General features: G+C 53.5%; 4 protein-coding genes, 3 long non-coding RNA genes and 1 pseudogene across 16 annotated transcripts in view; 4 read left to right on the top strand and 4 right to left on the bottom strand.

The window, feature by feature from the left end:
* The window catches only part of ANKRD10 (ankyrin repeat domain 10), a 31,644-nt gene extending 3,910 nt beyond the window's left edge, over nt 1-27,734 (bottom strand). Inside the window, exons 1-5 of one of the 2 annotated variants that reach the window (XM_070471403.1) lie at nt 27,368-27,734; nt 23,377-23,529; nt 19,478-19,569; nt 8,352-8,587; nt 805-894 (exon numbers count right to left, since the gene is read on the bottom strand). In XM_070471403.1, coding sequence (XP_070327504.1) covers nt 805-894; nt 8,352-8,587; nt 19,478-19,569; nt 23,377-23,529; nt 27,368-27,577 — 781 coding nt within the window. In that variant the 5' untranslated portion in view covers nt 27,578-27,734. Of the gene's footprint in view, nt 1-804; nt 895-8,351; nt 8,588-19,477; nt 19,570-23,376; nt 23,530-27,056; nt 27,111-27,367 lie in introns of those variants that run through there. The other variant, XM_070471404.1, reaches the window with a different exon arrangement.
* Nucleotides 27,735-41,077: 13,343 nt separating this feature from the next.
* Nucleotides 41,078-56,401, bottom strand: LOC139036309 (sperm acrosome-associated protein 7-like). Its single transcript, XM_070471402.1, has 6 exons — nt 56,058-56,401; nt 53,235-53,297; nt 51,641-51,769; nt 50,573-50,668; nt 43,279-43,359; nt 41,078-41,302 (listed from the first exon to the last, which is right to left on the bottom strand). Exons 1-6 carry the CDS (start codon nt 56,143-56,145, stop codon nt 41,217-41,219), a joined length of 543 nt encoding a protein of 180 aa, XP_070327503.1. The 5' UTR covers nt 56,146-56,401; the 3' UTR covers nt 41,078-41,216.
* Nucleotides 56,402-60,914: 4,513 nt separating this feature from the next.
* LOC110140755 (uncharacterized) lies at nt 60,915-87,879 on the bottom strand. Of its 4 annotated transcripts, none has more exons than XR_011489035.1 (3): nt 87,640-87,879; nt 79,636-79,787; nt 60,915-62,125 (listed from the first exon to the last, which is right to left on the bottom strand). It is a non-coding gene; the product is annotated as an uncharacterized lncRNA (long non-coding RNA). The 4 variants fall into 4 exon arrangements; XR_011489034.1 differs by lacking the exon at nt 60,915-62,125 and adding an exon at nt 73,018-73,656; XR_002314831.2 differs by lacking the exon at nt 60,915-62,125 and adding an exon at nt 77,256-77,626.
* Nucleotides 87,880-98,529: 10,650 nt separating this feature from the next.
* ARHGEF7 (Rho guanine nucleotide exchange factor 7) lies at nt 98,530-205,936 on the top strand. 5 transcript variants are annotated; one of them, XM_070471397.1, is made up of 22 exons: nt 98,530-98,694; nt 128,066-128,152; nt 143,751-143,835; nt 146,563-146,693; nt 150,666-150,867; nt 157,086-157,174; nt 169,199-169,293; nt 169,501-169,596; nt 177,237-177,359; nt 181,418-181,556; nt 182,235-182,294; nt 182,979-183,125; nt 183,814-183,900; nt 186,291-186,369; nt 186,538-186,677; nt 188,650-188,874; nt 190,556-190,649; nt 192,108-192,197; nt 194,783-194,959; nt 202,352-202,451; nt 202,648-202,702; nt 203,668-205,936. In XM_070471397.1, the coding sequence occupies exons 1-22, from the start codon at nt 98,530-98,532 to the stop codon at nt 203,788-203,790; spliced, it is 2,589 nt and encodes an 862-aa protein (XP_070327498.1). In that variant the 3' UTR covers nt 203,791-205,936. The 5 variants fall into 5 exon arrangements, with proteins under 5 accessions (XP_070327498.1, XP_070327499.1, XP_070327500.1 ...); XM_070471398.1 differs by lacking the exon at nt 128,066-128,152; XM_070471399.1 differs by lacking the exon at nt 194,783-194,959.
* LOC110140751 (cAMP-dependent protein kinase inhibitor gamma pseudogene) lies at nt 113,532-113,901 on the bottom strand (annotated as a pseudogene).
* Nucleotides 205,937-210,925: 4,989 nt separating the features above from the next.
* Nucleotides 210,926-222,210, top strand: TEX29 (testis expressed 29). 2 transcript variants are annotated; one of them, XM_070471136.1, is made up of 6 exons: nt 210,926-211,008; nt 211,090-211,184; nt 212,430-212,540; nt 220,298-220,367; nt 221,089-221,252; nt 222,040-222,210. In XM_070471136.1, the coding sequence occupies exons 2-6, from the start codon at nt 211,127-211,129 to the stop codon at nt 222,078-222,080; spliced, it is 444 nt and encodes a 147-aa protein (XP_070327237.1). In that variant the 5' UTR covers nt 210,926-211,008; nt 211,090-211,126; the 3' UTR covers nt 222,081-222,210. The 2 variants fall into 2 exon arrangements, with proteins under 2 accessions (XP_070327237.1, XP_020755034.1); XM_020899375.2 differs by having other exon boundaries at nt 210,930-210,966.
* Nucleotides 222,211-262,829: 40,619 nt separating this feature from the next.
* LOC139036307 (uncharacterized) lies at nt 262,830-265,482 on the top strand. Its single transcript, XR_011489031.1, has 2 exons — nt 262,830-263,354; nt 263,478-265,482. It is a non-coding gene; the product is annotated as an uncharacterized lncRNA (long non-coding RNA).
* Nucleotides 265,483-272,628: 7,146 nt separating this feature from the next.
* LOC110140757 (uncharacterized) lies at nt 272,629-279,693 on the top strand. The gene is made up of 2 exons (XR_002314833.2): nt 272,629-272,904; nt 279,494-279,693. It is a non-coding gene; the product is annotated as an uncharacterized lncRNA (long non-coding RNA).
* The last annotated feature ends 1,564 nt before the right edge of the window (nt 279,694-281,257 follow it).

The raw sequence follows: 281,257 nt of genomic DNA, 5'->3' as shown, positions 1-281,257 counted from the left end.
ATTTCCAAATGCATTAAAACATGAGAATGGCTGAAATGTTTTCATGCTCATCTAAATAAAAGAATGATAGAAAAAAGCATTAACCAAATGGCTAAATGTTTACTCTAAATACTAACAGAAACAGAGCCCTTACCTTTTAAAAACCAAAAGTGACTATCAACCGTTTTAATATGCTAAGGATTTCAGTGAAAATGTGTTTTGTGCTGACACGGTCCTCAGCATCCTAGTAGATTCAGAGTGAACGTCACACCAGCCAAAGCAACCAGGATGGTTGAGTGGGAGATCCCACACTGGCCTCGGTCACAGGTCAAAGCCATGGCCTCAACTAGTTCTTAGTGTTCACAGCCAGCCATTCCTTTCGCTGTGTATCCCTTTGAAACTACTAGCAATAGCTATTTGTTTGATAAATTCACCCCAAGGTCCTGTATCAGAAAACGAAAACTCTTAAACCTCACTAAAATCAAACAAGGCACATTAAGCAAAAGCCTCAAATCAAAATAGAAAGATTGCACTTATATTTTTCATATCCATAAAATGCACCAAAACACTTAATTCTTGTATCTACAAACTTGTCCAAATCATAGCATAACATTCGTTAAAACGCTGGACAAAGTGCAAAAACTGTCTGAGCCAACTCATGTTAGAAATAACACGCATACTGGTTCTTGCAACGACAGGGGGTCTGCATTGCTGAAACAGTATAGATTTCTATTTCTTTTGGTCCAACGGAACCACCCTCCGGCAGTTTGGTGTCTTCGACCGTTGGACCGTGGCTGCGGCTAACGGGAAACTGTCCGCCCCCACCTGTGACAAGGTCTCTGTCCACGTGCATCTTGTCAGGGTCGTCTTCCACCTCACCACTTGCAAGCGGCATGGACTCATCCGGATTGTGGGCTGCACAGAAAACAGACAAGTTTAGGTTCCTTGCACCTACTACGCAGAGAACTTTAAGACAGATGTGTCTCACTCCTTGTTGTCAGAACACTGGATGCTCCCAAACTGTCAAATGGCTTAATAATCTATGGATTACCAATGACCTTGGCACACTACCAAGAAACTTACTTTCCCACAACAGAGAGTAATTTCTGAAACGTGCAGCTTTGATGAAATCATGGCAATTCAGACACCTACTTGAGATTTACTTGCTCGTGTAAATTCTCATTTAGGCTGGTATTTGGGCAACATAAAGCCGTTATGTAACTCGAAGTTACATAACTAGAAGTATTTCTAAATACTTTTAAAGATTCAGGACACTCTGTTACACACACACCCCCAAATGTTCCTTCAGTTTTCATAAAGAAATGATAATTCTTGAGTAACAAAAAACCATTACAATGATCCTCAAATTAAAAAAATCAGTGATTTCATTAATAGAAAACAAAGTAAATCCCAAGATCAAGACAAGCTCGTCCGATACAGGCTGAGAGCAGCTCTGGCCCTGTGCCCCAAGATGTGACGCAACTGGAAACACCCAGTAAGCTTCTGGGCTCCAGGACGTCAGGGGCCGAAGCTACGCACACGCCTCAGGGCACACCCGTGCTCACATTGTGCAGAACAGCGAGTGTGCACACTTGGTGCCCCTTCCTGCGGGGGTCACACACTCTGTGCAGAAACACCCCTGCTGGCCGGGGGCCCTACTTCTCAGGGGCAGCCACTGCCACGCTGCGCATGGCGCTCCAGTCTTAAGAACCAGCATTTTTACAACAGCGATCTGAACGACCACTTGCACATCTTGCCTCTATTCATTTACCATGAAACGAAGACATCCCAACAGCTAAATTCAAAAGGATCCTTAAAGCTGAGTAACAACTCCCTGAATGGCTGGACCACCAGCAGCTCACCCACCACCCAGCTCCCCACTGCTGCCTGAGTGGGGCTCCTTTCCCATCATGAACACCGTAATTAACTACCATCCCTATAAACGCACTTTTGCATACACTTCTGCTTCTTCACCAAGATAAACTAGAGTGGTTTCTGGGTCACAGGATATATACAACAAGTAAGTAAAAACATTCAGTGCTTTTTCTTACAAAAAAACATTTAAAAACAAAGACTTGAGCTTTGCAGCTTCAACCACTCCCAGAGGCACATGAATCATTTTCAATATCGGAATGAAGGTTATCAGTTTCAGAGTATCCCCAAACTGCTAAGTTTTAAATGACAGTCTTAACAAGAGAAACACAAATTCTCGATGATTAGTATGCGGAAGAAACCAACAGAATGGTGTGACTTGTGCTGATAAGAAAAAACAGAAATCTGCACAGACATGAGGCCACGGACACCCGAGAAATAGAAGTGCTTTAAAACCAGACGCAACAAACTGAGGACCTCAGTGGTTTTCAGAGCTTTTCTTAATCCTCCACAGGCCCCACTGAGGTCAGTAATAGGCTAGGTTCCAGCTTCACTATCAAACAAGGTACTTTCAAGAAATCAGTGGTAGACAGGCCATCTTTTCTTGAAGAAAAAAAAAAAAAAGTGGGGGTGGTTGGGGGAGGGAAGTTCAGGTAGCAGCTGACAAAAACCTCCCAACCTCCGATCCTGTCTCCGCAGTGACGCGGGGCCCATGGCTGATAAGCCAGACCAGGCAGTTGACTGGGAAGCAGTGTGGGCTATTGGGCAAAGCCACAGACGGCCTCGAGTGAAAGGTCAGACCTCACTGGGGACACAGCACAGCTTGATGTGGCCATCCTCCCGATGCCTGGCTTTGTTCTGGAACTCAGGGCCAGTGCTCCTCAGGAAAAGGGACATCCAGGTTTCAGTTGCTAACTTCAGATATCTGAAAGCAGGTTTTAAAAGGAAAGGTGGACAGGTACGACACGCGGACCCCCTCCTCCCCAAAAGCACGACAGAACAGCTTCACGAAAGCAGGTAAACTGTCCGTTCACGCCCCAGGCCCAGCACCTGGAGTGTCCATTAGTGAACGAAGCCCTTTGTAGCCAGAAAGCGGACAGGCAGAGAGAGCAGGCAATACCATCGAGAACAGGTCATTGAGAGTGGCGGCGAAACGAAGCAGGACAGGAGGGAAGACCTGCCACTAGGGGGCCAGAGGACATTCAAAGGAAAAGTGCAGAGAAACGAGCAAGACCCAGCCCCACTTTAAAGCAGAAGCTGGCCCCTTAACTAGACACCTACGCGGGGCACCAGGGTGCTCCTCCCAAGGCTCTCCTTTTGGGTGCGTCTTGTTAATGCAGTTTCTCACCAGCAGAGCAGGATAAAAATGTAACAATGAGACAGACTAAAGGCTTTCAGGTTTTAAGTAAAGAAACTCTACTAAACGTGGGAGGCATGCATGCAAATGTGGACAGTCTAGAATTACTTTCTCCATAGACATCCTTTGTGAGGTGTTTTCCCCATGAAGGATCTATCTGCCAGGACATGCAACCACTTGCGTGCTGCCCTAGCTGCCTAGAACCCCTGGTAATGCATCTTCTACCCATGTCTCCGTGTCTTTCTTCCCAGCACCTGGAATTAGGAAGAGCTCAGACAGTGCCCCGGGAGCAGAGAGGGTGTCACCACTTACCTCTTAAAACTGCATTAAAAGCCAAGACATTAAACCCAGCCCTGCAGCACTGGAAGAACACGGATCTGGACTTGACTCCCCTCTCCCACACATCGCTACCACCACCACCAACACAACTACTGCAACGCCTCATGCTGCATCTGAGGTGTCTTGACACTTCAGAAAAAAAGACTTTCTTCCAAAATCTTTGATTCTATGTTTTAGAAAAGAAGTATTCCCCTATCTTCCTACTCCAGTTAAAAGGAAAAATGACCAAACACTTGTTAAGTGTCCTTATCCTTTGACTTCTAAAGCAGTTATCTGTTGACAGGACTCTGATACATGTCAGACAAAGCATACTTATGACAGAACATCACCTAGGATCACCTCAGAATAAATCCAGTTTTCTTCTCTCAGAGGTAGTCAGGACCAGGTGTGACCACTGCCCAAGAAGCCTCCTGTTGTTGACGCTGGGGCTAGGAAAGATGTTCCATTCCGGAAGGTGCCCTGGGGCAGCATGGAAACCTGCCCCTGAATTTTCATATAAACCAGAGAGCTGAATAAAACTAAAGCCAGGTACCAGCGTGAATCTAAAGCTACAAAACCATTCCTGATCAAGGACGTAAGAAAACATCGGGAAAACCTTCCTTAGCTTTCAAAGACAGGGGTCTGCAGCACCACAGCCACTGTACCACCAAGGAAGCTTCCCTCCGTGCTGGCTGGGTCAGCTCGGGGAGATGTGCCCGAAATCCTGATGCAGAATGTGTACGCAAGACTGATCGCCAGGCACACTTACAAAGGTACCTAGGGCTTATGAAAAACACCTCATCAGGCTTCTTTTAACTTTAAAGGCAGAGAAATCTCTCAGTAGGCAAAACCCAGTCTACCCTGTCCTGTACTAGATGTTAAGCGCTTCAGTTAGCTCACGGGGCGTCATCCTCTAGACGCCACCTGACGTGCATGCACTGCCAGACGCCCCCGTGTGGAGCCCAGCCTCGGGTTGGAGTAGCGACCTCCTGCCTGCTGTGCCTCTTGAAGGGACTCCTAAAAGCTGAGCCACAGCCAAGGTCACCCCCACCCCGCTGGCCTTCCCACTGACGAAACCCCATCCCCAAGAAAGGAGTGGCTTCCCTCTGTTACTACCTGAACTGTCCTCTCCTCCTACACAGCACATTTTACCCAGGTCCCTTTAAAGGAAAGGCCGCCAAAACCTGAACAGAACAAAAGGCCGGCAGGAAGGCGGTTCTTCCTACCAGTGGCCTCTCCTGGGGCTCCCACCACAGCCCAAACCCCAGCAGACGGGGGTGGGGGAGTTTAAGAGGGCAGGTGGACGAAGGTGCCAACTACAGAGGACTGCTGCGGAAACACCGAGCAGGGATCTGGAGCTCTGTTACTAGAAGATGGAGGGGAAGGTGCGCGTGACACGGGGGACCCACTGCTGGCTGATGCATGCCGTGGCCACCATGCGCGCGGAAGGCAGACAGGGCTGTTGAGCTCTGCTGGGCTCAAGACTAACCCGGAAAAGACTGGGCTTTTCAATGTAACTCATTCAGGTTATAAATATATAAAACACTATGTCTTTGGAGATTAAAATCATTTTTTTTTTAACTGAACACAATTACAAACGTTTGGTCAAATTTCAGAAAGCAAATACAGCCATTTACTGCAAGGTGGAGCACACCAAGGACACATCAAAGGTTAAAGCCTTTTGCATGTGCCAGATGCACGGACCTAAACTAGAAGGAGCTACATCACAAATCTGACTTCTGGAGGAGGAAACGGCAACTCACTCCAGCATTCTTGCCTGGGAAATCTCATGGACAAAGGAGCCTGGTGGGCTAGTCCATGGGACCGCAGAGGTGGACAGAACTTGGTGACTGAGCATGATCACTCAGCCATCTCAAGTCACATCCATCCTCCTTCCTCCTTGTCTGTCAGCCTGGCCATCCATGGATGAGAACAGAAGGTGGAGACTCTCTGCTTCATCCTCAGCAGTGTGGGCTGAGCAACTTCTATGACTGATTTTAAGCAGTCAACCTGTATTTTTCCTAAACAGTGTTTTTCAATACCTAACATGTTATACATGAGATGTTAAGCTCAGTAACATACTTATTTGATTAAAACAAAAACCGTGAAGTCAACTTAACTGAGATTGTTCTGGCACCACCACAGCCTCCTGGGGATGGCAACTGTTCACCCAAATAAAACTAGGAACCTGGGTCAGTCTGTCACTCACTGCCTCTCCCCAGTCAAGGCTCTGGAGCTGCACCCGAAGTACTGAAGATTAAAAACTAGAGGAAGCCTCTCTCATGGGTGGGAGTGGCATTTTTCTCTATCCTGGATCACTGATAATTTGGACAAGTTTCCAAGGAATACACATGTGAACAATTGTACTCTTACTCCTATAAGCTAGAATGCTAACAGACCTAACACATTTTATTCAATAGCCGCAGCTGAAGTCCTGAGGCCCACCTGTCATTCTATCCTGAGCAAATGGTTGGTCAACGTGGAAGGGACAGAAAAAAAGCCCCAAACCTAGCTATTATGAACTGGTATTTCCTTGCATTGTCCTAAATGAACCAAATCTCCCACACCAGGGAAAATATTACCCTGAAATACTTTTCATCAGTATCAATCTTGGATTTTAACTCACCCTCCTGACCAGGGTGCATGTTGACCCTGGTGTGAACAACTGCAAAGACATCTTAAAGTACCCATGTCTGCTGGACAACTTGCTTTCAAAGGATAGTTTGTATTTGAGCCATACAAATATCAGTGCCTTAAATTCTTTTACATCATATGGTTTTCAAAGGAAAAACCACTCCAATTACCTTAAAATATTTAAAAACAATTTATTAAGGAAGAGATCCTACTCTCAATGGATTAGAGTAGGTAACTTTCACAATCGTGACACCAAACTTGAGAGTCAATTTCACAGGACACATCCGTCTTTTTAGAGTTGGCTTAGCCAGAAAAATCTTTGGAATTAATAGCTTCTGGGTATTACTCCACACTAAAAACATCAGTACGTGTAATTTATTAAATTCTAGGAATACAGAACAGACTAAATTTATTGATAAGGTCCAAGCTATGTATTTATGTAGCCAAGACACTTCAGGCATGTTTTTAAAAAGGTAAAAAGAGATTTAACGCCCAGCCTTAGGTGTGTGTAATCACCTGTGAACTCAAACTCCAGGTTCCAACCTCATTTTCTTAACTGGCTTCCTTGAGCTGACTGCCAGGAATGGGGCAGTAAGGGAAAGTTGTACCTTGAGCTGAACGTGCAGAACATGAATCTCTAACCCAGCTGACCAAGATGAATCCTTGTCTGGAAGAGGAAAATAAACCCCCCTAACACCTGTATAATTCTTCAAACCCAATTTGTGCAGCACCAGGGCCTAGGATGCAAATTCTTAAGTTTCCAGGAACCCTTGGAAAGGCTCTTCCAGACACTTCAATAATGAGATACTGGCCAATTCAACTGAACGTGAAACCTGAAGAGACTAGTTCAAATCTCTTTAGGTACATTTGAATCGTCATAGAATGTTAAGTGGTATCCCTTTTAAAAAGCTGAACAGAATTTAAGATTTATCCTGTATGCTATCCTGTATCCTGACATGGACACATGTGTGATTCCTGCACCAGGGCACAGTGAAACTAACGATACCATTCCAAAATATGAACCAGGCATTAAATAAAACAGGGAATAGTTTTTGAAGTTTAGACATATCTTCATGTTCTGGGTATGACTTCTACAACATCTTTCTAAAAATTAGGCCCGTAATTTATACAAGTTATGAATTTTAGAAACTATTAAGGTCATATATTCATTTGTATGGAAAAGTTGCATAATCACAACTTTTCACAGTGCCAACATCTTAAATGTTGTGAAGGAGATAATTCACTTTTTACTGACTCTGGGAGAAATGGTTTTGTCTGTATATGTGCCAGTTACACTAAAGAGGCACAGCGCTGGGAGAGTCAGGCTGACACATCAAATTTAAAGGCAAGAGCCACTCAGACTATACTTGAACAGTTGCTTTTTTTTTAAAAAGCCAAAGAGCATGATTTTGTATTTATCTTTGGCAAATCTTATGAGTACATAATTTCAGTGATTACTTTCACAGTCACCTCTAAACTTCCCTTTCCATGTAAGTTTGCTAAACATTCCTATCAAGCTACTACTGTCTTCTGATTATATATATTAACTTTTTCTCCCAAATGAAAGGGGAACCTCAAAGAGTGACCAGCTGATTCTGTTTATTTACATGTCCTGAAACCATCTAGAGACAAAAAGCTGGAAGGACAGAGAACTGAAACAACTTACCTTGGAGACTTAGCCCCTCAGTGTGGAAGCGGCACGCCAGGCCCAGCGGTGACACACACCACACTGGGTGTGGAGGCCAGCTGAGGCCACGCAGCGGTGCAAGCGCAAACACCTACCTTCCCCGATGTGAAACTGTATTTTACTATTAGACCAACAACTGTTGTAAGTCCAGGAAAATTCACAGGAAAAAAAAATGAGGCACGGGGCAGATTTTTTTAATAGTTGTATTTCAAACAGGTACAACAAATGAGAAGACTCTAATTCACGGCAGGTAAACCTGGGTGTGCAGAAAGTCACACACACACATTTACACTTGGGCGGTAACTGCCCTCTCACATCCTCCCCTCTCGTTAAATGGCCAATCTTCCAAGAAGCAACACAGGAAAACCTCCTCCATCACTGCACCAGTCCTCCGGGCACAGTACCTTAGTGAGGGAGTCATCTCCAAGGCGCGCTCAGCAGTGAAAGAGAAAACACGTTAGAGGAGGAGCCAGCTCTGCTCGCCCACCCACAACGCGGTCTCACCTGCGGTTCTAGCTTTCTTCACTCCAAAGGGTTCCGCGTCTTCCAAGCATCTCTTGCGGTTTGTTCCCACACTAACGTGATTGGGAAATACATTCAGATGGCCTCCGTTTAGGGTGCCATTGTGACAGAAACGAGTCAGATGACAATTCTGGAGGTTCAAGAGAAACTGGGTACACTCTTGGAAACCCTGGGTTTGAGCAATGTCTCCTGCCGTCAGGCCACTGGCATTTCTCAGGCTGTACGACACAAAAACACTGGATTACGTCCCGTTAGCAGGGGCATCGGGTCTCTGCTCCTGCCGCACTGACTGACTATCTGAAGGTGATATGAAAGAGCATACAGATTTACAGCAAGTCTTCATTAAAGAAGGGGTTGCTCTTCCTATCTCTGTAACTAACTTCTCTCTTACGCACATTTGATTACTAAACAAGATTTGGGAGATAGTAATTTAAAAATCAACATACTAAACTTAAAAAAATAAAAGGCATCTTCCTATTTAACGTCTCAAAATCATGTTTTATGTTAGTCTGAAGAATGAAAATTTATGCTAACTTCAGACTTAACCTGAAACTGAATTCTATATTATCTGCACTTAATAATTCATTCCTTTAGCTCCAATAAAATCATAACAAACAAACATTTACTGAATTGTCCATGGCATTCATAACAATTGACTTCCTAAAAGCAAAGATAAATGGCTTAATGACAAGCCAGAATTTGTGCTGACATGTGACACTGTAAGTGGAAGTTTAGACAGATGCCCTGAAATTGATTTATTGTCAGCCTGGAGATCTGAAAAGCTGAGTTTTTTGAGATTTTGTTATTTTGGCCATAGGAAAACTTGCAGGAGTTTAGACTTTGGCATTTGAAAGCATGTGAGTGGATGTCTTCTTCTAATACTGTCCTCGGAGCTCATCCCTGAGGCCAAGTCCTACCACCAAGAATCAACATCACTCTGTGGTTAATCCCACTGACAAGTACAGGACTGATGTCTCTGAACCAGCTAAGATTCAGACTAGTCAGGAGGGGTGGCAGAGTATAAATGAAGGCTCTGAGTAAGATGGAAACAACCCGTTGAAATTTTAAGTCTTAATTAGGAAACAATAAAAATCGAGGGAACAAAAGCAACTCCACTATGAAGTTCCCCTGGAAGACAAGAAAATACACTGCTCTGTGAAATTAATCAGTAGCAAATCAGGCTGTCAGCTGCAGGCTGATACAGTGAAACTGGAGAAGCCGAGGAAGCACCCACACCTCACCGCAGACGGCTCAGCTCTAGCCAAACACAGGCCTCGCCTTGTCTTGAAAGAACAATGCACAGCCCTGGACGCTTGTTTCCTAGATTAACACGTTAAAGGGGGGAAAAACCCATTTCAGAGAGAAAACTACAGAATCAGGGACAAATAAGGATCTTCCATTTTAAAGATAACGATAAGCTCTGTATTCCTAGTTCCAGCCATAATACTCAAGACAGTCCAAATTCAGGAATGAAACATCCATACACTTTTGGACAATCATTAGATATGCTTCCATGTTTAAAAGCACGAAAAAAAGAAATTATTTATACAGTTTGAAGAAAGGAAAAAGCCTGAACTCAATCTGGTCAGATATAAATGAGACAAGACTTGAGAATCCCCCAAACCAATGATATTTTCTTAAAAATGAAAGGCATTGCATGTAGGACTACTGGGAACTAAAACTGACATTTGCTTCGTGGCTATGATTTCTGATAAATATTATTCTGAAATTTCATAGTGTTTTAATTTTGACATATAAAGAAAGGAAATACCAAAATTTTGGCAGAGTTAATTACATTAGTTATCTGCATATAAAATAATCATATACTTGATTTTTAGTATCAGCATGCTATAGAAATTTAACACTCAAGTAACTAAGACTGGATAATTTTTTTAAAGGGTGTATTTCCTTTTCAGAAGATACCATGAGTGAATGGTCCAAAAAGGTCTACTCTATCAAGAATGTGAACAGAGTAAGTTGCCACAATTAAAAAAAAAAAAACTTAACAAAATTTGAAAAGATGAAGACCTAGAATAAGCAGAGATTATAAAATGATTTCTATAGACATAAATATGAACGTGCTCTCCGAAATCAAATGCAGAAACAAGAAACGATTGCTTAAAATGAGGACACACAAAGTTGTCAGTAAAAATTACTCCTCCAGTGGATGATAAACAGCACAAAGACTTTTAAAATGGCACTTACACCATAAATGCCAGTTCACCGAAGAAAGCCAAGATGCTCAGGGAGCATGCCAAGTTTTTAGTCACTGAAAACAAAGCTATCCAAATTACATTCAGTTCCTTCACTCCTAAGCAGCCCGAGTCTGAGTTGGAGTAGCAAGTTTACTGTTCTTCCAAGGAAATACAAAGAAACACAACAAGTAAGGCCGGCATCTAGAGACCACTGAGACTGTCTGTGTCTGAGGGGGCGCAGCCAAGGGAACACAGGCAGGGTCTCCTGCCACCATGGGGGGTCCAACACTAGCATGCCGCTCGGCTTGGCTGGAGCCCACCAAATTTCCAGGTGGGGTGACGTAGTCCCTTCACAACTCCAAAGTACAGTCACCAGAGTCAACTCATGCTACATGGCCCCATGTATGGACCAAGAAAGAAAGCAATCATAAGCCAAGCTGAACTTCAACTGACTCCTCAAATAACTCTGAGGGGTTGAAGACTGATCCAAAAGGGAGTCCCAAACATTTCAGGAGACATACGGACAGACATCAGAACCTGGGACGCATGGTAGCTGCGGAAGAACTACTGGAATCATGCTGTCGGCACTATCTGTGCAGTATTATGAGAAATGGGGACATACAGTATCCTTGCTTCACTTCTGGTGAAACTACGGAAGACTTCAACTATGATCTCTCAGTTACTAAGGACTAAATGCAACGTCCAGTTTAATCGTGCTCGTGTTCCGCTAAAGCAAAAAGATCTGTGAATACCTGACCCGCAGAGGACAGCAAACCTCCCTCTCCCTCTCCGAGCTCCCAATGCCTTCCTCCGGGGCGCCCTCCCTACGTGCCCACACGCACGCCCCCTTCTCCACCTAGTTTAACACGCTCCTCTGCTCCGCTCACGCTTAAAGCCTGCTCTACTGGCCGTGCAGTTGTATGGTGCACAAAAAGTGGGTGGGAAGGAACGGACGGGACCACCGATTCAGGGGGCAGGCACTTTCTCTGTAAAGGGCTAGTCAAGCTTTCCAGGCCGGACTCCACGCTCTCGCTGTCGCCTGAAAGCAGCCTGACGGGTGAGCTATACAGTGCTGGCTATGTTCTAATAAAACTTTAGCTACAGGCACTGGAATCTGAGTTTCATATATTTTTACATATCGTGAAATTAAATATTACTCTTTTGATTTTCACTCAACCATTTAAAAAATGTAAAAACCACTCTTAGTTTGTGGGCCATATAAAAACAAACAGTGGGCTGGACCAGCTGAGTAACATCTAACCAGCAGATGGTATCAGTAACTAGTCTTCTACTGTGCAGCTGACACACAAGGGTAACCTCTGGTGTGCAGCAAAGCGACTCCATTCTGTATACACCCTTTCCCATATCCTCTCCCATTATGCTCTGTCAGAATGGAAGCTGGGATACTGGAGCTTCTTGTGCTGTAGTGGGACCTTGCTGTTTATCCATTCTGGATCTAAGAGTTTACATCAGCCAACCCCAAACTCCCAATCCTGCCTTCCCCACCCCTCTTACCCTAGGCACTGGGTCTGTTCTCTCTGTGAACCTATTTCTGTTCTGTAGATAAGTTCACCTGTGTCCTATTTTAGATTCCACATACAAGTGATATCATTTATGGTATTTGTCTTTCTCTGACTAGTCCTCTAACTCTTAATAAGAGATGTCTATTGGTTCCTGAAAAATGTCTCTCTGGTAATTTTGCACACTGTTCAATTCAAACAAAATTGAACTTTTTTTAAAGGCTGCCAAATCTGTTAACCACAATGTCAAATACCAAGAAAAATATCTAAAGGTAAACTTCAGAAAAATGTAAAAATAAAAGGCTCTGAGAGAGCACGCAGAAGTAATATAATCATTCCTATTTCATTTGAGGGTTTTCAGTTGAAAGTTCAGAGTGTCTCACAACTGAATCAGGCAAAGTCCTTAATGTGAAGAAGTCAAAACTGCCTTTATAGGTCTGAATCCTCAAACCACCTCTTTATACTTCCTAAGTAAAGGGTTTTCAAGTGTACTCCACAGAGGCTGAAAATCATGCTGGTTTTTTGCTAAAGACTAGAATAAATAACAATTAAGTAGCTAGTTCCCAAGACACTTTAACAAAACAGGCTCAGGTCTTTAAATTCATTTTTTAATATACACTTTCTTGAGCATGTTTCAATTTTGACATATTAAGAGTTGAAACAGTTGCCCTGGTTACAATGTATCCTCAATTTATGAAGCCTTCAAACTCTAGTGTTCCAAGTGTAAGCAGATTTTAAACCTAGTGATTTTGCTAAAAATCCCATGGGAGTTGGGTACATGAATGTGACTTAGGATTTACAGGCTCTAGGATGATTTTACATTCCAACGTGGTCTCTCGTTCTGTTACAGCACTTTTTAAACAGTCGGGTCTTAACTCTTCAATCCTGAGGTATTCACTACACTGCTGACCATGCCTACCAACTCCAGAGAGACTGCTGAAGACAGTTAGTCTGGACTGCAGCCCGCACACACCAGTCCAAAGGGAAATTCACAGTATCTGGCAGATACTGTGCAAAATTACTCTAAAGAACTGTGCTCTGCATGAAAGCTGGGGTAGTAATGAAAGTGTATACGTTATTTTTAGATTAAACCATTAAACATACACACCAATTTAATGTCTTTGGTTGATTGTACTTGGGCAAACAGACTAAACCTGATCTAAAATTTACCTCTGCCCTTTTCTGAAAGCAGAAAGCCACACATGAGATGTGCTGTGAGGCTGTTCAAATTCTACTTCACCTCTCTGGCCCCCTCTGGTATCCAACTGAAAAGTCTTTGAAAATGGGCAGAGATTTTAAAAAATCAGACATCAGTCAACCTGGGTGTTCAAATCAGGTCTACTCTGTTGAAGTTTTAAAACTGACTCTCTTTAAAAGCTGACACGATCAGATTCGGAGGTTAGTAAAATCAATTTGCTACAATTGATTACGAAAGCTAAGACAACTGTCTTGTGTAGACAGACTTTGGTTCCTGTAACTTTCACTGAAACTACAGAGTCATTCTACCCATATTCTCCCAACAGTTCCTAGTGTTCTTTTAAAACTGGAATATGAAAACATGGGAAGACAAAGAATAACATCTGCTGTGAATTATTCTGCTCAATAACTGGCAAAATAAATCAAACTTTTTAAACTCTACTAAAGTTAAAACATAAATGCTCATATACTCTATTTTCTGTAATAAAATTCTGAATGGTTTATTACAGATTATATGTAACAATATTTCCCCAAAGAACTGTAAAACAAAGCTCCATTCTGCTGCCAGCTAATCCCCCATCTATTTTCCACTTACAGTGTCACAGTATCAGAATACGAGAAACTGTTCTAATAAAGTTTTTTTTTTTAATTTGAAAAACCACGGATCCAAAGTAACTGAAATATATTTAGAATCTGAGTTGTCACATCACCTTCAGGATGTTTTCTTTTTAGTTAATGCCATGTGACAATAAAAGATAACCACAATTTTTATATAAATAATATTTCTGTTAAAATTCTGATCTCAACTTAACTATTGTTAGTTTACAAATAAAAAGGTAGATATCATAAATTAGGGTAAGCAAAGCATGCAAATCTAAAGAATCTATATCTGAATTCCTAGATTAGCATTAAAACCAATCACCGCAACAAATACCTCAACAGTATGCCTCGTGTGGAGAAAGGAAGCCATACTGAACATTCAATGCCACAACTGTAAGGTTTCGGAGAAGCACCTGTGGCAGTTTCAGCAGTTTCTATATGGAATGCTCCCCCTTTCTAGGATTACTTGAAAAAATCAAGTCAATTCGAATTACGTAGCTGTAAAACATTGACATGTGTAGTTTTTACAGATTCAGAATCTTCTACGTGATTTAAAACGGGTAATGGTTCATAAAACAGGAAACTTAAATAATAAGGGATCACATATTTGCAGGCAACATTTTGATTAAAAATACATATACATACATGAGGTGCAGAAGCACATTTACTGAGCATAAGCCATTGTCATGTGACCACCTTGACCAAGAGCTATCGCTCTAAAACACTGCCTTTTCAATTACTTCTAGTAATTTTTAGCATGAAGCCAATTTAATTATGTCAGTATTTCAACAAAAGTTTAACAGTATGGACTAAAAACCATTAACTCACGATTCTGGTTACTTTAAAATTTGGTATGCTGTATCTCAAATACATTAGTAACTATTCCTAGATGGAAATAAGCAAATACATGGAATCATTAAAAAAAAAAAAAAAAAAAGATAAAACATTACTAAATGCCCATTTGTACAGACAGAACATTACAAACATCTAAAATGTCTTCAATAAAAGAAAAACGTGTATTTTTAACCCTTTGGTATCCAAACTCTTAAATAAGTAATTATGAAAACGTTCATAAATATATTTTTTCAGGTCACAATAGGAAGAAACTATTTTTTAAAGTTTCTACTTGAATAAATTTGGTGCCAAGTTTTCATTTCAAGTTCAACACCACTGGGGATAGTTTTAATTTGCAAATGAACCCCAACTATGTTTGCATACATTAAAATACAACAGCATCATTCAAAGAGTCTGACAAAATAGTTAACAGGCTCCCACTGTAATTTGGCAAAGGAAAAGACATCTGAATTTAGAAATCATTGATTTTATTTGAAAGCACTATTTATAAAAGCAGCAATTAAACAAATATTGAAACGTGGGTACTATTCAGGCTGCTGTGACAAGTCTAGAGCACCACAGACACCCCCCCATCTACCTGCTCCTTCCCAGCAAGCAGATCCCAGCAGCTGCCTCGGAGTGATCCCTCCACCTGGGCAGTCGCTTAATAAAGGAAACCAGAGTCAGGAAACCCAGTGTGCTGCAGTGACAAGGTCAGAATGGAACACACAGGATCCCAAGATCAGAAACTAGTAACTCAGATGACACTTCTCCTACATTTCATATTTGCACTATTACTCTCAAGGGCAAATAGATGAACAAATGAAACTTCAAATGTGAATAAATGTCTAATAAAGTAAATACAGATTACATTTTGCCAAGGGCAAAAGTGGAAAACCAACTTTCGACACTAACATTAAATATGCTTGTCACATGATTTGCCCCAATGAAAAAATTTTGCTTCTAGACAGAGCTCTATGGGTCAGCAAATAAAGGTGGGTCATAAACCTGGACCAAACTAAACCAACTCCATTTCAATTATGAATTCTTAAAAGTTCAGCAAACACTTTTTTTCCCAACACTGAAAAACCTATTAAGGTCCCGTGTGAAGACTCTTGTAACCATAATCACCTGTGTCCGTTTTCTAAACCAGGCAGGAAAGGCTTGTTCAGAGTGAATCACTGAACTTGCCTATATAAGGCCATGATGTGTCTCTGCCTATCTGATGATCACAACTAACTTTCTCTTGGGATCAAAATAATTAAGTTAAAATAAATGTAGCTCATTGGAAGATCTATCCAGTCACCAGAGAACCAATGGCTTTTATGAAATACTCTCTTATAGAAAGCTGTGGGACTCTGTCACAGCATAATTAAACACTGGCACCTGTATAAAGTGATATGAAAACAGACTAGCAAACTGGCCTTCATTGCAAGCAATTCTGAATCTCCAAATCTTATTAAGTCTATTTTTCTACTCTGAGGCATTAAAAAATCAACTTTTATAGACTGATATGGAAACATTCTCCATTATCTCTCAAGACAATAAAAATATTAAAATCAATCAGTGTCAAAGTCCTGAAGTAAAGCTAATTCAAGGGTAGAAATCCGTAGATTACAAAATTGGTAGTAAAAGGTCATCTTAACTATCAGCAGACAGCAAATGTTGAAGATTCTTTCTTGGAATCACATTAAAACTTAATTTTGTATTGTTACTTATTTAATCATCCAAAAGAAGAATCAACTTTTTCATGTTATGATTCGCCCTTCTTCCAATCAAACACCCTCTACATGTAACAAGCAGCATTCAAATCATGACTGCAAAGAACTGAACTGTCACATAAGCAAAGTTAAACATGGTGACAGTTTAACTTCATGAAAACTCCTTACTTGAGAAAAAAATGAGTGAGAAGCATCTGTAGAGGTTTGGATCATTTAAAGCATACACATGGCCACAGAACCGCCACAATCCTGTTGGTTCTTATTGTGGATGTAAACAGTGGCAAATAGCAACGACAATCATATAAGCAGAAACAAAACCTCACATGAAAAAGAAAACTTGGCACCAAAACTCAAGATGTAAAATAAGAGAAGAGAAAGAAACTCCATCAACATACTCACGTGTGGTGCTAGAAAGTGCGCCGCAGCGCACGGCAGCGGCAAGCGTTACCTTACGGACGCGGCCTACATTGACAAGTAGGTTATGTAACAAACCGCTCTAGCCACGATCGCCTGGCCCGCGGGCCCTCACCATTATCTACCCCATGACCAAAAAAGCAGCAACTTCAGATTTTGGCCACTTTATGTAGCAGATATATAAAAAGCAAAGTAGGAGTTAATAACAAAATTATTAATTACCACCAAGTGTGATAAACCACTGATACAAGATAGCTCTTAATCTAATCACAGAAAAAGCAAAATTTCCACGACTGCGTCTGCAGCATGTGATGTTAAAGTTAAGACTCCAGTTCAGTCCGGACTGGGGGAAAAATTAGTAACTTTAAGGAAGTTAACTTTGTGCCCCTTGATGCTCTTAAAACAAAAAGGCACTGGTCAGGACTGCACCTTACCGTATGGGCAGCCTAACAGAAAACAAAAGACCTAAGTATCATAATTTAGAGGGGAATCAAACTATTATTTGTTGGCAGACTAAAAGTGTTACACTATATAAATGTGCAGAATAGACATTAAAAAGCAACTTACAATTTGGCTTACTGGCAAAATTGACATTTTATCTATATGTTAAAACTGAATAACCACATATACAACAGCAATTAATAATGACCACTTGTGCTCTATCTCCAGGCCAAACACTTATAAATTTAAAAACTGCTTTTGGCTAGGTGGCTTGGGCTAAGTATTTGCTGTGAAACATATGTGAAAGCTCAGACAAGGGAAGTCACCATATGCAGGGAGCCGAGGGAGTGGCTTATACTGAGAAGGAAAGCAAGCTGGCACTCGAGGCCATGCTCTGTCACACTTGGTGGGAAAGAGACACTCGAGGGTCCTGGAACAAGGACAGAACTGTAAATAAAATGATCTCATTTAAAAAAGACACCTATTAAAAAAAAGGACATAGCGAAAAGAAAGATATTTATTGGTTCAAAGGATTAAGCTATCCATTAAAGTGAATAAAACTACTATCTCAGCAATAAAATGCTCAGGACCAATTACTGTTTAGAAAAACAAGTCATCGAGAAGATCAGCTTCTGATTATTATTTTAATAAATGACAATTAAGGAATTTAATCAATTATTATGACTCTGTATTTCATAATCAAAGCTTCTGTTATTAAAATTAAAGATCAGAGTTTTAAACCTAAAAACAGCTAAGAAAATGGCATCTATAACTTTGCTTTAAAGCAATGCATTGAGAATCAGCTCAGTGCTTTTTAATACTGTGTAATATATTCATTAGGGAATCATCCACTGTTTTTACATTACCTTAAGTTATAACTACATATGAAGTCACAAGGCTCCCTGCAATGTAACAGTTAATACAGGTCATAGTTATAACACTAAATGGTTATATAGGTAAATGATCCAAGCCCATACTAATGTCCAATCTTAACAATGTAATACTTAATGAAACAGAAGCTAAGATACTAAGAGCCTAATGATAGCCCTTGGTATTAGACAGGCCTTACATTAATGTATATGGTTCTGCTGTCCAGGATCTATTTTCAATATTTATTATAACACAGAGTCAAAACAATGAAGTGGAAACCAAAGGGTTAAACTAAGTTAGTTCTGTGGGTTTTATTTTTCCCAAAGTCTAAATTTTCACATTTCCAATTAGAATAAAGTGATTTGTAATTAATTTTTATGAAATATTCAATACACTCAAGGTAAAACAAAAAAGCTGATATTATCACAGTTATTTTGGTTATTACAGCTCTATAGCTTACACTCAACATTTAAGGGTGAAAACCGCATCCATTTTGTTAATGCTGTGAACTGCAGAAGAAAAATTTTTATGATAAATCTTTAAGAGAAAGTTAATACAAATGAATTTAATACTAAAATAAATGTATAATGCCATGTCTAGCTAATGATTTGCATACACAATCACATTTTAAAATTAATACACTTAAATGCTAATATTGTTCTATGAAGCTATAAATATGCCAGCTGATGTAAACTGGGCTAAGACAAGGATATTCTAAAATAATGACATCAGTATCAAAACCTCAGAACGAGCTTGAAGTCTTTATTGTATATAGTTCCATATTACATGGAATTATAAAATCATTAAAAATCGTAGTTAGGTTTTAAAACATAAGATGTTCTCATATCTAATAAAAGATGAGGAAATAAAAATTTAGAAAAGCTAATTGTCTGCAAGATATTTTGAGCCAGAGAGGCCTGAAAAGATAACGCAATCCAATTCAAGGCACTCATTTGGAAATTAAAACTTGGCAAAGTTTGAAGACTCGCCCACAGTGACACAGCTAGGAGGTGGTAAAGTCAACAATGCCAGGCTCCAAACTTAACGAGTTAACTGTCATCTCCACCCTAATACCCTCGCTCGCTCTCTCTCTCTCATGCCAAGAATTCCAAGGCTGCTGTAATCAAGGCCCCTTCTGCTAGTGGTCAACATTACCCACACAACAACCTGCTTACTACCGCCAACTGATCTAAAAAGCAGAACTATATTACTAATGTTAAAAACAAAGCTCAGAACTTGTGCTTGCTCTAAGCCTGTCTCTAACACAGCACCCCTGACTACATATTTGGTTGGCATGAATAAATGAAGATGCTTACTCGACTTGAGCCCCGTTAGCCACCAGGGCACTAATGCAGTCCAGGCTCCCAGAGCGAGCCGCCTTGTGAATAGGAGTCTCGCCCTCACAGTCCTGTAACGACAAAATGATACACAACAGTGAAGACATTCAGATCGTCATTAATGAAGGCCACGGACCATCTCAGCCTTCTTTGAAACAGAATAAGGTGAGCCGAATTTGAGGCAAAACACAAAGAAATGTAGATCAAAGAGCAGAGCAGACCAAGGAAGGAGCACACTGCTGGATTCTCAGGGCAAGAACAAAACAATCAAGGGGCCTTCGCAGCAATGATAGCATGTATACTATAGGCGCAATTTAGAAATAACTCTTACTGTGAAACAAAGTGAAGTCGCTCAGGCATGTTCGACCCTTTGCGACCCCATGGACTGTAGTCTACCAGGCTCCTCCATCCATGGGATTTTCCAGGGAAGAATACTGGAGTGGGTTGCCATTTCCTTCTCCAGGGGATCTTTCCCACCCAGGGATCGAACCTGGGTCTCCCCCGTTGTAGGCAGACGCTTTTACCGGGAAGTCTTCACTGTGCGAATGCATATACAACCCCAAATCATCGTCCTCAGACAAAGCTAGCAATCCAGGCCTAACATCCAACGTCTGGTCTAGTCTACCCACGTTCATCTAAGTCTCCCACAGGACAGCCGGAGGCCACACATCATCTCAGGCACACCCAGTGCCCCCACTGCCCCGGATGTTTTATCCTGAGCGCCAATCAGGCCTACACTTCAGACAAGACTGCTGAGATAAAGGGTCGAGAAAAAATAGGAGGAGAGAACATGGAGTCGGACTCAGGCAGCTTCCCTACACAATTGAGGCTGTTTGTGACAGGCAACTCTGTGTAAGGACTTTCAGAAAGGCTGCATTAGAACCTGACTGACCCTTCAGAAAACAACACTGAAGGAGGCAGAGAAGTGAGCAACTCAGGGAGAGGACTCTGAAGAATAATACAATCAATTAAAAAAATTAACTCTACACTGTATGAAAGAACCAAACAAATCTGAAATACAATTTCATTCATAGACTTTGGGGTAAAATAAAAGGTCAAGAAAGACAGCAATCAAGAGAAGCTGTTTCCATTAAAACAAGTGATTTAGGACTTTCTGCCTCAGAAACACCAACCGTCCTTGAATCAATCACATCCCATCATCACTGAATGTGAACTTGGTACAAAAGACCACACACAGGTAAGGGAAAAGGCGCAAAGCAGGAGAGGGGCAACTGCTCACGGTGCGCAGCACGTGGGAATATTAACTCATGGGGGAAACTAGGTGAGGGCTGGAGCAGAAAGAGGGGTAGAGCATTTTATTAAAAAACATAACATGAAAGACTCAGCTGCTTACTGGAGGCAAAAGAATGTGTATTTAAGTTCAAAAGCGACATAAAATTCCCAGTAGAATAGTCCTATTTTTGAAGAAAGAAGCAGAAAAGCATGAGACTATACAGTAAACTATTTGGTAAAGTCAGACTTAAAACAACTACAAAAACCTACCCCTATTCTCTGAAAAGGGAAGGGAGGGGAGAGGAGGCACATACTAAGGACATGTAAAAAGGAGGTAAAAATCTCCTACGTGTATTGCCAGGAAAAGCAGAACTAAGATTTAGATGAGATTTTGCCAAATAACACAGAAACTAAAGAAAACAGAAAAGGATTTTAAAAACTATCTTCATTATAAGAAAAAAGGTTTTCTATGTTATTTCAAGAAGATGGCGGGACAGCAACACAAGCCAGAGAAGAAAGCAAACCACCCTGCTTCTACTCTGTGTTAAACGAGGAGACCATACAAGCTGGGAAGGGCAGAATGAACACTATTTAAAGAAAACTGCAACCAACAGAACGAGAGTCAAGAGCCATTTTATGGTTACTCACATCTCAAGTTCAGACCAGTCATATTTCAAAAATAAAAAACAGCCTGTAATATGACTCTAGAACTACTGCTGGCAAACTGTGACTCATAAAAGACAGAGGGAGAAGTGCCAGGAATCTGAAGCAGACAAGTCACCTTGAATTTTAATTGAAAAAAAAAAAAAAAAAAAAAAAAATCTCATTTCTAACCTAGTTATAAGAAACTAAAGGCAGTGTCAAACACCAGCACCATTCTAGGGGTATTAAAGAGGTGACTTATGGACTACAAACATCCACTTGAAACTAACCTCACTTCCTCTGTGGGTGATCTCAGAGCACTGAGCCTCGGGACAGCGTGTCCAAGCCTCAGTGACCGCTCGCGCCAATCTCAGCGACGGCAGCGAAAGCCTCCATTAAACTTGAGGAGAATGGACTTAGAAAGGTTAGTAACTAACATGTCAAAGATTAAGACTAAAACATGAGTTAAAACAAAATTTATTAAGAAGACTAGGTTCCAAAAATCATATGCACACAAAGAATAAGAAAAAGTTGGATCTAGCTATGTACGTTTATGTGGGAACTGAGGAAAAACCGTCTACCTTGAGATGATCCAACAGGAAGCCTCCTGGGCCTCGGGATGCCGGTCACCGAAGCCCAGTCTGGCAGCCACGACTCAGACGGGTTGAACTTCCACATGTGAGACCAGTCAGCCAAGGCCCTCCCAAGAGCAACGTCCGGACACTTAAGAAACCCAAGCAATACCCCCGTCCGTGAAAGGATTGGGGATGTGGAGCCAGGTGGGCTGTTTCAACACTAGAGGAGAGCTACAAGGAGACTGGCATCTTGGGACGTCTGACCTAGGAGCAGAACTGAGGAGGGCTTCCACACAGTACCATCCAGAGCAGCTCAGGGAAGGGGGTGTCTGTGGAAAATACCGAGCTGCTATGAATCATTATATGAAAAGGGGGCTTCTGGGCTTAAAAATCTTTGAAACACAGCATTAGACAACATCTTTAGAGCTCTCCAAATTAAATGTTATGTAACAATTAAAATCATCATAAAGAATGTTCTACACTTAAAACTCCACATATATACTAAACAGTAATTACTGCTATTCACACTATCCTATCTCACTGATAAGGAGAGTGAGTCAAAACCAAGGAAACAGCTTGCCCAAGGCCAGAGAGGAAGAGGGAGGAGAGTCCAGGAGCAGGAAGAGAGACCAGCGGGGACAGGCAACGCCTAGCGCCACAACCACACACAGCTGCCCACTTGGAACTCCCGAATTCTCGGACAACGGCAACAAGGCACAGCAGGACCATGTCTGAGAGGAGGCGGCGTGGAGGGTAACAGGTGAGCGGGACAGCAAGAAATGGGCCTAAATCCCGGCTCTCCTCGTAGCCCTTCCTTCCTACCCAGTCTCATGAAGAGAATAAACGGCCCTCACCCCTCACTCCCCTTTCTCACTGACCCTTGACTTAAACGACTGCTACAACACCTTTCCTCAATCTGGCGTCCAGGAGTCACTTTCTACACGACACCAGACTACCTCCCTCCGTCTGGGCATCATCCCCACCTAGTACCTGGAGCGACATAACTCAGGTGGTAAACCTGCCAAAGCTAACATAACCAGATGATTGTCGACGACTTCACAGCCATTCTCCTGCTCAAACAGGTGTGTTCTCACAACTAATGGTGGACATGAAGCTAAGGCAGCTGTGAGCAGGGGAGCCAGGAAACCTAGGCTCAAGACCAGACTCCTTCCGTCACCAGCTGTGACCTTGGGCAGCTCGCTGTGGACCACAGTAGGCCACACAACAGGTGAAAGCACTCTGAACAGAAAGCATTGCTATGTGAAGGCCAATTACCCACAAATAGTTTAATAAACTTAAGTTCCAGTTGGCCCACAGGTAAAGATCTCAAACTCTAATTAAGGCCTCAATGTAAAACTCAACACCGTGTAATTACAGCTGGAAGGAGAAAACAAAAACAAACCACGTCAATCACAGGCACTCCCTTACCGGTTTGTTAATGCTGGCTCCTGCTTGGATCAACCAGACGAGGCACTGAGGGTGTCCCCCAAAAGCAGCGATGTGGGCTGGGGTCTGTGCGTAACGGGTGGTGGAGATGTCCAGGGTGGCTCCGGCTCTCACCAACTGTATCAAGCATTCCAACTTGGAGAAGAGCAGGAGAGGATGAAACAGGCACAGAAGTCAGTACACTAGTAACATAACTCAATCTAAATCCTATGGTGGAGATGAGTGGTGTTTTGCCAAACTTGTTTCTATTTAACAAAGTCATGCCTTCCCAATATCACAAAATTTAAAAGACCTATTTAAAAACACATTTTTTTCTCTTCCTTGTAAAAAAGCTGGTACACAGGAATAGGAAGTCAAAATGATGGACACAATACAAATTTAAATGTTTTTCCTACAACTAACAAAACCAATATAATGCTGTAAATCAACTATAATTTGATTTTTAAAAAAGCCCAAATCAGAAGAGACTAGATTGTATATTCAAGGATTTTGATCAGAACTAAGCTTTGCCACCTTCACGAACTATTCTAAAAAATTATAAACAGTTAAGAGTGATTGGTTGGATTTTCTGCATCCTGCACAGGCCGCACTCAGGCCCAGCTCCGGATCTCAGGGAGAAGACGGTGCAGGGCAGACTAGAGGGTAGCACTTCATCTTGTCATCGTCTGCAAGAACCCCTCCCCCCATCAAGGATAAAACTGGCCGAGAGGGGCACAGGTGAGCTCTGCCCAGGCAGGTGACTCAGACAGACAGACGGGCGGGAGTCAAGATGAGACTCTGCAGCCAGGCACCAGTATCACACTCAAGTATTCAGCAAGTGCCCACGCTGTGCCCAGCACTGTGAGGGAAGGTCCTCTGTCCTTAGAGACTCCCACTGTTCCACCCAGTGTGTCCTCAGATGGAGGACGATCGCCTGTTTCTCCTCCCCAAACACCATGCAGAGTCAATGGGGAAGGGTCTCACCCCGTATCTCTTATCCTCTTTCAGCAATTTCACTGTTTCCTTGCAAAGGACAGAGCACTGCCATCAACGATTTTGTGAGGATGAACTCACAGTTGGTGGTACAGATTTAAAATATGATTTGTCTTCAAGAAACCTGAATCTGAGAGTAAAGGCTGAAAAAGAGGTGCTATTTTGGTATATTTTTATATAATGCTTTTATTAACGTACTGAGTGAAAAATGAAGGCCAATAATAGTAACAAGATGAGCAGGTCTCAAAGCCAACAAAAATGAAACAAGAATAAAAATAGCTTGACATGCCAAATGTGGTTAATCTTAGTATGAACTGAGAGGTCCCGGGACCTAAATTTGTTAACCGCGGTTTGATGAAGGAAACCAGGTTTGGAATTTTGTAAAGATACTGTTCAATACGACATCTTGTAAAAACAAGGTGTAATTAGAGTTTTTGAATGATGTCTGGTTTAGTCCTCTGGGAGTGAGCAAGCCTCATAAAATGGTTAGGTAATTTGTGCGCAGTTGGCACATTTCTAGGAACACAGATTGAGGGCCGAGAGTAGTTCATGACGTGCTAAGCACTCAGCTGGCTCTCGCGCAGCGAGAACAATGAAGGCTTGCGTGCATGCTCAGTTGCATCTGACTCTTGCAACGCCACAGACTGCAGCCCGCCAGGCTCCTCTGCCCATGGGATTTCCCAGGCAAGAATACTGAAATGGGCTGCCACTTTCTTCTCCAGGGACTATTCCCAACCCAGGGATGGAACCCACGTCTCCTGCATTGGCGGGAGAGGGGTGGGGTGGGTGGTTCTTTACCCCTGAGCCACCTGTGATGCCCTGAGAGTAGTTCGCAACATGCTAAATCGTTGGCTGGCTTTTGCACAGGCAGAGAATAGTGAAGGCTTGTGTGTACACCAAAGGAGGGAAGTTGCTGGCAGGGTTGGGGGAGACAGGGCTGAGAACCCTCAGTCAGGAGTCCTGGCCTAACTTCTGCCCTAACAGCCTTTTCTCACGGCCCCTTCTGTATCTAAGACCCAACAGTCAGAGTAAAGACAAGGGAAGGCACGAAAATAAAAACCTCCAGTTACAACTTTTGGTCTCTGAAGGTCATCTACTACTTGGTGTCCAACGTGTACTACTCATATTCTGTACAAGTTGAGACTTGGTGAATTCAGCTGGTTTCATTTTTATTACGAAATACACACGCATAAAAAAAATACACATGCATGAAATTCACCATCTCCATCATCATAGCCATCCTCCAGTTATGGCTATTTTTAATTCCTAGATACCTGAAGGTACCTGTGCCTTGGCAAACACTCCAAACAGCCCTTTGTAAAGAGCCCCTAAGCGTTTTACAGAACGTTTGGGGTCACCCTGCTGTGTCCTTCCCAACCAGGCTAACGAGGGTCAGAATCAATAGGGGAACCTTTACCCCCAAAATCTGCCTTGCCTATTATAAGGGTGGTGGTGGTTCTGTTTAGTCCCTAAGTCGAGCCCGACACTTTGGGGCCCCACGGACTGTAGCCGCCAGGCTCCTCTGTCCACGGGATTTCCCAGACAAGAATACTGGAAGGAGTTGCCATTTCCTTCTCCAGGGGATCTTCCCAACCCGGGATGGAACCGTCCCCTGCATTGGCACCTAGGGGCCACCTAGGGGGCCCGTTACCAGGGTGTCTTCACCCCCCATCCCCAACACTAAGATGCCGAGAACCAATGCTTTTTAGTTTAATGTAAAAATGAAGCAAGATCCGCTCAGCAGGAACATGGCTCCCGGGCTAATTGACCGGCCGGGGAAATCCACATTCCAGGCTGAAGGGAGAAGCACCGGAAAGCGCTTTTATTCTTGTTTGTTGACACTGATTTCCCCGGGGCAAGCGGGGTGTCGGAGGATCTCACGGCCCCGGACGACTAGCCTCCTCGCCCCGCCGTCGTGACTCCTCCTCACTTCTCTCACTGAAATAAACCCGACTTCGTTTTCCTGGGGGCTGGGAAGCTGCTTCCCAAAAGTTCTCGCTGGGCTGTGACCGCAGCGGGCACAAATAAGTCATTACGGCCGCTTCTGAGAAGCTGGGTGGACCTCCCTGGACGAGCACTCCTCGGGTCAAACAACCCCACGGACCGCGCGGACGGGGCACGCCGGTGCCTCTCGTCAGATCTAAAGCGGCGCCAGTACTCTTGCCTGGAGAATCCCAAGGACAGAGGAGCCTGACAGGCTACAGTCCATGGGGTCGCAAGAGTCGGACACGACTGAGCGACTAAACCACCATCCGCTCCGCCCAGTCCCGATGTAACTGACGCGCCGTGGACCTGACCAACGCGGGCAACACGGAGCCCCCAGAATCTTCGAGCGCCGCGTCCGACAGGCTGCCGGGGACGCGGCCGCCTAACCTCGAAACCCTCCAACTCAGCGCTCTGGTGGCGGCCCCGCCTAGAGAACTGAGGGCGGCTCCCCCCCCGGGGCGAGGAGGCCCGGCAGAGGCTCCGCTCGAAGTTCCCCTCAGAGAACCTTCTCTCAGAGACGCGCCCGCGCGCCGCCCTCAGAGAACCTTCCTTCAGAGACGCTCCCGGACGGCGTGTCGGAGCGGCGCGAGAAGGCTCCGCTGGGAGAAGTCCCCTCAAGAGACGCTCGCGCCGGGGCGCCACTTTGCGCGCCGCGTCTCCATCACGGGCGGCCCGGCCCTCGGGCCCGCCGGCTGCGGACGAACCTCGCCGCCAGGGTGGCGCCTCCGGACGGCAGCCCGCATCCGAAACTTGCGCCGCCGCACATGCGCCGCGCACGCCGGGCCCGTTTCCGCCGGCGCTCCCGGCGCGCCCCGCGCGCCCCTCGCGGCCGCGGTCGCCCCCCCGCGCCGCCGACCAAACGCCCGGGCCCCTCGGGGCGCCGCCGCGGCCCCCCCGGTTTCCGCCCCCCGTCCCCGATACGCCCCGCGACCCCCGAGCCTCGGCCCCCGACCCCTTCTTCCCGGCCCCCGCAGCAAAGCCGCGGAAGATGGCGCCTTAAAGGGCCCGCGCCCACCTTGCCGAAGTGCGCGGCCCAGTGCACCGGCGTCCAGCCGTAGAAGGAGTCCTCGGCGGCCAGGTGGGCGCGCGGCGTCTGCTGCAGCAGCGAGCAGAGCGTGGCCAGGTCCCCGTCGCGGCAGGCGCGGTGCAGCGGGAAGCGGAGCGACAGCAGCTCCTCGCTGGAGAAGCCCGCCTCCACGCCCGCGCCCGCTCCCACCGCCGACATGGTCCGTCACGGAAGAGCGCGGACTGGCGAGCAGAGAAGACGCCTCAGGGAGCACCCGAGAGGCCACCGCCGCCGTCGGAGCACAAAGGACCAAGAGCACCGCGGCCGCCGCGTCCCGCCCGCTGCCGAGCCGAGAGCGCACAGGGACGGGGCGGGGCGGGGCGGGGCGGGGGCGTGGCCTGCGGCGGCTGGCTGGGGGCGGGGCCTGAGGCGTCGGGGGTGGAGCCAGGATCGTTGGGGGCGGGGCCGATGCCGACGCTGGCGGGGCGGGGCGGGGCGGGGCGAGGCCCTTCTCTGGCCCTGCGGGCGGGCTTGCGTCTCCTGCGCAGATCTTAGGGCTGGCCGGGTCTTGACCCCCTTAACGAAAACTTCCTGGAGCCGCAGGTTTGGGGTGCGGGCGCGGCCCCCTGGGGCTACGGCCGCGCGGCTCTAATTCTCGCAGTGAAACAGGCGGGGCGTCCGTGGGGCCCCTGAGAGCGGTTCCCGCGCTCTGGGTCCTGCTTCTCAGGTGGGCTGCACGCTTCCGAGAACCCACGGCGAAAACGCTGAGAAACCCTGCAGCCCGCAAGGAAATACCAAATGCTCTCTCTGTGGTCGAGATCACAGCTCTTTAAAGATTTTTTTTATGATTTGAATAATATGTGAAAATCATCAATCATTTCATTATCAAGGAGTAACGTCTACTAGGGAGAAGGGTATGGCAACCCACTCCAATGTTCTTGCCTGGGAAATCCATGGATAGAGGAGCCTGGTGGGCTACAGTCCATGGAATCGCAAAGAGTCGGACACGACTGAGCGACTGAGTGCAACCTCTCTTAAGGTGTGTTCCTGCTTAGTCGTGTCTGACTCTGCGACCCCATGGACTGTAGCCCACCAGGCTCCTCTGTCCGTAGAATTTCCCAAGCAAGAATCCTGGAGTGGATAGCCATTTCCTTCTCCAGGGGGTCTTCCCAACCCAGGGATCGAACCCGGGTCTCCTGCACTGCAGGCAGATTCTTTATCACTGAACCAGGGGACTGCAAGTAGTTCCACAGGACTGAGCCCCTAAGCACACATACACATTTAAGTAGCTGTCCTGAAATAGGCCAAGAGGATGATGACTGCCTAAGACATGCCACATGGTGGCTGTGGATATGCGAAAGATGAGGGGCGGTCTTGGGAGTCCTGCTGAAGCCAATAGTCCAGTTGTTTGGTCCCAGATTTTGCCCAACTCTTACAATTATTACTAATTACAGATTTTCTTTAGGGCTGTTGTTTTTAAAATGTCCTAGGAGGAGAAAAGTATATTCATAACTCACATCCTTTGATTTTATTTGACAAAGCAACTGTATATAAATGACAAGGGTTCTCTCCTTGGCTGAACTCTACTCAGGCTCCCCTAAATTTCAGCAAGGCCTCAGCATTTGGACTTGTGTGTTCATCTCTGCATTGTCCGATTTTAGTGAGAATGTAAGTTGGTTTCGCTAGACTCCCCCATCTCTGATAACCGTCTATATCTAACCGGGTTCTTCGTCCTCCCCCCGGGTGACATCTGCTCTCCCTGGCCTGCCTTCAGCAAGAATCCTGTTAGGTCAGTTTAGCCAGAATCCTGGACATTAGTTGACCTCTTAGTTATCCTCCTGTTAGTAATTCCCCATCCACTGACACCCTCCCTGCTCCTTAGCCTGAGTCCCCACTTACCCTTGACGTATTCAGAGTTTAGTCCAGTTCTTCTGGACTGCAAGAAAAAAACGAGATCTCCCCAGTCCCATTGTGGTGACCCCTGCACCCATTTGAAGGCTCCCATTGAATTAAGTCTGCCTTTCTACACTTTAACAAGTGTCTTTGAATAATGTCTTCTTTAACAGTTTGAAATAATTTTTTTCTTTTTTTGGTAATTTTTTTCTTTAATGTAAGCAAAATTGGGTATTTGAAGATGTGATGGAAAAGAGTAAGATCCAAAACTCAGTATATGTGTTAGAAACAAAGCCAAACCCAGCCCTGCCTTTAGGATTGGCATTGTGTTTTCCTAAAGGGGATTGTGTGTGTGAGGAACTGCTCGCACAGGCCAGGCTCAGAGGAAGAAAGTTCCCATGAGAGATGCACAGAGGGGTCCACAGCCTTGGTGGACAGCAGCGAGCCTCTTCTGGGCGCTGTGGTCACCCTGGAATGGTCACCTAGTGGATGGGGCATCTCGGGAGAAGAGGCTGGAGAGGAGGTGGGCGGCAGTGTCCACCACCTGCGGAGCCTCTGTGGTTCCTCACAGTGTCAGGCCTCGAGGGCTCTGTGTGCTGAGTGCGGGAGGGCTGGGGTGCAGACGGGGGACGAGGAGGGGGTGCAGTGGCTCGGGAGGGGCGGGAGGGCCCACTGCGGCGGCGCCTCACCAAGGCCTAGGAGCGGAACCAGGGCCCCTACTGTCCTGTTCTCCCTGCGGCCCCTTTTCCCCGCCCCTCCGCCTCCCACCACGCTGCCAGGTCCGCCTGTGGAGACGGCAAGCCTGCATGAACTTGGCCTTGAGAGCCTCAGTCCACTCAAGGGCTGCCATCAGAACTGCTGCATCTGCCTGGCTCAGATGGCAGAGATTTGTTTCCTGCAGCTCTGGGCCTCCGGGTCTGGGTGCCAGCACTGTGGGATCCAGGGAGGCAGGCGTCTCCCCCCGGTTCAGAGGTCTTGTCCTTACACCATGGACAGTCGCCCCGCTCCTATAAACCCTCAGTACAGACTTGCTGAGCTTGGCAAGTGCCACTCACAGTGACAGCCTGCTCTCTACTGTGCTTCGGGGCGCTAAGAGGAAGGGGCCACCCTGTGGAAGGGGCAGTGTCCAGGAGGGGCCTGTCTCCCAAGGGCCAGCAGTCCCGGGAGCCGGGCGAGCTCCATGAAGTGCAGGCTGAGACTCAGATCTGATGGATGGCACCTCCTTTTCAGAAACAGAGCCTTGCCCTGGGCCAGGGATCTCTGCTATAAACAGCACGAAGGCTCTGGAATCTTACCGATTGTCCTGTTTGCCTTAAATCTTTTTAGAAAAGTGATTAGCACAAGTCCCCTTGTAATGAAATAGAAACAGAAGGTCTGTGCTCCCCTAGAAGCAGAACGTGAAAGCAGAACTGTGGGGGACGGAGGGTGAAGGTTTGCCGAAAGAAAGGGGAACAGCAGGTTGGCGGGCTGGCGCCCAGAGATGGGCAGCTGAGTCGGGCTGCTCGGGGTCAGGGCCCCGCTCGCCGCTGAGAGTGACCGCAGGCCCCTCCCGACTGCTTGACCTTTAACTTGCCAACCCGTGGGAGAGAAGAGCCCCAGTGAGCCCCAGCTATTATTAAATGTGCTGGCCATTCCCGGAGGGGGGTGAGGGGGGCTGAGTGGCCCGGAAGTCCCCGGGAGGCCACCCTGTGGGCAGAGCCCATGGGCAGAGGCTGCTGACAGCTGCGGGCTGGACTGACCACGGGCACCTGGTGTCTGTCGTGTCAGCCGCGCCCATCCTGACACGCCCACTTCTGAATGTGTTCTTTAAGATTGTTCCAGAAGCAAGAGGACACAGCCAGCCTGGGAATCTCTGTTACCGAGGAGAGTGGGATCCTAGCCCCCTGATGAAATAACTGGAGGGAGGCTGTCACAGTAAAAGCACCCTTGCCCTGGAGGCGAGGTGGGAGAGAAAAGCTCCTGTCTCTTGATCCCCGGGTGTCTACCTGGAAGACTACCGTGTGGGCACAAACTGTCGTCCCACTCTGCTGGAGCCCTGCACCCCTTCCTGGCCGCGTGGGGCCGGGGATGTGGAGGCGGCCGGAGACAGGCAGGGTGGATGGAGCGGCGGCCCAGGGAGCGGTGGCCAGTCCTCCAGCCCTGCCCCGTCTCCCCCAACTCAGGCTGAAGAAAGGTTCAGCTCAGTTCAGGGGTCTCCCTGGGCTTCCCTGGTGGCTCCGGTGGTAAAGAATCTGCCTGCAATGCAGGAGACCTGGGTTTGATCCCTGGGCTGGGGAGATTCCCCTGGAGAAGGGAATGCCAACCCACTCCAGTGTTCTTGCCCGGAGAATTCCATAGACATTAGAGCCTGGTGGGCGACCGTCCATGGACATGACTGAGCAGCTAACACTTCTCACTTCGTTGCAGGAGTGTTTCTCAACCTGTTGGCATTATCTCCTTATTCATTAAAGAAGATCAGCATTATTACAGCTGGTTCTGCACAAGGGTCCCAGTCAGGATCAGAGAGGTTGTGGGTGTGGAGGGGTTTTAGATGGAGAGGCTCTAGGTTACTCACTGTTCTCCAAAGCCTCTGTATTATCCTGCCCCCGGCCCCGCCCCACCACCAACAATTTATAAAAATTTCAGTGACGCAGTGTCCCTGGCATGAGCTGTTGCTGTTAGGCGTGTCTTTTCTCTTGGAGACTGAGTCACAGTGACAATGCACCCAGGCCTCTTGTCAGACACGGGCACCGCTTAGAGTGTGAGCCAGCCGCTCCAAGTGTCCCCTTGGAGCCTGCCTGGCTCCCGGCACCGCCGGCGCTTGGGAGACCACCCCTCCTGGACACTGCCCTTCCCTGACCCCCTCGTCCCCGGTGCAGGGTGGCCCCTTCCTCCTCATGCCCCGAAGCACAGCGCAGCGAAGGCTGTCGTGCGAGAGGCGCTTGCCAAAGGTCCGGAGACAGTGGCGAGGGCTTGCTCCTCTCCCAGGAAGAGTCGGGACCAGCAGCTGGCGTCACTGTCGCTCACTGGACCCTGCCTGCCTCTGTGCGCCAGGGGTGAGGAGAGGGTAAGTCAGAGAGTCATGCCACACTCAAAAGCTGGTCCGTGTGAACTAGAAATATGGAAGCAAAAGTGAAAATGCTTCACAAGGAGGCAGCAGACCATCTTTATGGCGTTAGAGTAGTGAAAGATTTCTTAACAAGACCCACAAAGCTACCCACAAAGAAAGAACACACATGACTACATTATAATCGATAACTTCATTTGGACAAAAGTCACAAGAAACAAAGTGAAAGGTAAGCAGCAGACAGAAGGAAAGCGTTTGCAAGTCATTCGACGAAGCATTGGTATTCAGCACACAGAGAGTCCACAAGAGAGATGAACAGCAAAAGGAAGCAGGCAAGGGCGGCGACCAGGCAGTTGGCCGACAGGAAGTGTGAGTGTCCCATAAGCGCGTGGTCGGTGTTTCTCCAGCCCTGCTAGCTGGAGCAACACGGTCCACAGGTGAGCCGGGACGCTCTGCCTTGGGACAGCAGCGCTTCACCAGGTGTACCTTCTCAGCTACTGCGAACCTGGTCTAACGTCAAAGAAGCCTCGTGTTCCCTCCTCCGAGTGTTCCAGCCGGGCATCAGCCCCCGGCATGCCGCGCCCCCCCACCCCGTAACAGCACAGACCTTCCTCTTGCCAAGCCTGTGATCAACCCTCCGTCCTAGTCTTCCTCCACGGACGCTCGGCGGGTTGGCCCTGATCGCCTGGCTTCGGGGACTCCCCGGCGCTCCTGTCGCACCTCCAGATGTTCAAGGATCCCAGGCCTGGGTCCTGGGTCATCCGTTGCTCTCCCTGCTCTCCTCCTGGGATGTCGTCGCATCCCGTGCCCTTCTGAAGTGAAAGTGAAAGTGTTGGTTGCTCAGTCCTGTCCAACTCTCTGCCACTCTGCGGCCTAGAGCCCTCCAGGCTCCTCTTGTCTGTGGAACTCTCCAGGCAAGGATACTGGAGTGGGCTGGCATTGCCTCCTCCAGGGATCTTCCTGACCCAGGGATTGAACCGGGGTCTCCTGCACTGCAGGCAGAGTTCTTTACCACCAGGGAAGACCAGGAAGATGGTTCCCAAACTCACCTCTCCCACCCTGACCCCAGTTGGGGTTTAAATCCAGTTTGCGGCTGCGTTTGGCGATCTGCCAGGCATCGCTGCTTGGCCCCAGCTGAGATGCTTGGGGCGCCCTATACGTGCTACCCCTACTCACCCCCCAGCCCCGGCTGGGCTCTCTGCCTCTCTTCTCAGAGGACCCCCATGTGTCTGCCTTGGCTCACACCCAGCACTGGGTCAGCACTTTCCCCTCCCGATCGCGTCCCCACACAGGTCCTGGTGGCCCTGCCCCCAGCGGTGCCTCCAGGGGCCAGGTCCTTCTTCCTCTCCACCCCCACCCCCCACCGCTGCCTCTTTCCCTACAACCAGCCTCTCGCTTAAACCAGCCTGACGGCTTCTTCACTTTTCCTGGATCTTCTCAACATGCAAAGCTAACAGCCTGCCAGCCAGTACCTTTTCATTGAACTTAAGATCCAAATGGCACAGACTTAAAAACATTCAACAGGACTTAATCTTCAGTTCAGTTCAGTCGCTCAGTCGTGTCCGACTCTTTGCGACCCCATGAATCGCAGCACACCAGGCCTCCCTGTCCATCACCAACTCCCGGAGTTTACTCAAATTCATGCCCATCGAGTCAGTGATGCCGTCCAACCATCTCATCCCTTGTCGTCCCCTTCTCCTCCTGCCCTCAATCCCTCCCAGCATCAGGGTCTTTTCCAGTGAGTCAGCTCTCTGCATGAGGTGGCCATGCAGAGTACTGGAGTTTCAGCTTCAGCATCAGTCCTTCCAATGAACACCCAGGACTGATCTCCTTTAGGATGAACTGGTTGGATCTCCTTGCAGTCCAAGGGACTCTCAAGAGTCTTCTCCAACACCACAGTTCAGAAGCATCAATTCTTCAGTGCTCAGCTTTCTTCACAGTCCAACTCTCACATCCATACATGACCACTGGGAAAAACATAGCCTTGACTAGACGGACCTTTGTTGGCAAAGTAATTTCTCTGGTTTTTAATATGCTATCTACGTTGGTCATAACTTTCCTTGCAAGGAGTAAGCGTCTTTTAATTTCATGGCTTCAATCACCATCTGCAGTGATTTTGCAGCCCAAAAAAGTAAAGTCTGACCGTGTTTCCGCTGTTTCCCCATCTATTTGTCATGAAGTGATGAGACCAGATGCCATGATCTTAGTTTTCTGAATGTTGAGCTTTAAGCCAATTTTTTCACTCTCCTCTTTCACTTTCATCAAGAGGCTCTTTAGTTCTTCTTCGCTTTCTGCCATAAAGGTGGTGTCATCTGCATACCTGAGGTTATTGATATTTCTCCTGGCAATCTTTATTCCAGCTTGTGCTTCATCCAGCCCAGCATTTCTCATGATGTACTCTGCATGTAAGTTAAATAAGCAGGGTGACAATATACAGCCTTGATGTACTCCTTTTCCTATTTGGAACCAGTCTGTTGTTCCATGTCCAGTTCTAACTGTTGCTTCCTGACCTGCATACAGGTTTCTCAAGAGGCAGGTCAGGTGGTCTGGTATTCCCATCTCTTTCAGAATTTTCCACAGTTTATTGTGATCCACTCAGTCAAAGGCTTTGGTATAGTCAAATTGAATTTAAAATCTTAAACTTGATTCTGTGATTGGAAAAAATGTTAAACATTTTTAAACAATCTGAAGACAACTTGGGGAGGAGTGGCTTCTGTTTTAACTGTAAGTATTCTGAAATGATCCCCTGGAGAAGGAAATGGCAACCCACTCTAGTATTCTTGCCTGGAGAATCCCGTGGACGGAGGAGCCTGGTATACTAGAGTCCATGACGTCGCAAAGAGTCGGACACGACTGAACGACTTACATTCTTTTCTTTTCTTTCTTATTCTGAAACCTAAATACAGACCAGGTATTCCCAGTGGAAACCTAATGCTCCAGTTGAGATGCGCTCTAACGGTTAAGTGCGTGCTGTAAAAACTTGGTAAGAACAGAAGAATGTGAAATATCTCACCAGTAATTTTTAACACTGAGTGCCTGTCAGACTTATAATGTTTTGTATGTGCTGTGCTTAGTTCCTCAGTCGTGTCTGACACTTTGTGACCCCGTGGACTGTAGCCCACCAGGCTCCTCTGTCTGTGGGGATTCTTCAGGCAAGAATACTGGAGTGGGTTACCACGTTCTCCTCCAGGGGATCTTCCTGACCCAGGGATCGAACCCAGGTGTCCCGCATTGTAGGTGGAAATATTTTGGTTACATTGGCTTAAATAAAAAACATTATTCAAGTTGATATCACGGTTTATTTTTATTTATTTTTAGTGTGGCTAGTGGAAAATTTTAAATTACATATATGTACCCTGTGTTTCATGTCTGTTGGTCAGCTCTGGCAAGCTGGAAGCTACTATATCATCTAACAATAAGTCAGCATGACTAGTTGAGGTTTTTTCCCTACTGAAGGAAGTTTAACCATCCCTCTGAGTACTAGGCTTGACTGAAGGCCTGTTTTCTCTGGAAAACTGTGTGTTCAGAGCTTTTGTCCATTTTTATCGGGTTGCTTGTCTTTCTACTATTGAGTTGTAATAGATCTTTTATTTATTTTTTAATCTTTATTTTACATTGGAGCACAGCTGATTAACAATGCCATCAGTTTCAGGTGTACCGCAAAGTGATTCAGTTACACGTATACACGCATCCACTCATTTTAAAATTATTTTCCCACTTCAGTTATTACAGAATATTGAGCAGAGTTTCTTGTGCCATGAGTAGGTCTTTGTTGGTTATCTGCTTTAAATATGGTACTGTATATATGTCAATCCCAATCTCCCCATTTATCCCTCCCCACAACTAGATCTAAAAAGCAGCATGCTAAAAAGCAAAGACATTACTTTGCCAACAAAGGTCCATCTAGTCAAGGCTGCGGTTTTTCCAGTAGTCATGTATGGATGTGAGAGTTGGACCCTAAAGAAAACTGAGCACTGAAGAATTGATGCTTTTGAACTGTGGTGTTGGAGAAGACTCTTGAGAGTCTCTTGGACTGCAAGGAGATCCCACCGGTCAATCCGAAAGGAAATCAGTCCTGAAAATTTACTGGAAGGATTGATGCTGAAGCTGAAGCTCCAATCTTTGGTCACCTGATAAGAGAAGTCAACACATTGGAAAAGACCCTGATGCTGGGAAAGATTGAAGGCAAGAGGAGAAGGGATGAGATGGATGGACGGCAGCACTGACTCAGCAGACATGAGTTTGAATATGTTCTGGGAGTCGGTGATGGACAGGAAAGCCTGATGTGCTGCAGTCCACGGGGTCGCAGAGTCGGACGTGACTAAGCGACGGAGCGAGCAACAAATAGGTCTTTTTATGTTTTAGATACAAGTTTCTTATCAGATATGTAATCACAAAATTTTTTTTTTATTCTGTGGACTCTCTTTTCACTTTCTTCACAGTGCAGCTGTGGCTATACACTTTAAGGTATTCTTTTTTTTTTAAATTGTGTTAGAAAAACCATAGCATTGAATTTACCATCTTAACCCTTTTTAAGTGTACAACTCTGTAGTGTTGAGTGTATTTACGCTGTCGGACAGCAGATCTCCAGGGAACGGGAGCTCAACTCTGTGCTGGGGGCCCAATGTGCTGTCTCAGCTGTTGTGGATGTTGTCGCTTAGATTGCGGACAGTTTTGTGTGGTCAAAATATTAGATCATGGCACTTGCAGGATCCGAAAACTGCTATACTGAGAAATGTTAAAAGGTTTAGGATTGATGCTGAAGCTGAAGCTCCAGTACTTTGGCCACTTGATGCAAAAAGCAGAGTCATTGGAAAAGACCCTGATGCTGGGAAAGACTGAGTGCAAGAGAAATGAGTGACATTATTAGAGAAATGCAAATGAAAACCACAATGAGGTACCATTTCACGCCAGTCAGAATGGCTGCTATCCAAAAGTCTACAAGCAATAAATGCTGGAGAGGGTGTGGAGAAAAGGGAACCCTCTTACACTGTTGGTGGGAATGCAAACTAGTACAGCCACTATGGAGAACAGTGTGGAGATTCCTTAAAAAACTGGAAATAGAACTGCCATATGACCCAGCAATCCCACTTCTGGGCATACACACTGAGCAAACCAGATCTGAAAGAGACACGTGCACCCCAATGTTCATCGCAGCACTGTTTATAATAGCCAGGACATGGAAGCAACGTAGATGCCCATCAGCAGATGAATGGATGAGGAAGCTGTGGTACATATACACCATGGAATATTACTCAGCGGGTAAAAAGAATTCACTTGAATCAGTTCTAATGAGATGGATGAAACTGGAGCCCATTATACAGAGTGAAGTAAGCCAGAAAGAAAAACACCAATACAGTATACTAACACATATATATGGAATTTAGAAAGATGGTAATGATAACCCTATATGCAAGAGAGAAAAAGAGACACAGATGTATAGAACAGACTTTTGGACTCTGTGGGAGAAGGCGAGGGTGGGATGATCTGAGAGAATAGCATTGAAACAGGTATATTATCAATTGTGAAACAGATCGCCAGTCCAGGTTTGATGCATGAGACAAATGCTCAGGGCTGGTGCACTAGGATGACCCAGAGGGATGGGATGGGGAGGGAGGTGGGAGGGGGGTTCAGGTGGGGAACACATGTAAATCCATGGCTGATTCATGTCAATGTATGGCAAAAACCACTACAATATTGTAAAGTAATTAGCCTCCAACTAATATAAATAAATGGAAAAAAAAAAAGAGAAGTGAGTGACAGAGGATAAGATGGCTGGATGGCATCACCACCTCGATGAACATGAGTGTGAGCAAACTTTGGGAGACAGTGAAGGACGGGAAGCCTGGCATACTGCAGTCCCTGGGTCACAGAAAGCTGGACATGACTTAGCAACTGAACAACAAAGACAACATAAGGTTCAGAGGTCGACCGGGGAAGGTCGAGGTCAAACTTGAGTTTAATCTGCAGAAGGTCATGAAAGGGGCTTTGTAATATCTTCCCTACCTGGGGGCAGCAGCGCTAAGCAAACTGATTATATCAATATGTCCTGATGGGCAAACAGTGATGGGCATGATTTCATAACATTTAGTGAGACGACCCTGGCCTCCAGATTAGAAAGCCTGCTGGCGTATGGGGTCCACCACCGGCCGTTTGATGCTGTGACAATGAGAAAGTCACTTAATGTCTCTGAGTCAGGGTGACTTCTCCTTCCCAGACGCTGTGATGAGGGCTGGATGGCACTCTGTGCCTGGCACAAATATGGGGGGCATATTTGCCACAAATGGGGGGTTCTGGGCAGCACTGTGTCCCCTCGAAGTTCACATGCTGAAGTCCTAACATCCAGGAACTCAGAATGTGACTGTATCTGAAGATGGGGTCGTAAAGGATTGCTCATTAGGGTGGGCTCTAATCCATTCTAACAGGTTTGGACACATATGGGGGAAAGACCATGGGAGGACGCAGGGAGAAGACGGCCGTCTGCAGGCCAGAGAGCAGCCTCGGAAGGACCCAGTGCTGCCCCTGATCTGGGCCGTCCAGACGCCAGGCTGGGAGACAGCAGACTGCTGCTATTTAAGCCACCCCGTCATCCGATGCTGTGATGGCGATCCGAGCAACCTGATGCAGGGGTCAAGTGGGAAACAAAAGCAGAAGTAGTGACTGGGAAGTGCCCATTTACTGTCGGGGGCCGCAGAACGGGGCGCGGAAACGAGAGAGGCTGGAAATCCGAGCTCTCTGCTGCCTGCTTGGCCACCGACTTACTTGGTGACCAGCGAGTCTTGGGACCTCTCTCTGCCTCAGCTATTCGTCTGAGAACTCAGGGACGGATTAAGGCCTTGTTCTCTGACTCCAGTCCCCTAGTCCTCCATTTTACGGTCATCTTGATGACATCTGGGAAAAAGCGGGTAAGGGTCTTCTCTGACTGAGAAGAGCATACAGCCAGCAAATCACAAATAAGATGGTTTAGTTTGATTCTATCTCTGTTGTTGTTCAGTCGCTAAGTCATGTCCAGCTCTGCGACCCCATGGACTGTAGCATGCCAGGCTTCCCCTGTCCTTCGCCATCTCCTGGAGTTTGCTCAAGCTCATGTCCATGAGTCGGTGATGCCATCCAAACAACTCATCCTCTGTTGCCCCCGTCTCCTCCTGCCCTCAATCTTTCCCAGCATCAGGGTCTTTTCCAATGAGTTGGCTCTTTGTATCAGGTGACCAAAGTATGGAGCTTCAGCTTCAGCATCAGTTCTTCCAAAGAGCATTCAGGGCTGATTTCCCTTAGGATGGGCTGGTTTGATCTCCTCACTGTCCATGGGACTCTCAGGAGTCTTCTCCAGCACCACAGTTCAAAAACATCAATGATTCTGTCTCCAGCTGCCTTTGAAAGTGGTGTTTTAGAATCAACATCAGTCTGCTGCTGTGTCTGCACCTTGAAGCAGAAGTTCTCTCTCCATGGCTGTTTTTAAGACAAGATTCATAAACCTTTCCCAAACCTGCCTTCCTGGAGAAATGGGGCAATCTCACTTTCCAGCCTGCTCACCTCACAGTGCTGATCTCGCCCACAACCAAAACCAATTTGGACAAAAAACCACTGAAGACGTGTTGACAGTTGCTGAGAAAAAATTTTCACCGTCTCCCAGAAAACACTGATGGGCCAAGACCTCTGCAGCTGAGGCACTGGTGGTGACAGGGGTCTTACTGTCTAGAGGGTCGCCAGCTCCTGGAGCATGTTCGGTCTCTGTGCCACAGCCACCTTCATTCTGATAGAACAGAGTTCCAATGCAGTGAAATTTACGTGGACTTGGGTCATTCGGGGACCTGAAGGCTTTCCTCTCTGTAGGGATCTTGGTTTCACGCAGGGATCAGATTCAAAACAGTTAGGCACCCTTCGGGTTGGACATGGCTGTGAACCAGCTGGCCACGGGAAGGTGTGATATCAGCACCCCCCACCCCCCGGTGAGGGTCAAACCACACGGCTCCCTGGAATTTGGGTTCATCGTCACAGAAACCCAGAGTGTGCTTTCTGATCGATCCTTCACGAGGCCATGGAGTGCACACGTTGTATACCGGCCGTGCCCCTTGCATGATGCTGGGCAGGAGGGGGGCGTGGAAGGGCTGGTTGTCAGGACTTCATAGGTTCTGGTCTTCATGGACAGATGTGAATGTTAATTTCATGCGTCAGCTTGACTGGGCCTTGGGGTGCCCAGACCCTTGGCCAAACATTATCCTGGGTGTTTCTATGAGGTTGTTTCTGAATGAAGTTCACATTTCGATCAGTGGACTAAGTCAAGCAGATTGCCCCCGTCCCGGATGTGGGAGGGCCTGGTCTGAGCAGCGGAAGGCCCGAATAGAACAGAAATCTGATCCTCTCCAGGGTAGGAGGGGACTCCTCCTGCCAGATGGCCTTCCAACCGGGATACCAGCCTTTTCCTGCCTTTGGACTTGAACTGACGCATGGGCTCTTCCTGGGTCTCCAGGCTGTCAGGCTCCAGACTCTGAAACCGCACGGTCGTCTCTCCTGGATGCAGCTCTCGGGACTTTCAGCCTCCACGATCACGCGATCTAACGCTTCGTGACTCTTCTACCATCTTTCTACGTTTATTCTCCCACCTTGCAGGTACTGCTCCTCTGGAGGAAACTGATGGTGCACAGTCTCTGAGGTGACGTTTTTTTCCAAAGCTCCTCCTGGTAGGCAATAGAAGACTTGGACGCTCCTATTTTTCAGGCTCAATTAGATTTTCATTTCTTTTTTTGTTTAAGGAAAAAAAAAACCAGATTGCCTCTAACTTAATATTTAAATAGGTTCATTTTATTTGGCACTCCTTGAATAAATGGTTCTTCTTTACACAGAATGGTGAGTAACTCTTCTCCTCCTTCCTTCCTAGCGGTGGGCTGAGTGGGCAGTCCCTCGGCCAGTCCTGGTTTTTCAGTCGAGGCTCTCTCTCCGCTTGCGGTATTTGCCTCCCCTGAACAAATGTTTATACTTCTTTCTTCTTTTCATGAGCGAACTCCCTGTTTGGAAAGAGGAGATGTTCTTGAGAAATTCTAGGTATTCCTGTGAGCCTGCATTTCAGACCCGCCCCCTACGGCTCACCCTCCCGGGAGAGCCCGGGCCGAGAGATAGGGCTCCGGGTGCACTGATGGGGCAGAGGGCTGCGGGGCGCTGCTGGGTCCCCTCGCCTGCGGTCCCTGACCCAGGACAGATGCCTTCCTGGTGTCGCCAGCGGTGTGGCCCTCCCACCGGTCCAGTCGAGCGGGCACGTGTCAGACCCTGGGCTAAACGCTCAGCAGCATCACCCCCCTCAGCCCCCTGCGCCCCCAAGGAGACAGCTGCCCTGAAGACCTCGCTTGGAGGACGCAGATGCTGAGGCTTCCAGTCTGCTGCCCTTGTCCAAGGTCACCCCAAGGTCACCCCAGCCACTGGGTGCCCAGAGGGGATTTGACCCAGGTCAGGGAGCTTCAAATCCTGCATTCCGAGCTGCAGCAGAGCCCCGAGGGCTGGCAGCTGGGCCGGGCCTTCAGGGAGGGGCAGGGCCCCGCTCAGTCTCCCCGGAGGAGCCAGATGGCTGGAAAGAGACGGGGGAAGAGCGGGTCCGGGAGGGGAACAGAGGCGGCTCGGGCCTTCCGAGTTTCCCGTGCTGGGCTGGGCACCAGCCCTGTCGGCCTCAGAGGGTGTCACAGATGCGGGACAGAGCCCCAGGTTATGGGGCATGTTTGTTTGGAGGGAAAGCGGGGAACGTGGATTTAGGGGAGGTTGTCAGAGAGTAAGGAGCGGATGGAGAACCAGCAATTTTGGGGGAATAAGAGGCCTTGGCTGAGGTCTGGGAGCAGCCTCCGGACCAGCTCTGGCCCCTAGCGGCTTTTAATTTGGTCAAGTCCAAGGCGGGAAGGCTCTGCCTGCCTCACCCTGAAGCCCTGGGAGGTCACAGTGCTGAGCCTAGACCCAGTCCTCATGGGCGCTGAGCCACGGATGGGACGGCAGTCTTGCTGCCGGAGGCCAGCAGGGCCCTGGAAGAGCAGCGATAGTGCGTGTCACCGCCCAGCAGTTCCCGGTGGGGCTGTGTGTGCGTGCACGCGGGCTCCGTCGCTTCAGGCGTGTCTGACTCTTTGTGGTCCTGTGGACTGCAGCCCACCCGGCTCCTCTGTTCATGACATCGCCCAGGCAAGAATACTGGAGTGGGTGGCCATGCCCTCCTCCAGGGGATCTCTCCGACTCAGGGATTGAACCCACGTCTCCTGCGTCTCCTGCTTTGCAGGCTGATTCTTACAGCCGAGCCAGTGGGGAAGCCCTTCTGCGTGTGGGTGGGGAGGGGGCAGATAATCCCGGGAGCTGGGCCCAGCGCCTGGCGCGGGGCACAGGCTCGGTCCACGTGAGATGAGGTTGAATGCGGGTGGGCGCGTGGCGCGTGTGATGCTGCAGGAGCTGCCTGGAACCTTCAGCGTGGTGGCCAGGTCTGACTCAGAGAGGCCAGGAGGCCGCGAGGCCAGCCTGGGAGAGGCTCGGAGGTGTTCTGGAGAGTTCCAGGGACAAGAGTGGGGCCGGAGGCAGAAGCGGAGGGGGACAGCGCGGTTGACTTCAGCAGTGAGGAGGCTGCGGCCCGGAGGGGCGGGAGGCCGGCCTCCAGGGGGAGGCACCTGCGGGGAGGGGCGTGTCTGCCTCCCTGGGCCTGGCGGGGTTGGGGAGGATGGTGTGTGAAGCCCTCCTCCGCGTCACTCCTGGGAAAGAGGCTCGGCCTTGCTCAGTTCAGTTCAGCTGAGAAGTGCGGGAAGCCTGCTAGCGGCCCCGTGACTCCTGGACTGTAGACTCGTGAGTGGGGCTTACAGGGTCCCCCAGGATAGAGTCACTTGCTTGTCCAGAGCTGCTCATGGCTCACGCGGGTCCCTGGCGTGGATGAGGTACCCCCCTTCTCACCAGGGGGGACAGCCCCAGCCAAGGGACCGATCCTCCACACTCATCTATCGCCAAGGTGACCCCTGGTTCCCTTTACCTAAAGATTTCCGGAGACTTTCAACGATTCTTTCCAGAGCCGCTAAGCTTTTAATCTGATAAAGTATTTCTTTGTCCTCGTCTGTAGGAAAAAGTAAGCACAGTGATCAAGGTTTGCTGCACAACTGTGGCTTAATTCCAGTGTTTTTCCCTCTCCACAGCTGCTATCTGTCCTGAAGGAGTCCTGACAATATGAAAATACATGTGCATCAGTTACCCATCTCAGCACTGTTTGCAACATGTTGGAAAGAGGCTGAATTCCCGTGCATAGAAGGGTGGTTGAATCACCTACATTATGTCCACACAGTGGATAACTATGCAGCTGTAAAAAGACAAACAATGAGGAAGCTTTCTACAAACGGACCTAGAGAGCTTTACAGTGTGTGCTGTTAGGTTAAAAGAAGGGAAAGTGAAATCCCTCCCATGTGCTAGCTTTCATGTAAGAAAGAAGAGGGAATGAGAAAACGTACATGATCATAGCTCAATACAGTGGCTTAATACACACTGGATAAGAAGGCAGGCACTATAATGGTATTGTGCTAAGTGAAATAAGTCAGACGGAGAAAAGATAAATATTGTATGATCTCATTTACATGTCGAACCTAAAAAAAGACAAAGCAAACATGACAAAATGAAGACAGTCTCAGCGATACTGAGAGCGAAGATTGCCAGAGGGGAGGGGAGTTGGCAAAATAGTCGAAGGGGATTGAGAAGTGCAACCTCCAGTTATGACATAATTAAGCCTTGGGGCTGTAATAAACAACGTAAAGAATATGCATAATAATACTGTAATAACTGTTCAGGGACAGATGGTTAATAGACTTATCCTGACGATCATTTCATAAGATATGCAAATGTCAAGCCTCTATGCAGCACACTTGAAACTAACATGATATTGTATGTCAATGGTATTTCAACTGGAAAAAAAAAAGATGTAAAACAATAAACAGAATAATCTTGTACCCAGTAAAGGAGCATTTGCGTGTACTTGTTCCTTTGTGTCCAAGAAAATGCAGAAAGGACAAGCCAGAAAGTGGTGAGGCTGAATGCGGCAGGAGGCAGGAGGGAGCAGGTGGAAAGAAGCGGGTGGGAACGTGTTTGAGGATTGAGGGTTAGACTCCCAGTGTTCAATGTTTTCTATTAGAGCCTGGGTCATGTTTCACACAAGGGCTTCCCAGGTGGCTCAGGGGTGAAGAACCTGCCTGCCAATGCAGGAGATGTGGGTTCCATCCCTGGGTCAGGAAGATCTCCTGGAGAAGGAAATGGCAACCCACTTCAGGATTGGGTTGTCTGGGAAATCCCGTGGACAGAGCCTGGTGGGCTACAGTCCATAGGGTCACGAAAGAGTCAGACACAACTTAAGCGACTGAACAACAACAACATGTTTCACACACTCCAAAACAAATTAGTAAAATCAGCCAAGATGGAGACAGATCCAAAATGGAATAAAGCCCCAAATGGAATTATAGGTGAATAAGAGAGCCCCATGGGAGAGCGGGCTTCCCAGGTGGTAAAGAGTGTGCCTGCTAATGCAGGAGATACAAGAGACGTGGGTTCGATTTCTGGGTCGGGAAGATCCTCTGGAGAAGGGTGTGGCAGCCCACTCCAGGATTCTTGCCTGGAGAATCCCATGGACAGAGGAGCCTGGTGGGCTACAGTCCCTGGGGTCGCAGAGTCAGACACGACTGACGTGGCTTGGCACACACACAGCAGGCATGCAGGAAAGGGTGTGGGAAGAGAAGAACTAATAAGGAACTTTGGAGAGCAGGTCGCCACTGCACACGGCAAGGCTGAGAGCGAAAGGCTGGACATGCCTCTGGTCTGACAGCAGCTCCGTTTCCCGCAGGGGTGGGGATCCACCGGGAAGTCTGCACCTGTGTCCTGGAATTCTAGAACTGGGTCAGGGGGTCCGCCCTTGTGGCGTCTGCGGGTCCGGTTTCTCTCAGTGAAGAGGAGAGGAGGACTGGAGGGAAGGGATAGTTAGGGACTTTGGGAAGGTCATGTACACACTGCTCTATTTAAAATGGACAACCAGCAAACACCTATGCATAGCACAGGGAACTCTGCCCAATGTTACGTGGCAGCCTGGATGGGAGTTTGGGGGAGAATGGATACGTGTCAATGCATGGCTGAGTCCCCTTGCTGTCTGCCTCAAACTACCACAACCTTGTTCATCGGCTATACTCCAATATAAAATGTTTTTGGTGTTAAAAAATTTTAAAAATTATAAAGGCAAAAAAAAGAGGCTGCGGCTCAGGTGAGCCCAAAGGTCAGGTGGGGTCAGTCTGAACTCATGGAGTCTGACATCTAAACAGGGAAGTGTAGACTAGACGGATCTGCACACCCAAATCTTCCTGGCCCTGTCTGCGGGGAGGGCCTGGAAACCACGACAGGTCAGGAGCAGGGAGCACGTGCAGCCCCAGGCCTTGACGTCCAGCCACCGTCCCCCAGGACGAGGACTCAGGGCTCCTTGGAGACGTGGGGTGGGGCTAGGGAAAGGGAGGGAGCGGCCTGGGGCTTCTCGTGTTGCCAGAAAGCTAGAAGGTGCTCCAAAGTGATGACTGCATGCTGAGCTCCTAGGAAACAAGTCTGAGAGCCTGAGAAACTAAATATTCATGGTTTATTGCCTGCTATCAGTATCAGCTGTTAGTATAGTTCATAGAGATGTAAACACATAATGGAATAAACAATGAATAAAGGGAGGAGAAAAAAGCGTTCTTCCTTGCAGTAAAATTCTAACCAATTCGTGTGGAAGGAATGATGGAAACAGGAACTGACCTTTTGGCAAATAGATGGGGAGACGATGGAAACAGAGACAGACTTTATTTTCTTGGGCTCCAAAATCACTGCAGATGGTGACTGCAGCCATGGAATTAAAAGACGCTTGCTCCTTGGAAGGAAAGCTATGACACACCTAGCCAGTGTATTAAAAAGCAGAGACACCACTTTGCTGACATAAGTCCGAACTGTCAAAGCTATGGTTTTTCCGGTAGTCGTGTATGGATGTGAGAATTGGATCATAAAGAAGGCTGAGCACTGAAGAATTGATGCTTTTGAACTGTGGTGTTGGAGAAGACTCTTGAGAGTCCCTTGGACTGCAAGGAGATCAAACCAGTCCGTCCTAAAGGAAATCAATCCTGAATATTCTTTGAAAGAACTGATGCTGAAGCAGAAACTCCAGTGCTTTGGCCACCTGATGCGAAGTGCCAACTCATTGGAAAAGACCCTGATGCTGGGAAAGATTGAAGGCAGGAGGAGAAGGGGGTGACAGAGGGTGGACGTCTCTGGGAGACGGTGAAGGACAGGGAAGCCTGGTGTGCTGCAGTCCACGGGGCCTCAAAGAGTTAAGAGAGGACAACAACGAAAACAGTGGTTATTTCCTCAGGCAAGAAGCAAAGGACGCTAAATCCGTAGGTGAGAATAAGATGAGAAAGAAAGAAAGATACTTTCAGAATCTGAAAGTGTCTCCCCACAAGATATTAATTATTTACACATGCAAAAACTTTTAACTTGATTATGGAGAAACCAGGTATTCACCACCTTAAACCAGCAATGAAGCAAACTTCCCTGACAAAGAGACATATTTGCATCACATCTTTCACATTTTTGCCCCAAATGCATAACCTGAATCTAGTTGTGGAAAAATGTGAGACAAACTCAAATGGAAAGAGATTCTATGAAAGAACTAGCCCGCGCTATCTTCAAGGCCGTGAAGGACAGGTCAGGAAACTTCCCAGGTTGGAAGAGTTACTAAATGTGACATGAGAGATAAATACAATGTGGAATCCTGGATGGATCCTGGAGCCAGAAAAAAAAAAAAAATTGGGAAAATAATAGGCCAACTTGGCACTGAGCCTGTAGGTCACCTGACCGCGATGCATCAGCAGAGCTGCATGGTTTTTGTGGTTGTGTTTGGGTTATGTGAGACGTTCGTGGCGGGCAGTGCCATGGAAAGGGAGAACGGGAAGCTGTCTATTGCTGTTACAAGTTTGTTTTGCATAAGTCCAAAAAGATCTCACAAAGAAGACGCTTGCATTGTCCTCATTTTGCACGAGGTGTTGTTGCCCAGACACGCCGCCGCATGTGCACGCACACTCAGGTTTACAGGGGTGCACACGGCGGCAACCCACTTCCGTTTATAAATCGCTGGAGACGGCCTGCCTGTGGCCAAGAGCATGCGGCGAGGACGTGTCTCTCTTTAGAGGCACCATTGTGGTCGCTGCTGAGGGTGACAGTCCTCTGCCCCGCTCACAACTTCCTTCTGTTCCTGCTCTGGCACTCGGGAGACCCCATCCACACACAAGTGCCACCGCCCGAGGCCGCCCCGCCCCTCTTGGAGCTGTCCCTTCGAGCTCCTAGGTGACCACGCTAAGGCTTTTGTCTCCTCTCTCAAACCTCCAATGCCCTCTCTGCCCCGTTTCACGTCCTGCCCCGACGCCAGTTCCCCATGGAGTTCTCCCAGAACAGCCGCGGTCCAGGCACCCAGCCCTCTAACGTGAGGAGGTGGATGAGGCCCGCGTCAGAAGCACCCTCGCCGCGGCTGGCGGCTTTGCTGGCGACCATGTCGCCCGCTGGAGTTCCGCGTAGGAGAGCCAGGGAGCGGGGATCTGGCCTCCTTCCACGTGCCGCACATGGAAGGAGGGGAGCGGGGATCTGGCCTCCTTCCACGTGCCGCACCCGCCCGCCTCCTGTATGGGTCGCCGGGATCTGGCCTCCTTCCACGTGCCGCACCCGCCCGCCTCCTGTATGGCTGGCCGGGATCTGGCCTCCTTCCACGTGCCGCACATGGAAGGAGGGGAGCGGGGATCTGGCCTCCTTCCACGTGCCGCACCCGCCCGCCTCCTGAATGGGTCTCCGGGATCTGGCCTCCTTCCACGTGCCGCGCATGGAAGGAGGGGAGCCGGGATCTGGCCTCCTTCCCCGTGCCGCACCCGCCCGCCTCCTGTATGGGTCGCCGGGATCTGGCCTCCTTCCCCGTGCCGCACCCGCCCGCCTCCTGAATGGGTCGCCGGGATCTGGCCTCCTTCCCCGTGCCGCACCCGCCCGCCTCCTGTATGGGTCGCCGGGATCTGGCCTCCTTCCCCGTGCCGCACCCGCCCGCCTCCTGAATGGGTCGCCGGGATCTGGCCTCCTTCCCCGTGCCGCACCCGCCCGCCTCCTGAATGGGTCGCCGGGATCTGGCCTCCTTCCAAGTGCCGCACCCGCCCGCCTCCTGAATGGGTCGCCGGGATCTGGCCTCCTTCCACGTGCCGCACCCGCCCGCCTCCTGAATGGGTCGCCGGGATCTGGCCTCCTTCCACGTGCCGCACCCGCCCGCCTCCTGAATGGGTCGCCGGGATCTGGCCTCCTTCCCCGTGCCGCACCCGCCCGCCTCCTGTATGGGTCGCCGGGATCTGGCCTCCTTCCATGTGCCGCACCCGCCCGCCTCCTGTATGGGTCGCCGGGATCTGGCCTCCTTCCACGTGCCGCACCCGCCCGCCTCCTGTGTGGGTCGCCGGGATCTGGCCTCCTTCCCCGTGCCGCACATGGAAGGAGGGGAGCGGGGATCTGGCCTCCTTCCCCGTGCCGCACATGGAGGGAGGGGAGCGGGGATCTGGCCTCCTTCCCCGTGCCGCGCCCGCCCGCCTCCTGTGTGGGTCGCCAGCTTTGCTCCAGGCCACCCTCGGCCGTGACTCTCACGGGACAGTGGCCATTGGTCAGGAAGCCGGGGGCCCAGACACAGCGCGGGCCAGCACCGGCCCCTGCTCCCGGGACACGCCGCAAGGGCAGCTGCCCCGGAGGTGGGGCCTCTGCGTCCTGAGCCTGGGGCTCATGGCCACCCCCAGTGGCATCCCGGGCCCTGGCTTCACGGGGCGGGGTGGTCATCTCAGGACAGAGGGGAGCGGCTTCTTCGCCCAGGGACCTTTGCGCCCCACCCCACCCCGCTCCCGGTCCCTCCCGGCACCCAGACTGCAGGTGAGCCTCTGTTTGTCCCCAGGTCCCCCCCAGGCCGACCCTCACCCGCCCGCCCTGCCCCAAGCTCATAACTCACCTCTGCGTTCTCTCACTCACACATAGTGGTTAGGAGCGACACACTTCCATTAACGGATCCACGGGCTCTGAAGCCCCGGGGCCCTCAGGAATCTACCGCGGTGCCAGCAGCTCAGGGAGCCGCCCGCGGGATGCCCCGCTGGGCCCTCGGGTCAGTCTCAGGATGGAGGGGCGGCCGGGGACATGCACAGTGGTGGGTGTGGTCCCCTTTGCGTCTGGCCACCACGCGGCCGGCTGCAGAATCTCATGGCCCCTCTGAGCACCCCAGTGAGCCGGTGCATTCTCGGACAGTGGACTGGCCCCACCCCGTCCTTCCCGCCTCACCCCTGACCCCCAGCAGCCCCTCCAGGGACTCCCGTCCCGGGACGTTCAGCCCATTCTCCCCTCTTCAGCGACTGCGACGAGCGGGACGCAGGGAGCCTGTGTCCCCAGGCCAGGCCAGCTCATGCTCAGACCTTTCGGCATAGACTTGCCCCATAACCTCTCCCACCGTGGGCCCGCAAGAAGATGTCCAGCTTTATTTATCTCATAACCACCAGGCCGTTTGCACAGTTAAGGAGCGGGCTGCGCCCAGAGGTCTTAGAAGTGTTAACTGGACCGGACTCCTGTTACTGCTCCAGCTTCCAAACCCAGAGGCTGGCTCCCGGGAGAGCCCGGAGACCAGGGACAGACAGAAACCTGAGGTGCTGGCCCTGCCTTAGCAAAGCTCGGTGGGGCCCGGGAGAGTACTGGAGTCAGCGCCCGTGCCCCAGGACCTCGTCTCGCTTCCAGCGCTCAGGTCGGGGCCCAGAGGGAGCCCCGGGAGCTGTGCGATGCCCCCTTCCTTTGCCTAGCCTCCAGGCTAAAGGGCTGCTCTGTGACCCCGAAGGATGCTGGCTCAGCGCCCTGGCTCACTGCTCTTCATCCCCCTCCGTGGGGGCTCCCCTCAGGGACACTGGGCTCTCCCCGCCCCACTCGCCCGGGGAAGGAGCAGTGACCGCAATGGAATTGCGGGGGCAAGGGGTGGGGCAGCACCAGGATGCCCTCCCCTGCTGGGGTGGCTGCCTGCCTGCAGGACGCAGGACTGCGTGCTCCTCAGACCCACGGGCAGGAGGTGGGCCTGGGCCCCCTGTCCGCACGAGGCGGGGACCTGCCTGACCCGACCTGGGGCGGTGGCCTCACTCTCCGTCCAGGATGTTCACCCCGGGAAGGAGGCATCTCCGTCTGCAGACTCTGGTCCTCCCACCATGGCTGAGCTCGGGCAGGGCCCGCTGGGGTGCGTTTACCGTTAAAGAAGAGTTTGTCGTCCTTGGCAGAGAGCTGACTTTCATGCTGCATCTTCTTATTAGTGCTGGCCTGATAATTCATTTTAATACGGGCTTCTTTGATGAAGAGCATGGGAAAAACAAAGCCAGGGAAAGCATGATGCAGGGATGCTCTGACCCACACTGCGCTTTGGAACCTGAGGCGGGGGCGCTAACACACTTTCCAGCTTCTCCTGACAACGTGCTCTAGGGAGTCAACATGCACAGGCGGGCATTCTCTGACCTCTGTGAACCCAGCCGTTCGGCGGATGTTCCGAGAGCTAATCCCAGGAACTGGCATTGACATCTGGATGCAGAATTTCACATAAACGCTGACCTTCCCTGCTGCTGAATGCATTCCATGGTCTGTTGTAATTTCAGACACACGGCTCTCAGCATCGTTGAGGGTTAACTGAGTGTTCTGCTTGGACCTCAGGGTGCTATTTCCCTTTTCTGTGTATGTTTGGACCACGCTAAGCTGCAAACTCTAGGAGATGGTGAAGGACAGGGAAGCCTGGCGTGCTGCCGTCCACGGGGTTGCAAAGAGTCGGACACGACTGAGCGATGGAGCAACAAAACTTGCACTTGGGAAAAGCACGCTGTTTTGTTCACTGTCAGCTCTGTGGCCGGGCCAGCCCGTCCAGACCCTAGTCTTGTCCCCTGTCGGCTGGGGTCAATTCCCCGCCCCTGCTCTCAGGAGGCTGAGGGGAGTGTCACACTCGCCGGGTAGTCAGGAGCTCCGTCTGCCTGCATCCCGGGGTCCTGCAGTGACTAAACCCCACACGCACCCAAGCACCAGGCCTCTCCTGCGTGTGCCCCCAGAGATGCCCCCCCCCCCAGAGTACAGGAGCTTGTCTCGCCCGTCTGGGTTTGACCTTCCTGCCTCGGGAAGATTACAGAAAATGTGGGACTACTGTGTCCTTCACACCTCCATCTGCTTTCGCCCCAGGAGTAGCTGATCTCAGAGATGCTGCCAAGATGAAACTGTGCATACACACCACAGACCTCCAGGAATGCTGGCAATTAAGGCTTGAAAAAGTGTATACTTGCTTTTTTTCTTTGTTGGAGTTGTTGTTAATGTTGTTGAGGTTGTTCTTGTTGGGAATGTTGGTAGTGGTTTTTGTGCGTCAAAAAATGATGATCTATTTGACTCCATTATCTCCTGGACTAGAATTTCATCTTGGGAAAAGCACAGAAGGGCACGTGTTAAACCCTTCTGCTCTGCACAGCCCTCAGGCCGTGAAAGCAGGACTGGACACAGGGACCCAAGGCCATGGGGAGATGGACTTGGTTTCTAAAAACCTTGTCTGGTGGGGAAGACCACTGCATCCCTAAGCAACTTCTGGAAGCCTGAGCTCATCCGGGTCCCTGGACACGCCCGCTGGACACAGGATGCTGGACAGCTGACCCTGCGTGGTCATGATTCTCCTTCTGCCCCAGAGGCCACTCTGTCCCCTCTGAGACACCCTGCCTCTGTGAGCTGCGCCCCGGCAGGCAGGCAGGCAGGCAGGCGTGAGCGTCTTTCCTGATTTTACCCAAGGCGGGGCTTCTGCCTGCGCATCCCCGCATCCGCCCAGGGAGCATCTGCCGCGGGCCCTGGTCTTGATGTCGGCAGCCCTGGACCTGCGCATCCCCGCATCCGCCCAGGGAGCATCTGCCGCGGGCCCTGGTCTTGATGTCGGCAGCCCTGGACCACACCTGGCTCTGCTCTCACTGCACGTCCTCTGACGCGTCTCTCGGGCCTCGGGCTTCCTCGTCTGTACAGTGGGGTCTGCACTTATCTCATCAGGATTTGTTTGAGGTTCAAACGAAGCCGTGCGTGTAGGACACGGTTAACACAGTCAGGGACCGGGGTGGGGGCTACACAAACACACGTCAGAGCCGAGCCCCAGCCTCGAACCCCGCGGCCAAGCTGACCAGCTTGTCCACACCCTGGGTTTGGGCTGACTCCCGCCCTGCGGGGTGACCCACCCGCCCTGGTTTGACCTGCTTTTCCTGTTTTATCAAGAACGTCCCCCATCCCAGGAGCCCCTCGGTCCCAACAAGGAGGCCGGCTGGTCCCCCGGCTCCAGCTCACGTGGAGACACACGGAAACGTACACACCTGTGGACGTCATACGTGTAATTGTCTCTGGAAAAAATCCCAGGTAGCAGTTGTGCAAGGTGAGAAAAGCCTAAAGGTGCTTTTAAACCTCATGTATTTCCTAATGTAAACTTTCCTTTCAGAGAAATGACATGTTGAACGTGCACACGGACAACGACCAGACCTGCTTCACACAGAGCACGCGCTGACCCCCGTGTGAGCTCCCGTGGGGCAGCCGGTGGCCTCTGGACGTCACACCTGCAGGACGCTGACCGCTGACCCCGCAACGGTCCTGGAGACCGGACACCCGCCGTGGGCACCGTCAGACCCTCCAGGACAGCACGTCACAGCGCTCCCTGACCTGGCGGGGCTGGGTTCTCCCCAAGCGGGCACCTGACCCCAGCCCCAGGCTGCAGGCACCCCATCACCGCTCCCGTCGGGCGGGGCCTCAGACCTGGCTACCTCCCCCGCCTGTGCGGCTTGTGCCAGGGTATCTGGGCGACAGCCCCCCACCCCCCACCCCACCCAGACGTGGCCGTGTTTGAGAGGAGGGGTTCCTTACCGAATATTGTAGCCATATCATCATCCAGATTACTTAAATTTGCTGGCGTTTCAGTGCTTGAAGCTAGGGGGGAAATAAAAACCCTAGTAGGTTAACAGCGTTCCTTGAATTGGCACTGATTCTCTCTAAATAGGTTTGGTTTTGTTGGGCCCACCAGCCTGCTCGAGGGGAGGGAGACCGCATGGGATCTGGGGACCCAGGGCTCTTCTGGACGGAGGTTGGAGGGTGATGACGGTGGCCCTGCCCTGGGAACTAGCCCCGCTCCTGGCGGGCTCACTGGTGCCACCCTCGGGGAGGGTAAGAAGGGACACATGCATCCTTCTGTGAAAACCACACTCTCCTCCCTGATGACGAGTTCCAGCTGTGAGCCTGTCTGGGGGCCGAGGACGTAGCGGGGAGGAATGGAGACGGGCACGGCCACCTGCCCTCTGCCCCTCTGGTTGGGGACCTAGAGAGCCCGGCCCCTGCGGATCCTCGTCTGCAAACAGCGATCCCCTGGGGTGCTCGGTCTCCGGGGGCTGGTCTCTGGAAGCCAGTCCTCCGTGAGGCTCTGGACCCCTGGCTCCACCTTCTCGGCCTCGCTGACCCGAATCAGCCATGCGGAGCCGGGCAGGGTGCGGGGGCCCTGAGCGCTGGACCCGCTGCACCCCCAGGGTGCCTCCCACTCTTCTCAGAGCTGAGGTTGGGGTCCACATCCTCCACTCAAGGTCAAGATCAGCCCTGTCCTCCAGCCCCGGGGGACCAGAGAGCAGACAGGCTGCCCCCCAGGATCCCCGGAGTCCCCAGGAGACCGGAGAGCAAACGGCCGCCCCCAGTACCCCGGGGGAGACCAGACAGCAGACGGCCACCCCCCAGGACCCCCAGGAGACTGGAGAGCAAACGGCCGCCCCCCCAGGACCCCGGGCAAGGCCGCCTTCCCATGGCACACACAGAGTGTTCAGGTGGTGTCTGCGGGTGTTCAAGTTCCTGCACTAAACCAATGACGACGCTGATTTTGAAATGGTTTTAATGACGGACAATCTGCATAGCAATCGCTCATCTGCGCACACGCGGGCTCAGAACAATGCAGGAAAACTGCAGAGAAAGGTCTGTGCTGTGATGACAATCGCCTCCCAGTGCGCTGACCTCCGTCAGCGCCGCAAACAGAAGCACAGTCCTCTTCGGAGGCGGCGTTAGCGAGTCATTACGGACGGGCACAGCTGCTCCTGCCAGCGCTTTGTTAAAAACACTCTTCTCATTTTGCGTCTGTCCCTAATTATAATGGAGCCATTGTGCAAGCCCGCCCGCGCGCGTGTGCAGAGAAATATTGATGTTTGGTGACGTCCGTCTGGCCCGTGCAGCGCGCCGTCAGGGTGGCTGCCTGTCCGCCAGCGTCTCCTCTGCCGTCCGGGGTCCCCCGCGCCTGTGCCCGCGCGGGGACGACGCTGCTTGCCCCGTGTCTGCACAGCGCGCGTCCTGGCCCCGCACGGGCTCGCCGTGGAGCTCTGCGGGCGTGCTCTGCTCCATCCGGGGAATCAGGACGGTGACCTCTGCCCTCGCGCGGCCCAGGGCTGCCCCCTTCCCGGCCTCGGGGTCAGGCCAGCCCGGTGTCTGCCAAGGCTGGAGGCCGAGAGCAGAGACCACAGCCCGGGACCCGCCCTGAGCTCCCTTGGGGTCGCCGCGGACGCTCTGTTGGGACGAGGAACCGGCCGGGCTCAGGGCTTCGTCGGGAGACTCGGATCTCCCAGCGGGAGCCGTTCCCGGGGGCGCCGGGGCAGTGAGTCACAAAAGGAGCGACAGCGGGGAGCCAGCGCGGGGTGAGCCCCCGTCCCCGCCTGTCACAGACCCCGGTCCCCGGCACCCAGGGGATGCCTCCCTGCAGGCGCCTCAAAACTCAGTGTCCTGAGGAGAGACCACTGGAGATGCCAGCTTCTTCACAGCGAGGTCAGACAGGGGACCCCCTGCCCTCCCGCCCAGACCCCGAGCAGGCTGGGCCTCCCCAGTCACTTGGGGCCAGGCTGAGGCCACATCCTTCTCGGGGGAGCCGCCCGAGCCCTGTGGGGACCCCCCAGGCCGCTCGTCCCCTGGGCGCCGGGCAGGGGGCCTGGCAGGACCTCGTTCCTTGGGCTTGTCCCTCTGAGGAGGGTGAGAGGGGGACTGGGCTCAGGTCTCCCGGCAGAAAAGCGGGGTCATGGGGGACCCCGCCCCCCGCAATCCTCGGGCAGTGAGTCACATCCCAGGAGGGGGGCATCCGCCGTCGCCTTCCTCCACCCAGGGTCGGGATGCAGTGGCCAGAGCCCAGCGGGGCCTGCCCGGGCGGGATTCGAACCTGCTGCCTGTAAAGGACATTCTGAGACGGGGGTGGGGGGTGGGAGGTTTGGGCGTGGGCCGGGACTGGCCCTGCTCAGGAGTTTTCTTCATTTTGTTAGTGCTTCAGTGCACTGAAGGTGCGGGAAAGGAAAATGCCCTTATCTTAGCAAGACGCGTTTGCAGGGAATCCTAAGACATTTTGGGCGATGGCAAAATACTCCAATAACCACAAAAGTGTGTGTGTGTCTGCAAAACAAGATGGCAAAATGTCTGCGACTGAAACCAGGTAATGGAGTTTCTTCCCACGACTCCTCGGGTAAGCGAGAAATTTCCATCATAAAAGTTAGAGTATATAATGCACGCTACTCTCCCACGGAGTGTGGAATCTGAAAAACTCTTCGAATATAGGATAGCTATGCAGCTTGCTCTGTCCTCTAGGAATAAGTGGTAAATCTGGGGAGGCACGCAGGGGAAGGGCCTGGGAGAACCCCGCACCCCCGTGTCCTCCCGGCCACGACCGCCCCGAGGCTGTACCTGAGATCAGGTTGATCGGCGGGAGCTCGGCTCCCTGCCCGCAGCAGAGCAGCAGGACCAGGAGGGTCACTCCCGTGGTGGCCGCCATGCCCCTCCAGCAGGAGGAGGACCCTCTCCTGAAGGCCCCTCAGCTTCTCCCGCCTCGGTCTCCAGGATGCAGCGGAATGCCCAGGGTGTGTGACATCACGGCAGGAGGGGAGCCGGGTCCTGCCCGTATGTAGGGGGGCAGAGAGAGTCGTGCTCGGGGTCCGTAGCTGGCAAGGAGGTGGAAGGCGGGCTGGGGTCTCTACGCAGGAACACGTCCTGTTCTGGCTCCTTCTTTACTCCCGGAGACCTGCTGGCTGTTTCCCCAGCTCTCCTGGAAGCTGCTGGAAATGCAGAGCGCGGGGGCAGCTCAGACCCCCTGAGTCAGAACCTCCATCTTCACAGATGCCCGGGAGACACACGTGTGTAGTCAGTTCAGACTACAGGGTGTGGTTTTCAGTGGTGGCTCAGTGGAAAATAATCCGCCTGCCAATGGGAGAGATGCAAGAAGCCTGGGTTCGATCCCTGGGTCGGGAAGATCCCCTGGAGTAAGAAATAGCAAGCCTTTCCAGTATTCTTACCTGGAGAAGCCCGTGGACAGAGGAGCCTGGTGGGCTAGCGTCCATGGGGTTGCAAAGAGCCGGACACGCCTGAGGCTGAGCACACACTGGCTCTCCCAGGTCAGGAAAAGGTTTTCTTCTGCCCGTTTGGGGTTCCTGACTAGGTCTGAAAGTTACACTGACAAAGACAGACCCACGGGAGAAAAGCATACACGTTGATTTAATGTGTCTTACGTGAAATGGAAACCTTCATAAGGAAATGAAGGTCTGAGGAGACGGTTGGATGGACTTGAGGGTTTTCATGCTGGCTCTGATGAGGAAGGGACAGTCCTGGAGGAACGTGGTTGATCAACGAGTAGGAGGTAAGTGTCGTGAACAGGGCCCGTTGGCTGGGATTTTTTTTTTTTTTTTTTTACCTTTTTATTGTATATTGGAGTGTAGCCAATTCATAGTGTTGTGAGAGTTTCAGGTGAGCAGCAATGGGACTCAGTCAGACATGTGCATGTATCCATTCTCCCCCAAACTCCCCTCCCATCCAGGCTGCCACGTAACATTGGGCAGAGTTCCCTGAGCTGTACAGTAGGTCCTTGTTGGTAATGCATTTTAATTAAACATTTTTATTTTGTGTTATAGCCAGTTAACAATGCTGACAATAATTGATAATGTCGCTTACAGCCGATCAACAATGATATGCTAGTTTGAGGAGGACAGCGAAAGGACTCAGCCGCACACGGTCTTCGTCTGGTGAACCCCAGGCCCCCTTCCCATGACCCCGAGCAAAGCCCCCTGGGCCGAGCGGCAGGTCCATGTCGTCCTGGGCTGCTTCTCGGCACACATTTGTCTTCAGAGACGAGGCTGTTCCTTTCTTCGGGTGTGGAGTGGATTCCAGGGAAGGAGGGTGGAGGCAAGGTCAGAAGACCTTTCTGTTTCTGCCTCCTCACGTTTTTCAGCATAAGGAGTGGCCCTGGGTTTTGGAAGAGCTTTTCCTGCACCCCATCATTCTCCTGTCTGAAACTTTCCCAGGAAGACTCACAGTCCAGAATAGACTGATCTCTACCGAGTGGCCCAGACTGTCAGCCCTGCACCTGTCTATGGAGACAAACAAACCAAAAAGGATTCCTGGCGGATCCTGAAGGGTGCATGGCCACACGTGGCCTGTCAGGACCACACGGTGAGGTCACGGGAAGAGCATGCCTGAACCTGGGGCTCTGCCGTCATCGGGGTCCAAGGGTGGAGTGTCTGGGGTTTCATGCACACTCTTTATAGGTGGCTTGAAATGTAGGAGTGGGAATTTGAGCACGGGTGGGAGAAGCAGGCCACTCAAATGGTCAGTTATCTGGTTTATCCAGGACTTCCTAACAGGGGAACTTGGCGGGTGGGGCAGCCTGGCCCCTTCATCGGTTGTTTGGCTAGAAACTATATCATATAGCTGGCAATATGTTTATTTGAGATGGATGTCTTCGAAGCTGATGCCGTTGCAATCAAAACCTCAATGTCAAGCACTTAGATTACCATCAAAAGCTTAATGTCAGGCACAACAATGTACAGTCTCCAAAACCACATCCAGTCAAAGCTTTGTTGTATAACCAAAGTTTCCCACCTTGTCCTGCTATAAGGAGAACAGAGTCTTATTGGACTCAAGGGAATAACCAGATTTCTATGATGATAAGAATACTCAGGAAGAGTTTTCCAGTCCTGGAGAGATCAGGGAGAAAGATAAGTGGTTCTGTTCTGTTTGCAAAAGTATAAGTCAGCAACTTGCTCTGAGTTACAGGTAGCTTATGGCTTCCCTGGTGGCTCAGTGGTAAAGAACCCACCTGCCAATGCAGGAGATGCTGGTTTAATTCCTGGGTGGGAAAGAGCCCCTGGAAGGAAAAGGCAACCCCCTCGAGTATTCTGGCCTGGAGAATCCCATGGACAGAGGCTTCTGGCAGGCTAGAGTCCATAGGGTCACAAAAGTGTCGGATGTGACTGAGCAATTGGACAATATTAGGTAGCTTAAGAGAAAAGAGGAAAGAGGTCCCTTAAATCTGGAAAAACAAACGTTGAAGAATCTGAAGTTTTAACAAAAAAGCCATAAAAATCTTAACTAACCATTCTTCATCAGTTCATTTAGTCCCATGTAATGAATTCTTGTTCTGCTTGTTCTGAGTTGGCAGTTACACGAATCCATCAGCTTCTCCACCCATCCTGAAGAATTCTGCCCGGCACAGTGGTGTGACCTTAAAGTTATTTAAGCAAAGGGGCCAGGAGTCTTTGCTCTCAGAGGATCGTCCTTCCCCATGTCCCAAGGATGGTGCTTTTTTTGTTTAAGATGAAGAACTTTGGCCTATATTTGATTACAAGAGCAATTGGGAAAATACCAGAGTGAAAAAAATAGCTGTCTGTAAATGATAAAAGGCTTAAAATGACTACAGGTAAAGATTTGATGAGAGTTTACAATTTGCAAGGCAATTTGGTTGTTCCTGTGAAGGTAACCAGAACGATAAATAGCACTATATTAGGACATACCATGGAAAGCAAGAATGTTGACAAATTTCTAGGAACTTCTTATAATTTCTGAAACAACCTTTCATCTATATAAATATAACCTAAGGAAGATTAAGTATCACTTTTTATTTGAGAATGTTTCTAATACCGTTTAACATAGCAAATAGACCTAAGGAGTTCAGCATCTGTTTACAAAATGAGAGAACAAATCCTTTGAGATCTTCTGAGATCCTCTGGGAAATTTCTGAGTCTCAAGGTCAGGAAGATTGCACTTGGAATTTGATTTTGGAAAGTTGTCCAAAATGTCAAAAAGTTTTGAACACTTGACTAAATAGGTTCACAGATCACTATGAAAAATATTTATCTGACCAAAATGACAACAAAAGACTTAAAAAATGAGTATAGGGAATAACATGATTAAAAAAAAAAACTTAGCACTTCCAATATTGGGAAGACTCAGCTTTCTTTCATAATCAAAGACATGAGAAAGACGACCTGAAGTGTGTGGGATCTTTGCTTCCTAGGTGTCTATCCAAAATATAAGGCAAGAGGGCCTGGGGGGGCCAGGAGGGGGTGTGAGCGGAGGGTCCAGCCAGCACCCCGCCACCTCCTTCCTCCCAGGCCCAAAGCAGGAGCCCTAGTCGGCTGCAGCCGAGCAAGCTGCTCCACACAGGTGCTCGGCCTGTCACGGAAGACCGAGGGACACAGGAGGGACCTAGGGGGCTGCCTGGCCTGCCAGCCCCGGAGACGGTCGTCAGGAAGAAACTCACCGCTGGCTTGGTCTCTCCAGCCATGGCAGGGGAGTGGCACTGGCCCCTCAATAAACTTGTCTCTTTTCCTCTTCAAAAAAAAAAAAAAATATATGTATATATATATAAAGCAAGTCTTTCACAGTCTCTTATTAAGAATCCCTCTCTCTTGAAACAAGTACACTATCTAGGGTGAAACAGATCACCAGCCCAGGTTGGATGCATGAGACAAGTGCTCGGGCCTGGTGCACTGGGAAGACCCAGAGGGATGGGATGGGGAGGGAGGCAGGAGGGGAATTGGGATGGGGAACACATGTAAATCCATGGCTGATTCATGTCAATGTATGGCAAAAACCACTACAATAATGTAAAGTAATCAGCCTCCAACTAGTAAAGAATAAATGAAAAAAAAATAAAAAGAATCTCTCTCTTTAGTTGCTTAGTCATGTCTGACTCTTGCAACCCCATGGACTGTAGCCTGCAAGGCTCCTCTGTCCACGGGATTCTCCAGGCAAGAATACTGGAGTGGGTTGCCATGTCCTTCTCTAGGGGATCTTCCTGACCCAGGAATCGAACCAGGGTCTCTTGCAGTGCAGGCAGATTCTTTACCAACTGAGCTATGAGGGAAGCCCTTATTATTATTCTTATTAAGAATAGTCCAAGGAAAAAAAAGAGCAGTCCAGTAGCCCAAGATGGCTTATCCCATATCACATAAATTTGAAAAACACTTGAGTCAGTTCCAATATTTCTAAGAATTTTAGGAATACTTACTTTACATAAATAATTATTTTTCTCAAAGCCAATTAAAATAGAGCTCTTCAAGAAGTTTTTCAAGTTCATTTTGACAGTACCATTCTTAGATAGAAAAATGGTATAAATACATAAACACACAGACAGATGCTCTAAAACAATGACCAGTATCAACTTGGGACTTTAAGAATCGAAACTCAAGGGTCACGGATTCAGGTAAAACCCACAGAGCATTCTGGGGGAGAGAAAGAGTCAGGGACTTATAAGGGCAAAAGGACACAGAGTTGTTCGAGTTTGTCTGGCAAGAATTATAATTAACTCTGACAGAAGAAAGGAAATATTTTTCCATGGGGGATAGGCTATCTCAGGTTATTTAGGGCAAGGGTCTGATAAGTATCTTGAGTTTCTGGAAAGTGTGCAGATGTTCTGGAGGCCAGCATCAAGACCATAAATGGTCAGGGTGCAGATCCCACTGGGGCTGAGACGTGCACACCCCCAACTTCATCCACGGCCTCCGGTCCATTCAGAGGCTCTCTTGGCAAGACTGGTGCGATTTTTATTTCCCCTCACAATGCAAATAGAGTTCTACAGTCATCAGAAAACAGACTGCTTGCGCTTTTTTCTTTTCCCCAAGTGCAGGATAGTTCCATCTCAACGTTTGATCTCTTGCGGCACCTGCAAGCATTGTGACTGGGGTTGATGAACAGGATGGTTGGGTGTGGGTTTTACTTCTAGAGTTACATTTCTGTGTTGCGAAGACTCGATGAATAGGACAAGGACTGTTATTTTTAATTCTTCCAAGAAGTGGTGCAGCCTCAGTGATAACATTAACAAGTTTTCCTGCCCATCCAACCACACTATTGTTTAGTATTGGGAAGATTTTTCGACTGGGCAGGGATTAAAGATGCCGTGGCGCCTCAGGTTTAGTTCCGTGTTTCTGTAAGTTTTTCCACAATGGCTTCAGGGTGCTTGCCCTCCTCTCCTGAGTGCAAGTCTAAACAGCCTCTACCAGGCCTGATCTCAGCCTCCCACCGGGCCACCCTCTGCCAGGACAGCAGGTCCCAGGGGCGGCTCTGGCTTTCTGCTATCTTGAGTCGGGGGTAGGGTGGGGGGTTCTCTCCAGGGAGTCGATGGGCCTGTCGCAGAAGTCCAGGGTGATCGGGTGCGGAGGACAGCCCTTAGCAGCCAGTCCTGCTGAGTGAGTTGTGGGTGTTCATGCATGTTCTCAGCTCTAATCTGGTAGAATCTCCTGAGAGGGAGGTGGGGAAGGCGAGCAAAGGGCTCCATGATCTCACAGATCTGTTCCTGTCCAGAGGCCACGAGTTCTTCCTGGTGGGGGACCAGGGCACACTTGCAGGGGGGCTGCGTGGGGGGCCTGGGGCTGAGGGCATCCGAAGACAGAGCACCAGGGTCCCAGGCCCGGTGCTGAAGGCGGTTCCTGGGTATCAGCATCCATAGATGTCTGCCTCGTGCCTGGAGGTCAGGCCGGTGTTCTCTGAAAGAAGAGAAGTTAAAAGCAGACAGCTGTATCTTGTGGCTGGTCTATGTGTTGTATGGGCTTCCCAATGCAGGAGATGTAAGAGATGCAGGTTGGATCCCTGGCTTTGGAAGATCCCCTGGAGAAGGAAATGGCAACCCACTCCAGTATTCTTGCCTGGAGAATCCCATGGACAGAGGAGCCTGGTGGGCTACAGTCCACGGGGTCACACAGAGTCGGACATGACTGAGTGACTTGGCACGCACAAGATGAAGTGCAATAGCAGGCAAGACCAGAGCCCTGTAAGAATTTACAGATGTCCTGAATGTTAGCGCAGAGAGTATATGCAATGTTTGGTAAGAAATTTCTAGATATTTTTGGAAGGAGAAGATACACTACATAAGAAAACCACATTTTCTATTATTTGTTACTGAAACAGTCAGAGAAGCCATATCCTTATGCTTCTTTGTGGCTTAAAGGTTTCTGGCCTCATAAACTATGGAGGTGAACATGTCTGTGTGTTGCGGGTGAGAATGGATGGTCTCAGTGTTAAGTGGATCAGAGTGAAGAGTCTGGGATAGACTTGCCAGAGATACAAGAGACTGAGCTTCACATGGGCAGCAAGAGGGGAAAGTTAGAGGCCAGCAGCAGTGTTTAAAATTAGGAAACTTTCAGATGGCAATCAGGGGTTCACTGAAACCCTCAGGATGCTCTCCAGTCTGCGTCTTGGGTCGGAAGGCCGGTTTGCTCACCAGGGGGACCGCGGGCGCTGCTCCCTGGACTGTCTCTGTGGACACACTCACACTCTAGTTACCTTGTTCCTCTTACACATTCGCCAGGAATTACTGGCTTTAAAAGTGACCACGTCCCTGTCTTACACTTTGGCACCTTCACGCCCAGCCCTGAGAGCCGTCCTCTGCCAGCCTGCCCGGGCAGCTCCCCTCGCCTCCCCTGGTCCGGGGTGGCCAAGCTTTTTTCCGTGTGGCTGGAGAAGGGCCTCTTGATGGTTGCCTGCCTGCTGACCGGTTGAGGTTGGGGTCCTTTGTGGTCTGAATGAATGGATCTGGTCTTAAAGAATAATCACCTTCTTCTGTCTGTTCTTAGCAGGGAGGCCTTGGCGTCTGTCCAGCACTTAATGAGAAATCATGGTCCAATTATGCTTTATTTTTTCTCCTCACTTCTTTGTGTGTTTGACATAATGGTGACAATGAAAGAAACTTGAGTGGCAAACGCGTCAATAAAATAAAAGCATGTTGCAATTATATTCTGACCTTGATGCTTTTGCTCCATAACTGTAATTTTTGCAAGATGCATTCTGTATAATAATGTGTGTTCATGGCTCTCAGTGTTTGCGTCTCGATGTTTGCTAGTAGGGTGAGCGAAAGCTACTTTGCCCTTAGAGGAAGTGACACTTTTAAAACTTGTCAACATGACTGAATGCCCAAGTTTTTTATATTAAAAAATTATTTTTTTTGTTTTTCATGCTGATAAAAATCTGGCTGCATTCCAGTTATCAGGATAAATGAGTGTGCTGTCCATAGAAACGAGCTCTTCTGTTTAAATGAAGAGCAGATAAAGCTATACCTGCGATGTATCTGATCTATTCAGTGGCAGATCACAGCACCATGATCTATGAAGTGGTTTATGCAGGCTGGGTAGCTTTTTAGATGAGGGCTCCTCGCTTTCACCTCGAACTTCTCGGGCTAAGTTCTCTGTGTCTCTGGAACCTAGATCATTTTAGACAAAAGGGGAAAGATAGAAAAGGCCGAGTCTCCCCTCTCCTCTTTCATGTGCAAGGCATTTCTCTTTCACTGGAGTCTTGGGCGATGGGGCTTTAAGTGCTATCTTTCCTTGGGATTTACAGCACCCGAGAGGACAGAGTGACCCCGCATGGCCCCTGGGGAAGGGACAGGGCAGGCCGGGCCTTCCAAAATTCTTCTGCTCACCCTGCCAGCCGTCTGCCCAGAGCAGCTGTCCACGGAATGTGAGGGTTGTGCAGCAATAATAGTTCTGATAATTCAGGAAGCTTTTTCTGTCACAGGTCGTTTTCTGGGAGGAATGTGGTAAGGCAGCAGTTTCATTATCATGTTAATAAAGTCCTGTAGGCTGTGCTATGTGGCTAAGTGTGGTGCCATTTATAGACGTGTGCTGCTTTCCTAGATTTCAGTAGTAACTTTAAATGTAGGAGAATCATGATATTGACTTCTGTACTAGCCAGTCATTTTATGTTAAGTTGCTTTTCTAAAAAACACATCATGGAGAATTGACCACGAGGCCGAGAAAATGAAAGGTTATTTTTTCGAGTCATGTTTCAATGAAATTTAACAAAAACAAGCGGGCCACTAGATTCATTTGGAGTAATGTCCAATGACTTCTAAGGTCCTAGAGGTGGTCTCAGCTTGGAGAGGTTGGTGTGCTGAGGGTGGCTTGCCTGGCTTTGCACAGGCGAGTCTGCCAAAGTTCACAAAGTGGTTCCTACATTTCTGATTAAGTTACAGCTAACACAATTGTTGAAGAGAGGCTTGGGTGGATGGACTGCGAGTGTAAGCTTTAGTCCACAGATACTTTAAAGTGAAGATTTAAGACTCCGTTTTCTGAACATCTTGGATTCATGTAATCATTGTTTTGATCAAAATATCTTTCTAATGGAAACTTCTTTCAAACTATTTGTTGGGACTTCCTGATCCCACATGTCTCGTGGCCCAAAAATCAAAACATAAAACAGAAGCAATATGGCAACAAATTCAACGAAGACTTTTAAAATGGTCCACAAAAAAAAAAAAAAAAAAAAAAATCTAGAAAACAAACAAAAACCCTCAGGGCAGCAGAATGCTCAGTCGTGTCCGACTCCTTGTGACCCTATAGACTGCAGCTTGCCAGGCTCCTCCATCCATGGGATTTTCCAGGCAAGAATACTGGCGTGGGTTGCCGTTTTCTATTTCAGGGAATCCTCCCGACCCAGAGGTTGAACCTGTGTCTGCCGTGCTCCTGCATTGACAGTCTGGGCTTTCACCAGTAGCCCCACTTGGGAAGCCCAAAATCCGGTGTACTTTTGGTTTAAGGAAGGCGGGAAGGACTGAATGAATGAACTATGTGGGTAATTAGCTGGGTTGACAAGCCATTCTTTTAAGTAGATTCATGAGAAGGAAAATCATCTTTCTTTCCTGCCTGTGATGAATTGAGTTTTTTTAATAGAAAAATTCATTACTAAATTTAACTTCTATGCCATTAACTGGGAATAAGGAAAAGGGTGGAAATTTTAAAAAGTGTCATTAAGTAGATGATTATATAACATTTAAATTAAAATCACTTCTTTGAAACTCTACTCTTAGGCTTTAAAAACCTCTATAAAGCTATTACCATAGCTTTTTTTTTTCTAACCTGTACTTTGAAGGAGAAATAGTGAATAAATACTAAAAGGTATTTTTTACACCCCAACTTTTTAAAAATTAAATTTAGAATTCCAACTTCTTTATGTTTTCTATGTAATATGTTCCACACTTATTAGTAATTCCAAACATCTAGTAACATTTGGGAGAAAAACAATATTGCACTTTAATACTAGCCTAACCTGTTGTGATGAAAGTCAAAGAGGAGGGTGAAAAAGTTGGTTGAAAACTCAACGTTCAGAAAACTAAGATCACGACATTCGGTCCCATCACTTCATGGCAAATAGATGGTGAAACAATGGAAACAGTGAGAGATTTTATTTTGGGGGGCTCCAAAATTACTGCAGATAGTGACCACAGCCATGAAATTAAAAGACGCTTGCTCCTTGGAAGAAAAGCTATCACCAACCTAGACAGCATAAGAAAAAGCAGAGACATTACTTTGTCAACAAAGGTCCGTCTGGTCAAGTCTATGGTTTTTCCAGTGGTCATGTATGGATGTGAGAGTTGGACTAAAGAGAAAGCTGAGCCCGGAAGAATTGATGCTTTTGAACTGTGGTGTTGGAGAAGACTCTTGAGAGTCACTTGGACAGCAAGGAGATCCAACCAGTCCATCCTAAAGGAGATCAGTCCTGGGTGTTCATTGGAAGGACTGATGCTGAAGCTGAAACTTCAGTACTTTGGCCACCTCATGTGAAGAGTTGACTCATTGGAAAAGACCCTGATGCTGGAGGGATTGGGGGCAGGAGGACAAGGGGATGACAGAGGATGAGATGGCTGGATGGCATCACCAACTCGATGGGCATGAGTTTGGGTAAACTCCGGGAGTTGGTGATGGACAGGGAGGCCTGGCGTGCTGCAGTCCATGGGGTCGCAGAGTCGGACACGACTGAGCGACTGAACTGAACTGAACTGAACCTGCTGTGTCTGCCAGGCGTCCGTGGGGGGCGGTGGTGCCAGCCCGGGGCTGGCGCTCAGCTGTGGGCCGCTGGGGCGGGCTCTCGAGGCGGGGTCTCGGCGGGAGCGTTGGGAGGGAGGAGGAGGTGATGTCCACCTTGCTCACCTGTGAGTGCAGGGGCACAGTTGGTGTGCAGGCCACGCACTCTGCATCCCACCTCCTTCTCCAGATTGGCTTCCTGGCCACTTGAGCAGAAGGCTCGGAGGTGTGGGTCTCCGGTGTCCAGCACATATACCTGTCCCTTCTGAGCGGGGTCCCGATTCCAGGCTGAGCCCTGGGGGTGGGGACACAGCCCCGGCTGGACGCAGAGGCTCCACAGGCGAGGTGAGGGAGGCCCACGAGGGTGGCCAGGGCGCGGGGCCTCCTCTGCGGCTGACGGGGCTGTGAGCTCCCCTCGGCCTCCGTTCTCCTTCCTGTAAAGTGGTGACAAGCGCTGCCTTGCCGAGCCGGGGAGGGATGTCAGCGAGGTGACGGGGTCAGGGCCAGGCGGGCACGGGGTGACCTCCTGGGCGACTCCTGCGCCTGCCTCAGTCTGCTCAGCTCTCCTGGGCCTGTGGGGCCTTAGGGAGCCGAGTGGCCCCTTCACCGTCGCCCTCGGGGGCCTGGAGGAGGCTCTCGGGGCCTGTGGGACAGCCGGTCACCCCAGGTCACCTGGAGGGCACCCGAGAGCTCGGGCAGCTAATCTGAAGTGGAAAGACGCCGGGCTAGAGGAGCCTCAGTGGGTCCTAAGCTTCGAGCAGGCACGAAAGTTGGCAGGCTCCCGGGAGCCCATGCGTGGCTGAGGCATCATGTCCCGGGCGCTGCTGCAGTCTATGGGCCGAGGTTCTGTGTTTAATGTATGTTCCAGCCGTTGCTCATCTGTTCAATCTCTCAGTGTGTGTGAGCGACAGAAAATTCTGAACATGTAACTGAACTGGTTGAGGAGACGGACGTTTGATGTCTCTCCAGAGTCTTCTTGCAGAGAACCCCGAAGTGTGGCTTGAACTCAGCAGTTGTGTTCCCAGAAATGTCCCTGAGAAGCAACGGCTGATGCTATTTAAAAGCTTCCTTCAGACCCACCGCCCGGAAGGCTGAGCTGGTGGAGGTGCGGGCGCCCTGGCCCAGAGCCGGCGGGGCGGGGGCCGGAGCCCGTGTCCCCGGGCGCCCTGTGCTCCTTGCCTGCCGTCACAGAACTGGAAGGGGCCCAAAAAGCAACTCGACCAACCCCTGCCCCGGAAGAGCATTTGTAAACGGGTTTTTTAAAAAAAGTCCAGCTGAGGTCGAGACACGATCCTGTCACTTGGCAGCGGCTGAGCGTGGGGTTAAAACTTCCAGAAAGTCAAATGGAAAAAAGCCACCATGACAGAAGGAGATGAGAGGCCTTGACTTTATGGGGCAGCGTGCCGCTGCCTGAGGCCGACAGGCTTGCGTAGATGGTTCGGTTGTCCTGTCGTTGCTGTTTAGACGCTAAGTTGTGTCCAACTCAGCGACCCCATGGACTGCAACCCGCTGGGCTCCTCTGTCCATGGGATTCTCCAGGCAAGAACACTGGAGTGGGTTACCATTCCCTTCTCCAGGGCATCTTCCTGTCCCAGGCATCGAACCCAGGTCTCCTGCCGTGGCAGGCAGGTTCTTTGCCGCGGACCCTCCGGGGAAGCCCCGGGTGTGGCGTGGAGGGCGTTAACTCGGCAAACCGCTCCTCAGCTGCCGCGCCTCTTTTCTGAACTAGCCAACTTTGCAGGTACATTCACAGCCTGTTGGCTAAACATGTGCATTCCTAACCCCTGTTTAAGTTATCACTCCCTTAGAAGCAGGCAACTCCAATGATTTTTTTAAATTAACAAGCAAAAACCTTAAATTTACATAAAGACTGCAGTAGTAGTACAATAAAGCATTTCTCCTGAACCGTTTGAGAGTAAGTTGAGGTTGTGATCCTCCATCACTCTGATGTGCTTCATTATGCATTTTTTTTTTTTTTACAAACAATGCCTACATGACTCTAAAATACTATCAGAATCAGGAAAGTAGTGTTGATGCATTATATGTTGTGCAGTAACATTCCTTAAAATTACCCCTATCTAATCTTCAACCCCATTTACCATTAACCCTTAAACTTCAAGTTTATAATTGTAATAAAATGAAGCAAATAGCTTTTCTATATCTTAGTAACATCCAACTATAAGATGTGATAAAAATATTCTTCACATTATAGCAAAAACTATACCAGGTGAGGGATATCACCGTAAAACACCCAAGATATACAAAGTAATTTTGTATATACAAAAGATGTCTCTGGGGGGGGGATGTAATGAAGTGAGGTGTTTCCTTTTAATTGTCCAGAAATGGACCCAAAGTTGACAGGAGCATAAGAAACAGAAGCACAAACTCCATCACATAAAATATGAAGACATTAAAACTCCAACCCTTTAAACAGGAGAAAGTGCTGCTAAAGCAGTGACGATCTCATGGGTGTAGGGATTCAAGTGTGCAGTTAAAAAATAAATACAAAGGGACAGTGCAGAGCTGTTTTTAACATCGTTAAGTTTACGGGTTAAAAAAACCATACAAAATGACACTCCGTATTTTAATTCTACTTTGCATTTTCTCTGAGAATGCATGCTTGCAAATGTATAAAAAATTTGAAAAAAGCGTAAAAAACTGATGAGCATAGCAGGGTTAGGGAGTAGGGGGAGGCACGGCTGTTGTTTACTGTTACTCGTTAGCTTTCTGGAGCTGCTCAAATGCACTTGTATTGCTTTATTAGAAAGATAATTGTAAAAATTACCAATTCTTTCTCCTGTTGTCAAGCAATAGCGATCAGACCAGACCAAATTCTTTTTCTTTCCTGTGTCTCCCACTGACTTGAACTTGCAGAAATGTAGCTAAAGATGGTCTGAAATGACTAAATAACACCGGGAGAAATAGAAATAACCCTCTTGTGACTGGAGAAATAGTTACTACAACCACATCCCCGGATAGAGAGGTTCACGGCTCAAGTCAGGGTGAGACACAGGCTGGATGCAAAAGAACCTCAGGAAGGATCTCAGACACAGCAGGCCCATCTGGGCTTCCTTGGGGCGTGGTGGCTGGGTTTCCAGAGCAGGTGCCTCAGAAGAACTGGGTCAAAATGCAGGACATTTTTACAGCATCACCTAGCCTCGGAGGTCACCTCACATCAATCCAGCCACGCTCTGCTGGTCAGCACGTCACAAAGTCGGCCCAGAGTCAAGTGCAGAAAATGGCTGACTGGAGAGAAAAGCACTGAGGTCACAGTTTGGAAAAAAAAAAAAAGAAAAAACCTTGGGATGAGAGATACTGTGGCTATTCTTAGAAATTACAACCTGCCACTGAACCGTATGCAAAAGAGTGTTTGACAAAGATTCCAGACATCTGTGCTTCCCAGGGAGCAGGAAACACAGATTATCCTTGCGAAGTGAGTTAAGACACAGTGAGGCATTTCAGTGTATGTTTACTAGTTTGCTGACTTAATAGGCAGGCTTCCCTGGTGACTCAGTAGTGAAAAATCTGCCTGCAATATAGGAGGATGCAAGTTCAGTCTCCAGGTTGGGAAGATCCCCTGAAGAAGGAAATGGCTACTTGCTCCAGTATCCTTGCCTGGGAAATTCCATGGACAGAGGAGCCTGGTAGGTTGCAGTCCACTGGGTCACAAAAAGTCAGACACGACTTAAGGACGAAACAGCAGCAACACTGATACAGAAACAAGATAAAACAAGATAAAAGAAGCCATCCATCACCATTCAGCGAGTTTTTCAGGTTTTATAAAATGTGTGAGAAAGCTGCGGGGTGGTAAATAAAATAATTGTGTGCCTCTGCAGTTAGAACTCTGCGGGGCTCGGCTCCCTCTGCTCCCAGCCTGGGTGGTCTCTCTGAGGCTGTCAAGGGCTCCGGGGAGGGTCAACCTCAGCTTAATAACAGCACAGGAAGAGCGACAGAAGCGCACAGGCTCCTGCCGTTTAGAATCCGGCTTTGGTGGCATGAAGAATAAAGAAAAGACCGTCTTCTGAAACAAATACTGTTACTGCGCCGGTGTGTAACCACGTGCACAGGAAACGCGCTCTCCGATACAGCCGGTGCGGGGTGGGGCAGGCGGGGACGTGGCCTCTTTTCAGGTCCGAGTTAACACTACTGATTCCTACTTTGGCCCCTTTTCATCAGCTCAGGGTCCACGGTCCGTCCCGCCACTGTCTCTGTCTGCCTGCTTCTCACCAAGGCTGTTCCTTTTCTTTGACAAAAAGCTTTGGACCCGCTCTGCCGGCTCCCACCTTCCTGATCTAGAAGTTGCTTTCCCGTCTGTGCTCTGGAGGCCAGCTCAATTAGGCTGGGTTTTTCTAGATGAAATTGGGGCTAGATTCCTCCTGTGCTCCGGGGTGTTGAGACCGCCGCCTCGATGCAGGTTCGGTGCCGCCTGGGTTCCTGCCACTGGCGTCTCAGCCCAGCTGCCTCCAGCTGCCGGGATGGCCTCTCCGACTCCGGGGCTCCCTCCTTGCCTGGCTCCCAGGGCACAGGGGTGACCGAGATTTCTGGGGGCAGCGTGCCCTCTGGACAGAGTCCGGGCCACCGAGAGGACATTTGTGCCGCCCAGCACAGACCTGATTAGGTGCCATCATTGTTAGCCTCTGCTTTTCCCTTTCTGTGATGGGTAGAAAAGTGAGCCGACCCATCCCCCTGCCCGGACCACCTTCAGAGCACCACCCCGCCTCCAAAGGCTTTCTAGAGCGCCCTCGGATGCTGCTGCTGTCAGAACCAGGCCTTCTTGCAGATGCTGCTTTGACATTCTTTGCGTCTTTCCCCCAGCCTTCCCTTGCACACAGATGACAACCGTGGCCCCAAGACAAAGTCCTGCTCTTTGTAAAGCGACTGATGTTGGCTTCTGGAGATGAACACAAATTAGAACTCCAGAATTAGAATCATTGATTAGACCAAATGAATGGAAATCATTCACCTTTGGCAGTACGTTTGATTTTTTAAAGGAATAATTTTCCTTATCTCCTCATCGGCTGCACTGGCCCTTTGCTGCTCTGCGGGCTTCTCTGCAGTTGCCGTGAACGGGGTGAACGGGGGCTACGCTCTGGTTGTGGTGGTGAGGGCTTCTCACTGCAGCCACGCCTCTTGCTCCAGGGCGTGTGGGCTCGGTAGCTGTGGCCACGGGCTTAGCTGCTCTGCAGCACGTGAGCTCTCTGCCAACCAGGCTTGAACCCGTGTCTCCTGCATCGGCAGGTGGATTCTTTACCTCTGAGCCACCAGGGAAGCCCCAGGTTTGATTTTCAGAGTGTTAAAGTTTAAATGTCTAGTCCTCTCTTGATGGTCACTTTTTAAAGTTCTCTGCATCAAAGCTCTAACCCCAGAGCACTCGGGGCCTGCTCCCGAGACGCGCATCCTGTGCCCAGCATGCAGGTGACTCCTCAGGGGGCGCCGCCGTGAAATCACCCCCTCTTCCCCAGCCTCTCCCCAGCCCTTTGCCCTGCTTTTAATGGTGGTTTCTCTGACAAGAGTCCGTCTGCCGAACGACAGACCCCACGCCGTGCTTGTTGGCCTGGACAGCACCAGGCATCGCCCGCTGGAGCGGGCAGAGAGCTTGCTCCCGGAGGCCCGGCCTTCCCGGTTGAGCGGGCAGCCGGAGGGACACAGCTGGCCTACGGGAAGTGGCAGAAACCCCAGCTCGCTCACGGATCACCCAGACCTCACAGGCCCAGCTGTCCCCTGATCTGAACCAGTGACCTCGAAACTCGAGTCTTCTCCCAGCTGGAACGTCCCGTCACATGCTGTTTTATTTTAAACTCTGGCTTCTCCGCAGAGTCCTGCGCTCAGACGCCCCCGCGGGGTCAGATGGCTGCGGGCACCGCCTGCCCAGGGCCCAGTGGCTGTGGCGGCCTGGGATGCGGGCTCCTCACTGGCGCCTGGGGGCGAGCCCCTGCCTTGCCCGGGGGGATGAGCCACCAGCAGGGCCCGCTTGGGACTGGCCCCACCCCGCAGGCCTGGCCTGGAGAGTGTCAGAGGTCAAGGGTGGCTGCCCCTCACCCCCACCCACCCAAAGCGGCTCCCCAGCCAGTCGTCCCAACCCGACTCAAGCTGGCTCTTCCCCCACACCCCCGACGGGACTTGAATGAGAACTATCAGGGCAGTGGTGACTGGAGGGGCTTCCAGCTCGCCCCCCACCTCACTGGTCCTCCCGCCCCGGGGGGGCCTCCGGGCCGCCTGTTAGGCTGGTGACTTAGGCCCTGGAGCCTGGTCACACCCTCAGAGCTCTGCTCCTGGGGGATGGTGTCCAAGGGTGCGTCAGGCCTGCCGGGCCTCTGGAATTCTCCCTTTGGGGCCACAGCGTCCTGCCTGCTGGGTTGGCTGTGAGTCCCTGGAGCTTGCCCCGTGCCCTCCTACGACAGCCGCTGATGTTGGGGATGCCGGTGCCGAGGTCACATCCTCCCCCTAGGCCCCCAGACTGAGGCGGGTGCTCAGGAGCTGGACAGATTGTATTTCTGGTCAAGCCGGACTTGAGAGCAGAGCTTGGACCTGCGCCCCAGCCTGCACGAAGGTGGGCTGGGTCACAGGCCGGCCAGAGCCCGGTCCTGGGGAGGGAGGCCCGTGAGTCTGTCCTCTCTGGGGAGGGATGACAAGGGAGGGAGAGGAAGCCAGTTTTCCCATTCACCTCAAGGAGGCAGAACTCCGATCACATGACTGCCGTGGGCTGAGCAGGGTTGCCCGGCTTCCTGTCCACCCCGAACCTCAGGATGTCCGAATCAGGGTGTGTGCTGAGGCTCTTCAGAGGAAATGGTCCTGGGCTGGGGTGGCCCTCGGTCTGATGGCTGATGTCCCCGTAAGAAGAGGAGGACATCAGACGCAGAGGGCGGGCGGCCGCGTGAAGCGGGCGGCAGAGTGGGGGTGACGCGGCCTCAGTCCTCGGAAGCCTGGGCCCGGGAGCTGGGGGAGCGGAGGACCCCCCCGCCGAGGCCGCAGAGGCGTGCAGCACACCATGATCTCAGACTTCTGAGCTCCAGGCCTGTCGGGGGACGCACCTCTGCCGTGGGAAGTCACCCCGTGTCTGGTTCTTGGCTGCGGCGGCCTTTGCTGTTGCTGCTGCTGGTCGCTCAGGCGTGTCCGACTCTTTGCAGCCCCATGGCCTCCCTGTCCTTCACCGCCTCCCGGAGTTTGCTCGAGTTCTTGTCCACTGAATCAGGGATGCCATCCGACCAGCTCATCATGGCGGCCTTGGGAACGAATAAAGCGCCAGGCAGAAATGAGGACACGGTCGGCGGGGGGGCTGTTCTCTGTAAAACCTCAGGGCCCACGGCCTTGGCGTCACGCCCAACTCCTCCAGCCACAGGGACGCACACGTGTTGTGTGACCCTCAGTGGGCCTCTAGGTCTAGCGCTCCCTCCTGCCCCTCCGGAAACCTTGGCTTGCGGTGCGTCCCGTACGCAGGGTGGCTCTGCAGAGGGCCCGGGGCTGCTCACTGCAGCCTGAGGTCCCCCTCCTCAGGGACAGGGAATGGGGGCACCCCTTCCCCGAGCCGCACCCCCTTCTGTGTGAGGTCCTCATTCACGGATCCACAGGGCCCGCCCAGCCTCAGAACTGCTTCCAACAATCTGTTCCACGAGACTGCTTTCCCCGTCAGGGGTGAGTCATAACACTGAGTCACAATCTGTATTAAAGCTATGATTCCCAATTCCAACGCACTTGGAAGTTTACTAATCCATCCTTAGAGTTGACTGAAGGTTTTTTCCACTGTAAGAATCTGACACCAAAGCCATCGTACTGGCATCTTGGAGGTGACTGATTTTGGTGGGAACAGGAAGAAGAAAAATTCAGGCAGAACACCGTCTGCCTGGAAGCGTTTCCTGGTCCCCGTCAGCTCTGGCCCCTGTCCTGAGCCAGTAGGAAGTGACAGGCCAGCCCTTGTGACCGAGTTAAGAATGAGAACGTTCAAGAACATTCTTTCGTCCCCACACTAATCAGCGCACATTCTTCCCAAGCCGTTTCACAGCGTGTTGGTAGACGAGTCTGACTCCTGTCCTCAACCGACAGCTAGGAAACACCCCCGTCACCCCTCAAGCTCTCCGGAAGATGTACAGTCACTGGGTGATTCAGAGCTTCGTCCTTTGGTATAGTTTTGAACGAGGAGGATTTTCTTTGCTTAAGTTTTGCAGATGAGCTGTTTGCTTCAAGTTCTGATGTTAATTATCTCTCAGCCATTGAACTTTTGAAGACAGTTTCTTGACTGTTTTCTGCCGGGGTGTTCTCCGCTGTGCGGCTGTCCTGGGCCGTGGGGCGTGGAGTGGCATCGCTAGCCGCTACTCACTGCAGCAGAGACCTAGCCGGCCTGGCGAGACCTTGTCTGTTCGTTGGGAAGCCATCCTGCAGCTTGTCTACCCCTGGACCCCCTTTTGGGCCTTCCTGGTGGCTCAGTGGGAGTGAAGCCATCTGCTAATGCAGGAGATGCGGGTTCAGTTCCTGGGTCAGGAAGATCCCCTGGAGAAGGGCATGGTAACCCACTCCAGTAGTCTTGTCTGGGAGACCCCATGGACAGAGGAGCCTGTCGGGCTACAGTCCATGGGGTCGCAAAGAGTTGGACACGACTGAAGCAGCTGAGCAAGGACCCCTTGTGCCTGCAAGGGGCCAGCTCTGGGACACGTGGGCATCTTGCCAAAGCGACCTCTGAGCGCTCCATACGCTCACCAGGCTGGGGAGAGCTGCGGTAGACCCAGCCCTCCCGCTGCGCAGGTGGAGCTCCGTGAGAAGGTGCCCACCTCCACAGCACACCCGTGGCTCTGCCTTGACCACCCAGCAAGGCAACCGTCCCCTGGCTCCACCCGTTGACTGTCCAGGGCTCTCTGCCGCCTGAGGCAGTTGGGCTCATCTTCTGCCATCGAGGGGAAGTGCTGTAGCTGGACAGGGCGGCCATGGGCCTGATGGCTCTCCATGCCTGTTTGCTTCCAGAATTCCTCGGAGACACCTTGCAGGGAAAACTGCAGCTTCTTGCAGGTGTGATCACAGCTGATGACTGACATTCGCATTTGAACCTTGAGCTCTTCCGAGAAGGACAAGAGTATATAAAACAACCAGCTACCTGGAGTCTAGATTGCTGGCCTCAGCTGGGACTCAGGTGTGTTTAGATCACATTGGCTGGTGAAGTGACTCCATCTCCTGGCAAAAATCTGCTTCATTTTGTACCCTGAAGTAATTTTCGGCAGAAATACGCCATCCCAGCCAAGTCCAATTTGATTTATGCATCTTGCCCTTGCCCACAAATGTTAGAAAAGCTTCCTAAGGAAATTAAATTTACAAAAGTGGCTGAACTTCTGGTCAAAAGTGACCTGTTATAGGGAATGTTAATTCTAAGTCAAACGGGGGCAACGGGTGCAGAACAAAAACCAGATCTTCTGGATGATTCGGGATCGCTTTCGTGACAGCATGTACATGAAACACTATCTCAAAGAAACACTCTGCACACTCTTGCTGCTTGTTAGATGCTAGTCTAAGGGTTTTTCTATTTTTAGAGATTAACTATGTCATCCAGTGGAAAAAGAAACCACACTCAGTAAATTCCACAGCTTTAAGTATCCTATTTCCCAAAAGGATTACGTTAAGACCTTCCGACCTCCCTAATTCTGGTTTAAAATTTTCACAAGTGACTCTGTGTGACATTATCTGGCTCATATTTTTATGTCTTTATCTCCAGCGCTGTGATGTGCTCAGTTATGTCCGAGTCTCTGTGACCCCACGGACTCTGGCCCGCCAGGTCCTCTGTCCATGGGATTCTCCAGGCAAGAATACTGGAGTGGGTTGCCATTTCCTCCTCTAGGGGATCTTCCCAACCCCGGGATCGAAGCTCCATCTCCTGCGTCTCCTGCATGGGCGATGGATTCCTTACCACCTGGCAAGCATGGATAGCCAGTAACTTGAACTAAATATCAGAAAGTGTGGGTGACAAAATAGATGGTGAGGGGACAGAAATATATGAAATCAACAACATTTAGACCAGGCTTTCTCAGATGAAATTTTGTAGGGAAACTGGTCGATTCTAGTCAAACAACTAGACATTTTAAAATAACCGATTAATAATTCATTCCATTTTCAAACTTGTTCAATACATTTTAACATTTAAAAAGGTTGGTTTGAATGATGTACACAAATGAATAAACACACCTCTGGGGAGACTGGAAACTCTCAGAGGAGCAGAAATCACGGGGTGAGGAGACTATCACTTAGAACCATAGCGGTAACCAGACCAATGGGTCAGCCTGCTGAGCTGCGGGCTCTTTACCGCCTCTCAAAGTATCGATCCATCCCCACAAAGTGCTAATCAGAGAAGGGAAAGAAGCCGGCAGAAACCCTCCAGGAGTCTTGCCTGGAGAATCCCGTGGACAGAGGAGCCTGGTGGGCTACAGTCCATGGGGTCACAGAGTTGGACACGACTGAGTAACATACATACACGTGTACAAGAGACACGCTCGGCCCCTGGCAAGTGGCCAGCCGGGTGCACCCAGCACATGGGTGAGTACATCACCGGGGCTGGAAAACCGTGGGGCCCTTCAATGTTCACCCGAAACCGTCACAACATTGTTAACTGTAAAACAATACAAAATAAAAGCTTTTTTTTTTTTTTAAATTTCCATCATGGGTCAGAAAAGACTCGACAGAACTCGGCTGTTTCTGAAGCCGCTGAGAGCACAGGGACCCGCCACCCCGGGCTGCGCCTGCGGCGGTGGATCCGTTCTGCGCGTCCGGCCGGGCTGTGGTCCCGCCCCGGGCGCCCTGACCCGGCGCCGGGCTCAGCGAGGCGTCCGCGGGGGCCCGGCGGGACCGCGGCCAGGCGGGCTTCCTTTCCAGAGCGGCAGTTGTCCCAGCTGCCACCAACGCCTCCACACCTGACCCTCTCATTCACGTCCTCGGATTCTTCACCGCGTCCCCAAACCACCCCCGAGCAGCTGGGCCGTCCCAGCGCCTTTGCCGTTCTTTCTCAGCCGCCTGGGGGAGAAGTTCCGGCTGCGCCCGCCCCGGGCTCCGCTCTCCGGTTCCGGCTCCCTCTGTCCTGAGGCGGGGATGTTGTCAGCAGTCTTAGGACACAGCCTCCCGGACAGTGGCCTGTCACTTTGAACTCCTCTGTGGTGGCACGGGGCTGCGACCGAGTTTCCTGCTCATCTGAACGCCTTGCAAACAGCAAACAGAAACTTCAAACTGAAACATGATAGGTTAGCTGTTTGTTTTTTTTTAATATTTTTTGTCCCATAAAATGGAAACCATCACATTTTATCTCTTTATTATAGACACACTCTCCTAATCTCCTATAAATATGCAACCTCAGTAGAAATCAAACATGAAACTCATGTTGAAGGAGAAATGTCCCCAAGATGCTCTGGATTCTGCATCAGAATGAGAGCGCCTGAGCCCAGCTCTTGTATCCAGTAAATTAAAACCAGAGACGCAGATGTTCGCCCAAGATCACATGAAGTGTGACGTAACGTCATTGATTTTAAAGCGCCCAGTTTACGTAAGAAATAAGACAGAGGACCACAAACGGGAGCCCGGACCACAGTGTGGGTGAGACAGGGCACCCGGGGGCACAGACCACTCCCACCCGGTCGCCAGGTGTGCCCAGCTCTGGCGTCGGAGCTGGCACATAGGAAGTGTTCAGGAAAGATCCCCTAGGCTGTTAGCGATTAGACGCGAGAGGATGGCCCAGTCAGCACGTCACTGCTTTTCCTCATCTACATGCTGACTCTACAAAATGGGAAATCATACGTCTTGTCCACAGGAAAATGCCAATTTACGGCTACAATTGGTTATGAAATAGAAATATGAGCTGAGAAAATGCGGAGCTTGGCAAGATGAATCTGGAGCTCTTTGTGTATCTTCTGTCCTTGGCTGCTTAAAACATGTTTCTTTTTTTTTTTCTTTTTTTTTTGAGTTTCATTTATTTTTATTAGGTGGAGGCTAATTACTCTACAATATTGTAGTGGTTATTGCCATACATTGACATGAATCAGCCATGGATTTACATGTGTTCCCCATCCCGATCCCCCCTCCAACCTCCCTCTCTACCCGATCCCTCTGGGTCTTCCCAGTGCACCAAGCCCGAGCACTTGTCTCATGCACCCAACCTGGGCTGGTGATCTGTTTCACTGTAGATAATATACATGTTTTGATGCTGTTCTCTCAAAACATCCCACCCTCGCCTTCTCCCACAGAGTCCAAAAGTCTGATCTGTACATCTGTGTCTCTTTTTCTGTTTTGCATATAGGGTTATCATTACCATTTTTCTAAATTCCATATATATGTGTTAGTATACTGTAATGGTCTTTATCTTTCTGGCTTACTTCGCTCTGTATAATGGGCTCCAGTTTCATCCATCTCATTAGAACTGATTCAAATGAATTCTTTTTAATGGCTGAGTAATATTCCATGGTGTATATGTACCACAGCTTCCTCATCCATTCGTCTGCTGATGGGCATCTGGGTTGCTTCCATGTCCTGGCTATTATAAACAGTGCTGCGATGAACATTGGGGTGCACGTGTCTCTTTCAGATCTGGTTTGCTCGGTGTGTATGCCCAGAAGTGGGATTGCTGGGTCATATGGCAGTTCTATTTCCAGCTTTAAAACATGTTTCTAAAGTCTGTAGCTCTCTCTCTCTGTTGGGAACAGAATCCAGGCCTCGAGATGCACAGCAGGTGGGGGCGGGAAGCTCACCTTCCAGACCAGTCACATTGGCGAAGGGCCCTCCCTGCCCGGGCACGAGCTTGTCTTCACTCCTGACATCTGCAGGGGTTTGGGGGGTTGGGATGTGAGCCCACTCTTTCAGGGACTCTGCTGCTGCTTGCTCACTCATCTGTGTCTGACTCTTTGCGACTCTAAGGGCTGCAGCCCGCCAGGCTCCTCCGTCCACGGGCGTCTCCAGGCAAGAATGCTGCAGTGGGTTGCCATTTCCTCCTCCAGGGGATCTTCCCAACCCAGGGATCGAACCCGAGTCTCCTGTGTCTCCGCATTGGCAGGCGGATTCTTTACCACTGAGCCCCTGGAAAGCCTTTTCGGGGTGCAGTTCAGCCCATCACATGCACCCCTGGGGCCCCTTTCCCCTCCCTCTGGTCGTGCAGGGACCCCAGCGCCTCCTGGCTCAGCGCAGCACTGCCCTCCTTCAGGACTCAGGGCCCACTCCTCTCCCGCCGCCTGGAAGCTGCCCCTCCTCACCTGCCAACTGTGGACTCAGGAGCTCCTCTCCTCCTCAGAAGCCCAGGAGGCTCCCCGGGGTATGGTCAGTCATCTGGTCTCCTTGGAGGATAAAAGATGCAGTGGTCCCGGTGAAGATTCATTTTCCTTAAGGCATCTCCACCCACTTCCTCCTGTTTTGTGGAAACACGAGAGGTAAGTACTCCCTGGGGCCCAGGGGGGCGCCGGTGAGTGAACCCCACAGAGAGACCTGGCACTGACCACCCCACAGGCCAAACACGACCGTCCGGGTTCTCCGAGAGTCATCACCACACACGGCTCCTTAGAGGTCCCTTCCCGTGAAGCCATGGAATATGGGAATAAGGCGGAAAACCAGGAAAGGGGGAGTAAAATGCACTAGAACAAGAGGCGGGAAGGACTAGTGAAGAAGGATTAAAGCAGAGAGGAAGACAAAAACATCACAAAGAGACAGAATGGTGAAGGGGGTGGGGCTCATGAAGCAAATAATATAGGAATAGGCAGAGTTTATTAAAAATTCTGGCCAACCTTTCTTGTTAAAAGTAAACATAAACAATAAGCCAGTCACAAAAAGACAAATCTGGGTGACTCCACGTTTATGAGACCACGGAGTCGTCACACGGAGCAATTGATGCAGGTGCGGACGCTGGAATCGAGAAGGACGAGGTCTCCCCTCTCCGCTGACCGCGTGTCATGTCCATTGTGGGAACCGAGGGGTTTGGACCACGCGCGCCTGGAGGGTTAAATGAGAGACCCAGATGTTCTGAGTCAAAGATGCAGCGCTTACAGCTCTGTCCACTCACCAGAGAGCGCTTTTACAGCCCAACCTCTTTCCCCCTCTTCTACTAAACTTCAATGCTGACTTGTAGCTCCTATGAGCAAAGGTGGTGTCAGAGCTCACAACCATTGATGATCTCCTGTATTGATTCTACCTGCACTTACCACTGACGGCCAATAGGGGGTGTTAACCCACAGCTTTATTCCTATTCTGCTCAGTGATATCAATCGAGCAGCATAGCAATGTGTCAAATTTCAATGCATTTATTAAAACATAAATATTTAACTTCTTGAATCTCATAGGACTTTTATCACTCTCATTAACTTCCCTTATGTAGTCTTTAGTCTCAAAGCTAATTCTTAATGTCTACAAATACACTTTAAAGGATATGGATGCATTTGAAAGTCAACATCTAAATGGAAACTGCTTACCCACAGAAAAGCTCAGAAACCCTCAATGTACCACCAGAAGCATTGTTTACAGAGGCGCTGCTGCATCTGTGTGGGCACCAGGACAAGATCCAGGGTGTCGCCTGGCGACCCCTCCTGCCCCCGCTGGCCACTGCTGAAGAGCCAGCGCTTTTCCAGCTGGCTTCATTGTAGCCGTCTCGCTGTTTGTGAACATGAAAAACTGTGCTATATTGTCTGTCCAAATTCTTCTCGATACTATGTCCACGAGATTGTCCATATTTTGAGTGAAGCAGTGCTGCATGGTAGTATGCATGCAATACACATGTAGCATATGTGTAGCATGTGTGCACCACCCATGTAGTAATGCAACACAGGCAACATACATGTGGTGTGTATGCAACACACACGTACTCTGCACGCAACACATGTACTATATGTGCACCACATGTAGTATGTGCGGCACACGTGTGATACACATGTGGTATATATGTACTGTGTATACAGCACACATGTGGCATATGTGTAGTATGCATGCAGCGCGCATATAGTATATAGAGAGGATGTAAGCAGCATGCTGTGGGTTCACAGATCATCACAGTATAACGTCTACAGTCTGAATATACTGCATTCATTTATCCCTCCTACTGCAAGCCAGCAAAAGGGCCGCTCCCAGCACTAGCTGTCGCGAGTGATGTGGTTGTGAACATTTCACACTTGTGTTTCGGTGCACACTTGTAAATATTTCTGAGAGCTGCATATTTAGGAGTAGAATTGCTGAACAGGTTTCCTGAGAAGTGGTATGAATTTACGCTCCCACCAGCTGCAATTTTTCTTGCTCCACAGCCTTACCAACGTTTGATATCACAACCTATTTTTCATGTGTGACTTGTTTTTACTCGATATACAGTTTTTCCACAGTTTTCCAAACAGTATAACTTTAGCTGGCTATGAGGAAAAGAGTAATGACGATTAGGAGCTGTGTAGCCGTGAGTGCACAGGAGTCCCGGGAGGCTCAGTGGTAAAGAATCCACCTGCCAATGCGGCACACACAGCTTCCACCCCTGGGCTGGGAAGATGCCCTGGAGAAGAAATGGAACCCACTCCAGTGTTTTGCCTGGAGAATCCCACGGACAGAGGAGCCTGGTGGGCTACAGTCCGTGAGGTCCCAAAGAGTCAGACATGACTTGGTGACTAAACAGCAACAATAACGGTTACAAGCTCTCGGAATTCTTACGCAGCGCACAGAATATTCTGATGGAGCTCTCAGGACCTTACTCAAGTTAGGGAGATGGGGGTGTTGTGGATATAGTCCTTTATGCCTACTCATTTTAAGCCCATGTTACATTTAAGTTGCTGCTGTGCTAACCCCCAGGCCCTAGCGCCATCAGCACTGGGGTGGATGGGGAGCATCTAACACCGGTGGGAGAGCTGGCCCTTCCTTGCACAAGGGGGCGTCACAAGCTCAGCCTCGTTCCCGTCACTCGTCGCCAGTCCAGAGGTGACGGTTGTGTTACAATACTGACATCCCTTCAGTGCTGTTGGCAGCTGAAGTCAGGAGACAGTGGGCTGCAGGTGGCGTGCGTGTCCAGTGTGTATGAAGTGGGGCTGGTTCTGTCTTTTCTTTGGACCTGTGAACTGTGAACACACAGAGGAAAACACAAGCGTGGATGCTGGGTGTCCTGCCTGGGCCAGGTCACTCCACAAGCGTGGACAGGTTAGAGAAGCTTCCAGAATCATGACATTCACGCCTCTTAGCACAAACGAGTGACTTCAAAAGACAACATTTCTTCCGCGTTCCATGTTTCTTGGAGAATTCTGTAGTTCTCTGAGCAGAGGTCAGCACATCTGCCCAGTCTATCCAGGTGGCCCACCGCCTCCGGGTTACGGCCACACCCCCCCTCCCACCTGCCGCTGTCCTGCCCGACCTCTCCGGCCAGGGGAGTGGACCCTGACAAAGGAGCTCAGCGGCACAGCCGACTCATCCGCGGCTGGGGCGGATTTTCTAGGATAAGCAGTTCCTCTTATGGGCCTCCGCGCGCGTCGTGTGTTTGCAGAACTCCCGGCTCAGGAGTCCGGAGGGGACCTCTGTCCACAGGGGCAGCGCTGCTGGTCCCGCAGAAAGCAGTCTCTTAGGATCAGGTTGGGCTTCCCTCGGAGCTCAGTCGGTAAAGAATCTGCCTGCAATGCAGGAGACCCAGGTTCGACCCCTGGGTTGGGAAAATCCTCTGGAGAAGGGAATGGCAACCCACTCCAGTGTTCTTGCCTGGAGAATCCCGTGGACAGAGGAGCCTGGCGGGCTCCAGTCCGTGGGGTCACACGAGTTGGCCGCGTCTTAGTGACTAAACCACCACCACAGGACCAGGTTGTGCCAGGTTCTACCTAAATGAGCTGATCAGACATAAAGCATGCTTTTTTGAACCAAAATAAGGTTTTTTTCCCCTGAGTTTAGAAAGTCAGTTGTAATGAATTTTTTAATTGTAGTAAAATGTTGTTGTTGCTGTTTATGTCACTAAGGCATGTCCAACTTTTTGTGACACCATGGACCACAGCACGCAATAAAATATACAAGACGTAAAATTTGCCATTTTAACCATTTTAGGTGTACAGTTCAATGGCACTAAATACATCCACACTGCTGGGTAACCGTCACCACCATCAGCTCCAGAACTGTTTCATCTTCCCAACCTGAAAATCTGCCCCCACTAAGCAGCAGCTGCTCCCAGCCCCCGCCCCCAGCAGGCAGCCACTATCTACTTATTTCTCTGCTAATGTGACTCTTTGTCGTTCAGTCACTAAGTCATGTCTGACTCTTTGCGGCCCCATGGACTGCAGGATACCAGGCCTCCCTGTCCCTTACTATCTCCCGAAATTTGCCCAAGTTTATGTTCATTGAATCAGTGATGCCATCCAACCACCTCATCCTCTGCCTTCCTCCTCTGAAAGTGAAAGTGAAGTCCCTCAGTCGTGGGGACTCTCTGCTACCCCTTGGACTGTAGCCCATCAGGCTCCTCTGTCCATGGGATTTTCCAGGCAAGAATACTGGAGTGGGTTGCCATTTCCAGGGGATCTTCCCAACCCAGGGATTGAACCCGGGTCTCCCACATTGCAGGCAGATGCTTTAACCTCTGCACCACCAGGGAAGCCTCCTCTAGAGACCGCATATTAGTGGATCAGACAGTATTTGTCCTTTTCTGTCTGGCCTCTTTCACTTAGCATCATGTCTTCCAGGTTCATCCACGTCAGTGCCTGTGTCAGAATATTCTTCCTCTTTATGGCTGAATAATATCCCTTTGTATAGATGGACTACATTTTGCTTATTCATTTAGCTGTTGATGGACACTGGAGTTGTTTCCATCTTTCGACTGTTGAGAATAGTGCTGCTGTGAACATGGGTAGACAAGTATCTGTCTGAGCTCGTTTTAGATTCTTTTGGGTCTATACGCAGAAGGCTTCCCAGGTGGCACTAGTTATAAAAAAGACCCGCCTACCAATGCAGGAGACTCAAGAGATGCAGAATTGATCCTGGGTCAGGAAGATTCCCCAGAAGAGGAAATGGCAGCCCACTCCAGTGTTCTTGCCTGGAAAATCCCGTGGACAGAGGAGCCTGGCGGGCTGTGGTCCATAGGGTCGCAAGTCAGACACGACTGAACAACTAAGCATGCATACCAAGAAGTGAAGCTGCTATGGTGATGCTGTTTATTTCTGAGATGGCACCGCACTCTTCTCCGCAGTGGCTGCGCCACGTCCCGTCCCGCCTGAGGGCTTCTCACTGTGTTGCCAGGGCCTTTCTCTTCTTTGTCGGAAGGTTTTTCATGCTAAGTGTAGCTTGTTATTTATAAGGCTGTTCAGATGACTTCTCCTTGCGTAGGCTCGGTTGCTTTAGCCTTCCACGTCAGTCACCTGCGTGACGAGTCTGCTGCGCAGAACTCATCGCGTTTCTCCCTGTGGACAAGGTCTCTCAGCACCTACCAGATAAGCTGGATGCTCGCAGTGCCCACCAGGGGGTCGTCTTGGGCCCACGGATGTTCAGCCTCACCAGGGGCCTCGCGCAGAGGGGGGTGCATGCGGACACCCGGCGCCAAGAGCAGGATCAGCCACTGCGCCCCAGGAGGAGTCCTCGCAGGGTCTGTAAAGCAGCTCGGGGACCCTGCCCCAGCCCCCAAGGCTCAGCCCAAGGCGGGACGAGGAGCAACACAGATCCTCCTTCCCACTGCTGGCTGGGAGCAGCCTTGGCGAGGGGTGGGGGTTCCGCGGCGTTCTCATGAGCTCCTGGCCGCCCGCTTGGTGAGGAGAGGACGCCCGCCCTGCACACGGAACGCAGCCACGGTCAGCGATGCTCCCAGCGGGGGAGGCGTGGAGGGGGACAGAACGCATCCCTCGGGGCCACACGGGGGACGGCAGGGAGCAGAAGGAACCGGGGCTGAGAGCGGCAGATGCCGCAGTAACGTGAGGCTGGGGGCCCCGGGGCGCACGACCGGGCCGGCAGGGAGGCGGAGGACGGGGTGGTGGGGGACTGGCTCCAGCCGCTGGGGCCCTTCCCTGGGGGTGAGGGGCCGGGGGCAGAGCTGCTGAGGCCGGGGGCTGCACAGTCAGGCCTCTGGGGCCCCGTGAGGCTCAGAGACCCCGAGGCAGCTCGCGGAACTTCAAGTCTCACGCGCAGGGCGCTGACGAGCCCGGCTGGAGGTGGCCCCATCTCGGGGCCCCGACACTCACAAGCCTCCCCGTCCAGAGGTAGGGTGGTCATTCCCGCCACCAGCAAAGGTACCTGGGAACACAGGGGACACCCGGTACCGCTTTCGGGGGGCACAGCTGGGAAGCGAACCCAAGGTTTCCAGGGTCAGGGAGAAACACAGACACACACGCTGACCTGCGTCTCAGGGTGGCGACGGGAAATGTTTACATGCAGATGCGCGGATGAATTGAAAAGTGAGACAGCTCTCCATCTCCATCATTTCCAGAGTTACTTTTTATACGTGATACTCAGTTATAAAACCTGGGGTGCTGCACTGTTTTTATCAATTGTGAATGGAAAAGAAATTACAATGATACAACCTAGAGTAAATGTTTTTGACACCTACCGCTTTTGGATCACATTAAAAATATGTATTTCTGTTGTATATGCATTTTGTAGGCAGAGAACTATGCTTGAGTGATTAGTAAAAGTCTCTCTAACATAACAGGACATCACATTAAATTTAAAAGTAAGTCACATCAGACAAAGCGCACTACCAGCGAGCGTTCCACGTTGTTGTACGGCCTTCCTGTTTCCCTTGTTTTGGGATATTTTATCCAGGCGTTTGGACCCGCTTCTTTTTTGTTTGTTTTTAGGACTGCATAGAATTAATTGCTTCTAATCTTTTCTTATTATAAATAATGCTGTAATAGCCAACCTCTTACCTATGTTATCTCACAGTTGAAGGTTAAATTTAAATTCCTAGAAGTGGAATTACTGATTTAAAGAGTAAGTCCTTTTGTAATTGTGAAAGATGTGGCCATATTACATTTGTCAGATGTTGTGTCAATATATACTCCGCTTTCTGTGGAGAAAGTATATTAAAAGTACAATTTTAAGGGAAAGAAGTAAAACGTAAATTTAGACCTTTGAAGAAGAACTTAGTGCATTTTAAAATGGATAATGGCGGGTGTGAAATTTTTATGGTTAGAGATGCCATTGAATACCAAGGAGGGACCTGATTTTATTGTTAAGCCAATGTTTATAATTGACTGAACGTTACATTCTTAACTATTTTAACTTGCAAATAAAACTTTTAGAATCAACTTAAAAATCTGCAAGGCTACAATGGTTTTTCCATGAGTAAAAATGTATGAAAACCACCGCTCTAAGCCCCAGCTTATACCTGGTTTGGTGGCTGGGTTTTGAGGTCTGACAGAGCCGATACCAACACTTCAGCCATCCACTACTGCCCTGACCTGAGCCCCCGGAGCGGCCCCCCGAGGGGCTCCCAGCCCTGGGTGGCTGTGCTGCAACTGTGCCGCCCGCATCTGTTCTTTTATGACAGTAAACATTAGCTTGAGGATAGAACAATAAAATTATTAAGTTGTAAGATAGACAGGCACATGGAGAATAATTGTAAGGTGTCTGTGAGAATGAATTTCAAGTCTTATCTGTCAGTCTGGGTTTTGGACACCTGTGTGTGTTAGTCGTTCAGTTGTGTCTGACTCTTTGCAACCCCATGGACTGTAGCCTGCCAGGTACCTCTGTCCATGGGATTCTCCAGGCAAGAATACTGGAGTGGGTTGCCATGTCCTTCTCCAATATCTGGGTTACTATAATATTCTTTATGGAAAACAGGTAGACGCATCTTAGCTTTGCTATATGCTCATGATGAAAACTGTCCACATAACTTGAGATTTCCTACATTGCACTGAGCTGACCAGTAGGTCAGTCCAATACTCTTACCCATCCTATCAGCTTGTTCAAAAGCTTCGCTCACTGCCTCGTGAGGAATAAGGTAAGATGCCGCTATGACTGCAAACAGCTTTTCCTGCGCCTAGGTCTGTGTTGAAACCTGCCCCCTGGTCTCTTTCCCTGAGACCCTCCTCCCCACCAGCCACCCCACCAGCCAGCCACCCTGCCCTCGGACGTCACCCACCTGGAGGTGGGAGGTGGAGACAGTGGCCACATAGGTTCTGAGCTGCCTGGGACAGGCGTGACGACCCTGGTTAGCGACAGACAGTGGGTGCACTCCCCTCACCACCACGGCCAGGGCTGAACTCTTCCCGGGAGAGACAGGAGGACCGGGCACGTTCTCAGCCCTGGGTGGGGCAGAGCTGTCTTGCCAGCAGGCGGCCACTTACCTGTGGAGACACTGAGGCCTGGGCCGGAACATTCAGGACCAAGAAGCAGACCTTGGCTCTGGGCAGGAAGCGGGGCTCTGGACTCTCAGAACGCCAGCTTGTTCCCTGGGCTAGAGGGTGACTTGTGAGTGCACAGACCAGCGCTCAGGTCTCCTGCCCGGCAGGAGTACACTCTCAGGAGGACGCCTCTCTCCCTTTGGACCCCCTGCTCCCCTATCCCTGGCCACGCCCCCCTCTGTGGTCCCAGCGCCCCCTGCTCCCCCATCCCTGGCCACGCCCCCCTCTGTGGTCCCAGAGCCCCCTGCTGTCCCTTCCCTGGCCACGCCCCCCTCTGTGGTCCCAGCACACCCTGCTCCCCCGTCCCTGGCCACGCCCCCCTCTGTGGTCCCAGCGCCCCCTGCTGCCCCGTCCCTGGCCACACCGCCCTCTGTGGTCCCAGCGCCCCCTGCTGTCCCGTCCCTGGCCACACCCCCCTCTGTGGTCCCCAGCGCCCCCTGCTGTCCCTTCCCTGGCCACACCCCCCTCTGTGGTCCCAGCGCCCCCTGCTGTCCCTTCCCTGGCCACGCCCCCCTCTGTGGTCCCAGCGCCCCCTGCGGTCCCGTCCCTGGCCACGCCCCCCTCTGTGGTCCCCGCGCCCCCTGCTGTCCCGTCCCTGGCCACGCCCCACTCTGTGGACCTCAGCAGCTTCCCACTCCCGGCCCCCGCCCCAGCTTCACGCTGTGCTGTCAGAACGTTCTTTTTCACAGGAGAGTGTCTGCAGTGTATTAATAAGAGGGCTTCAGCAGGATGAAAACAGAAGCGCTCTTGCTCTTCCTGTCTGGCCCTGTCCCCGCGGGCAGCCCAGGAACGCACTGCAGGAGCTCGGGGGCAGAGGGCACCCCTTTTCTGGTCCTTGGCAGGTGTTAACCAAGAATCACATTTTTTTGGTATAGAAACTTCCCCGGCCACTGTAATGTGAAGGCTTCCACATCTCATTCAGATGGAAGCTGCCCTCCTCCCCAGCCTAGTCCTGACCTTGAGCCAGACGTGGAGTGGGTGGGGGTGCCAGGCTTCCAGCAAACTCCCGCCTGGGGCTCCTCTCCGCTCCCCGCCCCCCCACTCGCAGTGGGCTTGGAGTCTCCTGCCGATGGGGTTGCCTGGGTGGCCCTTCATGGCCCTTGGGGGGCTCCCGCCTGCAGGCCCCAGGCGTGCTCCTGAGCCTGCCCCTGCACCCTGAGACTGGGCCTTTGCCATCCCCTCACTCCCCCTGAGTCTGCCGCAAGGGTGCCCTTTCAGAGGCGCCGAGTCTGGACACAGGGTTCCCGCCGGCCCGTCCCACCACTCAGGGGTGTCAGCTGTGCTGCTTGCTGTCCCCCCAAGCTGGGGAGCGGGCAAAACTCTGCGTCTCTTGGGTCGAGGACCCCCTCCGGTTCCCACCAGGCAGCAGTCACAGTGGCCACGCTCTGGTCTTACTCCTCACCCACTTCCTCCCTACCCATCACGTGCCCGCCTTGTTGATCTCACAGCCAGCTCACTTGCCAAGCTCTTTCCCAACGATGTGCACGTCTTCGTGATCGCACGTTGGTAGATGCTGCTGCTATGAGAGCGCACGTGCGTGACTCCCCCTCACTGGACACATCACCCTTTACTCCGAGGCCAGCTCCACCGTCCCCCACACCCATGTGTGACTGCAGCGCCCCTGCCCAGCCTGTGTCCTTGGCCGGTCCCTCTGCCCTGCCGTCCTTCCTGGCTCTGTGACTGATCCCTTTTCTGCCCAACAGTTCCAGCCGAGCTTTCTCAGCTCTTCTATGAGCCCACATGCTGCTCCACCCCTTCGTCTCTGCTCAGGGTCCTTGAGCTCAGAGGGCCTCCTCCACCAGACATGGTTCTATGGGTACAGAGACATTTCATGCCAGGCTCATCTGCTCATGTCCAGGCAGCATCAAAATGAAATTTAGTATCTGGACAAGCACGAAGGCCTTGTTTCCTAAGGGACTTCTCTATTTCCGATTTTCAATAATCTGTGGCTTCTAAAAATTGGGTTCCAATTAATCAAACCCATTATCCGTTCAATATATTTTTTCTGGAGTTAAGTCAAAAGGATAGAAAATGGGGGCAATTAAAAACGCTTCCTTCGGGAAACAGATTCTACGTCTAAATGGACGAAGCCATTTCTAAAGCAAAAGGAGCTCGCGTGAGCGGCACTTCGCTGCCCCCGTGTGACATACGACAGCGGTTACTGAGTAAGTCTGAGCAAGCTCTGGGGGCTGGCGATGGACAGGGAAGCCTGGCGTGCTGCAGTCCACGAGGTTGCGAAGAGTTGGGACACAACTGAGCTGAACTCATGTCAACAAATATTTATTTGTCAGCGTTTGCTGCTGTTCTGTTTCAAAAAGTACCCCAACAGAGAGATATTTTTAGGTTTTGCAGGAAATACAGGTAAAATATCAATGGGTATTTTAAAATAAAAATCAAAGCACTGCCTATGTTTAGGGCCAATGTTTATGTCAGGCTCTACGACAGATCTGTGGAATTAAAAGACACTTGCTCCTTGGAAGAAAAGCTATTACAAACCTAGATAGCGTAATAAAAAGCAGAGACATCACTTTGCCAACAAAGTCCACATAGTCAAAGCACTGGTTTTTGCAGCAGTCATGTAGGGATGTGAGGGCTGGACTATAAAGAAAGCTGAGTGCCAAAGAATTGATGCTTTTGAACTGTGGTGTTGGAGAAGACTCTTGAGAGTCCCTTGGACTGCAAGGAGATCCAACCAGTCCATTTTAAAGGAGATCGGTCCTGGGTGTTCATTGGAAGGACTGATGCTGAAGCTGAAACTCCAATATTTTGGCCACCTGATGTGAAGAGCCGACCCATTAGAAAAGACCCTGATGCTGGGAAAGATTAAGGGCAGGAGGAGAAGGGGACAACAGAGGAGGAGATGGTTGGATGGCATCACCGACTCGATGGACATGAATCTGAGTAAGCTCTGGGAGATAGAGCAGGACAGGGAAGCCTGGCGTGCTGCAGTCCATGGGTCATGAGGAGTCGGACATGACTGGGCAACTGAACAACAGCAAGGGCAGACACACAGAACCCCGGCACACAGTGGTTCACTCCTGTCTGGGGTGTTGTACGTATTTTTTATATTTATGTAACTTCCAGGCAGAGGCATTGAGAATGACACTCAGTGCTGTCCTCAGAGTAAACCGCCTGGGAGGGGACACACGTGTGAAACACTCCACTTCCTAAAATGCTTGTCTACTGCAGCCTCATCACGGATCACACAAACACAAACGATCGGACACTTTCATCCTAGCGCCTGCTGCTCTTGTTTAAGGAGGTCCGCTCAGCCACCACAGGCGTGAGGCGTGTGTGTTCTGCTCGCATCTGCTCTCTATCCCGCACGGCCGTGACCTGAGGCCCGTGGAGACACTCTGCCTCCCAGGAGGGTTTTCTGTTTCCATCAGCGCTCAAAGGGCTTCTTAACCCCCAGACCTTGAAGAGCCTTGTGAAGAGCCTGAGAACCTCGGATTCGTGCTCCCTACGGAGGTCAGAAAAGTGTGGGAGGCGTTCAGCCCCGGCGAGGATCCGGTACCAGCCAGGGGGTTAACTCTGCCCAACAGGGACCGGGCTTCGGGTCCACAAGCCAGGGATGGAGACTCAGCGCGGGGGCCTGGGGGAGGGGCCGGGGCAGGAGCGAGCCCACAGGACAACGGGCTGAGGGGGTCGGGGTGGCGGGGGATCACTGCAGGCTGGGGAGGGCTGGGAAGGGCGGGCAGGACCGAGGACGAGTTAGCGGAGGATAGGAGGGGGCCGGGGGCGGTGGAAGGGGACAGAAGGGTGGAGAGGCCAGCAGAGCCCCCTCCAGGGGGGAGGCTCGCGCTCGGTGTGAAGAACAGACTGCACTTCCGAGCAGGCACACCGTGGGTTCCAGCGGTTGCGGGCGGAAGGGAGCGGGGGCTCGGGGTGAAGCGGCTGCACGGGGCAGGAACACCGAGGGCGGTGATAAACGAGACAAGAGGGCCGCCCAGTCCCCACACACCTCCTGAAGCCTGCTTTGGCCTCTCTGCTTGGGCCACTAAATGACGGAGTCATCACTTTGCTCCATCAAGTGCTCAGGCGCTCAGTCCTGTCTGCATCTTTTTGACTCCACAGACTGTAGCCTGCCAGGCTCCCCGTCCATGGGATTTCCCAGGCAAGAATACTGGAGTGGATTGCCATTTCTTTCTCCATTTAACCACCGTAAAGCCCCTCAATTGTGGGATTATATTTCCTACCAGAATATACGTTCTTTCCTAAAAGTATAAACGTGAGACAAAAACAGGCTTAAAGGAGTTTCAAGTACAACACAAAAACGACTTCCTGAAGCTAAAAGAAAAATATAAGTGCTGAATGGGAGGAGAACACCCGTGATATTGGGCTGGCATATAAAATGGAGGCCGTACCTCAGAGCACAGAGTAAAAATACAGAGATAGAAATCACGAGGGAAAAACAGCAACATTGAGAATCATAAAGAAGAGCCAACAGGAAAATAAAAGGGGTTCCAGTGTGTTAAAAAAAAAAAAAAGAGGAGAAGGAGTGGTATTAAATATAAGTGACTGAAGCACATTTCCCCAAACTGCAGAGAGATGGGAGTCACCAGTTTGAAAAGGCCATCAAGTTCCAGACAGCAATGAGGGTAAACACATGCACATGTGCACACACACAGATCAGGTCGTGATAAAATCCTGATCTTTAACAATAAAGAGGAAAATCCGACCAGTCTCCAGACCAAAGATCAAGTCACCTACACAGAGTAAGAGGAACAGCCTCCCATAGAACCGCTGTCTGCAACAGCCGAAGCTGTAAGAGGATGGAAGAGCTTCCCGCCAGGGGCGGGGTGAGCAGAGGGCTGGTCTGCGTAAGTCTCCGCCCAGCCAAGACACTGCACTGTGTTGGGGACACGGACGCTTACACAAACATGGATCAGTAACACAGTCCATCACTCACGTGCCCCACTAGAGGTGAATATCTGAGACACGAGACCAACAACACCCACACTTCAGGAGGCATGAAGACAGGGGCAAAGTGGTGGTGAGCAGTGACACAGAGGCACACGCACCCACGTGTGTGTGATACAAGGGCTCGATGAAGACCCTTGGGAAACAAGGTATACTACAAGTCAAATCCTAATGTCATGTCTGACTCTTCCGCGACCCAGTGTCTTTTGGGCCATTGCCCGCCAGGCTCCTCTGTCCATGGGATTCTCCAGGCAGGAATACTGGAGTGGGTTGCCGTTTCCTCCTCCAGGGGCTCTTCCTGACCCAGGATGGAACCTGCGTCTCTTGAGTCTCCTGAATTGGCAGGAGGGTCTTTTATCTTTAGGGCCCTCTGGGAAGCCTAATGACAGACAAACTGATGGCAGACTATGGGCGTTGAGGGTATAGAAAGGGGAGAAGGCAAAGTTCTCCAGTGGGGTCTCTGGAAGTGTGGGGTTGAAGCTGATAAGCAGTGGGAGGTACAAGCCTTCTGCAAGTCTCGTCTCTCGGGGCAGGTGGTGAGCAGGAAGAAAACGGCACATTGGTGGGGAACAGTGGGTCACGGCGGCTCACTTTTAAACGCAGAGCTGTACCAGTCTGACTATAAGCCAAGTGAGGAAAGATAACCATTTATTAAATGAAAAACTATAATGCAACTTTTGAATTAAAAAAAAATGGACAAAAAATGGAACAAAGCCATCTGAACACACCATCAAACACTCAGAAGAGGAAAGTAAACCTCAGCAATGTAAGGTAGAAGTAACTTGTTTATAACAACAGGGACAAAAATGAAGTCTGTTGGTCAGTACACTAAACGTGAATGGACTCATTATGAAAAAGAAGACAGATCCTGTCAACGAGGCATAAAAAATAAACCCACTTATGCTCTTGGCACAATCTAACTTAAAGTGAGGAAGAGAGGTTGAAGATGAAAGGGAAAGAGTCATCAGGTAAGTGTAAGTAAGAAGGAAACAGGAATGGAAAACTATGATCAGATCCATGGAAAATAAGCATAAAAGAAATAGGACAAAGTTGAACATCATGAATTGATTGAAGGCGGAATTTGTGAAGAGGAGATATGGTTTCAATTCACCTGTGCTTTGAACACCTCACATAAGATGTTTCAATGATTTGAGATTTAGGAAAAATGTGATTTTAACATCTATATCTGTCGGGATCGGACATATCTCACAGAAAGGGTGGGGGCAAGACTCAAAATCTCAGCGGGGCAGGGGTGATGCCCCAGGAACGTCAGCGGGGACTCTGGCTGCGGTGACTGTTGTCAGCTCCGGCCCCCCACTTGCAGAAAGACCGCTGGAGAGCTTTGCCCTCTGCGCTTTCTACACCCTGCAGACGGCCGTTCTGCGCCTGTCCGGTGGTGACGACACCACCTGCCCACGAGGTGGGGCTGATGAAGCACACACGCAAAGTACACGTAAACCTATAGTTTGGCAAAGAGTCTTGAACCAACATCGACGTCCTGGCTTTGAACTGTTCTCTGGTTGTGTGACATTATCTCTGAAGGAAGCCAGGGGAAGGCTACCTGGGAGCCCTCTGTCCTATTTTAGCAACCTATTGTAGGTCTAAAATTATTTTGGCATAAAAAGTTCTTTTTTAAAAGGCACAAAAAGCTTACCTGCTAAATAGAAGCTTATAGTCTCCTGAACAGAGAATATGCATCCTTTTATGTTCACGGCACATTTAAAATCTTAGCAAATCTTGAAAACTAGAGATTTATAGGTTCAGTTGACTAAGAGTCAGTGGCCAACAAACCTTCAATTTCTTGATAATTAAGAAACATATTCTTAGGAAAGATTTGCTCAAAGAGGAAATCAGAAGGGAAATTGCAAGTCCCCTTGGGAGCAATGAAAAAGAAAGTACCATCTAATAAAACTCATGGGACACAGTGAAAGCCGCATTCAGAGGGAAAAAAAAGGGTAACTGATCACTAATCTTGGGAAATGAGTAAAGGACCATGAAGAATTATAATGGATCTGGGATTTTAGCCATTTGAAAGCTAACGCAGTTAAGCCAAAGCTTCGTGGCTGCTAGGAGGACACAAGACTCCCAGGTCAGAGAGAGAGGAAGGACCACGTGACTCAGCATGGCCCTGGCTTCTCACCAGGACCCCTGATCCCAAGTCCAGGGCAAAGATGGGCGGGCTCAGCTGGCACCACACACGGGGGGCTGTGTCACTGCTGAGGACCCCAGGCTGGCAAACCCTGATCTTCAAAGGGACTGCAAAGTGAACCTGCCCAAACCTCGTCCCGGAGGAAATGTTATTTATAATCTGCTGGTCAGCGAGAAAATTTGTCCTCTGCCCTGGAGGGAACCAACCACACATCTACCTTTAAAAGGCTTCTTGGTCCAAAATACTCTTGAAGAAGCCCAAATCAAAATGACAGTGAGCTAGCCCTCATACCAGTCAGAATGGCCATCATCAGAAAGTCTACAAACCACAGGGGAGAGAAGGGAACCCTCCTACACTGCTGGTGGGAATGTGAACTGGTGCAGCCGCTGTGGAAAGCAGTAGGGGGTCATCTCCTCCCTTCCTCACGCGTCCTCCCTGGGGTCACTCCCCAAGTGAACTACTCGAATCCAAGTTGGCGCAGGATCTGCTGTGGGGACCCAAACCAGGATGAGTGTCTTGTCGACATTAGATATCACGATGACTACAATTTTCCTGCCCTGAGTAGCTGCTCAGCTCTATCTGTCCAGAAACTATATTTTCCTGCTTTGCATCTTTGATTTTTAGCATTTGACCATATTTAAGCCAAATAAGTAGAATACTGTTTTAGTTACAGTGAGCTTCACAGAACTGCTTCCCACTGCATGTTTCAATCTAGATGACCGTCCAATTCAATAAAAGCGTCTCTACAGGGAGTGATGGCTAGATAAACAGCCATCTGTCTGTCTGGCTTCCGGCTGGGTAGGTTTTAACATTGCTGTAACACCATCCTCCAAGGACCAAGCTAACAAATGGAGTTAGCACTGTTCAGATGAGCTGTGTAGCTCTAGGTTTGGGGCTGTTTGTGGGTGGAACCCTAACAGTGGGCTGCATGTGGCCACTGGATGAACAGGCAGCCAAGCTGGGAATGAAGCTCAAGTCCTCATGAGAAATGAGGAAACTAAGGGGCCCGTGGGGAGAGCCCTTCCCCTTCCACGGGGTACATCAAAGGGCATCACAGACAAGGCCAAAATCCTCAGCCAGCAATATTCTTAACTGGCACCAATCCAGAAGAACAAAGAGTTCTCCTGCACAGGAGCTTGGAAAAATGTTAAGCTTAACCAGATGCCCACCTTGGATAGTCAGCGCAATTATACCCTTAAAAACACCTAGGTATGAGCAGTGTTACTTTCTAGAATGACTTCCAAATAATTTTTTGAAATGAATGTACATTCAAAGTAACAGAATGCTTCTGGTTGCTATAGAGCATTTAAACTTTCCGTGGTCTCCCTTCTGATAATGCTTGCCTGCCGGGTTCAGTGGCTACCTAAGGCCACTCCCTGGAGCCACTTTTCTGCAGGACCATTTGATTGAGTTAAGCTGACCCTTAAACCTGCTTTCCAGATTATAAGCGCTGGACGTAATTTAACGCATCTGGAATTGTAACAACTCGACTTTAAATCATGTGTCCCATTCAGAAGTAATGAAAGTAAACAGGAATCTTTTGAACAGCTACTCTTGGGTGAACACCCCTTTGTTGACAAAGCCTTGGGCACAAAAGCTGATGGAGCTGGGAGCTGTCCTGTTTCCTAGAAGCTGTAGATGGACGTGGTCTGGACAGTGGGTGCCGAGTGTGAGCCCTGGAACTGCAGAACCCGGGCTTGAGTCCGTCCCACCACTCGTGGGACGTAACCTTCCCAAGGCTGCCGCAGTGACTGTGTCACAGGGAGCAGACCCTGGGAGCTCAGGAAGTGACCACCAAACACACGGCCCTTAAAATCCAGATTCATGCTGCTCTCTGAACCACCCAGTGTTCACATCTGGAAAGAAAACTTAGGCACTTAACTCAAAGCTGGAAATAAATGCAATTCACAGTTGCAAAAGAAGTGCTCTGGAAGAAGGAGGAAGAGGAGAGTCAAGCCTCTGGTTTTTAAAATCTTCATGTTTTCTAACACTTGTCACTAATGGGATTAATACATTCAATATGTGCCTGGCACAGAGTAAGCTCTTTGTGTGCGCGTTCAAGCTCAGTCACTTCAGTCATGTCTGTGATGTCATGAACTGCAGCCCGCCAGGCTCCTCGGTCGGTAGAATATTCCAGGCAAGAGTAGTGGGGTGGGCTGCATTTCCTCCTCCAGGAGATCTTTCCGACCAAGGGATTGAACCCACATCTCCTGCGGCTCCAGCACTGGCAGGCAGATTTTTTTTTTTTTAACCACTGAGCCACCGGGGAAGTGCAAGCTCTCTGTAGGTGATCCTTTGAAATTGCCAGGGGCAGTCACGGCAAGCAAACAGGCAAAGCACTCAGGGATGGGATGGAGCAAACGGATACACAGACACCTTCAGGGTCCTTCTTTTAAGCAGAGGCTCGCCTCCTCCCTCAGCATGCACAGTGTCACTGTCATTCCTTGCTGGAAGAAGCTTCTTCCTCAGAACAGTCAGGTGGCTGAGTTCCTTAGGCCTGGCCCTCTCGGTTCATAGCCGGGCCTCTGAGCATCTCTGAGCCACACGTGACCTGGCCAAGTGGCCTGTTTGGATTTGAGTCCTTCCTTCCCAGTCATCTGTGCAGACCCAGCTCAGGTCCTGCTGTTTTCTTGACCTTCCTCCCACAGTGTCTGGAACACCACCATCAATTTAACCTGAGGTGGCTTCAACGTTTCTGGCCCTGGAGGGTGGGCCGGCCACACCCGGCCAGGGAGGTCACCCGGCCAGGGAGGTCACCCGAGCCGGGCAGACGGGCCTCCCGGCTGGGGGCAGGCTTACCACTGGTCACACGGCACTCCGGCCGGTCACGTCCCCAAGGAGCGCAGCAGCAGCAGCAGGGAAATCAATTCCTCCCCGAAAGAGACCCATCTGGTTCCAGATTTAATTATCATTGTGTTCTGTAATTATTGGCTTGCAAGGTAGCGCAGAGAAGGAACCGTCTTGTTTTCAGCTCCCTCCACCCCCGACCTCTTGAAATAAAACTGGCAAAAATAAAAAGAGCTTTCTGGGAAGCACTTAATCATTTAAACATTCATGAATCAGGAATACAAACAAAGGTCCCTAGTCTCTCGAGGAGCGAAGGAGGCGGCAGAAGGGCCAGGACAGCGAGAGGAGCCTGGCCAGGGTCTCCACCTCCGAGGGGCTGCGCCGGGCCCGCCGGGCGTACCCGGTGAAGGGCGCGCGCGGTCCGCGGGCGGGGAGGCGCGGCGAGCTCTCGCGGCCGGCGGGCTGTCGCCTCCTGGAGGTCACCGGGCCCTTGGGGCGGGGGCCCTCCAGCCGGCGGCTCAGGTGGGGACGCGCGCGCACCTCCGGCGGGGTGCGGAGGGCGCACGGCGGCGGGCCCGAACGCGGGGGCCCGCACTGCCCGGCTTCGGCTCGGGTCCGGGCGGCCCCGGGTCGGGGCGCGGGGCCGCTCCGGCGCGGCGTCTTTCTTCTGCTCGCGGTGATGTCATCGGCGGCAGCGGCTGGGGGCCGGGAGGCGGCGGCGGGGGCGGCGCCGGGCGGCCGCCGCAGGTTCATGTGCATCTAATGAAAAGGCGCTTGACAGTCGGCCAGGACGCACGCGAGGGAGCGCGAGCCGGCCGGACCGCGGCGCCGCCCGAGCCAATCGCCGTCGCCGGGCTCTCCATGGGCGAGCGGGAGGAGGGGGCGGTGGGCGCAGCCGGCCGGGCCGCGGCCGCTCCGAGGTGAACGGCGCCGAGACGCGCTCGCGGCGCGGGGAGGCCGGGCGCGCCGCCGCGATGAATTCCGCCGAGCAGACCGTTACGTGGCTCATTACCTTGGGCGTGCTGGAGTCGCCCAAGAAAACCATCTCGGACCCGGAGGGCTTCCTGCAGGCGTCTCTGAAGGATGGGGTGGTCCTCTGCAGGCTGCTGGAGCGCCTGCTGCCCGGCACCATCGAGAAAGTGAGTGCCCCCCCCACCACCCCGCGCCCCGGCCCGCGCACGCACCCCCGGCGGACAGGCCCGAGGCGGAGGGAGGCCCGGGCGGCGGGAGGCCCCGCGCGGACGGAGGCCCCGCGCCCCACCTGGCCCCCGCCGCGGCCCGGGGTACGCCGAGACGCGCGGGCGCGGGGTCGCCGGCGCCCGCACCTGGTGGCCGCGCGCGCGCGCGGAGAAGCCCACGCGCCTCTTTTGTGCGCGGGCCCGGGCGCGCGGGGGGCGCGCGGGCTGCGCGGGGAGCCGGCGGCGGGATCCCGCCCGGGCTCGGGGCGCCATTGTGTGCGGGGCCGGCGGGGATGGGGGGCCGCGTTCGAGGGGAGCGGCCCGGGGACGCCGGGGGTCGCGGGAGCCCCGCCCGCAGGAGGAGGCGCTGCTCCGGGCGACCTGAGCCGAAACCGGGCTGCGGCGCCCGCGGGGCGTCCTCCCCGGCTTTGTTTGAACAGCTTTTGTTGCTGGTATCGTGTGAGACTTTCGGCCTCTGGTTCGCTGGCCAGTTGCATTTTTAAAAGATGCGTTTATCAGTCGCGGAGAGCTGGGCTGGGAGATGGTGTGCTGACCTCCCCAGGGAAGAATTCTCCTGTCTCCAAACCCGGAGGACCGCACGCGGGGGTCGGGAAACCCTGGCGTTGTTCAGGGCCGGCCGCAAGTCCTAGGTTGCATTTTCAGGTTCATCCCTGGTTCGGAACAGAATCCTGAGTCTCGCAGACCTGACTGCCCTTCTCAGTGACTTGCGGTTTCCTCGCGGCTGGAGTGTGAACCTTGACCGCAGCTCTGAGTGATTCAACTTTGCTTTCCCCTGGCTCAGCTGACAAAGCAGGGCCTAGCCGATAGAGCGCTTTTAAACACGGTGGATCCCCGTGCTTCAGAAACACTACAATCTTACCCGTTTTTTTTTCTCCCCCATACATAATCTTAGGATCAAGTTACTTAAATGGTGTTAAATGTAGAAATTAAAGTACACCATAACTTGGAAAAATTACTTAATTTTTTAAATAGGGTGTATTGGTCCGAACGGTACAATATCAATTTGCTAACAATAACATGTTAATTAGGTGACTTTAGAAAGTAAAATGTTTAATCTTTTAAGTTCCTGCATGTTCTGGCACTACATTTTAAAGGTCAGAAAAGATTGTATTCATCTGAATGGTGTATACATACTAGTTTCAGGTATTTTCTTACTTGGAACATATTTTTTTAAACTATTTTTATTGGAATATAGCTGATTAACGATGCGGTGATGGTTTCAGGTGGACAACAAAGGGACTCAGTCACACACACACACATGTATCCTTTCTCCCCCAAACTCTCCTCACATCCAGGCTGCCACATGGAACACATTTATGCAGACAGAATCTGCATTTTAGAAGGACTGTCCCCGTCTGCCCAGGGAATAAAAATGCCGCTCTTCAGTGAACCTGGTGTCACAATAAAATGATGACTGAAGACAGGAATAAGGGCAGACTAACTTCCAAGGCACTCAGAATACTTTGTTGTCATCTGGATATCAGGACCTCTGGTAATAAGAGACAGATGTTGAGAAGCATTGAAAATGCATGCTAACTTAACCAAAACAGGCTTAAAAGATGGTTACATTTCTAAGAGTAAAGCTTTAAGAGACTTCAGAGGCTGTTTGATTAGAAACACGTCATTATCAACGCATACGCTATTTGGCATATTAACTGCATTCATATTGGCTGGTAGACTTCAAGAATCACTTTCTTTTAAATTGTAGAAAGATTTTTTTAGAAAACTGTAGCACTCCTTTCATCTCGGAAGCAACAAAGAGAGGAATGACTAACATGTTTAATTTGCAGAAGCCAAGCTGAAAAAACCCAGCATGCTCTAAAACCACCGTCGTTTGGGAACTTCTTACAGTGCGGCCACCCTTTCATCACCGCCCCCCCACCCCCGCCCCGAGGCCCCAACTGGTTTGTTTAGAGGGACCCAGCCACAGTGCAAGATCAGTGTCAAAGTCGCAAATTATAGACATAGAGACCACTTCTCTGTGGTACAAAGGTAGGTTTGAGGAGTAAAATATTAGCCATTCTCCGCCCCTGGAAACCCTGGATTTCAGAAGTTTCATGAGCATTTTCCATTTCCTGAGATGCGTTATTTACTTGAACTTTCCCATGTTTGCATGCACACCAGATAACTTTCCTGTTTGCCAGAAAGCACACACGCTGAGCACCCTTCACCCCAATGTGGGAACGCCAGGCTGAGGACGTTGTTTTTCCTTAAAAAGGATCATTTGGAAACTTCGCTGAGTGTTCATATGGAATTGAAAGGCTCTTGACTCGGCCCCAGCTTGCCACATGAACACATGGAAGACTGGTTAACGGGGTGTCAGCAGCCTGCAACTTAACTTTTTGCAAGTTCACAAAATGTAAAACGAACCATCAGATGGAGGAGAGCGTAGCACAGAGTCAGGAAGAGCGTTGGGGTGACTCGGGTTTCCCATGTGCCTTTCATTAAGAAAGCACGTCCCCGTATGTTTCGTGGCTTTTGTAGGTTGGTTCTGTTTCGGGGCCGGCAAGAGGGTGAGGAACGAAAGAGAAGTTCATCACGGTTCAGATTGTTCTGCTCACTTTACAAAGCTTTCTGTTGAGGTTCCCTTCATGTGGCCTGCTTTTCTTTAGGCGGAAGGTCAGACGGGGACAGGAGGGGCTCAGAAACTTCCCAGGAGCGGTTCAGGCGAGAGATGTAGTCTGTTACCGCCGAGGGGGTCCTCTCTGCCGAAGGGGAGAGAACAGTGGGTGTTCTGAGGTTTCCTCCATCTCCCTGGGCAAGCCCCTGCTGCTTCGATTCTGCCTGGTAACAGCCAGGGTGTTTTTCTGAGCTGCCCATACTGTTTGCTTCCGTCATTCACTCCTCCCGTGATGGGGAGCACACGGAGTCTGCAGGGTCCAGGGAGCCCTCTGGGCACCCAGCTCCCTAGGTAACACTTTAGCCGACTCTGAACCATGTAGTCAGAGGGGAAAAACTGAGAGGCAGTCACACCCCAGCCTCTGAAACTCCTGTAGGACCAGGAAGACATGTTCGGATAACGGGAGTGGTCAAAGGCTGCTTTACTTACTTACTTACTTGGTTATTGGATGCCCCTCACGGCTAGTGGGGTCTTGGTTTCACCAGGAAGCGAACCCCAGCCCTGGGCGGTGAGAGTGTGGAGCCCTAACCACTGCACTGCCAGGGGAGTCCCCAGGCCGCTTTAATGTCGCTTGTTACTGCCGCAGATGGCGTTGCTCGATTCAAACACCCAGGGACCCGGTTCCCCCTCTCTCTGCCCGGGAACACAGCACACGCTGTAAGCCACGAAGTGCGGCCAGGAGGCCCTCCCCCACCCGTGTCTGTGGATCACACATACTGCCCTGTGGCCCTGCAGGAGACCCTCTCCCACCCGTGTCTGTGGATCACACGCACTGCCCTGTGGCCCTGCAGGAGACCCTCTCCCACCCGTGTCTGTGGATCACACGCACTGCCCTGTGGCCCTGCAGGAGGCCCTCCCCCACCCGTGTCTGTGGGGTCACACGCACTGCCCTGAGGAGACCCTCTCCCACCCATGTCTGTGGGGTCACACGCACTGCCCTGCAGGAGGCCCTCCCCCACCCGTGTCTGTGGGGTCACACGCACTGCCCTGTGGCCCTGCAGGAGGCCCTCCCCCACCCGTGTCTGTGGGGTCACACGCACTGCCCTGTGGCCCTGCAGGAGGCCCTCCCCCACCCGTGTCTGTGGGGTCACACGCACTGCCCTGTGGCCCTGCAGGAGGCCCTCCCCCACCCGTGTCTGTGGGGTCACACACACTGCCCTGTGGCCCTGCAGGAGGCCCTCCCCCACCCGTGTCTGTGGGGTCACACGCACTGCCCTGTGGCCCTGCAGGAGACCCTCTCCCACCCGTGTCTGTGGATCACACGCACTGCCCTGTGGCCCTGCAGGAGGCCCTCCCCCACCCGTGTCTGTGGGGTCACACGCACTGCCCTGCAGGAGACCCTCTCCCACCCGTGTCTGTGGGGTCACACACACTGCCCTGTGGCCCTGCCCGTGCCTGGGGTGCGGTGTGCGTCCAGACTTGTGGGAGCCGCTGAGCTGTGTGTTGCCTTCCTGGGACTTTGCAGCAAAGACCCACAGACCCGGCCTCACACACCAGGACTGCATGCAGTCACGCCCTGGCAATGGTGCTGTGGGCAGGGCCGCGCCCTCTGCAGCGGTTGGGGGTCTGTCCCCCCCGCCCCGAGGTCTCTGCTGGTTCCTGGCTGGTGGCAGCACAGGTCCAGTCTGCCCATGGCGTCCCCTGGGGTCTCCTCTGTGTCGGGACGCCCCTTTCATAAGGACGCCGGTCAGTGGATGAGGGCCGCCCTCAGGGAATGACACTTCCAAATAAGGTCCCATTCTGCCCTGGGGCTTAGGGCTGGAACATACGAATTTCCGGGGTCATGACCCAACCCATAACAGGTTGCACAGTAAGTTTGACCGAATCAGCTTATTATGTATTTACCTGCCTGTAGGTGCAAGGTGCTATGGGAGACAAGAAAGACGGCATAACAAGCTCTTAAGGCTTTTAGTCCAGGGGAAGACATAATTCTAAAAACAAGAGCTGTGTGCGGCTGAAAGAAAAGTCAGAAAAAATGTCCGGTGTAGACAGAGAGGGGCTGAGGAATGAGGAGCTGGAAGGGACTTGCCCTGGGCTGTCCAGCCTCTGCTGATTTCTGAGGCATGGGTTAGAGTATGGTGTTTATTTTCCCAACCTATGATCAGGGCTTTCCTGGTGGCTCAGCAGAATCTGCCTGCCAAAGCAGGAGACCTGGGTTCGATCCCTGGGTTGGGAAGATCCCCTGGAGAAGGAAATGACAACCCACTCCACTATTCTTGCCTAGAGAATCCCATGGACAGAGGAATCTGGTGGCCTTCAGTCCACGAGGGTCGAAAAAGAGTCAGACACAACTTAGCGACTACACAGCAACAGCAAACTGATGGGGCATTCCTGCCTGATCTTCCGCAGGCTTGCAGAGAATCCGTGCATTCTGATGTGGCAAGGCAGGAAGAAATTGCATTTTCCTGATTGATTCCTGACTTGCTCTCTGCTCATTCTTGAGATTCTGGGTCGGGCTGGGGTAGAAGAAAAATGTAGTCCTAGTGGCCATTGGACAGCGGTTCTGAGTGCCCACCCGGGGAAGCGTGTCTTTTTTCTGGCCCCCTGAGAAGGATGTGGTCGGCAGTGTGGTGTGGTGTCAGGGCCTTACTCCGGATCAGCTGGTTCGGAAGCCAGAGCCCTGTAGCTGCCACAAACACCTGCTCATCGCGGGTGAAGCTCTCCGAGAGAAAGGTTCCAGGACGCATGGACTTCTGTGTTTGTAAGGAGAAGACACCTTTAAAGTTTGCAGACGGAATTACTGACTGTATTGAGTTACTTCTAATGAAACTGCTTGAGGTTTCAGGATAGTTGATTTTGTCCTAAGAAACCTCTGCCTTTGAAGCAGTGACTTTCAGATACTACCCAGCGGCAGTGAAGAGAGGAGCCATAACTGCGCTTGCTGCTTCATTTGGAACAGACCAGACACAACTAAATTCCATTCAAGTGGGACTGCCTCCCGTCATCTCCCGAGAGCCACGCTGGAAGTGCTGGGGTGTCGATGCCGGCATTCCCGAGCGCACGCACACACGCACGCGCGCACAGGCACACGCGTGCAGAGTGACTTGGCTTTGCGGGCGCTGGGGAAGGGCCACAGGCTGCCCTTTCGTGGGGGAAGCTGTCCCCGGGGGCCCTGGGACGGGAGGACGCGGCCTGTGTTCTCCTGGGAACTCGTGCTATCGATGGAAGTGGCACCGCGGTGGCCTTCTTCCCGCTTTCTCTGAGCACAGCCCACCTTCAGATGCGGCTCCTTTCCAGAAAGCACTGAGCGCCGTGAGCGGCTAAACTGCTGTGGCCTCACGTGGCCCCCGCTTCATGGGGGAGGACCCTGAGGCCCTGCAGTCTGCCGAGCCCGAGCCGAGCCCGATCCCCCGGGGTGCCCGCGGCCCCAGGCGGGACCTCCCGGGCGGCCTTGGTGAGCCCCGGCTGCCCCCCCCCCCCCCCCGTCTGCTTCGGGGTCACCAGCCAGGGCGGGAAGGCCGCCGACCTGAGCGGCCGCAGCGGACATGAGAGCGCAGCGTTAGGTCGGCTACCTTCCGCGGGCGTCCGAAGAGGAAAGGGACGGCGTGATGCTGTGCGCAGGCGGGCGGCCTGGCTGGATGGGAGCTGGGGGTCAACGGCTGGGAAGCGGGGCACTGGAGCCGGCCCTCGGGACTCCTCTCCCATGAGAGGCGGCCTCGCGAAGGACGCCCCCACGGACGAGTGTTCAGCTCTCGTTCTGGCACCTGATAACCTCCGCTGGGGCTCCTGGGCCTTCGGAGCCTGAGTTCACTCAGAGTCCATCTAAGCTGAGCTTTAAAACAATGCCGTGTGTGCGTGCGTGCGTGCGTGCGTGCGAGTGTTAGTTACACTTATTTGGTGGGATTGTCTCTAGACTTTTGGGCTGGCATTGCACGGGGGTCAGGAGAAGGAGGCCAAGGCCCAGCCCTCCCTCTGGGAGCTCACCTCTGCCCAGGGCAGCACTGGTGCTGGGAGGCCCAGCGGTTCCCAAGACCCACTATTCCCCTGGGCCTGTACCGTGGGGTAAGTCCCAGGATGTGCTCCAGAATCGTCCATTTGCTGTGTGACTTTGGACAACCTGCTCTACTTCTCTGAGCCTCACTTTCTTCCTCCTAAAAACAAGATTAGGGCTTCCCCAGTGGCTCAATGGGTAAAGAATCCACCTGCAGTTCAGAAGACACAGGAGACGTGGGTTCGATCCCTGGGTCGCTAAAATCCCCTGCAGAAGGAAACGGCAGCCCACTCCAGTATTCTTGCCTGGAGAATCCCATGGACAGAGGAGCCTGGTGCACTACAGTCTATGGGGTCTCAAAGAGTCAGACACGACTGAGCGACAGAGAGAGAAAATCAAGATTAACCATTCCTGCCTGGAGGAAGCGGCCTCATGGGCCAGTAGGCTTGTCATGAGGGTAAGTGATTGGACGTGAGGGGTTGTGTGCAGTGCTGGGCACAGACCAGGCCCTTGTGGAAGATACTTTACAGATCAACACCTTGTGCTGTGGCCAGGAAAACTAAGCCAGGATTTGAACCTTAAGGCCACCCACGTCCGGGAATATTTCCTTATTCTCACAGCTGGACAGACTCTTGCCATCTTAGGGTGCTGGCAGCCCTCCCTTCTCGCCCTCATGGATCCCATCGTCCGGGGTGGTGGGACCACGGGATGTGTTTCCCGGGTCCTCCGCTTAGCTCCAGGTCCCCGCGCAGCTGCTGAGCGCACGCAGCTGCCGGCTCGAGGGGCCAGAGGGCCGGCCGGGGGCTCGGGTTTCGCGCGTCTAGGGTTTCGTGCATGGAAGGGCCCAGAGTCACAGATGGGCAGTGAGGCCCGCCAGGGCCCCGTGTCTGCACCGGGAGGGCGTCCTGGGCCTGTGTCCTGGGAACCGTTTCTGACGTTTCCTGTCCTCATTTCTACCAAGTTAGGGTTGGATCATTTGTTTCCTTATGTTTTTTTTGTCTGACTTTAGCTCTGTATTTCTCGTTTGATGAACCAGACTGGCAGTTCTCAGCCTTGCTTTTGTGGGATAGTCCTGTAATCCAGGAAGAAGGGTGGGAAGTTTGTACATTTGCAACACATTTGTTCAGAATTATTTTAATCTTCATTCCAATGTCAACATATTTAACTGATGTATTTGTTATGTTCCTACTGTGTGCGTGCTAGTGTACCCATCATACACATGGAAACACACACACACACGTGTTCTGTACTGCCTTTTCAGGCAAGTCGTAAGAGAAACCGTAGGGTCTGAAGTGTAAGGCATTTGTGAATTCTCGGTGGAAGGCGTTCTCACGATGTCATGCGGCGCAGACTCGTCATTTTACAGGTGGGTTCGCTGAGGGCAGCACCATACGGTTGTGTCAGTTGTGCGCTGTGTGGCCTGGGGGGAGTCATTCACACTGTAGTCTAAATGAATGGGGTCTCTAGGACTGTGCTGGGGCAATGGGGCATAGAGGTCAGGCTCCACGGGGGTCAGCTTCATAGGGCACACGACAGATTAGAGAAGGGCCGTGGTAGGTCACGGAGGAGGCCCCCACGCCCCCCTCCTCACTGCCCCCTGCAGCCATGCCCCTCACCGCTGGTCGACTCACACTGCAGCTCTTCCCATTGAGGGGTGAGGTGGGGCCTGTTTCCTCACTTCTTGCATCTGAGCTGACCTTGACTTGTTCTGGCAACGGATGTGGCAGAAGGGGGCAGGCACCAGTTCCCAGGAGGCCTGGTGTGTGTCCATGCTCTCTCAGAGCCTGTCTGCACCCGGGACCAGCTCAGGCCCCAAGACCACAGGGCCAAGAGCCCAGCTATCCCTGCTGAGGCCCCCTGGGCCCCCCCGCAGCTCTCCGACCCCATTCATGGGCCAGTCCAGCCGAGGTCAGCAGAGCTGCCACCTGGATCAGGGGTCCCCACTGCTGCGTGAGCCCGGGTGAGCCGAGCACCGCCCGGCGGGCCTGCGGCCCCACGGTCAGAAACACAAGCTCGCTTCAGTGGCCACAGGCTTCCTGGCTGCTTGTTCTGCAGCCTCCCCATGGCGGTGGGCGCGGTACAAGGCTTGAGAGCGCTAGTGGTGTTTTGTGCGTGACCGCGATTGCTGTTACGCCGAGAGCAGCCTTTGAAGAGGAACTGATACGGTTCCTATCTTTTCTCTAAAGAAGGTGCACGTGATTCAGAACCAAAAAAAGTATAGCTCGTGAAGCCTCTCCCAGCTGACATCTAATGGTTTTATTTAAAACGGGAGCCCTGGTGTCCAGGTTTGCTTTGAAGTTGCAGTTCCTGGCAGAAGTCGTGTTCTGGCAGCATGATTTTTTTTAGCAGTCAAGCAGAAATCTTGAGGACAGCCTGGTTTGGATTACCTGCAATCCCCCTGCCCTGTGGTGGCCCTGTTCCCTCCATCTTGAGTGTCTCACTGCTAAGTTTCTGCTGGGAACACACTTGGCTCTGACTCTCTGAGCTTGAGATGGCTTAAATTCATAAGAGACTTTTTTTTGTACGTAAAATTTTTTTATCACTAAAATTTAATCTAGCAAATTAATGTTCTAACTTTTGAAATATAATGTGTTTATGCTAATGATGTCTTAGAAGAAAATACACTTTGGGTAACAGACACATCTTAGTTGAAAAGATCTTATTAAAACATTTGACATATAATTATTTGTAAGTTCACAAGAGACTTTTAACTCCAGCTGAAGTTAGTAAATTTGTTCAGGAGTCTTGTCAGGAATATAGACTTTCTGAAAAAAGCTTGTTGCTTCTGTGTGTGGCTGTGTGGTCAGTTGCTCAGTCGTGTCCGACTCTTTGTGACCCCATGGATGTCGCCCACCAGCCTCCTCTGTCCATGGGATTTCCCAGGCAAGAGTACTGGAGCGGGTACCATCCCTGCTCCAGGGGATCTTCCTGACCCAGGAATGCGTCCGGAAAGGTTATGACTTTGTCACTCTGTGAAGAATGCTGTAGAAATTCTGTAGAAAGTTGGGCGCTTCGGAGGCCTCGTCCCGGCCCTGAGGCCGGCTTGCTGGCTCTCGGAGGAGCCAGAGGCGTAGGAACGCACGCACGTCAGCCTCCACTTCTCGGGGACCGCAGGGCCGTCTCTCTGTGGTGCTGGAGAAGCTGCCTTGTCCAGCGACGTGCGTAGCAGATTTCTTCTCATGGAAACGTGAAGTTTTCTGGTTGCGGTTCTCTTATTTGTTAAGGCATTTTCCTTTCCTTTGAAAACAAGCCCCATAAATAGAACGGGGTTAGGTTCTCAGCAGCCTCTTGGCAAAGGTTAAGCTTCCAGAGAGCAGCACACGTCGAAGCCACGCCTCTGAGTGGCCAGAGCCTGGGACTGAGCGTCTCCCAGGCTTCGTCTTTGCAAGAGGAACGGGAGGACAGTTTCGTTTCTCCTTCCTCTGACCTCTGACCAAGCACGTTTCTGTAGACTGAACCCGGGTAACTGCCTTGTCGGCGAGCCCGGGCCGGGTCTTAACATAACTCACAGTAACTATTTAATTGGGTGTGCGTCTTAGGCATCCTGTTTATAAACAGGTTAGAACGATGTTCTGGGAGTGAGAGGGAACTCACCCTGCAGAGGATTTGAGGCTTCTGTGGGGTGGAACACCACCACAAAGCTGCCGTCTTAAGAGCTGCCGTCTTAAGAAGCTAGAACAATAAAGGCAAGTTAAGCCCAAAGTAAGCACCAGACAGAACAGAAAAATGAAGAACTCGATGACCAACCGGTGACGTGGAGAGCAGAGAATTACCAGAGGGAGACAGCTTTTCCTCTGAGGAGAATCCACAGAACTGATGGCCCTCTTAGGCTGACGAGGAGAAATGAGGGGAAGACAGAGTAGTCAGCCTAGGGGTCGGTGACGTGAATGGGGCCCCTGTGCTCAGGGAGGGGCTGAGCGTAGGGCTGCGGGCTGTTGTCGGGACCGGGGCAGCGGTGGGCCCCGAGGCTGGGGGCAGAGCGTGGGGCTGCGAGAGCGGGGCCCGCGGGACCCGGGATACGTGAACTCAGGGCGGGTTTTCACAGCCTCATGCTCATCAACGCTTGGAAATTTTGTTAACAGGAAGTGGGCCTTCAGCAATTTTTTTTTTCCTTGATAAAGGAGACTTTAGAAAACTCTGTTCCTTTCAGTGGGTTCAGGGAAATACATCGGTGTGGTTTTCCTGTCACTTCCTACATGTTTTAACACGTGTTCATGTCCGGCGAGTGTGTTGTGGCCAAGTAGTGGTCACTCTGAACCCATTTCCAACTTACTATTTTTTTTAAATCACTTATCTTTTTTTGAAAATCTTTTTTAAAAAATTTAATATTTATTTTTGGCTGGGCTGGGTCTTCGCTGCTGTGCAGGCTTTCTCAAGTTGCAGCGAGCAGGGGCTACTCTGTAGATTTTCGGTGCCCAGGCTTCTCCCTGTGGCGGCTTCTCTTGTGGTCCTCGGGTTTCGGGCGTGGTGACACGCGGGCTCGGGAGGCGCGGGTCCTGGGCTCCAGGGTGCGGGCTTGGGAGGGGCGCGTCCTGGGCTCCAGGGCGCAGGCTCAGGGGCGGGTCCCGGGCTCCAGGCCGCAGGCTCGGGGGGCGGGTCCTGGGCTCCAGGCCTCTGGCTCGGGGGGAGGGTCCTCGGCTCCAGGGTCCCGGCTCAGGGGTGGCTCCTGGGCTCCAGGCTGCGGGCTCAGGGGCGGGTCCTCGGCTCCAGGCCTCGGGCTCAGGGGCGGTTCCTCGGCTCCAGGCCGCAGGCTCAGGGGCGGGTCCCAGGCTCCAGGGTCCGGGCTCAGGGGCGGCTCCTGGGCTCCAGGCCTCCGGCTTGGGAGGCGCGGGTCCTGGGCTCCAGGGTGCGGGCTTGGGAGGGGCGCGTCCTGGGCTCCAGGGTCCGGGCTTGGGAGGGGCGTGTCCTGGGCTCCAGGGCGCAGGCTCAGGGGCGGGTCCCGGGCTCCAGGCCGCAGGCTCGGGGGGCGGGTCCTGGGCTCCAGGCCTCTGGCTCGGGGGGAGGGTCCTCGGCTCCAGGGTCCGGGCTCAGGGGTGGCTCCTGGGCTCCAGGCTGCGGGCTCAGGGGCGGGTCCTCGGCTCCAGGCCGCGGGCTCAGGGGCGGGTCCTCGGCTCCAGGCCTCGGGCTCAGGGGCGGTTCCTCGGCTCCAGGCCGCAGGCTCAGGGGCGGGTCCCAGGCTCCAGGGTCCGGGCTCAGGGGCGGCTCCTGGGCTCCAGGCCTCCGGCTTGGGAGGCGCGGGTCCTGGGCTCCAGGGTGCGGGCTTGGGAGGGGCGCGTCCTGGGCTCCAGGGTGCGGGCTTGGGAGGGGCGCGTCCTGGGCTCCAGGGTCCGGGCTTGGGAGGGGCGTGTCCTGGGCTCCAGGGCGCAGGCTCGGGGGGGCGGGTCCTCGGCTCCAGGGTCCGGGCTCAGGGGCGGCTCCCGGGCTCCAGGCCGAGGGCTCAGGGGCGGCTCCCGGGCTCCGGGCCGAGGGCTCAGGGGCGGCTCCCGGGCTCCGGGCCGAGGGCTCAGGGGCGGCTCCCGGGCTCCGGGCCGAGGGCTCAGGGGCGGCTCCCGGGCTCCGGGCCGAGGGCTCAGGGGCGGCTCCCGGGCTCCGGGCCGAGGGCTCAGGGGCGGCTCCTGGGCTCCCGGCCGCGGGCTCAGGGGCAGCTCCTGGGCTGGCCGCGGGCTCAGGAGGGCGGCCCCGGGCTGAGTCGCTCCTCGCATGTGGGATCTTTCTCCACCAGGGGCTGAAATCCTGTCTCTTGCATGGGTAGCTGGCTTCTTTACCACTGAACTGCCAGGGAAAACCCGTCTTATCATAAATGAATTCGCGTCAGGTGTTGAGTTCCCCCGCTTTGACTCATTTTGCAGTGAACGGCTTTTTAGGTAAAGATAGGGATGGTTGAGGACCTGCTACTCTAGGCCGTCTCTACGTGCTGCCGACACCTGAGAGTCCAGATCCGTCAGAGGGAAGGCCTTTTTAGGGAGGTCAATGTGCAGTTCTTAGGAAGTTCGGGTTCAAAAAGACTATTTGCTTTATAATTTTATGAATATACGCACATCTCCCCTGGGCCTGCTCTCTCTTCTCATGTAGAAAACACTGCCAATTAGTTACATATTATAATAAACGAAGGGAGATAAAAGTAAATCAAGTTGTGTTTACTGGGAATACTGTCCCTAAACAACCTCAGTGAGTGTAAGCAATGTTTAGCTTCTGGGTGTTATTTTTCCCTTTCAAGGGCTTCCCTGGTAGCTCAGCTGGTGAAGAGTCCGCCTGCAATGAAGGAGACCAGGGTTCGATCCCTGCGTTGGGAAGATCCCCTGGAGGAGGGAACAGCTACCCACTCCAGTATTCTTGCCTAGAGAATCCCATGGTCCATGGGGTCACAAAGAGTTGGACACGACTGAGCGACTTTCACTTCACTTCACTTTCCCATTCAAAGTAATAAAACTCACACTCGTCAATCTGTCTCCTTGTGTGGGGAATGGAGGCTCACTGGTTATTTTTCCTCCTTGATCGTTTTCCTTTGAGATGAAGTGGCTTAGAGTAAAGAGTCCACCTGCCAGTGCAGGAGACTCAGGAGATGTGGGTTTGATCCCTGGGTTGGGAAGATCCCCTGGAGGAGGAAACGGTAACTCACTCCAGTATTCTCGCCTGGAGAATCCCATGGACGGAGGAGCCTGGCGGCTGCAGTCCGTGGGGCCGCACAGAGTCGGACACGACAGAGCATGCGCGCCCATGGCGGGGACAGTATCGTTGATAAGGATGTTGGAGGAAGATGTCTCTTCCCTCTCTCCCCCACCTCTCACTTCCATGAAGAGCCTATGACTTGAGATTCCTGGCTTGGGATGGTTTCCTTTTCCTTTTTCTTGTAGCTGGAAGCATAGCTGCCCAACAATGAATTTTTGTATAGAAGTGTTTACAGTTTTACACCAAAGTTGTGAGTGAAGCTGCTGGCATCGCAGTTGGCAGCACCTGTGTTTCAGTGGTTGTCCCTTGCGTTGCACCTTTGGCACAGGTGTTACATAGTTCTTACACATGAGTGTGCCCAGAACCTGCTAGATGGCTTCTGAAGATGCAGGCTGCTGGGTTCCACCCAGAGTTTCTGATTCCACAGTCCCAGTTGGGGAGGGTGGGCATTTCTCACAACTGCCCAGGACATGCTGACGCTGCCGGTCCAGGGGGCATGTTTCAGGACCACTCACAGCCCCCGAGCTCATCGGCCCGGCGGTGCTATAACCTGGGGCCGGCCCCATGACCCGCGTGGCGCTGTAAGGACAGGGGACCGCAGGGTGAACCCCTGGGGGCTTCCCCGCAGGTGAGCACGGGCTGCTTGCTGAGTTGGTGAGCTCCCCACCCCCGTGCTGGGGAAATGTCCTAACCCAGTGCTTTTTAGATCAGGACAGAGCAGACCCCTGGCTTCTTCACGGTGGGCTTTTGGAGCCTTGAAACGTGGAGGTAGAGCATTTTGAAAGAAATCCTGCCTTGGATTGGAAGGGGCACTTGGAATTTATCTGAAAAATGGGATTCCTCACCTGTCTGTTTAGTTCTAGAAATTCTTGTATAAAACAGAAGAGAAACACAGTCTCCATTAGGAGACCTAGCTCAGGAGGCTTGCTTGCGATTTGATGACTTTTTTTTTTTCCCACAAATCGTCAGCATTTATTTCCTGGGTCCTAGGTGTCACTTATCTTGGTAGAAACGGCATAGAGTTAGTCAAGATGGTTTTGAGCACAAAAATCCCTTTCCTAAAAATGGATCTGTGAAGCTCCAGGAGGGAACCTCAGAGCTGCATAGATGGTCCAAGAGTTTAGCTCACAGTGGCTTCCAAAAAAAAAAAAAAGTAAATTGTCAGCTCCCTCCCTTCTCTGCTGAGAAAAGGTTGAAAGTTTCTAAAAAGTTTAAAAGTGATTTTTAAAAAACAGGGTAAGAAGGTTTCCTGACTCAGAAGGCTGGAAAGGCTGGAGACAAGGGAACTGAGTTGGGACGTGATCCCACCCAGGCCACTCACCCCTGGGGCCAGGACCCAGCCCCTGAGTCCCGGCACCCTCTGGATAAATTACATCCTTGCGGTTACAGTGTCTGGAAATGTACCCGGGCGTGGGGGGAGGTGGTGGGGGCGTGGAGCCTGGGGATGCGGGCAGAGGGCTTTCTAGGGAGGGGGCCGCAGGAGCCCCTGGGCCCGCCTTTCGGTCTGGCCCTGCTTGCCTGGAACACACTGCTCAGAGCAATGCCAGGGCTCCGGGTCCACGGCGCATCTCCCGTCCAGCCTCCTCAGGCAAGGTCACGTTCAAGATGAGGTGGTGCCATCGCTGCTCTCGGGCTGGCTGCTGGCTTCCTTGTCTGAGGTGTGCACCTCCACCTGTCCTTCTGCGCCCTCGAGGGCCAGCTCGCCCATGTCGCCAGCTAGCTTCCGCACACTCATGGCCTCGGAGTCTCCCTGGATGTCGGGGACCGCGTTCTGGCGGCCCATCCGGTCACAGGAGATGAAGTCCGAGTAGGAGGACTCGACCTCCATCATGCCTGTCACATCGCTCTTCAGGCCTGGTATAGTTTCTTTTCCCTGCTTGCATCTCTTCAGATTTTCCACTGTTGACTAATCAATGTGGAAATTCTGCCGTCCTGCTGCCAGCCCAGCCCGGGCCGCCGGCCCGCAGCGCCTCCCGAGGGCTGCCAGGCGCCTGCCGAGCTCAGCGGAGCCCTGATGACTTTTTTATTTAAGTCAGGAGAAGGAAATGGCACCCCACTCCAGTGCTCTTGCCTGGAAAATCCCATGGACGGAGGAGCCTGGGAGGCTGCAGTCCATGGGGTCGCAGAGAGTTGGACACGACTGAGCGACTTCACTTTATTTAAGTCAGGGCACTTAAGGCAGGATCCTTGGAATATTCATATTAGGATTGGGAGGAACTGTAGCTCACTAAGAGGATGAGTCACTGAAAGTTACCAAAAGATATGGAGACACTTGTAGGTAAGGGTTCTGTCTAAAACAGGCTTTTAAGGGGAGAGGTAGATCAGCCGTGCTGTGGGCTTGGGACTGGGTGGCGTCCGGGATGCAGGTGAAAACACTCTTCAGCGTGGGGGTCAGCAGGGCCCTGACTCCTCCTCCTGCTGCCTCCCATGGGGGGTGGGCCTGGGTCCTTAGGCCAGGGACCTCTTCTCTCTGAAGGTCTGCGGGGTCTGTGGCTTGTGCTGGCTTTCCACCGCTACTCAGGGCGTGCGTCTCGATTTCAGTCCATTCGGCGCTTTTTCAGTTCAGTAGCCAATTAAGAGGGCTCCCCCGGTGGCTCAGTGGTAAAGAACCTACTTGCCAAGGCAGGAGATGCGAGTTCGACCCTTGGGTCAGGCAGATCCCCTGGACCAGGAAGTGGCAACCCACTCGTGTTCTTGCCTGGAAAATCCCACGGACAGAGGAGCCTTTTAGGCTCAGTCCGTGGGGTCGCAAGAGTCCCAACACAGCTTAGCGACTGAACAACAGAAGCCAATTTAGGAGTGCATTTTGTCACTGAATACCGGAGAACACAGACAATTTCTGGCAACCCTGCCACCCAAGTCCAGTGACAGCACGCTGCTTTTCTAGATGATACTGTACTGCCGCGGTACCTTTAGGGGCTATCTCCTTCAGGTGAAGGGGCTGGAATCACCTGACAAGGGTTTTCAAGCTGCCGTCATACAAAGGCTTCAGAAAACAATTACAGATCCTCTTGAAACAAACAGAAAACTAGGAAATCTTAGCAAAGAGAGAGGAGTTGTAACAAAAGAAACGTGGAAGTTACAGAGCTGAAATGTAGAATAACTGAAGTCCAGCTCACTGCATGGGCTCAAAACTCGAGGGGAGGAGACCGAATCTGTGGGCCCGGGGACTTGGTCTGCTCGGACTGAGGGACGGGGAGGAAGGGATCGAAGGAACGGGACGCGGTGAGGGCCGCCGGCAGCCGCAGTGAGACAAGAAATCTGACCGAGGCTGGGATTCCGGGAGGGCTGCGTCAGCATGTTCCAGCCCCCCGGTGAGGCTTAGGACCCGAGTACAGGGCAGCCTGTCCCCACGCGGGTCTCCTGGGCGGCAGTCCCGGTGCCAGCCTCGGGCAGGAGGCGAGGCCTGGGGGAGCCTGCCAGCTGGTTATGGGCCCTGCCTGGAGACAGCGATCGTCCTGGGTGATGGGGAACTGGCCCTGAAACCAGAGCCTGGCGCTCGGTGGCGCCTGGCTGACGTGCACGCCGAGGGAAGCGGAGGCCGGACCCTGGGCTGGCTGTCCTTGGAGCTCTGAGTGGTGGCTGGCAGCCGGCGTCAGGTGGGGCTGGTGGCAACAGAATGCATCCGTCAGCCTTGACAGAAAGGGCTTACCGGTTTACGCTAAAACCCGAGAGCGTCTTTTCCGTCTGTGTCATTTTGTCTATAGTGATCATATCTCCATGTGGTTTTTCTTTTTTTAAAAGCATGGTTCCTGTGTCAAGTATTCAGTTCTCATGTTAGACCAGTTGCCTTACTTTTTGGTTCTAGGTGCTGTCAGTGTCACTCACTTTCACTTCTGGAAGCTGTACCCAAGTGGTTCTGGTACCAATTCGAGTCATAGGCACTGGTCCTTAAGTAAGCCATTAATTCACCTACCAGATAATATGCTCAATGCTTGTATCACTGTATGCCAGGTGTTGAGACCTAGCGCTCCTCACACAGACTCTGCATGTGAAATGTGTGTTCCATGTGCAAGGAGGCTCTCTGGATGTGCACATGGCACACACATAGATTGCGTAGCGTGTTTGTGTTGGAGCTATGGAGAAAACCGGGGCCAGGGGGTGTGGGCAGGTAGGGTGATGCTGCAGTTTTGCATCTGGTCGGTAGGGAGGTGTACCAGGAAGTGACATTTAAACAAAGACAATGTATATGAGCAAAGGCGAGACTTGAATATCAGGAAGAAGGGAGTTTCAGGCGAGGGGAAGAGCTGGCGCGAAGGCCCTGAGGTGGGAGCCTGGCTGGCAAATTCTGGGAACAGCAGAGGCCACTGTGGGATGGGGGAGAGTAGTGGCTGGCCGGTGAGGTCAGGGAGGGCACGGGAGAGCTGCCTGTGCAGGCCTGCTCAGCCATCATAAGGACTTTGACTTAAAAAAAAAACTCAGTAGACTTTATTTGCAGTCTTAGGTTTCCAGAAAACCTGAGCAGAAAGCACAGAGATTTCCATCCAGCCCTCCCCACTTTCCCCTGCTGTTAACGTCTTGCATCAGTGTGCGTCAGCTGCTGCAGTGGATGACGCGGGGCTGATACACAGAGTAAAATCCGTAGTGGACGTGAGGCTTCGCCCTGCGCTGTGCAGTCGTGGGCTTGGACACCACCCATATCCATCATCACAGCATCACGCGGGACGGTTCACGGCCCTAAGGCTTCTCTGCGCTCTGCCTGTTCATCCCACCCTGTCCCCTCATCCCTGGCCATTCTGCCTCTTCTGGGATGTCATCATGTAGGGTCACACGGTGTGTAGCCTTTTCAGATTGGCTTCCGTCACTCGGTCGTGTGCATTTAAGTCTCTGCTGTGCCTTCCTGTGTCTTGACCGCTCGTTTCTTTTTATGACTGAGTGATCTCCCGTTGTCTGCATTGTGAGTGAGTAAACCACAGTCTGTTTACTCACTCACCTACAGAAGGGCATCTTGATGACGTCCAGCTTTTGGCAGTTATGGATAAAGCTGCTATAAACATTCATATTCAGGTCTTCTCATGGACATGTTTTCAACTCATTTGGGTAAAGCAAATTTACCCAAGGAGCACGACTGCCGGACCTTGGGTGGGAGGATGTGCAGTTTTGTAAGGAGCTGTCTTCCACGGTCTCTGTGTGGCTCATGTTCCTGCCGGCCGGGGATGGGGCTGCTGTCACCCCAGGTCCTCACCAGCCTGGGGCGCAGTCTCACGGGTGTGCAGGGACGTCTCACTGCTGTGTTGGTCTGCACTTCCCTGATCAGCTGATGTGGGGCACCTTTTCACCTGTCAGTTGTGTTGCCATCTGTACGAAAAGAGGGAATTAGCCAAGATGGCAGTGGTCAGGCTCTCTCGCCCCATGTTTCATAAAAATGTGGTTACGTAACAGATCGTTTATAGCACGGTCCGTGCACAGTGACCTATAATATAAGCACCACCTGAAAACCTCCTGCAGTTGAGGCCGTTGAGGACAGAATCGCGTTGAGCTGAGTTGTGTGGCTGTCGCTGCTGCGGCGTCAGCCATGAGAGAGGAGAGGATGTCTGCTTGGCTGCTGCCAGTAAAGTGTGTCTGCGGTTCCTGCAGCTCCAGGCGTCTTCTTCCAGCTGCGCCTTGCCTGTCCTGTGTTCAGCGAACAGCGAGACACAGCGAGACAGCGTCTCGAGCCCTCTTTGGTGAGGAGACTGTTCACGTCTTTTGCCCATTTTTTCACTGGGCCGTCTGTCTTCCTGTTGTTGAGTTTTAGTACTTCTCTATGTTTTGGGTACAAGCCCTTGACTAGACATGTGTTTTGCAAATGAGCTCTTCTTTCCGGTCCGTGTCTTATCTTTTCTTTCTCTGAAAGTACTCTGGCTCTTGTCCTTGAGTGAAATGGAGAGCTGCTGAGCGTTTTGAGCCAAGGGGTGAGGCGACCGGCAAATTATACATGCACAGGGACGTATTCCAGCCACAGTGGTAAAGAAGGTCTAGAGCTCCGGAGTCTGTGTTGGCAGCCTCGCCTTTAACCTAGGAAGGCCCGTTTTTCTAAGCGGCCGTTTGAAAACGAGTCTCCCAGCTACACGTCTGACAGCCACGGCCCTGCGTGACTCAGCCGGCGTTCTGCAGACACTCCAGCCTCTTGGCGATAACCATCTTTTATCACCTTTTTATTACTCGCCGTTAACATGACGTCTCAGCTGGCTTCTTTCACGCGAGAGGCTTTTACGGCAGGAGCATCCGGGCTGTGGCCGCCCCGCCCCTGGCCTGCCCTCCAGGGAGGGTCTCGGCTGCTATTTGTGGAGAGGCGCACGGCCAGCGGGCGTCTTCAGCTGTTTCCTGTCCCTGTTCAGGTTTCTTCCCCGCGTGAAGGCTCTGTTCGGCCTCTCAGCCTCTCTGCAGAGTCAGCCAGCACCCTCTGTGTGCCTTCAGACCTCCCCCGTGCTAACCTGAGGGTGAAAACAAAGCTTCTCCAAGGTGGTCTCCAGAGTGTCCCGTCTTCTGGCCCAGAGGCTTCAGTGCAGCTTCTCAGACTGTTTAAAAGTGATAGACGGGGTCTCGAGCCGGGAGGGCTGGTTGAGCAGGTGGCTGGTGCTGCTCCGAAGCCCCGCTGCTGCCCCTGGGTCACTGTGCGGAGAGGCTGGAGGGGACACAGCGGTAAACCAGGGCCATGGCAGGCGGCCCAGACCCCTCCCGGACACCTGAGGATAGCGGGGTAGACAGTGCAGTGGCTGCAGACACGGGACATCTTAACCTGAGGCATCCCGGTCGAAGGAAGGAGGCTGGGTTGTCCGTGAGGCAAAGAGCAGACCTGTGAGAACTGCCGCCCCCAGCCCCCCGTTCAGACAGCAGACAGCTCTGCTCCTGGGGGCCGGCTTCCGTCTTGGGACGCTGTAGCTGCCGCTGCTGCTAAGTCGCTTCAGTCGTGTCCGACTCTGTGCGACCCCATGGTGGCAGCCCACCAGGCTCCCCCGTCCCTGGGAGTCTCCAGGCAAGAGCACTGAAGTGGGTTGCCATTTCCTTCTGCAATGCCTGAAAGTGAAAAGTGAAAGTGAAGTGGCTCAGTTGTGTCCGACTCTTCGCAACCCCGTGAACTGCAGCCCACCAGGCTCCTCCATCCATGGGATTTTCCAGGCAAGAGCACTGGAGTGGGGTGCCATTGCCTTCTCCGGGGACTCTGTAGGGAGAGAGCAAATTAGCCAAGAGGGCGGCGGTCAGGCTCTCTCGCGCCACGTGTTGTAGATACGTGGTTATGTGGCAGCTGGGCGTCCTGACAGCACTGCGCGTGCGCGTCATGATGTACCCGCTTGGCCGCGGGCCACGTGTCTTCTGTAAACACACGTAAGCTCCACCTGAAGTGCCCTGGGGGTTGTGTTACGGTCCACGTCCTGGCCCATGTCGTGGCCGTGTTGCGGCTGTGGCTGCTGGGTCAACTCCGGGAGAACACGGCTTGTCTGCTGTCAGGGGAGAACGAGCCTGTCTGCAGTTCCCCGGGGCTCCTCGAGTTTTCTTCCGGCTTCCCCGCTCGCACCTCGCCTACCCTGGGTGCAGCGAACGGTATGAACAGTGAGACGGACTCTCAGCCCCAGCTGCTGCGTGGACACTGGGAGGTACACGGCACCTTCCCCTCGGGGGCCACAGCTTCTGCATGGGCTCTTCACCCGTGGGCACAGGCGTGGCCAGCCGTTCTGAAGTGTGTGCAGTGGGAGAGGAAACCAATAGGAAGCACCAGACAGTGCACAGACGGAGCTGAAGGAAGTCAGCATTGGCTCTGGTTTCAGTCCAGTTCAGTCGCTCAGTCGTGTCCGACTCTCTGCGACCCCATGGACTGCAACACGCCAGGCCTCCCTGTCCATCACCAACTCCCAGAGTTTATTCGGACTCATGTCCATCGAGTTGGTGATGCCATCCAACCACCTCATCCTCTGCCGTCCCCTTCTCCTACCACCTTCAATGTTTCCCAGCATTACGGTCTTTTCCAATGAGTCAGTTCTTCGCATCAGGTGGCCAAAAGAATTGGCGTTTCAGCCTCAGCATCAGTCCTTCTAATGAACATTCAGGACTGATTTCCCTTTAGGATGGACTGGTTGGATCTCCTGGTAGTCCAAGGGACTCTCAAGAGTCTTCTCCAACACCACAGTTCAAAAGCATCAATTCTTCAATGCTCAGCTTTCTTTATGGTCCAAAATGCATGTTTCTATTGGGTTGAAAGCAGAAGAGTGAGAGGGGAAGAACAAGGATGCTTGTTCCATGTGAACGGGTGAGACTTTAGAGTTAAGACAAGTCTGAGTGTAAGGCCTAGATAAGTTGTCTTGTGAGCTTTGTGCTCAGTCGTGTCCGACTCCTCGTGACCCCATGGACTGTGTAACCCACCAGGCTTCTCTGTCCAGGGGCGTTCCCAGGCAAGCCTGCTGGAGCAGCTTGCCATTTCCTTCTCCAGGGGCTCTTCCTGGTCCAGGGATTGAATCCACGTCTCCTGCGTCACAGGCAGCTTCTTTACCACTGTACCACCTGGGAAGCCCTTGTGAGCTTGGGCTCCTGTCTTCCTGCGTCAGGAAGGAATGAGGCGGTACGGTGGCCCAGCTGCACACCTCCGCGACACTGTGTGGGTCACAGCCACACGCGGCGGGTGGCATGCTGGTTTTCAGATTGGTCTCATTTGACAGTAACTGCACATCCGCCTGTTGATCTGACGCTCCCGTGAGGGTAAAATACAGCTGCGGTGGAGAAGCTTAGCCCGGGTTATCTGGAGAATGTCTGTGCTCACATTTTTAAAAATCCATTTTTGGCATTGGTATGCATTTGGGATGGTCGCCACCATCTCTCAGAGACTTGAAATGTGCTTTTGGAGTCTGTGGGAAGCGAGCCTCAGGGGACACCCGAGCTAATTTAGGCTGTGCAGTCTTGCCGGCCCCCACCTGGCACCCCTCACGTCTGGGGAGGCTGTGCTTGGTGCATTTCCATTTCTGACTGCCCTCCGGGCTCGGCCAGCCCCTCAGATGACCGTAGCATCCCCCCAGGAGTAGGGCTGTGTTGAAGGGAAGCAGAGCAAAACGTGCTCCATCAAAGGCTTCGGTGGCTCCCCGTAGATGACCTGTGACGCCAGGCTGTGTGCCCTGGGAGCTGATTGCTCCTGGAACCCGCTGCCGGGTCCCAGGCGCTGCGGTGGCCTCACTGTGTCTGCGGGACTGCGGGAAGGCCCTGCGGCCTCCTGCTGCGCTCCGCTGACCTGTTTTCCCACCCCTCAGCCTCTCCGGGTGCAGAATGAGCATAGCCCCTGAGCAGGAGACAGCACACTCTAGGCAGAATGAAGCAACGGCTGCCGGGTCGCTACAGTTAGACGAGCCCTTCAGTGCCCATTTGACTTCTGGGTGGGGTAAGCATCGCCTTGCATTTTGGCAGGGCGGGTCGAGATCTGCTTTATAAGGACCCCAATGCACTGACAGCTGGGCTCTCTGAGAGCTGTTTTTTAATTGGAGGGCCACTTTACCTGTCGAGGAATGAAGACTGGAGTGTTCTTCTTTTAAAAAATGTGTTTATTTAATAATACTTGCGTGTGGGACAGAACTGAAAGGGTACGGAAACGTACAGCATGACAAGCAGGCCCCACCTCAGTCCTCTGGGCCCCCCTCCCCACCTGGGCGGCAGCCGCTGTTACCGGCCGCGTGCCTCCAGACAGGCCACGCGTCTCTGCACACCCTGCTCTTTCCTCTGAGCACAGAGGCAGCGTGTCCGCCCAGGAGGACTGTCCTGTGAGCAGGGGGCTGTGACAGGTCAGGGTGTAAAGCCGCCTCTTTCTGAAAGCAGCGCGGGGGGCCGGCGCGCTGTTCTGCGGCAGGGCTGTGGTTGACTTACTCCTTCCCTAAATGGTTCCTTGTCTTTCGCTGTGACACCGCGCTCCGTTTGTACCACCAGGAGGCTCACTGGGGTTAGGGTCCCAGCGAGAAACAGATGACGCTAAACAGATGGTTGAAGAGTATTTGACGAAGAGACTATTTGCAAAGTGGGGGCAGGGAGGAGGCCGTGGAGGCGCCCCAGGAAGCCACCCCTCCTGGGGACCAGGGTCCCCGGCAGCTGGGTGTCTCCCAGCTGTTAGTTTCTTGCGCTTTCCGTCTTAGCTGAAGCCCGTGCAATTCCTTGCTGGTAGGACGGCCTGTTCTTCCTGGTGGCAGTTTTGGAAACTAAGACTCTGGACACCTTCAGAGTTGGAGGGAAGGCGCTGCGGGAGGAGCTGGCTGTGCTGGGCGTGGGGTGGGTGGTGGGAAGAAGCTGGGGAGGCGGAAGCCCAGGAGCTGTTGCTGAGGTCTGACCTCTCACCTCAATGCTGCCTTGGGATCTAGTTTGTAGCAGATTCTCAGAACATCAGACACGCCCCTTATCATATACAGACTATAAAAGCAGTATTTCAAAGGGAAATCACAATACTTTTGGGACTGTCTATGCCTCTGCCGGATTACAGCTTTTGGCGGAAAAGCCTGGAGTTTGTCGTGGTGGGAGGTTCGGGAGAGGATTGCTAGAAAATGCTCAGGGCAGCTGTTGTATCGCCTCTCTGGACACCTCGGGGGATGCACCCAGGGGAGCCTGCCTTCGGGTGGCTGCAAATAAAGCTGCTGTGAACATTCTCGAACGTGGCTTGTGGAGCACGTGTTTCCATCCTGCTTGGGTAAATGCCTCGGGTAGGAACTGCTGGGGCTAAGGCGTGTCTGACTCTGAGAGACACCGTGGTTCCCCGAGCACCCCACCGACAGGCGTGGGGCTCCTACTGCTCCCCGTCTTCAGTTCATGAGACTGCCAGCCTTTTCCAGCTCACTAGTCTGCCGGGTGGAGAGTGTCATCTGTGGGTTTAATTGCATTTCCCCCCTGCCTAAGGACGCGCCACACTTTTTCATGTGCTCACTTACCATTCATACAGCTTCTTCAGCAAAATATCAGGTGGGGGGGGCGCTTTTAAGTATTGCCTTTTTTATCATCATGGAGAAGGAAATGGCAACCCACCCCAGTATTCTTGCCTGGAGAATTCCACGGACAGCAGAACCTGTGGGCTACAGCCCATGGGGTTACAACGAGTCAGACACGACAACTAAACCACCACCATCACATCTCCGGTTCTAGGTCCTCAGCTTGCACCTGCGCTCGACTCTGATGAGCTGGGAAGCTGCCTGTGTGCGAGGAGAGCCCGGTGCTGGCCCAGCTGTCCCTCCGCTTTCACAACTGCGGCCCCCTCACACTCCACCCTGGTGTGTCCCCAGGGTGCGCGCTGCTAGGAGGAGGGCTTCCTGGCTGGGTCACAGAGGCCCCGGTGCTGGGAGGGGTGTGACTGATGACTGCAGACTCAGCTCAGGGTTGTACTTAGCTTTCAGAGAAGTTGAAGGAGACCCCAGTCAAGTGTTAGCTGATGATGCAAAGTTTTTATTTGTGACAGATTGTATCAGGACTTTGGCTATGTAACTCAGGTTTCACAGAATCAAGTTACATCCTAATAAAACTCCATCCATTTCCATGCACTTAATTTATGAACAAGGTTTCTCAGTGTTTGCATAAAAAACCCCAAGATGGGAATAGAACTGGTGCTGGTCCATATCTCTTTCCAGCAGTAAGTGCTCATCCATGGGCAAATGAACTCATTTAAAAAAACCTTCTCCATAAGAAAACACTATTTCAATGACAGCATTATGTAATGTAGTCACCATAGGGTGACTGTTTTAAAAAGTACACACGTCCAGTGCTCACACACACACACGCGGGTGCATACTGTCTACTGGACAGTATAGTGTAACACAAGAAAGAAAACCTCAAAAACAGCATTAACTGAAGATTAAACATTTAAAAAACACTGCCTTAAGATGTACATTGTCAAATAATAATTAGCATTTTGTAATTTTTTTATTGAAAACTGTAGTATGTTGCCATCATTTGTGAACTCGTAGAGAATTCGTAACATCCTGATAGATTAATAGTTTTAAATGTTGAGGCAATTGTTGTTATTTGTGGTAACTGCATTCTACAAGGGCCCCGTGACCACTGAATTAGCAGTAACTGAACCACCGTTCCTGGAGAAATACAGGGTTAGTTTCCTTTGAGACGGTGGTCATGACATTTGGTCAACTAATCAATACATAATCTTATTTTGGGTATGTTTCTGTTTAAAGATGGCTCATAAACATATATTTGTATATTTACAAATAATTAACATGCGTGTATCTTCATAAGAAAACACTATTTCAATGACAGCATTATGTAATGTAGTCACCATCGGGTGACTGTTCTAAAAAGTACACATGTCCACTGCTCTCACACACACACACATGCATACTGTATACTGGACAGTACAGTGTAACACAAGAAAGAAAACCTCCAAAAGTGTTAACTGAAGATTAAGCGTTTAAAAACGTACAGAAACTACCTCACTGTTGGTGGAGCTGTGTGACATGTGGCAGGGCAGTGCACGGTGTGGTGACACCCCTCAATGTTGGCGTGCCCCTTGGAAACTTGTCCCTGGTGGCTCAGCTGGTAAAGAATCCGCCTGCACTGCGGGAGACCTGGGTTCTATCCCTGGGTTGGGAAGATCCCTTGGAGAAGGGAACAGCTACCCACTCTAGTATTCTGGCCTGGAGAATTCCATGGACTATGGGGTCACAAAGAGTCGGACACGACTTCTTTTTACTTCACTGGAAACTGAAGGAAAGGGGTGAAGTTCCCTGGGCGGGAGAGGAAGACATCAAGGAGGGTGGCCTGGCAGCCCTGCCGCAGGAGTTTGGCCTTTACAGGTTGGTGATGGTGTCAACAACTTTCCCTCCCAATCTGACTTGAAATAATTGCTTTCACTTTGTCCACTTGGCTTTTTGCCTCCTATCTTCATGTGTTTTGGCGTAAGAGATGAATGCAGTTGAGGCAAGGTGCTTAAATGTGGGGCTGCATTTGGGCACAGGGGCCCCATTTTCCACGTCATTGAAAACTTCTTCCAAGGCTGAAGGCCGTTCCACCACCTTGGCTGCTGTAAGAGGGGCGATTCTTGCAGTCTCAGGCTGACTTGCACTGCCATCCTTATTGCTGAATTCGACACCTTATTCTGCCATCTCATCTGAGTCTTGGTTGGTAGGTTCTGCCATTGTTTCTCCCCAAATTTCCTCCCTGTTGCCTTGCCTGCCTTCATGTTATGGAAACCCTCTCCACTCATTTGTTGTGCAATATGCATTATGTTTTTGACACTATTCTTCGTTTTTTCTGTGACATCTTCAAAACCTCCAAAATTTTTCAGTTTGGCCAAATGCTTCCCCAACAATTGCTGATGGTAGCCTGTTTGATGCTGTCCCAGGCTGTGCTGATATGATCAATAATGTTGTGTATGGTGACTGACTTCCAGTACTCCAGTATGGTGGTCTCCTTGTTGGTGCTGAGAACCTCTAAAGCCTGGCTTAAAGCTCCCTGGCATAAAGTGCCTTGAAAGCTTTTATCATGCCCTGATTGAGGGCTTAGATGGGAGATGCCATGTTTGGGGGCATGAGGACAACTTCTATGTCAGGGTGGGCATTTTTGAGCTCCTAACAACAATGAACTGGGGTGTTATCCAAGATTAATAAAACCGTGAAGGCAAGGTTTTTGCCATGGAGATAGCGTTCAGCTTCTGGGAAGCAGTTGTGCAAACTTCCCAGAAACATTTCAGATGCCATCTGTGCTTTTTTGTTCCATCTCCAATGGACTGGCGTATGGTTCAAGGTTTTCCCTCTGAATGCTCGTGGGTCTTATGCTCTGTGTACCATGAGGGGTTTTCTCTTAAAATCACCCTTGGCGACTGCACCTAATAGCAAGGTTACCCAGTCTTTGATTTAAGGCCGGGAGCCGTGGGGGCCATTTGCATTGCACGGGTTCACTTGCCAGCATTCTTGTAAAATAAGCCAGTTTCATCAGCACTGAAAACCTGCTCTTCTGTATAACCCTATTAATACATAACACTTAGCAGTTATTTTCTAAACCCTTCTGCTGCCTCCCGACCTGTAGAACCTGGCTTGTCTGCAACTCTAACATTTTTCATGTGGTATCACCTTTTGAATTGTGCAAGCCAACCTGCACTAGCTGAGAAGGGTTTAATACTGTCTTGGCCCTGGGTAAGATGACTGTACATTTCTTTGGCTTTCAGCCTCACGACAATGCTGTCTACTATGCTCTTTTTATTGCTTGTCATCTCATGAACCCACAAATTTAGTTGCTTTTCCATCTTTCCCACAGCTGCATCACACACTATAAAGGTTACTTAAACACTTTCCAGAATGGCTTCATGTAATCTCCGAATATCTTCTTCCTTTTTCTACATGTACTGTATTGACTCATTAATGTTGACTTTGGGGCCCCTAGCGCTATAACTCAGGCCTGAATGAAGTTTATCTATCACACGTATTTTCTCTGTAAGGCACATCACAACCTTCTTGTGCTTAGTAACACTGGACAGTTCTTTAGCACTACGCTTGGGGGCCATTTAAAATAGTGAAATCACCAAGAAAAAAAAAAAGTGAAAAACGTCGTACCAGTAGATAGCAGAAAGGACATTTGCTTCCATTAAGAGCCAATGTAAGATGGCACAGCATGACCTTATTCACATTCAGCTGGGAACGTGTGCATAAGGAAATTCAAATTCCTTGCTGCTTTGCACATTTATAAATGGCTGAGAAAGTGCTGCAAATAACGGATTTTGTGGCTACACATAAATTTTATCGAGTAGGCCAATTTGCAAATACGGAATCCATGAATGAGGACTGACTGTGTGAGGGAGTGTGAGGAAGGAGTAGATGGGACTAGAAGGCAGCTTTGGTTTTGCTGTTCCACTGGAAAAAACAGATCTGTTCAGTATTTGAAGGCAAACATGTTGGCACTTCTCTAGGAATTTTTAAACTTTAGGGGGAAAAAAAGTCTCATTTCCTCCATCTTTGCACTGCTTAACACCCTGGTTTTCTTTTGTAATTTTAGAAGCCCTAAGCACTTTGACATGAAACCACAGTATTCCTGAGAGAGGCCTGATGGAATGTCGAGATTTCACACTAGAGGACAGAAGGACAAAAATGTCTTGAATGTCCTGAATGCTCGAATTCCCGATGACACTTCAGTGTAAAAAGCCTTCATGTGTAGTTCAGAACAACAAAAAGCTCTTCTGAAGTCTCAGGCTTCTCCCTTGATTGTTCTGTGTAATTGGTGCTGTTCTTGGTTTCCTTCGTTTCTTGCCGTGGCAGGTTGTTAGTAACTCCTTACCCGCGTGGCGGTGGCCTTTACAGCTCTGCCTTGGACCAAGCACAGAAGGTTTGTACAGCTCTGCCTTGGACCAAGCACAGGTCTGTCTGCGTGAGCCCTCACCGCTCCTCTCCTGGGATGGAGGCTGCAGTTTCCACCATTTGTCTTCAGCAGCCTTCGCGCTGACGAGTAACAGGCTATTTTGGTTAATCATTGATGAAGCACATGGTCCATATTTAGGAGAAAACATTCCGTTTTAATCCCAACATGCATAATTTACGTTGTTAATTAGTTTAAATCACCTATTAGAATTCTAGCCCCCCCCCCCCCCCCCGCCCCCTCGAGCCGGCGGCGGGGAAGAACTGAAGAAAAAACAGGTTCTCGCCAGCCCCTTCGTTGTTGTTTGAAGCGGCGGAGGCCAAGCTTTCCCGGGTCCCCGCTGGGTGGGCGGGCTGCGTCTGCGGGACCGCGTCGGGGAAAAGCGCTAGCTTTCGGGGACGGAGGAGTCCGCGCCTGGCCCGCGTCAGGTGGGCTGAATCGGAAGCTGAGGGCCAGGAGCCAGGCGAGGAGGCCGCGCCAGCGAGGCGGAGACCGGAAGAGGTCGCGTGCGGGGGGGGGCTGGCCGGGGCGCGGTCTGAAGACGTCACTTCCGCCGCCGCTCCACTTCCTGGTGAGGGAAGGGGCCTGAGGAGATTGGTGCAGCCGGGAGGAAGGAAAAAGGGTGAGGAGAGGCGGCGGCCGGGCGCGCGGGCGGCGGCGGGGCGGCCAGGGTCGCGCCGGGCCGCCAGGGCCGCCCGGCCTGGTTGCGTGAGGGGCGGGCGCGCCCGCGGGGGCCGCGGCGGGCTCGCCTCGCGGCGCGCCCGCGGCCTGCGCGCCGCGCTCAGCGCCTGTGCTCTCTGTTGCAGGTCTTCCCGGAGCCCCGGAGCGAGGGCGAGTGCCTGAGCAACATCCGCGAGTTCCTGCGAGGCTGCGGGGCGTCCCTGCGGCTGGAGGTGAGGCCGGGGCGCGGAGCGCTGGCGCGCGGCGCCCAGGGGCGAGCGCGGTGTCGGGGCGGGGACGAGCCCCGCGTCTCGCCCTCCGCGACGGGGAGAGGGGCTCTGCTGGTTCGCGGTGCCGGTGACAAGCGCTCGTTCCTCAGGGGCGCTCTTGGGTTCCTTGGTCCCTGGCTCAGCCTCCTCTCTGCCCTGGGGATGCTCGGAGGCCCCGCATGCGGGCTCGCGAAGCCCAGGCAGGTGTCAGGCTGGGCCCGGAGAAAGAAAACGGGCCCCTCGTCCTCCTCGATGCGCTCCTAGTCTCCCTTGGGCTGTAGGTCAGCTGGCTCTCATTCTGACTGGACGTTTAGGTTAGAGACGTTAAGCTGCGTCGCGGGGAGCCTTCTGGGCGGGGATGTCGTTTCCACGTTGCTTAGGATTTTGTCTCTACGCTAAGTACAGTCTTTCAGCGGCGTCTCCGTGGAAACTCCTTTTTCCCGTATGTGGGTACCCCCCCCCCCCAATCCTGGGGTGGTGCTTTAGATCAGAAATGCGGCTGCTTTGTGTCTGTTAGGGGTTTAAATCTTGCGTCTTCTCCGTGTGGCTTTAGCACTCTCTGCCTCTGTTTCCTGATCTGAGTGCTGAGGTGAATTCTGCCAAGCTCCTAAGGCAGCAGCGTATGAAAGCATCTTCAAAGGAACCGCGGTGGGTTCTCATCCTGAAAGGGCAGCCTCTTCGGTTTCTTGGGAAGTAAATCTGGAAGCCGTCAAATCTGAGGAAGATTCTACGGAAAGCTTATCTGTTGGTACTGTTTTTTATCAACACTAAGTTGATAGGGTTTCGTATCTGTGAGGAAATCAGACTCAGGCGATTCCGGAGCAGAGATGTTGGCAGTTCAGGAGTGGGAGAGACATTGTTTCAGAAGGGTCCTTTGCTTTGCTGGGTGAGCTTGGTCATTTTTCATCGAAGTCCCCTGTCAGGCTGTGATAATGAATGTTTGTGGCAGTTTTTTCTTTTTCTTGGTTGTTGTGGAATTTTATTATCCTTTCCAAACTATTCAGGTGTTTTGGTTTTAAGGAAAGAATTGTTTCAAAGAAAGTTGAATTAAAAAAAAAAAACCAAGAAAACCCATTCTTAGTTTTCCAAAGGTTACTGTTGAAATTTATATAGCTACTGTTTTTTAAAATTAAGAGCTTATTTAAAGATGTTTTAGAAGAGACTTTGTTCACTAATGCATCCTAAGCATCTAGAACAGTGCTTGGCATTTCCATAAATGCTTGTGATTGGTTGACCTTGAAGTTGTAGTTGGTATCAGATGTTTCACTTTATGTACAAAAATCAATTTTGACTTATTTTGTGCAAATTTTTAAGAATATCTCTTCTAGTAAATTTAATATAGAGACAAGTTTAGTTAACATTCTTTCAAGCTCAATTATAAGTTGTACTTAAAACTTTCAATTAAATGAGAGGTAATAATAATAATAAAGCAGATCAGAAAGCCCATACACTGTTTATAAGCATCTGAGAAAGGAACTCTGTGTGGTATGGACTCAAGGTGGACTTCCAGACTTGTTCTCATCCGTGATGTGAAGGGACAGGCTTGCTTTCTGAAAGACAGCCTCACACATGCAACACAAGTGTGGCCGTTTCCCAGGGATTTTAAAGAAAAACATGTGAAAGGGAGTGAGCAGAGAAAGGCTTTGTTCTTTTGAAATACCTGTAGCTCCATGTGCTTTGTTTTCGCAAAATCCTGGAAGAGAGATTGACAAGAAGCTTTTGAAATTACAAATGTGAAACCCAAAATTGATAGCTTGAATTCTAGATTAGCATTTTCTTTATGTAAAGGGTCAAGGTGCTTTTTTCCAGAGGTTTAGACTCAAGTGTGTTTGTAAGAGACTGCTTATTTTTGGTATATGTATTTTCTTGTTTACCACGGTTATAAATTATTCACAGATTTCTTAAAGGAAAAGAGGAATGGAACATCGTAATCACTTTATCAGTTATTTTCTTGCGTACACGTCTTAATACAGTGTGAAAATCAAGTATTATCCCTCAGTGAGTGGGTCTGATCATGAACGGAGTTTTAATTTTAAAGGACTGGTGTACAGTTTGCATTTATTGTTAAGCTTTGAAAAACAATTTAGGTTTTAGGTTAGAAAACATTTTGAAATTTGGAAAATGTAAAAATTTATTGGAAAATCATACTTAACAAAACAGCCTATGTGACTTTGATCTTTTCATTTTGCTTACGATTTTTTTTTGCTACCCAGTAAGCATCTTTATTGAAGGAAACAAAAAAAGTCAAATGTGTGGAATTTGATAAGAATTTAGATTTTTTTCCTCATGTTTCTAATAGTGTAATAAGCATGTAAAGTAATGCTATTTAGAATTATGTATGCCTTGATAATGAAAGTTGGAACTTTACTGGAAAGTCGAGTTTGCTGATGAAAGGGGCCAGGCACCGTGAGTGTCTCCAGCTCGAGAATGTTGTGTCTGGAAGCCCTCGTTCACCTGGTGCCTGTGGAAGGACAGCACTTGTCCTGGTCGTCGTGAGAATGTTGCTCGTGCTGACCCCGTCCTGTGTGTGGCTTCCCCGTCTCCACCTGGCGCTTGATCGCCGCTCTCGGCAGCATGCTGCCTTCTGTGGTTTGGCCTCCTTAAGGACGTGCGCGTGTTGCCTTAGTTCACTCCTTAGTCCGATGAGTTGGCCCAGCCCTCCTCTCTAGGAAGGAGGCGCAGTCTGACATCGGTTCTCGCTGCTAACCCCGTGAGTGCTCACTGCCGGGCTGCTGTCGGCCTTGTGAAGGAACTCTGCAGAGGTGGTGGCTCCGCAGGTGCTGGGCAGTGGGGCGGGTATGAGCGTCCGGGTTCTGGACGTAAACAGAAAGGCTGGCAGGGCTGTGTGGGCCCCTGGGGGGACCGGCGGCGGGGAGCTGGGGCGCGGGGCTGGCGTTGGCCCTACAGGAGGTGCTTGGCGCCGCTGCAGCCTCCTGGAGGAGCAGGTGGTGAAGGTTAGGGACGCAGCACCCCTCGCTGTGCACGCCTCTGCGTGGTGAGTGAACCGTCCGCAGCTGCAGACCGTCGCCTATCTGGAGTGACCACGGCCGAGCCGGAAGGGGCAGGGGGATGTCGGGGAGTAACGCCCTGGATGCTCACGAGTGCCTGAAACCAAAAGGAAACCGGTCCCTGGCGGTGGGACCACTCGGGGACGTGTTCTGACCTCACTCTGTATGACTGTTTGGGTGGCATGTTGACTCTGGTGTTGGTTTCACAGGGTGAAGGGTAGACACAGCTGTGGGTCTGTGCTGACTTTGTTGTCTTACTTCTTACCTGTTAACAGGTTTGTATCTGTTAACCGAGTCGTTACTTTCTTAGCCCTGTCTACCTGTGTCACCCTCAGTGGCAGCTGGCTGCTTCAAGGAGTGATATTTTACAGGAAACCGAGTGTGTCTCATGTCACCAGGGTCCAGGTCCTTTGTCCTTGTCGTGGGATTGAATGAATTAGTGCTTAGCACTTAGAACAGCACCTCATGTATATTATGTGCTAAGCAGAGAGTAGCTGTTATTATTATCATTTTCTTGTAGTTTGAACAATGCTGGTAGGCATTTAAAAAAATACTTTACCCCATAATCCATATTCAGTTATATAAAATTCAAGAAATGGAGAAATGTAAGAGGAAAATAATTATATAATGATGCCATCTAGAGATAACCAGCAGAGAAGGCAATGGCACCCCACTCCAGTATTCTTGCCTGGAGAATCCCAGGGACGGCAGAGCCTGGTGGGCTGCCGTCTGTGGGGTCGCACAGAGTTGGACACGACTGAAGCAACTTAGAAGCAGCAGCAGAGATAACCAGTGTGAAATTTAGTGTATATTTTTCAGCCTTTCCCCCCTTTGCATATAAATATGCTTTTAAAATATCCATGACATCATGATATACATGATGTTTTAAAATGTCCTCTAACTTGCCACAGTGGCTGTTGTGTGAAACGTCTGTCGTGTTGTTTTTGACGGCGTTCTAACAGTTTGTGGTGCTCCTCCTCGGTTTTGGGTGTAGGGGTTGTTTCGAGCCTTTCTTGCTGTCAGCAGTGACCTTTGATGCCCGTCGCTGCACAGGATCCCTTGTCTCTAATCGCCTTCGAAGGAGGTGGTGCCTGATGTGGCCGTGCATTAGGGCGGAGGTGGGGCTTTTGCAGGCTTTGAGCACCTCTGCCAGAGTGTCTCCAGAGACGTCTTGTCCCTTTGCCTTGCCATCAGCAGTGTGTGTGAGAGCACGTGCCTCTGTAGTCCAGTGGCTCCTTCCTGCTACCTGTCGTTTCTCTTGCCTTCAGGCTAATGGAACCCTCCTGGGGTGGACATTCTAGTGTTCTTACATCACCTGCTGTGCCTGCCTTTCTGGGTAAATGGTAAACTGAAGCCGATGTGATGTACTTGAGATTTCCTGCACTGGACCTGGAAAGGAGGATGTGAAAGAAAAGCTGCTGGAGTAGGAAGTAGAAGTTGAGAGCCTCAGACATTTGTGGTGCTGTCTTTCATCTCTCTCACAAGTAGCTTCTGGCCTGGTGCTGGCCAGGGGTGTTCTGGGGCCACTCTGTAAAGGGGGCGCTCTGGCTGGAAGTGAGTTTGGAGACTGTGTGCCAGGGTGCCCGTTTCCTGCTGTGTGAGTGGCGGAGCTTTGACTTTCTCCCTACAGAGAGAAAGGAAAGGCGTCAGTAGGGCCCTCCAGGGTTGTCATCGGCTGGGCTGATGAGCTGATGAGGTGGGGAAAGAAAGCACCTTACGTCTTTCTGAAATCCTCATCTTCCTTGTGTATTTCTGGAGGGCAGATTCCTTTATTAAACTTCTTTGTCCTCATGTCCAGTTCTCGTCTAGACATTTAGCAAGGTTGTGATTGAGATTTTGTCCAAAACTATTTAAAAATACTGTTGAAAGAACTAAAACACACTTGTGTGAAAACTTGAAACTTGTTGATGTAGGCTTCAGAATTAATTGAAACAAAGACAGAAGTGTATAGTTCTTTCCCTGGGAATGAGATGCCCCACCCAGGTGTTACCACCACCTTTGACTTAGATTCAGACGGATGGATGGTTAAGCTGTGTGCTGTCGCTTTGCACTGCAGGTGTGTTTGGGGTCACACAGTCTGTCGTCGTAGCTAGTCATCTCTTCCCCTGACTCCATGGTGAGCTGGAAGTGGTAGGTAATGACATAGTGTTTATTGACTGACTTACCAAATAAACTCTTGAAGTCAAGTCATTCATGTTTTTGCCAGAACTTGCCTTTTAAAGAAGTTGAGAGACAGTGAGTAATTAAAAAGTCATTTGGGGAAAAAAGAAAAAAAAAAGTCATTTGGTAGGTGAGATGAATAACTGTTTCTGACCATCTTGTAGGTGCTTATAAGCAGAGATGTTACATCCTCCTCTGACATTACGATTCTGTTTAGTTTTTCCCGCATGCTCTGTGTCACGCTGCAGAGCCTGGCCAGCTGTCCTGCCAGTGAGCTGGTCCCCTCTGCATGCAGGCTGCGTCCCACGCGGAGGCCTGGGCTTCCCTTCCCGCCAGGTCTTTGGCGTCTTCCATCAGTATCAGCGCCATTCGATAGAAATAAAACCGAGCCACACCTGTTATTTTAAATCTCCTAGTAACCACGTTTAAAAAATGCAAAAGAAACATGGAATTCATTTTTAATAGTACATTGTCTTTAACCTAGTGTGCCCATAATGTTCTTATTTCAAGGTGTAGTTGATGTGCAAATATTGTTGATGTTACTTTGTTTTTTCACATTCAGTCTTTAAAATCTGAAGTGTACTTCTCTCACTGAAAGCATCTCTGGCTCTGAATCGGCGGCACTGGAAGTGCTCAGCCCCTCATGAGGCAGGTGGCACCCACGTCGGACCCTTGAAGTCTCCATCATTGAAGAGGCTGGAGACGCACGGCAGCTTGGAGTTGAGCAGGACTGACGTGTCGGGTAGAGTGTGTGCCGAGCGGTTCTGCCTGTGCTGTTCTGTTGAGTCTTCCCAGGTGCCCTGCAGAGAAGGTGGCATTTTCTTCCCCGCTTTGCAGAGGAGCAGATGACAAGGTCTTAGGTCACAGCCCCGCGCGGGAGCGCTGGGGTTTGAACTTGGGTCTTGTGGCTCCACTGGCTGCGTCCTCCTGGGCACGCTGCACCTGGACTGGACCAGCCAAGCCAGAATCACAGCTTTCACCGGTTTCTGTAGCTGCCTGACAGACCACCACAAGCACGGTGGAGTCACTGCCGCTGCCTGCCTCTCAGCCCTGCAGAGAGGCCCCCGGCCCGTCACAGATCCTGACAGCATGGCGGCTGGCTGGGCTCTAGGTGGGAGCTCTGGGGGCCATGGCTTTCCATGACTGCCGAGGTGGTGGGTGGAATCCAGGTCTTGTAGGGGACCGTGGAGCAGTGGGGAATGGTCTAGGGGTACGGCCTAGGGGGACTGCGGGGCAGGGGCGATGGTCTGGGGGGACAGTCTAGGGGGGACTGTGGAGCAGCGGGGGTGGTCTAGGGGACCGTGGAGCAGGGGGAACGGTCTTGGGGGACCGTGGAGCAGGGGGGACAGCCTGGGGGGGACCGTGTGGCAGGGGGGACGGCCTGGGGGGAACCGTGGAGCAGGGGGGATGGCTTGGGGGGGACCATGGGGCAGGGGGGACGGCCTGGGGGGGACCGTGTGGCAGGGGGGACGGCCTGGGGGGAACCGTGGAGCAGGGGAGACAGCCTGGGGGGGACCATGGGGCAGGGGGGACGGTCTGGGGGGTACTGCGGGGCAGGGGGGACAGTCTGGGGAGACTGTGGAGCAGGGGGGACGGCCTGGGGGGACCGTGGGGCAGGGGGGACAGCCTGGGGGGAACGTGGGGCAGGGGCGATGGTCCGGGGGGGACTGTGGGGCGTGGGGGACGGCCTGGGGGGACCGTGGAGCAGGGGGGATGGCCTGGGGGACTGTGGGGGCAGGAGGGACGGTCTGGGGGGGACTGTGGGGCAGGGGGGACAGTCTAGGGGGACAGTCTAGGGGGACCGCAGGGCAGGGGGGGATGGCCTGGGGGGGACCGCGGGGCAGGGGGGACGGTCTGGGGGGGACCGTGGGGCAGGGGCGAAGGCGGGGGGGGGACCATGGGGGGGGGGACGGCCTGGGGGGGACCGTGTGGCAGGGGGGATGGCCTGGGGGGAACCGTGGAGCAGGGGAGACAGCCTGGGGGGGACCATGGGGCAGGGGGGACGGTCTGGGGGGTACTGCGGGGCAGGGGGGACGGTCTGGGGAGACTGTGGAGCAGGGGGGACAGCCTGGGGGGACCGTGGGGCAGGGGGGACGGTCTGGGGGGGACCGTGGGGCAGGGGGGACAGTCTAGGGGGACCATGGGGCAGGGGGGACAGTCTAGGGGGACCGCAGGGCAGGGGGGGATGGCCTGGGGGGGACCGCAGGGCAGGGGGGACGGTCTCGGGGGGACCGTGGGGCAGGGGCGACGGCCTGGGGGACCGTGGGGCAGGGGCACGACCGCTGTCGGGTGCTGCGTTTTGCATGCTCACGAGGAGAGTCCTGACACACTTGGCCGCCTGCTTCTCTGACCACGGGAATTCTAGCCTCTCAGGTGCCTGTCTTTTGATCTCATTCCCCTTTTTCACTCCGTTTCCCCCCTTTTCCAAGTCCAGTAAAACAGACTTCTTTGAATATCTTCTAGTTGTCACTTCTCTGTTTTCATTTAAAAGCAAATCAAGAAAATGCCTGTTCATCTTGAGGAAGGGACCCCCACCTCCTGACTGGCTTCTCCCTGTTGGTCTTGAGGGAGGCGAAGTGCCCCCCTTTCTTGCCCTGAGGCAGTTTGTGTCCCTGCGGAGTTCCTCTGAGTCCTGGGAACTAGCGAGAGGACAGGTTCCCAGTGAATAATTGCAAAGTGAAACAAATCCCGAGGCCTCTCAGACCATATTTAGATGTGAAATCTGCATTCAGTATGTTAAAAAAAAAATAACTTTCTAGCCAGAATATGCATTTCTGACCTAATTTGACCCAAATTTTGGACCCAATTTAGGTTGGTGTGTGTTGGGTGTTTCCCCTGGTCGTTGAGAGAGACTGCCTGGTCCTCGAGCTGGGCGGTGCCGGGGTCTGCTGTCCACGGCCGCTGGTGTCTGCCCCACGCTCCAGGGTGACTGACGCGTGCTCGCGCTCTAGGGGAGAGCAGCAGGCAGGCCGGGTGGCAGCCGTGGGCTGCGGAGCCGCTCTGTAGGACTGTGGTTCTGGCGTCCCCTGTGGAGGGAGTCTACTTTAACTCGTTCCCCCGTGGGTCCTTTATTTTTATTTTTTAGTTTTGTCTGTTTGCTCTTGGCTGTGCTGGGTCTTGTTGCTGTGTCCAGGCTTCCTCTAGTTGTGGCGAGTGGGGTTTGGTGTATAGGCTTCCCACTGGGGTGTCTTCTCTTGTGAACACGGGCTCTAGGTGTGCGAGATGAGTTGCTCTGTGTTATTTGGGATCTTCCCAGACCAGGGGTTGAACCTGTGTCTCCTGCATTGGCAGGCGGATTCTTATCGCCTGGACACCAGGGAAGTCCTGGTGTGTGCTTGGCATGAGGGGTTGGTGACGTTGGGGGCGGTCTGGCTGGGAGAGGGGGCCACGTGTTTCCCCCAGGCCTGCAGGAGAGCCCGGAAGCCCGCCCGGCGGAGGAGGCACAGAGGGAAGCTGCTGCTCTTCTTCACTCTTCTCGGTGCAGGACTCGGCCGGCCTGCCGTGCTGGGACTTGAGATGCGTTGGCGCAGCAGCAACTGAACGGACTGGGACCCTATTGGGATGGCTGGTTTGAGTCCTGTTCCCTGAGGCCTGCAGGGGGAAGCTCTGTGTGTGACGAGTGCTTCCCTGTCTGCTGAAGGGTGAAGCTGGGGGGCCACTGAGGGGATGCAAGAGAGAGCCTCGCGGTCAGCCCCCTTTTCGTTTTGGAAAGTTCACAGTCAGCAGAACAGCTGGGAGACCAGGGTGAACGCCCTGCGCCTTCACACGGCCGTGTAGATGCTGCCTTGTTGTTCTGCCGCCAAGTTGTGTGTGAACCCGTGGTTTCTTTGCTGGCTGTTTAAGCCCCATGTGATGTCCCTGCTGGCTCAGCTGGTAGAGCATCTGCCTGCAGTGCAGGAGACTGGGTTTGATCCCTGGGTGGGGAGGATCCCCTGGAGCTGGGCCTGGCAGCCCACTCCAGTGTTCCAGCTGCAGAATCCCGTGGACGGAGGAGCCTGGCGGCTGCAGTCCCGGGGTCACAGAGGGTCGGACACGACTGAGCGGCTGACCGAAGCCCAGTGCCCGCGTGTGTACTGCGGGACGTGCTCAGCGTGCACGTCTTCAGAACCAGGCCCTCCTGCTGTGCAGCCACGTCCTGCTGGTGCCGCCCAGACGTTTGACGCTGTTCTGGCGACGCCATCCCAGATGCGGTCTCCAGGGGACCTCTGTGGCATTTCTTTCAGTGTAGGCGCCACCCAGGGGTCGTGCGCTGCGTTCACTATGACGCGTGCCGTTGGTCTAGTTTCTCCACTGTTGTCCTCTGACTCCTTTGGTTTTGAAGACTCTGGGGTTGTTAACCGTGGAGCCCTCACAAGAATTCCCTGAGCCTCATCTTGACGGCTCGTGGCCCTCTGCTCCTGCCTTTAGCCCTGCAGTGGATTCTTTATTGCTGTTTTTTATTAGTAGTCTGCTTTTTCTGTCATCTCAGTGAAAGCCTTGGCAGGGATGGGAGTTAATGCGTACTTGCAGTTTGCTGTCTTGACGTGCTTCTCAGTTTCAGTTTTGTCACTACTTGCTTTGAGTATTCAGAGAAGGCAGTGGCACCCCACTCCAGTGTTCTTGCCTGGAAAATCCCATGGACGGAGGAGCCTGGTGGGCTGCAGGCCATGGGGTCGCAAAGAGTCGGACACAACTGAGTGACTTAGCAGCAGCAGCTTTGAGTATTAACACAATGTGCTCCTTGCCCTTTCGGCTCTAAGCGTTTGCTCCTAAGCCAGCATCAGCCTGAGTAGTTGCCGTGCACCAGCTCAGATCCTCTGTCTGGCGACCCTGCCACTGTCCTCCCAACAAGGAGCCCTCGGCGGGCAGATGGGCCAGTGCCGAGCCAGCCTCCTGCGGGCGCTGCCCCGCTGACCTCTGTGTGTGTGTGTGTGTGGGCGGGGGGGGCAGCGACTGATGTGGCTCAGCGCTCTGCTCCCTTCTGGAACCTCTGTCAGAAGGCCTCTTGGAGCCTCGGTTTCCCCTTTATGAGGTCACGTTGGGGTGAAGTCCACAGCGTAGTGCCTGGGGCCTCAGAGGCTGCCTGTGCTCGTCTTCACACCTGGCGGCGTGTGTTTGGGATGGCGGCTCCTAGGAGGGCAGAGACGGTGCAGCCCTTTCATGCGTCAGTCCTGCTGCCTCACTTTTCAGGATTCTGTGCTTCCTTCTGCCCCAGCCTTTCCTGGAAATGCCTAAAATATTCGGTGTCTCTTTTCTTGAGTAAGTGGTCCCTGTCCTTGTGTTTTAGGTCTCAATACAGTGGAATCCACAAAATCTAATATGATCTAGTTGTCATTTTAAGGGAAAAGAAATGAGGGCACGTAGGGTGAAAGTGCTGTGTATTGATAGAATCCATTATCGAACTTTAATTTTATCCCTAGGGTGTAGGAGTAGGTGGAGTTAAGTGCAGAATCTGCAGAAGCCAAGAAGGAGAACATTCCCTGCTGGGTTTCTGTTTTTCACATATCCCCAGCAATATGGACCATTTGCATTAAACTTAAATAGCACAGCTCATTTAAGATTCATTTTTTACTCATCTTGTTCTAAAATCACAAATTCCACTTGACAGTGTGATAGGGCAGGATTATATTTTTAAACTTTGAGAGCCATACTCTAGAGCTGTGCCAGAAGTAACAATTTCTTGTGTCAAAAATAACTTTCTCCTAAATCCCTCAGTGGAACTGACCTGGGTGGTTGCACTTAGAATGTTGAAGCTGCCCGAGTTGAGACGGAGCTCTGTCGGCCTTCCGCGGGGGGCGGGGGGCTGGCGGGGTCCTTTCTCTAACGGCTGGTGGAAGGAGGGCTTCTCCGCGTTGCCTGGTGTTCTCTTTCTGGCACATCAGCCGGTGGTGGCGTCACTGAGGTGTGAGTCCTCTGCTTTTGCAGCGGTGTGACCGGGCGGGTCAGAGTCTGTTGTGGTTGTGACGTCTGAGTCTGATGAGACTGGGAGGGGGTGTGTGAAGCACTGGTGGTGGCAGCTCACTGCTGTTGTGTCACTCCTGGGTCTGGTGGTCAGTCCCACGGTGGCCCTTCCTGCCTGCTCTGGGTCACAGCTGCGGGCAGGTCTCCAGGAGGTGCTCGAGTGTCATCACCTGGCCGTGCCCGGCTCTCTGCGCTGCCCCGCCTCCCTGGCCTCTCGGCTGTGACTCCGGCAGGACTCACAGGTGTGGCCGAGGTGGCGGACTTGCTGGCTGTGCCCGGGGGTTCCCGGTGGCCTTGTGAGGAAGGACCTTCCTGATCTGTAGCCCATGCACACACAAGCCGACTCAGGAGATGGCCCGAAGCTTCTGATTTTGTGCCCATGGTTCTTGCTGTTCTCGACTCGTTAGTTATGCAAGCCAATAGTTTTTTTTGTTTACGCCAGTTTGAGTTGGGTTTCACTTGCTTACAGTTGGGAGGTTCCTGACTGATGAGATCTTTGTTACATGAAGTACACCACCATGTGAACTTTGCATTTCTGTTTAATATGGAAGATTCTCCTGACTTTCATGCCATCTGTGAACCTGGAAGCTAAGGCAGAGCCGCTCACTGGTGTTGGGGTGGAGAGAGCCTTTTGGGTGGACGAGCTGGGCACCCTGCCGTCACCTGCGGGTGGGGGTACCCCAGCCCTCTGTCAGGCGTGCCGTCGCTCTGCAGGCCCGGTCAGCAGGAGTGGCGGCTGGGTTTTAGAAGAGAGGAAGTCGGACCCCTGGAGGGTCTGGGGCGGGTTTCCGCAGGGACCCTCCCTCCTGAAGGCGGGGCTGTGGCCCTTCCCTGGACGGGGAGGGTCTGGCGACTGGGGCCTGCCTGTGGGAGACAGAGCCACGTGCTCACCAGGCTGCCGGCTCCCGAGCCACGGCTTGTGGTTGGGCGTCTGGGTGTTGGGGTGACTTGTTACGTTGACAGGTGCCTGGAGGTGGCAGGTGCCCTGCACTCTGTCTCCCTTCATCCCCGGACCCTACCTTCCTTCCCAGCTCGCGTGGCCCCTGCGGAGGTGCTGACGCGCGGGGAGAGGGGACGTCTCCTGAGAGAGCCCTCTGAGGGCGAGCTGGAGGCCCAGGGTCTTTCTGGGAGATTCCTTGAGCGGGCCTGTGAGGCTCGTCTTTAGGGTTTGGAAGGAAGGAAGACCTTTGCTCTGGAGTGGTCAGTGCTGTTTTGGGAGGGGACTGACTGAATAGCAGGGAATTCTGTGACTCAGCCAGCATAAGGGGTTTAACTTACCATCTAGTGTGCCGACGGTCCAGCTCTCCATGGCCTGACCGCGGCACTTAATACCTTTCTTCCGCTGTGTGTTCTGGAGCTGTACTCTGCTGAGGAGCCAGCTCTGCTGGGGAAGACGTGGTTTATGTCCCGCTCTTACCCGAGGAGGCTTGCTCAGCAGCAGCCCCCCACGACCCCGTGGCTGACCACTCGGAGGTGTGTCCTGCCTGTTGTGCTCGCTGCGGAGACGGCGCGGCTGTGCCGAGTGGCCTCGTTATCCTGGGGTCCAGGCCGTGGGAGCAGCTCCTGAGTGCTGTGCCCTTATGCCAGAAGGTTCCTGAAGCTTCTGTTGGGACGTGAAGACACCGTCCTGCTCAGGGCGGGTGCCTGTGCTCACGTCTCGTTGGCCGGCGGTGGGTGCGGGACGCCCACCTCACATCTGGGGAGGGGCCGAGTGGAGGCTGAGAGACTGAAGTTAGCTGGGGGAGCTGGAGGGCAGCGTGAGGCACATGCGCTCTGGGCTGGTCGGCGCTGGCTCTTGCCTTGGACCTCGGAAGCCGGTTTTACCATGTTATTGGTGACGCCTTCGAGAGAGTCACGGGGCTGCTCCTGCAAAGCATAGTCATCTTCTGGCCGGGGGTCTCAGAGCTCTTGCTCTCGTGGGAGGGCCCCTGACCGCATCGCCCTGCTGGTGGGTGCTGGTGACGGCTGGCGTGTGGCCACCTCATCTCTTCCTCGGGGACAGGTGAGCACTCCTGTGTCCGGTGTTAGTTCAGGGACCAAGCCTGATACCACGTGTGATGCTGAGTGTAAGGAAAGAGCGTGGCAGAGGGTGGGGCAGAACGGGAGTGAGCGTGAAGGCTGGGGGAGTGATGGTCGGGCTTAGCCCTCCCATGCCGTGTCATGGCCAGTGCGCTTGGGGGCTCCGGGTGCTGGGTGCTCAAGAACCTGCCTTCTCTGCTGTACCGGTGAGGGTGGGACGCTGGGCGGGTGGACTTCTGTCTGCGAGCCTCGGTGCCCTGATGGACTGAGGTGACCACCGGCAGAGGGTCCATGGGCTGGCAGGCTTGTCTCCGAAGCGTGAGTGCCCCGGGGTAACTGTGTGCACCCTTATTCCCACTTTCTCTGAACCCTGAGTTTTTCTTTTGTTGAATAGATTCCTGTTTCAGGAAGTAGTCGGTTATCTTTCTCTAGAGAAACCCTTTAGTCAAAACATCTGTTGACTCAGAATGTGCGTCTTCCCCTCTCGGTGGCAGGCACTTGTCTGGTCTCATTGTGTAGCTTCCTGTTGAGAAGTGTGATGTGTGTGTGTGTGAATTCACTTAAGTTCTGACATCACTTTGGAGCCCATTGGTGGGCTGCTTCAGCCAACCAGACGCTTCCTGGTGTCCCAAGTAAGATATATAGTTCTGGAATAACAGGAAACTTCAGCTTTCAACATCCTGTTTTTCTGGGTTTTGTGACTCTCTGCCTCACCACAATGAAGGTTAGTAGATACTTTTATGTATATTTTTTCTTGCAGAATACTACAATTTGAATTTTCCAAGCTCTGGAATTAGGACTTGAGAGCTGAGACCACCTCCCACCTTTTCCAGGAGAAGGAGCTTTTGTGTTCTAACAGAAGGGAGTGGAGGCCTGTTCAGGGCCCTCCTTTTAATAAAGAACTCGGCCAGCCCATTGCAGATGCAGCTGCACATGTCCGCCTGGATCACGGTCTCCTCTGATTTGAACTATAGTCTGTGTCACACGGGGATTCCAAAGACTGACTGAAGGGGTACTCATTTTCACAGGCGGGCAGGACCTGGCATCAGGAATGTTTTATCTCCTGCTCCGTCCTTGAGGAAGGTGTGAGCAGTGTCGCCGAGAGCTTGAGTGTCTGAGCTCAGGACTCCCTTCCCTTCTCCCAGCGCTGTTTGCATGCCTCCCTCCCCCAACTTGGGTTTAATGGCCTCCTTTCTCGAGCTGGTTGTTCCAGCTCTTGGGTTTTCCTTCTTTGGTTCATGTCTAAATAAGCACACCTCATGAGGATGTTTGCTCATCTCGGAAGTTAAGACAGGAGACTGGACTGGAGACGGCATGGTTACTGAGATGTGGAGCAGCCCGGTGTCCTGGGTCTGTCCTCACGGCAGCATGCCGAGGGGTGGAGGTGGGCATGGGAGCCGGGTGGGTCGGCGCCTTCTCACTGCGTGTGGCCGTTCTCTGCATGTTGGGCGTGAGGTCTGCCGCTGTGGGTTTCAGTTTCTGGGGCGGCCCGCGCCCGGACCGTGCAGTGTGCCAGGGCCTGGCTGGCCGTGCTGAGTCCGCCGGGGGCTGCGGGAGCTGGGAGTAAGAGTTAGCTGCGCAGGGGGCTGGGGGCAGGAAGGGGAGCCGGGCTTCCTGGCAGGATGTGAGACGCAGGAACCGTGAACCGGGGCAGAGATGGTGGGCGACCTGCAGAGGAAGTCATTCCTGGGATGACTGGCCACCGGAGTTCATTTTTGCCCCAGTGAGAGAACCTTTGAAGTATGTTCACATAGCTTTCATTTTGGCATATGAATGTGTTAATTGCATCTCTGAAAGAATTTTCCCCCCTACTTTTCCTGGCACAGAATTGTGGGTAATCTGACAGTTAAGTTCTTTGGTGGGGAGGTGGGGTTCTTCAGACAGTGTCTGGGACTGAGGCACGCGTCTCAGCCCGTGCTGTTTGTGCCTGCGTCCTAGACTGAGCGCTGTGTCTGGGCAGTCCTATGTGTGCGCTCTGTCGGCTCCTGGGCGGGCAGGGCCGGGGCTGATGCAGCGTGTCCCTCCTTCTGGAATTGCCTCCCTGCTTCCTCTCCCTCAAGTCGTGTCCACTCTGACGTCTGGGCTTCCCTTCGGTTTCTCTTGACTTTGGCCTTGGCTGTGACTAGGAGAGGAAGTCTGTCGTAGGCGTGCCCGGCAGCCTTGGCTTCAGTCTAAGGAAAGAGCCCTCTCTGAGTGCCAGGAGTGCCCCAGGTCACTGGGTGTGTGGGGCAGGGTGGTCCAGAAATGGGCTCAGCCCCAGGAGCGGAGTGGCCCCGGCAGGGGGTCTGGCCCGGTCTCCCGGAAGCTGAGCTCCTGGGGTGCCCCTGCCCGGCTCTCACCTGCAAAGCCCGTTGTCTTCCGTGCGCTCCACAGAACCGCCCCGTCCCGCCCTGGTGCCGGGCTCGGCTAATCCTGCTGCTCTTTTTCCCTCGCAGACGTTCGATGCAGGCGATCTGTATCAGGGGCAGAACTTCAGCAAGGTCCTCAGCTCCTTGGTGACGCTGAATAAAGTAACAGCAGGTGAGTGTCCTTCTGCTGCACTGGAGGTTGGCGGGCGGAGCCCGGGGCAGAAACCTCGCCCTCCGTCAGCCAGACAGCGTGAACGTTACTGAGCTTAGGAAGGATTGCACTGAGTTCTTGGCTGTGACTTTGCTGCGGTATTGTTATCTTTGCTTGTTAGAGCAGCTTGTGTGTCCCAGTGCCTTCCCTCCTCTGCCTGAGGGGGCAGCAGAGGGGCCGTGTCCAGGGTGCACCCGTGGGCTGGCCCTTCAGATGGGGAGGACTGGGCCCCAGGGGCCACCCCCAGGGCCCTCCCATCGCCTGTTTGCTGAGGGGGCGGCCCTGCCTCCCAGAGGTCAGGCCCGGCTTCCGCTGTCCAACCTTGACCGTGGCTGGCAGTGGCAGCACCTCGGGTCACGCTAAATTAGGACCCAGGTGAGCGAGTGTAGACGAGGGTGAGGGTCTGGATCCTGGAGGAGAAGGGTGGAGAATGGCTCCTAGATGGACATCAGCGCTCCACCCGGAGGAGGCCTCGCAGGAGGAGATGTGCGGCGCTTCGTGAAGGTCGCCCGTCAGGCAGCATGTTGCCTCCAGGGCCCCCACGGCGAAGGGTGGACTTGCTGTGAGCACATAGTAAGGAGGCGGCCGGCTGTGTGCGGCCAGCCCGGCTCGTGATAGCAGTGCTTCCCCCGTGACTCCGTGCCCCGGCCCGCCTCGGTCGCCCCCAGCCGCCAGGGCCACGGCCAACGGGCTGTCCTGGGGCTGCACGTGCACTCGGGCCGCAGGCAGCAGCAGCTTCGGTATATACAGACCCCATGCGAGCCTGGGGGAGAGATGGCGGGTCGACTCTTGCTCTGGAGGCGTCCGTTTCCGGGGTCGGAAGGTGAGAAGAGGGGCCCGGAGGATGCTTCTGCTCTGTCCGCCAGGTGGTGACGCTTGGTCATCGAGGCGGGTGTGCTGGGCTCCACATGTCCCGTGTAGACACAGCCCGGGGCCGTGTCTCCAGGGCACCCATGCCATCGCTTTCACCCCACCTGGAGAAGATGTGTTTCTCGTATGTTCTTGACGTCCCTGGGTGCAGAACGCAGAGCGCTGTTGTTTACAAAGACCTGCTTGGACGTTGTGGAGTGAACTCGGTGCTTCTCTCTTCAGCTCTGAAGCAAGGCCAGAGCCTTGTCAAGTGGGAGAATTCTCTGCCTTTGGTTTGTTGGCCGCTGCTCTTCATGCTTGATTTTGGAGTCAGTGCGGGTGGCCGTGCCTTTGCAGATGTCAGCTGAGAGGGGCCAGCTCAGGTGTAAGAGGGGCTTCCCTGGCGGCTCACTGGTAAGGAGCCCACCTGCCAGGCAGCAGACATGGGCGTGATCCCTGGGTGGGAAGATCCCCAGGAGGAAGAAATGGCAGCCCGCTCCAGTGTTCTTGCCGTGAAGATCCCACAGACAGAGGAGCCTGGGGGGCTGCCGCCCGTGGGGTCGCAGAGAGCCGGACGGGGCCGAGTGAACAGCAGCAGGGCTGAGACCGGTGCACTGCCCTTCGGGGCTGTCGGCCTCGTGGGGAGAGGCCTGCCACTGTCTTCCCTCTGCTCCTGGCGCTTGAAGGAAGTGTTCTCAGGCGTGTGGACGGACCCTTGCCTTTCTCTTGGACAGAGGAAAGGTTGGCGGTGGGGCAGGAGGGGTCCCGGGCGCGCGCTGGGTGCAGGGGCAGCTGCCGGGCCCCTTCCTCACACGTGTCCTCTGGGCGCCGCTCTGCGCTGGCAGTCGCCCAGGCCCCCGCCCCACGGGGGTGGGGAGCCGTGGCCGTTGCTGGCACTGCTCATCTGGGCCTGAGCATTGGAGGGGCTTCCGGACTGAGTGTCCAGGTGGTTTTAGGGCAGGAGTCCTGGATGCCTGGGCCCTGCTGGCTCTGGGCAGTCGGGGAGTGCACGCCCCATGGTGCCTGCCTGGGTGCTGGGAGAGCACCTGGAACGCTCTGTTTCCCTGGGAAGTCCTCTGTGTCTCAGCTGTTGATGACTAACTCAGCATTTCCTCAGACACTGTGCCAGCCAGCTAGTCCAGACAGACCTGCCAGAAAGAGAGGGCCTGGAGGCCCCCAGTTTCAGCATGTTTTCATGGAAGGCCCCCACGCAGCTTCAGGACGTTGTCAGGGCCTGCGTCTCAGGGCAGTGATTCCCTGGAAAACTTTTTTGTGGCCTCGCTTTATCGATCACGCTGCATCTGTGAAGGGGGCTGCTTACCTAGACATGCTGGGTGGTGGGGGGGGCGTGTGGTCCTGACCAGACCGAGCCTTTGGTGCCCTTGACCCTGGTCCTTCACAGCCCTGGGAGGTGAGGAAGGTGCGGCTGCCCTTGTGCAGAGGGACTCGCCCTCTGAGGGGCTGCTCTGGCCAGAAGGGGCCAGGAGCTTCTGTTGCAGGTCAGAGTCTTTCCTTCTCCGCACGGTCACACTGGGGCTTGCGGCTTGCTGGCCCCGCGGGGAGGCGCGCAGCAGGGGTGCAGGGGGGCGAGGCCTGGGCAGTGGTCCCCTAAGGAATTCACCCGGAGGCCTGTTTTCCCAGGTGAGAGGAGAAGATCAGAACAGACTGCCTGATGACGGAACTGATAGATGTTCCCCTGCAGCCCGTTTCTGGGAAGGGCAACGGGGGCGTGTGCGGGTGGGTCCCGCGGCCGGAACTCTGCTCTCTGTGAGGGGTGGGCGAGCCCCTGGGGTGGGCGGGCAGCAGGGCACTCAGCCCGCCCCCCTGACGACCTTGCAGACATCGGCCTGGGGAGCGACTCCGTGTGCGCCCGGCCCTCCTCCCACCGGATCAAGTCCTTCGACTCCCTGGGCTCGCAGCCTGCGCACGGCCGGACTTCACAGTTGTTCCAGGGCCAGTACCGCAGTTTGGTAAGTGTGGGCGTGGGCCCCGGCGGCGGTGGTGTGGCGGGGGGCCCGGGCTCGGGAGGCGCTTGGCACGGGGCGGCTGCCCGTGCTGCCTTGCCACTGCTCTCGGGGCTGGCGTTTGCCACCGCCAGATTATCACAGGTCTCACTTCACGTCGGCTTATTTCAAGATGTGCATCCGCTCATCCAGGGGGATGTGGGCTTTGTATGTCCGCTTGTCTGGAGGGATGTGGGCTTTGAGATGTTTTCCTCGTCACTTGCATGGTATTGTCTTTCCTGCTGTACACACGATCTGAAGTTGAGATGCAAGAATCCATGTCTTATACTTGGATGATGAAGAAGAGGCTGAACGTGGAGGAGCCTTGAGGTGGTTTTTGTCCTTATGAGAGCATGGCTGCAGCCTGTGAGGGGCTCCCTCTGAGTGCTGGTGAGGCGGGGGCCCCCGAGGTGGACAGACCCTGGGAATGAGGCCTCGGGGGCCGTGACGTGTGGGGCTGAGTGGAGCCTGCGGGGGTGGCCGCCACGTCCGCTGGCCAGACTGAGGGCTGCGTGGGCACCAGTGAGCCCCTGGGGCGGACACCGGCCTGGCCCTTGGCTTCACCAGCCACTGCTGTGACTCTGTTTCGTGTGGCATCCTGGTAATCATTTTGTGTTGGAAACGCAGCGATCTTGTCACGTGAGTCTGAAGAGAACCGACTCTTTCAGTCTTCAGAGGCCACTGCTTTCTGCTTACCGCAGGGGAATGTCGTTCCGTAAGCATGTGGGGATCCTGAAGAAATAAAGCTGGCCTGGTTGGAGCAAGCCTTGTAGAGAGATGCATTTGAGTTAGGTCATGAAGCACTGTTAAAAACGGAGACCTGTAGAAGGGGTGTAATTTTTACCTCTTCTTGAACTGCTCGCACTCAGGCTGACTCTCCTGCTATGTGTGTGACTGTCTTCCCTGAGAAGCCCTGGCCCTGTGTCTGACATTGTGAACAGCACAGCCCCCGGGTGGGGTTTCTTGGTGCTGGCTGGTCAGCGCTTCACGGGGACGGACGTGTGTCACCCCCCACCCCGGGGCTGGAGGGACTTGGGGGCCCTGTTGGGAGCATCATGGTCCAAAGGAAGGAAGGAGTCCAGATCCCTTGAAAATAGCTGCCTCGTGAAATATATGCAGAAGATGTAAGAGCAATTAGCAAGCTTTGGGCAGGGAAATCTTTGCTGCCTGCCCCATCAACTTGTGGCAGTTTTCATCTGTTTTTCTGTTTGTTTTGTTTTTGTGTAAATGAGAACTGGGCTGCAGTTGAAGAATTTTACTAAGTTAAATGTCCTTTTATGATGGATGTTGCTGAGATCATAGTAAGTACAGGACTGATGTTTTGCCAGAGAAGTTCTGTCACACCAGAAATGGAAAGCCCGCGGCCACCTCAGCTGCGTGGTGGGCATGGTGAGCCGCTCGGAGGGAGCGTGGTGAGGCTCCTCCTGACCTGAGGGGAGGATGGAAGCCGAGATGAGACGCTCGTGACTGAAGCCTCCCTTGCTGCGTCCGGGACGGCAGTGGCGCCCCTGGGGAGGGCCGGGCTGGCGCGGCGTGGCCCCCGGTCCTGTCCTTGCCTTGGCCACGCCCCTTCTTCAGGGTGGGCGGTGCTCAGCAGCTGAGAGTCTGCCTTAGGAGTGAAGGGTCCAGGCTGCCCTGCCCTCTGCTGATGCTGCCCTGTCTGGGCCTTCGTGGAGTGTCCCTGCCTGAAGAGGAGGCACCCTGGTGCCGGCCTGGCCTGGCCTATCAGGAGGCTGTGCGCTGCGTCTTCTGCTGCCTCCTGACGGCCGTGCCCCGCCATTGGGGACGGGCTGGCAGAGGCTCCCGGGCCAGTGTGATGTTCTTCGAGGTCCGCCCGGCGGGGGGCTCCCGGGGCAGTCTGACGTCCTTCGGGGCCCGCCCGACAGGGGGCTCCCAGGGCAGTCTGACGTCCTTCGGGGCCTGCCCAGCGCATTAGTTTGTCACGTGTCACAGTCCATTGTTGGGACTCATTACCCCGACAGGCTCTGCAAAGCCAGGATGTGGTGCAGAAAGGAGAGTGTCGTGGCTCAGAGTGGACGGCGGGTGAGAGACAGTGATGGCTCACAGCCTGAGGCGCCGGCGGGTGGTGTCCCTGTGGGGCCCTGACCTGCCCAGCCTGCACCTCTCAGGTGCTCCTCACCCTGAGCTTGAGGGGACGGTGCTCAGTCCGCGGTTCCTCCAAAAGCTTACAAGAGATTGCTTTATTGAGTACTTTAGGTGTTAAATATAAGTTTGCATTAAACGTTTAATTCAGTAGATAAAGATTGATGCATTGATTTGAATTATTAAGTAAAGACGATTTATAGTAGCTAGTGTATGTCTAAACAGGTAAATACACATGAACTCTCTCAGGCATCACGTCAGCTTCTCCTCCTGGAACTCTGAGCACTGTCTGTACTTTCTGTTTTTTTCATCCTGTTTAGTGATACACCCACCTAGTGTAGAGTCAGGTGATTCTCTGAAACTTGCTACTGGGAGAAAATCAGTAGAGACGCCGCTTTCCCATTTTTCTACAGGTTCTTCAGGTATTTGTCTGTGTCCCTGATAAATGCTCTGTGTAAAGCCTGTTGTTGTTTTTGAACAGCACAGTGTTGTGGCTGTGGACACCCTGCGGTGAAAGAGGGCGTCGTGCTCCCCCACTGCCGGCCCTTACCTGTGAGCGCCCCGGCCCCGCCCGTGTCCTCTGTGCTGGCGGCGCTTTCCCTGTGACGTCCTTAAGGCTCAGGCTCGGTGGGGCCCGTCCCTTCCCTGACGGTGTTCTGCGCACCTTTGGCAGATGGCAGTCTGCTCTTTTGCCTTTTTCAGAAGATACTCGGGCATTCAGACGGGTCAGGGTGTCTCCATTTCCTCTTCCCAGGGAGCGTGTGAGGCCTCCGGCCGCCCCCTCAGCCTCCGTCACCACCGCCTCTGGACTCACTGTGACCCGAGCCCGCCCCTCCACTGCCTCCATCCTCATTCTCTCTTGGTTAGTCCTGTTTTGGCAGAGTGCATCTCACACTAACGTCTTGAGTAAGGGTGCTGTTCTTGCATCTCTGCAGATGACTTTATCCAGATACTACAGTCTTTTTGTCTTTAGTTTTCTGAAGTTTAGGTAGGACATGAATTGGTCCAGATATCTTGAGGTGTATCCTGTTTGGGGTTCACTCAGTGTCTGGACGTGTGTGCATGTGTCTTTTGTCACGTTTAGGACAGTTGAGCTGTGCTTCTTAGACTCCTTTTCAGCACTGTCCTTTCTCCTCAAAGACTTGGGTTCCAATGTCAGATCTTTGTCATTTCTCACAGGTCCCTGGGGATTTCATTATTTTCTTTGTTTTTCACTATGTCAGTTTGAGTAAATTTTGTAAGTTGTCTTCCATTTCTGAGATTTTCTATTTTATTCGTGTTTTGAGAGAGCTTAGCCTCAGTGTTGGTAACTATATCTTCTCAGTCCAGCTTGAGTTTTTTAATTCGTGGAACAAGGAGCATCTTTGATTCTTTCTTAGACACTTTGAGAGTGTTGGGAGACGTGGGATCCTGCTCACATCTGTGTCTTAGGCTGCGGTCCTGGCTGAGGGTCGTAGGCTGTGGCTCTGGGGCCAGGCTCGTCGACCAGGCGTCCACGGGGTTCCTGCTGGACCCTGACTGTTGATGGGGGCCGATGAGACTCACGGCCCGGCTCCTGCCCCGAGGCTGTGGAGCGCAGGGGCCTGTGCATGTGTGTGGAGTGCTCGTGTGGGCTAACGTGGCCCGAGTAAGGCTTTGCTGGCAGTTAACGGGGTTTCCTCGGGCCAGGGCCTGGGCGGCAGTCGGGGCGCGATGTGGGGCAGGGACTCCCATGTCTCCAGCCAGCCCCCGTGTGTGCCAGGGCGGCTCTGCTGTGGTGCCGAGTCGCACCCGGTCTGATCTTAGTGACGGAGACGCCGTTGTCTCATGACTTCTCCCTCCCTTGTCCCCCTTCAGGACATGACCGACAACAGCAACAATCAGCTGGTCGTCAGAGCCAAGTTCAACTTCCAGCAGACGAATGAAGACGAGCTCTCCTTCACGAAAGGCGACGTCATCCACGTGACGCGGGTGGAGGAGGGGGGCTGGTGGGAGGGCACGCACAACGGCAGGACCGGCTGGTTCCCCAGCAACTACGTGCGCGAGGTCAAGCCCAGCGGTGAGTCCTCGGCGGGCGGGCGGGGCGGGGCGAGGCCTGGGGCGGTGTTGGGCTTGGGATGCCTGGCTGGGTGTGGGTCTGGCCCTGGCGGAGGGTCTTTCCTGCCCAGAGGGCCTGGTGTCCCCCAAACTGGAGGCTGGAGAAGGGGCTCTGCATTCAGGCCAGCGTCTCTTGTCGTCGTGACACGAGCGCTTGAAAACACACTCACTCTGTTCTTTACTGTTTGTGAGGAGAAACCTGTCACGTCTGTTCGTTTTTAATTTGTGGTTACACATTTATATAAGGTACAGTTCATTACCCTCTTCAGGGCTTGAAGCTTCTGTATCGTGTTGGCTGTGTTAGTTTCTTATCGTGGGTCTTTTGCCAGTCGTGTGATATTGAGCTATTTCTGTCCCTTTCTTTGCACTAATATGGTATTTTAAAATGCATCCCCTTCCATACACTTTCTGTAGTGTTTAACACTGTTTCTTGCACTTAAGTAATTATTCCAAGGCCTATCTGATTGCGGAAAGGAATGGTGGTCCCGGCACCGCTTGCATTTCTGCTCAGGTGTGATCACGTCCTGGCACTGCGGGCGCTGCAAGTGCTCTCGGCAGGGCACTCCAAAGGGTCAGGAGCCTTCTGCCAGGCACTTGGGAGCAGAGACCAGTGTACGTGTGTGTATCGCTTCACAGCCACATCGCGTCTGTTCCTTGTCCTGCTGCTGCTGGTCTCGTGTGGTTGCTAGCCTGGGCTCTGGGGGCCGACGTCACTGTGCCTGTGGGGCTGCAGCTGTCCGTCCGAGTCCTTGTGGGCCTCGTGGGTACGTGGCTCGGCGCGGAGCTGCCGGCTCACGCGGGGCCTCAGTTCCAGTTTTGAGGACCTGCTGTGCTTCATCCACAGTGCCTGTTACATCCCCATGGCAGGGCACAGGGGCTCCTGTTTCTCCATGTCTTTGCCAACACTTGTTGTTTTTTGTTTTGTTTTTTGTTTCTTTTGGATAATAGCCATCCTAACGGGTGTGAAGTGGTATCTCATTGCTGCTCTTTTTTCTATAGTTGGTCATAAAAACGGTGTTTGTTCATTATCATTAGAATAGAGTCAACAGTAATAGCCAGATTTTTGTGTTCTGCTTCCTATATAAAGTGCTTTTTATCTGTGACTTTCAGCCCTCACCACAGCCCCAGAAGACAGTGTTGTCGGGATATTCAGGGCATAGGGTGCAAATAATACCCTCCTCTCAACACTCTCCTGTTAATCTGTCCCCAGGCAGAACTAGCCAAGAAGCACAGTGCTGGCGTCCAGCCGCCTGTGTTACAGACCCGGCTGCTGGGAAACATGCCTTAGGCTGCAGCTTGGCTGGACTCACCAGCAACCACCAGCCCGTCCAGGGGCAGCCCTGGCTCTGGCCCCTGGGCCTGAGTGCTGGGGAGGCCGAGCAGTCCTTCTGGGGCTGAGAGTGCACTGGGCCCTTGGAGGGGGAGGTTGAGCATGAGGTGGTCTTTCCCTTTACCAAGGAGATCCCGGAGGTCACAGAGCTGGTGATGGGCACGCCCTCAAGAGGTCACAGTGCTGGCAGAGGGGTGTGTCCCAAGAGGGTCTCGGAGCTGGTGAAGGAACAAGCCATAAAGAGTGGGTTCTGCTGATTGTGTAGACATCTGTTAAATCTTCGCTTCTTGAATTCTGCTGTGAACAGCTCTTAAATGTGAATTCTGGTCTGATGTTGAAGCATCATAGCAAAAGTGTGAATGAGTGCAAATAAACTTTCCTTTCCAGGTATTTCTCCTCCTGAAGTTTCCAGAGTTAACCTTGGAAATGACACTGCAAAGATAGGGTTGTTTTCAGGTGGACGTGCGTGTGGTCAGCGTCGTCTGTGGTGGGCTCTGGGTGTCCAGCAGCCCGGCAGGTGTATTCTGCTCCTAGCCCTACTTCTGGGGGCCACTGAGCACCATGAGGAGGGGGCAGACGCAGCTCTAAGAACCAGCCATCACGTCTCATGAGTTACCTGCGTCAGGAGTAGCCACATCACTTTGTTCTGCCTGTGATTCCCGTTTCTCTGACTCAGTCCTGTGTTTCTGTGTGTGTGTATCTGAGGCCCCTTTAGTTGCATGTGAGTAACTGTGTTGCTGTCACACAGCTCCTTGCAGGGCTCACGTGGAATCCCTAGTTTCCATGCCACACTGAGACTCAAGTAACTGAAAACTTTGCTCATGTTCCTGTTGTGTGTTTGCTCAGATGTGTGACCTGTTCGGCTGGGGGTGTCTGTCTGGTGGCTGAGCTGAAGGAATCATTACTTTGAGGGGTGAGCTTCCGTTCCTACTGTCCTCGGTCGCTTGAGTCTCTTTCATGGGGAGCTGTGCCATCTGACTTCAGACGTGGGCGTTTGAGAAGGAGAGACTTGAAACCATGTTTCTACCATATTGCTTTATAACAGTTGAGAGTGAAAATCCGGGATCATGGTGACACTTGTGTAATTGCATTTTTTCTTTTTTAGTAATTTATATGACTTTATGATTTTGGAATAGATTTCCTTTTTTTAAAGTGCAGGTTTAATGTAAACATTGTGATTTGCAGTGTAAGTTATCTTTCATTTTCTGTAAACAAAACATGCCAGGTCCCAGCATACAGACTCCTTCCTCTTAAGTGGCCATCGTGGCAGGAGTTTTTCTCTGTTAAGTTTTTTTTAATTTTTTTTCTGTGTTAAGTTTTGATTTGGTTTACAGATATTTTTATTGAGTATCCAAAGCTGAGGTCTCCTCCGTGATGTCCCCTGGGGTTGTGTGTCTCCAGGTGAGCTGTCTGGCTTCTCTTGGCAAATGCGTGGCCGTGCTCACCTGCCCCCTCCTGGCTGCAGACGGCAGTGCTCTGCTTGCACCTGGGGCCTGAGTGTGGTTTCTGGTTTGAAACAGTCCTTTTGAAGACAGGAATACTTCCTCAGAGATCCAGTTCCTCAGACCTCTTCCAGGGTCTATGTGAGGATATTTCAGAGTTCGCTGCGGACGTGTTGGTTGTCCTTCCTGAGTATGTGCTGTTTGACGGAAGGTGTATGTCAGTGTGCCTGAGCGTTTTCTGTGGACACTCTTTTGGTATGTAGAACTCATTTTATTCACACAGTTCATGTGTATTTTACACACACAGAGACACGTGCGGTGGTTTCTTGAATGTGCGGGGTGGAAGGCAGGCTGCCAGGAGGCTTGTCCTGGAGCGCTGGCACTGCTCTCAGGTGCGGGGCGCTGGGTCCAGTGGTTGGAACGTGGGCGCCGCGGGGCTCAGGAGCCCCACGTCCAGGGTTTCACCTCTGACACATTGAGCTGGTGTCCTGCGTTCCTCATGGTGTATGGACCACACTCACCTGCTGCCCGCTCCTCAGATTTCTCCCTTCCCGCTTCTCTCCGCCCCGCCCGTCAGCCGAGATTTCGTCTTAGACCACAGGGCTCGTTTCTAGAGACTGTTTCCTTCTTTCCCAGACGCCCTTCATTGTCGTGGTGCCTTTTCACTCTTTCGGGCCCCGTTTCTTTCGAGGTGTTTTCGGCGTGCATGCTGTAAGCCTCCTAGATGGTCATGTTATTTCTGCGTCTCGGGGCTGGTCCCCTTGTATGTTTCCTGTTTACACTCCCTTGGTGCCCTAGTTCTTCAGCTTGTTTTCTGTTTGGCTGTTCTCTGATGGCTAGCTGTTCAGTGGGTGCCTCCTTTCCTGACGGCTGACCTTGGCTTCTGGGCCCCAGAGAGCTTTCTCGCCCTTGGAAAACCCCGAGGGTCCTCAGGAGGAGGTGTGGCTTTGGATCGCATGCTGGGCGGGTCAGGCTCCGTTCGGTCTCCCGGGCTGTGTCCCCCACCCCAGAGCAGCGTCTCCGGCCGGCTTCCTCTCAGGAGGCGCGGGGCTCTGGGGCCCCGTGTGCTGGGCCGGGGCCGTCCTGCACCAGTGCTGCGTGCTCCACAGCCTTCGCTGCTTGCCGCACCTGGTGGGAGGGTCCCGGCCCCCTTTTCTCAGCATGTCTGTGTCTACGTTCTGTTACCAGCACTGTGTAACATTTACTGCGTGAAAGGGGGGACAGGCGGCCTGAGTTGCCCTGGAAGGTGCGCTGTTCCATCCTCGGGGCTCCCTGCCCTCCTCACGGGGTGGAGTCTGTTTTTAGCTCTTGGGTGGGCCGCAGAAGGTTTTGTTTTGCTTAGGACACTAGGAAGGCTCCGTGTTTTAAGATCTGTTTCCTGTGCGTTTTCCTCTGTTACGAGTGGCCGTGACTGACCTGTCGTGTTGCGTTAACACGTCCAGGTTCTCTCTCGAGGTGCTCGAGGCCCCTGGGGCCCGCAGCTCTGCGGTTCTGCTGCCTGCACCTGCATGGACGCCTGTCCCTGCAGCGCCAGCCCCTGCCCTCCCGGCTCTCCTTCAGGGGGCGCCGAGCCTCCTGCAGAGGGCGCGCGGGGGCCCCTCCGTGTGACAGCTCAGGGAGCGTCTGGGCGCAGCGTGTTCCTGGCACCTCCCAGCCCAGAGGATTCTGTCTGGAGCCCCGCACGTTGTGTGCTCTCCTTTTTGTGTGTGTGTGTGTGAGAAAAGACAACCTCTTTGGACCTAGACCTTGATTTGTCTGGGTCTCTTCTGCCTCTTGCTTTTGTAGAATGTTCGCCTGTAGCTTGCTTTTGAAAACCTTTTTCTTTGGTTCTCGTAGTAAGGTGATTAGATGTTATTAACTGTGGTGTGAAGAGGTATGTCTTAAACTTAAGAATTGATAAAATGAGGCAGTTGGCAAATGGTTTGCTTTTAAAAAATTGAAAGCAGATTGAACTCGCTCGTGAATCAAGCTCGCCTGGCCTGTGTTGCCGTGTGACTTCTTTCTGATCCCGGGGCTGTGGTTCAGGCTCAGCGTCTCCACTTCCCTGTCGTTGCAGATGCCTCCTCCAGATGGCGTGTTTCAAGGAGGAAAAGGCATTTTTTTCCCTTCAGATGGAAACATCAGTTTTTCTTCCACAGTTAAATGCTAAGATGCAGATACAAGAATAGGGAGGGAAGTTTTCCTTCTTGTATCTCTCGTGGCTTAAAAGTCACTTATTTCCCTTGGAGTTCTCTTTTCCATTCCGTGGACAGAGAGAATTGTTTCAGCTGGGAATAGCACCTTCTGTTTTGTTCTGTATTTTCACCCTTTCGGAAACCCTCACAGAGAGACACTAAAGGAAGATTGAGGTCAGCCGCTCCACAGGAGGAGGGAGACCCACAGCTAAAGATAGGCATTTTGCTTTGGGCTTTTTATGGGTTTCCGGTGCTGAGAAGCTCATGGAAATGCTGAGCACATGGGATCTGGGACCCGGTGTGCGAGGGTGTTTGGAGGGCAGTGCTTCCAGAGAGAGCGGTCCTGGACAGGTGTGGTCAGGGGCATCGCCAGCCGTCTGTGGCAGGGCCCTGCGGAGGAGGTGCGGGAGGATGCGGGGTGTGCCCGTTAGAGTTTCCCCTCTCCCCCGGCCAGCCGTGGGCCACTACCAGCCTCTGTAGCTGGAGACCCAGGGGTAGACCTCCCCGCCCCTGCAGAGCCTCAGTGACAGACACAGCCCCTCTCAGAAGCAGGGACTGACGGGCACTCACGCACACACTCGAGGCACAGAGTCAGCCGCCAGGCGCTCCTCCAGTGCCTGTGCTGAGGAAGTCTGTCTTGAGTGGAGTTGGATGAAAGGCCTGCGATGCACTTGAATCCTTGCAGTAACCATGACCACTTTCCTTTGGTTCTGGTTTGGAGGTTCTGAAGACAGTGTGGCTTTTCTCAGCACCCTGCCTGGGGTGGCTCTCTCCTCTGTCTGTCGCCTGTGTTAGCAGGCCCTCTGCGCTCTCAGTGACCTGGGCCCCTCCAGATGCACTCCAGCCTGCGGGTCTTGATGTCTTAACACTCTTAAGTGTCTGCCTGCGTTCCCTCTGGTTCTGGGGGCCGGACTTCACCCATGCTGCACCCTGAGCTGACATGTGGCTCATGGGTTCTTTTGTTTGTTGACAGCAGCGGTGTGTAATCCGTGAGGTGCTCAGCTGAGCGGGGAGACTGGGCTGGGTGGGGAGGCCCAGCTGTGGGGGTTTCTGACCCCCGGGAGCTGACCGTGAGGAGGGGTGGGGGCTGGGGCCTCTTGGCCACATGCACTTCTGCTCCACCTCCCTGTGGTCTGGGGCTCAGATGGAGCCAGAGGCCGGGCCGCGGGGGCCGCTGCGCTCGGTGGTCTGGGCGGGAGCCGTGAGTGAACCTGCCCTCCCGTCTTTATTTCAGAGAAGCCCGTGTCACCGAAATCCGGAGCCTTGAAGAGCCCTCCCAAAGGATTCGATACAGCTGCCGTTAACAAAGGCTACTACAGTGTGGTGAGTGACTGAGGGGATCTTTTAAAGAATAACTTGTTTTTTCGATGTCTGAAACTTGACGTGTAGAATGGGGGTTGCCTGAAGAAGGGGGTTGCCGGCCATGCGTACTCCTGCTCCCGGGGTCGTTCTGGGACATTCTTACGTGTTTGGTTTGTGTGTGCAGTTGTCCCTGTTCTTGTTGCATAACCTGGTGTTGGGATTATTTCCCCATATGGTTTCCAGTCTTCAGCATGGGATTTTAAAAAGGTCATAATGTGCTAAGCAGATTTAAGTGCCCTTAGGCTCATATTCAGAGTAGGTTGTCAGTTCTCTAGACCAGTACAGTGTTTAGTTTATTTTGTGTGTTAATCATAGTTTTTCCTGGGATTGATGTGTGTATATATGTAAATAGCATGAAGTTACAGGTGAGCATCTGGACATTGTACATAGTGAAGTCAAGTGTTTCAGAATCCTGAAACTTGCTGCCTTTTGAAACCTGAGCAGTTTGTGAGCTTGAAAAATGCCCGTGATAGTGAGTCTCACACCTGACCCAGTCGCCCTGTGCTCCTAGCTGCTGCCTCTACTGTGGACTCTGGGGCCTCCTTCTCTTCCCCTTTCTTGGGTGAGACACTGCTTTCCTTCCTGAGGAGGCTGTAGCGGGCAAGGAGTGCCATCCTGATTCCCAGTGATGTCCCGGGGCGGGAGCCCCTTGCTTTTGTGTCCATCGGGGGTCGCATCAGAGGACTCCCGTCTGTGTCCATCGGGGGGTTGTATCAGAGGACTCCCGTCTGTGTCCATCGGGGGTCGCATCAGAGGACTCCTGTCTGTGTCCATCGGAGGTCGCATCAGAGGTCTCCCGTCTGGGTCCATCAGGGGTCGCATCAGAGGACTCCCGTCTGTGTCCATCGGGGGGTTGTATCAGAGGACTCCCGTCTGTGTCCATCGGGGGTCGCATCAGAGGACTCCTGTCTGTGTCCATCGGAGGTCGCATCAGAGGTCTCCCGTCTGGGTCCATCAGGGGTCGCATCAGAGGACTCCCGTCTGTGTCCATCGGGGGGTTGTATCAGAGGACTCCCGTCTGTGTCCATCGGGGGTCGCATCAGAGGACTCCTGTCTGTGTCCATCGGAGGTCGCATCAGAGGTCTCCCGTCTGGGTCCATCAGGGGGGGTCGCATCAGAGGACTCCCGTCTGTGTCCATCGGGGGTCGCATCAGAGGACTCCCGTCTGTGTCCGTCGGGGGTCGCATCAGAGGACTCCCGTCTCGGTCCATCGGGGGTCGCATCAGAGGTCTCCCGTCTGTGTCCATGGGGGGGGGGTCGCATCAGAGGACTCCCGTCTCGGTCCATCGGGGGTCGCATCAGAGGTCTCTCGTCTGTGTCCATCGGGGGGGGGTCGCATCAGAGGACTCCCGTCTGGGTCCATCGGGGGGGGGGGGGTCGCATCAGAGGTCTCCCGTCTGGGTCCATCGGGGGGGTCGCATCAGAGGTCTCCCGTCTGGGTCCATCAGGGGGGGTTGCATCAGAGGACTCCCGTCTGTGTCCATCAGGGACATGTATCAGAGGACTCCCGCAGGGGCCCACAGTGCTGCCCTCGTCTCTGGGAGCCCCGCTCCCGCCGGATGCTGTGTGGAACCAGGTAGCCGTGCTTCCCGGAGGTCCGGTAGTAGCATGTGGCCCTCTTCGGATTGAAGTGTGACCAGTGCCCTTCCAGAGGTCCGTCCGTTTCTAGCCGCGCTCACACAGGGGGAGGAGCCCCGTGCACAGGGCCTGCTGACTCTGAATCGGGGGAGGGGACACCTTGACTTCAGTCTCACGTCCAAACAGTTGTGTACGTAGCGCTGAGAGCATAAACAGCATATCGAACAGCCCGTGTGTTTGTTAGGACATCAGCGTGGAGAGTGTGGAAACCATCTTTCAGCCTCGTGCTCCTTTTACAAAAGTGAACAAACACGGTGAGTGACTAAGCCAGGACTCAGTTTCAGCTTGCCTGAGCTCCATGTTTGTAAATTACACAGGAAAGTAAAGTGTGGGGCACACGGCACGCCTGGGCGACTGGAAGAGACTCCAATCGCACACTCCGCAATTTCACACTCCGCCTGTCGCTGTGCTTTCGTGGACAGCCGCACACGGGACAGGCACTTCACCCCACTGAGGGGCGAGCACCCGGTCGGGGGTGAGGCCAGCACCGGTGAGGTCACGGGAGGGTTTGGGGCCAGTGACTGGAGAGTGCTGTAGGTGGGGGGTGCCGTGGCTGGGGGAGTGCCCGAGGTGGGAGGGTGTCAGGGGTGGGGGAGTGCCCGAGGTAGGAGGGCGTCAGGGGTGGGGGAGTGCCGGAGGCGGGAGGGCGTCAGGGGTGCGGGAGTGCTGTAGGTGGGAGGGTGTCAGGGGTGGGGGAGTGCTGTAGGTGGGAGGGTGTCGGGTGGGTGAGTGTCTGAGCTGGAGGTGGTGCAAACATTTGGAAGTTATGGCGTGAGTGGGGAGGGTGTGTGTCTGCTGCTGTTGTGTGAAGGTCCAGACCAACCACGACAACACCGGGGAGAAGACGAGGATCTCAGTGGTTCACAGCCGTCCTCGGGCTGGTTACGCCTCTCCCTCCCCTGTTTCTGTGACACCCACTGAGCATGTGTTGGCAAGCACTGGGTGTCACGCAGGCCTCCGAGGTGCTGTTCATTTTTCTTCTTTTTTTTCCTGTTCTAGGGAGCGTAAAATCTCTGTGGGTCTTTTTGTGTTTGCTCAGTTTTCTGACCTTGAGCCCCTCTAATGAAGTTTTCATTTTATTTATTGTAACTTTCAGTTCATAATTTCCATTTGATTCATTTTATGGGTCAGTACATTCTGTATTTGAGTCATTGTTCTCATACTTTAAAAAAGTTCTTTAAGCATAGTTTTCTTTAGTTCCTTGGACACTTTGTCAAACAGCGCAGTTTAAGTTGACCGTGCCCTTGAGAGAGAGCTAGCCCCCTGTAGCCCCTGCCCCACAAGGTGCGACCCCCTCCTCCTCAGCACCACTCAGCAGGCGGGCCGCAGCTCACCAGGTGAGCCAACTGACACAGGCATCCGAGTCCAGGACTCACTGCGGTGTTCCCTGCACCCGCTGTGGCTCTGTCCTTACAGCGCCAGCCGTTTCAGGGCCTGAAAATCCTCTGTCTTGCCTGTTCCTTCCTTGCCACCCTCACTCCGATCCCTGGGGACCCCGTTCTTTATAGTGTCTGAGTTGGAATCATCCGGATTGTCAACTTTTCTGTTGAGTACCTGGTTGAGCTCCTAGAGGTAAATTGCCCCAGACTGGGTTCGGGGGATTTCCACCTGACTCTGTCCCCCCAGGGATTTTAATGCTCAGGCGGGTCCAGTTACAGCGTCCGCTGCGGGCAGTGAGACTCACCCTGGAGGCAGTGACCTCGCATCCCTCCCCTTGTGGATCTGAGAGGAGCTGTTGATTTTCGGTCTCTTTGGTTTTTACCTGTTGTTGGGTGGATGACCACTTTCATGCTCCTCACCTACAGAACCAGAAAGTGTTTCTCAAAAGAGAAACAGTTTGTAGAATTCTGAAAACACTCAAGCCTTTAATGTAGTATTTCTGATTCTTGAAATCCACCCCATAAAAATTACCTGAGACGATTTCAGAGATTTCTGTGTGAGGATGTTTTCATAGGATGCTTTGTTTAGCAATAAGCTGCAAGCAACCTAAGTGTAGCCACGTACCGATGCCTCAGACACCAGTGGTGGATCCATTTCTAATTCTTACAGGTACAAAGGCTTTAAAAAACATCAGTTCATATTTTCATTTTAAGTACAATGAACAGAATATAAAATTAGGCAGGTAATGTGATTTTGTTGTGTAAAAGTGTTATCACTGAAAGTAGAAGGCAGTGTGCCAGGGAACGTGGCGGAATTGTACTCCTCAGTAACGCTAGTAAAGGAGGCTTGGAGGGCTGCTTTGGCCCTGGAGCTCAGGCTGGATTGGAATGTCACCGGGAGTAGAGACCTCGGGTGGTGGAGTCGGGGCTCAGACACGGAGGGTCACAGTGGAAGAAGAAACCCCATGACTTTGCTTTACACGAAGACTTGACCCGTTTTTGGTGACAGAGCCCGGCAGGACAGTTTATTTTCGAGTGTGAGACGTGTTTCAGTATCCAGTCAATGAATGGTCAGGAGTGCCCTTCTTTAGGTGCCTGGTGGGGGGTCGGGCCTTGTGTGCAGTGTTTGATGCCCTGCTGTGGGCTGGCCTGGGGAAGCCCCCCGCCACTGCCTGCACAGTCATGTCTCTGTAACCAAACACTGGTAATGCTGGCCTCGGCCTTGTAGCATTAAGGTGGTTAGCAGTTGGCCTTAAGGTGCCTCGTAAGTGTTGGCCCTTAAGAGGTTTTCATGGTTATTTTGTTGTTTAGTCGCTCAGTCGTGTCCATCTCTTTGCGACCCCGTGGACTGCAGCACGCCAGGCCTCCCTGTCCATCACCAACTCCCACAGTTTGCTCAAAGTCCTGTCCATTGAGTCGGTGATGCCATCCAACCATCTCATCATCTGTCATTCCCTTCTCCTCCTGCCTTCAGTCTTTCCTAGCATCAGGGTCTTTCCCAAGGAGTCAGCTCATCACATCAGGTTGCCAAAGTATTGGAGCTTCAGCTTCAGCATCAGTCCTTCCAGTGAATATTCAGGGTTGATTTCCTTTAGGATTGACTGGTCCCAGGGACTCATGGTTATTAGGGAGTGTGTTCAGAGCGTTTGAGGCCACCATACCATTCTGTTTGCAGACGGGCATCCCATTTGAGGATTAATTACCCAGGGCGGTAGTCAAGGGTGACGGGATTGTGTAATTAAAGGGAGCAAGTGTGTGACCTCTCTGAGCTTGGTGGGTGTGACAGTGAAAGGAATCGGCTGCGCTTCTGGCCTGGTGACAGACCCCCGGCCAGGGGAGGTCAGGGAAACCCTTCTCTTGGAGAAGCCGGATGCCCACTCTTTAGGGGGTGGACAGTCTTCTGGCACCTCTGCTAGGGAACAGCAGGCTCCCCGTCACCATCAGAGAACGAGCCTTCCTGACTGTGTCCTCTGGGAGAGCAGGCTGTCAGGACCCTTCGTGTCCTGCGGCATGGTGGCTTTGTCTCCAGGGATGTGTCAGCGTTCCTTACGCAGCGGACAGAAGACGCACATTGTCTGTATCCGCGCTCGCCTGGTGTCACGACAGGCACGGCAGCTCTGTCTTTGAGAGACTACAGACGTGACCCAACAGGCAGTGGTCGCTGTATATTACATGTTAGAGTGGACGTCCGTCAGGCTGTAGCAGACCTCCACAGACCCTGCCTGTGCTCTAGACGGACCTGCCCCGTGCGTCCCCTTGGCTCCTGGGGTTGCCCAGAGCCCCTGCCTGCTCCTCCGGGAGAACCCAGGCCTGGTGGCTGGAGGTTCGCCTGGAGCCATACTGAGCCAGCCCCGCCTTGGCTGCCTTCGTCCCTCACGGCCCCTGCCTCTTCCACCTTGGCCAGGACCGGTCACTGCCTCCCTGCGGCCTGTACGGGGTCAGGCCGTTGGCGCACCGCCCGAACGGGGCCGCCTGCTCTGTGTGCGCTTAGGGCTGCCCCTCCTCTCCTGGGCGCTCGTCCATACTGACCTCCCGCAGCCCCTGCCCTCCTCTCCTGGGCCCTCGCTCACAATGACCGCCCGCGGCCCCTGCCCTCCTCTCCTGGGCCCTCATCCACACTGACTGCCCGCGGTCCCTGCCCTCCTCTCCTGGGCCCTCATCCACACTGACTGCCCGCGACCCCTGCCCTCCTCTCCTGGGCCCTCATCGACACTGACTGCCTGCGGCCCCTGCCCTCCTCTCCTGGGCGCTTGTCCACACTGACCGCCCGCGGCCCCTGCCCTCCTCTCCTGGGTCCTCATCCACTCTGACCGCCTGCGGCCCCTGTCCCCCTCTCCTGGGCCCTCATCCACACTGACCGCCCGCGGTTCCTGCCCTCCTCTCCTGGGCCTCGTCCACACTGACCGCCCGCGGCCCCTGCCCCCCTCTCCTGGGCCCTCTTCCACACTGACCGCCCGCGGCCCCTGCCCCCCTCTCCTGGGCCCTCTTCCACACTGACCGCCCGCGGCCCCTGCCCCCCTCTCCTGGGCCCTCTTCCACACTGACCGCCCGCGGCCCCTGCCCCCCTCTCCTGGGCCCTCGTCCACACTGACCGCCCACGGCCCCTGCCCCCCTCTCCTGGGCCCTCTTCCACACTGACCGCCCGCGGCCCCTGCCCCCCTCTCCTGGGCCCTCTTCCACACTGACCGCCCGCGGCCCCTGCCCCCCTCTCCTGGGCCCTCTTCCACACTGACCGCCCGCGGCCCCTGCCCTCCTCTCCTGGGCCCTCGTCCACACTGACCGCCCGCGGCCCCTGCCCTCCTCTCCTGGGCCCTCGTCCACACTGACCGCCCGCGGCCCCTGCCCTCCTCTCCTGGGCCCTCGTCCACACTGACCGCCCGCGGCCCCTGCCCTCCTCTCCTGGGCGCTCGTCCACACTGACCGCCCGCGGCCCCTGCCCCCCTCTCCTGGGCGCTCGTCCACACTGACCGCCCGCGGCCCCTGCCCTCCTCTCCTGGGCCCTCGTCCACACTGACCGCCCGCGGCCCCTGCCCCCCTCTCCTGGGCCCTCGTCCACACTGACCGCCCGCGGCCCCTGCCCCCCTCTCCTGGGCCCTCGTCCACACTGACCGCCCGCGGCCCCTGCCCCCCTCTCCTGGGCCCTCTTCCACACTGACCGCCCGCGGCCCCTGCCCCCCTCTCCTGGGCCCTCGTCCACACTGACCGCCCGCGGCCCCTGCCCCCCTCTCCTGGGCCCTCGTCCACACTGACCGCCCGCGGCCCCTGCCCCCCTCTCCTGGGCCCTCGTCCACACTGACCGCCCGCGGCCCCTGCCCTCCTCTCCTGGGCGCTCGTCCACACTGACCGCCCGCGGCCCCTGCCCCCCTCTCCTGGGCCCTCGTCCACACTGACCGCCCGCGGCCCCTGCCCTCCTCTCCTGGGCCCTCGTCCACACTGACCGCCCGCGGCCCCTGCCCTCCTCTCCTGGGCCCTCGTCCACACTGACCGCCCGCGGCCCCTGCCCTCCTCTCCTGGGCCTCGCTCACACTGACCGCCCGCGGCCCCTGCCCTCCTCTCCTGGGCCCTCGTCCACACTGACCGCCCGCGGCCCCTGCCCCCCTCTCCTGGGCCCTCGTCCACACTGACCGCCCGCGGCCCCTGCCCCCCTCTCCTGGGCCTCGCTCACACTGACCGCCCGCGGCCCCTGCCCTCCTCTCCTGGGCCCTCGTCCACACTGACCGCCCGCGGCCCCTGCCCTCCTCTCCTGGGCCTCGCTCACACTGACCGCCCGCGGCCCCTGCCCTCCTCTCCTGGGCCTCGCTCACACTGACCGCCCGCGGCCCCTGCCCTCCTCTCCTGGGCCTCGTCCACACTGACCGCCCGCGGCCCCTGCCCTCCTCTCCTGGGCCTCATCCACACTGACCGCCCGCGGCCCCTGCCCTCCTCTCCTGGGCCTCGTCCACACTGACCGCCCGCGGCCCCTGCCCTCCTCTCCTGGGCCCTCGTCCACACTGACCGCCCGCGGCCCCTGCCCTCCTCTCCTGGGCCCTCGTCCACACTGACCGCCCGCGGCCCCTGCCCTCCTCTCCTGGGCCTCGTCCACACTGACCGCCCGCGGCCCCTGCCCTCCTCTCCTGGGCCTCGTCCACACTGACCGCCCGCGGCCCCTGCCCTCCTCTCCTGGGCCCTCGTCCACACTGACCGCCCGCGGCCCCTGCCCTCCTCTCCTGGGCCCTCGTCCACACTGACCGCCCGCGGCCCCTGCCCTCCTCTCCTGGGCCCTCGTCCACACTGACCGCCCGCGGCCCCTGCCCTCCTCTCCTGGGCCTCGTCCACACTGACCGCCCGCGGCCCCTGCCCTCCTCTCCTGGGCCTCGTCCACACTGACCGCCCGCGGCCCCTGCCCCCCTCTCCTGGGCCTCGTCCACACTGACCGCCCGCGGCCCCTGCCCCCCTCTCCTGGGCCTCGTCCACACTGACCGCCCGCGGCCCCTGCCCTCCTCTCCTGGGCCTCGTCCACACTGACCGCCCGCGGCCCCTGCCCTCCTCTCCTGGGCCTCGTCCACACTGACCGCCCGCGGCCCCTGCCCTCCTCTCCTGGGCCTCGTCCACACTGACCGCCCGCGGCCCCTGCCCTCCTCTCCTGGGCCTCACTCACGCTGACCGCCCGCGGCCCCTGCCCTCCTCTCCTGGGCCTCGCTCACGCTGACTGCTTGCGGCCTGGGCAGGCTCTGTTCCCGCAGCTCCTGGCAGGGTCCTCGCTTCCTGCGGATGAAGACCGAGGTGAAGCTTTTCCGGTGGTGGCCAGTGCTGGGCCTGTGAGTGGAGGGAGAGCGAGCTGTGCCATGTGGGGACGGCCAGGCGGGGTGTCTGTGAGGGTCCTTCCTGCCTGGAGACCCACAGAGGTGTGCCGTCCAGGGAGGACGCTCAGGGCTGGGATCAGGCCGGGCTCTGCTGGCCCTGAGGCTGGCTCTGGGGTGCCGCCCAGCACAGTGGGCCCGCGGCTCCTGCTGGAGCTCTTGAGCAGTGAATCTTCAGCACCCCTCAGCCTTGTGAGTCCCCAGATCTAGGAACACTGTAAGCACGTAGCTCCTCTTAAATGGCACAACAATACAAGCATTTAACATCCACCCCCCGACTCTTCTTGAGACTTAACGTCGTGAAGTATTGAGGATACAGAAATCAGGACGCCACCCTTGGGCAGTGGTGGCCAGGGTGTGCCCGAGGCCTCTGCTCCGGGAGCGGGAGGGCTGCAGGAATGGCTTCCAGCAGCACCGCTGCCCTTCCTTCTCCCCTCTCCCTCCAGGCTCTGGTTCATTAACAGCTGGGGTCCTGTCTAGTAATCTGCTTTTTGAAACTTGAAGTGCTAACAGTTTAAATAGAGTGGGCTGGAAGAATATGTGCAATGGTGATTTCTCCTTGTGGTGTGGGGGTTATAGTTAGGTGGGCAGAGAGGGGTGAGAACAGCTCTGCCAGTCTTGAGTTCAACCGGGGATCGAATTCAGGCCCCCTGCATTGGGAGCACAGGGTCTTAGCCACTGGACCACCAGGGAAATCTCTGGGTGTAGTTTGTGATGGTATTGCTTTACTGTGTCCGGGTCAGATCTTGAAAAGTTTCCTTTATGTTACATGTTCTGTTACATGTACGTCAGTTATTTATTTTCAGAGGACTGTCACGGACACCTGGAACATAGGACGCCCTCGGAATTTGCAGTGGCGGCTGTGACTCCCTTGTAAGGAGAGTGGCGCTCGGCGCTCCTTTCCTGGCAGCGATGAAGTGGTTTCTGTGGGATGCGGGGCATGAGTCGGTCCTTTGTTTGGCTCTGCTGCTGCGGCTGACAGCCGGGGATTGTCTGTGAGCTGCCCAATGCGGTCCCCCTGTGGGCGCCATTGTTGGCCGGGCCGCCCCACGCCTCCCGCCCTGGGGGGAGCTCTGGCGGCTGGGCTCTTGGCCCGCCCTCCTCCTGGTGCCTGGTGACGGCTGCTCTTCCCGGCCTTCTCTGGACCCGCCTGCGTGCGATGGAGCCGTGGCGGCTGGGCCGTGACGTCCCATGGGGTCCTGCAGCAGCCAGAGCGTGCAGCAGTCCAGGAAGGGGAGACAGGTGATGGCTGGAGCCCCCAGCGTGCTGTGAGCTCGGGGCGGGACCGGCAGCCTCTGTGTGGCGGACGCCTGCGCCGCGTGGCTCCCTCCTTGAGTCTGCAGAAGTCAGGGCGCGCGGCCTGGGTGGTTTGGGCGGGGTTGCTCTAGAGCCCGTCTTGAGCACTTAACTGAAGGTCTTGTTTGCAGCCAGTAGACGCAGGAGAGGCGGCGGGCAGCGCACCCTGCGTGGGTCCCGGTGCGCCCTCAGGGCGCTCCATGTCTGCTCGCCCCGCGGTGCCGCGGCTGAGGAGGGCCATTGACTGCTTCGCGCTTGCGCTCCCAACGCCGCTGTCCGTGGGACCTGTCTGTGTTTGCAGAGTGTGTGTGTCGGGTTCCAAGCGTGTTCTTGGCAGAGTTGCTGATAGCTCCTGGTATGTGTTCTTAGACATGGGGTCTGAGTTGAGCCTTTGTTTTCACGTTAACATCGGGGCTTTTTGTGTTACTCATCTGTGACAGATTTAATTTTTTTTAGTTCAGGGACCCAGCCATGGTACTTGGTTCGCCTCGGGTCATTATGTAAGGAGAAGATGGGGATAACGTGTACGAAGCGCATCCCTTGGTGACGCAGAGGCAGGGTCACATGGTGCCCCCCCGTCCTCCAGTCCTCTGACACTCGGGCCCACTGAGTGTCTCTTGGTGGGGAGGTGCCTAACTGAGAGTGGCAGCCACGTCTCCCCACGAGGCAGCGTCGCCCAGAGTGGCCCCTCCCCGCCCGCTGACATCCATGAATAGGCCCATTCAGGGGCGGGACGGAGTGGAGCCAGAGCTGCGGCAGCGCCTGGGCCCTGCGTAGCGTGCCGTGCTGCCTCGGCCCTGGCACCCCCAAATGGCTCTGCTGCCCTCCGGAGCGAGGAAGACCCCAGTGAGCGCACAGTGGTCGGGTGGCCTGTGTCAGTGCTGGAATCTCAGTTTAGCTAATGATTGCTTCTTTCTTCAAGGTTTAAACATACCTTTTGGTTATCGAAAATCAGGGGAGAAAGCCGAGCATGTTTGGAGTCTTTATTCTGTCTAATTTCTTCTGCAGGGTTAGTTTAGGATGCTGTGTTAGTTTTGGGAGACAGCGCTTAGTGCAGGGAGTAGTAGCTCCTCAGAAAATGCACGTGGTGTGACTTGGTGACTGGAGAAGGTGCTGGCCCTGACAGTGTGGTGGAGCAGACGGCTGAGGAGGGCTCCTTGCTCCCACGCAGCCCTGAGCCCGAGGCTGGAGAGGGGCTGCGGGTTGGGCGCAGATCCACCTCTCCCCGCTTCATCCATCCTCTGTAGAGGGGGGCTTGCCCGCGGATCGGAGGCGCTGTGGGTCGGGCACTCACTCAGCCGTCCAGGCTCCCATCGGTCAGGCTTCCCCTGCAGACCTGAGCTGCCCCGCCTAGCCCTGCCCCAGGGGCCAGTGCTCCTGCCATTGCCTCTGAAAGGGGCTCATGTTTCAGCCAGCTCTTTTACACTTAGATTTCTTTCTTGGTTTTTAGGGGTTGTTAGCTGCTTTTGTCTATATATATTGCAGGCTTTCAGGAAACATGTTAATTTCAAGGTTGATTTATAATTATTCTCCCAGAGATAGGAGAATACATCCAGTGCATACAATGCTTGTTTTATGCTGGTGGACCTTTTATTTGTAACGTGTACAGGATGATCTTAGACAGTCACCTTCTCTGGTGAAGGTCTGCAGTGCCCAGAAATTGACTTAGAATGACTAGATGCCATCTGAAGGGTGAACTGCAGGTTTTTTTTTTTAGTGGATGCACTTTCCATGTGTCACAGTGCATAGATTTTAAGGGTACGGGTCAGGGATCTTTAACCGGTGTATATGTCTGTGTAACAACTACCCAAATCATGATGCGGAACTTGTCCTTTATTCCAGAAATTGATCTCACGTCCCTTTCCCCGTTGTCCCCCTACCTCCCCCCCCATCCCTGCCCTCACAGATGAGTTTGGCCTGTCCTTAGATTTACCATAGATGGGTATATAGGATGTCCTGTGTGAAAGGCTTCTCTTGCACAATGCGTGCTTTGGAGATGCATCCATGCCTCCATGCTGTTGTGATTGTCAGTGGTTCCTTCTTTCCATCTAAAAAACACATAGCATCTAAACAGACGTAGCATCTGATGATGGAATTAATTCAGGCCTCTTTCTAGGTGTTCCTGTGTTAAATGTGCTTGGCAGGAATATGAAGTCAGTTAGATAGCCTTGATAATAACTCATTACCTGAATTTACTAGTTAATAATCACAGGGAGTGATAACATTAAACAAATCAGTGTTACATAGAAGCAACCGTGCGAATTGAACAGTAGTGATGAACTTTCCAAAGCTTATACATCTTAATGTCAAATAATACTTACCATTTATTGTAGGTGCTACAGAATATTTTGGAAACAGAAAATGAATATTCTAAAGAACTTCAGACTGTGCTTTCAACCTACTTACGGCCCCTGCAGACCAGCGAGAAGTAAGTTAGATGGTTATTGTGTCAAGTGTTGGAACAGTGGTCCCCTTGGCTATTGCCTCGTGTTTTCAGAGAACAGCAGCTGAAAGGCTGGGACAGAATGCAACTGAAGACACAAGAGAGCTCCTTGTGTGTTAGGCCGCGGGGCGGGAGGGGAGGGGAGCATGAGTAAGACCGCTCTCACGTGTCTCCTGTTTTTCTCGGCTCTAGGTTAAGTTCAGCAAACACGTCACATTTAATGGGAAATCTGGAAGAAATATGTTCTTTCCAGCAAATGCTTGTACAGTCTTTAGAAGAATGCACCAAGTAAGTAAGAGGCTAATAATTGTAAAATTCAGATGGATACAACTGGTATTTGAAGGGTCAGGATTAACTTAACTTTTAGATTTCACATTTCTAAAGGTGGATACTGGGTTATTTCAAATGTTTGGGGTATGTCAACTTTTACAGTGTAAGTGTGTTGTAGACTCTTCCTCTGTGGGATCGACTGCCTGCTCAGAGCAAGGAGAGAGGTTTCCTGTGAGAAGTGGTTCTTTGGGGTGGCGGCTGCAGAAGGGAGGGAGCGTGGAAGGGAGCACTGCAGCTTGGTGCCAGACCCCTGCCAAGGTCAGGGGAGCACAGCGTGCTGCTCACAAGCACGCGTCTCTCTGCTTCGTCCGCGTTGGTTTTGCTCATGTGGGTTTCAGGTACATCAGGGCTGGATGCACGGCCAGCTCGCCCCGGGTCCTTTCTCATTCATCCTCTGCTTGCTTACGCAGCACCCAGCGTGTGCCAGACGGGTGTTAACGAGACAGAAGTGACCCCTGTCCTAGAGGAGCTGGTAGTCTGGGGAGGGAGACAGCTGGTTAAGACGGTAGAAGTGATTACAGACGGTAGTGTGGAAACGCTGTGAGGAAAGCTGAAGTTGGGTTTCAGGGGAGGTCGGCCAAGCACTGCAGTGACAGGAGTAGGCAGGCAGAGGCCGCGGCGGCCGCTTGAGCCGGCCCCGCTCGTGGGGGACCCAGCCTCTCCATCACTTACTGTGTGGTCAGTCATCCACTCGTTCACTCGTTCTCCTGTCCCCCGCCCTTGCGGGTCACTCTGTGCCCAGCACCCTTAACCTGGTGCACTTGCCCACGCATTCTTCTATCCTGGAAGAATGCTCGTTCCTGTGGCAGCCACTGCCCTGCCCTTGCGCTGACGCCGCCCTGGCTCAGGCCGGCCTCTCCTCCTGTGTCCCGCACAGGCCTCCTGATGAGGCCCTGACCTCTGGTGGCCCTCTGCCTGTCCATCTCCCCAGCAGTGTCTGGCCTGAGCTCTGCCCAGAAGCTGGGGGGTGCCTGGTTATTCCTGGGCTTGTTCCCAGCTGTGTCTCACAGACTGGCCTCGACGGCCACAGGAGCGGCCTGAGGGTGCTGGGGAGCTGAGGTAGGAGGTCGGTCCCCGCGTGGTGGCCGTCTGCGGGAGCCCCGCCCGCTGAGGTAGGAGGTCGGCCCCGCGTGGTGGCCGTCTGCGGGAGCCCCGCCCGCTGAGGTAGGAGGTCGGGCCCCCGCGTGGTGGCCGTCTGCGGGAGCCCCGCCCGCTGAGGTAGGAGGTCGGGCCCCGCGTGGTGGCCGTCTGCGGGAGCCCGCCCGCTGAGGTAGGAGGTCGGGCCCCGCGTGGTGGCCGTCTGCGGGAGCCCTGCCCGCTGAGGTAGGAGGTCGGGCCCCGCGTGGTGGCCGTCTGCGGGAGCCCTGCCCGCTGAGGTAGGAGGTCGGGCCCGCGTGGTGGCCGTCTGTGGGAGCCCTGCCCGCTGAGGTAGGAGGTCGGGCCCCGCGTGGTGGCCGTCTGCGGGAGTCCTGCCCGCTGAGGTAGGAGGTCGGGCCCCGCGTGGTGGCCGTCTGTGGGAGCCCGCCCGCTCCCGGCTCCCGCCTGCTCTGCTGCACAGGCCTCGGCCCCGTCGGCCGGCCCGCTCCCTCGGGGCGGGCCCGGGAGGCAGCGTGTGCCTGCCCTCCCTGCCCTCCCCTCCTCTCGGGCCGCTTCCTGCTGCTGCTCGCGCTGTGGTCCTACCGGTCCCTCTGACCCAGGGGCGTGGGCAGTCCTGTCACAGCCCCCCTTTTCCTGGCGCTGTCACATGTGTCGTGCTTGCTTGTACTTTCTTAGGTTGCAGACTCCTCCGTGTATTGTAGGCTGAGGTCCCGTTAGTTGTCTTACATTTTGTAGGGCTTCAGCTTATTGAAGAAAATACTGAAATAAACATTTGACATAATTGCTGCTGGTTAAATAAACATTGTGTATTTAGTTCAAAGTTAATTATAAGGCGTGTCTTAAGATATAAATAAATTCATCTTTGTAGACACTGGACTGTTACTGTAACATTTTCACAGTAAAATAGTATTTGTTTTAGATTATTATCAAAATACAAATTTGAACTAGAGAATAGAGTGTATTTTGTCTGAAAGCTGTGTTTTGTACCATCCAAATAGTAGAAACATGGGGGATCCAGAGATGATACTAACCTTGTAGAACGGAGCAGCTGGGACACACAGCACCCTTCTGGTTCTGCTGGGCCGTCCCTACTAAAGAGCAGGGCACAGGACTTGAGCTGATAAGGAGGTGATTGGGATTGGTGGTGCACCGACCCAGGTGATCACGGCCGTCACCTCCGACCCCAGTGGGGTCTCGGTACAGTGGACTTCACGTCAGAATTGGCCCACCGTGTGGCACCTGGGAGGTCCTGAGTAGCTCTTGCCGTAACCTCCGGACTTGCTGAATGAGACCGCATGATTCCGTGGAAACATTTCCAGCTCTAGAACCTCGTGCGTCTAGGAAGTTGGGAAGGGAAGGCACTCCAGTGGCACATGGGGCGGTGAGAGGATGGCTTGAGGTGGGGGCTGGAGCTGCTGGCTGGTGATGGGGGCTCCTCTGGGGGAGCCTCAGGTGCTGCCGCCTTGCTGGGCCTCTGGCATCCTTAAGGAAGTTGTCCACGTTCAGGGTTTGGGGTCCAGCAGGAGGGGGCTTGCCAGGGGCTGCCAGCTCCCTGAGGCTCCAGTGTGGAGTCACTTGTGTCCCTGCATGGGGACGCCTCTCGGTCGGTAGCGGGCAGACTCGGGGGGCGCAGGGGCTCACGCGGGTCACGGCCACACCCTCGTGCTGCTCTTGGTCTCCCTGGGAAGTCGGTGGCTGCTGGACCCTGAGCGCTTTCTTTGTGCAGTTAGCAGCACCATCAGGCACAAGCGTGTCATGCAGGGATGTTGTGCGGCAGCTCTGTGTTCTCAGGCTTCTCCTGGAGCTCATACCGCTCTGCTCCGGGGAGGGCCCCTGGGGGTCCTCACCTGCCCTGTAGCAGTGTTCCCCCTGGAGAAATGGCAGTGCACTGCCTGCATCACTGCCTGTTACTAGGCCACCAACAACTCACCTGTGTCAGACCACCGGTAACTCACCTGTGTCAGGCCACCAACAACTCACCTGGGTCAGACCACCGGTAACTCACCTGTGTCAGGCCACCGACAGCTCACCTGTATCAGGCCACAGACAACTCACCTGTGTCAGGCCACTGACTACTCACCTGTATCAGACCACTGACTACTCACCTGTGTCAGACCACTGACAACTCACCTGTGTCAGACCACCGGTAACTCACCTGTGTCAGGCCACTGACTACTCACCTGTATCAGACCACCAACTACTCACCTGTATCAGGTCACTGGTAACTCACCTGTATCAGGCCACCGACTACTCGCCTGTATCAGACCACCGACAATTTGCCTGTGCAGGCCACCGATAACTCACCTGTATCAGGCCACTGATAACTCACCTGTATCAGACCACAGATAACTCATGTGTATCAGACTGTCGATAACTCACCTGTTTCAGACCACCGATAACTCACCTGTATCTGACCATGGATAACGCCTCACCTGTTACCTGACCTTTCATAACTCTCCTGTGTCAGACCATTGATAACTCTTCACCTGTTCAGTTCAGTTACTCAGTCATGTCTGACTCTGCAATCCCATGGACAGCAGCACACCAGGCTTCCCTGTCCATCACCAACTCCCAGAGCTTGTTCAAACTCATGTCCATCAAGTCGGTGATGCCATCCAACCGTGTCATCCTCTGTCATTCCCTTCTCCTCCTGCCTTTAGTTTTTCCCAGCATCAGGGTCTTTTCCAAAGAGTCAGTTTTTCGCATCAGGTGGCCAAAGTATTGGAGTTTCAGCTTCAGCATCAGTCCTTCCAATGAATATTCAGGACTGATTTCCTTTAGGATGGACTGGTTGGATCTCCTTGCAGTCCAAATGACTCTCAAGAGTCTTCTCCAACACCACAGTTCAAAAGCATCAATTCTTCAGTACTCAGCTTTCTCTATGGTCTAACTCTCACATCCATACATGACTACTGGAAAAGTCATAGCTTTGTCTAGATGGACCTTTGTTGGCAAAGTAATGTCTCTGCTTTTTAATATGCTGTCTAGGTTGGTCATGGCTTTTCTTCCAAGGAGCAAGTGTCTTTGAATTTCATGGCTGTGGTCACCATCTGCAGTGATTTGGGAGCCTAGGAAAATGAAGTCTCTCACTGTTTCCACTGTTTCCCTGTCTATTTGCCATGAAATGATGGGACCGGATGCCATGATCTTAGTTTTCTGAATGTTGAGTTTTAAGCCAACTTTTTCACTCTCCTCTTTCACTTTCATCAAGAGTCTCTTTAGTTCTTTTTCACTTTCTGCCAGATCTGCGTATCTGAGGTTATTGATATTTCTCCTGGCAATCTTGATTCTAGCTTGTGCTTCTTCTAGCCTAGTGTTTCTCATGATGTTATAAGTTAAATAAGCAGGGCGACAATATACAGCCTTGGTGTACTGCTTTCCTGATTTGGAACCAGTCTGTTGTTCCATGTCCAGTTCTAATTGTTGCTTCTTGACCTGCAGAAGATTTCTTAGGAGGCAGGTCAGGTGGTTTGGTATTCCCATCTCTTTCAGAATTTTCCACAGTTTGTTGTGATCCACACAGTCAAAGGCTTTGGCATAGTCAATAAAGCAGAAGTGGATGTTTTTCTGGAACTCTCTTTTTTCAGTGATCTAGCAGATATTGGCAATTTGATCTCTGGTTCCTCTGCCTTTTCTAAAACCAGCTTGAATATCTGGAAGTTCTCAGTTCACATACTGTTGAAGCCTTGCTTGGAGAATTTTGAGTATTACTTTGCTAGCATGTGAGATGAGTGCGATTGTGCCGTTGTCTGACCATTCTTTGGCATTGCCTTTCTTTGGGATTGAAATGAAAATTGGTCTTTTCCAGTCAGCCACTGCTGAGTTTTCCAAATTTGCTGGCATATTGAGTGTAGAACTTTCAAAGCATCATCTTTTAGGATTTGAAATAGCTCAACTGGAATTCCGTCACTTCCACTAGTGATGCTTTCTAAAGCCCACTTGACTTTGCATTCAAGGATGTCTGGCTCTAGGTGAGTGATCCCACCATCATGGTTATATGGGTCATGAAGATCTTTTTTTCTGTGTATTCTTGCCACCTCTTCTTAACATTTTCTGCTTCTGTTAGGTTCATACCGTTTCTGTCCTTTATTGTGCCCATCTTTGCATGAAATGTTCCCTTGGTATCTCTAATTTTCTTGAAGAGATCTCTAGTCTTTCCCATTGTATTGTTTTCCTCTGTTTCTTTGCATTGGTCACCGAGGAAGGCTTTCTTATCTCTCCTTGCCATTCTTTGGAACTCTGCATTCAAATAGGTATATGTTTCCTTTTCTCCTTTGCCTTTCGCTTCGCTTCTTTTCTCAGCTATTTGTAAGGCCTCCTCAGACAGCCGTTTTGTTTTTTTGCATTTCTTTTTCTTGGGCATGGTTTTGATCCCTGCCTCCTGTACAATGTCATGAACCTCCCTCCGTCCATAGTTCATCATGTCTATCAGATCTAATCCTTTGAATCTGCTTGTCACTTCCACTGTATATTCGTAAGGGATTTGATTTAGGTCATACCTGAATGGTCTAGTGGTTTACCTGCTTCTTTCACCTGTTACCAGACCTTTGATAACTCCTCACTTGGTATCTGACCATTCTGATAACTCTTTGCCTGTTAGCAGGTCCTTGGTTGATGACACCTCTTATCAGACCACCCCCTCCTATCATCAGATCAATGATGGAACCATAGTAGCAGGCCTTGCTGACCCTGCACTAATTGTCACAGCTTGGTGTGGGGCCACCAGGAGGCTGCAGGGGGATGCGGTGACAGCCCCATGCATGCTCTACACGTCTTCATGTTCTCAAACCCACCTCTGGAAGCACGAGAGAGAACCATGATGAAAATCCTCTCTCTCAATTCTTAAGTCGTGTTCTGCCTGGATGGTCTTTGTGAGTGTTGCGTGTTCCATTATTTCAGTGATCTACATGCTGTTGCGTGTGTGGTGTGTTGGCATAATACCTGGGCTCCAGTTAAGACTAGCATGCGACCTTTATGAGCTCCGGCTGCTCCTGCAGGTTGGTGAGTGGATGGACTGTGAAAGGATTCATGAGCTAATGGTGGCGAGTGCAGTAACTTCTTGCAACATTGGGTTGAGAGAGGTAGTAAACCTCTAGAGCCAAGCATGATGGGAAGGAAGAAGGAGGGTCTTACTTAACTGAAGTCATTGTCCGTATGTAATCCACGGACATGTTAACAGATTAAAGCCCCTTGACCTGGATTTCAGGATGTTCTCCTCTGAGTGCGCTGGGCTGTGGTCTGGCCCAGGAGGGTGAGGCCGTCCCAGCAGCTCCTGGCCCGGCGCTGAGCAGGGCGTGCAGCCCCGTCACCTTGTCTGCAGGCTGCCCGTGCCCCGTCTCCGGCAGTGATTTGCTCTTCTCGGCCAAAGCGTGACGGCCCGTCACGCTGTCGCCTTCAGTCCCCTCAGCCAGGCAGTCAGGGTTCCCTGCAGGTCTCTCGCTGGAAAAGGCAGCCTCTGCCTGCTTTCTTGCATCCGAGCGTGACCGTCGCCGCTGAGATGTCCGTGTGTCGTGGTCTTGGAGCAGGTGTGTCTTGGGTGTCCGGGTCCTGGTAGGAAGCAGGTGGTCTAGTGCCTTTGGGGAGGGTGCCCTTGGCAGCATGTGATGCCTGCTCCCTGGTGACTGGGGGGCGCTGCTCCCTCTCTGGGGCACCCTGTCCACTCTGGGGTGCCCTCTCCCCCTCCTGGACTGCATGTTGTCCTCTTCTGGGGGCGCCTGCAGTGAGTGGCTCTGTGATTGAGGCATCGGCTCTGTCTCTGTTACACTCAGCTTAGTTTTGAACTGGTTTTGTGTCCCCCCATAGATTGCAGTCACCCTTAAGGTAAAGACTCACTCTTTCTCTGTTTTTAATGTGTTCCCAGTGCCTAACTGAATGGTTGAAGTTAATTTATTGAGTCAGTGACTATTTATCCTGCAGATACAGGAAACTGTGACTAATCCCTGAAGGCTGTTAAAACCCACTTGTGGGTTCACACTGCCAGCACTGCCAGCAGTGTGGGCGCCCGCTTGCTTTGACCTCAGATCCCAGTGAATGAGCCGAGCGCTGGCCTCGTGCACGCTCGGCCTGCTCAGGGGCCGGCTGTTGGCTCCTGTGGCCCCCGACGCCCGGGACTGTCTCCCTCACCTGGCGGGGTGGCGCCCTGCTCTGCGGGCCGCTTGTCTCTCCCCCACCGACGGGGCAGCCTCCACCCGGGAGCCGCTGTGGGGCTTCTCATGGCCTGTCCCGCAGCTGCTTCAGCAGGAAACCTATGACCAAGGAACCACACATCCCGTTCCTCCTCATTGACATGCGACATAACGCTCCTGGACATCTGTTTTGCTCACTGTCCAAGGAGCGGGCTGACCTGCAGGTCCTGGCGTCTGGACACTGGAGGAGGGGACGGCCTGCTTTCCGCTGAGCGGCTCCCCCGGGGGCTGGGCGCGCCATCCAGGGCTGCCCCATGGGCTGGGGCCCGCTCTGGGAGGCTCTCCCTAAGTGGGGCTCCGTGTCGCTGTCCGCAGGATGCCGGAGGCCCAGCAGAGGGTCGGGGGCTGCTTCCTCAGCCTGATGCCACAGATGAAGACCCTGTACCTGGCGTACTGTGCCAACCACCCATCTGCGGTCAGCGTCCTCACGGAACACAGGTGCGTCTCGTGGGCTTCTTCCCGGGGTGGGGGTGCGGGCGGCCGTGCCTGGGGTTCCCTCTGGGCAGCTCGTTTCTGTAAGTTATTACTTGAGACGCAGTGCAAGCACCCATGTGTTCATTCAAGACTGGTAAGTTTATCATCCTCCAAGTGAGTGCCTGGGGAGGACTGATGTCGGGCTTTAAACCCTAATTAGTGCTCACAATAGAAACGGGCGTGCTTTGAAGTCTCCCCTTCGGCCTGGACCCTTTGGCCGGAGGTCAGGGGGGCTGGTGGGGGCTCAGGAGGGTGGCCGCGGGCTGGTCCGGGCTGCCGGAGCCGCATCCGCCCAGTGCATGGGGCTGGGGCACGTGGGACAGCACTGGCCTTGCTGCAGGAGGTGGCGTCCGTCTCTGTGGGGCACGCTGAGCCAGAGGCTATGTGTGTCTGCTCTGCAGCTGGAAGCAGCAGCAGGCTGCCCTCTGCGTGTCTGATCAGGCACGGCCGGCTTTCCTGGGCAGCAGGGAGGACCGCAGGGCTTGACCTGCGCATAGGGTGGCCGCCGAGCTCTGCTTCTGCTCCGAGGGGCGCGCGTCTGTGTTAGGGATTCAGAAACTTAATTGTTTTCTTCTGAAAACAGCAGTTCAGCCAGAAATGAAGAAATTGTGTGAGTTGGAGCAAGGTGATGCCTGTGCTCCTGATTTAAATATTTAACCTCAAGTTACTCCTAACTTAATATTTCAGTTTGAAGCTTAGAGGCTGTGCTGGGATGCAGGCGTTGTTGGGCTGTTTCTAAACTGAGGCTCCAGCGAGGCGGCCTGTGTCTGTCCGACTGTGGCCGGGTCATGTGGACCTTGGGCAGGGCCTGTGGCCTTTTCTGAGCCCTAGCCACCGCTCTGCAGCTGGTGGGCCTCGGAGGTCACCGCGCTTCTCCGGAAGTGCCTGGTTATAGAGTGCTGTCAGCGGGAAGCGGAACCCCTGAGCTGGCCAGCACTGCGTGGACGTGATGAACTCTCAGTAAATGCTGATTGCTCTGTTGTTTCATCTTCACGTCGGTCGCTGCCCCCGACTCCGGGTGTTGACTGTTCAGTGTGCCTGGATTCTGAACCTCCACTTGTGTTGATGCATCTCCCTTCCTGAGTGAGGCCGGTCATCTCTGACACAGGGATGGGAAAGGAGGGCTGTGAGGGTGCCCGGGGAGCGCAGGAATGAGAGGTGGGCTGGTCATCTGCATGCTCCGGGGCGGGTGGGCTGCCATGCACGCACCTTCCCAGGAAAGCCGGGAAGCATGGATGCAGTGACCTGGCCCGGCATCTCTTCCCAGGAACGATGACTTAGATGAGTTTCCTCCCGAGTGAAATGCATGGGTTGAAATGTGAAGTTTCTGAAAATTCCGCAGGAATTGTTGACGCAGCCCTGGGAGAGATGAACAGCAGGTAGAACGCTGGGGTAAATTACAGGGGCATTTTAAATGTGTGCTCTCCTTCTGCCGTTTTGGTCAGGGGTCAGCCCCCTGGGGGTGAAGCTGTGTCCTGAAGGTGACATTTAAAACCATTCAGATGTTCACCGGCAATGCTTGTGAGCATGTGCTGTGTTCCCCTCTGTATTATTACTTCAACGACTGCTTGTGTCGTGGCTGGAACCTCAGGGCAGCTTTTCCCAGAAGAGCAGGAGGGAGTCCAGATGGGGCTCTGTTCATGGACCCCCTGCCTGCCTTCATGTGGCGTGTCCCGGGCAGGAGGCAGGACGGCCAGGCCCTGGGAGTGTGCCGAGCTTGGGCGAGCGAGGCGGCCGGCAGGATGCGCCGCCCACGTGCCCTCCTGAGGCCCCTGGGCGGCGGCGCCCCCTGCCCGCCGCTCAGACCTGGCCTCCGCCAGCTCTCCCTCCCTTTCCCTTCTGTCCTGGGCCCTACTTGTGGCCTCTGTCCTGCTCTTGTTGAGGTTGTGAAACTACCACTTAGGGCTGGATCAGTCTGTTTTTCTGCTTCAATATACTTTCTTAGGGATTGATTTAAACATAGTGTTTTGCAGTTTGTAAGTCTTATTTTTAGTGTTATGATCCTTACGTTGTGTTAGTTTGAATTTTGAGTGTGAATCTGCAAAATGTATGTATGGAGCCTCCGGTCCTGTTGAATTATAACAGATGTCTGCCTTTTGCATTATCGTTTGCTAGTCGACATCATAGGCTCGTGGCTGCCTGCTGCGAGTGAACTAGGGGTTTCCTGGTTTAGGATGTAGAACGTCTCCTTTTCTCCAGCTCCGTAGTTGTTGCTTTCTGCTGCGCTAGCCTGAGGTTACCTCTGTGTTCCTCTGGTCCCTGTCATGCAGCCCACAGTGTTGTTTGAGTAATTACAGAGGATAAAACGTTGAGTAAGCGTTGCTAGCATCAGTAGAAATTAAGCACAAAGGGTCTTTGTTTTGTCAGAAAAGCTATAGCCTGCTGTTTTGTTTTATTATGGTACTAAATTTTTTAAAAACTAAAAAATGAAACAAATGTATGCTAAGTTGCTTCAGTCGTGTCTCTTTGCGGACCCTGTGGACTGTAGCCCACCAGGCTCCTCTGTCCATGGGATTCTCCAGGCAAGAGTTCTGGAGTGGGTTGCCATGCCCTCTTTGAGGGGATCTTCCCAACTCAAGGATCCAACCTGAGTCTCTTATGTCTCCTGCATTGGCAGGGGGGTTCTTTACCACTAGCGTCTCCTGGGACGCCCATACAGTGATCTGTAAAGATTTATAAAAGGTTTTGTTTCATTTCTTGATTGTGTACATGTCTGGCATTTTATGACTGTCATATGGATATTAAAAGAAGTTACTTTTGCTTGCAAAAATTACATGTAAATTTTTAGTTGTAGGGAATTTTGGGTGTAGATGGATGGGTAATAAGAATAATCTGCTTAGTTTTATTAATTATTGTCTGCCATAACTATAGTTATGAAGTTTCATATAATACTAAAATATCAGGAATGACCCACAGAGACTTTTTTTGTTATTTTTCTTGTGGCAGCAAAGGCCCCAGTTGGATCGTATTTAAAGGAGCCAAACTTCAGTCTTAGTGCCATTGGGGGGGTGGCGTGAGGCGGCCCGTGGGCCGGGCTTCACGGTTTCGCGTTCACTCTGACCTCGTTTATCGTGCTCCTCCCGGTGGGAGCCGTGGGGGCCCTGAGGCGCTGCAGCCTCGCCGCCCGCCCGCAGCCCAGGCGCCCTCTGCTCCACGTCTGGAGGGACTCTGCCAGGCAGCAGTGCGGGCCACAGACTGCGGCCCTCCCGGGGGCCCCGGTGTCATCTGCCCGTGCTGCCGGGAGGGGAGTGCGGAGTGCCCGTCACAGACGCGAGCCACAGATGTGTGGGCGACGGGGCTGGGCCCGCTGGTCCTCCTGGGTGCTCCTGTGAGCCGGGCCAGGGCGGGCCTGGGCCCGGGGCCGCGGGCCGGGGAGGTGCTCGCTGGGCCGCTGATGCAGGGTGCGGGAGCAGGACCGAGCGGGAGAGGCTTCCTCTGCAGCTTGTTTGTTTCTGAATGCACGCTCGGCCTCCTCGTCTGCAGACGCAGACAGCTTTCTTTCTCCCACGGGTTTGAGGGTGAAGTGAAACGGTGATGTGGAAGTGCTTTTGGAGGTTCAGCGCCTGCGTGCGTGTCAGGGACAGTGGCGCTGCTGTTGAGGGGCTGCGGGGCCTGGCGGCTCAGCACCGAGAGTCAGGTGGTTGTCATCGTGACGCGTCTCCTTGCAGGTTTTACCGTCTCGAAGGACCTGCTCACGGGGCTCTGTGCTTGCCCTGCAAGGACCGCGCACATTCAGGCCTCTGTGTATGCAGGTGGCTCGCTGAGCAGGGCTTTCCTGAATGCTTGGCTGGGAAGCCGTGGCGGTTTGTGCCACACACACATGGCTTTGCTCAGGCTGAGGGCCCTGACGTGAGCTGTGGGGGGTCTTCCCTTTGGTGTTCAGAAGAAAGCAGCACACGAGGCTGTAAAGCCTGTGGCCTCTGAGTGGCCGTGGACGCCGCGTCGCCATCTGGGGGCTGGGGGCAGGCGCGCGGCCATCCTGGGCTCTGACGGTGACCTCTGCTGTCTCCACGCACACTCAGTGAGGAGCTGGGAGAGTTCATGGAGCTGAAGGGCGCCAGCAGCCCAGGGATTCTCGTGCTGACCACCGGCCTCAGCAAGCCGTTCATGCGCCTGGACAAGTACCCCGCGCTGCTCAAGGAGCTGGAGAGACACATGGAGGTACGTCTGCCCCGCTGGCCACGCCGGAGCAGCAGTGAGGAGCCAGACCCGGAGAGGGCTTCCCCACCAGCCTGTGACTTGGGAGAGTGTCGTGGGGAGTTCGTTGGTTCTGAAGTTGTTTCCCCGTATCCCAGCTGTGTGGAGCAGCGTCTGCTCCAACCGCTGCTAGCGGGGATATTTCCAGTACCTGGAAAACGTCGTGGTGTTGAGGGGTTACATGGGGAACATGTGCGTACAGTGTTAAGTGTGTAAGTTATGGAGAGGTAATAGGAAAAGAATCAGCCAACTATGTGTACTTATCTCATTTTCAGGACACAGGCTTGGGCCCGGCAGAAGTTGGGCTTCAGGCTGCTGGCTTGGGTAGGGTGTGGTGAGCCCTTCCCCAGAGGGCAGGCAGTCTGCTGCTCCCTGCTCCCCTCTGCCCTCTGGGGCCCGAGCATCAGGGCGGGTGGGGGTGGGTGGGGCTGTGGGCCGGCCTCCTCCTCTAACGCAGAGTCCAGAAGACTGTCCAACGCTTCGTGACCCCCTCAGAGACTAAGCAGAGGCCCTTTAGTGCAGAGACAAAGGGACAGATTACAGGCTGAGACTGCAGGGAAGGTTCAAGCCAGTCTCCAGAGAGAGCCTTTCGAAGAACAAACTTTTCAATGAAAGCTCACAGTGTGTTTCTTTTATTCAAAGGATTATCACCCAGACAGACAAGATATTCAGAAATCCATGACCGCCTTCAAAAACCTTTCAGTAAGTGATAGAGTGTGTTATGGTTTTTTTTCCATCAGGCATTATTATGGCAAATGAATGCAGGAACTAAGCTGTGAACTATGATTTGGATTTATTCTCGAGAAATAAAAAGTAAATAACATAGTTATTCCACGGCTGGTAAACTTTCATGCCTTATGGCACTGTGGACAGCAGAGAAATGGAAGGATCAGTGTTTTCACTTTTACATGGTATCACATAATGCCGTAGTACACGTAAATGGTTTAGAACATGTTTTTAGCCTCATCCCAGTGTCTCTAGTGATGTATGAAATGGAGTGCTGGGCTTCCTTCTTATCTGCTGTCAAGCTGTCTTAATGACTGTTTCTGGAATATGTGTCTTATTTATAGCACAAGTGGAACTCACCTTTGTTCCCTCTTCTAGGTCTTTTTGGGCACTCACTAGTAAAATCAGAGAATTTTTTTCTTGTCCAGTCCACATTTCGTCTTCTAAAAACGACAGGATTTGCTATATTTTTCTGAACTAGTATTTCTCATTCTAGAGCTCTTGGTTGTTGTGGGTCTCTCTTGACTTGATTCCGTACTCGTGAAGTAAGCGCGTTGCTCACTGGCTGGTCTGTCTGAAGAAGAGGTCAGGGCCGGAGCAGGAGAGCCCGGAGCTTGGTCTGGGAGCCCGTCTCCCCTGACGCGCCTCCTGTGCCCCCAGGCCCAGTGTCAGGAGGTGCGGAAGAGGAAGGAGCTGGAGCTGCAGATCCTGACGGAGGCCATCCGCAACTGGGAGGGCGATGACATCAAGACCCTGGGCAGCGTCGTCTACATGTCCCAGGTCCTGATCCAGTGTGCCGGCAGCGAGGTACTGCCTTCAGCGTTCCCTGCGTTTCTCTCACTGGGGGAGCCTCCTCCAAGGCCCCTGCGCCTGGCTGGCTTCCCCTGCCGGGGACACCGCCTCCCCGAGTTCCTTCACTGCTGTGGGCGGTGTTTCTCTTGAGTCTCCTTTTAGATTCTTGGGCATCTTTGTGCTTCACTTAGGATCTTTCTGGGGCTTCTCTTACCGATTGCAGCAAATGAGATTTAATATATAAACAGTGCTCCTCGGCCTTTCATGTAAATTGGGCAGAGCTCATTGGGGGATGGCAACAGTGGACGTGCCAGGATCTGTCAGTGGGCCAGAGGCGTCTCCCTGCTTTATCCTCCCCGCCTTCAGCCTGAAGGTTCCACCTGGTCTCCACTGCCACTAAAAGTTCACAAGTTCTTTGCTTCATTTTCTCTCAACCACAGAAAAAAATTTGTTTTTCTAACTCCTGCCTAATGAGTTAATGGCAGACCTAAACTCAGATTTTTAAAAAAGATGTTCCATGGGCTACTTGTGAGTCTTACAAATTTGTCATGATTTTGTTTCCATTTAATTTAATTTGGTAGAAAGAAATACCTAAGCATGAAGTGTGATACCTTATTTCATAAGGCCTAATGTAAATATTTGTTCTCACCATTGTAAATATGTGTTTTTAATACACTTATTTGAATTTGTTCTTTTACATTAGGAAAAGAATGAGAGATATCTTCTACTCTTTCCAAATATTTTGCTTATGTTGTCTGCCAGTCCTCGGATGAGTGGTTTTATATATCAGGTAAAACACATTTTCAGTTTGTATTTGTTTATTGTGGACGTGAGAACTGTTTTAAGGCTCACTGTGAGTTTCTGTATTAAATACTATGCATCTGTTCGTGTGCTGTGTATAGTGTTGTAGCTAAAGTGTTAGGTTCACATCAGTACAGACAGCTCCTGTCTGTGTGCTTCACTGTAACTGTGCCAGTTAGGATCTTTGTGTTAGTCCAGAGCAAAAAGAGAAGGAAACGGGTGTTTGCACAGCTGACCCCCAGGACACAGGCTGCTGGATGCAGGCCAGCTGGTCGCCTCCGGTGGTTCCGCTGCTTTCCTGCCAGCCGGGCCGGTGGCCGCACCGCAGGCCGGGGTTGGGAGGGGGAGCGCTCGTGCAGCTGAGCTGGTCTGTGGGCCCCCACTGGAGTAGCAGTCACGGGCACACGCCGGGGGTGTACTTAGCTCTTTCACTGCTGATCGTTTTTCTGGTTCTTCTTCGAGAGGATATGAGGCTGATTTGAGAAGAAAGCGCAGGGGCAGAGCCCTTCTGTTTCTGTGTGCTAGCTTAGAGTGTGGTGTTGCCTCGCCCTCCTCCAGGGGCCGCCCCAGCCCGGGGATGGAGCCCCGGTCCCCGCAGTGCAGGCGGCTTCCCTACCGCCTGAACCACCAGGGGAGCCCATTAGGTGCCGCACATTCTCTCTGTGTCTAGTGGGGCTTCCGGCAAAGTTGACTGCTCTGGTCTTGTGTGGTTTTTGAAGCTGCGGCCCTTCCATCAAGTTTTTGAGGCCTGACTGGTCGCCAGGAGCCATTCACACAGAAGTCACCCTGGGTTTGCTCTTGAGTTGCATTTCCGCACACGTGGCATGCTGTTTTTGTCCCCAACAAGCGCTCTGGTGGGTTGTGAGTCCAGTGTGTTCATGGCTGGCTTGTACCTGCTCAAAAACTTTGCAGCCCAGAAAGGAGTTGGCATCACACACTTATTCTGAAAGGAGCACTTTAGGCGTGAGAAAGCAGATAGGCACAGGCCAGCCTAGGAAAGGACCGCCTCCTGATTTGTAAGCCTGTGGTTGAGCCAGCACCTGGCTGAGGGAGTACCTGCTTGGCTCCCCAAGCCAGTCGCCGCCACTTTAAGCGACCACTGTCCCTTCCAGCTGCATCCCCTGGCTTCGAAGTTCCCCCCACCCCGGGACCCAGGGCCCTGCAGGTGACCTATGGGGCTGCAGTGGTGTCCGGGGCGGCCTCAGGCCCCAGGATGCTGGCATCAGCGTGCTGCCACATGGCCATTTCCCCCCGGGTGCGCTGTCCAGGGGGCTTCTCTCTGAGTGCTGTGACCCCCACAGTGCACGCATGTCAGTGTTCACTTCTGGCTTTGCCCCACATCCGGCCACAGCGAGCTCGTCCTGCCCTCCGTGGCTGCTGCTGCAGGCTAGTCGGGGCCACGCAGCTGTTTCCTGTTGGGCTGCTCCGAGCTCTTGGTCACCTCGGCACCGTCAGCCCCTTGGCAGGGCGTCTGCAGTGTCCATACCTGACCACACAGTGCCCGCCTGGGGGCCGTCCCACCCGCCCGGCTGCGGGACAGGCTCCTGAGCGCGGGCCCTGGTGCCTGTGCACTGGATGAGGCCTGTAGGGGGATTCGGAGGTGGCTGGGCCCCATGGGGTGCTTTCGGCCCCCCGGCCTCTGCCCGGGTGTCAGGAGTCCTGTGCCCTGCAGCCTCACTGCTGCCCCCTGCTCAGAGTCCAGCCCTCAGGGGCCTCTGGCCCTGACTCCGAGAGGCGTTGCCTGAGCACTCGCTCGGTCTCTGCAGCTCTGGTGTCTGTCAGTTGAGGTGGGCCCTTCGCGGCCCAGTTCTGGCTCCGCTCCCTCCTCGCCCTCGGTCTCCAGAGCGGGCGGGCTGGTGCGCGCTCTGCGTCTTGTGCAGCGCCCAGCCCGGCTGTGATGGGCTGTGGTGACGGACGACCAGGCACCGCCCTCACACGGCTCCTCTGGCTCCAGCTTCCTGTATTTTGCCTTCAGACGTGGAACTTCCTCTGTGTTCCTCTAAGGCGTGTCCGTGCTTCTTTTCTACAAACAACATCCTTTAAAATAGCCACTGTGGACCCTAGTTTTTTTAATCATAGTGTATGATGTTTTGTGTCTTGCTGTTTATATTTAGAATAACTCATCAGATGAAATGTTTTTGTTCTGGTTTGCAGCCTTGTACCTTTTTGCTGGCTCATTTCTGGTTATAGTATTACGATTTCTTATTCCAGGTAGAGGTTTTTATATCATACATGCTTTTGGTACAAACGAGAGTTTTTGCTTTACGAAGACAGTTCCTCTGCCTATTCTAAAATCATTTAATATTTACTTTAATAATGGTACCTTCTTTACTAGAAAAGCACTAATTGTTTCTTTTTGTGGGGGGGGTTCTTTTTTAGGGAAAGCTACCAACGACAGGAATGACAATCACAAAGCTTGAGGACAGTGAAAATCATAGAAACGCGTTTGAAATATCAGGTGATAGGCACAGACTGTGTGGGTGCTCTCTGTTCGGGCGCCGAGGCAGCGGCCCCGCTGACCCCCCGAGGGCTGCGTGGAGGTGCTGTGGGCCTCCTCGGGGTGCGCACGCTCTGCCGCCCTTCCCGCCCCTGCCCTCCCCTGCCAGCCTGTGTCTGTCTCTTCCAGGGAGCATGATCGAGCGGATCTTGGTGTCCTGCAACAACCAGCAGGACCTCCATGAGTGGGTGGACCACCTGCAGAAGCAGACGAAGGTCACGTCGGCGGGGAACCCCACCGTCAAGCCCCACTCTGTGCCGTCCCACACCGTAAGGACCCCCGTCCCGCCCCCCGACTGCAGACCCCAGGTCAGGAGAGCATGGCCCGGGCCTTGGGTCTCTCTGCAGATGTGTCCTCATCCCCCGTGGACCATGATCGCTTCACAGGGAACCCACTTGTAAGCCAGGCCTACTTGTGCTGCCTCTCAAGAATTCACACACATGGACGTACACAGTTCATGCCACTCGGTTAGGTAGCTGTCTTGCCCAGGGTGGGCTATGAACACTAACCTTGGAGGTTTCAATCAAAACCCTGAGAACCACTGGTCCATAGAAGGGTTTTCTGAGCATTTTAATTGTATTTATCATGTTTCATCAAAAACAAAAATGAAAACCAAACTTATGATGACAAAAAGGACCAGATTCATGCTGAAGGCATTAAAGTGTAATTTTTGACTCATCATTTTAAGAAATCTGAATTTTCTGTTTTTAGAAAAGCTCAGCAGCTCTGCAAGTTTTTAGATACTTAAACATTGCAAAATATATCAGTACCAAAGTGTCAGTGCTTAAAGCAAGCCTTTACTGGTGTTGCCTGCTTCAGATACTGGTATTGAGTCATCTGAACACCTGTCATCTTTCCCTGCGAGCACTGACGAACGTGGGGCCCTCCTCACGGTGACCTCGGACTGCACGGCATGGCCGGCTTATGAGGGTCTCTCCTGGGACTTCTGCCACGTGGTTCACACCTGTGGTCGCTGTCCTTGGGCTTGAAGGTTTTTCTCAGGGATGGTGGCCATGGCATAGTGTACTGGTCACGGGTGCAGCTTCTTACTGCATTTCTCAGCAGTCTGAGGGTAAAAACCATTCATCTGCTTCAGCTATCATTTTGAATGGTTCTGCCATGACAGTGTTTCCATATTGTAAACGTATACTAGAGATGCTTAGCTTTCATGGGACTTGAGTTTATCCTAAGGGCACATGTGTGCACATCAGAAGGGAGTGCCTTCTCACTCATGTGGTAACAGCCTGAAACTAGCCTCTGTTACATCCCACCTCAGGTAGCCCTGTGCTGGGACCCTGGCCTCTGGTCCGGGGCAGCGGTGTGGTCACCGCAGAGCCCACTGCTTCTGTCCTCGAGCCCCGGCCTCAGCTCTAGCCCAGGCTCCCCTCTAGGCCTGTGTTTCAGATGTTACTCATTTCTTCTGGATGATGACTGTACTCTTGGTTTCCAGCTCACAGAACAAGTCAACTTTTTCTCCTGTTAATCATACCATATTGTTTTGGGTTAATTTGAGGTCACCGGCTAATTTTGAATTGTTACTTATTTTGTTTAACATTTTCTTATTTGTCAGTGTGATGTAATACTTCTGGGGTTTCTAGAAGTATAAACCCCATTAATAAGATCCTTCTGAGAAGTTAGATTTATATAACTTTGTCTTGATTAAAGCTGATTTTTCTGAGAAAATGTTTTACCCAAAGGATTGGTAAAATTTTTCTATAAAAAGACAGTAAATATTTTTTTGGGTTTTAGGAAATACGGTCTCTGTTACAATTGTATTTTGCTTTTATAATATAAAAGCAACCATTGACACGAATGGCCCTGACTGTGTCCCAGGAAAACTTTTTTTTTTTAAACAAAAATGGATCAAGCCCTACTTTCACTGGGGAGGTAATAATTACCCTCCCCCAGTCACATTCCCAGTGCAGGGGATGCCCATTCTTTTATAAAATCCTGATATCTGTATTAAATGAGATGCCCTCTTTGCAAATGTGACTGCATGGCAGTTAAAGGCAGTCAGTGGATTTCCAGATCTGGACCCAGCAGTCTGCTGCTTCCTGCCCTGAGCTCAGCAGGTCCCACGCAGGTTGTGGGGAGTGCTCGGCCTGGCAGCCAGTAACCCGAGTGTCTGGAAGTTCAGGATGCACGCTAGCGAGTGGGCGCTGATGTGCTGGGAGGGGGCTGGGCTGGTCCCGGATCCTCTGGCGGTGAACGAGCAGAGCTCTCGCCTTCTGTCCCCGGCAGCTCCCCTCCCACTCCATCACCCCGTCCAGCAAGCACGCGGACAGCAAGCCAGCGCCGCTGACGCCCGCCTACCATACGCTGCCCCACCCCTCCCACCACGGCACTCCACACACCACCATCAACTGGGGGCCTTTGGAGCCTCCGAAGACCCCCAAGCCCTGGAGCCTGAGCTGCCTGCGACCCGCACCCCCTCTGCGGCCCTCAGCTGCCCTCTGCTACAAGGAGGTGAGCCCCAGTGAGCTTGCGTCTGTGACGTGGGGCCGATGAGCTGCTTCAGAAGGGAAGGCTCTGCCTTCACTCCCATGTCACCCCTTCCTGTGCTCCAGGGCCCCAGAGTCCTGGGGAGACCCCAGCTGCAGTCCCCTCTGTGCCCATCACAGAGGGAGAGGGGCCGGTTCTGAGCAGTGTTTGCACTTTGAGGAAGCCGGTGACTGAAGTGACAAGTGTGGTGATCACACGCATGAGCTTGAGTGTGAGCTGGGGTCAGTTACAGTGTCTGGTGTGGATGTGGCCATGAACGTGGGGGTGTGGCTTGTGCGGTGGGCGTGGTGGGTGGGGATGTGGGTGTGGCTCTGAGCATGGTGGGTGGGACTATGAGCTTGGTGGGCGGGGCCTGTTAGCCTGGTGAAGCACCTTTGCGTGGGTTTGCATCTCCAGGAGGCCACATTGCCGAAGGACCTGGGGCAGACCCTGCCTCCATCCTTGCTGGAGGAATTTTAAGGTACATAGACGAGTAGAACATAAATTACAGTTAATCCTTTATGGGTTTTGTTAGTGAACTTTGGTTCTTAGGACGTGTATCTTCCTGGTGGCCCTGTGCCGGGTCAGAGGGGCATTTTGGCACCCTCATTGCCTAGCTCAGTGTTCAGGGGGCGGTCAAGCCCTGCTGCAGGTTCATTACAGGAGAGGGGGGAGTAGGGTAGAGGAGAGAGGTGTGTGGCTTGGAGGGTGTGGCCGTGAACATGTCCAGCGTGCTGGGCACACAGACTGCCTGGTCATGGAGCACGTGGTCCTAGAGCAAGGCCAGCACTGAGCACCACAGAGGGGCACTCTGCCCCGGCTTCCCTTCCGCCCCCTGGCCTCGGGACACGTGCTGCGTTCACTTCTTTGGGGACTGATGATTTCTGCTGCATTTTCAAGCGCTTTGAAAGTTTTCACTTTCACAGATTTTGGAGAGATATTTTGGAACGCAAGCTCTGGTCTCTGGGTGCTTTTCAGCCTGATCCCTCCCATAGCCCGACTCACGTTCTCAGCCTCGTGTTGGCCTCTTGAGGTTCACCAGTGGTGTATGTGTCAGTGATGCAGAAGTTAGCCTTCCTGACATTGGTGTTCAGTATGTGTTTGACAGTCAAAACTTTGCTGGCCGCATGGGCTTGTGCATGCTGTTCCTCTCCTTCCCCTTCGGAGGATCCAGACGTGTTGTGGACGGAGGGACGGACTCGGGGACTTTGTCTGCCAGCGGAGGGGGCACCAGTGTCCTGCCCGTGGGCTGATTCTTTTCCATTTTCTTCTCTTTGAGGCTTAGAATACCTTCCTGAAGGAATTGTTTTTCCTCGCCTTTCTTTTAGAAATAGTTTCCTCCTGTCTTTCTGGTTGGCTGCAGCAGCGGGTCTGCCCCAGTGTGGGCCGCGCACGTGGCTCCCTGCACAGGCGTCAGCCAGCTGCCCTCCCTGCACCACTGGCCACTGCGCCTTCTTGGCCGTGGTCCCGGTGGTCCCTGCCCCGGCGGGACCAGTGGAGGAGGGCCATCAGAGCCTGTGCCTGAGGATGTCAGCGCTCCGCAGCTGGCAGAGCGCGCTCAGCGTGTGCGGGCCGGGTGCTGGAGTGTTCCTGGCTTCCCTCTCCGCCGCAGCCGTGCCCGCCCACCGGATCCAGGGTCTGCCAGCCTTTCCCTCTCCTTCCCCAGGACCTGAGCAAGAGTCCCAAGACCATGAAGAAGCTGCTCCCCAAGCGCAAGCCAGAGCGGAAGCCCTCAGACGAGGAGTTTGCACTGAGAAAAAGTGAGCGCCTGAGAGGACACACGTGGCTCTCAGGGGTGGGGAGGCGGGGCCTCGAGGGCGGGGAGGCGGGGTCTCGAGGGTGGGGGCGGAGCCTCGGTGGGGAGGCGGGGCCTCGAGAATGGAGGCGGGGCTTTCCAGAGCCACAGAGGGGAGCCAGTGCCCAGCCTCGGGTCCGCTCTCGAGGACTTCAGAGCGGGGCAGTGCAGCCCCCTCAGTGCCAGCCGCAGCTGCACTGGCAGCACCCCCCGTGAGCGTTACCCACCCTGTGGACGCTGACTCTCAGCGGATCCTGCAGGGAGTTAAACATTGTTCTCACAGAAGCCTATTAAACGACTGGTCCAGCTGGTGACATGTAGGTCAGTTTCGCGATGGCTCCTAAGCCCTCCGCGTGATGTTGACTCTTAGGAAGGTGCACCTGGCCTGCCTTGCGCGTGTCCGTCTTAATACCCTGAGATGCTGTCGGAGCATGTTTGGTTCAGCTTATAAGTGGCTCAGGCCTCCATTCTTCCCATTTTTTGCAAATTAGTTGAGCCTTTAAAAATACGTATCTAATATCCTAGAACATATAGAAACATTTAGAACAATAGCAGAATTTAACCCTACAGCGGTTTGAAGCATGTGGGGTGTGAGGGCTGCCTGGCACCAGCACCATCAGACACTGCTGCTCCACAGGCTCCGTGCTCCACCAGGCGGCCTCCAGGTGCAGGTGAGGCCTGTCTGGAGGGGCCCCAGCTCAGGCCAAGCTCTGGAGCCCTGCCTACACGCTCTGGGCTGTGCTCTGTGAATTTCCCGGATTAACTCTCTGGTGGCAGTCTGTGGATCAGGGAAGCGCTTGTTTGCAAGCCTTTGGTAAATAGGTTCAAATGGCCTTTCCAGGGGCTGTTCCTGTCTTCTCTGCCTCCCATGTGTGGGTGCAGGAAGTTCTTTCTGATAGCTGCAACCACACGGAGAATCGTGGTTTCTGATTTTCTGAGGCAATATGTGAAAACACCGTCCCTAGTTTTAATTTTCACTTCTTGGTGACAATGGCCATTTTTTTCTGTGTTCTCTTGTGATCTTTTCTTGGTGACAATGGACATTTTTCTTTCTGTGTTCTCTCATGAATTGTTTCTGTTTCTATTTTCATGTTCAGGATGGGGAATATTCTTTTTCCTATGGATTAGTAAGACAAATATATATATGTATAAATGTGTATATACACACACAGATATATATGTATATATATATATATATATATATATATATATTTGGGTTTTAGCTCTTTGCCAGATATGTTGTAGATAAAAAATACGTAGAAAAAATAAACGTCCTTTGGAACATAACTATTCTGTGAATATCGGGAAATGTTTATCTGGTATGAAGTTGGGGGGTGGGGGCGTCAGTTGTCAGCACCGCTGGTGAGTGGCTGGCCAGGCTGTGCTGGTGGCTCGGGCGGTGACGGCTGTGTGTCCCTCGCAGGCACGGCTGCGCTGGAGGAGGATGCCCAGATCCTGAAGGTCATTGAGGCTTACTGCACCAGCGCCAAGACGCGGCAGACACTCAACTCAAGTAAGTATCGCCAGGGCCCGCTGCCACTGCTGGTTCCTTCTGCCTAAAATCACACCCTGAAGGACGCGGCTGGGCCCCATGCAGGCTCTCGGCGCGGCCCCTAGTGAGGCTGCTTCTGCGGCCTGGCCCACGTCCCTCAGTCGTGAGAAAGGGGTCTGAGCGGTCAGTGACACGGCCCCGCTGGGAGACCTTGGCGTCGAGGGCGCTGCCAGGGCGTGGAGTCTCTGGGGCCTGGAGAGGACGGCTTCTGCTAAGACACGGGAACGCACTCTCAGTTCAGTTGGTCAGGCTGCTTAAACTGCTGGTGTGGGAGTGGGGCTTTTTAATTTTTTTTGAGGGAAGAGTTTCTTAGAATTATTGTCAAAAACACAAGCCTAGAGTTAAGAGTTGTCTTTTTAATAGCAACTCCCCCCCCCGCCCTCTCCCCCCTTAAATGATTGCGTTTAGAATTTTTGCTGTAGACACCAGTGAGTTTACTGGGTAGATTTCAATACCTCTAAATGTACCTTCATCTTACTTATAATGTCCTCTATGAAAAAGTCTTAATCTGTTGTGTGAACAGGAAAAAGGTGAATTCTTTCTTTTCCCCAACTTCCTGAGCATTTGAGAGTGGAGTGCATGCATGGTGGATATAGTCAGGATGTGGTCTGTTCAGGAGGAAACAGGGCTGAGCCTCTCCTGCCTCAGACTGGATGACATTAATTCTGGCATGAAAACCGGGTTTTATTAGGTGTTGTGTTTGGGCTCCCTTCTCCATCTGGACTTTGGTGAATTGCTCGTCACGGCATCTGTACCACCTGCAGTGTGACGTTGTGCTTCCAGTCGGTGTCAGGTCTGTTGTTAAAATGCTGGAAAGAAAAGGTGGAAAAAGGAATAGTCAAGTGCTTTAACTTAGCTTTTGCTCAAGGTGACTGCAGGTGTGAGGCTAGAGCCAACAGGATTAGCCCTGGGTACAGCTGCAGATGATTCGGAACCTTCTTTCTGGCTCATTCTTGACATGTCCCGCCCATGATGTTGGGACAGCTGGTCTGCACCCCGTCTGGTGAGAACGCCTGTCTGTCATGACCGGTGCTCAGAGCAGGTGAGGAAGAGCCGGGTGAGCGCGTGGCGAGAGTCTGCAGGTGATGGGGCTGTAGGCTGTGAGCGCAGACCATTGTCCCTGAGGACAGGACGGTTTCCTATTTGAGACTGCATTTTGGGTAATAGGCCGTATGTGCCTGTAGTTTTTGGGTTTTGAGTTTGAGATTTTTAAAAAATTACTCAACTTCAGCTGTATGAAGTGAAACTTGAGCTTGGCCATCTCAGGTGAACAGACCTAGTGACGTGAGCTTTGTGTTTTTGTGTGGGCCTCGTTTCTTCCCCGGGGGGACAGGCCTGGACTGTGTAGGTCTCGCCACATTGCCTGTGTGTCCACTTCTGCTGTGCGGGAAGAGCACTGAACATCGGCCAGCACAGTGGTTTTGTTCTTAACTGACGTTACGGCCTCACCCTCTGGGGCCTGGGACTGGCCTTGATGCACGGTTGTCAGGAACAGCAGGAGTTGTGTCCCCCACGCTGGCCGGGTGGCGTGCTGCGGAGTCTGCAGACGGGCCGGGCGGGCCGGGCGGGCCGGCTCTGTCTTCATGGCATGCACATCCCCACCTGAGGCTCAGCTTTGTGCAGCGCACCTGGGTGCAAGACGCCCGCATCACCCACACGGCCTCAGTGTGGACTGCTGCCCTCCTGTCCACGCCCGCCGCCTCCTGCTGCCCTCCCCCTGACACGGGGCTGCCGTTCACGGCTCCCCTCGCGTCGAGGGAGGGTCAGCATGAGACTTGATGCGTCCGGCCAGACGTGTCTCCCCGTGTGCCCATTCCCCTGGCTCCTGTGGGTGGGGGCTCCGGGCTGGAGGCCTGCGTGCTCTGCAGGGTGGGGAAGCAGGGGCGGGGCCTGCGTCACCCAGTCTCCGTCGCAAGTTCTCGCAGTCATTACAGTTGGACAAGGTAAGTTTAGACCCCCATCATTAAGATGGCTTCTAGTCTGGCAGAGAGGTAGCTGAAGAAGTAAGTCAGAAATCCTTGGGAAGTATTTTACATTCAGTATATCCACATTAACCTCATAAATGTTTCCTTTTACAAATAATGTCCTAAATGAGACTATTTGTTAATTGAATGTGTAACAGAATTGGTTATTTGTCCTATGTCTTTAGAATTTTCTTGTGATCGTGGTCTTAATTCATAAAAGATTTTGTAAGTGAGGGCCTAATAGCAGTAACCTTAAAAAGGAGCAGTTTGGAAATGGCATTGTCATACATAGGTTTATTTAAATAATCATAGATCTAGCTTTGTTGTAAGAGTCGTGCTAATTAATAAGTCAGTAAATGAAACGCAGCCGTAGATAAGGAGAAATGAACGTTGCTGCCGTTTTTTAACACTCTTTTCTCTTTCCCTTCTCTTCCCGTCACCTTTTGCGTTTGTTTCATGTTTTGGTTGTGGCTCTTCCTGCCGTCTTCCTGCTCGCCCCCCTCCGCCTGCCCCTCCTCCGCCTGTCCCCCCTCCGCCTGCCCCTCCCCCCGCCCCCCCCACCCCCCCCCCCACCCGTCTTAGCATGGCAGGGCACTGACCTGATGCATAATCACGTCTTGGCTGACGACGACCAGTCAAGTCTAGACTCCTTGGGTCGTCGCAGCAGCCTGTCCCGTGTGGAGCCTTCAGACTTCTCGGAAGACTCTGACTATGACAGTATATGGACAGCCCATAGTTACAGGATGGGTTCTACACCTCGTAAGAGCTGTTGCTCATATATCTCTCACCAGAACTAACGCGCCTCTCAGCTTTCCTTAACGATGCTTGTCCGCAGCCTGCTTTTCTTAGACGTTCTCTCGCGGTTTCTTGTCTCTTATGTGATGTTTTAACAACTTTGGGGAGCGTTTCTGATGTTTCCCATTGTACTTTGTGGGGCTTACTGGCCACGTGGAGTGTCCACGCAAGCAACTGACTGTTGAAAGCAGTGGCGTGTCCGCACAGCCACACCGAGGGTCCTTTGCCCACGGGCAGTGGTGGTCTCACAGCTCCACGTGGCACGGTTAGGTTTTTTATTCTCAGCGTAGCGACTGTCTTGTTTCTTTTTAGATACAGCTATATGAACACTTTTGTATTTTATACTGAAACCACACAGGTCTGTGATCTAAGTGACCTAAGCGACGTGGAGGAGACTCTGGCCTTCCACACAGGGACGTAATTGTGTGTGTGCGGGACACGGCAGTCCAGTAGGTGGAGAGATGAGAAGAACCGTGCCTCCAGAGCTGAGTCCAGACCGGACGGCCGAGTGCTCGGCTGCCCTGGAGGAGCCTCTGTCAGTGCGGCGGGTGTGGGCTCCGGGCTGGGCCAGCGCGCGAGGGGCACGTCCACACCCCGCAGATGGCCGGCTCCGGGCCCCGCTTCCCCACAGGCCAGACACCTGCATGTCATCCCCCCAGACTTCCGTTCGTTGGAGGAGTTTCCCTTAGAAGGCGCTTGGCAAGCCGGTGCCCCTGCAGGGCAGGGCGGAAGTCTGGCCTCCGAGGGCACAGGTCAGGCTGTGTGCCTACCCAGGAAGCCTGGCCGCCCCGACTCCCAGGTTGGAGCCTGCTGCCTGTGGGCATACATGCTTGTTCTCAGCTGCAGGGACTCCCTTCACCCTGGTGGAACATCACCCTCACTCTTGGTCGTCATGGTGATGCAAGTCCCCAAACGTTTACCAAGTTGCCGTGTAACACGCTTATGAGAACATCTCAGATCTGGGTGTGCCCCCAACTTCCCTGGGGCTTGTTGTGGGAGCTCCTCACTGCCCTCCCTCAGACTGGTTCCTGCCTCACTAAGAACTGACTGTGCCCCGTGGCACGCACTCATGGCACCAGTCCACACACAGTCCACGCTGCTCGGGGGGGTGGGGCCCCTCCCCCTCACACTCAGCTATGCGTTAGGGACACCGCGAAGCTGGCCTCAGAAAGCGAGATGCCGTAACAGTCGGGGGCGGCGTCTTCCCTCCGTGTGGGTGGCCCAGCCCTGTGCTCCCAGCGCCCCGCCTCCTCCAGCACCAGGTGTGCAGGGTTCTGAGCTCGTTTGCACAGAGCAGCTGTGTGCCCGGGGAGCTGGTCCAGCTGTGCACGGCGCTGGTCCCCGCGGCCCTCCCGGGGTCCCGGAAGGCGCTGTGCTGGAGGGCCAGTGCCCCGGGCCGGGGCTCGTTAGGAAACCAGGAGTCACACACGTCCGTCAGTCCCCAGGTGTCTGCTGAACTGCTCATGCCACCTGGAGAGTTCATATTTTTGTATCAGTTAGTGTAAATAAGAAAGTTGAGGAGCAGTCTTTTAGAGTTAGTCGGAGCCCAGTGTTCGCCCGTTGGGGAGAGGGCTTTATATACATTCAGCCAAGTAGCAGGTGGGGTTATGGGAGGAATACGGTCACTGTGAGGCTCATATGCTTCATGTCATGCAGTGCATTCAGAAGCGTCTGTTTCACTTCAGGTCACATCAGGTGATGTCACAGCTTTCCAGGTTCTCACAGTGCAGGGTCTTTATGCTCAGAGACTGAGTGTGCTGGGCCGGGCGTTGGTGCATGTGGGTTTTTGGGCCATGTGCTGTGTGCACCTGGGTTTCTCTTGAACACCAAATATCATCTGGGTTGTCCTGACATTGGTATTCCAAACACCAAAGTTTTCCTGTTTTCCCATAATTCCTCTTTGTGCCAATTAAAGTCATTTTGACAATGATTTTCTGTTGATTCTGACTAAGATCACTACAGAATGACCACCTGGTTGTCTGTCTGTCTGGGTTTGTTCTGAAGTCTGGCACCTCTTGCCCTTGTGACCTAGTTGGAAGTATTCGTACCACTGGCTTGACAGCCATTCTCATGGGGCCGAGGAGAAGGAGCGCCACGGCCAGTGTTTCCACTGTTGCGGAACTTCAGTCATGCCGCAATAGTACCTGTGCTTCTGCCATTCTGTAATATCTCTGTGTACAGTTAGTGTTATAATGACGGGCGAAGATTCTGAGCTGCAGGGCAGGTTTAAGCCATTTCCAGCCCTTTTGCCAGTGGCTCAAATGGTGTTCCTATTGAATTGATACTTGCCACAAGTCTATAAGCTATATTATGTGTTTTGCATAAAACTGCCAAAACACAGGGATGTGTATATAGTGGTGAAGACCTTGAAAAAAGTCTGCGTATTGTGCTTTTAATCTGTGAACGGGAAAGCCATTTTCCGTGGGCGCCTGCCGTTCTGGACTCAGTCGGCTGTGTACCTGGATGTTGCATTGTACTGTACAGTATGCATATTCCTGTTTGTGGCTGCATATGGCAATGAAGTGTTTGTTTTATATTCAAAAAAAGACATCTGTTATGTACAGTTGAAATAAATTTTGCATTTGCTAGCCTCTGGCTTTTACTATCTGTCACCTGGTGGGGGCTGGGGTCGGGGGAGCAGAGTCTGCAGTTGACTGTGATGTGGCTGTTGGGAGCTAGCGTCTTCCGCAGGACGGCGGGGCAGTGGGGCGCCCTGTGCCTGCCTCAGTGGCAAAGCCCGCACTGTCTTAGGTTAAATATGTTCTAGATGATGCAAGACGACTCTGCACATGTTTATTGCATCTGTTTCCCTCTAATTCTTTTTTTAAAGAAGTTTTCGCTCACTGGGAGGTTTGTCTTCAGAAAGAAGAGCTCTCTCTTTCCTCTTTTGGTGGAGTCAGGGGTGGGCATAAATGGAAAAAAGCCCACCATTCAGTGTTTATTTTCTGGTGACTAAGGTCTCAGGTTTTAGTTTTTATTTGTAGGGTGCATGTCGAGCTGACTCGAAAAAGCAGAATGGGAGGAAAAGAAGTGCCTGTGGAGGTAGGGGACCAGGGCAGGATGCAGATGATGACCAGGTGTACATCCTTCTCTGAAGAGGGGCCTGTGTTTTTGTTTTGTTTTTTCCTAAGAAAAATGATTGAAATCCTATCACAGCCAGAAATAACAGAGTGGCCTACTGGAGAGATCTTCCTAAGTATATTTTTTAAAATGTTAACATTTTGTTTCATGCTGAAAGTTACTTCAGTTTCTGTGAGTTAAGGTCACCTGAATTGTGCTGTCAAGGTACTCCACCGCTGGCCGGAGAAGCGGACGTTCCCTTCTGAAAGACCTACACATAGGGTCTTCAGGGTCTCCAGGCAGGCCAACCCTCATCCCGGACCCACACGCACCGCGCATCCCCTGGGTTGGGAGCTGCAGGCCATCGGGGGTGCCCCCAGGGGCTGGCCTGCCAGCCTTGACCTCGCCCTGGGTCGAGGCCGTCTCCTTGCTGTCCGGGCAAGCCCTCTGTCCACGAGGTGGGGGCGCTGCACCTATCTGTGTTCCCACACTGAGCTCCAGGGGTCCCCAGCGCCTGCTCCATCCCCAGCGGAGGGCGCAGAGCGACCCCTGCTGGCCGCACTGCTTGTCAGCGGGCGTGGGCTGGGTTCGCCCTGAGGACAGACAACAGCCGCGGGGTGCTTGTGTGCGTGTTCACAGACACGTGCCACGCGGTGCTTGTGTGCGTGTTCACAGACACGCGCGGGTCAGCCGCGCGGTGCTTGTGTGCGTGTTCACAGACACGTGCGGGTCAGCCGCGCGGTGCTTGTGTGCGTGTTCACAGACACGCGCACGTCAGCCGCGCGGTGCTTGTGTGCGTGTTCACAGACACGTGCGGGTCGTGTGCTGGTTCGCACTCCTCAGATCATTTGCCAGAACGCTGCAAAATGTTCCTCCTGATGATGGAGAAGGTGTTCAGCACTCAGATTTAGGTGCTGAATTCAGGTTAAATGGGTATTTTTGCTGGAAATCTTAAGCACTGTGACCCTCCAGGAAGTGGCTACAGCTCTCAGCGTTTTCCAAAATGACGTGCTGCAGAATCCCAGTGGTCTCCTGGAAACACAGAGCTTCGTGTTGAGCACAGAGTTGGGGAGACACAGATCCTGTGTGTGCTGGTGCCTTGTGAACACTCACACCTGTCTTGGCCCCTCTCAGTAGAGGATTTCAAAGTGACAGCGGTCTTCGGAGGTTCTGCTATTGAATTCTTTTTCCAGCTTAACTAATTCAGAGAAGATTTGCTGTGATGCCTTTAAAAGTACTAAACTGATCTCGGAGAGAGCTTGTTAAATCTACCTACTTTCTAGAACTTTGTTCTTATAGAAATAGTCGACTTACTTATAATACTGGCAGGAGAATATTCCTTTGTTGTTTTGCTGAAAGACTTGCAGTTTTTTTTCAGTTGTTTCACAAAAGTACGCTGAAGCTAGGCAGCCTGTGGAGTTCTGTGCAGGCCAATGAATAATTTTCACTGATAAGCCTCCTGGCTCACCAGCACATCCTCAGTGGCATTTTTCATGTCGGCATGTTTCAGGAATCCAGCAGTTGGCACTTCCTGTCCGTCATGTAGCCTTCTCTCGCGCGCTTTCAGTGTATTTGCTGAGATGAGAACGGTGTCCTTGCACATGCAGCTCTTGGATCAGGTTTCACAGTCACCTCACATTGTGGGGTGTATAGTTACGAATTCATTGGCAGAAGATACTAATCAAAGTGACCTCTGAGTTAACACCCAGAACAGGTCTGCAGAGGCGGTTGGTCTTGTTCTCTTTTTACGGCAGATGGACTTGAGGCTCCGAGTTTTGGTGTCAGGCCTGAGTTTACCAAGACCCGCAGCCCCAGTCCCTGCACACCCCTGCTCCCAGAGTGGACACCACTGCCCCCGCCCCCCGCGATTCTATCCTGTGTATTATTTGAAGAATTCATTGCTGTAAGCGCAATGTAAATAGGTTGCCTAGGAAGCTAGAAGATGCAAAAATAATTGAGGAGAAATAAACATAGAATTTAATCTTCCTAAAGCACTTTCATGAAAAAACATGTTTAGCCTGTGGTCTCATTAGCTCATTAGTTGGGGTGAAGAAACGTCGTGTTACATGCCACCCATGACCTGCCCACCCCGGTGGCCCTTGGCCTGCCTTGCACCCAGCTTAGCTTCCAGGGCAGAGCAGGTAACAGTGGGGACCCTGGGGGCGCCGGGGCCCCGAGTCACCCGCATGCTTCTCTTTACAGGGAAGGAGAGCCCTTCACCCCCTGACATGTGGTCCGCACAGCGGAGGCCTTAGGAATGCTTGTCTGTTTTCAGGGAAAATAGCACGCACTCCCTCCTCCCAGTAGGAGCATGGCCAACGCTAGTGTTGGTGTCGGAAGTCCGGGCGCTTCCTGGACCTCCAGATTCTTAACCCGGTGGCCCTGTGCCTCCCAGTCGTGTTGCCCGTGCGCGTTTCCTCCCTAAGCGGTGCTTCCCCACGTGGCCCAGACCTCCCAGAAGCGTGTGCTGAGAAAGGCCTGGAAGACAGCATGGCCACAGCCCCGCACACAGCCCCTGGAGCCGGTCATCACCGTCGGCAGGACAGAGCCTTTCAGGATGTGTCCCTCCCCGGGCCCAGGGCTTGGAGGACATCGCCTTCTGTCTGAAAAGCCTGCAGGTCGGTCACCGTGCCGGGTGGGGTGCGAGCTGGGCGCTGCCTGCCCCCTGCACCCTGCAGCCTTGGAGCTGTCACCCCAGGACCCGCATCTCGGTGTGAGCACCAGGTCACTGGTGGAAGGTCGTCCGTGAAACAGCAGCTGACAAGTTCACGTACAGACGTGCTCTGGCAGGGCTCCGAGCAGTCCCCGTGGTTATAACACCTACGTCCCAGGACACACCGACGTGGTGCCTTGGCTGGTAGAGGAAACTCGTCTGTCCAGACGCTGGCGCTGTAACGTGGTGCTGTCCCTCTCTGGGCCGGGCGGCCTCCTCCCTCTCAGGCCCAGCACTGGGGTGTAGACGGCCTTCCCACCTGCAGGACGGGGCTGGAGCGGGGCTTCACAGACGCCCACACGGCGGCCAGCAGGGGGACCCGGCCCGGTGAACCAGACCCTCCTCCCTGTCGCCAGCCGCCCTGGGAGTAAAGGGGGTGCTCGGTCCCCACGTCAGGAGCATCATGGGAGCCCCATGTCAGCAGCGTCGACAGCCACCACAAGCCCTGCTCTGCTCAGAGGAGGCTGAGCTGCAGTGAGATGCTGGTGGAACCGCTAAGTCCCGTCCTGAGAGCGTGTGTCGTGCCAAACGCTCCCGCCACATGAGGATGCCCAGGGCCCTCGTCCAGTGTGACGGATCTTTGGGAAGGTGAACCGAGGGTGAAGCCGAGAAGACGAGGTCGGGCGAGCCGAAGTGCCATCTCCGTGGTTAGAGTGTGTGGATTGTATTGGAGAAAAAGCTGCGTCTATCGCAGTAACCACTAGCAGGGGCTCTGCGGCGGGTCACGTCCCTCCTCAGATGTACATCTGATGTCATTTTTCAAAACTAGGAATGATACACGTTAGTGCTGCGTAACTCTTTAAAAGGTGATTTTCTTCCTTGCACCCTTAAATGAGATTTGATTCTTGTTAATTTCTGAAGACCTGTTCTGCAGTAACGGTTTCTCTGGCCACTGTCCTGGGTAAGCTTTTGTGCTGGGTCTTGGTTAAATGACATAAATATTCCTCTAATATTGTAAACAGTGTTCCTCCTTTTGGAAAAATGTTTATATTCCAGGGAATGTAAATACTATTTTCATAAGAGGATCAGTAATAAACTTTTTCTTAACCATGTGCTGTAACACTTTAAGCTGTTGCTCTGGAGTTAAATGTTTTAAGGACCAGTTGACTGACATGATAAATATTGGAATATATCTTCTGCATGATCTGATGGTTCTGTTCTAAGATTCCTGGAATAAAATGGCACAAAATTTGGTTGATTTGAGTATCCCCCAGAAGTTTGATTATTTCCTCCCAAAATACATGGTCAGAATCTTCAACTTACTACGTGTTGAAAATTTTTAAAAGATCAATAATCCAGATTCATAAACTGAAGCTCAATAAATTGCAAAAAAAAAAGGCTAACATTTCCTTTCCCCTGTCATGCTATGGGCTTGAAGAAGACTTGGCTACAGTCTGCAGAGGGAGAGGAAGTTGGTAAAGGTTACCCATCCCCATTTTATCTAGAGGATGTATTTCTTAACATACTGGAATTAACACCTGGAATTTATTATTAATAATTAAGTAGTGTTGTATAGTCAAGTTCTTTTAGTTCTGCCGTGGTATTTACCTGTGGGTTTCTTTTTTTTCTTTTAATGATGACAGGTTCACGCAAAGAATCTGCTCCGCAAGTTTTGCTTCCAGAAGAAGAGAAAATTATAGTTGAAGAGACTAAAAGTAATGGTCAGACAGTGATAGAAGAAAAGTAAGCTGTGTTTCAGTGTTTTTAAGTGTCTGTGGCGGGGAGGGCTTCCTGGCTGAGGTCCACACCCCGTGCGTGGAATCGGGCCTTCCCGGAGCTGGGTGCGCGGGGCGGGTGGGCGCGGGCAGGGCGGGCAGCGGGCGTGGGGTGAAGTAGGGTGCTCGCGATCCTTGTTCAGGGTGCCCCCCTCTCTGTCTAGGAGTCTCGTCGACACCGTGTACGCTCTAAAAGATGAAGTTCAGGAGTTACGACAGGTGAGTTGTCATCTGCCTGTAATCGTTTGAATGGGGCCGATGAGGAAACCACGGTGTCAGACCTGAAGCCGGTGTCCGCGAGCACCATAGGCCAGAACAGGAGCCGCCCCTCGGGGTCCGGACCTGCAGCAGGTCGGCAGTGGGCCTGAATGTGAGAGGCAGGAAGTGCGTCCAAGGCGACTTGCCAGGCGTACTCTCCACTGCCCTGTCTGGGTGTCATCAGACGTCTCAGCTTCTCCCGGAACAATTGTGAAAACACCTGAAGTTGCTTCTGGTCAGATGTCTCGTTAGGTGCCAACAGGGACTGTTCTCTGTCACTCCGGTATAGCATGTGGTCCTGGTTCTTGAGAAGACCTATCAAAAAGCCAGTTAGACTGGGCTGCCTCCCCGAGCAGACTTGTATGAGCTGCATCGTTTGTGTCAGTGGCTTCCGTGTGTGAGACGCAGCTCGCGGCTGGCCTGGGCTGGACGGACGGCAGGGCACCAGCCACGCACCCACAGCTGCCCTCAGCCAGCCGCCTGCCGCTCTGCCTGTCCAGGGGCCGCGCTGACATGGACCGCGGTGGGGGGTGACGGGGCCCCTGACTCACTGCCATGCTGGCATTGACTGCGGTAGGGGGCCCCTGACTCCCCGTCTCTGTGCCCCTTCTTAGCGCTGTGAAGACTGTCGCAGGTGCGGGAGAGCAGGAGGGATGTGAGCCCTGGCCCATTCCTTTCGGCCACTCTCACGCTGTGTTTTGTAGATTCTCTGGTTCATAGTCGTAAGTGGAGTGCCGGGCCTGCTCTGTCTGTGGGTTGTCCTGGCGCCAGGAGCAACCCTGCGTCTGAGACCCTCGGGGGTCCCGTCAGTCGCGCCCCTGGCCGCCATGCAGGGCGGACCCCTTCAGTGCAGCCCCGTCTCCTCGGGGAGGGGGCCCCTTTGGTGCCAATGGCTGTTAACCCCCTGCGGTCTGCCTCTCCCGCAGGACAACAAGAAGATGAAGAAGTCCCTGGAGGAGGAGCAGAGAGCCCGCAAAGACCTGGAGAAGCTGGTGAGGAAGGTGCTCAAGAACATGAATGACCCTGCCTGGGATGAGACAAACCTCTGAGGGGCGTCCTGGTGCTCCGTCAAGACCGCTTCCGAGACTGAGCCTGAGCCGGAGCCCCACGACCCCCGCCCCTGGCGCTCAGGCTGCAGGCGGGGCTGTGCGTGGAGACTGCAGCCGGGCGGCCGTGAGCTCCAGGCCGAGCCCAGACCGCGTCCCCCCACACCCAGTACCTCGTTCCGCAGTAAGTGCGGTGACGGCATCTGGACTCATGGGCTCCGAGTGAGCACGTGTCAGTGTTACGTGTGTGTTCCCTGTAAATCCCTGTTCTGGACGCACACGGCGGGGTTTCTGTCTGGGCTGACTGCTGGGCTGCAGTCCCCCTCTCGCTCACCTCCCTGCTCCCGCGCCCTGGGGCGTGTGCTCACTGCTCGTGGGGACCGGAGGCTGCAGACCCACAGCTGTTTCTGGGGGTGCCTGCTCTGCCGCCGCGCTCCAGAAACACCTCCCACGGTGTCTGCCTGCGGCTCACCTGCTTAGACCTGCAGGGACCCATCTCCCCCGCTCCCCCAGTCTCCTGGTCGAGCGGGGTCGCAGGCCACGTGCAGCACTCGGGGTGAACCCGGGAGCCGCGTCTGCTGCCAGAGGGCCCCATGACGGGTGTGCGCACGCCCGCCTTGTGTGAGCACGTGCGTGGCGGAGGGTGCCTGGCTGGGGTTGACCTGGGAACTCGGCCAGGTGCACTGTCCCGTCCTCCCCGAAGGCGTGAGCTCCCTGAAGCCTGTAAATAAAGTGTGTTATTTATTGCACGTCACTGCAGCCTGTGAGGACGCTCTGCCGGGCGCAGGCGGGCTCTCTGCCTGAGGCTGCTCTGGCTCCAAAACCTGCCATCCTGTCGGGCGCGGGCAGGCCTTCCGTGCTCGCTGAGGAGGCAGTGTCTGCACGAATCAAGCAATAGAACACGCCTGAGACTCCCCAAGGAGTAGGACTTACGACCGGGCCCCCCACCCCACCCCACACCGAGTCCAGATGGCCAGGGCCTGGAGGAGGGGGCCTGGGGTCCAGCCGGCTCACGGGACCTGCTCCTGCGCCCCGCTGTTCTGAAGAGGTCGTTTGTAAAGGGAGATGAACTCATAGAGGACAAGCATCATGTCTTTAAAAGCCCAAACCCCAGCCCCTGAATCAGGGGCGTCTTGGAAATGCCCGCATGGTGTCAGACACGACTGTGGCCTGCGCCTCTGTCTGCATCGGCCGGACGCCCCCGAGCTGGAGCAGCTGGTCTGGATGCCCGGTCCCGCCCACGGCCGCGCCCTCAGCCTCCTGCGCTCCCGGGGGCATCCGGGCCTTGACCACCGTGAGGACGCCTGACCTTGTAACGGGAATTGCCGCCTTCCTGTGCTCAGCGTTTTGCTTTCTTCGTTGCTGGTGGGGCTGGAAACGATGGCCTTGCAGTGTTTGGTGAGGCCTGTTTTCACAGCAGGCCCTTTGGTGACCCGTGAGACCTCGCAGTGGGAAACAATCCAATCCGTGCACTGAAGTTTGCTGTCTCGAGCAAATTCTAACTCAGGAACTAGTCATCGCCTGACTCTCCAGCACTTTGTGGCGGGCGGTCTTGCCTCCCACACCCCGACGGGGCGCCCCCAGAACCTGCCTTAACTGTTGACTTGAGCATCGAGGGGGCGCACATCCTGTCTTCTCACCGCGCCTCCTCCCCAGGGGTGGCCGTCGACATGCTTGCGTGACGTGTCCTTCCCTGGTCCCAGGGTTTTTACTAAGCTTTCCCGGGAGCAGATACGATGCATCTGAGCGGTTCTTCCTACAGACCCGCCCTGGTGTCAGTGGACTGCCCCCGTGTCTCCGGGGGACTTTCGAGGGGCTTGGGCTCCCAGGGGACGTCAGGAAGGGGCCGTCTGCCTGCTGGAGTCGCCTCTGCCCCGCCTTCCACAGACGAGGAGACGGAGCGACGACCTGGCCCGGGTGGGAGGGGACGTACCGGAGCTATCCGCGGCCGGGAGGTGTGCTCTGCGGCAGGTTGAACCATTGTCGGGGACTCCCCGCGGGCCCCCGTTCACAGCCGTGGGGGTCCTCCACAAACGCCCCCCCACGCCCCCCGCACCCCGGTGTCCTGGTCTTGACTACTCACGCTCTGTGGTTGTAATTATTAAACTGACTATTTTTCTTATGTTATAAACATGTCACTTTATTGTCTGATTTTTTTTCTGCATGTGTGTACCTTTATCATTTCTTTTGAAGTTTTTTTTTAATTTTAAAATTCTGGTGTGAACTCTTGATGCTGGAAAATATCACATTTATCTTTAAAATCAAGTTTGGGAATATTTGAAGATAAGTTAGAAAACAGTCTGGGAGAAGGGCTTCCCAGGTGGCACTTGGGGTAAAGAACCCGCCTGCCAGTGCAGGAGACATAAGATGCAGGGTCCATCCCCGGGTCGGGAAGGTCCCCTGGAGGAGGGCATGGCAACCCACTCCAGTGTTCTTGCCTGGAGAATCCCAAGGAGCCTGGCGGGCTATGGTCTGTGGGGTCACAGACTCAGATAGGACTGGAGTGATTTAGCACACATGAAAAATGAGAACAAGGCTGGGGAAGGAAGCGGGAAGGAAAGGCTGCCGTCCGGGGGCCGAAGGCTGTCACCCCTGGAAGTCCAGGCAGACCCTGGGTGGGGTTTGGTGGAGGGCAGACGCCTCTCCCTGGATCCCGTGGGCCATTCAGCGTCACGAGGCAGGAGCAGGTGGCCTCGCCCTTCCCTCCACTCCGTCCTGCTGGAGGAGGCAGGTGTTTTGGGAGCAGCCAGGCCAGGTTGGGGGGACAGAGCTTCCAGGACGTCCGCCCCTCTCCCCCGGAGCTGCCTCCCCCAGAGGATGGAGCTGATGGCGCGGTCAGGGTCACGGCCCGGGGCTCCGTGTTGGAGGATGTGTCCCGTCAGACGCCCTGGGTGCCCCTGCCGTCATCTCTGGGTCAGACCCTAGGGAGGCACATGGCCCCGGGGCTCCGTGTTGGAGGACGTGTCCCGTCAGACGCCCCGGGTGCCCCTGCCGTCATCTCTGGGTCAGACCCTAGGGAGGCACGTGGCCCCGGGGCTCCGTGTTGGAGGACGTGTCCTGTCAGACGCCCCGGGTGCCCCTGCCGTCATCTCTGGGTCAGACCCTAGGGAGGCACGTGGCCCCGGGGCTCCGTGTTGGAGGACGTGTTCCATCAGACACCCCGGGTGCCCCTGCCGTCATCTCTGGATCAGACCCTAGGGAGGCACGTGGCCCCAGGGCTCCGTGTTGGAGGATGTGTCCCGTCAGACGCCCCGGGTGCCCCTGCCGTCATCTCTGGGTCAGACCCTAGGGAGGCACGTGGCCCCGGGGCTCCGTGTTGGAGGATGTGTCCCGTCAGACGCCCCGGGTGCCCCTGCCGTCATCTCTGGGTCAGACCTCAGGGAGACACGTGGCGGGACGTCTGCCCTTTGGGAGGCTTCCTCGAGTGCAGGTGGTACCAGCATGCCTCTGGCTCAGGTTTCAGTTTCTTCTCTCTGGTCACGCCGTGCCGTGTGCAGGTGCTGAGCTCCCCGACCAGGGATCGAACCCCTCCTCCTGCAGGTTGGGAGCATGGGGTCATGGCCACTGGACCTCCAGGGACGACTGAGACACATTTCCTCACACACTGCTGGGTGCCGGTCCCCTGGGCTCCGTCGGGGCTGCAGTCACCCCATTTTAATTTCTCTCTCAGATGCAGTGTTTAACTCGATTTTACTTGTGAACAAACGTGATCGGCATGGAAGTGGAAGAGGGGTGAAGGTGGGACGCCCCGAGCGTGGCACCCCTGCAGGAGTGGACGCTGGGGGTCCCTGTGGTCAGCTGTGTCCGACTGCTGTCCTGGGCTGGGAGGGTGGGGTGTACGGTGGGACCCAGGCCCCCCACCTCTAACCCACTGCCCTTGGGTTTGTCTTCTCCTGTAAGAGCCGGGTTAGAACCTGCCAGGGTGTGAGGCTCCCTTCCCCGGTTACTGTCCAGCAAAACGGGTGACAGAGCACTGGTTTCCTGAGGCCGCCGTAGCAGGGACGGTGAACTGGGTGGGTTCTGATGGCAGAGCCTCATCTCAGGGTCCTGAGGCCTGAAGTCTGGAGCCCACGTGTTGGCGGCCTGTCCCTCTGGAGGCCCTGGTGGGGGTCCCCTTCCAGCCCCCACGGTGGCACGTTCCGGGGTCTCCGGCTCAGCCTCTGTTGGCGTGTGTCCATCTGTCTGCCCTGCGCCCTCCACCCCGTGGTTCTGTTCCCTCTCCCTGGAGGGACACCCGTCACATTAAGTTAGACCTCAAACTGATGGCGTCTGCAAAGGCCCAGCTTCAGTCAGGATCACGTGCACGGGTGCTCGGGTTCAGGACTGGAACGGACTTTCTGGGAGATACCGTTCCACCTGTCCCGGGGGGATGTGGACTCAGCTCCAGCGCTGGCCCGCCCCCTGCTGGCCTGGGGCACCCGCCCCTGCAGAGGCCACCTGCGTGTGGCTCTAGGTTCCCAGCTAACCACCCTCCCCTCCCTGGCACTGACCAGGGAGGGGGTCATGTGAGGGTCCCGGAGGAGCATCTTCTGTTTCAGAAAAGCCAGGGCGGCTCCCACAGTTCCCACGGGAAGGCCTCTCGGTCCAGGACAGACTGGGTCTTCTCCTCGGCTAAAATCACGTCACAAGGGAAAGGGCTCGGCCAATAACAGGAGATGCCAGCCCAGGCCCCCGTGAGCTCCCCATGGTCCCCTGCCAGGCCGGGCCTGGCCGGTCAGGAAAGGGGGCAATAGACCCTGGGGTCCCCGGGCAGAGGGGGAGGTGGTCCGTCTGCTCTTTTTGGGTCCTGCCAGTACTGCAGTGACCTGGGCGCCCTGCCCCACCCACCTGAGCCGACGCTTGGGCCCTGCCCGGGAGCCTGTCCCAAGTGCCCTCACCTCCCCGGCTTCCCGGTGCTGACCCAGCCCCTACACGGCAGCACGTGGCCTTTCCCACTGCTCCCCAGGAAGCTGGTCTGTCGATGAACTTGAACCCGCTGCACGGTGGTGTGAAGTCAGTTCCCAGGAGGGGGCCTGGCTGCCGACACTCCTGGCGGCAATGTGAACTGGAGCGGCCACCCTGGGGACAGTCTGGTTGCTCCTCGGAAGCCAGGAGCCAGGAGCCACTGCCTGACCCAGGTTGTGTCCGAGGGAAGGGGGAACCCACGTGCACACGAAACCTGTACGTGGACATCCACAGCGGCATTACACATAGCGGCCGAAGAAGTGGGACCACCCAGATGTCCGTCAGTGGACAGACGGATCAGCAGATGTCTGCCACGTGGACATCTGTCCTGGAGCCATGAAGGGGAGCAGTCTGGCACCCCTGCCCCCTGGATGCATCCTGAACGCGGCAGGTGGGAGGCACCAGACCCAAGTCCACGTGTTGTGAGATTCCATGGATAGGATGTGTCCAGAGGCGAATTCAGGCTCGGGGTGGATTAGAGATCCCTCTGAGGGGTGGGGGTGTCTGCTCATGGTGCTGGGGGTCTCCCTGGGCTGATGGCATGCCGTGGACCCTGGATCATACAGTCCAACGGCTGAGCTACACACAGTGGACCGCAGCGCGGCCCCGGGTGCCACTGGACAGAGGGGACTGCCTGGCCCCAGGCGCTGCCGGACACCCCACCTGACCCTCTGAGCCCCTGGACGTGGGCTCGTTACTGGGCACCCAGCACGGGCCAGTCACGTGCCTGTGTGTGTATCATCACCTTGCTCTCAGGTGAGGAAACCGGGGTGAGAGAGGCTGGGTCATGTGGTCAGGGCGGGGGGCGGGGGGAGGGGAGCAAAGCCGCTTCTCGGGGGAGGGCGGCCCACGAGCTCGGTGCTCTGCCAGGCGCTGGTCAAGGCGGCCCCGCCCCAGAGGCCCTGAGCCGGCCCTAGCCGACCGTCTGCCTGCTCCCCTCCCCGGGGCTCCCCACTCCTCATCACAACCGGCCCTGACCTCCAGTGACCTCAGCTTCCTTGGACTTGCCACCTGCTCCCCGCGGGCCATGGCTCCCAGCGTGAGCCCCTGTCCACCCTCGGCCTGCCTTCCTGCTCCCTCCTGTCCTCACCCACTGGGCCAGAGCGATTCTGTCCCCTCCGTCCCCTCCTCCCCTGGACACTGACACCCCCTCCCCCGCCACAACCCCCTGTCCCCAATGCACCGAGGCCGCTCCATCCAGGGCTGCCCTGCAGCCTCACGGGGACCGCAGCCCCGGCGGGAGGGCACCTGTGCTGGCCTGCCTGTCCACTCGGAGCCCAGGGCCCGCCCCTCCAGCCTGGTTTCCCCTCCCGCCAAGTCCAGTGGGGCTGCCAGTCACCAACTGTAATTAAAACAACAGGAAACGCGTTCGGTCACAGCCCTCCTTTAATTTTCTCTCTGGTGGTCGTGTTATCCCAGGCGGACTCTTGCCTGCTGACAGTCCTCCAGGACGACGCTGTGAAGAGACTGCTCACTCTCTGCCCTGCACAGACCCGGTTCTGTCGCCGGACTTCGCGTAGTGTGAAGGCTGAAGCCCCTGCAGTGACCTGCTCGCGGGTTCCTGCTTGGTCTCCCGCCTCTCCTTGCCTGCCGCCCTCGGACTGCAAGGAGATCGAACCAGTCCATCCTAAAGGAGATCAGTCCTGGGTGTTCATTGGAAGGACTGATGCCGAAGCTGAAACTCCAATACTTTGGCCACCTGATGCGAAGAGCTGCCTCATTGGAAAAGACCCTGATGCTGGGAAAGATTGAGGGCGGGAGGAGAGGATGACAGAGGATGAGATGGTTGGGTGGCATCACCAACTCAACGGACATGAGTTTGAGTCAAGTCCGAGAGTTGGTGATGGGCAGAGGCCTGGCGTGCTGCAGTCCCTGGGGTTGCAAAGAGCCGGACACGACTGAGCGGCTGAACTGAACTGAACTGAACTGCGTGCCGTCCACAGGCAAGCCGGGTCCTCCGGGGCTCTCAGCTTCACCAGGCCTGCCTCACCCCAGGACCTCGGGGCCTCAGCCTTGCGGGAGCCAGTTCTGCAGAGACTGGCTGGGCAGCGGGGCGGGCGTCGTGCAGGCAGGGGCTGGGGGCGGGGTCCGCAGGCGGCTTCCGGCCCGCAGGCCTCTGTGTGACGTCACGGGGCGTGTGTGACGTCACATCCGGTGGGCGGGCCTGCCCTGACCGGAGCCGCGGCGGGTGGCGCGCTGGCCGGTCCCTCGCTTGGTCCGAGCGCTGTTGTGCACGTGAGGCGCGTGGCCGCGGCTCGGCCGGGACATGCCTGCCAGGTGGGGCCGGGCCCGCGCCGGCCGCCCCCGCCCCCGCGCCGGCCACGCCGGGGGCGCCGCGCTGACCCGCTCTCTCCCCAGGTCCCCGTGACCCCGCGGTCCTCCTTGAGCTGCTACGATGAGATACGCGCCTGAGTTCAAGAAGTCCCCCTCGCACCTCCTGAAGAAGTTTGCAGGTGACTGGCCAGGCTGCAGGGGCGGCGGGCGTCCCCGACGACGGGGGCACGCGGACGGCGAGGGGCCCTGCGGGCCCGGCCTTTGCAGCCCTGCCCGCGCCTCCCTCCTCTCTCTCCATCGAGTGACCCGTCCAGGAGCCCCTCGGAGGACTCGCCCCAGCGTGCCCAGGGACCCGGGACGCCGGGCTCAGCGCGGGGAGGGCGGGGCGCTCCTGAGCCGGAGGGCGGGGCCGCGGGCCCAGGTAGGGCCAGAGAGGCTCCCGAGACAGGAAGGCCCCGGGGCCCCATCCCCGAGCCCACACTTCACCGCCGTGGAGACTGGGCATAAAGGAGACCCCTAAGATGGCTGACAGGGTGGTTTCCCAGGGATGTCCCGAGCGGGCTTCTCCCCGCAGGAGGCTCTCTGCCTGGGACCCGGGTACCCTGATACCCTCCTGCACTAGGCTGTCCGGGGATCCTGTCCCCCCAAGTCTGTCTGGGGAGCCGGCCCCCCAACCCGGGTCTGTCTGGGGAGGCTGACCCTCGCCCTCCCCCCGCCCCCCATCTGTCTGGGGAACCTGACCCCCACCTTCTGTCTGGGGACCCTGCCCCCACCCCGGATCTTTCTGGGGAGCCTGCCCTCCCCTGTCTCTCTGGGGAGCCTGCCCCCCAGAGTCTTTCTGGGGAGCCCTGGCACAGGCCTGCAGGACATGAGTGGCTCTTACATCCGAGGCACACGTCGTGTTCTGGACTCATTCTAAGCCTGTGTTTCACCTCTGGGAACCAGGAGGCAGGCCTCCCGACTGCAGGAGCCAGACAGGCAGAGGGCGGGGAGGGGACCAGCAGGGCAGCTCGGCCCCTGAGGACCCCGCCCACCCGTGCAGGCCACAGGCCCGGGCCCTGAGCTGTCCTCAGGACTTCTGAATTCTGAAATGACCCACGGCATCATGGTTTTCACGCACCCTGCGCTTAAACGTGGCTTGGTAACACTTCCTGCCCCAGCTCCCGGGCGCCCACGGTGTCAGACCTTCGTTTCCCGGTCTCTCTGTGAAGCGCGGAGCCTGGCCAGCTCTTGCCGAGATGCGTTAGTCCCTTGGTCACCAGAGGACCCTGCGTTATCCTGTGTAATTAACGGGACACTAATTCATTCGGAAATCGCATTCTTTCCACAGACCTCAGAGTGAGGTCTGTGCGACACACCTAGTCACGCTTCGAGTCGGCGGGGCCTTGGCCGCGGGGTGACGCCCTCTGTGTGTCACCTTGCAGTGTGCGACATCCCGCTGTATGACATATGCGACTACAACGTCAGCCGGGATCGCTGCAAGGAGCTCGGCTGCTGCTTCTATAAAGGCGTCTGCTACGAGAAGGCCGTGCCCAGTGAGTACGCGGCCGGGCGGCCGGGCCGGGGACGGCCCCCCCACCCGGGGCCCCCTTGTTGGATGGGCCTCCTTCCACGTCCTCTGCCACGTCGCCCTGCTCGGGCTGGCCCGGGAAAGAGGGCTTGGAGGGGCTGGCTGTGGGCCTTCCGCTGCCGGGGGATGTTCACTGCCCAGCGGCCCTGCGCGCTATTGGAGAGGCTTCTCTGAGCTCCGTCCATCCTAGGGGCGTAGAAGGCGGAGCTGGGGCTGCTAGGTCCGCAGAAAGAGCCGGCTTGGGCTGGAGCCCTTGCACCATGCGCAAGGATGCCCCGGCCCCACAGGGGCCGCCGTCAGGGGTCGGAATGAGATGTCAACCTGGCCCTCCCTGAGTTCTGCTTCCCATCCTGAGCCTGGGGACAAACCTGGGGTCGGGGTAGGACTGGCAGGGACACCCGGGAGGGCGGGGGCCCGAGCCGCGGAGTGCCACACCCCCAGGTCAGGCAGCACGGGGGCACCCAGGGAAGCAGAACTCGGGGGCGGCCTGACGCGGGGTGGGGGTGCGGAGGAAGAGGCGAGCCACAGCGCCTGGTCCACAAGGGCCGCTCCCACAGTGCTTCCTGGATTTCCTGCCTCTGGGCTCATCTGGATTAGTGTCTCCAAGCCCTCAAGCGCCACTTGGTCGTAGATGCATTTTCCTGGCCCATATGCCTCCCTTTTAGAAATCGGGGAGAGGGCTTGAGGACGTTGGGGAGGGGCGCATGGTCTCGGGAACGGGCAGTCTGCAGGAGGCCTCACTGGATGCAGGAAAGAGTCCCTGGCACTGGCCGCGGACACTCAACAGCTCGGATGCTTTGGGAAATGTGTCCCAGGCCCCCGGCCCTGCCCCCACCCCACCCTCACCCCCCCAGGGGGCATGCTGTGTGCTGTGGCCCGCCAGGTCTCCTCTGTGGCCCCAGGGGTCTCAGCCCCTCACCCCCAAGACCTGCCTTCTCACTCCTGGAGCTGGGAAATCAGACACACTGCCCCGGGGGGCAGCCGATCCCACTCAAAACGTCACTCCAGTGCCTTCAAGAACGTGATGTTCTGGGCAAAATAGTTCAAGAAGCTAAAGCATCAGCGAGATTTGGATTCAGCCAAATGGGGAGCAGTGCCTTCCCGTGGGGTGAAGATTTGGTATTTAGGGCAAAAGAGGAGTCAGTTTGGCTCAAAAAGAGGCAGAAAAGAGGCTGTACATTTGGGACACTCCACTGGAAAAGACCCTGATGCTGGGAAAGATTGAAGGCGGGAGGAGAAGGGGACGACAGAGGCTGAGATGGTTGGATGGCATCACCGACGTGGTGGACGTGAATGAGCTTGAGTAAGCTCCAGGAGTTGGTGACGGACGGGAGGCCTGGCGTGCTGCCGTCCGTGGGGTCGCACGGAGTTGGGCACGGCTGGGCGGCTGATCGCAGCAGTGGCGCCCCCCGCTCCCTGCGCTTACTGTTTCCTGACGCCGTCTCTCTCTGACACTCGGGCGGCACGCTCTCGGTGGCTTTGGCTTTGCCGATCCTTTTCTTTTGTGGCTCAAATTGACCAGTTTGCTCCTCTGGCGAGGCTTTCATTTCCAGGATTATACTTTCAACTTCAGAATTTCTATTTGGTTCTTTTTTTAATTAAATAATTTCTGTCTTTTTATTGGTGAGATATCGTTCTCATACTGTATTCATCAGATATGGCTCCCTTTAGTTCTCTGAACCTGTTTACAATAAAGTCTCTGCCCAGTCAGTCTAATATCGGGGCTTCCTGAGGGGACATTTCTATTGATGGCCTTTCACATATCATCTACATGGCCAGATTTTCTTGTTTCTTTGCGCGCGTCACATCTTTTTTGTTGTTGAAAACCAGACATTTAAACTATGTGATGTGGCAGCCTGAAAACCAGGTTCTCCTGTCCGCTGAACCTCTCGCTGTGGCTGGGCTAGGGTTAGGTGTCTAGCGATGACTCTCCTGAGTGGACTCTGTAGCGTCTTTTCTTCACAGTGTGTGCTCACTGAAGGCTCTGCTTGGTCAGCCTTGCGGTCAGCTAGTGTCTGGACAGACACCTCCATAGACGCCCAGAAATAATCATCTCCCGGTCTCTGCCAAGGGCCCTGTGTGTGGGCTGGGACCCAGCGTCAGCCAGGGAGTCCCCAGCTCTGCCTTAGTCTCTGCTTCCTGCTTTCACAGAACCTGAAGGTCAGCCAGCAGGGTGAGCCCGGGACCGCCTCTGTCCTCCTAGGGATGCCCCATGCCTTCCACGGGCTGTGTCACCGTCTCCACGTCTCCCTGGTGACAGTCACTATCCAGGCTTTCTGCCTTCCACGGGCTGTGTCACGGCTCTCCATGTCTCCCTGGTGACGGTCACTCCCCAGGCTTTCTGCCTTCCACGGGCTGTGTCATGGCTCTCCACGTCTCCCTGGTGACGGTCACTCCCCAGGCTTTCTGCCTTCCATGGGCTGTGTCACCGTCTCCACGTCTCCCTGGTGACGGTCACTCCCCAGGCTTTCTGCTTTCCATGGGCTGTGTCACGGCTCTCCATGTCTCCCTGGAGACGGTCACTCCCCAGGCTTTCTGCCTTCCACGGGCTGTGTCACGGCTCTCCACGTCTCCCTGGTGACGGTCACTATCCAGGCTTTCTGCTTTCCATGGGCTGTGTCACCGTCTCCATGTCTCCCTGGAGACGGTCACTCCCCAGGCTTTCTGCCTTCCACGGGCTGTGTCACGGCTCTCCATGTCTCCCTGGAGACGGTCACTCCCCAGGCTTTCTGCCTTCCACGGGCTGTGTCACGGCTCTCCACGTCTCCCTGGTGACGGTCACTATCCAGGCTTTCTGCCTTCCACGGGCTGTGTCACGGCTCTCCACGTCTCCCTGGTGACGGTCACTATCCAGGCTTTCTGCTTTCCATGGGCTGTGTCACGGCTCTCCACGTCTCCCTGGTGACGGTCACTATCCAGGCTTTCTGCCTTCCATGGGCTGTGTCACGGCTCTCCATGTCTCCCTGGAGACGGTCACTCCCCAGGCTTTCTGCTTTCCACGGGCTGTGTCACCGTCTCCATGTCTCCCTGGTGACGGTCACTCCCCAGGCTTTCTGCTTTCCACGGGCTGTGTCACGGCTCTCCACGTCTCCCTGGAGACGGTCACTCCCCAGGCTTTCTGCCTTCCACGGGCTGTGTCACGGCTCTCTATGTCTCCCTGGAGACGGTCACTCCCCAGGCTTTCTGCCTTCCACGGGCTGTGTCACCGTCTCCACGTCTCCCTGGTGACGGTCATTCCCCAGGCTTTCTGCCTTCCACGGGCTGTGTCACCGTCTCCATGTCTCCCTGGTGACGGTCACTCCCCAGGCTTTCTGCCTTCCACGGGCTGTGTCACGGCTCTCCACGTCTCCCTGGAGATGGTCACTCCCCAGGCTTTCTGCCTTCCACGGGCTGTGTCACCGTCTCCACGTCTCCCTGGTGACGATCACTCCCCAGGCTTTCTGCCTTCCACGGGCTGTGTCACGGCTCTCCATGTCTCCCTGGAGACGGTCACTCCCCAGGCTTTCTGCCTTCCATGGGCTGTGTCACGGCTCTCCATGTCTCCCTGGAGACGGTCACTCCCCAGGCTTTCTGCCTTCCATGGGCTGTGTCACGGCTCTCCATGTCTCCCTGGAGATGGTCACTCCCCAGGGTTTCCTGAGAAGCTCTCTTATCAGCCTGTTGTTTGCCCCGAGCTGCTCTTGGCCCCTTCAGCTGTTGTGATTTCAACAATCGCCTCTGTTTCCAGCCGACTGTAATTTGCTGCTTTTTGCATTTTTCATCCTTTTGTTTTCATTTTGCAGTTTTAATGGTTGGACACATCTCACTATTTAGAGAGCAGCCAGTCTAGTTCACTTCATCTCCATCATGGAGTTTTTCTACCTAGAACACTTTGGTGTCCTAAGCACATATGCAGCTTAGTTTTTCTAAGACATTTATTGTGGGAAACTCCTAAAAGCAGGAAACTTTAACATCCAAAGGGTAGTGGGTTTGCTCTTCAATCTTCCACATATAAAGATGCAAAAGACGTTAAATTCCCAGGTGAAGTCACAGGACAAGTCACTCCGTTGTTTTTCAACCACTCAGTCCTGTCTGACTCTTTGCGACCCCATGGACTGCAGCACGCCAGGCTTCCTTGTCCTTCACCAACTCCCAGAGCTTGCTCAATCTCATGTCTGTTGAGTTGGTGATGCCAGCCAACCATCTCAATCTCTGCTGTACCCTTCTCCTCCCGCCTTCAATCTTTCCCAGCATCAATCAGGTCATGGTTTTGGCTGTTAATTATCCCTGTTTGCTCACATCCTAATGAAATGGAGCCCACAGAGCATAAAGCAGTGACATGGACCACGCGAGGGAGAATGTAGCCAGTGAGAGAACAGAAGCTCAAGCTGATGCTTTTTCTTCTTTCGTCTGTTCCGTCCCGAGCATCCTCTCATCAGGGTTCCATGGTGGGAGCTGGCCATTTGTAAATGTGTGTGTTTCAGACATCATGTGAATTAGTACCATCACCTTATGCCTATCACTTATTTGAAAAATAAGCCTTATTCTTTTTAGCACCTAAACTATTAGTGTCCCCAAGGAACCTAGAAAAGAACACAAACCCAGGGATTTTCTGTCCGTGAAGAGGGCTCATTGTTCTACAAGTGGGCATGTCGTCTTTGCCTGGAGGCGAGGATTGAGCCTTTTTCCATCCTTTCAGTTATAACACATGAGTTGTGTGGGCTGGGCCTTTTCTTCCGACTTCTCTCGCGTTTGCAAGCGTGGCTTGTCCGTGGGCAGAGTCTGGGCAGTGAGCCCTGCACTGGACTCTCACTGAGCCCTCGGTATTTTTCGTTTCTTTGACATTTTCTCATTCAAGACGGCGCGCAAAGCTTTGTGCTGTAAGTTGTAGTGTTCCGTGACAGCGTATTATGAGTTCTTTGTGCTCATAATTCCATGTTATGAAAACCTTTCACCAACTTCTTAAATTGGCTGGTTTGAAGTGCACTTTGTGTTATGGCATAATCTGTATTATTAAGAACATGAACTTGGGGAATTAGCATTAGATCTTTGAGAAGAAATGGGAATTCAGAGAGAATGACTTGCTTTCAGTCTTCAGTCTTGAGTTTAGGGTACACTATTTAACCTGTCATTTTTTTCCCCTAAGTGTTTGACTTCAGTTTCTTTGTGGGACTTGCTGAGACAATTTCAAAACTTTTGTTTAACTATCTGGGGGAGGCTTTGCCAAGATATTCTTTCAATTGCTGCTCTTTCTGAGTGATCAGTCATAATTTGTGTTATATGATAAATTGTACATATTGCTTGCCACTAATAGATGCTGGCTAGAGATTGTGCAGAGAATTGCTGAGATTCAGTCTCTGCCTTCAGGAGCTCGACCTCAAGAAAGAAAAGCACTTGCGCACGTCAAGATATAGAAGCTATAACCGACAACTGAAAACTAAATCACTGACTCAGTCTGTGTGTCTGACGGGGATCCACTTACATTTAGATTCTGAATTTCTTTCATAAACCAGGGCACAGATAGATTCTGAATTTCTTTCATGAGATGGGACGCAAATCCCAGCAAGGAATAGCCGCTGCTTGGAATGCAGGGATGTGCGGGCTGCCCGCTGCTACCTGGGCGACGGCGGCTCAGCCCCGAGGTCGCGTCCGACGCGTCTGTGGCCTCACGGGCTGCAGCCCGCCAGGCCGCTCCGTCCACGGGACTCTCCGGCAAGGACACTGGAGTGGGTCGCCATGCCTTCCTCCAGGGATCTTTCTGACCCAGGGGCTGAACCTGGTCTCCCGCACGGCAGAGGTGTCTACTGTCTGAGCCACGGGGGGCTTCCTCTGGTCGCCCAGTGCACTCTCAGAGTTGGTTTTCACTCCATTCATTCAACACTGTTTAAAGCGCGCTGACTGCACCGAGGTGGGAGCTGCCCTGTGTTAGTTAACTGCTCACCAGGTGATAGGTTTCCCAGGCTTACTGGCTTTAAGCAGCAACTCGGAGGCTTGGCTGCGTGGTTTGGTCTCAGGTGGCTCATGAGACAGCAGTCAAGACTACGGGAGGCGGTGGTCGTCTGCGGCCAGCCCGGGGCCGGACGGGCTGCTTCGAGGCTCCCACTTCGCTGCGGGTCAGCCCTGCGTGCCCGTAGACGTCTGCTTCATGTCACAGGTCGGCTCGCAGCTGTGAGATGCTCTTCCCCGGGGCCAGCGGTGGAGCACGAACAGGGCGCAGCCGCGGTGACCCTGACCTTGGAGGTCGCGTCCCCCTGCAGTGCCCGGTTCAGAGGTCACCGCGGGAGCGTCCACACCGCTGCGTTCATACCAGGGGGTGAGAAACACTGGAGCAGGTTACCACAGTCCTGGAGGCGAGGAGGTGAGCCCAGGTCTACGCCTTTCCACGGCCAAGGCGTCGGGGACAGAAAGAAGCCAGCTGCAGGACACGCCTCCTGCAAGAAGCTCTGAGCCAGGGCTGCGGCTGCCCCCGAGCACCGCATCCGCCCCCTGCCTGTGAACGCGCTCCTGAGAGCCGGCCGGATACTCAGCCCCTGCTCGCCGAGCTGTGTGGCGTCACTCCCTTCCGTTTCCTGACTCGAGCCCCACATCCGGGACCCCGTGGCCCCAGGGACCCACCAGTGAGGACGCCTGACGATGCCCCTGGGTCAGGGGCAGACAGCTCGGAGGGAGGAGGAAGCAAGGGGACTGAAGAGGTCACGTCACAAGTCGGGTCAGCGTTCGCCAGCCGGCTGCTCCGTCGCTTGGAGAAAGCGGGAAAGACAGTCGGCGCAGAGGCCCGCTGAGCTCGCGGATGGGCCAGCCGGGCTCAGGGCTCGAGCGCCTCGCGTGGGGCTCCATGCAGGCCCGCCGGCCCGCCTCGCTGCTTTACATCCTGGCCTGAGCCTCACAAGAGCGCGGGGACAGAACCGGGGGGGTGGTCCGGGTGCCTCCATGGAGCGGTGCCCACGCAGAGCTCCTGGGCCCGGGGGACGCGAGTCCTGCCCTTCAGTCGCCAGAGTCTCGAGCCGGCTGGCAGACGGAGGCCCAGCGTCAGTCCGTAGGGAAGGCTGGCCCCCTGGCCCCGCGTGTGAGCCCGGGCATCGCGAGGTCCCCCGAGGTGGAGGACCCCCCCCCAGAAGGCCTGGGGGTCGCCCAACTCCCCCCCTTCTCCTTCCCAGGAGTGGGGAAGGGCTGAGAATTCACACCCTTGAGGGGTGCTCCCGCACCGGGACACTCGGGGGGGGTGTGGGTGCCCTGAGTCGCCTTGAGAGATGCTGGGCCTTCCTTTGGGGGCTCGTCCAGAGAAGGTGGGATCTGCCGGGCGCAGCGGCCACCCCTTGCGGATAAAGGAGTGCTCGGTTCACGAAAGTTGCAGTTAGACCTGTGGAATTTGTCACATGAAAGCGCCTCCTAATGTCTTGGGACAACTGACCTGTGTATTGAGGGACCATTTCCAGGGAGGCCAGGGCAGAGGGCGGCCCAGGTCCCAGGAGGCTGGGTGCTGCTGACTCTGGGACAGATGGACAGAGTGTCTGGATAGATGGACGGCCCTCCCCATCACTGTCCTCAGGGACGGTCCTCGGGAGCGCCCACTCAGGTCCATGGCCGCGTTTCTGGGGGAGGAAGGTGCAGAGGCCGGAGCCTGGGGCTGAGCCAGGCGGGGGGGTGTGGAGGGCAGGTGGGCGGGGGCTGTGGGCACCCCGGGGAGGCAGGTGGCTCTGCGGAGACGCTGGCCTGCAGTGACGCCCAGGAACTGTTTTCCAGCTTATGTGCAGGTATTCTCTGCTCTGATCGTGATCATCGCCGGAGCCTTTGTCATCACCATCATTTACAGGTCAGCGCTTTCCTTCCCTGAACTTCACTGTGGGCCCGAGGGGACAGGAGCAGGGTGCTGTGAGCGGGTAGCCCCCCGCCTCACTGCAGCGTAGGCGACGAGGAGGGCCGTCTGTGGGCACGAGCCGGCCAGGGTGCGCGCGTTCCTGCCCAGAACCCTCGGGGCCGATGCCAGCCTGGCTCCTGGCGTCTTAGCCTCATGGCCAGCGGGCGCCAGTCTGCAGGCCGCCAGGCCCCACCCGGTGGCTTATCCCTCGGCCTGTGGCGGTCGTGTGCTCAGGCCCGAATCCGGGTGCGTGTTAGTGGTCAGGACACGGCCGCCAGGCCCCGCAGCTGCCCGCGGTGCACAGGCAGCGCCAGGCTGCAGCCTGCACTCGGGGCCCAAGCCCCTGTCCTGTGAACGGAAGCCAGTGAGGCTGCTTGAACCACTCTGTCCAATGTTGAGGAAAAAGCCTGTTCCTCCTCCGAGTGGAGCTGGGTGGCACCTCTGTGGCACGGCCTGGCCATGACCGTGGGCCACGCACATGCGGCCCGCTCCCTGGTGTGTGTGGGAGCCCGGATGCCATGTGCCCACTGAGTCTGGAGCTCCACAAAGCTGAGATGACAGAGCGTTTCTCCTTCAAACCCGCCGGCAGGGTTGTGAACACTGTGATGCTGCGGGTGCATCCTGGTGGAAAGCCGGGCGGCCCCGGGGTCCCCATCCTTCTCTCTCTGCCCATCAGAGTCGTCCAGGAGAGCAGGAAAGGAAAGAAACGCCCCACGGAGGCGCCTCCGTCAGCCAAGTCCAGCGTCCGGGTGGAGACACAGCTGCCCAGCAGCGTGGGGGCGGGCTCGCAGGCCCCGAGCGTGGAGGCCCCGCAGCCCCAGGAGAGCGGCGGGGAGGAGGGTAAGGTGGCGGGCCCGCCGGCTCCACTGCTGCCGAGAGCGGCTCTGCTAGAGACCCTCAGCCTGCACCCCGGCCCCCGCGTGCGGTGCCAGCCTGCCAGTCTGCATAGAAGCGCCGTCTGTGTTCTCCGACCCAAAGGGTGGGCTTCCAAAGTGGGCTCTGCCCGTGGCACGTTGGCATGGCTTCCGTCCACAGCATTCCTCCCTTTCCTGCCCCCGCCTGTGCCCCCAGCCCCAGGTCTGGGCAGGTGGTAGGTGGGGGGCACAGGGCGGTGGGCTGAGCTCCCTTGGGCACTGGCTGGAAGCCGGTGGGCTCAGAGCGTCGCCACCTCCTGCAGCGCCCGCTGCCCGGGATGTGTCCCACCCACGCTGGCTCCCAGGAAGCCCCTTGTCCTCGCAGGCGGGTGGCTTTGGCCGGAGCCCCCAGCAGGTTCGAGGAGGTGCGGCCACGGCGACCAGCTGTCCTGGGCCTGCGTCAGGCTCTCACCATCCCCAGGGGCAGTGAGTGGCCTGCCTGGCTGTCCTCTGGGGCCTGCACGCGGCCCCGGGGGCCTGCAGGCCTGGCGCCCGCCTCCCGCGGGGGTGCTCCCTGGGGGCTGCAAAGGCTCCGGCCCCAGGACTCCGCGGACAGACCCCGGTGCGGGCGGGGGGCAGAGACCCAGCCGCCAAGCGCGCTTCTGAGTGGACCGCGTCTCTGCAGCTGCATCCACAGGCCCTGGGGGGCCTCCCCCGGGGTGGCCGAGAGTCCCGCTCAAAACCCACTTCTCTCTGTTTTATCTTGAATCCAGCGAGTCTGTTAGTGACAGAGGAGGAGGAAACAGACGACTGAGGCGCGAGGCAGAGGCTGGGTGACGATGGGAGGAAAAGTCTGACCGCGGTGGGGCGGCCGGGGAGCGGCCGTCAAAGTATTTTGTGGAGTGACCACCCGGTGAGAGGAAATAAAGGTATTTTGAAATGCTTGTGCTCCGTGTTGGGTCCCCGAAGCTTGTTTTCCTGCCTCAGGAGGGAGCAGCCCCTGAGCTGAGACCGGGCCCCAGGAGCTTGCATTCTCGACGCTCGGCTTGTTCCGACCCGGACCAGGCAGCCCCCGGTGTGGCTCACCCCACCCAGGGTGGGCTGCAGGCTCGGGATGGGGGTCACTCAGACCGCGGGGAGGTCAGGCCCGGCCCACTTTACGTGTCAGCTTGAGGGGCCGCTGGGTGTCGGGAGGCGGTCATATGTTATTCTGGATGTTTCAGGACGAGGTTGCTGGGTGGGGGGTGTTGCTGAGGGGACCACAGTCCCTCCCTAGTGAGGGTGAGGGTGAACGTGTCTCTCAGTCATGTCCGACCCTTTGCAGTCCTGCAGACTGCTCCTCTGTCCATGGGATTCTCCCGGCCAGAATACTGGAGTGGTGCCATTCCCTTCTCCAGGGGATCTTCCCTATTCAGGGATATGACCCGGGTCTCCAGCAGATTCTTTCCCTGGGCTGGCCTTTGCAGTCCATCCTGAACAGAAGGAAGAAGGAATAGGCTGACCCTCCCATCAAGGGAATTCCTCATGCCTGCCCTGACCACCTTTGATCCGAGGAATTGTCTTTTTCCTGCTTCAGAGTTGAGCTGAGATGGCTCCACCCCTGGTCTCGGGCCTGACGGACGCAGCCTGGGGTGGGCGGCACTGACCCTGGTCTCGGGCCTGACAGACGCAGCCTCGGGTGGGCAGCACAGAGTCTGCTGGGCCAGGGCTGCCTGCCGTCTCGGGATGTGTCGGCCCCCAGTTCCTGTGAGTTGGTCAGTTGGTCGGTCTCCGGCTGATTCTGTTCCTCTGGGGAATCTGACCAGGACCCACCCGGGCAGCACAGAGCTTGGCCAGCCCAGAGAGAGACCAGGTGCCTGGGAGGTCCCTGCTGAGCCGTGGAGTGTCCCAAGTACAGGCGTGTCTTGTGACGGGGCGGGGGCCAGGTCACACCCACACAGTGACTCGGGTGGGGGACTGGCCGCAGAGAGGCCGGCCTGACCCCGGGGGGACAGAGCGCTGGAGATGGGGCTGCGACTCAGCCACGCCTGCCACGAAGCCACCGCACACACTGGCAGGCTGCGGCTGAGCCCGGCACCCCGGGCAGGGACCCCATCGGTGGGGCGGGGGTGACGTGGCCGGAGCACAGGGCTGCACTGCCATGGATGCGTGGATGCTCCTACCCCGTCTCGTGTGCCTGCCTCAGCTGAAAAGGAAGAGATGCATCCGTTTGTTTTCATGAACCTGTGATAGTAGGAACCGCACTGCCCTGAGCTCTGTGACTTGTTCTAGCGGACTGTGGGCCCCGAGGGTGCAGCCAGCCGGCCTGGAGCGCGGCTGCTCCAGGGACCCTGGGCGGATGGCCGGCGTTGGAGGGGATGGTGGTCCCTCAGGCCGTGCTGTGTGGCCACCCCTTCCTCACCGCAGCGACCTCCTTGGGTGGGCAGTGGGCTCAGCTCTGCTCCCCACTGGGGTCAGCAGGACGCCCGCCTGGGGTTGGGGGTCAGGCCCGCACTGTGAATGCATGGAATGTGGGGCCTTGGCTGCAGATTGGGTGGAGGGGGTACCAGCCCTGGTCTCGGGGTGTCTGAGGGAAAGCGGCCATCCTGCAGAGAGCCACCGGTCTAGAAGGCTGACAAGAGATGCGCCTCATTTTGCATCCTGAATCTCGGGACTGTGTGTTCTCCGTGGCCATCCACTGACCCTCTGCAGCGGGGAAACCAGATCGCCCTCATCACGGGGAACAATCTGCTTCCATAACCGGCCCATCCACACGCTGACAGGTTATGTAACAGTTCTCATTGTCCTCACTTGTCTAAGAATAAAAACACTTTATTCTGCAAGTAAGGCGGCGTACTCTATAATCTGATTTTTTGATGAAGCAAAGAAAAGCTAGTTTATTTTTAGATAATGAACGTGCTGATAAGTCCTAATTTGGCTCCAGCGTCTGTAAGCGCCCGACGCAGTCAGCCTGCGCCCGGTTCTCCACAGGCACACAGGCGTGGCCGTGCCACCCGCCAGCACGCAGCAGCTTTCCGGGTCCAATCCATACAGAGGCTGCTGTTGATTCTCCAGAAAGAAGAGAATTCAAGTCAGAGCGTTTTCTTTGGCCAAAACTCTCTCTTCCCACCCATGATGATTTTCAGTCTGGCTTTTCTTGAGCTTGTTTCTAGGTTGCAAGAAAGTGGGTTTTAAAAATGAATCCTCATCTCTCGTGTCCGTAGCATGGCCTTAGGAATTAAGTGGGGGGTCTGCTGCTAGAGGTAAAGAACCCGCCTCCCAATGCAGGAGACACAAGGGACGCAGGTTCGATCCCTGGGTTGGAAACATGCCGTGGAGGAGGAGGGGACGGCACCCCACTCCAGGATTCTCGCCTGGAGAATCCCATGGGCAGAGGAGCCTTGTGGACTGCAGTCCATGGGGGTCACAGAGTCAGACACAACTGAAGTGACTTAGCGCATGCACACACTTAGGATAAAGGTCATTCTGAGTGCAGAAGGCTTTGTGCCCCCCTCCACGTGCTGGAAGTGTGAACGTGAAAGTGTTACTGCTCAGTCGTGCCTGACTCTCTGCAGCCCCATGGACTGTAGCCCACCAGGCTCCTCTGTCCATGGAATTCTCCAGGCAAGAACACTGGAGTGGCCTGCCATTTCCTTCTCCAGGGGATCTTCCCGACCCAAGGCTCAAACCCAGGTCTCCTGCATTGCAGGCAGATTCTTTACCATCTGAGCCCCCAGGGGAGCCCTAATACTGGAGTGGGCTGCCATTTCCTTCTCCAGGGGATCTTCCCGACCCAAGGATTAAACCCAGGTCTCCTGCAATCCAGGCGGATTCGTTACCCGCTGAGCCACCTGGCCGTTGGGCCTCTTCTTTCTGGAGCCCGGCTGGTGCCCTGGGCAGGCGTCGTGTCCCCAGGTCACAGATGCGTCTGAACATGGACAGGGGCTAGAGTGAGCCGCTGAGGCTCGGACGCCCAGCATGGGCCTGCTGGCCCGGGGTGTCTGGGGCATCACAGTGGCAGCAGGCAAGGCCGCGGAGATGCCGGGCTGGGGCGGGGAGCCTCGTCTGATCCAGCAGCCCAGGCGGAGTGTTTTTCATCCTGTCTGAGGGCAGCACGGAAATCAGTCCTTGCTGTTGAATGAAGGATTTGGTTTCCAGGAAGCGTCCGCACGTGCCAGGCTCTGGGTGAGATGCAGGGAAACCCAGAGGCCACCCGGGGATGCTGGGGCGGGAGGTGGCGCCCGGGGACACGGAGGCGGTGGTGCAGCTGCTAAATCCTGCGGGAAACACCGTCCCCAGTGGGGAGGCCGGCCGGGGAAGAGGCAGGGACACGGCCCACAGACGCCCACAACCGAGCCCAAGGTGGGTAACAAGGGGCCCACTTCGAGGACGGGGTGACGGTTAGGGGCCGTGAGGTCGGGAGGTGGTCCTGAGTATCCACGCGGGTCCGGAGGTTGGGGGGGGGGCTCTCCGGGCGGGGTCAGATGGCGACGCCCCCTCGAGGAGGAGCAGTGGGTCGTGCGATGCGAGGTGGAGCGGCCGTGAACCAGCGGGCGCGGTGTTTCTGGAAGCTGGAAGCCGGAAGCCGGAAGCAGGAGGGCCCGCCCGCCCCAAGATGCCGGTGCTTCGGACCAGCGAGGCGTGTGCTGGGCTTCAGGCCTCAGGACCGTCAGAGGACCTGTGAGCAGACGGGGCCACTGCGAACGCGCCGTCTAGGACCCTGGGTGCCCCATGTGCTCCGCTGGGGAGCCCGTTAGAGACGCGGGCCCCTGTGTCGGCGCCAGCCGGGCCGAGGCAGGGCGTGCGTTTAAGAGCGGAGCTGGCCCTGCCTGCCCAGGGCCAGGCGAGCAGGGCAGGGAGGAGCGGAGACAGCAGGACCCGGCTCAGCTTGTCTCCTTCAGCCTGGAGCCTCCTCGGACTCCCTGGGGACCGTAAGCAAGGCTCTCTTGAGGATGACAGCCAGCTACTAAGGAGTCTGCCTCTGTGTTCATCTGGTGAGTCCTCACGACCACATTCAGGCTGCGTGGAGCGGGGGCCGGGTCTCATCCCACCACCTCTCCTTTGAGCAGCCCCGTGGCTGTTGTCTGTTATCATTAACCACTTAGGATGACACCTCCCAGGCATGTCCATTTCATGTTCCTCTCTTCTCCTTCTTAGTATTTTGTGTACAAGTACTCTGAATTTAGGTAAGTGTCCTCATTTAACTTCCCATTTATATATTCATTCCTTCACTCATATCCACATGAACTCACGGTGCGATTGTTTAAAGGGCTATGCTCTGCCACTGTATAGTCCCCGTAGGTAGAGCTGTGGTTTTTCCAGTGGTCGTGTGCAGATGTGAGAGCTGGACCGTAAAGGAGGCTGAGCATCGAAGAACTGATGTTTTCAAACTGTGGTGTTGGAGAAGACCCTTGAGAGTCCCTTGGACTGCAGGGAGATCCAACCAGTCCATCCTAAAGGAGATCAGTCCTGAATATTCATTGGAAGGACTGATGCTGAGGCTGAAGCTCCAATACTTTGGCCACCTGAGGCAAAGAGCCGGCTCGTTTGAAAAGACCCTGATGCTGGGAAACATTGAAGACGGGAGGAGAAGGGGACAGCAGAGGATGAGATGGTTGGATGGCATCACTGATTCGATGGACATGAGTCTGAGCACGCTCCGGGAGTTGGTGACGGACAGGGAGGCCTGGTGTGCTGCAGTCCACGGGGTCGGAGCTGACCAGGACTTAGCGACTGAACATCAGCTCTGTTTCCGCCGTCACTTCCGTTGACGTGTGAATTCCCTGTTCAGCCAGAGAAGCTCTGCGGGCAGCTCGTGCCCCTGGCCTGTCCCCACTGCTCCAGGAGAAGCTTCCTGCCCTCTGACACAACGCGGGGTCCAGGCCCAGACCTGGGATCAGCCGCCTCTCCCAGGACACTGGGACCCTTTAGTGGTTCCCCCTTTATGCTTCAGCTTGAGGGTCCAGCCGCAGTCACGCTCGGCCGTGAGGGGGCAGGGGCTCCTCCCCCACCCCCAGCAGGAGGCTGTCGCAGGGTGCCCCCCGCTCCCTGTGGGCTCCCTTTGCTCCCAGGAGGTCAGGGGACCCGCCCGGGGCCTCCCCTCCGCTTGAGCAGAGGTCCCTGCCCGTTACCAAGGTCTTGAGGTGCCTCACTGCACTGCTGCTGCTTTTCTTCTGGTGACTTAAAAAACCCTGCTTATCTCTTCTGCTCCAAATTAATCCCCCGTGTTGCTTTATCGAACCATTTGTTGCCGCAGTGACTGTTGATTGCAGACGTACATCATTTCTCCCCTGGCCTTTTCAAGGGCCAATCACTATGGTAACCATATTATGGAAAATTGCTTTGTCTCCTTAAAATACCCTTCAGAGAAAGGTCATTTGGTGTTAACATTTTCCGACTAAACCGAGCGAAGTCAGCGACGGGAAGAACATGTTCCCCGTGCCTGTGTGTTTTCAGGCTCACAATTTCAGGAAACTCAGAACAGGATTGCGTGTTGGGAGGAGAAAGAGTTCTCACGCCGTGATACGTGTGCATGCATGCTTGCAAATTTGAGAAAATATGTTTATTTGGGTCAGTGGTTGCAGTGCGCACCTTAGTGGCTCTTGGGAGTGATCGACTGCTGATTCCCAGTCCCGGGCGGAGGTTGAGATGGAGACAGGCGCCCTGCTCCTGGAAGGCCTGGAGGAAGCCTGGAGCCCCAGGGAAGGATGACCCTGCGGGCATATGGGCCCTGGAGCCCCAAAGCCCACGTGCAGCGCCCACGGAGGGCGGGCCGTCCCGCTAAGTGGGTGTCCTGCTAGGGCCCAGGGCCGGTCACACGATGGAACATACTTTGTTGCTGTTTTCCACTGACCCTCGGGAGTTTTATGTAAGCGTTCTTGGGCGGTAGGCTGTTTTTTTTTTTTTTTTTCAGAGTAAGAACCATTTGAACTGGCTTCTGGGTTTTCTGGCCTTTTCCTTTTCCAGGAAGCAGACGAGTGCACAGAGGTGTATGTGTCAGAGCTCGTCTGTGGCCACACAGCGTTAAAGTTGCATCTTGAGTCCTGCTCTGCTTCCTTCTCAGTGACGACCCTCCATCAGATTCACGCAGGAGCCGAGTGTAACACGCACGTGGTCCTACGTGCCTCGGAAGGACATCAGCGTCCTGCCCACCCCCAGACCCTCTCCCCTGGGGAGGCCACTGCTCACCATTTCAGTGCCGACCAGGGGGGTTTCCTGCCTGTTTCTGAACAGTCTGCTTGTGGAGCTGTTTCGCCTGCACTTACTATGGACCAGGAGCTCTTGGAAGCACACTTTTCGCCTTTTAACTCCTGATTTTCTCAATAACCCAGGAAGGCAGGTACTATCTGTTGACCCGTGAAGAAACAGACCCAGAGGGGTTAAGGCGTTGGTGCCGACACACAGCGAGGAAGCGGCGGAGCTGGGCCTCGACCTGGGGCTGCCGTGTGGCTGGAGCATCAGCTATGTCCCCTGCGCATGGGAGGGTCAGGCTTACCCGCGCGTAGCCTCTGTGCTCCTCCTTCCAGCACCGTCTGCATCAGTGATGCCATATTCTCCTATGCCCTCTGCCCCTCTCTCTCGCACCATCCTGACTCACCCAGGGGTGTTTCAGCATGTCCTTGCCAGGAACGAGGCTGCCCCGACTTGCCCGTGTTTTTCTGGGCTCCCCCGCACATCAGAAACACTCCGTATTCCAATTCGCCCAGTCAGCCCCAAAATGCCTTTCACGTATCCTTTCAATCCAGGAACCCCCGAGGACCGTGTTCTGTCCGTTCGAGCATCTCTGTCACTTCCTTTGGTCCCGAGCAGCTTTCCCTCCTCACGACGTGGACACCACACAGTCCAGCCGAGCATCTTGTGCGGCGTCCACGGCCTGGACTGTGTGCTGCCTTCCTTGGGATTCAGTTCAGGTCGACTGCTTTGGCAGGAGGGCCACACAAGTGATCCGTGTCCCTCCTGGCACGTTGCATTGGCTAGCTCTGATCATTTGGCTGAGATGACTACCAGGCGTGCCCAGCGTAAGCTGCGTGGCCCTTTCTGAAAATGATAAGAAATCTGTGGGATGAGACACTGAAGCTGTGTGAACATCCAGCCCCCCCAACAACCTTCCCCCCATGATTTTTGTCATCCTCAACTGTGGTTGCAGATATTCTAATTGTGGTGTTCCTCCTATGTTTATAACGGACTTTCTTTTGTAAGTTCAGTTCAGTCACTCAGTCATCTCCGATTCTTTGCAACCCCGTGGACTGCAACACGCCAGGCCTCCCTGTCCATCACCAACCAAACTCATGTCCATTGAGTCGGTGATGCCATCCAACCATCTCATCCTCTGTCGTCCCCTGCTTCTTCAATCTTTCCCAGCATCAGGGTCTTTTCAAATGAGTCAGTTCTTTGCATCAGGTGGCCAAAGTATTGGAATTTCAGTTTCAACCTCAGTCCTTCCAATGAACACCCAGGACTGATTTCCTTTAGGATGGACTGGTTGGATCTCCTTGCAGTCCAAGGGACTCTCAAGAGTCTTCTCCAACATCACAGTTCAAAAGCATCAATTCTTTGGCACTCAGCTTTCTTTATAGTTCAACTCTCACATCCATACATGACTACTGGAAAAACCATAGCCTCGACTAGACAGACCTTTGTTGGCAAATAATGTCTGCTTTTTAATATGCTGTCTAGGTCAGTCATAACTTTCCTTCCAAGGAGTAAGCGCCTTTTAATTTCATGGCTGCAGTCACCATCTGCAGTGATTTTGGAGCCCAGAAAATTAAAGTCAGCCACTGTTTCCACTGTTTCCCCATCTATTTGCCATGAAGTAATGGGACTGGATGCCATGATCTTAGTTTTCTGAATGTTGAGCTTTAAGCCAACTTTTTCACTCTTCTCTTTCACTTTCATCAAGAGGCTGTTTTAGTTCTTCTTCACTTTCTGCCATAAGGGTGGTGTCATCTGCATACCTGAGGTTATTGATATTTCTCCTGGCAATCTTAATTCCAGCTTGTGCTTCATCCAGCCAAGTATTTCTCATGATGTACTCTGCATATAAATTAAATAAGCAGGGTGACAATATACAGCCTTGACGTACTGCTTTTCCTATTTGGAACCAGTCTGTTGTTCCATGTCCAGTTCTAACTATTGCTTACTGACCTGCAAACAGATTTCTCAAGAGGCGGGTCAGGTGGTCTGGTATTCCCATCTCTTTCAGAATTTTCCACAGTTTATTGTGATCCACACAGTCAAAGAGTTTGGCATAGTCAATAAAGCAGAAGTGGATATTTTTCTGGAACTCTCTTGCTTTTTCAGTGATCTAGCAGATATTGGCAATTTGATCTCTGGTTCCTATGCCTTTTCTAAATGCAGCTTGAACATCTGGAAGTTCTTGGTTCACATACTGTTGAAGCCTTGCTTGGAGAATTTTGAGTATTACTTTGCTAGCGTGTGAGATGAATACAATTGTGCCGTTGTTTGAGCATTCTTTGGCATTGCCTTTCTTTGGGATTGAAATGAAAATTGACCTTTTCCAGTCCTGTGGCCACTGCTGAGTTTTCCAAATTTGCTGGCATATTGAGTGCAGAACTTTCAAAGCATCATCTTTTAGGATTTGAAATAGCTCAACTGGAATTCCATCACTTCCACTAGTGATGCTTTCTAAAGCCCACTTGACTTTGCATCCAGGATGTCTGGCTCTAAGGGAGTGATCACACCATCATGATTATTTGGATCACGAAGATCTTTTTCTTGTATAGTTCTTCTGTGTATTCTTGCAACCTTTTCTTAATATCTTCTGCTTCTGTTGGGTCCATACCATTTCTGTCCTTTATTGTGCCCATCTTTGCATGAAATGTTCCCTTGGTATCTCGAATTTTCTTGAAGAGATCTCTGGTCTTTCCCACTCTATTGTTTTCCTCTGTTTCTTTTCATTGATCACTGAGGAAGGCCTTCTTATCTCTCCTTTGGAACTCTGCATTCAAATGGGAATATCTTTATTTTTCTCCTTTGACTTTTGCTTTTCTTCTTTTCACAGCTATTTGTAAGGCCATTTTGCTTTTTTGCATTTCTTTTTCTTGGGGATGGTCTTGATCCTTGTCTCCCGTACAAAGTCACAAACCTCCGTCCATAGTTCTTCAGGCACTCTGTCTATCAGATCTAATCCCTTGAATCTATTTGTCACTTCCACTGTATAATCGTAAGGAATTTGATTTAGGTCATACCTGAATGGTCTAGTGGTTTTCCTTACTTTCTTCAATTTAATCTGAATTTGGCAATAAGGAGTTCATGATCTGAGCCACAGTCAGCTCCAGCTCTTGTTCTTGCTGACTGTATAGAGCTTCTCCATCTTTGGCTGCAAAGAATATAATCAATTTGATTTTGATATTGACCACCTGGTGATGTCCATGTGTAGAGTCTTCTCTTGTGTTGTTGGAAGAGGGTGTTTGCTATGACCAGTGCATTCTCTTGGCAGAACTCTATTAGCCTTTGCCCTGCTTCATTCTGTATTCCAAGTCCAAATTTGCCTGTTACTCCAGTGTTTCCTGACTTCCTACTTTTGCATTAGAGTTCCCTATAATGGAAAAGACATCTTTTTTGGGTGTTAGTTCTAGAAGGTCTTGTAGGTCTTCATAGACCATTCAACTTCAGCTTCTTCAGCATTACTGGTCAGGGCATAGACTTGGATTGCCGTGATGTTGAATGGTTTGCCTTGGAAACGACAGAGATCATTCTGTTCTTTTTGAGACTGCATCCAAGGACTGCATTTCAGACTCTCTTGTTGACTATGATGGCTACTCCATTCTTCTAAGGGATTCCTGCCCACAGCAGTAGATATAATGGTCAACAGAGTTAAATTCACCCATTCCAGTCCATCTTAGTTCACTGATTCACTGCCTCACTCTTGCTGTCTCCTGTTTGACCACTTACAAACCACTTCTTTTGTAAAGAATGACTATCTTTCTAGCCTTTTCTAAAAACGAATTCACTGTGGGCGCAATTATTCTTTTCAATCCCATGTGCTATGATCTATTATCATTAGCATTCTTTTTCATGATCAGATTGTTGAAGTCTGACCATCAAGGCCCTCACATCAGGCTCTCTCCCTTTCTGACATGGCCCATTTGACATTGAGGGGTTCTCTGCCTTCTAACACGAAAGGTGTTCCTTGCTCACCGTGCCTTCTCAGCCTGCGATGTGGGATGAGCTAGTTTTCTAAGGGGATGTGGTTACGTTCCGTGGGGAGTGAAGTGTGTAAACAGACTTGGGCTGTAGGAGGGCTCATTGCTCCTGGCCCATTGAGTGGACAGGGCTGGAAGTTAGGTTTCCTCGGATGCTCCAGCTCCAGCCCAGACCCGCAGGCTGTGCCTCTTCCCACATTCGTCTTTTTCGTCTCTGGTGGTGAGACTCTGGGTCTCCCGAGGCTAAATAAACCTTGCCTCTTTGCCCCACCACGCCACGCAGAGGTTCACTTCAGAATCACCACATCAACACCGTGCTGAACACGAGTTTGTGAAGAGAAATCCCAGATGTGTCTGCAGTAACTGTTGTTACAGTAGACCTCACAAAGTGTGAATAGTCAGAGAGCCGGGGTAAAACTTTGCCTGTATTACTTCTCCTTGCTGTGAGGTTGTGTTATCAGTTTGATATGCCGTGAAATTCCTTTGCTTCTTTGGGTTTGCAATTTTAGGGTATGACATTTATTATCATTTTTGACTTTTAAGAAATATGTTAAGCTTTTCAGTTCAGTCAGTTCAGTCGTTCAGTTGTGTCCAACTCTTTGTGACCCCATGAATCACAGCATGCCAGACCTCCGTGTCCATCACCAACTCCTGGAGTCCACCCAAACCCATGTCCATTGAGCCGGTGATGCCATCCAACCATCTCATCCTCTGTTATCCTCTTCTCCTGCCCTCAATCTTTCCCAGCATCAGGGTCTTTTCAAATGAGTCAGCTCTTCGCATGAGGTGGCCAAAGTACTGGAGTTTCAGCTTCAGCATCAGTCCTTCCAATGAACACCCAGGACTGATCTCCTTTAGGGTGGACTGGTTGGATCTCCTTGCAGTCCAAGGGACTCTCAAGAGTCTTCTCCAACACCACAGTTCAAAAGCATCAATTCTTTGGCACTCAGCTTTCCTCACAGTCGAACTCTCACATCCATACATGACCACTGGAAAAACCATAGCCTTGACTAGATGGACCTTTGTTGGCAAGTAATGTCTCTGCTTTTTAATATCCTGTCTAGGTTGGTCATAACTTTCCTTCCAAGGAGTAAGCGCCTTTTAATTTCATGGCTGCAATCACCATCTACAGTGATTTTGGAGCCCAAAATAATAAAGTCAGCTACTGTTTCCACTGTTTCCCCATCTATTTGCCATGAAGTGATGGGACCAGATGCCATGATCTTAGTTTTCTGAATGTTGAGCTTTAAGCCAACTTTTTCACTTTCCTCTTTCACTTTCATCAAGAGGCTTTTACATAAGCTTAAACAATAAAGCTATATGAAAAATTGTGGTCAGAGAATTCTTATTCCCATGTGCATCCGTTTTGTTTAGCTTCTACCCACCAGCCCCTTGGGTGATAATTTTTATTAGTTTCTGGTCTGTCCTCCTGTACATATGTATATGTGTGTGTATCTACAAATGTGAGTGTAGACGTATACAGGATTTATGTATTTCTTTTAAACTCTCCTTTATGTGTCTGTCGTACGCTTGGCTGGGCTGCTCTCCGTCGCTGTGTGAAGGCTCCCATCGTGGTGGCTTCTCTTGCTGTGGACCGTGGGCTCTCGAGCACGGCCTTCAGTAGTTGTGGCTCACGGGCCTCGTTGCCCCGCAGCACGTGTGCTCTTCCCTGACCAGGGGTCAGCCCTGTGCCGCCTGCACTGGCAGGCAGGCTCTTAACCACCAAACCACCAGGGAAGTCCTGTATTTCTTATTTAACCTTCTTCTGCATGTACACAGAGGTAGTGTCCTGTTCTCTAATCCTTTGTATTTTGCTTTTATAACTTCAAGTATATCCTGGAAATTTCTCAGTCATGTCTCTTTGTGACCTCATGGACTGCAGCACCCAGGCTTCCTTGTCCTTCACCATCTCCTGGACTTTGTTCAAACTCATGTCCAATTTTAGGGTATGACATCTATTATCATATTTGACTTTTAAGAAGTATGTTAAGCTTTTCAGTTCAGTTCAGTCATTCAGTCGTGTCCAACTCTTTGCAACCCCATGAACCACAACACGCCAGACCTCCCTGTCCATCACCAACTCCTGGAGTCCACCCAAACCCATGTACATTGAGTCGGTGATGCCATCCAACCATCTCATCCTCTGTCATCCCCTTCTCCTCCTGCCTTCGATCTTTCCCAGCATCAGGGTCTTTTCTAATGAGTCAGCTCTTTGCATCAGGTGGCCAAACTATTGGAGTGTCAGCTTCAGCATCAGTCCTTCCAATGAATATTCAGGGCTGATTTCCTTTAGGATTGACTGGTTTGATCTCTTTGCTGTCCACTAACACCAGAATTCAAAAGGATCAGTTCTTCAGTGCTCAGCCTTCTTTGTGGTCCAGCTGTTGCTTCTTACTGCATATGAATTATGTCACAGTTTAAAAAGTTTCTTCACATCTTTCATTATAAAAGAATCTACCCATATTTTCTTCTAGAAGTTTTCCTGTGTAGATCACTGATCTGTTTGGTCTTTATTCTGGCATATGGTGTGAAAGACAGACTCATTTATGCCCTTTTTAAACAGCCACACAATGATCACAATGTTAATAAAACCGGGGTCCATTTGACTGCTCAAAAGTCAAGAAAGAGGCAAGGCTGGTGGAAGGGAAAGTTTGCTTTATTTTGGAGGCTGGCAACTGGGGACGGGGGGCAGGTAGGGCAGACTCCTGTCTGGAGGTTGACCTTCACCCCCGCCCCCCTCAACCGGGGGTCCAGGGCTTTTACAGACTGAGGGGAGGGCTCCATGCAGAAGTGGAGTCCGCTCTGACAGTCGTCACAGAACCGGTCATCGCCGGTCTGCCCAGCACGGTCTTGGTCGTCTTCAGAACAGCGGGTCTTCAGGGCCACGGCCCGCTTGTTCCCGTCTCCTTGAGGCCGGCTCTCAGAGTCGCGGCAGCCTGTCCCGGCTGCAGTCTGGTCTCCGTGCATTAGCTCCTTCCACCCGGCGTTTCAGGGCCTGCGGCGTCCTGAGTGCTGCCCGTCGGCCTTGAGCAGGGGCTGAGGCCCTTGGCTTTGCTCACTGACCGCATCGCTCCTCTTTGGTCTGCTCTTACTCTTCCCTTTGCTCCGGCATGTTCTCACTTCTCTGATTAAGCTTATTCTTTGGCTGAAGTTTTTCCACAGACGAAAGGCAGGCAGAGGACGTGGGCAGAAGGACCATAGGTATGCTGTGTGTCAGCAGCGTCTTCTATTATCACAGAAACCGTCTTTTCCCAGTGGTCTGAGATGTCACCCTCACCATGAGCTGTATTCACATATGATTTTGGGTCTCTGCCTGGACTTGTTGTTCAACTGGTTGGCTTGCTCATTTGCCAAGATCACGGCTTTAATTATTGAGGCTTTTTAGTATGTTTTAATATCGAGTGGGATTAATCCTCCCTCACTGCTCTGCTTTTAGAATTTTCCTAGCTATTAGCTGCATTTGAATAATATGCAATATAATTATGTTGAAGGCTTAATTTTTCATTTAAACTGTAGAATCAGCTTGTGTAAGTTCACAATAAAAACTTACTGGGAGTTTTATTTCCATTTTGTTAAATTTATATAGTATCTCTAAGGAGGATTGATGTCTTTATAATGTTGAATTATCCTCTGCAAGAACAAAGGATTTTTCTTTTTTCATTTGTTCAAGTCATTTTTGTGCTCTTTAGGAGTGGTTTGAAATTGTTTTCGCGTGCATTCTGCATATTTCTTGATAGGTTAACTCGTAAGCACTGGACCCTCTTTGTGGCTTTTGTAATAGTGAGTTCTCTTCCATTGCACGCCCACACAGACACATGCTGCTGGTTTTTGTGGATTCATTTTACCTTCTCCTATTTTTAAAAGTTCTTTTATTATTTTTGTTATTTTCATTGTTGAGTCTCTTTGATTTTCCAAGTATATTTTTACCTCATGTTCATATAAAGTTTCATTGCTTTCCAGATTTTTAACCCTGTAATGACTTTTCCTTATCCAATTATATTAATTATATTTTCAATATACAGTTAAATAATAGAGTGTGTGTGTGTGTATGTTAGTTGCTTAGCCATGTCCAACTCTTTGCAACCCGATAGACTGTAGCCCACCAGGCCCCTCTGTCCATGGGATTCTCCAGGCAAGAACACTGGAGTGGGTTGCCATTTCCATCTCCAAAAGGAACTATGGAAAGAAAGTGAAGTCAGTCAGTCATGTCTGACTCATTGCAACCCCATGGACTGTAGCCTACCAGGGTCTTCCATCTGTGGAATTTTCCAGGCAAGAGTACTGGAGTTGGTTGCCATTTCCTTCTCCAAAATAGTAGTGTGGAGAATGGGACTTCTTGCCTTCTTTCTGACCTTAGTGGGAAATGCCTCTTATTTTCCTATTAAGAAAGATAATAACCTAAAGGCTGACTTTACCTCTGTGTATGTGGAGTCGCAATGAGTTGGACAGAACTGAGCAACTAACACTTTCCTGTATATACACATGTATGTGTGCATTTAAGTACAAATGTGGGCTTCCCAGGTGGTGCTATTGGTAAAGAACCAGCCTGCTAATGCAGGAGACAACGACGTGGGTTCGATCCCTGGGTTGGGAAGATCCCTCGGAGGAGGAAATGGCAACCCAATCCAGTATTCTCGTTTGGAGAATCCCATGGAGAGAGGAGACTGGTGGGCTACAGTCTTTAGGGCTGCAAAGAGTTGGACATGACTGAAGTGACTTCGCACACATGCATGCAGATGCAAATGGAGATAGATCTGTACATATGTCTAAGTGTGTGTCTGTGTATTTAGAGAAATATCCATGAATTCTTATTGCTGCTGCTGCTGCTAAGTCACTTCAGTCACAATTTAAATAGTGTTGAGATTATTTTGTATTTATATAATAGATTCCCAATAAACCTTTTGAGTTTTATTTCCTTTTTAAAGGAACAGTTCTCTTAGGTAACTTTCTGTATTTTGTCTCTGGAGTAAGTCTGTTTAAGCTTTCTATCTTTATTTGGGTCAATTTTAGAAAATTGTGTTTTCCTAGGATATTATTTTGGAGAAGGAAATGACAACCCACTCCAGTATTCTTGCCTGGAGAGTCTCGTGGACAAAAGAGCCTGGCGGGCTATGGTCACAAAGAGTTGGGCGTGACTTAGCGACTAAACCATGATGTTTATGTTTCATCTATGTTTTTAAGTGAATTTGCATGGAGTTGTACAAAATAGTTCTTAGTTTTTTATGCTCATATTTTTCTTTGTTATTTCTCCCTTTCTTTCTTTATTTTCTTGTTTAGGCAAATTATAGAAGTATGTGTTCATCTCTTCTAAAAGAAACTACATTTTGATTTAATACTTGTGCTTAATTTTCTATTATGTTCTATTAATAGTTATGTTCAGAATTACTTGGCAAATATTAACTAAATATGAATTTGGTTTCTATTCTGTCACATTTACTTTTAGCTTTATTATTGTTTTCCTTTTGCTTTTTCTTGGCTTATTTTATAGCTGTCTTTCCAGGTTTTGAGTTGGGAACTTAATTCCTTTATTTTTTTCTTTTATTCTATTGGCATAATTTTTTAAAGTTACACAATTTTTCCTGATCACTGTTTTAACTGTATCCCATACATTCTGATATGCAGCACTTTTATTGCCCCTAATTTTTAGTAATTCTACAATTTTTATTTGTATTTTTCAGCTAATGACTGTTTTTTTATTATAGAGTTTTTTTCCCCCCCAAGAAGAAGAAAAAAGGGCTTTTTGGTACAGTACTTAGATTCTGTATTGTAGCTTTTTGGCATTCCTAATGGAGGTTTATGTTTGTATTTCATTAGTGAACACTTGCTTGTGGCGAAATGTGGTGTGTGTTTCCATGACTGTTTTGAGGGGGGGCGTGTCCTGTGTCCAGAGGTGAAGTTTACTGCATCACCAGGATCTCTGTCTCCTTCCTGATGCTTTGCCCTTTGACCTTCTTGGACCGAGAGGAGCGGTCTTCCCCGGAGCTCAGAGGTTCCCTTCTCTGCATCTTGACGGTCCTGCACCTCACAGGTGGTTACTGTGCTTCACGAGGGTGTTCACAGCAGACACGGCATCATGAGTTGTCGCTTTAAGCACCAAGGTGTCCTTTTTGTCGGTCTGAATGCCGTTTCTGCACTGGAATCCTACACTGACCCTTCACAGCTCTCCTCAGCTACTGTGCATTTGCTGAAACCGTTCGCCCTTTTGGCAAAAGGAGACATGTTGTTCTGGATGCATTTCCTGGATACACATGGGGTTTGATTTTACTTTGTGAAACCATTTGAAAATCTTTAGTTTTCAATGTTATGTTTGAGTCAATCGTGTTCTGTGATGCAGTGTTATAGTTACTGTGTGTATTGTTATGACATGTTCTATTTATTTATTTTTAATTGTCTGCTTTCCTTCTTTTCTCTTTTTTTCCCCAGTAACTTGTTTCTTTGCCCGGATGGTCAGTCTCTATGTGGACACCTTGGAGACGCCTTCGTCTCCCCCCACCCACTCGATTGCCTCCTGCTTTTTTATTAGCTTTCGCTGTCTGCCAACTCCTCTCCCTCTGACCTCCTGGGTGAGCTGGCCCCTGGGTTTGTCCCCAGACAAGCTCGCTCGCCCAGGAGCTGTGACTCCACCCCTGCCCGCCCCCAGCCAAAGTGAAGTTCTTCCCCTTGGGGACAGCTGTCCCGTGTCCTCCAGAGGAACTCTCCTTTCCTCATCCACAGGTGTGGGGCTGACCTTGATCCCAGCCCTGGGGTGCGACTCTCGAGGCCCAAAGGGGGAGGTGGGTGCCCCAGGCCCCTGTCTAGGACGTCAGAGGGCAGGCCTGGCCCCAGGCACAGCCTGCTTTTGTCCTGGGAGGCGGAAACCACATCCCAAGAGGGCTCAGGCCCAGCTCTTGGGGTCGGGGGCAAGCTCATCACCCTTATTTGCTCTTTTATTTTAAAAAATTCTGATTGGAAATAGGTATTAAAATTCCTGAATCAGTCATTGAGTTTTTCTCTCTGAACTTTCATCTCTGTAGTTTTCATTATCCAAATGATTTTTTCTATTTCTAGTCCTTCAAGTGAACAAGAAAAAAAGCTTAGTATTCTCTGAATTTTCTGAAGAATGTGTCTTTTATGGCATGCTATTCTTGTCCATAAAATCAACGTCTCTTATCTCTTTGATGTTAACTGTACTTGAAAGAAGCTCCCCTGCACCCTTTATTATTTCTATTTCCTCTGAGCTAATTTCTTTTTTCCTCTCTTTCCCACCTTCCTCCTCCGGGTTTTGTGTTGGGGGCTTTCTCCAAGTGCCCGGAGCCTCTGACTCCGGATGTGGGTCTGGACGCGGTTTCTGGGACGAGGCCTGGGGGCTGGAGCAGCTGGTGGAGGCCCCTGAACAGCGGCTGGCTTGTCGGTTTTCCCAGACAGCGCTCCTGCCTGAGGAGACCTGGCCGCTGGGGCCCGGGGCCCGTCGAGAAGGATGCTGAGTCCCGCTGTGTGCCCACACTGCTACTCCGGCTGTTAGGATGGCGTCTCAGCTCCACACCCGGCTGTGCCTCTGGTCCCGCATGGCAGAGTTTACTGATCCCGCCTCCTCAGAGACAGCTGCCGTGGGCTGGGGGCCGCTTCCTGCCCGTGGAAGTTGGGGAAGGGGCCTGGGGCCCAAATAAGCCTCAACAGACCCTGCCCTCCACACCCGACATCCCGCCTCAGGAGACTCGGGTGTCCCCCACTCCCAAGCCTTTTGGGGGCCCTTGGGGGGCTGCAGCCAAGTGCTGTTGATTTCTCCATCCTGACGACACCCAGGGTTCATCACCACTGCATTTTCTCTGTCAGTGGCCACTGTGTATTTGCTCTCCATCCTCCAAAAATGCGCTGATGCCTTGGGTCTGCCATCAATGCCTTTACCGTTCCACTGGGGAGCACCACCTCTGTTCTGTAGGGATGACTTCAGTGCTGGGGAGCAGGGAGAGAGGATGTTCTCGTCTCCTGAGCCATCCAAACCTGCCTTCTCTGCCGCCGTCCAGCTGCTTCTGTGCTTTAGATGTTTACCTCCCCCACCCCTCCTTTCTCTTTTTCAACTGTCCACAAAGAAGGCTGAGTGCCGAAGAACTGATGCTTTTGAACTGTGGTGTTGGAGAAGACTCTTGAAAGTCCCTGGGACTGCAAGGAGATCCAACCAGTCCATCCTACAGGAAATCAACCCTGAATATTCACTGGAAGAACTGATGCTGAAGCTCCAATACTTTGGCTACCTGATGCGAAGAACTGGCTCACTGGAAAAGACCCTGATGCTGGGAAAGATTGAAGGCAGGAGGAGAAGGGGAAAACAGAGGATGAGATGGCTGGATGGCATCACCGACTCGATGGATATGAGTTTGAGCAAGCTCCAGGAGATGGTGAAGGACGGGGAGGCCTGGCGTGCTGCAGTCCTTGGGGTCAGAGTCAGACGGGACTGAGTGACTGAGCAACAAAGATGCTCGCGTTTGAAGGGTTGTCATTAGTTGTTACAAAAATGCCTCCTACCCGGAGAATTTAGACCTTTCTCAGTGAAAACAAGAATGAGTTGGTAGAGTTATTTCTTGAGGCATGAGAGTGTGTGTGATTGTGTAAGTGTGTGTTTGCGCGCACGGGTGCAAGGAGTGGTGGGAGGCAGAGGGTCCAAGGAGAGGGACAAGTCCACAGAATGCCCGCACATGGCTGTAGCTGGGCGCTAATTTGCTCAGAGGCGTGCACGTCACTGATAGCGACTGACACCGTCTCCCGGGAAGAGAAGGACCTGGAGGATGCTCGTGTAATCAGAGAGCCAGCTGAGACCCAGGCGGCTGGGGATGGGTCGCCATCTCTCTGCACAATGGTGCTGGCGGAAGGTTGTGTATAAGGTGGCCTTATTAAAGTGACAAGGCAATTTAATTCCTTTGTGCACGATGATTCTACTTCATTGATTTACAATGGGAAGGATATAATTTTGCTAGTGTTGGCAAAAAGCTCAAATGTCAGCCTTTTCAAATTGCCATACTTGCCTTGTTCAGGATGAATAATGAATAAGTCACCTTTTGTCTACAGTTAAATATTCTTGAATAAATACAAAGAACATAAAAGACATAAATGATTGCCTGATTTATATTTAAAATAAAGATCAACATTGTGATAAATGGTGGAAAACGCTGTGTGTGCAGCGTAGGACTCTCCTGCTAATGACATTTTCCATGAGGAGTGCCAGGTGTAGACTGTGGCCGCGGGCCATGCTTACCTGGGAGCCACCTTCAGCATCTCCATGAAGGGAGTGCGGGTCCCCACGGAAGGGCCTGGGCTCCGCAGACCCTTCCCCATCCAGTACCCGACCAGGGGAGGGCAGGGCAGCCGGGGTGGGACCTCGGGAGGGCTGGTTCCCACTGAGCCACGTTGGAAGGGGTTTTATAAGAAACACTGGAGAAGGGTAGGCAAGCTGATTCATCTGGAAAATCAGCAGATATTTGGCTGAGTAACTGGCGTTTCTGTACAATTCTATGCAGCTGCTGGAAATGTGCAGGGCAGGGAGGACTTTAGTGATGAACAAATCTATCTAGGTGACTCTCAAGTGAGTAAAACCAGGTGTCTGTCAGGATGAAGGTAAGAGTCAACATTTATTAAAAATGTAGGTAAATTCATGTGTCAGTCAGGGACTAATTTTCTATAGTTTTCTGGAGGAATAAAACAATAGAATGTGTGCGGGGGGTTATGCATGTTTGTCTACAGTTATATATATATATATATATATATATATATATATATATATATACACACATATACACACATAAACTGTATATATATATTTTTTTTTTGGGGGGGGAGAGAGAGACTCAGTTTACAGAGTTGGCTCCCATGAGTGTGGGGCAGGCGCACTGGAGACCCAGGGAAGAGCTGGCATGACAATTCACCTCCAAAGGCCGTCTGGAGGCAGAATCCCCTCCTCTTCAGGGAATCTCTGTTTTTCTTAGAGCCTTCAGCTGATTGGATGAGGCCCACCCACATTTTGGAAGGTGTTCTGCTTTGCTCAAAGCCTGGTCATTAAAATATTATCTCTTATTTATTTATTATAAAATAAAATCACATCTGAAAAATGACTCCATAGAGGCTTCCAGACTGACTGACTTTGGCCAAACATCTGAGCACTGTGACCTGGCCAAGATAACACATAACATTAACCATCATTTATACACACACACACACATACACACACACACACACACACACACACACGTACACATGTACATAAATACATATATACCCATACATATGCAAACATATATACACATATACACACACATAGGTATACACAGATATACATAAATATATATACCACCATATATATGTATACACCTATACATGCTGTTCACTCAGTCGTGTCTGACTCTTTGTGACCCGTGGACTTCAGCATGCCAGGATTCACTGTCCATCACCATCTTCCCTGTCTTTCACCATCTCACCATCATCTACATATATGCACACAAACATATATATATACACCCACACATTCTCATACATACACACAGATACATGCATGCACACGTGCATGCATGTGCGCACACACACAAACACGTACACATGCGTACAGACATGCTCATGTGTACATACATACACATGCACACACACATACACACACGTACACAAGATACACACATGTACACACACAAGATACACACACATGCACACACACAGAGAGACACATATGTACACACATGCACATTTACACATGCACACACATACACGCATGCACACATACACGCATGCACACAGATACACATGCACACAGACACACATGTACATACATGCAACACATACAGATGCACACATGTACACACAGGCACGCATGTACACATGTATGCACATATACTCATAAATGCACACAATGCACACACATACATATGCACACAGAGATACTAATGTACACACATCCACACACATGTGTACACATACACACCTCATCCTGGGTAGGACCAGGGGAGCTTCTCCAACAGAAGGGAGTGCTGTCATGTGACTGATCTGCTCCCCCAAGTAACAAAACTGTCCTTGAAAAACAGAGACCTTAGGGCCCTCTTTTTTCTGATCAGATCTACATCCGAAATGAGAGAAGGGACGGAAGTTTGAGAGCCTCTCTGGGGGAGGTGAGCCCAGTGTCAGCAAGGGTGGTGGTTTCAAGTGCTTCCTCACAGGTCTGGGGACCTGCAGGTGACACTCGGCTGAGTCCACGTCAGGCCGTAGAGACTGGAACTCAGGGCTCTGGCTCTGCCCACCACTCCTTCTTGAGGGAACCAAGTCCTCTGCCCCAGGGTGCAGAGTAGCTGCCGTAGGCTGAGCTCGGACTTTGCCGCAGAGAAGAAGGGTGGCTTTAGAATCCAGTGAGCGGAGTAGATGCTGCGAGGTCAGGTCTCTGGATGCGGCCACGTGCGCTTTTGACCACCGTCTCTGCTCATCCGAGATCTGCAGGAGCAGCAGGCAGGGTGGGGCCTGGCTCTGCCTGCATCAGGGGGTTCAGGAGGAGAGAGGTTCGAGCTGGGCCAGGCGCTCCCGGGGGACCACACACGGTGAAAGATGGGCTCTCATTGTTTCTGCCACAAACAGAAAACCCGAGCCCGCCATACGTGAAGACGATCATTTCTGCTTGCACGGCTCCTTTCCCCGTCAAGCTGCTGTGTGGACACGCTTCCTCCTGGCCCCATCTCTGGGAAGAAGGTCTTTGGCAGGATCGGCGGTCCTTTGGCAGGTGGAGAGTTTGGGACGTAGAGAAGGGTGGGCGCAGTCTGCTCCTCCCTACAGCTGAGTGGAGATGGGAGCTGGGTGTCCAGGATCCGGGGGGACTGAGCCTGTCCGCGCCACCCCTGGGGTGCAGAAGGCACGGAGTGGGGCGGCTCCGGGCTCTGACCCCAGATGGGGTTCTGGGTGCTGCAGCCCACCTGAGCGTCTGGTGACGGAGGAACGTGTCTGGTGGGAAAGGCACGCCTGAGAAGCAAAGAAGAGGGTCTGAGTGGACCCACTGGAGAGGCTGGTCACGGAGGGCTGGTCTGGGCTGCTGTCGGCTGAAGGAGAGCATGGGATGCAGGGGGCGGGCTGGTCTGGCGGTCAAGCCCTGGGGTCAGGGTCCTGTCCAGGCTGTGCTGTGGGTAAGGAAGGAGGTTACGCCTTGCGGTGCCAGGATGGAGGTGAACGGTTAGGTGGGGCGAGGAGAGGCTCGGGGCTGGGCGGCTCCCAGGGCTGGGCGTGGGCCCTCTGACCCCGGGCAGAGCTGTACGCTGGCCCACTGCGTGCGTGCGTGTGTGTGTGTGTGTGTGTGTGCGCGCACATGTGCGCTCAGTTGTGTCCGACTGCCTGCTACCCCATAGACTGCAGCCCACCAGGCTCCTCTGTCTATGGGGTTCTCCAGGCAAGAATACTGGAGTGGGTGGCCAGTCCCTTCTCAAGGGGACCTTCCCGGGCCAGGGACTGAACCCAGGTCTGCAGTTGCAGGCAGGTTCTTTACTGTCGAGCCACCAGGGAAGTCCAGGTGGAATTTTATGGCAACGGCCTCAGGGAACCGAGCCGAAAACGAAAACGAATGTTACTGGGGGCATTCTGGTCACACGCCCTGCCGGTGGGGTCCCAGGTCTGGGGTCCTGGCAGAGCAGTGGTGGGCGGAAGCACACGCCTGTGCAGCTGCTGGGACTCTGGGGGCGTCTCTGGGTCTCGCTGTTCTGCTCTGCCATCTGGAGGGGCCGTGCTCTTTACCTAGGGGTCATTAAAAGCCTAATAAACCCCTGCATGCCCGCATGCCAGCAGGGTCCTGACTGCTCTTAGTTTTTATCCTACACGAAAGGGTCAACCTTTCATCACACTAAATGCATTTTAAAAAATCTGATTCATTCAGAATAAATGCAAAACGAATGGATAGAAGAGTGCTGTTTTATTTAAAGATAAAGGAGCACTGCCCACTGTTGAGGGCTTCTGGCTTCACTGGGATGAAGAGCAAGCAAAGAGCCCCTTCCTTGAGTCTGAGCAGGATAAAGTGGACCCCAGGCGCTCTTTGTCTCTTGGCCTCAGCCGTGGGTCCTTCCTGGTCTTTTGTGCGTCCAGTCCTTTTTCACTGTTTAAAAACTCCCCACCCAAATTCCCCTCAAATGTGACTGCATTAAATATAAATACATCCTGTTATCTGCAGGACTGGGCACAGAGGTTCTGCCAAGTACATGCAGACCCAGGGCACAAACTTTGAAGGCTTTATTTCAAAACACAGAGGAAAATCACCCCCGGATTCAGCTGATTTCATAAATAAGTAAAAAAATAAAGAAAAACAAATATATGAAATGAAAATTGACTCCACTGGCCTAAGCTTTTACTCTTAGTCTCCAGGCAAAAACACCCAGAAGAACGACCTCTTCCCAACTCCCTCCAGGCCTTCAAATCGAAAACTGAACGGCTCTCCAAATCAGGACTCCGCCCCCTCTCTCCGGCCCCACGGAGTCTGGAGGCTTCGGGGGCATCTTGGGTTTTCAGTGCTTTTTGGCGGATTGTACCACTCTTGTCCTCCCGCCAGAGCTGGGGCTGTTTCCTCTCCCAGCGCCTGGGCTGACCCTGGCTGGCTGTGGCCCGCACGCGAGGGGGGCTGGCCTCACCCTTGCCCCGAGCCCAGCCCTAGAGGAGTCTTCCTGCCCCTCCTGAGGCTGCTGCTGCCCAGGCTCCCGGCTGGAGGCTGGTGCCGGGCGACCCAGGCAGACCAGCAGAGGCAGTGCCCGCTGATGGCCGCGGTCCGCAGAGCTGAGATGTGCCCAGCAGAGTGCTGGCTCCCAGAACTGGAGTCTCAAGCAGCAGCTGCCGTGCGAGCCGCCAGCTTTCAGTGCTGTGCTCTGCATAAACCCATGGGCACGAGTCGTGGGCGGTGCTGTCCCCGTGTGAGGGCCGTGGCCAGCACACGGAAGTGGGCGACCTTCCCCTGCAGTTGGTGATGGACCCTCACTCAGGCCCCCGAGTCCCCTCCTCTGCTACCAGACCCTGGCCCCCGTGGCCATCAATGGGGGCGGATCACGACCAGCAGCTCAGGGCTCCCAGGCGCCTCTTTTTCTACGACGCAGCCCCTGTTGGATGGGCTGGCCCTCCGCTGTACAGTGGTTGAGTGTCTTGATCGTCACTAGTGAGCGTGAGTGGGTGCCGTGTGCAAAGCGACTGGCGGTGTCCTGCTGGGCCGGCCCCCCGCTCTGGCCTGGGGGGGTCCCCACACCCCCTGACCCCAGGCCCTTGTCCCCCTCCCATGTTCTGTGAAGTAGCCCACATCTGAGACAAAGGACAGGGTCCCCCGCCCTAAAGGAAGCCCCTCACACGGGTGGGGCGCAGGGGTGGAGGCAGGCTTCTCGGGGGTCTCCTGTGTACCCCAGAGCCTGGGGGTCAGAGCTGGAGTTGTGCTGCTGGGCTGCGGCTCCAGGCCTCGCTTCCCCATCTGAGCAGGGCCGACACCTCTGTCCCCAGAGCTTGGGCACGGGCCTCCCTGTGGACGGAGAACCGCCTGACCTTGAAGGGACGCGGGTGATGAGGCAGGTCCGCTGACGGTGATGAGCCAGCATGTGGAATCTGTCTCGATCCCTCGACTGTCCCGCCCTCACTTTCTCTGGGCTCCTGGACCTCTAGCACCATTGTGCCCAGAAGGTCCACCCAGTCCTTCCGACCCTGAGGCCTGCATGGAGGCGGCTCTCCCTGCGTTTTCTCGAAGCCCCTTCTGCACACTCGTCGCCCGTGGGCGCTGTCTTTCCGCAGCGGCTGTGAGCCGCCTTTTCATCCTGGTTTCCCTGGTCATCCCCCTTTCTCCATGTCGTGAAGCAGCGCGGGGCTCAGCATGCTTCCCACCCTCCCCGCCTTCGGCCGTGATTATCCCTGGCTTGGATATGGACACACAGGAGCAAGCCTGGCCCCTTCTAACCCTGGTGTGTGTGTGCATGTGTGTGTGAGCGTGAGTGTGTGTAAGCGTGCGAGTGTGCATGTGTGTGTGTGAGCGTGCGTGTGTGCATAAGTGAATTTGCATCCATATTCCATTCCCGCTGGTGTCCCACCAGCTAACCATCATCTCACGGTTTGCTTACTGTAAGCTTGGCTTAGGAGGGTGTCTGACTTTTGGGGGTAACACTCTGATTTCCGCAGGAGAAAAGATGCTTCCATTTTGCAGTGCTGCCTCCCCAGCCCCCCTGAGACCGTTGCCGCATCCTCCCTCCCCCTGGGCCCCCTCCCTCCCTGGTCCCCACCAGCTCACGGACCTCCCCCAGCCCGTCACCTCTCAGCTGTCTGTGTCGCCTCCTGTCCGCGGCCGTGTCTGCCTGTATGGGACTCTTGTCTCTCTTCGCCTCTTCCTTCCGCATCATCACCGCCTCCATCTCCCTGGGCTTTGTATCTTATCTAGGCTTTTCTTTTTTTTTCTTGGTAAAAGAAAACAGCTGTAGCTGGTCTTGATGCCCCAGCTGGTTGTTTTCAGAGGGGACGTATATTTAGTATAAGGAGATTCAGACCCAGGTGTGACCTGCAGGACTGGGCGTGTCCAAGACTAGGGTGTTTCTGGAGGCGATGAGGCCTGGTGATAATCTGGACCACACCCTGCCTCTCCAGGAGGGATGCGTCTGCGCTCAAGTCCCTCTGGGTGAAACGAGTGAGGAAACACGTGCCGCCTGACATCCCCGGGGCCCAGCCCTGGAGCAGGGACACGTGGACCATCTCCCGGCGGAGGAAGCCTGGCTGTGGGTGTGCCTGGGCTGCAGGGCCAGGCTCAAGGCGGGCTGTGTCTGCCGAGGCTGCTGCTCCCAGCCCTGCTCCCGGACAGAACACTCACTGCGCCCGCAGCCGGGGCCCGTCCACACAGCTGCAGGGAGCCCTGCCCTCATGCCAAACCAGACCCCACAGTCAGACGCCGACCCCTCCCTCCTTTCCCTGAAGCCTGTGGGCACCCCTGGGCAGCTTGATCTGACCTCAGCTGGACTCCCTCTCCCCTGCCCCTCGGCCAGCACGGCCTCCCGCTCCCTCTGGACCCGCTGCCCTCTCCTCCTGCTGTGGCTGGTCCCCCCCACCCCGGCCTGCCTGGCCACCCGGGCAGAGGCTGCCCACCATCTGTGGCCCGAGTGGGGCTACAGGAACCTTAAGACCCAGCGTGTGTGCTAAGTCACTTCCGTCGTGTCTGACCCTTTGAGACACTATGGGCTGTACCCTTGAGAGTCCCTTGGACAGCAAGGACATCCAACCAGTCCATCCTGAAGGAGATCAGTCCTGGGTGTTCATTGGAAGGACTGGTGTTGAAGCTGAAGCTCCAATACTTTGGCCACCTGATGCAAAGAGACGACTCACTGAAAAAGACCCTGATGCTGAGAAAGACTGAAGAAAGGAGGGGAAGGGGACGACAGAGGATGAGATGGTTGGATGGCATCATCAACTCGATGGGCATGAGTTTGAGCAGGCTGTGGGAGTTGGTGATGGACAGGGAAGCCTGGTGTGCTGCAGTCTATGGGGGCTGCAAAGAGCTGGACATGACTGAGTGACTGAACTGAACTGGACTGTAGCCCACCAGGCTCCTCTGTCCATGGGATTCTCCAGGTAGGAATACTGGAGTATTTGGGGGCATGGGGCTCCCTTTGGGGTGAGAGGGTGCAGCTGGCCTTTGAACTTGTTGATGGCCATGGTCCAGCACGACCTGAAAAGTCTTGGAGGTCATAATGCTCATCCCTGGAGCAATACTTCTGGATCAAGCATCCAAGTCCAGAAGGATTTTAACTTGAGATTGCCTGCATGAGGCAATTTGTCCTTTGGGTTGAGTCTGGCTTATTTCCTTGCTGTTTTATATATGGAAATAGAGGCTGAAATGGCTCATACCCATCTGGATTCTAATTTTTAGATGTGCATTGATTGTAAGAACTTGTGAGCCAAGCACATGAGGCCAGTCTCTATTTTTTGATAATCAGAAGAGGAGAAAAAAGAGGAGTGTAGAGGCGGGAGGAAGTTGAGAGCGTCTGGATTATAATTTTGAAACATGAAGTAGAATAAGATAAAAACTGGACAGTAATAAAAAATGGAAAGTGATTTTTATCCTGTTGTGGCTCAGCGGGTAAAGAATGTGCCTGCAAGGCAGAAGACACAGGAGATAGCTGTTTGATCCCTGGATTGGGAAGATTCCCTGGAGAGGGAAATGGCAACCCACTCCAGTACTCTTTCCTGGAGAATCCCATGGACAGAAGAGCCTGGTAGGCTACAGGCCACGGGGTTGCACAGAGTCAGACATGGCTGAACGACTATGCAGTTTTTAGATTTTCTTCTTGAGCAGCGGATGGCCATCAAGTTAAAGACAGCGTCCCCTGCTCCTTAAACATCCAGTGACAACAGAGATTCTCCTCTGACACTGTCAGGCTTCGGGGAAACGTCTTTGCGAGGCCCTCAGAGCCGTGGAGGAAACCTGAGCAATCCATTCCAGGTTCCACCAACGGTGCACACGCTGGCCCCCCGGGGCTGAGAAAGTGTCCGAATCTCCGTCGTGTCCGACTCTGCGACCCCGTGGACTGTGCCTGCCAGGCTCCTCTGTCCATGGGATTCTCCAGGCGGGAACACTGGAGTGGGATGCCCTTTCCTTCCCCAGGGGATCTTCCTCACCCAGGAATTGCACCCCAGTCTCCTGCATTGCAGGCAGATTCCTTACTGTCTGAGCCTCCAGGGAAGCCTCCCAGTATAGCTGAGAGATGTTCTAAAGGTGGGTTGGCCACATGGTTCTAAAGGTGCTGTTCTCTCTGGTGAACAAGCTCAGAGCCCTGAATCCACGGTCACCCTCCCCGCTGACGTGAGCTCCTAGCATGTGACCTTGGCTGACGTGTGACGAAACTGGGGTTCTGGCCCTGCTGATTCTCAGTGAGTCGTGAGTAATGTTCATGGCATCTCATGCTAATACTTACTCAAGCTCCTCCTGTGTGCATATGCATGAAGCCAGGACAGGTGAGCAGCCCTGCTGATCTTCGAGGAGATCGGAGGTTATTGGAGAAACTAGAAACTGGCCCCCGAGCAAGGGGCGGGTCTGCCTGATGCCCAAACTGGACCTTCGCTGGCTTTCTGGATGCTGCCACGACCCGGGGAAAAGCTTCGTTGTCAACCTTCCCTGTGTTTACCTTTGTCTTTTTACTCAAAAAACCCCATGTATTTGGAAAGTAAGTGTCCACTTTTAAATGATGGGTGTATCTAAGAAGCCATAAATAAGGAAAATTAGAAAATATTTGTAACAGAAGAAAAATGAAAAGACAATTGACCAGAATTTGTTGCATGCAGCCGAAGCTGTTCAGTGCAACTAAATACCATGTGGAATCTCGAATAAGGTATGAAAGCAAATAATGGACATGAGCATAAAATTTTGTGAAATTTGAACAAAATCTGTTCTTTAGTTAATACCGGATCACATGTCAATTTCCTTATTATTATTATTTTTTTTACAACATGGTATTTCTTTATATTCTCAGAATTGGATTAGAAGTTTCAAGCCTCATTCAAATTATTTTTAAAAAATCATAAGATAGAAAACTTTCTGGTCTTTTAGCAATAATATTAGATGCCATCTCTGTGTTTACTTTTGAAGAGAACGTCATTTCTGTCCATTCTATGGGTTCCTTTTTTCCTGGAAGCTGAGACTTGTTCAAGGTCCAGAAATGCTTTTCCTGGTTAAGCTTCAGCAAGCGTACCCGCGGGCAGGCTTTGGGGGCGCGCGTGGCGTTGCACGCGGGTGGTAACACCCAGGTGGGAGAGCCGCAGCTGCTCAGGGCTCAGAGCCCTGCCCGGGCCTGCTCTGCACGCCAGCTCCTTCAGTCCTTCTCCAATCAGCTCAGTGATCGTGGTGTTTTTCTGACTTGATGAGGATGGGGGTCACCTGGGTGGGAGAGGCCGCGCGCAGGCTCCCGGGGCCCTACAAGAGCTGGACCCCAGCTTTCCGCTTCTGAGGACACTCGGTGGCATGATGGTGGTCGTCATGTCACAGCTCCCAGGCCCCCGTTGTGAGGAGCTGGCCCCTGGGGGGTGGGCCCCCGGGCCTCTGGGCTGGCCCCGGGGCTGCTGCAGGCCTGCATGGCCGGACGTGTCTCCTGGCCTGTGGGCTGCCGCTCCGTCCCCCTTGGAGTGTCTCTGAAGCCCCGCAGCCTGTGCCTGGGGCTGGTGAACGGCAGACATTCACTGGCAGACCTCGGTGGGCTGCAGACTGACGTCTCTGCCCCGGCTTTCACCGGGCCTCCGTCCGCTCAGGCCGTCAAGGCAGCACACGGCCGGGCAGCTTAAACACAGGTGTGGCATCCTCCCAGCTCTCGAGACCGGAGGTGCCGGGGGCTGGCTCCTCCTGAGGCCTCTCCCCGCTCGCAGGCGGCCGCCCGCCAGCCGGGTCCTCCAGGCCTTCCCCTGGCTTCTGCATTGAGAGGCGAAGTTCTCTCTTCCCTTCTCAGGGGCCCCCAGTCCTGAAGGTCTGGGCCCCGTCCTTCTGACATTGCCCACCAGGCTCCTCTGTCCACGGGATTCTGCGGGCGAGCATGCTGGAGAGGGTTGCCCTTCCCTTCTCCAGGGGACCTTTCCGAACCAGGGACTGAACCCGCGTCTCCGGCGTTGCAGGCAGATTCCTTACTGTCTGAGCCATCTATGAAGCCCTTCTGACCTCACATACCTTTTAGCTCCTAAAAGGTCCATCGCCAAATACAGTTACAGCAGGGTTGGGGCGTCAATACTTGCATTTTGGGGGAAAAAGTTCAGTTTTTAGCTTCCTGGACTCAACTGCAAACGGCCTTATGTCCAAAAAGGAACAGTGAAGGTGATCCTCATCTGTGACTCTGTGTCTGTGAACTCGCCTATTGGCTCACATTTATTTGTAACCTCAGAGCCATACACGTGGTCCTTTTGAGGTCTCTCATAGATGGACATGTGCATGGTGGCAAAAAATATGTATCAATCAACGTATGTGTCCCCAGCTCAGGTCAGATGAGACGGTAGCTGATTCTTGTTTTGGTTTTCTCACTGTGACCATGTGGCCTTTGCATAGCCTTAGAGCCACATGTTTCAAGTTTTTGTGGGTTTTGGGTGATTTTTGCTGTCTTAAATGGCCCCCAGTCACAATGCTGGAGTGAGCATGGTGTTCCAAAGTCTGAGAAGCTTTTCTGTGCCTTTCTGTAATGGACAGTACGTTCATTAGAGGAGGCCCAGGTCACAGGCTGCTGGCTGCAGGCTCCGTGTAAACGGAGCATCGATACGTATCCTGTAAGGTGTCTTTAACAGAACACACACAAAACAAGGTCACGTGTTGATGGGTTGGTGGACGTGTTGTGGCCAGAAGCTGGCCGGAGCCTACCTGTTCGTCCCCAGGAACCATGGTCAGCATTTGCTAATTCAGAGTTCACGGTGACTTAACAGAACACAATTACTGTGAACGTTTAACCTTAGGTCTTAAAGTCAGGAAACCCTGAGGAAAGTGCCACTGGAATTAGTTATTAGGACTTTCATTGTCAACTGAGTTCCAAATGCTCAGGTATCAGTAGGCACATGAGTGCTTGGCGGAAGCTTGGCTTTTTAATTATTAGCTTTGACATCATCAACCTCCACTGTTGGTGGTCAGACATGGCAATGATGGGAAGGTCATGGAAAATGACTTATTACACGCGGAAACCCTCACTCCTACTGGACAGGGAGGCTCAGAAGCCTGACTCAGAGAGAAGAGAGAAAACCCTTGTATTCCGTGTTGAGTTCAACAGTCTTTGAAAAATGTGGTGGCCAATGGGGGGTTGTGTTACTCTCTGGTTAATTTATTCTAAAATATCAATACCGTTTTCCAGTAAAACATTGAACATGACGCGAGCTTTACCTGTTCTTTACCTGGATGGTGCCAGGTGGACAAGCAAGTGAAGGGGCTGGCCTGCTGACTGGCCAGTGAAGTTCTAGGGGCATCTGCTCGGTTTCGGTTGGTCCGATCCCACTCGAGGCATCCACGTGAGCCGGCTGTGCCCCAGCACCTCCAGAGCCAAGTTATCATGCCGCAGACTCTATTTGCATAATGTCAAGCGCAGGTTTCTTTGGCAATCCTGCCAGCTTAGGCGTTATTACTCGAATTTTAATGGAAAGAGTGCTGTGCATGTGGAGAGAGACGTTTTAGCGACAACAACCTGAGTTATTTAAACATTTGCCTCCAAACCACTTTTGTGAGCCACTGAGCCCTTGCAAACGTCCCACGTCCCCGAGGATGGAAGCAACAAGCCCACAGACACGCGCCCTCCAGGGCAGCCCCAGGGTGGACGGCCCCTCTCGGAGCAGGCGTCCAGACTCCAGGACACTGGGCCATTGTTCCCAGCTGAGAGTCTTTTCCGTTTTAAATGATGAAGGTGGACAAATATTCCGGGGTGTGTGGGGGTGAGCATTATCCCCCACGGAGCCCGAATCACGGCTTGACATGTTAAGAGCACACGGACCCTCTTCCCGGACACCCGGCCGCCCTCTGCCCCAGCCTGAGAGGCGACAATGTCTGCCTGAACTCTGTCCCTGGGTGTGTGTTTTTGGAGCAGGCTGGGGTGACATTCAGCCTCTGCACTCGTTTTTATGATAATTCCAAGTAAATTGTGGTGCAATAAACTCTTCAAGCCTGTCTTTCTTGTGAAAGCCGAGAATCAATCAGCTGTGGCTTTTTTGGGGGCTTTTCAATGTATGGTGATCATTTAGATTTGACGTGTATTGTGAGACCTGGGCTCGCCTCCTCTCTCTGGTCTGTCATTAATTCCAGCCTCTGCTATTCTGAAGTACAGTGAAGGATGGCTGAGAAATCATTGCCCTCTTCAGCTCTGTGGTTGCGCAAAATAGCAGCGCAATAATTTTTTGTCAATGTTTTACTCTAAAAGCTTTCTACGTCAGTTTTGAAAAGGAAGCAATAAAGCCCATTCAATGGTATGAATAAAAATCCTTTGAGGGTTAGGAGCAGAGCGTCTTTTCTTCAGCTGGTAATCAAATTGGAGCTAAAATGAAATTGAGTTTTCTTATGAAAATAGCCTTTGTTGCTGGGAAGGCTGGTAATTCATAAACAATAACCTGCTCTTTTGTGTGGATAATAATATATTCATGTTCTTTCAATAGGGTAAAAGCCAGACCTAGTGCATTATGGTACAGTAAAAGCGGCAGCAGGAGCCGGCGGGAGCCATCCGAGGCGGAGCCGCAGCGCGGTGCCCAGCTCTCGGAAGCCTCCAGAAACGGCCCTCCGCTCGATGTGCTTGTTGGTTTGCTGCTGCCGCACCGCATCTGGCTCCTTGTGGACGGGCTCCAGCTGTGCCCATCGCCGCCACGGCCGCGGCAGCCGGGAGACCCTGCCTGCCGCCCCCGACGCCCGGGCTGCTCCGAGCCGCCTCGCGGCCCCACGGGGACGGGAGCCCGGACCAGACAGCAGCTGGACGTCCGCGCAGGAGGTAGGCGCTGGTCCCCCCTGCAGGAGGGGGTATCCTGGCGGGGGGTGGGGGCACCGCAGGCCGGGCCCCTTCTGCTGAGTGCTGGGGCTGGAGGCAGAGGGTCTGGTCGTCTGAACCGCAGTGGCCGCCACCGGGTCGGGGGCTCCTGGGGGCCACAGAGGCTCTGTCCTGGATCCGGCGTGGAAGGAGCCGGGCTGGGTGTGCTGGCCAGCGGGCTGAGCTGGGGCCTGCCAGGGCACACTCTGCGCGGAGGGAGAGGGCTGACTCTTGGGGGCAGGAGGGCCCTGCCGCTGGATCGGCGCTCACATCACTCTTGCCACCTGGGCAGCCGGGACTTGCTCTCTCCGTCTCAAGTTGCTGAAAAGTTCTGTTCGGGGGTTGCAAAAACGTGTGCCAGCCCCACCCTCGGTGTTTGCTGGGTTTGTGGAGATAGCCCTGGGGCTCCCAGATCCAGACTGGGGTGCTGGGGGGCGCTGGGCCAGCCAGGGGGGGAGATGCTGCCTGGAGGTCACTTTCTGCACCCCTTTCCCGGGGACCGTGAGCACGTCCCTGCTGCTAGCATGCCCTCACTGTCCCCCGGGAATCGCTCCTGGCTGCTCTTGAAGTTCCAGTGTCTGGCTCTGAGGATGGTTCCCGGGACAGAGAAAGAAAGGAGAGCCGTCTGGGTGCTGAGAGCGTACAGGCTGGCGCGGGCAGAGTCTGCCCTGGTTGGAACGAAGTCCTTCTCGCTGGGTTTTCACTGTGTGCTGGATGGTGGCAGTCTTACTCGGGGTTACCTTGATTTTGGGGTGAGGATCCCACGGAATAACAAGGATCTTTTGGCTTGCCTGAGGGCTCTGCAAACTCCATCCTGGGTTCAGAGCTGGCGAAGGGAGACACTGAAACGAGACCGTGGTGTGTGATTTTAAACTACTAAACTTTGTGTTTCGGGGAAACTGAATCAATAAACCCTGAGCCTGCCTCAGAAACGAACAGAAAACAGAAAACGCAAGCAGCGTGGGGTGTCATTAGCTCTGAGATGAGGCAGGGGCGTGTGCTAGGTTCAGGGCTGGCTAACAGGTATTTTTGCCTTGTTTTGGTGTTTTAATGATGAAACTGTGTGCTTAACAAAAGGATCTTTTAAAGGCACAGTGGAAGCTGACAGTTGGGATAATATATGTCATTATCCAATTAGTTTACAGGGACATATGTTTCCGTGCTTTACTTAACACACCTCGATGTGTTTCGGCTCTAACAGACATTACTTTTCTTGAAGTCTTTCAAAACGAGGATTCTAACTGTATGTGTTTTATTCTGCTGCAGTTAGTGTTCTGTGCTTTTCAATATCATGAGCAGCTAAGTAAATTCTGATTTTAAAATCTCTTTCACATGGGTTTTGGGGGAAAAACGCCAGGGTTCTTCTGGCTTTTATTATGTACTTTATCAGAGAAACCCTGACAAGTTCCTTCTTACTTTCTCCCACTGACAGCTGCATCAAGTGGGGCTTTATTCTTAACGCCAAACTTAAATTGATGCAAAAGAAAAGATTGCTAATTGTCAAAGAATTAGCTTTCGATTTATGCAAAGGAAATAATAAGGAAAAGTTTGCGGAGTATTTCCACTGTGGGAGACACGGTGAAGAAAGAGATTTTATTCATGATGGAAACTATTGATCACGTATCACAGTATGTTTTCAACCTGAAAACTCTTGATTTCCTGAGTTTTAACATTTGGTGGCCCTGATATAACTTCTCTGTAATTCCTGTTGTAACATGCGTGGCTTTGTTCTCCGCACCTGAGAGGCGCCTGCTGAGAGTGGGGAGTGGGGGGTGTCTGATGTGGGGGGCGGGGAGCCTGGCCACCCAGTGGGCGGGCTCCTGGGCCCTGGCCTTGAGCCTGGTTTCTCTCCAGTTACTTAAAAACGAGAAAAGCAAGTGATCTGTCTCGGCCCCCGCCTCTGCGGCCAGCGTGTCTCCTCCATGCCCCCCTCGAAGGACGCTGTCAGGCGGGCAGGTCACAGGGGACACCCCCGGGCACTGAGGGCACCCCAGCCCCTCCCCTGCCCTGGGCACCTAAACGGAGCCCGCTGGACGTTTGGCCCAAGAGGGCCTTGGGCAGGAGGCGGAGGCAGGTGTCCCAAGAGGGGCGGGCGCCAGGTGTCTTCTGGGCCCCCTGAGACGCAGCAGAGTGAAGGCGCCCCCCTCCACACCAGATGGGGTCGCCGGGGTCAGGCCGCTCTGGCCACCGCACTCTGGGCTCTGGCTTCGCCTCGGGCTACGGAGCCACCTGCCCAGGGACCCCGTGTCAGCTTCGAGCCCGGGCGGAGCGCCCTTCACTTCCTTCTGAGGGCTCGGGCCTCCGGGGTGGGGGAGTGAGCGGCTGAGGGGCTCGGGGGGCTGGTCAGAGCCCTCTTGCAGAGCTCGGGCAGGTCAGGCCCCCCACCTGTCCCCGGCGGCGGCGGGGGTCCAGCTGGACACTCGCCGGCTGCTCCCCAGGAGCCGCTGCAGCTCCCGCATCACGGTCGTGATGCCTCCATCCTGCCTGGCGTGGCGATGCGGATTCTTCGGTCTCCCGGCGGGAGAACCACCAGGGTCGAGTGTCCACCTCAGCCTCAAGGCCCCGACTCGCTGGGGCTGCCTCCTGACCAGCTTCTTTGGTTTCTATGGAGACAGGGAGCCTGGCATCCCCACGCCCATGGGAGCTCACCTGGAACCCAGGTGCTAGCTCACTTTGGACGATCCCACCTCACTCTGGGCAGATGGCTGGATTCTTGGCTGGGAGACCCTACGGCCTGGTCCCATCACGTGGTTTCTGCCATGCATGAGATGAGTTAGTTTCTTCTGATGGTGTTTTAGAAACTGTAAGTTGACTAAGAAGGTGGAGGAGGGGGAACGAAGTGGCGGGGGGGGGGGATGTCCACCGAGGAAGGGTCAGTGTCCCACATGACCAGCCTTGTCCACACACGTGACCTAACACAGGCGGATGGATTCTGTAAGTGAGGAGGCAAATCACCCGGATTTACACTGAGGCGAAAGTCAATGGGCTCCTCCCGTCAACATCGTCGCAGCCTTTTAATTCTGGATTGTCAGGTGGCTTGTGGTCCCCTGGGCCATACTAGGTTTTCCACAAGGCAAAGAAGTATATATTCATCTGTAATAGGGATGTTTGAATGTATATTTTTTATTTTTCAGGGAATCAGAATGTAGATGAAACAAATGAGCTTTGATCATTAGAAAAAGAGACAAGTAAAAGTTGGGTTAAAAAAATAGGCACTTCTTTTTTAGTACTGGCAGCCTGTGTCAGCCATTTCAAAGGGCATCATGCAGACAATTATCTGTCAAGAATTGCATCTCGAGGGTTTCTTTCTTTCTTTCCTTTTTTCTGTTTTAGTCTGTGCTACATGACCTTCCTCTCTCTAGAACATAGGGTGAAATGCTTTTCTACCGCTGTATGCAACCACCTTTCCAAGCTCACTGGTCTGGCATGAGGCTGTCATGACTTGGGACATCCCCTTTGGTCTTCTGCTGCGGAAAACTAAGAGATTGCTTGCAGATGGCTGTTTCTTGTTCACGGCAGACAGGCAATGTTTTCAGATCCTACTTACACTGTGTTCTTACCTCAAGCACACATCTCAAAAACCTAATGCCTAAATCTCCTCCAGCTGGTTCTGACAAACTTCGTAGTACTGAAAGATAAACCTGAAAACATGCAATTTTACATTTTACCTCGGTTTTAGTTTTTCCTTAGTGTATCTTATTCAGAAGGCCATCTGTCAGGTATCTGAGATATTTTATCTTGACAGTGAAGAAATGTCTCTAGCATTCTTTGGAAAGTGTTGGATAAATTCTCAAAATATCATGTTTCTTCTTTTTGAAAAATGAAAATATAATGTAAAATATAATAACCTAGACAGTATATTAAAAAGCAGAGACATTAGTTTGCCCACAAAGGTCCATATAGTCAAAGCTATGGTTTTTCCAGTAGTCATGTACGGATGTGAGAGTTGGACCATCAAGAAGGATGAGCAGTGAAGAACTGATGGTTTTGGACTGTGGTGCTGGAGAAGACTCTTGGGAGTCCCTTGGACTGCAAGGAGATCCAACCAGTCCATCCTAAAGGAGATCAGTCCTGAATATTCATTGGAAGGACTGATGCTGAAGCTCCAATCCTTTGGCCACCTGATGGGAAGAGCCAACTCATTGGAAAAGACCCCAATGCTGGGAAGGATTGAGGGCAAGAGGAAAAGGGGGTTACAGAAGATGAGATGGTTGATAGCATCACTGACTCAATGGACATGAATTTGAGCAAACTCCAGGAGATAGTGGAGCACAGAGGAGCCTGGTGTGCTGCAGTCCACAGGGCTGAAAAAGTCAGACACAGCTTAGCAACTGAACAACAACAATAAAATATAAAATATAAAAAGATGTAATTATTACATCAAAACTCCTGGCCCTGGGAGAAAGCATTCAGTTGGTGGGGGTCTTAGCATTCTAGAAACATCCTGTGTGTGCTTCCAACACAGAGAACATGTCTTTCCTACACTGTGGTTTTGATGTCCTTTAGATGATGTTTGAGGGCTTACGAGTTTGCTTATTTCTGGAGCTAATAATTGGGATTATTAGAGTTAGTTTTAATTATTTTCTCAGTATTACTTTATAATGAAGTTAATTTTAAAGAAAATGTATAAGGTGTGTTTCATAACATGAATCATCTATACAATTGGTCTTACTTAAATAACTGTAGTCGAGTTCTGCTGGACAATGTTTTTGCTGTTATTCTTGGGTTTAAAGCACAGATTTTGAAGACGTAACTTTACAGTAAAAGGAGCTGAAGGAGGCCCGGCAGTGGCCCCATCACCTCTCTGGGTGTCAAGTAAAGACCGTGCATCGGGCGGTCACCCGGGTCATGCTCATGCTTAAAAATGGATGGTTATCTTTGCCGAAACACATCTGCTTTTCCTCCTCTTGGATTTGTGGATTATTTGAATCCACCCACCGCTTCCATTCCTGGCCCTGGCTACTTCTCTGGGCCTTATATCCTTCAGCTGAAAATAAATGGGTGACTTGTTCCTGGGGTCATTTAAATCCTTACATCCCTTTTTATCTGGGCTTCCCTGGTGGTTCAGAGGTAAAGACCCTGTCTGTCAATGCAAGAGACAAGGGTTCGATCCCTGGGTTGGGAAGATCCCCTGGAAAAGGGAACGGAATCCCACTCCAGTGTTCTTGCCTGGAGAATCCCATGGACAGAGGAACCTGGCGGGAGGAGTCCACAGGGTCGTAACGTGTTGGATACGACTTAGTGACAGCCACCACCGCCACCATCCTTGATTCCCAGGGTTAAGTACCCAACAGGCATATAGCCAAGCCCCAGAGCATGCAGGGCTGGCTCCCCATTTTTAGTATTTATGGGGCCAGAGTGAGAGAGCCAAGGCCGCCCCCCCGGGCCATGTGTCTTGGTGTTTCAGCTATAAATCAAGCCACCAAATGTGGGTCCTGCCTCCTCCTTGAGAAAACACTAAGGATCACTGAAGGCCTGGTTTGCATGTAGAAATCTCACCTTCGGGGGCTTGGCAAGGGACCTGGTGGGTTCAGGTAAGTTGGCCCCAGAGCCACGGCCATGCACACCACTCCTGACCCCTGGACCCGCCGATCTGCACCCCTAAGCAACTGCTGCTTCCCTCCTGGGGAAGGCCAGTCGGGGAAGCAGCCCACACAGGCCCAGGTTGGGGCTCTCGTCCCTCCGCATGTGGGACTCCATGGTCTTAGCACCTGATGAGGGGTGTGGGCCGATCCAGTGGGTGTATCCCCTGGTCACTGTCCACTGGGGTGGGATTGCCTGGGGGCAACTCGGGCAGCGACCTGTGAGGTGTGGGGGCTCAGGCAGGCGCCCTCCAGCCTTGGTCCAAGGACAGAGGACTCAGTGGCCCCTGGTTGTGCCCTTCTCAGAACACAGGTCAGGCTGTGGAGGCATGGGCTGCATCTCTGTGGGCCAGTGCAGCCCAAATATTAGGGTGTGTCAACATTTACTTCACTACCGGCAAGTACTGCCCTCAGCGAGGGCTATTGGTCTTTACAATGGAGTTTAATTCAAGTTAGCCAACAATTGGACTTTGCTGAACCTCAGTGGGGCTTCCCAGGTGGTGCTAGTAGTAAAGAACTCGCCTGCCAATGCAGGAGACATAAAAGAAGCGGGTTCGATCTGTGGGTTGTGAAGATCCCCTAGAGGAGGGCATGGCAATCCACTCCAGTATTCTTGCCTGGAGAATCCCAAGGATAGAGGAGCCTGGTGGGCTACAGGCCATAAGGTCGCAGAGTCAGACACAACTGCAGCAACTCAGCATGCACAAACTTTAATTAAAACTGGAATTTAGGCCCAATCTGCCCTTAGAGGGTGGACGTACCTTCAGGGGGAGGCAGGATGACAAAGGTGAGACTCAGGGGCCCCCTGCCTGGATACAGCAGGCATTGGCCACCCTTGCCTCCTGAAGCCTGGCTCCCCCCGTCTGGGACGATGGAACAGTGAGACCCACCCCCTCGGGCCGCTCTGAGGACGCAGTGAGCTAGCGCTCCTGGTGCTGGCATTCCCAGAGCACAGGAAGAGCTCTCAGTCCACGCCGGTTCTTACTACTGCACCTCGGCTGCTAATGTGAGCGTCCTTATGTTTTAGCACCTCTGATTTGATGGGATCGGATCAACTCTTCAATAATTAGGGAATTATCTGCGGACTTGTTGACTTTCTGAGGAGGGAGGGATATCTGGATTAATTATTGATGAAAATCCATCTCCTAGAATCCTTCTCCCAGAGATGCTCGAGGAAGGAGGAACCACAGTGAGTCTGTTGTGGTTGATGTTGGTCAAATCTCTCAGACTAAGATGTGGGCCAGGCAGCATCTTGAAGTAATAAAGCCTCATAATCACCCCCAGAACACTGGATGTTCAGAAAGACACAAATTGCTGCATTCTGAAAGGGACAAAACATTTTGTCTTCTATTCTGGGCACAAACAGTCTTTACAAAAAGAAGATAATTGACTTGAAATCTCTCACCCTTCCCTTGGAAGGAGATCAGCTCTATTCAGGATCCAGCGTCAAATCCAAACCAAACGTCTTCTCAGAACCGCCGTCTTTCCCGTCACATTTGCAGAAGGCCTTTCGCCCTAATTCTCTTCCAGACGCATGCCGCTCAGGCCGGACCCGAGGGCGGCCCCGGGCCGTCAGCTTTCTTGGGGCGCTATGCTGTCCGCGGCCTCGCCCGGCCCTCACTCAGGCGCTCAGCCCCTGCACGGCCGGGCTCTCGGGACCTGCGGGCCCTCCTCCCTCCAGAGAGGCAGACCGCGGGCGTCCGCTTTCTGCTCCTGCTGCCCTGGCGTCACCAGACAGCCTGGTTCCTTCCTCCATGGAGCCAGGTTCTGTGACCAAGGATGCTCCAGAAAACGGTCTGTGTAAAGACGAGGAACGTGTGCTCTCTGACGGTACCCGAGGAAGGAGGGTGGGGCCACCTTGTGAATTCTGGGCAAGACTCTGCGGCCGAGGACGGGGCCCAGGCTACGGGGCGGGGTCCTCACGGTGGGGGGCGGATCCTCATGGTGGGGGCGGGTCCTAACGGTGGGGGGCGGCGGATCCTCATGGTGGGGGCGGGTCCTCACGGTGGGGGGCGGGCCCTCGCGGTGGGGGGCGGATCCTCATGGCAGGGGGGCGGGTCCTCACGGGGGGGGGGGGGGGGGGGGCGCGGATCCTCATGGTGGGGGCGGGTCCTAACGGTGGGGGGCGGATCCTCATGGTGGGGGCGGGTCCTCACGGTGGGGGGCGGGTCCTCGCGGTGGGGGGCGGATCCTCACGGCTGGGGGCGGGTCCTCATGGTGGGGGCGGGTCCTCACGGTAGGGGCGGGCCCTCACGGTGGGGGCGGGTCCTCACGGTGGGGGCGGGTCCTCATGGTGGGGGGGCGGGCCCTCACGGTGGGGTCGGGTCCTCACGGTGGGGGGCGGGTCCTCACAGTGGGGGCGGGTCCTCATGGTGGGGGCGGGTCCTCACGGTGGGGGGGCGGGTCCTCACCAGGTGGCATTCAACCTCCGAGTGTTGGGAAGGTCACCTGGAGGGCATGGGGCCCAGTCTCCTCCTCAGCCCTCTTCCTGCCTGCGAGGTGGTCCGTGGGGGCCCTGATGTGACATTAAACGCTTATTGTCATATAGAATTCACCCTGTAATCCTTAACTTTCAAAAGGCTACTTTGTGTGTAAAGGTAATATAAGCTCGTTAATGCAAATTTTAAAATGCTCAAAAAATAGTAAAAATCACCCCAAAGCAGTTGATCTTAATATCTGATGTGGTCCTTATAGTTTCTCTTTTTTTGACCTGAAATCTCTTTGCTTTCACATGAGAAAATTAAAAAAAAAAACCACCCAACTCATCAGACTATGAATAAGCAGATATTCCATCTGGATCTCTTTGGGCCTGGATTTCCCGAGAGCACAGATCTGCCCTGTGTCTGCTGACCCTCCCCGACCTGTCCTGCATTGAAACACGCTGACCCGTGTGGCCGGGTGTACTGACGGAGGGGCCCTCCTGACGGTGCGTGCGTACTCAGTCGTGTCCGACTCTGTGTGACCCCCTGGGCTGGATCCCGCCGGGCTCCTCTGTCCGTGGGATTCTCCAGGCAAGAATGCTGGAGTGGGTTGCCATTTCCTCCTCCAGGGGATCTTCCGGACCCAGGGATCAAACCCGCGTCTCTTACATCTCCTGCATTGGCAGGCAGGTTTGTTACCACTAGCGCCACCTGGGAAGCCCATAGCCAGAAGGAAAACAGCCTCGCCCGGTGATGAGGACTGAGACTCACACCAAGAGCTTCACTCCTTCCACGTGACCTGCCACGCTCGTCACTTGCAGATTTGTGTGGCGAATACGTCATCTTTGCAAGAAGACCTGCTTTTGCCTCAGGGGAAAGTGAGGTCACGGTGAACAGATGCAAAAGCTAAAACACGTGGCTGCTGACTGTCGGAGCAGGTCATCCACTGGCCGACCCCCTGGACATGGGCACTCAGACGCCCCCAGCCCTCCCTGGCCTTGGCAGGCAGGTTCTGCCCAGGGTTCCCGCAGTGTAGTCTGGAGACGGCACGGTGTGCCCGAAACCCCTGGTGCTGTGCCTGAAGGCCGCTGAGGCCTCGGAAGCCTTTAGGATGCTGGCGGCGGGGCTGCCTGCCTGTCACACCCGCTCCACCGATCTGGGCACCCCCCTTCCCCCCCAGCCCCCACAGGCCGGCCCGGGTGAGGACCCTCAAGGAGGAGGCGGGGAGCCCTGGATGGCGCGCTGATGAGGCCGCCTCAGGTCTCTATGCGTCCGGAAGGGACCAGGGCCCGGAGCTGGGGGTCAGAGCCGGTGCCCGAGCTCAGGAGGAGCAAGTTGGGCTGAGCCTTCCCGTCATGTCTTGGTTATGTTTCTGGCTTGTGAAATTGTTAGCTTCATATCCGTGTAACGGTCATCTTGGGTGCTGGGGGTGTCCCACCCTCTCCCTGCCCCCTCGCGGTGAGGCCCTCTGCTCTGGAGTGTCCCCGGGAAGGAGGACAGTCTCCCCCCAGGGGACCCGGTCCCTGCATCGGGGGGACCAGCGGGGGGCCCGGCCCTGGTGAGTGTGGTCGCCGTCCTTGTGTGCCCTCCTCAGGACACGGCTGTCCGTGGGACTCCGGCTCCATTTGGCCTGAGACCCCTGGGTGTTGTGCCCCGTGATGTCCGCTGATGTATATAAAGCTCAGGATTTCTCGTTATGTCTCGAATTCCATAGCAGGGGTGCTGGGACATGAGGAATGCCCCAGGAGGCAGGTTTAGATCTCCTTGGGGTGCAGACACAGAAGCTAGGGCCAGGGTGCTCGTGAGCTTGCTCAGGGTGACCCTGCTGCAGGACAGGAGAGCAGAATGTGGTCAGCGCGGACCTCCACCACGTGTCTCGAGGGGCTTTTCGGTCAGTCAGCTTTACAGCACTGTCTTTTGTTCAATGCAAATCATCACCATTAGCAACAAATTCTTAAACTGCTGTCCTGAACAACAGGCTTGCATCAATGTTTGGAAACGCCCTTCAAAAGCAGAAGCCAGTGCTTAGACGGATGCCAACGTTTGGAACGGATTGCTATCTGCCCCTGTGTTGAACACAGCACCCTCCTCACAGTTGGTACTGATAACTATTTACCAGTCTGCATTCTTGCTTGTTGCTTTCCGAAGAAAACAGTAAACATTCAGGACACATGGGGCTAGCGATTTTAAATAGAAGAGATGAGCTGAGGGAGAAAAATGTGCTGCAGCCGTGACTGGGTGTTAGGTCTAGAAAGAGTGGGTACTAGTTCATACTAGCGAGTGAGTGACTACAACTTTGAGGGGAGTGTTATCTATTAAAGACTCTGCATCATCAAGAGTTTTCAAAAGTGTTCATTACCTTCAGCCTGCGATGTATGCTTTTTGTCCACGTCAGCAAGAGAATGTACAATTTTAGGCCTCAAGGACAATTCTGGGTTTTCCATGGATGGAATAACCATGAAATTCTTGAGCAACATAAACCAACTGAAGGCAGAATGAGCAAAACATCCCACAGAGTCTCCATTTTTCTCCAACAGTAACATAATTTGAGTAAGGGAATACACTACTAGAGTTCACCTTCCAGACTTGACATTGAAATGAAAAATAAAGCAGCTGCCACCCTTTCGTAAGAAAGAGCGGAGAGAGTGCTTAGGACTGGTTGAAGGAGAGACGGATTCCGCGCACACTCCTTTCCTCCTCCGTGGTCCGGCTCTCTCTCTGTGGGGGATCTTCCTGTCGGAGGCTGGTTTGACAGCCGAGGGAGTCAGAAGGCTTGAGATGCTAAGACTTCCGAAGGCAACAGCACCCTCAGATCTTCCCACCATGCCATGCTCTGGCCCCTGCCAGCGTGAGCAGTGCCAGAGGAGCCTTCCGTCTGGAGGATGCTGGCTGTGCAGGGGAGGGCTGGCAGAGCCTGTGGCGCTGGGCCTGGGGGCAGGGTTCCTCCGCGGTGGGGGTGTCTCTGCTGCCAGTCTGGTGTGGGCTGCAGGGGAGGGGGTAAAAGGCGCTGCCCTCAAGGGGTGAGCTGGGAGGTCAGGACCTCTGCCGGCCGAAGCTGCCTGCGGGGCCTGAGGCCCCTCTCCCAGTCACGTCCACGTTGCCTGACCCCCGAGAGCAGGGGGGCAGGTCGAGCGCGTGTCCACCCTCCCGGTCTGAAACCTGACGAGGGACAAATGTAAGGGGCCCTTCTGGGAGCAAGATGAATGAATGAATGAGTGAACGATAAAGCTGGGAGGGCTTTCAGCTTCTGGGCACCTTCAGGATGGGCGCGTGGCTCCGTGTGTCAGTCCCGGCGTGCCGCAGCTGACCAGAGGGGTCAGGGGGGCTCTGGGGCCCGTCCCTCCGGACACGGACGGATGTGAGGGAGCTGCGTGGACCAGTGCGTCCCACGGCTCGGCTGTGGTCCGGGAGCCCCCTCCTGCTCTCTGCAGCCGAGGAGCCTGCAGAGGCAATTCTGGGCGCAGGTCCACGGTGCCCTGTCCTCTCACTGGGGGGCTCAGCGCGGGGCCGCGTGGGTTCCGCTGTGGGTCCTCATGTCTCTGCCTCTCAGGGAGGCACAAGGCCTTAGCCAGGTGAGATCCCTGGGACACCTGCTTGCAGGGGCTCTCAGCACAGCCCTCAAGTTTCCCCAGGTACAATCCACGACCTGGGGAGACCAGCGTGCACCTCTGCCCAGGCTTGCGGCTTTGCCCACCTTTGCTTTCTGTCCAGCATTAACTCTGGACTTGGACGTGTGCTCTTCCTGCACAAATCTCCCCACGCTTCATAACGTCACTTTTCAGCCTGCTCGGTGCCTCTGATCTCAAAAACAGAAAAATACCTGTGCAATTTTCCCCGCAGGGTGTGGGGGCCGGGTGATTAGTTTACAGAGAAACAGCAGAATAACAGGACAGGTCATTAACAGTGTTGCGTAACGATCAGGGTGGAGGCATGAAGTGGAAGGCCCTCCGGACTGAGGGCTTGCACCCCGAGCCGTCCACTCTGAGCGTGGGCTCTTGGAGGTGAAGTGGCCTCTCACCCCAGAACCGGAGCCTGTGGGAAGACAGGTCACTCTCAGTACCTGCTGGCCCCTTGGTACTCTCAGGAGAGCAGCCCCTGTGTGTGCAGGGCTTCAGATGTGTGTAGACGGGCTGCGTGATTCGGGCGGCTGGGCGACGCCTTGTCAGGGGTGTGGAAGGAGGAGGCATGGGAGCAGTGGAAGCTTTTAGGCCCTGGTGTCTGTCTCTCCCTCGTGATTACAGAACAGCCTGGTCTGCAGAGCATCTGCTGGAAGACATGTGAGTGCAGGCTGGCAGATGAAGGACAGGGACATTATTTACCTTTTGCACTGCTCTTTGCCAGCTGCTCTCTCTACACACTCACACACACACATATATGTACATATGAACACACATGAATACACACACATATACACACACACCTCTTCAAACCATTTAAGTTGAAATCAAGTCAAGTCCCTCCACTCCAGTGTATTTACTAAAAACAAGACATTCTTTCACAACCAAATGGTTTAATAATCAACACTGGGAAATTTAACCTTGACCCCTGAAAAGTCATTAATCCGATGGTTGGTTCTCCGAGTGGGGTCCCTGCGCCAGCTGTAGCCGCAGCGTCTCCTGGGAGCATGTTGGAAATGCAGATTCCCAGCACCGCCCCGCCCAGACTCTGAGTCAGGAATCCAGGCGATGGGCAGGAAGCTTCCGCAAGCCCTCAGGGGGTGTGGGGTATTCTGGCCACACGGGGAGGCCCTGGAGCTGCTTTCTCGTTCCCAGACTGTCACGCGCTACCAACTGACTCAGCAGCGTCCTTTTGGGGCTTTCGTTTCCCATCAGAGGCTGATCCTGATCGGGGATGACACTGAGGGTCACGTCTCTAGGGTGTCCTTCCGTCTGGAACAGCTCCTCAGCGCTTCTGGTCCGTCCTGACCCTGATGTCTTTGAAGAGGCCGGACAGTTGCTTGGATTGATCGATGGTGGCTCAGTGATAGAGTCCACCTGCCAGTACAGGAGACGGGGGTTCGATCCCTGGGTGGGGAAGACCCCCTGGAGAAGGGAATGGCAACCCACTCCAGTATTCTTGTCTGGAGAATCCCATGGACAGAGGCGCCTGGCAAACTACAGTCCAGGGGGTCTCAGAGTCGGACATGACTGAGCGAGTAACACTTTTACTTTCTTTAATCTTATGGAGGAAGCCATACTAGTGCAGGAGAGGTTGTTCTGTGATTGACTTGCTTTCATGACTTGGGCAGGTTTATATATTTAAATAGTTTAGAACCTCCGCCGTTAATTCTGAACACACACTGCTTTGCTTGTTTGCCACACACAGCACGTGGGTCCCTCCTGAGGCTGCGGCAGAGACTCTGTCCCGGCCCCCCAGCTTCTGGTGTGACTGATAACCTTTGGTTTGTAAGAACATCTCCCCATCTCTGTCGCTGTCTTCACACTGACGCTGTCCTCTCTGTGTGAATCGCGGTCACACCCCTCATGGTCTCCGTGCGATCATCAAAATCAATGCATTAAACTTTGACCAACAATAATGCCATCGATAGCACACGTTCAGATCCTGCCCTTTGTCTCAATCGTGTCCTCCGCCGATATACTTTTCTTCGTCCACAGTCACCTCTGCGGATCTGTAACTGGGCTTCACACTCTTTGTCTTTCTCGATGCTTCTGAAGAGGACAGGCCGGTCACTTGGTAGAGTGTGTCTGAGTCTGGGTTTGTCCGGTATCTCCCCCTCATCAGATTCCGGGCCCGCGCTCTGGGGAGGAAACCGTGAAGTGTCGCTCTGCCTTACCAGGACGTCCGTCGGGGAAGCCGGAGGGAGAGAGGAGGCAGGGGGCGGCCTCCGCTTGGCCCAGGTGCGGTCGGGAAGGCAGGCCCTGGCCTCCGGCCTGCTCCGCGCCACAGCCCTTCTCGTCATTAAGTTTAGAACTGAAGGTCTGCTCCCCGCCCCCAGCCGTCCCCCTGCGCCCCTGAAGACTCTCAGAGGACGCTGGCATCGCCGGTACCGAAGGCCGGTACTGAACCGGCCCCAGCGAGGGCGGGCAGGGAGCGCTTCCAGACGGACCGGGGGGCGGGGCGCCCCCTGCCGGCTAACGCGGAGGGCGGTGAGAGAAACACCAGATAACAAGCGTCAGAAATAGAGCGTCAGCTGCCTGAGGACAAAAATACGCGCGGAGAGAGACGTTCTGAGTAAACGCTGCGCTGCGAAACAGCGTCGGAAAGACGCTGAGCTAGAGGTCCCCGAGGCGGCGGCGGGGATCCCGAGAGGGAGACCACAGCCCTGCTGGACCGCGACCGCGGTGCCCGTGCGCTGGGATTCACAGGCCGGGGAGGCCCAGCGCTTCGTCCTCCTGCGGAGATGCAGCGTTTTCATAAGTGCCCCTTCCCATAAGCACACTTCTGCCGTAGTTACTGACGAGCCTGAGAAGGCTGGGCTGAAGGCCCAGGTCACCACCGAGGAAGACGTCTACCTGTACACACGCCTCGGAGAGGGGCACGCCTGGGAGAGGGAGACACCTGAGAGCGGGAACCTGGGAGACGGACACGCCTGGGGGAGGGGACACGCCTGGGGGAGGGGACACGCCTGGGGGAGGGAGACACCTGAGAGAGGGAGACACCTGAGAGAGGGAACCTGGGAGACGGACACGCCTGGGGGAGGGACACGCCTGGGGAAGGGACACGCCTGGGAGAGGGGACACGCCTGGGGAAGGGGACACCCCTGGGGGAGGGACACGCCTGGGGGAGGGGACACGCCTGGGTGGGGGGACACGCCTGGGGGAGGGGACACGCCTGGGGGAGGGACACGCCTGGGGGAGGGAGACACCTGAGAGAGGGAGACACCTGAGAGAGGGAACCTGGGAGACGGACACGCCTGGGGGAGGGACACGCCTGGGGAAGGGACACGCCTGGGAGAGGGGACACGCCTGGGGAAGGGGACACCCCTGGGGGAGGGACACGCCTGGGGGAGGGACACGCCTGGGGGAGGGGACACGCCTGGGGGAGGGGACACGCCTGGGGGAGGGACACGCCTGGGGGAGGGAGACACCTGAGAGAGGGAGACACCTGAGAGAGGGAACCTGGGAGACGGACACGCCTGGGGGAGGGACACGCCTGGGGAAGGGACACGCCTGGGAGAGGGGACACGCCTGGGGAAGGGGACACCCCTGGGGGAGGGACACGCCTGGGAGAGGGGACACGCCTGGGGGAGGGACACGCCTGGGGGAGGGGACACGCCTGGGGGAGGGAGACACCTGAGAGAGGGAACCTGGGAGACGGACACGCCTGGGGGAGGGGACACGCCTGGGGGAGGGGACACGCCTGGGGGAGGGAGACACCTGAGAGAGGGAGACACCTGAGAGAGGGAACCTGGGAGACGGACACGCCTGGGGGAGGGACACGCCTGGGGAAGGGACACGCCTGGGAGAGGGGACACGCCTGGGGAAGGGGACACCCCTGGGGGAGGGACACGCCTGGGAGAGGGGACACGCCTGGGGGAGGGACACGCCTGGGGGAGGGGACACGCCTGGGGGAGGGGACACGCCTGGGGGAGGGACACGCCTGGGGGAGGGGACACACCTGGGGGAGGGGACACGCCTGGGAGAGGGACACAACTGGGGGAGGGCACACCCCTGGGGGAGGGACACGCCTGGGAGAGGGGACACGCCTGGGGGAGGGACACGCCTGGGGGAGGGGACACGCCTGGGGGAGGGGACACGCCTGGGGGAGGGGACACGCCTGGGGGAGGGAGACACCTGAGAGAGGGAGACACCTGAGAGAGGGAACCTGGGAGACGGACACGCCTGGGAGAGGGACACGCCTGGGGAAGGGACACGCCTGGGGAAGGGGACACCCCTGGGGGAGGGACACGCCTGGGAGAGGGGACACGCCTGGGGGAGGGACACGTCTGGGGAAGGGGACACCCCTGGGGGAGGGACACGCCTGGGAGAGGGGACACGCCTGGGAGAGGGGACACGCCTGGGGGAGGGGACACCCCTGGGGAAGGGGACACCCCTGGGGGAGGGACACGCCTGGGAGAGGGGACACGCCTGGGGGAGGGACACGCCTGGGGAAGGGGACACCCCTGGGGGAGGGACACGCCTGGGAGAGGGGACACGCCTGGGAGAGGGGACACGCCTGGGGGAGGGACACGCCTGGGGGAGGGACACGCCTGGGGAAGGGACACGCCTGGGGGAGGGACACGCCTGGGGGAGGGGACACGCCTGGGGGAGGGACACGCCTGGGGGAGGGGACACACCTGGGAGAGGGGACACGCCTAGGTGAGGGACACGCCTGGGGGAGGGACACGCCTGGGGGAGGGGACACGCCTGGGGGAGGGACACGCCTGGGGGAGGGACACCCCTGGGGGAGGGACACGCCTGGGAGAGGGGACACGCCTGGGAGAGGGGACACGCCTGGGGGAGGGGACACCCCTGGGGGAGGGACACGCCTGGGAGAGGGGACACGCCTGGGGGAGGGGACACGCCTGGGAGAGGGACACGCCTGGGAGAGGGACACGCCTGGGAGAGGGGACACGCCTGGGGGAGGGGACACGCCTGGGGGAGGGACACGCCTGGGGGAGGGACACGCCTGGGAGAGGGACACGCCTGGGAGAGGGACACGCCTGGGAGAGGGGACACCCCTGGGGGAGGGGACACCCCTGGGGGAGGGACACGCCTGGGAGAGGGGACACGCCTGGGGGAGGGACACGCCTGGGAGAGGGGACACGCCTGGGAGAGGGGACACGCCTGGGAGAGGGGACACCCCTGGGGGAGGGGACACCCCTGGGGGAGGGACACGCCTGGGGGAGGGGACACGCCTGGGAGAGGGACACGCCTGGGAGAGGGACACGCCTGGGAGAGGGGACACGCCTGGGGGAGGGGACACGCCTGGGGGAGGGACACGCCTGGGAGAGGGACACGCCTGGGAGAGGGACACGCCTGGGGGAGGGACACGCCTGGGGGAGGGGACACGCCTGGGGGAGGGACACGCCTGGGAGAGGGGACACGCCTGGGGGAGGGACACGCCTGGGGGAGGGACACGCCTGGGGGAGGGGACACGCCTGGGGGAGGGGACACACCTGGGGGAGGGACACGCCTGGGGGAGGGGACACGCCTGGGAGAGGGACACGCCTGGGAGAGGGACACGCCTGGGAGAGGGACACGCCTGGGGGAGGGACACGCCTGGGGGAGGGACACCCCTGGGGGAGGGACACGCCTGGGAGAGGGGACACGCCTGGGAGAGGGGACACGCCTGGGGGAGGGACACGCCTGGGAGAGGGGACACGCCTGGGGGAGGGACACGCCTGGGAGAGGGGACACGCCTGGGAGAGGGGACACGCCTGGGAGAGGGGACACCCCTGGGGGAGGGGACACCCCTGGGGGAGGGACACGCCTGGGGGAGGGGACACGCCTGGGAGAGGGACACGCCTGGGAGAGGGACACGCCTGGGAGAGGGGACACGCCTGGGGGAGGGGACACGCCTGGGGGAGGGACACGCCTGGGAGAGGGACACGCCTGGGGGAGGGACACGCCTGGGGGAGGGACACGCCTGGGTGAGGGGACACGCCTGGGGGAGGGACACGCCTGGGAGAGGGGACACGCCTGGGGGAGGGACACGCCTGGGGGAGGGACACGCCTGGGGGAGGGGACACGCCTGGGGGAGGGACACGCCTGGGGGAGGGGACACGCCTGGGGGAGGGGCACGCCTGGGAGAGGGGACACGCCTGGGGGAGGGAGACAGCTGGGGGAGGGACACGCCTGGGGGAGGGACACGCCTGGGGGAGGGATGTGTGGTTTAGCTTTGCTAAACTTAATTATTCTAAGCCACATGCCAAAGATAAGGCTTTATGGAATGTTATTAAAAGTATATGTGATAAATAATCCATATGCCTTGTCACATATTTTCTTGGAACATAGTCAGCACTTGATGAACGCTGGTTATTATTACCATGATGATCTGTGCAGCAGAATTGAGAACAGACAGAATGAGAGACTACAGAACACTGAACCATGAAAAATAGGCGGAAGAGTGGCCTGAGAAGCACTCATGGTTCTGGTAGGCTTGTTTTGAGTCTGGGTGTTTTGTTAATTCCTTATTAGTTAAGGTAGTTTTATTATTGTAGTTGCTGTTATTCTTGATTCTCTTGAATTTACTGAGCCTATAATCATATTCATATCTGAAAATAATAGTATAATTTTCAGTTTTTAATATGGATACTTGTTATTTCAATTTCAAGCATCATTGCATTGGTTAAAAGAGTGGATTTCAAGGGCATAATCAACTTTGCTGAGAAAATCTCCTATTTTCAGAAACATTCAGTGATAATGCTACATAAGCTATACCAGAGCACAGAACAAGATGAAAAACTAATTCTTGTTTTGTTTTATGAGTTTTAAATGCTTTTTCACCATTACTTTAAAAATCCTTTTCTTTTTATCTTCTGTTGTTTAGCATGTATATATCTGCAATTATCCTTATCTTTCAGCTTTTTAAAAACTCTTCCTGTAAACAGGCATTTTTTTATGATTAAAAGAATAAACTATTGTATCTTGATTTCACCTATATCATGTGCCCCTCTTCCATGACTTTTGACCTCATATTTCTTTTAATTATATAATCTGTGGTTTGGGACTGAAATGAGTGTTGCTAATTTATAATTCTTAGAAAACATGACCCATGTGGTCTCATCTCATAGAAAACTTGATGTCAAAGGAAGGCATTCCACCAAAGAAATAATTTATTTGAAAATAACCAAAATTCCTACTCAGACTTTTCAAATCTATGTTGAGGCTATGTAGATATCAGCAATTTTTAAAAATTCATGTGTTCATTCCTAACTTTCACATCTTTTTTCCTTCTGTTTCTCCCCTGGACTTGCTTTTATAAATACTACCCACTTACTGAAACCCACGCCAGTCTAACCATGGATGAACGTTCTCGGGAGGGAGAGGGAGAAAGATAAAAATTAATGAGCATAACCAGACTTGTTCCTTGGTTTACTCCTTTGTTTTTCTGGAACATATTCTCAGCTTGTTGGCTTTTTTTTTTTTTAAAGAGTAGACATCCAAGGTAAAGTTCTTTATATTTACATTTATATTTCCATGTGATTGTAGCTCAGCTGGATATGCAAGCCTAGCCTGAAAGAAACACGCCATAGTTGACAATTTTGGCTCCGTTGTTCTCTGCTATCTGATGGTTGTAAGACGGAGGGCAGCAGAAAGGAGTGTGGGGAACCCGTGAGGTTTCTTTCCTGGACGTTTTGAGGATCTTTTCTTTATCTTCGACCTTCTGACCGTTCACTCTCATTCCGCTGGCACTTGATGGGCGAAGGCTCTTTCTGAAATGTCCTGAGATGTTTTCTTGTGTTAATATTATTTCTTGGGTGGTTTTCTTTTTTCTTTCTTAAATGCTTATTTATTTGACTGCACTGGGTCATGCGGGATCTCTGATCTTTGTTTCCGCGCATGAGATCTTTAGTTGCAGCATGTGGGATCTAACCAGGGATCAAACCTGGGCCCCCTGCATTGGGAGCGGGGAGTAGTAGCCGCCAGACCCCCAGGGAAGTCCCTGGATGGTTCTCTCTAGCCTTCCTTTCTGGATCTATTTGTCTAATATGGATTACTCCTCAACTTTTCTTTAGCTTTCGAGTTACGATTCTTTTTCTTACTGTTCTGTTTTCTAGAAGAATTCCAAAGCTTTCCCTCCTTCATGTTAAGTTTTTGCTTTTAATTTTTGCTTTTGTTTCCGCCTTTAAAGGCTCTTTCCTCCTGTTCAGTACTCTCCTTATACTATCCACTTCCCTCCCCTCACCCATGGGCTCAGTGTTATACTGAATCTTTTTGAAAATAGGAACTTTTAAAGCCCTAGCATTTTTTTCTGAGTTAGCTGTGTCCGCTAGTCGCTTGTTCTCCCTTGTCCTTGTCTGGCACTTTATCTCCGGTGTGGCTGGATCTCCTCAAATATCTGGGGGTCCACGGGTCTCCCTTTGCTGGGTGTTCCCGGGGGGCCCCAGGCGCATCTCCTGTGAGGCTCTGCTCTCCTCTGGCTCTTAGACAACTAGGTGGGGACCCAGGAGGGACTGCAGGGAGGGGCGGGGACCTGCAGGGGGCGTGGCTCTTCTGTTTCCTCCATCTCGGGGCGCGAGGGGTATTCTTGTCCTCGGCCTGGTTTTCTCTTCCTTGTCTCTTCTCACCCACCACGTGGCAGGTCTAGGACAGTGGTCCTCAGTGGGGGCAGCTCTGCCCCAGGGACACAGCAGGATCTGGGGTCACTTGGGGCGGTCACATCAGGGATGGTATTGGCACCCAGCATACAGAGGCCAGGGCCGCTGCTAGGATGCATAGGACGGGCCCAGCCGGGACCACCTGGTCCCGGATGTCAGTAGTGCAGGCACTGGGGAAGCCTGGTCCTGAGGCTGGAGGTCTTGGTTAAACCTTGCAGGGAGCAGGCCCAGAGGCTGCAGCCTGAGTCTGGTCTCCAGGCCAGAGGAGGAAAAGGGGGTCTGTGCCTCTGTGTGCCTGTCCAGTGGGTGTACAGACACACACACACACACAAACACACACACACACACACACACACACTCTCACACGTGCCAATACAGACTCCACACACAGAAACTTTCAGACACAAACACATACACACAAACACACAGATGCATATGTACACATATACAAATACACACTCAGGCACACACAAAATACATACATACATAGAAGCTTTCAGACACAAACATGCACAAACACACAGGTGCACACATACACACAAATACATGCAAACACCCCCAGCACCCACACACACCACGTCCAGCGTCAGACAGGAAGTCTCCTGGAATGGCCCATCGTCAGTCCTGCTGGAGCAGACCCTGGGAAAGCTGGGAGTGGCGCGCAGGGCGGGTGGGCAGCCGGGCCTGCAGGGTGGCCGCTTGGCAGCAGGTCAGGGGTCTGACTGGCCTGGCGGTGGTGGCCGTTCCTCGGGGGGTCCCTGCTGGCGCGAGTGGGTCTGCTCCACTCGCCTCCTTCTGGGCTAATCTGGGAACTGGATCTGAGAGAGGGGCTGGCTCTCCAGGGCCCAGAAGAACTAATTAGGTTTCTCTCTGCATCTCATCATATCTGAGTCATTTGTCTCGAAATGACAGAGGACTTCTTTTGTGCCTTCTGCTTCCATCCCAGACGCTAACTAACCCGTGTGCAAACAGAGAGGACGCTTACCATTGTTGTATCGGAAACAACAAAGGTTCTGCCAGCAGACACCCAGCAACACATCCAGAGGCCACTTGGATCCCGTATTTTCTGGCATGAAAACCCACATCCCACACTCAGGCTTTGTTCTTTCTGGGCATCGGTTCCAGAATGTTTTCTGTCTGCATTCAACAGCCCAGGAGCCGCTTGCCAATCTGTTCGTCCCTGTTTGATCTTGAAAATGTGCAGTGGTTTCTCCAAAGGCCAATACCTGACATCCCAAAGCCGAGAACAGCAGGTTCTGACCCTGAAGACCATGGGACTGGATTCCCAGGGAATGTTCTAGAATAGAGTCTGCAAGAAGCAGTGTCTCTTCTCCTGCTATGTGTTGGAACTCAGTTGTGCCAACTCTTTGCGACCTCGTGGACTTTGTGGCCACCAGGCTCCTCTGTCCATGGGATTCTCCAGGCAAGAATACTGGAGAGGGCAGCCATTCCCTTCTCCAGGGCAGCTTCCCGACCCAGGGATTGAACCTGGGTCTCCTGCATTGCAGGCAGGTTCTTTACCATCTGAGCCACCAGGGAACTGGACAAGCTGCTGGGGTGTCACCGAGCACATCTTTCTTGAGATGCCGTGAGTCAGGGAGGAGCCTGGATAGGGAGGTGGGAGCCTGCCGGAAGTGGCGAGGCCCGTGGTTTGAAGCGCACGTTGGCGCCTGTGTCCGCAGACCTGGCTTCGGCCGAGGTGGGGGGTCCTTCGAGAACTCCGTATCCCTCTGGTGGAGCGTGTTTGCAGTCGTGTAAGGCTGATGGTGGGCAGGAGCTGTCTGTGAGCAGAGGCTGCGGGGGTAGGGTCGAGATGGGCCCTGAGACTGAGGCCTGAGTGAGCATCCCTTGAAAGCATCGCATGGTCCTTCCCTCTGAGCTCTGTACATCCTGTGCTCTCAGCGGAAACACTCTCCGCCAGGGCGGTCCTCCTCCAGCAAGGAGGGGTCTGGAGGCTCTGATGGCAAGGCGCGTCCCTGTGGTCTTCAGAGCGCTTGCCTTCTCCGCCTCCACCTGCTGGCTGTTCTGTTGGTCTGATTCCTCAGGTCCAGTCTGGTCTCATTTGCAGGAGCACACAGGTGTGAAGAAGCCCCTCTTTCCAGGTGAAACATGTTTCCTTTAACTGTTGTTCATACAACACACTGGGATGGTTTCCACGGTGACCCACCTTCAGACATCTCCCTCTTGCCCATGTTTCTCCTGAAATCTGGGCCTGGCTGGGCGTCCGGCTCCGGATGTGGGAGAGCAGAGAGGGCTGCGTGAGCCGAGGTTCAGAGCCTGTGCTGCTCTCGGCTTAGCCCGTGGCTTCCTGTAGCTTCCCTGGTCTCTACTGAGTTCGGCAAGCCCGACGAGGCCTATTTGATGAGAACTACCGCTGTCAGCTACATTGACACCCAGGCTGAACTTACGGGGTGGATTTCTAAACCCAACATCTGCGTTTTATGTTTATTCCTAATGACTGTGCGCTCCTTAATTTTGGGCTAGCATCCTTGTGTAGTGAGAAGATTCTGAGTCATGGTCTTGAGCTGCAAGCTGTCGTTGTGTGAATTTCTCAGACCTGTCTGCTGTCATGACCTGAGTCACTTCAAGGCAGGAGAGGCTGGTCCAGAAGACAGACTCTGCCTGTCACTGACCCCAGTCTCCTGTGATACCTCCTCACCCCACCCCCGGGGTCCATCATTGACCAATCTCCTGTGATACCGCCTCACCCCACCCCTGGTCCATTGTTGACCCCATCTCCTGTGATCACCTCCTCACCCCACCCCTGGTCCATCGTTGACCCCATCTCCTGTGATCACCTCCTCACCCCACCCCTGGTCCATCATTGACCCCATCTCCTGTGATCACCTCCTCAACCCCACCCCCAGGGTCTGTCATTGACCACATCTCCTGTGATCACGTCCTCACCCCCATCCCTGGGGTTCACCATTGACTCCATCTCCTGTGATCAGCTCCTCACCCCACCCCCACCCGTCGTTGACCACATCACCTGTGATCACTCCTCACCCCCACCCCCAGCCCAGGTTTCCCACCAGCGCCTGCTCAGGGTTGAGCAGGACTCATGGCCCCTCCTCTCTGACCCCGTGAGAAGGCAACGCTCTGGGAGTCTCACTTCCCTCCCAACCCCTCTGTCCTCTCCCTGTAAATCCACATGTTTGGATCAGTGGAAAATTTAGTTCCAACTTATCAAAGGATTTTTTAAAAGCAACTTCTTTTGAGGCTTGACTCATACAAAATAAAGCATACATGTCTAAACTGTAGTCTTTGATACAGCTTGTCAGATGCATAAACGGGAAACCATCACCACGAAGAATAGCACGGACGCATTCACGGCTCCCCAAAGGTTCCTGGCTCCCCTTCGTCACACTCCCCCCACCCCTGCCCCAACCAGGGCTCTGTGGCTGTAGATTAGTTTCTATTTTCCAGCGTTTTGTGTAAGTGGAATAATACAGTCAGTATATGCTCCTTTCAGTCTGACTTCTCTCACTGAGATTCCAATGGGATCTATAAAAACAGCTATTAGAACCAGTCAGTGAGGGTAGCAAGGCTGATAGGATACCACATCAATATGCAAAGATATATTGAATTTCTTTGAGCTTGAAAGTAATAACATACAGAAATTGAAACAAAAAATACTATTTACAATAGCATAAAATAGTATGAAATACTTAGGGATAAATCTGACAACTGAAAATTATAAAATATAGATGAGAGGAATTAAAGAAGGCCTAAATAATATGAAAGATGTGCCATGTTTGTGAGTCAGAAGATTCAATATTCCTAAAATGTCAGTTTCCCCCAAATTGATCTGAAGATTCAATATGATATCAATCAAAATTTGAACAGGCTTTTTTTTTTTTTTTGGTAATAATTGACAAGATGATTTCCATGAATCTGCATTTATGGGAGTGTGAAGATCCTAGAAGATACCAAAAAACTGAGAAAGAGAAACAAATTGCAGGCCTAACACTCCTTGGTTTCAAGACTAATTATAAAGTTATACTATCAAAGCTGTGTGGTTTTGGTGTCCAGGTAGACAGATAAATCAATTGAACAGAATAGAGAGTGCAGAAATAGACACACACATATACAGATAATTGATTTTCAACTAAGGTACAAAAGCAATTCAGTACAGAAAGGATAGTTATTTTAAAATGGCACCAGAAAAAATCTGGGTATCCATATGCCAGAAGGGAACTCAATCCATACCTCACATCACAAAGATGAACTCAAAATAGGTACACACCTAAGTGTAAAATATAAAATGATAAAACTTCAAGAAGAAGACATAAGACAAAACCTTCATGACCCTGGATTAAGTGAAGATTTCTTTATATACATCATAAAAACACAAATGTAAATGAAAGAACTGATAATTTGGCTTCATCTTTAGAGGTTCTGTTTTTCAAAAATTTCTTTCAGGCAATGAAAGGTCAAGCCACAACCTGGTAGAAAAACACACATCTGATAAAGAACTTGACTCCAGGACACAAAAAGAATCCTTGAAGATGCACAAATGGAAAATGGGTAGTTTCTCAAAAGGTTGTACGTGTTCCCACCATGTGGTTGGGTCAGTTCTGCGTCTCGGTATCTACCCCAAATTAAAAAATCATATGACCAGACTTGGATATGAATGTTTGCCGCATTTGTAATAATCCCCAAAGTGGAAGTCACACAAATGTCCCTCAGAGGGTGGCTGGCTAAGCCTGCCCACCGTGTCATGGGCCCATGACACCACTCAGCAAAGGACAGGGACGAGCTCCTGACGCACACAACGCCTGGAGGGATGGCTAAATCGTCATGCTGTGTGAAAAATCATCATGATGCGTCATGCTTCCATGCTGGACAGAAGGTAAGTCCTTTATGATTTCATTCAGATAAAATGCTGAAAAGTGTGAGCTAGTCTACAGTGATGCAGACACAGAAAGTAGACGTCGACACTGCGGGGAGGCGGGGGAAGGCTTACAAAGGAGCATGAGGACGCTCCGGGCGATGATGCGTGCGCTGTGTTCATGGCAGTGATGGCTTCACGGTGCGTGTTTATGTGAAAGCTCGTCACATTGTCACTTTAAATATGTACATGCGGATCCATGTACGTCAGTGATAAACTTCAATAAAAAACAAGCCATGTCCAAAAAACACCCCAGCGTAGAGAAATGCCTGTAGACAACCTCAGCGAGGCTGTGTGTGCCTCTCATCCAGCCCAGCGTCCAACGGGCGTGCGCCTAGCAAATGTTACTTTGCCTTCCGTCTTCTTCTCCACCCGTGATAAAAACTCAGAGTGTGTAGAACCAGCTACATCATCAGCTGACATGTCTCCTGTGTGGCTGACGGCGGGGCAGGGTTTTGTACAAAGACACAGGGCTCACGATGCTGAAACATTCGAACGCTTCCATGTGATTTGGAACAAGGTGTGCTTGTCACAGACTGGTAGTTAAATACTGAAATTCCTGTCCGAGTGAAATGTACCCACATGAGGTTTTAACGGCGTGGGCACATTTGTGGGAGTCCACGGGGAGGCAATCTCAGCCCATGAAGTATTTATGGAGACTCACCCAAGGTCCCCGTGAGGGCTGCTGACGCAAGGATGACGGCCAGCACCCCCTGCGTGGACCGGTCTCTCTGCTCTGTTGTCCGTGGCGACTCTGCTCTGTCTGCCTGCCCGCCGCCCCCCTGCCCCCCAAGGCAGCCCTGGACTTGCCTCCATGTAGCCCCTACTCTTTTCTGTCCCCTTCTTTCTCTCCATCCCTGTCACCGTGTCTGTGATCTCCAGGCCGGGTCGCCTTTGAAGGATATATTCATTTCATCATTTCCAGAGTCCCTTCCTCCACTGGTGACACTGGAGGTGCTGAGAGCCTGCCCAGTGAGCCGCATCCTGGAGGGGGCTCTGGAGGAAAAGGATCGTCCTTGGACCCACTTGCAGGAAACAGTGTCACATTTGACTCCTCTGAACAGGGTGAGACAGGACGCAAAATGTACAGGCACATGTGGGTCTGTTTGTGAGACTGGTGCTGGGAGGTCGTCCAGTCGTGACCAGACCACAATCTGGATGAGGTCACCTGCACGAATCTCCAGTGTTTGCAGATGGAGCTCCAGCAGGGTGGGGGGGTGGGTTTCCTGGGGCGGGGAGCCATCCTCTCCTGGAAACTGGCGGTGCTGTGGACAAAACCACAGGAGGGGGACCTT

The sequence above is a fragment of the Odocoileus virginianus genome, chromosome 8, assembly GCF_023699985.2.
Source record: "Odocoileus virginianus isolate 20LAN1187 ecotype Illinois chromosome 8, Ovbor_1.2, whole genome shotgun sequence".
In the NCBI taxonomy this organism is placed as follows: domain Eukaryota; kingdom Metazoa; phylum Chordata; class Mammalia; order Artiodactyla; family Cervidae; genus Odocoileus; species Odocoileus virginianus.
Note: the sequence above shows the minus strand (reverse complement) of the source record. Positions and strands in the feature narration are given on the sequence as shown.

Excerpts from the sequence above, each read along its gene's own strand:
- LOC139036309 (XM_070471402.1), bottom strand. The coding sequence starts at position 56,145 with ATGGCGGCCACCACGGGAGTGACCCTCCTGGTCCTGCTGCTCTGCTGC. Across the intron at positions 50,669-51,640 it reads AACTCCAACAAAGAAAAAAA|AAGCCCGTATTAAAATGAAT; the intron begins GCAAGTATACAC and ends TCTTCATCAAAG. Across the intron at positions 41,303-43,278 it reads AAGTCTCCGGAAATCTTTAG|GGAGTTCGCTCATGAAAAGA; the intron begins GTAAAGGGAACC and ends CTTTCCAAACAG.
- ARHGEF7 (XM_070471397.1), top strand. The coding sequence starts at position 98,530 with ATGAATTCCGCCGAGCAGACCGTTACGTGGCTCATTACCTTGGGCGTG. Across the intron at positions 128,153-143,750 it reads GGGCGTCCCTGCGGCTGGAG|ACGTTCGATGCAGGCGATCT; the intron begins GTGAGGCCGGGG and ends TTTCCCTCGCAG. Across the intron at positions 202,703-203,667 it reads AAGTTCAGGAGTTACGACAG|GACAACAAGAAGATGAAGAA; the intron begins GTGAGTTGTCAT and ends CCTCTCCCGCAG.
- TEX29 (XM_070471136.1), top strand. The coding sequence starts at position 211,127 with ATGAGATACGCGCCTGAGTTCAAGAAGTCCCCCTCGCACCTCCTGAAG. Across the intron at positions 212,541-220,297 it reads CTACGAGAAGGCCGTGCCCA|CTTATGTGCAGGTATTCTCT; the intron begins GTGAGTACGCGG and ends ACTGTTTTCCAG. Across the intron at positions 220,368-221,088 it reads GTCATCACCATCATTTACAG|AGTCGTCCAGGAGAGCAGGA; the intron begins GTCAGCGCTTTC and ends TCTGCCCATCAG.